Genomic DNA, 288,358 nt, shown 5'->3' with positions numbered 1-288,358 from the left:
CTGTTAAACTGTAAACCTCCATGCCTGTTAGGCTGTAAAGCTCTGCACCTGTTAAACTGTAAACCTCCATACCTGTTAAACTGTAAAGCCTCTGCCTGTTAGGCTGTGAAGCCTCCATACCTGTTAAACTGTAAGCCTCCATCACCTGTTAGGCTGTAAACCTCCATACCTGTTAAACTGTAAATCTCACCTGTTCTGTAAACCTCCGCCTGTTAAGGCTGTGAAGCCTCCATGCCTGTTAACTGTAAAGCCTGCACCTGTTAGGCTGTGAGCCTCCATGCCTGTTAAACTGTAAACCTCCACACCTGTTAGGCTGTAAACCTCTGCACCTGTTAGGCTGTAAGCCTCCACACCTGTTAGGCTGTAAACCTCCATGCCTGTTAGGCTGTAAGCCTCCATACCTGTTAGGCTGTAAGCCTCCCACCTGTTAGGCTGTGAAGCCTCTGCCTGTTAGGCTGTGAAGCCTCCACACCTCTTAACATGCCTGTTAGGCTGTGAAACCTCCACCTGTTAAGGCTGAAGCCTCCAAGCCTCCATGCCTGTTGAGCTGTAAACCTCCACACCTGTTAGGCTGAAGGCTCTGCACCTGTTAGGCTGTAAAGCCTCCATACCTGTTAGGCTGTAAAGCTCTCCACCTGTTAGGCTGTAAACCTCCATACCTGTTAAACTGTAAACCTCTGCACCTGTTAGGCTGTGTAAGCCTCCCACCTGTTAAAGTGTAAACCTCACTGCCTGTGGGCTGTAAAGCTCTAGGCTGTTAGGCTGTAAACCTCCACACTTGTTAGGCTGTAAACCTCCATGCCTGTAAGGCTGTAAATCTCCACACCTCTAACATACCTGTTAGGCTGGCAAACCTCCATGCCTGTTAGGCTGTAGGCCTCCATGCCTGTTAGGCTGTAAACCTCCATGCCTGTTAGGCTGTAAACCTCCATGCCTGTTAGGCTGTAAAGCCTCCATACCTGTTAGGCTGTAAATCTCCATGCCTGTTAGGCTGTAAGCCTCCACACCTGTTAGGCTAAACCTCCATGCCTGTTAAACTGTAAAGCCTCCATGCCTGTTAGGCTGTAAACCTCCATACCTGTTAGGCTGTAAACCTCCATACCTGTTAGGCTGTGAAGCCTCCATACCTGTTAGGCTGAGCCTCCATGCCTGTTAAACTGTAAACCTCCATACCTGTTAAACTGTAAACCTCCACACCTGTTAAGGCTGTGAGCCTCCACACCTGTTAGGCTGTAGCCTCCATGCCTGTTAGGCTGTGAACCTCCACACCTGTTAAAGGGTAAACCTCCTACAACTGTTAAACTGTAAACCTCCAACCTGTTAAACTGTAAACCTCCACACTTGTTAAACTGTAAACCTCCATACCTGTAAAACTGTAAATCTCCACACCTCTTAACATACCTGTTAAACTGTAAACCTCCATACCTGTTAGGCTGTAAACCTCCATGCCTGTTAAACTGTAAACCTCTGCGCCTGTTAAACTGTAAACCTCCATGCCTGTTAAACTGTAAACCTCCATACCTGTTAGGCTGTAAACCTCCATACCTGTTAAACTGTAAACCTCTGCGCCTGTTAAGCTGTAAACCTCTGCACCCGTTAAACTGTAATCTCCCACACCTGTTAAACTGTAAACCTCCACACCTGTTAAACTGAAACCTCCATACCTGTTAAACTGTAAACCTCCACACCTGTTAAACTGTAAAGCTCCACACCTCTTAACATACCTGTTAAACTGTAAACCTCCATGCCTGTTAGGCTCTAAACCTCCATGCCTGTTAGGCTGTAAGCCTCTGCACCTGTTAAACTGTAAGCCTCCACCTGTTAGGCTGTAAGCCTCCACACCTGTTAAACTGTAAAGCTCCACACCTGTTAAACTGTAAACCTCCACACCTGTTAAACTGTAAACCTCCACGCCTCTTAAAAGGATAAACCTCCACACCTGTTAAACTGTAAACCTCCACACCTGTTAAACTGTAAACCTCCACACCTGTTAAACTGTAAACCTCCATGCCTGTTAGGCTGTAAAGCTCTGCACCTGTTAAACTGTAAATCTCCACACCTGTTAAACTGTAAACCTCCATACCTGTTAAACTGTAAACCTCCATACCTGTTAAACTGTAAACCTCCATACCTGTTAAACTGTAAACCTCCATACCTGTTAAACTGTAAACCTCCATACCTGTTAAACTGTAAACCTCCATACCTGTTAAACTGTAAACCTCCATGCCTGTTAAACTGTAAATCTCCATGCCTGTTAAACTGTAAAGCCTCCCACCTGTTAAACTGTAAACCTCCATACCTGTTAAACTGTAAACCTCCATACCTGTTAAACTGTAAGCCTCCATACCTGTTAAACTGTAAACCTCCATACCTGTTAAACTGTAAACCTCCATACCTGTTAAACTGTAAACCTCCATACCTGTTAAACTGTAAACCTCCACACCTGTTAAACTGTAAACCTCCACACCTGTTAAACTGTAAACCTCTGCACCTGTTAAACTGTAAACCTCCATACCTGTTAAACTGTAAAGCTCTGCACCTGTTAGGCGGTAAGCCTCCACACCTGCTAAACTGTAAACCTCTGCACCTGTTAAACTGTAAACCTCCACACCTGTTAAACTGTAAATCTCCACACGTGTTAAACTGTAAACCTCCATACCTGTTAAACTATAAACCTCCACACCTCTTAACATACCTGTTAAACTGTAAACCTCCATACCTGTTAAACTATAAATCTCCACACGTGTTAAACTGTAAACCTTCATATCTGTTAAACTATAAACCTCCACACCTCTTACCATACCTGTTAAACTGTAAACCTGTGCACCTGTTAAACGGTAAACCTCCATACCTCTTAACATACCTGTTAAACTGTAAACCTGTGCACCTGTTAAACTGTAAACCTCCATACCTGTTAAACAAACCTGTGCACCTGTTAAACTGTAAACCTCCATACCTGTTAAGCTGTAAACCTGTGCACCTGTTAAACTGTAAACCTGTGCACCTGTTAAACTGTAAACCTGTGCACCTGTTAAACTGTAAACCTGTGCACCTGTTAAACTGTAAACCTCCATGCCTGTTAAACTGTAAACCTGTGCACCTGTTAAACGGTAAACCTCCATACCTCTTAACATACCTGTTAAACTGCAAACCTGTGCACCTGTTAAACGGTAAACCTCCATACCTGTTAAACTGTAAATCTCCACACGTGTTAAACTGTAAACCTCTGCACCTGTTAAACTATAAACCTCCATACCTCTTACCATGCCTGTTAAACTGTAAACCTCCACACCTGTTAAACTGTAAACCTCCATACCTGTTAAACTGTAAACCTCCACACCTGTTAAACTGTAAACCTCTGCACCTGTTAAACTGTAAACCTCCACACCTCTTAACATACCTGTTAAACTGTAAACCTCTGCACCTGTTAAACTATAAACCTCCACACCTCTTAACATACCTGTTAAACTGTAAACCTCTGCACCTGTTAAACTGTAAACCTCCATACCTGTTAAAAGGTAAATCTCCACACCTGTTAAACTGTAAACCTCCACACCTGTTAAACTGTAAACCTCCATACCTGTTAAACTGTAAAGCTCTGCACCTGTTAAACTGTAAACCTCCATACCTGTTAAACTGTAAAGCTCTGCACCTGTTAAACTGTAAACCTCCATACCTGTTAAACTGTAAACCTCCATACCTGTTAAACTGTAAACCTCCATACCTGTTAAAGGTAAATCTCCACACCTGTTAAACTGTAAACCTCCACACCTGTTAAACTGTAAACCTCCATACCTGTTAAACTGTAAAGCTCTGCACCTGTTAAACTGTAAACCTCCATACCTGTTAAACTGTAAACCTCCACACCTGTTAAACTGTAAACCTCTGCACCTGTTAGGCTGTAAACCTCCACACCTGTTAAATTGTAAACCTCCATACCTGTTAAACTGTAAACCTCCATACCTGTTAAACTGTAAACCTCCACACCTGTTAAACTGTAAACCTCTGCACCTGTTAAACTGTAAACCTCCACACCTCTTAACATACCTGTTAAACTGTAAACCTCTGCACCTGTTAAACTGTAAACCTCCACTCTTAACATACCTGTTAGGCTGTAAACCTCCATGCCTGTTAAACTGTAAAGCTCTGCACCTGTTAAACTGTAAACCTCCATACCTGTTAAACTGTAAAGCTCTGCACCTGTTAAACTGTAAACCTCCATGCCTGTTAAACTGTAAACCTCTGCCTGTTAAACTGTAAACCTCCACACCTGTTAAAGGGTAAACCTCCACAACTGTGAAACTGTAAACCTCTACAACTGTTAAACTGTAAACCTCCACACTTGTTAAACTGTAAACCTCCATACCTGTAAAACTGTAAATCTCACACCTCTTAACATACCTGTTAAACTGTAAACCTCCATACCTGTTAAACTGTAAACCTCCATACCTGTTAAACTGTAAACCTCCATACCTGTTAAACTGTAAACCTCCATACCTGTTAAACTGTAAACCTCCATACCTGTTAAACTGTAAATCTCCATACCTGTTAAACTGTAAACCTCCACACCTGTTAAACTGTAAACCTCCATGCCTGTTAAACTGTAAACCTCCATAAACTGTAAACCTCCATACCTGTTAAACTGTAAACCTCCATACCTGTTAAACTGTAAACCTCCATACCTGTTAAACTGTAAACCTCCACACCTGTTAAACTGTAAACCTCCATACCTGTTAAACTGTAAACCTCCATACCTGTTAAACTGTAAACCTCCATACCTGTTAAACTGTAAACCTCCATACCTGTTAAACTGTAAACCTCCATACCTGTTAAACTGTAAACCTCCATACCTGTTAAACTGTAAACCTCCATACCTGTTAAACTGTAAACCTCCACCTGTTAAACTGTAAACCTCCACACCTGTTAAACTGTAAACCTCTGCACCTGTTAAACTGTAAACCTCCACACCTGTTAAAGGGCAAACCTCCACAACTGTGAAACTGTAAACCTCTACAACTGTTAAACTGTAAACCTCCACACTTGTTAAACTGTAAACCTCCATACCTGTAAAACTGTAAATCTCCACACCTCTTAACATACCTGTTAAACTGTAAACCTCCATGCCTGTTAAACTGTAAACCTCCATACCTGTTAAACTGTAAACCTCTGCGCCTGTTAAACTGTAAACCTCCATACCTGTTAAACTGTAAACCTCCATACCTGTTAAACTGTAAACCTCCATACCTGTTAAACTGTAAACCTCTGCGCCTGTTAAACTGTAAACCTCTGCACCCGTTAAACTGTAAATCTCCACACCTGTTAAACTGTAAACCTCCACACCTGTTAAACTGTAAACCTCCATACCTGTTAAACTGTAAACCTCCACACCTGTTAAACTGTAAAGCTCCACACCTCTTAACATACCTGTTAAACTGTAAACCTCCATACCTGTTAAACTCTAAACCTCCATACCTGTTAAACTGTAAACCTCTGCACCTGTTAAACTGTAAACCTCCACACCTGTTAAACTGTAAACCTCCACACCTGTTAAACTGTAAAGCTCCACACCTGTTAAACTGTAAACCTCCACACCTGTTAAACTGTAAACCTCCACGCCTCTTAAAGGATAAACCTCCACACCTGTTAAACTGTAAACCTCCACACCTGTTAAACTGTAAACCTCCACACCTGTTAAACTGTAAACCTCCATACCTGTTAAACTGTAAAGCTCTGCACCTGTTAAACTGTAAATCTCCACACCTGTTAAACTGTAAACCTCCATACCTGTTAAACTGTAAACCTCCATACCTGTTAAACTGTAAACCTCCATACCTGTTAAACTGTAAACCTCCATACCTGTTAAACTGTAAACCTCCATACCTGTTAAACTGTAAACCTCCATACCTGTTAAACTGTAAACCTCCATACCTGTTAAACTGTAAATCTCCATACCTGTTAAACTGTAAACCTCCACACCTGTTAAACTGTAAACCTCCATACCTGTTAAACTGTAAACCTCCATGCCTGTTAAACTGTAAACCTCCATGCCTGTTAAACTGTAAACCTCCATACCTGTTAAACTGTAAACCTCCATACCTGTTAAACTGTAAACCTCCATGCCTGTTAAACTGTAAACCTCCACACCTGTTAAACTGTAAACCTCCACACCTGTTAAACTGTAAACCTCTGCACCTGTTAAACTGTAAACCTCCATACCTGTTAAACTGTAAAGCTCTGCACCTGTTAAACGGTAAACCTCCACACCTGCTAAACTGTAAACCTCTGCACCTGTTAAACTGTAAACCTCCACACCTGTTAAACTGTAAATCTCCACACGTGTTAAACTGTAAACTCCATACCTCTTAACATACCTGTTAAACTGTAAACCTCCACACCTGTTAAACTGTAAGCCTCCATACCTGTTAAACTGTAAACCTCCACCTGTAAGGCTCCACACCTCTTAACATACCTGTTAAACTGTAAACCTCCATACCTGTTAAACTCTAAACCTCCATACCTGTTAAACTGTAAACCTCTGCACCTGTTAAACTGTAAACCTCCACACCTGTTAAACTGTAAACCTCCACACCTGTTAAACTGTAAAGCTCCACACCTGTTAAACTGTAAACCTCCACACCTGTTAAACTGTAAACCTCCACGCCTCTTAAAGGATAAACCTCCACACCTGTTAAACTGTAAACCTCCACACCTGTTAAACTGTAAACCTCCACACCTGTTAAACTGTAAACCTCCATACCTGTTAAACTGTAAAAGCTCTGCACCTGTTAAACTGTAAATCTCCACACCTGTTAAACTGTAAACCTCCATACCTGTTAAACTGTAAACCTCCATACCTGTTAAACTGTAAACCTCCATGCCTGTTAGGCTGTAAACCTCCATACCTGTTAAACTGTAAACCTCCATACCTGTTAAACTGTAAACCTCCATACCTGTTAAACTGTAAACCTCCATACCTGTTAAACTGTGGAAATCTCCATGCCTGTTAAACTGTAAACCTCCACACCTGTTAAACTGTAAACCTCCATACCTGTTAAACTGTAAACCTCCATACCTGTTAAACTGTAAACCTCCATACCTGTTAAACTGTAAACCTCCATACCTGTTAAACTGTAAACCTCCATACCTGTTAAACTGTAAACCTCCATACCTGTTAAACTGTAAACCTCCACACCTGTTAAACTGTAAACCTCCCACCTGTTAAACTGTAAACCTCTGCACCTGTTAAACTGTAAACCTCCATACCTGTTAAACTGTAAAGCTCTGCACCTGTTAAACTGTAAACCTCCACACCTGCTAAACTGTAAACCTCTGCACCTGTTAAACTGTAAACCTCCACACCTGTTAAACTGTAAATCTCCACACGTGTTAAACTATAAACCTCCACACCTCTTAACATACCTGTTAAACTGTAAACCTCCATACCTGTTAAACTGTAAACCTGTGCACCTGTTAAACGGTAAACCTCCATACATGTTAAACTATAAATCTCCGTGTTAAACTGTAAACCTTCATATCTGTTAAACTATAAACCTCCACACCTCTTACCATACCTGTTAAACTGTAAACCTCCACACCTGTTAAACTGTAAACCTCCATACCTGTTAGGCTGTAAACCTCCACACCCTGCTGTAAGCCTCTGCCTGTTAGGCTGTAAACCTCCACACCTCTTAACATACCTGTTAAACTGTAAACCTCTGCACCTGTTAAACTATAAACCTCTTAACATACCTGTTAAACTGTAAACCTCTGCACCTGTTAAACTGTAAACCTCCATACCTGTTAAAGGTAAATCTCCACACCTGTTAAACTGTAAACCTCCACACCTGTTAAACTGTAAACCTCCATACCTGTTAAACACCTGTTAAACTGTAAACCTCCATACCTGTTAAACTGTAAAAGCTCTGCACCTGTTAAACTGTAAACCTCCATACCTGTTAAACTGTAAACCTCCATACCTGTTAAACTGTAAACCTCCATACCTGTTAAAAGGTAAATCTCCACACCTGTTAAACTGTAAACCTCCACACCTGTTAAACTGTAAACCTCCATACCTGTTAAACTGTAAAGCTCTGCACCTGTTAAACTGTAAACCTCCATACCTGTTAAACTGTAAACCTCCACACCTGTTAAACTGTAAACCTCTGCACCTGTTAAACTGTAAACCTCCACACCTGTTAAATTGTAAACCTCCATACCTGTTAAACTGTAAACCTCCATACCTGTTAAACTGTAAACCTCCACACCTGTTAAACTGTAAACCTCTGCACCTGTTAAACTGTAAACCTCCACACCTCTTAACATACCTGTTAAACTGTAAACCTCTGCACCTGTTAAACTGTAAACCTCCACACCTCTTAACATACCTGTTAAACTGTAAACCTCCATACCTGTTAAACTGTAAAGCTCTGCACCTGTTAAACTGTAAACCTCCATACCTGTTAAACTGTAAAGCTCTGCACCTGTTAAACTGTAAACCTCCATACCTGTTAAACTGTAAACCTCTGCACCTGTTAAACTGTAAACCTCCACACCTGTTAAAGGGTAAAACTGTGAAACTGTAAACCTCCAACTGTTAAACTGTAAGCCTCCACACTGTTAAACTGTAAACCTCCATACCTGTAAAAAACTGTAAACCTCTTAACATACCTGTTAAACTGTAAACCTCCATACCTGTTAAACTGTAAACCTCCATACCTGTTAAACTGTAAACCTCCATACCTGTTAAACTGTAAACCTCCATACCTGTTAAACTGTAAACCTCCATACCTGTTAAACTGTAAATCTCCATACCTGTTAAACTGTAAACCTCCACACCTGTTAAACTGTAAACCTCCATACCTGTTAAACTGTAAACCTCCATACCTGTTAAACTGTAAACCTCCATACCTGTTAAACTGTAAACCTCCATACCTGTTAAACTGTAAACCTCCATACCTGTTAAACTGTAAACCTCACACCTGTTAAACTGTAAACCTCCATACCTGTTAAACTGTAAACCTCCATACCTGTTAAACTGTAAACCTCCATACCTGTTAAACTGTAAACCTCCATACCTGTTAAACTGTAAACCTCCATACCTGTTAAACTGTAAACCTCCATACCTGTTAAACTGTAAACCTCCATACCTGTTAAACTGTAAACCTCCACACCTGTTAAACTGTAAACCTCCACACCTGTTAAACTGTAAACCTCTGCACCTGTTAAACTGTAAACCTCCACACCTGTTAAAGGGTAAACCTCCACAACTGTGAAACTGTAAACCTCTACAACTGTTAAACTGTAAACCTCCACACTTGTTAAACTGTAAACCTCCATACCTGTAAAACTGTAAATCTCCACACCTCTTAACATACCTGTTAAACTGTAAACCTCCATACCTGTTAAACTGTAAACCTCCATACCTGTTAAACTGTAAACCTCTGCGCCTGTTAAACTGTAAACCTCCATACCTGTTAAACTGTAAACCTCCATACCTGTTAAACTGTAAACCTCCATACCTGTTAAACTGTAAACCTCTGCGCCTGTTAAACTGTAAACCTCTGCACCCGTTAAACTGTAAATCTCCACACCTGTTAAACTGTAAACCTCCACACCTGTTAAACTGTAAACCTCCATACCTGTTAAACTGTAAACCTCCACACCTGTTAAACTGTAAAGCTCCACACCTCTTAACATACCTGTTAAACTGTAAACCTCCATACCTGTTAAACTCTAAACCTCCATACCTGTTAAACTGTAAACCTCTGCACCTGTTAAACTGTAAACCTCCACACCTGTTAAACTGTAAACCTCCACACCTGTTAAACTGTAAAGCTCCACACCTGTTAAACTGTAAACCTCCACACCTGTTAAACTGTAAACCTCCACACCTGTTAAACTGTAAACCTCCATACCTGTTAAACTGTAAAGCTCTGCACCTGTTAAACTGTAAATCTCCACACCTGTTAAACTGTAAACCTCCATACCTGTTAAACTGTAAACCTCCATACCTGTTAAACTGTAAACCTCCATACCTGTTAAACTGTAAACCTCCATACCTGTTAAACTGTAAACCTCCATACCTGTTAAACTGTAAACCTCCATACCTGTTAAACTGTAAACCTCCATACCTGTTAAACTGTAAATCTCCATACCTGTTAAACTGTAAACCTCCACACCTGTTAAACTGTAAACCTCCATACCTGTTAAACTGTAAACCTCCATACCTGTTAAACTGTAAACCTCCATACCTGTTAAACTGTAAACCTCCATACCTGTTAAACTGTAAACCTCCATACCTGTTAAACTGTAAACCTCCATACCTGTTAAACTGTAAACCTCCACACCTGTTAAACTGTAAACCTCCACACCTGTTAAACTGTAAACCTCTGCACCTGTTAAACTGTAAACCTCCATACCTGTTAAACTGTAAAGCTCTGCACCTGTTAAACGGTAAACCTCCACACCTGCTAAACTGTAAACCTCTGCACCTGTTAAACTGTAAACCTCCACACCTGTTAAACTGTAAATCTCCACACGTGTTAAACTATAAACCTCCACACCTCTTAACATACCTGTTAAACTGTAAACCTCCATACCTGTTAAACTGTAAACCTGTGCACCTGTTAAACGGTAAACCTCCATACATGTTAAACTATAAATCTCCACACGTGTTAAACTGTAAACCTTCATATCTGTTAAACTATAAACCTCCACACCTCTTACCATACCTGTTAAACTGTAAACCTGTGCACCTGTTAAACGGTAAACCTCCATACCTCTTAACATACCTGTTAAACTGTAAACCTGTGCACCTGTTAAACTGTAAACCTCCATACCTGTTAAACTGTAAACCTGTGCACCTGTTAAACTGTAAACCTCCATACCTGTTAAACTGTAAACCTGCACCCACCTGTGCACCTGTTAAACTGTAAACCTGTGCACCTGTTAAACTGTAAACCTGCACCTGTTAAACTGTAAACCTCCATACCTGTTAAACTGTAAACCTGTGCACCTGTTAAACGGTAAACCTCCATACCTCCATACCTGTTAAACTGTAAACCTCTACCTGTTAAACTGTAAACCTCCACACCTCTTAACATACCTGTTAAACTGTAAACCTCTGCACCTGTTAAACTATAACACCTCTTAACATACCTGTTAAAAAACCTCTGCACCTGTTAAACTGTAAACCTCCATACCTGTTAAAGGTAAATCTCCACACCTGTTAAACTAAACCTCCACACCTGTTAAACTGTAAACCTCCATACCTGTTAAACTGTAAAGCTCTGCACCTGTTAAACTGTAAACCTCCATACCTGTTAAACTGTAAAGCTCTGCACCTGTTAAACTGTAAACCTCCATACCTGTTAAACTGTAAACCTCCATACCTGTTAAACTGTAAACCTCCATACCTGTTAAAAGGTAAATCTCCACACCTGTTAAACTGTAAACCTCCACACCTGTTAAACTGTAAACCTCCATACCTGTTAAACTGTAAAGCTCTGCACCTGTTAAACTGTAAACCTCCATACCTGTTAAACTGTAAACCTCCACACCTGTTAAACTGTAAACCTCTGCACCTGTTAAACTGTAAACCTCCACACCTGTTAAATTGTAAACCTCCATACCTGTTAAACTGTAAACCTCCATACCTGTTAAACTGTAAACCTCCACACCTGTTAAACTGTAAACCTCTGCACCTGTTAAACTGTAAACCTCCACACCTCTTAACATACCTGTTAAACTGTAAACCTCTGCACCTGTTAAACTGTAAACCTCCACCTCTTAACATACCTGTTAAACTGTAAACCTCCATACCTGTTAAACTGTAAAGCTCTGCACCTGTTAAACTGTAAACCTCCATACCTGTTAAACTGTAAAGCTCTGCACCTGTTAAACTGTAAACCTCCATACCTGTTAAACTGTAAACCTCTGCACCTGTTAAACTGTAAACCTCCACACCTGTTAAAGGGTAAACCTCCACAACTGTGAAACTGTAAACCTCTACAACTGTTAAACTGTAAACCTCCACACTTGTTAAACTGTAAACCTCCATACCTGTAAAACTGTAAATCTCCACACCTCTTAACATACCTGTTAAACTGTAAACCTCCATACCTGTTAAACTGTAAACCTCCATACCTGTTAAACTGTAAACCTCCATACCTGTTAAACTGTAAACCTCCATACCTGTTAAACTGTAAACCTCCATACCTGTTAAACTGTAAATCTCCATACCTGTTAAACTGTAAACCTCCACACCTGTTAAACTGTAAACCTCCATACCTGTTAAACTGTAAACCTCCATACCTGTTAAACTGTAAACCTCCATACCTGTTAAACTGTAAACCTCCATACCTGTTAAACTGTAAACCTCCATACCTGTTAAACTGTAAACCTCCACACCTGTTAAACTGTAAACCTCCATACCTGTTAAACTGTAAACCTCCATACCTGTTAAACTGTAAACCTCCATACCTGTTAAACTGTAAACCTCCATACCTGTTAAACTGTAAACCTCCATACCTGTTAAACTGTAAACCTCCATACCTGTTAAACTGTAAACCTCCATACCTGTTAAACTGTAAACCTCCACACCTGTTAAACTGTAAACCTCCACACCTGTTAAACTGTAAACCTCTGCACCTGTTAAACTGTAAACCTCCACACCTGTTAAAGGGTAAACCTCCACAACTGTGAAACTGTAAACCTCTACAACTGTTAAACTGTAAACCTCCACACTTGTTAAACTGTAAACCTCCATACCTGTAAAACTGTAAATCTCCACACCTCTTAACATACCTGTTAAACTGTAAACCTCCATACCTGTTAAACTGTAAACCTCCATACCTGTTAAACTGTAAACCTCTGCGCCTGTTAAACTGTAAACCTCCATACCTGTTAAACTGTAAACCTCCATACCTGTTAAACTGTAAACCTCCATACCTGTTAAACTGTAAACCTCTGCGCCTGTTAAACTGTAAACCTCTGCACCCGTTAAACTGTAAATCTCCACACCTGTTAAACTGTAAACCTCCACACCTGTTAAACTGTAAACCTCCATACCTGTTAAACTGTAAACCTCCACACCTGTTAAACTGTAAAGCTCCACACCTCTTAACATACCTGTTAAACTGTAAACCTCCATACCTGTTAAACTCTAAACCTCCATACCTGTTAAACTGTAAACCTCTGCACCTGTTAAACTGTAAACCTCCACACCTGTTAAACTGTAAACCTCCACACCTGTTAAACTGTAAAGCTCCACACCTGTTAAACTGTAAACCTCCACACCTGTTAAACTGTAAACCTCCACGCCTCTTAAAGGATAAACCTCCACACCTGTTAAACTGTAAACCTCCACACCTGTTAAACTGTAAACCTCCACACCTGTTAAACTGTAAACCTCCATACCTGTTAAACTGTAAAGCTCTGCACCTGTTAAACTGTAAATCTCCACACCTGTTAAACTGTAAACCTCCATACCTGTTAAACTGTAAACCTCCATACCTGTTAAACTGTAAACCTCCATACCTGTTAAACTGTAAACCTCCATACCTGTTAAACTGTAAACCTCCATACCTGTTAAACTGTAAACCTCCATACCTGTTAAACTGTAAACCTCCATACCTGTTAAACTGTAAATCTCCATACCTGTTAAACTGTAAACCTCCACACCTGTTAAACTGTAAACCTCCATACCTGTTAAACTGTAAACCTCCATACCTGTTAAACTGTAAACCTCCATACCTGTTAAACTGTAAACCTCCATACCTGTTAAACTGTAAACCTCCATACCTGTTAAACTGTAAACCTCCATACCTGTTAAACTGTAAACCTCCATACCTGTTAAACTGTAAACCTCCATACCTGTTAAACTGTAAAGCTCTGCACCTGTTAAACTGTAAACCTCCATACCTGTTAAACTGTAAACCTCTGCACCTGTTAAACGGTAAACCTCCACACCTGCTAAACTGTAAACCTCTGCACCTGTTAAACTGTAAACCTCCACACCTGTTAAACTGTAAATCTCCACACGTGTTAAACTGTAAACCTCCATACCTCTTAACATACCTGTTAAACTGTAAACCTCCACACCTGTTAAACTGTAAACCTCCATACCTGTTAAACTGTAAACCTCCACACCTGTTAAACTGTAAAGCTCCACACCTCTTAACATACCTGTTAAACTGTAAACCTCCATACCTGTTAAACTCTAAACCTCCATACCTGTTAAACTGTAAACCTCTGCACCTGTTAAACTGTAAACCTCCACACCTGTTAAACTGTAAACCTCCACACCTGTTAAACTGTAAAGCTCCACACCTGTTAAACTGTAAACCTCCACACCTGTTAAACTGTAAACCTCCACGCCTCTTAAAGGATAAACCTCCACACCTGTTAAACTGTAAACCTCCACACCTGTTAAACTGTAAACCTCCACACCTGTTAAACTGTAAACCTCCATACCTGTTAAACTGTAAAGCTCTGCACCTGTTAAACTGTAAATCTCCACACCTGTTAAACTGTAAACCTCCATACCTGTTAAACTGTAAACCTCCATACCTGTTAAACTGTAAACCTCCATACCTGTTAAACTGTAAACCTCCATACCTGTTAAACTGTAAACCTCCATACCTGTTAAACTGTAAACCTCCATACCTGTTAAACTGTAAACCTCCATACCTGTTAAACTGTAAATCTCCATACCTGTTAAACTGTAAACCTCCACACCTGTTAAACTGTAAACCTCCATACCTGTTAAACTGTAAACCTCCATACCTGTTAAACTGTAAACCTCCATACCTGTTAAACTGTAAACCTCCATACCTGTTAAACTGTAAACCTCCATACCTGTTAAACTGTAAACCTCCATACCTGTTAAACTGTAAACCTCCACACCTGTTAAACTGTAAACCTCCACACCTGTTAAACTGTAAACCTCTGCACCTGTTAAACTGTAAACCTCCATACCTGTTAAACTGTAAAGCTCTGCACCTGTTAAACGGTAAACCTCCACACCTGCTAAACTGTAAACCTCTGCACCTGTTAAACTGTAAACCTCCACACCTGTTAAACTGTAAATCTCCACACGTGTTAAACTATAAACCTCCACACCTCTTAACATACCTGTTAAACTGTAAACCTCCATACCTGTTAAACTGTAAACCTGTGCACCTGTTAAACGGTAAACCTCCATACATGTTAAACTATAAATCTCCACCGTGTTAAACTGTAAACCTTCATATCTGTTAAACTATAAACCTCCACACCTCTTACCATACCTGTTAAACTGTAAACCTCCACACCTGTTAAACTGTAAACCTCCATACCTGTTAAACTGTAAACCTCCACACCTGTTAAACTGTAAACCTCTGCACCTGTTAAACTGTAAACCTCCACACCTCTTAACATACCTGTTAAACTGTAAACCTCTGCACCTGTTAAACTATAAACCTCCACACCTCTTAACATACCTGTTAAACTGTAAACCTCTGCACCTGTTAAACTGTAAACCTCCATACCTGTTAAACTGTAAACCTCCACACCTGTTAAACTGTAAACCTCCACACCTGTTAAACTGTAAACCTCCATACCTGTTAAACTGTAAAGCTCTGCACCTGTTAAACTGTAAACCTCCATACCTGTTAAACTGTAAAGCTCTGCACCTGTTAAACTGTAAACCTCCATACCTGTTAAACTGTAAACCTCCATACCTGTTAAACTGTAAACCTCCATACCTGTTAAAAGGTAAATCTCCACACCTGTTAAACTGTAAACCTCCACACCTGTTAAACTGTAAACCTCCATACCTGTTAAACTGTAAAGCTCTGCACCTGTTAAACTGTAAACCTCCATACCTGTTAAACTGTAAACCTCCACACCTGTTAAACTGTAAACCTCTGCACCTGTTAAACTGTAAACCTCCACACCTGTTAAATTGTAAACCTCCATACCTGTTAAACTGTAAACCTCCATACCTGTTAAACTGTAAACCTCCACACCTGTTAAACTGTAAACCTCTGCACCTGTTAAACTGTAAACCTCCACACCTCTTAACATACCTGTTAAACTGTAAACCTCTGCACCTGTTAAACTGTAAACCTCCACACCTCTTAACATACCTGTTAAACTGTAAACCTCCATACCTGTTAAACTGTAAAGCTCTGCACCTGTTAAACTGTAAACCTCCATACCTGTTAAACTGTAAAGCTCTGCACCTGTTAAACTGTAAACCTCCATACCTGTTAAACTGTAAACCTCTGCACCTGTTAAACTGTAAACCTCCACACCTGTTAAAGGGTAAACCTCCACAACTGTGAAACTGTAAACCTCACAACTGTTAAACTGTAAACCTCCACACTTGTTAAACTGTAAACCTCCATACCTGTAAAACTGTAAATCTCCACACCTCTTAACATACCTGTTAAACTGTAAACCTCCATACCTGTTAAACTGTAAACCTCCATACCTGTTAAACTGTAAACCTCCATACCTGTTAAACTGTAAACCTCCATACCTGTTAAACTGTAAACCTCCATACCTGTTAAACTGTAAATCTCCATACCTGTTAAACTGTAAACCTCCACACCTGTTAAACTGTAAACCTCCATACCTGTTAAACTGTAAACCTCCATACCTGTTAAACTGTAAACCTCCATACCTGTTAAACTGTAAACCTCCATACCTGTTAAACTGTAAACCTCCATACCTGTTAAACTGTAAACCTCCACACCTGTTAAACTGTAAACCTCCATACCTGTTAAACTGTAAACCTCCATACCTGTTAAACTGTAAACCTCCATACCTGTTAAACTGTAAACCTCCATACCTGTTAAACTGTAAACCTCCATACCTGTTAAACTGTAAACCTCCATACCTGTTAAACTGTAAACCTCCATACCTGTTAAACTGTAAACCTCCACACCTGTTAAACTGTAAACCTCCACACCTGTTAAACTGTAAACCTCTGCACCTGTTAAACTGTAAACCTCCACACCTGTTAAAGGGTAAACCTCCACAACTGTGAAACTGTAAACCTCTACAACTGTTAAACTGTAAACCTCCACACTTGTTAAACTGTAAACCTCCATACCTGTAAAACTGTAAATCTCCACACCTCTTAACATACCTGTTAAACTGTAAACCTCCATACCTGTTAAACTGTAAACCTCCATACCTGTTAAACTGTAAACCTCTGCGCCTGTTAAACTGTAAACCTCCATACCTGTTAAACTGTAAACCTCCATACCTGTTAAACTGTAAACCTCCATACCTGTTAAACTGTAAACCTCTGCGCCTGTTAAACTGTAAACCTCTGCACCCGTTAAACTGTAAATCTCCACACCTGTTAAACTGTAAACCTCCACACCTGTTAAACTGTAAACCTCCATACCTGTTAAACTGTAAACCTCCACACCTGTTAAACTGTAAAGCTCCACACCTCTTAACATACCTGTTAAACTGTAAACCTCCATACCTGTTAAACTCTAAACCTCCATACCTGTTAAACTGTAAACCTCTGCACCTGTTAAACTGTAAACCTCCACACCTGTTAAACTGTAAACCTCCACACCTGTTAAACTGTAAAGCTCCACACCTGTTAAACTGTAAACCTCCACACCTGTTAAACTGTAAACCTCCACGCCTCTTAAAGGATAAACCTCCACACCTGTTAAACTGTAAACCTCCACACCTGTTAAACTGTAAACCTCCACACCTGTTAAACTGTAAACCTCCATACCTGTTAAACTGTAAAGCTCTGCACCTGTTAAACTGTAAATCTCCACACCTGTTAAACTGTAAACCTCCATACCTGTTAAACTGTAAACCTCCATACCTGTTAAACTGTAAACCTCCATACCTGTTAAACTGTAAACCTCCATACCTGTTAAACTGTAAACCTCCATACCTGTTAAACTGTAAACCTCCATACCTGTTAAACTGTAAACCTCCATACCTGTTAAACTGTAAATCTCCATACCTGTTAAACTGTAAACCTCCACACCTGTTAAACTGTAAACCTCCATACCTGTTAAACTGTAAACCTCCATACCTGTTAAACTGTAAACCTCCATACCTGTTAAACTGTAAACCTCCATACCTGTTAAACTGTAAACCTCCATACCTGTTAAACTGTAAACCTCCATACCTGTTAAACTGTAAACCTCCACACCTGTTAAACTGTAAACCTCCACACCTGTTAAACTGTAAACCTCTGCACCTGTTAAACTGTAAACCTCCATACCTGTTAAACTGTAAAGCTCTGCACCTGTTAAACGGTAAACCTCCACACCTGTTAAACTGTAAACCTCTGCACCTGTTAAACTGTAAACCTCCACACCTGTTAAACTGTAAATCTCCACACTGTTAAACTGTAAACCATACCTCTTAACATACCTGTTAAACTGTAAACCTCCACACCTGTTAAACTGTAAACCTCCATACCTGTTAAACTGTAAACCTCCACACCTGTTAAACTGTAAAGCTCCACACCTCTTAACATACCTGTTAAACTGTAAACCTCCATAACTGTTAAAGGGTAAACCTCCACACCTGTGAAACTGTAAACCTCTACACCTGTTAAACTGTAAACCTCCACACCTGTGAAACTGTAAACCTCTACACCTGTTAAACTGTAAACCTCCACACCTGTTAAAGGGTAAACCTCCACACCTGTTAAACTGTAAACCTCCATACCTGTTAAAGGATAAACCTCCACAACTGTTAAAGGGTAAACCTCCACACCTGTGAAACTGTAAACCTCTACACCTGTTAAACTGTAAACCTCCATACCTGTTAAACTGTAAAGCTCTGCACCTGTTAAACTGTAAACCTCCACACCTGTTAAACTGTAAACCTCCATACCTGTTAAACTGTAAACCTCCATACCTGTTAAACTGTAAACCTCCATACCTGTTAAACTGTAAACCTCCATACCTGTTAAACTGTAAACCTCCATACCTGTTAAACTGTAAACCTCCATACCTGTTAAACTGTAAACCTCCATACCTGTTAAACTGTAAATCTCCATACCTGTTAAACTGTAAACCTCCACACCTGTTAAACTGTAAACCTCCATACCTGTTAAACTGTAAACCTCCATACCTGTTAAACTGTAAACCTCCATACCTGTTAAACTGTAAACCTCCATACCTGTTAAACTGTAAACCTCCATACCTGTTAAACTGTAAACCTCCATACCTGTTAAACTGTAAACCTCCACACCTGTTAAACTGTAAACCTCCACACCTGTTAAACTGTAAACCTCTGCACCTGTTAAACTGTAAACCTCCATACCTGTTAAACTGTAAAGCTCTGCACCTGTTAAACTGTAAACCTCCACACCTGCTAAACTGTAAACCTCTGCACCTGTTAAACTGTAAACCTCCACACCTGTTAAACTGTAAATCTCCACACGTGTTAAACTGTAAACCTCCACACCTCTTAACATACCTGTTAAACTGTAAACCTCCATACCTGTTAAACTGTAAACCTGTGCACCTGTTAAACGGTAAACCTCCATACATGTTAAACTATAAATCTCCACACGTGTTAAACTGTAAACCTTCATATCTGTTAAACTATAAACCTCCACACCTCTTACCATACCTGTTAAACTGTAAACCTGTGCACCTGTTAAACGGTAAACCTCCATACCTGTTAAACTGTAAACCTGTGCACCTGTTAAACTGTAAAAACCTCTTAACATACCTGTTAAACTGTAAACCTGTGCACCTGTTAAACTGTAAACCTCCATACCTGTTAAACTGTAAACCTGTGCACCTGTTAAACTGTAAACCTCCATACCTGTTAAACTGTAAACCTGTGCACCTGTTAAACTGTAAACCTGTGCACCTGTTAAACTGTAAACCTGTCCACCTGTTAAACTGTAAACCTGTGCACCTGTTAAACTGTAAACCTCCATACCTGTTAAACTGTAAACCTGTGCACCTGTTAAACTGTAAACCTCCAACCTCTTAACATACCTGTTAAACTGTAAACCTGTGCACCTGTTAAACTGTAAACCTCCATACCTGTAAATCTCCACACGTGTTAAACTGTAAACCTCTGCACCTGTTAAACTGTAAACACACCTCTTACCATACCTGTTAAACTGTAAACCTCCACACCTGTTAAACTGTAAACCTCCATACCTGTTAAACTGTAAACCTCCACACCTGTTAAACTGTAAACCTCTGCACCTGTTAAACTGCACCTGTTAAACTATAAACCTCCAAACCTCTTAACATACCTGTTAAACTGTAAACCTCCTGCACCTGTTAAACTGTAAACCTCCATACCTGTTAAACTGTAAACCTCCACACCTGTTAAACTGTAAACCTCCACACCTGTTAAACTGTAAACCTCCATACCTGTTAAACTGTAAACCTCCATACCTGTTAAACTGTAAACCTCCACCTGTTAAACTGTAAAGCTCTGCACCTGTTAAACTGTAAACCTCCATACCTGTTAAACTGTAAACCTCCATACCTGTTAAACTGTAAACCTCCATACCTGTTAAAAGGTAAATCTCCACACCTGTTAAACTGTAAACCTCCACACCTGTTAAACTGTAAACCTCCATACCTGTTAAACTGTAAAGCTCTGCACCTGTTAAACTGTAAACCTCCATACCTGTTAAACTGTAAACCTCCACACCTGTTAAACTGTAAACCTCTGCACCTGTTAAACTGTAAACCTCCACACCTGTTAAATTGTAAACCTCCATACCTGTTAAACTGTAAACCTCCATACCTGTTAAACTGTAAACCTCCACACCTGTTAAACTGTAAACCTCTGCACCTGTTAAACTGTAAACCTCTAACACCTGTTAAACTGTAAACCTCCACCTGTTAAACTGTAAACCTCCACACCTCTTAACATACCTGTTAAACTGTAAACCTCCATACCTGTTAAACTGTAAAGCTCTGCACCTGTTAAACTGTAAACCTCCATACCTGTTAAACTGTAAAGCTCTGCACCTGTTAAACTGTAAACCTCCATACCTGTTAAACTGTAAACCTCTGCACCTGTTAAACTGTAAACCTCCACACCTGTTGAACTGTGAAGCTGTTAAACTGTAAACCACCTGTTAAACTGTAAACCTCCATACCTGTTAAACTGTAAACCTCCACACCTGTTAAACTGTAAACCTCCATACCTGTTAAACTGTAAACCTCCATACCTGTTAAACTGTAAACCTCCACACCTGTTAAACTGTAAACCTCCATACCTGTTAAACTGTAAACCTCCATACCTGTTAAACTGTAAATCTCCTACCTGTTAAACTGTAAACCTCCACACCTGTTAAACTGTAAACCTCCATACCTGTTAAACTGTAAACCTCCACACCTGTTAAACTGTAAACCTCCATACCTGTTAAACTGTAAACCTCCATACCTGTTAAACTGTAAACCTCCATACCTGTTAAACTGTAAACCTCCATACCTGTTAAACTGTAAACCTCCATACCTGTTAAACTGTAAACCTCACACCTGTTAAACTGTAAACCTCTACCTGTTAAACTGTAAACCTCCACACCTGTTAAAGGGTAAACCTCCACAACTGTGAAACTGTAAACCTCTACAACTGTTAAACTGTAAACCTCCACACCTGTTAAACTGTAAACCTCCACACCTGTAAAACTGTAAATCTCCACACCTCTTAACATACCTGTTAAACTGTAAACCTCCATACCTGTTAAACTGTAAACCTCCACACCTGTTAAACTGTAAACCTCTACCTGTTAAACTGTAAACCTCCATACCTGTTAAACTGTAAACCTCCATACCTGTTAAACTGTAAACCTCCATACCTGTTAAACTGTAAACCTCACCTGTTAAACTGTAAACCTCTGCACCCGTTAAACTGTAAACCACACCTGTTAAACTGTAAACCTCCACACCTGTTAAACTGTAAACCTCCATACCTGTTAAACTGTAAACCTCCACACCTGTTAAACTGTAAAGCTCCACACCTCTTAACATACCTGTTAAACTGTAAACCTCCATACCTGTTAAACTGTAAACCTCCATACCTGTTAAACTGTAAACCTCTGCACCTGTTAAACTGTAAACCTCCACACCTGTTAAACTGTAAACCTCCACACCTGTTAAACTGTAAACCTCCACACCTGTTAAACTGTAAACCTCCACACCTGTTAAACTGTAAACCTCCACACCTGTTAAACTGTAAACCTCCACACCTGTTAAACTGTAAACCTCCATACCTGTTAAACTGTAAACCTCCATACCTGTTAAAGCTCTGCACCTGTTAAACTGTAAATCTCCACACCTGTTAAACTGTAAACCTCCATACCTGTTAAACTGTAAACCTCCATACCTGTTAAACTGTAAACCTCCATACCTGTTAAACTGTAAACCTCCATACCTGTTAAACTGTAAACCTCCATACCTGTTAAACTGTAAACCTCCATACCTGTTAAACTGTAAACCTCCATACCTGTTAAACTGTAAATCTCCATACCTGTTAAACTGTAAACCTCCACACCTGTTAAACTGTAAACCTCCATACCTGTTAAACTGTAAACCTCCATACCTGTTAAACTGTAAACCTCCATACCTGTTAAACTGTAAACCTCCATACCTGTTAAACTGTAAACCTCCACACCTGTTAAACTGTAAACCTCCATACCTGTTAAACTGTAAACCTCCACACCTGTTAAACTGTAAACCTCCACACCTGTTAAACTGTAAACCTCTGCACCTGTTAAACTGTAAACCTCCATACCTGTTAAACTGTAAACCTGCACCCACCTCCACACCTGTTAAACTGTAAACCTCTGCACCTGTTAAACTGTAAACCTCCACACCTGTTAAACTGTAAATCTACCTGTTAAACTGTAAACCTCCATACCTGTTAAACTGTAAACCTCCATACCTGTTAAACTGTAAACCTCCATACCTGTTAAACTGTAAACCTGTGCACCTGTTAAACTGTAAACCTCCATACATGTTAAACTGTAAACCTCCACACCTGTTAAACTGTAAACCTCCATACCTGTTAAACTGTAAAAACCTCTTACCATACCTGTTAAACTGTAAACCTCTGCACCTGTTAAACTGTAAACCTCCATACCTGTTAAACTGTAAACCTGTGCACCTGTTAAACTGTAAACCTCCTACCCTGTAAATGCACCTGTTAAACTGTAAACCTCCATACCTGTTAAACTGTAAACCTGGCAAACCTCTCCTGTGCACCTGTTAAACTGTAAACCTGCACCCTGTAAACCTGTGCACCTGTTAAACTGTAAACCTCCATACCTGTTAAACTGTAAACCTGTGCACCTGTTAAACCTCCATACCTCTTAACATACCTGTTAAACTGTAAACCTGTGCACCTGTTAAACTGTAAACCTCCATACCTGTTAAACTGTAAATCTCCACACCTGTTAAACTGTAAACCTCTGCACCTGTTAAACTGTAAACCTCCATACCTCTTACCTGTTAAACTGTAAACCTCCATACCTGTTAAACTGTAAAAACCTGTTCCCTCCACACCTGTTAAACTGTAAACCTCTACCTGTTAAACTGTAAACCTCCCACCTCTTAACATACCTGTTAAACTGTAAACCTCTGCACCTGTTAAACTGTAAACCTCCACACCCTCCACACCTGTTAAACTGTAAACCTCCACACCTGTTAAACTGTAAACCTCCATACCTGTTAAACTGTAAAGCTCTGCACCTGTTAAACTGTAAACCTCCATACCTGTTAAACTGTAAAGCTCTGCACCTGTTAAACTGTAAACCTCCATACCTGTTAAACTGTAAACCTCCATACCTGTTAAACTGTAAACCTCCAACCTGTTGTAAATCTCCACACCTGTTAAACTGCACCTGTTAAACTGTAAACCTCCATACCTGTTAAACTGTAAAGCTCTGCACCTGTTAAACTGTAAACCTCCACCTGTTAAACTGTAAACCTCCACACCTGTTAAACTGTAAACCTCTGCACCTGTTAAACTGTAAACCTCCACACCTGTTAAATTGTAAACCTCCATACCTGTTAAACTGTAAACCTCCATACCTGTTAAACTGTAAACCTCCACACCTGTTAAACTGTAAACCTCCTGCACCTGTTAAACTGTAAAACCTGTTAAACTGTAAACCTCTGCACCTGTTAAACTGTAAACCTCCACACCTCTTAACATACCTGTTAAACTGTAAACCTCCATACCTGTTAAACTGTAAAGCTCTGCACCTGTTAAACTGTAAACCTCCATACCTGTTAAACTGTAAACCTCTGCACCTGTTAAACTGTAAACCTCCATACCTGTTAAACTGTAAACCTCTGCACCTGTTAAACTGTAAACCTCCATACCTGTTAAACTGTAAACCTCCAACCTGTTAAACTGTAAACCTCTGCACCTGTTAAACTGTAAACCTCCATACCTGTTAAACTGTAAACCTCCATACCTGTTAAACTGTAAACCTCCATACCTGTTAAACTGTAAACCTCCATACCTGTTAAACTGTAAACCTCCATACCTGTTAAACTGTAAACCTCCATACCTGTTAAACTGTAAATCTCCATACCTGTTAAACTGTAAACCTCCACACCTGTTAAACTGTAAACCTCCATACCTGTTAAACTGTAAACCTCCATACCTGTTAAACTGTAAACCTCCATACCTGTTAAACTGTAAACCTCCATACCTGTTAAACTGTAAACCTCTGCACCTGTTAAACTGTAAACCTCCACACCTGTTAAAGGGTAAACCTCCACAACTGTGAAACTGTAAACCTCTACAACTGTTAAACTGTAAACCTCCACACTTGTTAAACTGTAAACCTCCATACCTGTAAAACTGTAACATACCTAAACTGTAAACATCCATACCTGTTAAACTGTAAACCTCTGCGCCTGTTAAACTGTAAACCTCCATACCTGTTAAACTGTAAACCTCCATACCTGTTAAACTGTAAACCTCCATACCTGTTAAACTGTAAACCTCTGCACCTGTTAAACTGTAAACCTCTGCACGTTAAACTGTAAATCTCCACACCTGTTAAACTGTAAACCTCCACACCTGTTAAACTGTAAACCTCCATACCTGTTAAACTGTAAACCTCCACACCTGTTAAACTGTAAAGCTCCACACCTCTTAACATACCTGTTAAACTGTAAACCTCCATACCTGTTAAACTCTAAACCTCCATACCTGTTAAACTGTAAACCTCCACACCTGTTAAACTGTAAACCTCTGCACCTGTTAAACTGTAAACCTCCACACCTGTTAAAGGGTAAACCTCCACAACTGTGAAACTGTAAACCTCTACAACTGTTAAACTGTAAACCTCCACACTTGTTAAACTGTAAACCTCCATACCTGTAAAACTGTAAATCTCCACACCTCTTAAAACCTGTTAAACTGTAAACCTCCAACCTGTTAAACTGTAAACCTCCATACCTGTTAAACTGTAAACCTCCACGCCTCTTAAACCTCCATACCTGTTAAACTGTAAACCTCCACAACCTCTTAAACTGTAAACCTCCACACCTGTTAAACTGTAAACCTCCACACCTGTTAAACTGTAAACCTCTGCACCCTTAAACTGTAAACCTCCACACCTGTTAAACTGTAAACCTCCACACCTGTTAAACTGTAAACCTCCACACCTGTTAAACTGTAAACCTCCACACCTGTTAAACTGTAAAGCTCCACACCTCTTAACATACCTGTTAAACTGTAAACCTCCATACCTGTTAAACTGTAAACCTCCACACCTGTTAAACTGTAAACCTCCACACCTGTTAAACTGTAAACCTCCACACCTGTGTAAACCTCCACACCTGTTAAACTGTAAAACACCTGTTAAACTGTAAACCTCCACACCTGTGAAACTGTAAACCTCTACACCTGTTAAACTGTAAACCTCCACACCTGTTAAAGGGTAAACCTCCACACCTGTTAAACTGTAAACCTCCATACCTGTTAAAGGATAAACCTCCACAACTGTTAAAGGATACACCTCCACAACTGTTAAAGGGTAAACCTCCACACCTCTTAAAGGGTAAACCTCCACACCTCTTAAAGGATAAACCTCCATACCTGTTAAAGGATAAACCTCCACAACTGTTAAAGGGTAAACCTCCACACCTCTTATTAAAGGGTGAACCTCCACACCTCTTAAAGGGTGAACCTCCAAGCCTGTTAAACTGTAAACCTCCACTTGGGCAACAACAAATCTAAGTATCTAGGTCGTATCTAGCCTAAGACAATGTAGCCTGACACCCCTTTTCAACCTTTTCAACCAATCAATAATACAGACCATTTAGTGGACACATTTATCCAAAGCAAGTCATGCATGCCTACAATTTACATATTGGTGATCCCAGAAATTGAACCCACTACCTTGGCGTTACAAGTGAGATGCTCAACACACAAAGTTACAAAGGACCAACCTTCTGTGGTGTTGAGCTACTGATTCCCTGGTCCCCTAAGCATCAGGTAAAACCACAACTATAACAAAACAGCAAACAACACAGTAAAAAGGAAGTGAATAACGACTCTATTCAGTCTAATGTAGTGTTGAGCTGACTACAAACACCCTAAGTAAGATTAGAGACATAACTTAATCTGAGATGCAAGGGGAAAGTGTTGAGCAGAGCAGAGTTTGCCGGGTGTCTGTTGACAGAGGCAGAATGATAATCCAGCTAAAGAAAGTTATCCAGCGATGATTCATTCGTCTCTCCTCTCCTATTTGCTCTTCATTAAGTCACTGTCTCTCTGTAATGGCGAACCACAAAGGAAGGGAGGAGGAGAGGAGAGCTCTTCGTTTGGCTTCATTGGAGTGAGAGAGAGAGCACGAGAGAGAGAGCAAGAGAGAGAGAGAGAGAGAGAGCACGAGAGAGAGAGAGCGAGAGAGAGAGAGAGAGCACGAGAGAGAGCATGAGAGAGATAGAGAGCACGAGAGAGAGCACGTGAGAGAGAGTGAGAGAGCACGAGAGAGAGAGCGAGAGACAGCGAGGGAGAGAGAGCGAGAGACAGCGAGGGAGAGAGAGCGAGAGACAGTGAGGGAGAGAGAGAGAGACAGCGAGGGAGAGAGAGCGAGAGAAAGATAATTACTTGACACATTGGAAAGAATTAACAAAAAAACGAATCAAACTAGAATGCTATTTGGCCCTAAACAGAGAGTACACAGTGGCAGAATAGACCACTGTGACTGACCCAAACTTAAGGAAAGCTTTGACAAAGTACAGACGCAGTGAGCATAGCCTTGCTATTGAGAAAGGCCGCCATAGGCAGACCTGGCTCTCAAGAGAAGACAGGCTATGTGCACACTGCCCACAAAATGAGGTGGAAACTGAGCTGCACTTCCTAACCTGCTGCCCAATGTATGACCATATTAGAGACACATATTTCCCTCAGATTACACAGATCCACAAAGAATTCGACAACAAACCCGATGTTGATAAACCTTCATATCAACTGGGTGAAATACCACAGTGTGCCGGCACTGCAGCAAGATTTGTGACCTGTTGCCACAATGTCAACCAGAACAAACACCATTGTTTAAATACAACCCATATTTATGCTTATTTATTTCCCTTTTGTACTTTAACCATTTGAACATCTTTACAACACTGTATATATACAGTGGGGCAAAAAAGTATTTAGTCAGCCACCAATTGTGCAAGTTCTCCCACTTAAAAAGATGAGAGAGGCCTGTAATTTTCATCATAGGTACACTTCAACTGTGACAGACAAAATGAAAAAAAATCCAGAAAATCACATTGTAAGATTTTTAATGAATTTATTTGCAAATTATGGTGGAAAATAAGTATTTGGTCACCTACAAAGAAGCAAGATTTCTGGCTCTCACAGACCTGTAACTTCTGCTTTAAGAGGCTCCTCTGTCTTCCACTCGTTACCTGTATTAATGGCACCTGTTTGAACTTGTTATCAGTAAAAAAGACACCTGTCCACAACCTCAAACAGTCACACTCCAACCTCCAATATGGCCAAGACCAAAGAGCTGTCAAAGGACACCAGAAAAAAATTGTAGACCTGTACCAGGCTGGGAAGACTGAATCTGCAATAGGTAAGCAGCTTGGTTTGAAGAAATCAACTGGGGGAGCAATTATTAGGAAATGGAGGACATACACGACCACTGATAATCTCCCTTGTTCTGGGGCTCCATGCAAGATCTCACCCCGTGGGGTCAAAATGATCACAAGAACGGTGAGCAAAAATCCCAGAACCACACGGGGGGACCTAGTGAATGACCTGCAGAGAGCTGGGACCAAGCCTACCATCAGTAACACACTAAGCCGCCAGGGACTCAAATCCTGCAGTGCCAGACGTGTCCCCCTGCTTAAGCCAGTACATGTCCAGGCCCGTCTGAAGTTTGCTAGAGAGCATTTGGATGATCCAGAAGAAGATTGGGAGAATGTCATATGGGAGAATGTCATATGGTCAGATGAAACCAAAATATAACTTTTTGGTAAAAACTTAACTCGTCGTGTTTGGAGGACAAAGAATGCTGAGTTGCATCCAAAGAACACCATACCTACTGTGAAGCATGGGGGTGGAAACATCATGCTTTGGGGCTGTTTTTCTGCAAAGGCACCAGGACGACTGATCCGTGTAAAGGAAAGAATGAATGGGGCCATGTATCGTGAGATTTTGAGTGAAAACCTCCTTCCATCAGCAAGGGCATTGAAGATGAAACGTGGCTGGGTCTTTCAGCATGACAATGATCCCAAACACACCGCCCGGCCAACGAAGGAGTGGCTTCGTAAGAAGCATTTCAAGGTCCTGGAGTGGCCTAGCCAGTCTCCAGATCTCAACCTCAGCAACAAAATAGTGATCAATTTAAGATCAGTCAAAAATAAATGGAAATGTTTTGATTTGTTGTCCATTACTTTAACGCAATTAGGGAGGGGTGGTAGGGTCACGGGAAAATATATACAAAATATACAGTATATACAGTACCACCAGTCAAATGTTTAGACACACCACCTCATTCCAGGGTTTTTCTTTATTTTTTAATATCTTCTACATTATAGAATAATAGTGAAGACGTCAAAACAATGTAAATAAGCCACAATTTACCGCAATATTAAAGCTGAAGAATATATAGGCACGTATATACACTACTGGTCAAAAGTTTTAGAGCACATACTCAATTAAGGGTTATTCTTTATATTTACTATTTTCTACATTGTAGAATAATAGTGAAGACATCAAAACTATGAAATAACACATATGGAATCAAGTCAAAAATATGTTATATTTGAGATTCTACAAATAGCCACCCTTTGCCTTGATGACAGCTTTGCACACTCTTGGCATTCTCTCAACCAGCTTCACCTGGAATGCTTTTCCAACCGTCTTGAAGGAGTACCCACATATCCGGATTACTTTTTGGCTGCTTTTCCTTCACTCTGCGGTCCAACTCATCCCAAACCATCTCAATTGGGTTGAGGTCAGGTGATTGTGGAGGACAGGTCATCTGATGCAGCACTCCATCACTCTCCTTCTTGGTCAAATAGCCCTTACACAGCCTGGAGGTGTGTTCGGTCATTGTCCTGTTGAAAAACAATTGATAATCCCACTAAACGCAAACTAGATGAGATGGCGTATTGCTGCAGAATGCTGTGGTAGCCATGCTGGTTATGTGTGCCATGAATTCGAAATAAATCACAGACAGTGTTACCAGCAAAGCACCCCCACACCATAACATCGCCTCCTCCATGCTTCACGGTGGGAAATACATGCAGAGATCATCCGTTCACCCACACCGCGTCTCACAAAGACAAGGTGGTTGAAACCAAAAATCTCAAATTTGGACTCCAGACTAAAGGACACATTTCCACTGGTCTAATGTCCATTGCTCATGTTTCTTGGCCCAAGCAAGTATTATCTTCTTATTGGTGTCCTTTAGTAGTGGTTTCTTTGCAGCAATTCAACCATGAAGGCCTGATTCACGTCTCCTCTGAACAGTTGATGTTGAGATGTGTCTGTTACTTGAACTCTGTGAAGCATTTATTTGGGCTGCAATTTCTGAGGCTGGTAACTCCAATGAACTTATCCTCTGCAGCAGAGGTAACTCTGGGTCTTACATTCCTGTTGTGGTCCTCATAAGAGCCAGTTTCATCATAGCGCCTGATGGTTTTTGCAACTGCACTTGAAGAAACTTTCAAAGTTCTTGAAATGTTCTGTATTGACTGACATTCATGTCTAAAAGTAATGATGGACTGTCAATTCTCTTTGCTTATTTGAGCTGTTTTTCCAATAATATGGAGGGAGGGAGATAGATGGATACATGGAGAGAGAGGGAGATAGATGGATACATGGGAAGAGGGAGATAGATGGATACATGGGAAGAGGGAGATAGATGGATACATAGAGGGAGATAGATGGATACATAGGGAGGAGAGAGGGAGATAGATGGATACATGGATACATGGAGAGAGGGAGATAGATGGATACATGGAGAGAGAGGGAGATAGATGGATACACGGGAAGAGAGGGAGATAGATGGATACATGAGGAGAGAGGGAGATAGATGGATACATGGGGGAGATAGATGGATACATAGAGGGAGATAGATGGGATACATGGGGAGAGAGGGAGATAGATGGATACATGGAGAGAGAGGGAGATAGATGGATACATAGAGGGAGATAGATGGATACATAGAGGGAGATAGATGGGATACATAGGGAGAGAGGGAGATAGATGGATACATGGAGAGAGAGAGATAGATGGATACATGGAGAGAGAGGGAGATAGCTGGATACATAGAGAGAGAGGGAGATAGATGGGATACATGGAGAGATGGAGATAGATGGATACATGGAGAGAGAGGGAGATAGATGGATACATGGAGAGAGAGAGATAGATGGATACATGGAGAGAGAGGGAGATAGATGGATACATAGGGGGAGATAGAGAGGGAGATAGATGGATACATGGGAGAGAGGGAGATAGATGGATACATGGAGAGAGAGGGAGATAGATGGATACATGGAGAGAGGAGATAGATGGATACATGGGGAGAGAGGGAGAATGCAATGATATAAAAAGAGAGGGAGGGAGATGGATACATGGAGAGAGAGAGATAGATGGATACATGGAGAGAGGTGGAGATAGATGGATCAATAGAGACAGAGGGAGATAGATGGGAGACATGGAGGTGGGAGATAGATGGATACATAGAGAGAGAGGGAGATAGATGGATACATGGAGCATTTCAATAGAGAGAGATAGATGGATACATGGAGAGAGAGGGAGATAGATGGATACATAGAGACAGAGGTGGAGATAGATGGATACATGGAGAGGTGGAGGGAGATAGATGGATTTCAATAGAGACAGAGGTGGAGATAGATGGATACATGGAGCATTTCAATAGAGATAGATGGATACATGGAGTGAGAGATAGATGGATACATGGAGAGAGAGAGATAGATGGATACATGGGGAGAGAGGGAGAATGCAATGATATAAAAAAGAGAGGGAGGGAGAGAGCAATAACGAGAGAGAAGGAAGTACATAGAGACAGAGGTGGAGTGATACGTAGCATTTCAATAGAGACAGAGGTGGAGTGATACGTAGCATTTCAATAGAGACAGAGGTGGAGTGATACGTAGCATTTCAATAGAGACAGAGGTGGAGTGATACGTAGCATTTCAATAGAGACAGAGGTGGAGTGATACGTAGCATTTCAATAGAGACAGAGGTGGAGTGATACGTAGCATTTCAATAGAGACAGAGGTGGAGTGATACGTAGCATTTCAATAGAGACAGAGGTGGAGTGATACGTAGCATTTCAATAGAGACAGAGGTGGAGTGATACGTAGCATTTCAATAGCTGCACAGTTTCAGCAGCCCTTGATAAAAGCATCGGCCTCCTTATGAAGCTTCTCTACCCTACATTAGGACCAGGAAGATGGACACATACAATTGGATTTGGAGAGTAGGCACAATGCATTTCAATTTGCGTCAGCGCTAACCTTGTAAATAGAAAACATATTGAACTGATAGTGAAAGGAAAAACCGCCAGTAGAGGACTAAAAGGAGATTGAGAGATGGAGACAGGGGGAAGAGGAGATAAGGAGAGCGAGAGTGGGGGAGCGAGTGAGAGAGAGCGAGAGAGAGAGAGAGAGAGAGAGCGAGAGAGAGAGAGAAAGAGAGGAGGGTAGACAGGAGAGCATGAAGAGGGTAGAGAGAATATGGAGGTTTACAAATGGTTCAATGTTATCTAATTAGGGAAAGAAAACGAGAGAGAAACGAAGGGATTGAATAGTAGCAATAACAATTTAGTCTGTATTTATCTTTAAATGGTACTCCTAGAACCTTCCAAAGCTACCATCCCAGAGCAGACGAAAAACAAAATGTTCCCAGACAAAAAGAGAAAAGGAAGAAAGACGATGTACCAAGAAAGGCAAGCCTCCCCCTTTCTCCTCCAAACATATTGATGGTCATTATGGCCAAACAGTTCTATTTTTGTTTCATCAGACCAGAGGACATTTCTACAAAAAGTACAATCTTCGTCCTCACGTGCAGTTGAAAACTGTAGTCTGGCTTTTTATGGCGGTGTTGGAGCAGTGGCTTCTTCCTTGCTGAGCGGCCTTTCAGGTTATGTCGATATTGGACTCGTTTTACTGTGGATATAGATACTTTTGTACCTGTTTCCTCCAGCATCTTCACAAGGTCCTTTGCTGTTGTTCTGGGATTGATATGCACTTTTCGCACCAAAGTACGTTCATCTCTAGGAGACAGAATGCGTCTCCTTCCTGAGCGGTACGACGGCTGCGTGGTCCCATGGTGTTTATACTTGCGTACTGTTGTTTGAACAGATGAGCATGGTACCTTCAGGCGTTTGGAAATTGCTCCCAAGGACGAACCAAACTTGTGGAGGTCTATACTTTTTTTTCAGAGGTCTTGGCTGATTTCTTTTGATCTTCCTGTAATGTCAAGCAAAGAGGCACTGAGTTTGAAGGTAGGCCTTGAAATACGTCCACAATTAGCCTGTCAGTACCTTCTAAAGCCATGACATCATTTTCTGGAATTTTCCAAGCTGTTTAAAGGCACAGTCAACTTAGTGTATGTAAACTTCTGACCCAGTGGAATTGTGGTTACAGTGAATTATAAGTGAAATAATCTGTCTGTAAACAATTGTTGGAAAAATGACTTGTGTCATGCACAAAGTAGATGTCCTAACCGACTTGCCAAAACTATAGTTTGTTAACAAGATATTTGTTGAGTGGTTAAAAATTACATTTAATGACTCCTAACCTAAGTGTATGTAAACTTCCGAATTCAACTGGATAGTATTTGAGTTGATTTTTCCTTTAATGACCTGCTGGCAGTGGGTTCATCCCTGAAGCTCCCATATAACCATGTCGGGTGCATCATAACTACGGGACTCCATATTTACGCTGGGCCCACGGTAACTCGGCAGTATCCATGGGAACATATGAGCGGTATGGGCCCACGGTAACTCGGCAGTATCCATGGGAACATATGAACGGTATGGGCCCACGGTAACTCGACAGTATCCATGGGAACATATGAACGGTATGGGCCCGCGGTAACTCTGCAGTATCCATGGGAACATATGAACGGTATGGGCCTCGACAGTATCCATGGGAACATATGAACGGTATGGGCCCACGGTAACTCGACAGTATCCATGGGAACATATGAGCGGTATGGGCCCACGGTAACCGGCAGTATCCATGGGAACATATGAACGGTATGGGCCACGGTAACTCGACAGTATCCATGGGAACATATGAACGGTATGGGCCCGCGGTAACTCTGCAGTATCCATGGGAACATATGAACGGTATGGGCCCACGGTAACTCTGCAGTATCCATGGGAACATATGAACGGTATGGGCCACGGTAACTCTGCAGTATCCATGGGAACATATGAACGGTATGGGCCCACGGTAACTCGACAGTATCCATGGGAACACGGTATGGGCCCACAACGGTATGGGCTCACGGACAGTATCCATGGGAACATATGAACGGTATGGGCCCACGGTAACTCTGCAGTATCCATGGGAACATATGAACGGTATGGGCCCGCGGTAACTCTGCAGTATCCATGGGAACATATGAACGGTATGGGCCCAACGGTAACTCTGAACATATGAAGTGTCCATGGGAACATATGAACAGGGTATGGGCCCATATGAACGGTAACTCTGCAGTATCCATGGGAACATATGAACGGTATGGGCCCGCGGTAACTCGCAGTATCCATGGGAACATATGAACGGGCGGGCATCATGGGGAACTCTGCAGTATCCATGGGAACATATGAACGGTATGGGCCCGCGGTAACTCTGCAGTATCCATTGGAACATATGAACGGTATGGGCCCGCGGTAACTCTGCAGTATCCATGGGAACATATGAACGGTATGGGCCCGCGGTAACTCTGCAGTATCCATGGGAACATATGAACGGTATGGGCCCGCGGTAACTCTGCAGTATCCATGGGAACATATGAACGGTATGGGGGTAACGCGGCAGTATCCTGGGAACATATCAACGGTATGGGCCTGCGGTATCTCGGCAGTATCCATGGCAGGAACATATGAACGGTATCCAGTATCCATGGGAACATATGAACGGTATGGGCCCGCGGTAACTCTGCAGTATCCATGGGAACATATGAACGGTATGCGGTAACTCTGCAGTATCCATGGGAACATATGAACGGTATGGGCCCGCGGTAACTCTGCAGTATCCATGGGAACATATGAACGGTATGGGCCCACGGTAACTCTGCAGTATCCATGGGAACATATGAACGGTATGGGCCCGCGGTAACTCTGGGCAGTATCCATGGGAACATGAACGGTATGGGCCCGCGGTATCTAGGGCCAAGGTGTAAGGTGACCTTACCCTGAGTTGAAACGTGTGAGAGGAAACTGTTTAGTAATATCCATATTTGTGAAAGGAAAGAGAGAGAAACCTAGTCATGCTCACCAGCTGATGAATACAGGTGGAATGTGGACAAAATGTATTGAAGATAAAGACATGTCTAAAAACAATATAAATCAAATCAAATTTCATTTGTCACATGCGCCGAATACAATAGGTACCTTACCGTGAAATGCTTACTGACAAGCCCTTAACCAACAATTCAGTTCAAGAAATAGAGTTAAGAAAATATTTACTCAATAAACTAAAGTAAGAATGTATATAAAATCAATCAATAGGTAACACAAGACATTTACATAACAATAATGAGGCTCTATACAGGGGGTACCGGTTCCGAGGCAATGTGGGGATACAGGTTAATCTAGCTTATTTCAATGTAAATAGTCCGGTGGCCACTTCGATTAGTTTCGTTGTGTAGCCTGCTAGACCTAGCAGTGATACGTTTCATCAATAACCAAATCCCTCGCTCTCCTTTGACAAGAAAGTGAAGAATACCGTAATATCACAGCGTCTAATTGTCGCCTGAATATGCGTTATTTTCCACAGACTCAACGCCAGAGAAAAACGAACAAGTTAATTAGGTGGCAAGGTTTGTCATGATTATTTCCGTTATGATAGGCCAATCCCAGCTGCCTTAGTATCAGTGTACTCCTGAGTTTAAAACAACAAAACAACATTTTACTTCCTCTATTGAGACCCCGTTAGAAGAACAGAGACATTGGGAATATGAGGGAAAGACGTCCCAAAATGAACTATAGCCATTTAATTCTACCGTGCAAATATACCGTGCGTTATAGAGAGAAAATGCACGCTCAAGACCCTTCAAGCCCTTCAGAAAGGAGTAAACAACAATGTCATAGTTTAATTAAGCAATAAGGCACAAGGATGTGAGGTATATGACCGATATACCGCGGGTTGTTCTTAGCACGACACAACACGGAGTGCCTGGACACAGCCCTTAGCCGTGTATAGTGGCCTCTATCACAACTTGAGGTGCCTTATTGCTATTATAAACTGGTTATCAATGTAATTAGAGCAGTAAAAAGAAATGTTTCGTCATACCTGTGGTACATGGTCTGATACGGCTGTCAGCAAATCAGCATTCAGGCTCAACCACCCAGTTTATAACAGGATTAGAAACTGTGTGTTCGAGCGCTGAATGCCCTAATTACATTAGTAAGTGACTAAGTCAACCAGTCCACAATCACATGAACCATTGTACTGTTACAAAAGCAGGTTTCTATGTGAATCTACATGTCGGTTTCTCTCTACTACTGTACCTCACTGTACTGTAACTGTGCACTAGCCACTAGCGTGTCTCTGCATGGTTTTCATGTACACGGCTTCCGTGTGGGTCTCTCTGCAGCTTTCTCTACTTAGGTCCCATCCATCAGACAGTATGACAGCAGGCCTAAGGTCCACGCTTATATATCTGTCAGGAGGTGAAAGATGGATGGCTGTCCTGTTCTCCCGCAGCTGTCCTCCTCTCCCCTCCTCTCTCTTGTCCTCCTTTCCCCCTGCTCCCTATCTCCCTCGCCAATGATCTCCTCTCCTCCTGCCTCCAAACGCCCTCGTTCCACTCCTCCTCTCTCCTGTTCTAACCCCTTCCTCTCTCCTATTCCAAACCTTCCTCTCTCCTCTCCCCTGTTCCAACCCTCCCTCTCTCCTCTCTCTCCAGTTCCAACCCTTCCTCTCTCCAGTTCCAACCCTTCCTTCTCCTCTCCTGTTCCAACCCTTTTCCAACCCTTTCCAACCCTCTCTCCATTGTCCAGTTCCAACCCTTCCTCTCTCCTCTCTCCTGTTCCAATCCCTTCTCCTCTGTTCCAACCCTTCCCCCTCTCCTCTGTCCAGTTCCAACCCTCTCCTCTCTCCTGTTCAAACCTTCCTCTCTCCTGTTCAAACTTTTTCCTCTCCTGTTCCAACCTCTCTTCCTCTCGCCTTTCTCCTTCCTCTCTCCCTCTCTCCTTTTCCATGCCTTACTCTCCTCTGTTCCAACCCTTTCTCTCTCTCCTGTTCCAACCTTTCCTCTCTCCTCTCTTCCTGTTCCAACCTTTCATCCTTCTCCTCTTTCCTGTTCCAAACTTTCCTTTCTCCCTTTCCTGTTCCAACCCTTTTCCTCTCCTCTTTCTGTTCCAACCCTTCCACTCTCCTGTTCCAACCCTTTCTCTCTCCTCTTTTCCTGTTCCAACCCTTCCACTATCCTCTCTCCTGTTCCAACCTTTCCTCTCTCCCTCTTTCCTGTTCAAAACCCTTTCTCTCCTCTTCCTGTTCCAACCCTTCCACTCTCCTATTTCAACCCTTTCTCTCCCATCTCCTTTTCCAAGCCTCTTCTTCTCCTGTTCCAACCCTTCCCTCTCCCTTCTCACCTTTTCCATCCCTTTCTCTCACCTTTCTCCCGTTCCAAACCTTCCTCTCACCCCTCTCCTGTTCCAACCCCTTCCTCTCTCATCTCCCTGTTCCAACCCTTTCTCTTGCCTCCTCCTGTTCCAAACCTTTCTATCCTCTCTCCTTTTCCAAGCCTTCTCCCCTGTTCCAACCCTTCCTCTCTCTCCAGTTCCAACCCTTCATCTCCCCTCTCTCCTTTTCAAACCCGTCTCTCTCCTGTTCCAACTATGTATCTCTCCTCTCTCCTTTTCCAAGCCCTTCCTCTCCCCTGTTCCAACCCTTTCTCTCTTTTCCTCTCTCCTGTTCCAGCCCCTTCCTCTCTCCTCTCTTCCTGTTCAAACCCTTCCTCCTTCTCTGTTTCAACCCTTTCCTCTCTCCTGTTCCAACCTTTCTCTCTCCTCTTTCCTGTTCAACCTTTCCTCTCTCCTCTTTCCTGTTCCAAACCTTTCCCTCTCCATTCTCCTGTTCCAACCCTTTCTCTCTCCTCTTTCCTGTTCCAAACTATCCTCTCTCCTGTTCCAACCTTTCCTCTCTCCTCTTTCCTGTTCAAACCCTTCCTCTCTCCTCTTTCCTGTTCCAACCCTTCCACTCTCCTGTTTCAACCCTTCTCTCCCATCTCTCCTTTTCCAAGCCTTTCTCTCTCCACTCTCCTGTTCCAACCCTTCCTCTCTCCTCTCACCTTTTTCCATCCCTTTCTCTCACCTTTCTCCTGTTCCAACCCTTCCTCTCACCCCTCTCCTGTTCCAACCCTTCCTCTCTCCTCTCACCTTTTCCAACCCTTTTCTCTCACCTTTCTCCTGTTCCAACCCTTCATCTCTCATCTCCCCTGTTCCAACCCCCTTTCTCTTGCCTTCCTCCTGTTCCAAACCTTTCTCTCTCTCTCTCCTTTTCCAAGCCTTCCTCTCCCCCTGTTCCAACCCTTCCTCTCTTCTCTCTCCAGTTCCAACCCTTCATCTCTCCTCTCTCCTTTTCAAACCCGTCCTCTCTCCTGTTCCAACTATGTATCTCTCCTCTCTCCTTTTCCAAGCCTTCCTCTCCCCTGTTCCAACCCTTTCTCTCTTTCCTCTCTCCTGTTCCAACCCTTCCTCTCTCTTCTTTCCTGTTCAAACCCTTCCTCTCCTTTCCTCTCCTTTCTCCAGTTCCAACCCTTTCTCTCTCTACTCTTCTGTTCCAACCATCCCTCTCCACTCTCCTGTTCCAAACCTTTCTCTCTCTCCATTCTCCTGTTCCAACACTTCCTCTCTCCTGTTCCAACCCTTTTCCTCTCCTCTTTCCTGTTCCAACCCTTCCACTCTCCTGTTCCAACCCTTTCCTCTCTCCTCTCTCCTGTTCCAACCCTTCCTCTCTCCTGTTCCAACCCTTCCTCTCTCAGTTCCAACTCTTTCTCTCTCCTCTCTCCTGTTCCAACCCTTCCACTCCCCCTGTTCCAACCCTTTCTCTCTCCTCTCTCCTGTTCCAACCCTTTCTCTCTCCTCTCTCCTGTTCCAACTCTTTCTCTCTCCTCTCTCCTGTTCCAACCCTTCCTCTCTCCTGTTTCAACCATTCCTTGTTTCTCTCTCCTGTTATTCTACCAGTTAACAGTACACAATGATGCTATAGTGTTGGTTGGTTGCCTGTTGGCCACATAATAATCTCCTCGCAACCACCATGTCTCTCATTAATAACCATGGTAATTACTTTACACCAACATCAGTGTGCCAGACTCCCTGGTCCCTGTCCATCCCTGTCAAATCTCTGTGATCCTCGTTTACGCCTCTCCCACTTTACATCTGTCAGTATGTGGAGGAATATACAGCATGATGCTGCTCCATGAATCATTTCATCCTCTCTGTCTGTAAATAACAAGGTATCCCAGTTTCACCTCAAAGTTTGACGTTTGTCCACGTTTCTCCAAACGTCTATGGGTGAAGTCAAGGTAAACGTTGGTTTTTCGAAGTTTATGTTGAGACAATGTTAGCTAACTCCACCAAAGTGAAACCAAAAGCCTTGAAGCTAATAGCGCTCACCGTTTCCCCTAGCTAGTTTCGAAGGCAATTCTTGACTTTATTGGGACCTGGATGGACGTCTAACTTTGACTTCAAACTAGAGCGATCTCCCTGCTGTCAACCACCAACAAACTACAACACTGACATGCCACTCTAACACAGCCTGCCAAGTTACTGTCTGTGTCCTGATGCTATACAGCTACTGTGTGTGTGTGCACGTGCATGCGGGTGTGTGTGTGGGTGTGTGTGTGTGTGTGTGTGTGCTCCTCTCTAATTAGTGCTTGGCTTATAGTAGTTCCAGGGGGTGATAACCTTGCTAGAGAAAATAATGACTCTTCATCAGCGACAGAACTCTACCATTCACTTCATTCACAAGGCAGTGTTTTGTTTATATCTATTCCACATGTTATTGTAACTGGCTAAATGTTGTGCTGTTTATTGTTGCATCAGACCCCAGTTGTTGTTAAATGTATTTGCAAAGATACTATACAAATCAAGTTTGATGGGATTTTGATTATTGTAGGTGCAGAAGATAAGCTTGGTGAGTTAACTGTATTCAAAAACTGTCTCAGTAGGAGTTCTGATCAAGAATCAGTCCCCCCTTGTCAGTAATAGTCTAATCTTACTCATTATGATCTTAGAACTGGTCCTGTATCAGCACTCCTACTCTGAGACTCTTACTGAAAAAGGATATGGACGTTTGTGAGCTGAACAAGTGAGTTACGCGGGGACATAAAACTAGTGTGGACTCCAGCTCCCATCCATCTGAAACTAAGAGACCACGAAGACTGTTACCTGATTATATAATGTGTTTCAGACATAAGGAACTGGATGGTTGCAAACTTTCTCCTTTTAAACTCGGACAAAACAGAGATGCTTGTTCTAGGTCCCAAGAAATAAAGAGATTTTCTGTTGAATCTGACAATTAATCTTAATGGTTGTACAGTCATCTCAAATAAAACTGTGAAGGACCTCGGCGTTACTCTGGACCCCGATCTCTCTTTTGAAGAACATATCAAGACCATTTCAAGGACAGCTTTTTCCATCTATGTAACATTGCAAAAATCAGAAACATTCTGTCCAAAAATGTTGCAAAAATGAATCCATGCTTTTGTCACTTCTAGGTTAGACTACTGCAATGCTCTACTTTCCGGCTACCCGGATAAAGCACTAAATAAACTTCAGTTAGTGCTAAATACGGCTGCTAGAATCCTGATTAGAACCAAAAATTTGATCCTATTACTCCAGTGCTAGCCTCCCTACACTGGCTTCCTGTCAAGGCAAGGGCTGATTTCAAGGTTTTACTGCTAACCTACAAAGCAGTACATGGGCTTGCTCCTACCTATCTCTCTGATTTGGTCCTGCTGTACATACCTACACGTATGCTACGGTCACAAGACGCAGGCCTCCTAATTGTCCCTAGAATTTCTCCCATAGAGCTCCATTTTATGGAATGGTCTGCCTACCCGTGTAATAGACGCAAACTCGGTCTCAACCTTTAAGTCTTTACTGAAGACTCATCTCTTCAGTGGGTCATATGATTGAGTGTAGTCTGGCCCAGGAGTGGGAAGGTGAACGGAAAGGCTCTGGAGCAACGAACCGCCCTTGCTGTCTCTGCCTAGCCGGTTCCCCTCTTTCCACTGGGATTCTCTGCCTCTAACCCTATTACAGGGGCTGAGTCACTGGCTTACTGGGGTTCTTTCATACCATCCCTGGGAGGGGTGCGTCACTTGAGTGGGTTGAGTCACTGATGTGATCTTCCTGTCTGGGTTGGCGACGCCCCCCCCTTGGGTTGTGCCGTGGCGGAGATCTTTGTGGGCTATACTCGGCCTTGTCTCAGGATGGTAAGTTGGTGGTTGAAGATATCCCTCTAGTGGTGTGGGGGCTGTGCTTTGGCAAAGTGGGTGGGGTTATATCCTTCCTGTTTGGCCCTGTCCGGGGGTGTCCTCGGATGGGGCCACAGTGTCTCCTGACCACTCCTGTCTCAGCCTCCAGTATTTATGCTGCAGTAGTTTATGTGTCGGGGGGCTAGGGTCAGTTTGTTATATCTGGGGTACTTCTCCTGTCCTATTCGGTGTCCTGTGTGAATTTAAGTGTGCTCTCTCTGATTCTCTCTTTCTTTCTCTCTCTTGGAGGACCTGAGCCCTAGGACCATGCCTCAGGACAACCTGACATGATGACTCCTTGCTGTCCCTAGTCCACCTGGCCGTGCTGCTGCTCCAGTTTCTACTGTTCTGCCCGATTATTATTTGACCATGCTGGTCATTTATGAACATTTGAACATCTTGGCCATGTTCTGTTATAATCTCCACCCGGCACAGCCAGAAGAGGACTGGCCACCCCACATAGCCTGGTTCCTCTCTAGGTTTCTTCCTAGGTTTTGGCCTTTCCAGGGAGTTTTTCCTAGCCACCGTGCTTCTACACCTGCATTGCTTGCTGTTTGGGGTTTTAGGCTGGGTTTCTGTACAGCACTTTGAGATATCAGCTGATGTACGAAGGGCTATATAAATACATTTGATTTTATTTGATTTGATATAATGACTGGGTATTGGGCAGGATATGCTCAACATTATGTCTATCTCTGAGAAGCTACCCAGGAAAGGGCTGAAAATAGCCCATATTAATATGTGTAGCCTTGGAAATAAGGTTCATGAAATCAATAACTTGCTAACTTCAGATAACATTCATAGATTAGCCATTTCTGAGACTCACTTAGATAATTCATTTGATGATACAGCAGTAGCCATACAAAGATATAACGTCTATAGAAGAGACAGGAATGCTCATGGGGGAGGTGTTGCTATATATTCAGAGCCATATCCCTATAATGATTGAAGTGTTGTGGTTGCAGGTTCACCTGCCTCACCTAAAGCCTATTATTTTGGGGTGTTGCTATAGGCCACCAAGTGCTAACAATCAGTATCTAAATAATATGTGTTGATAGTGTATGTGATGTGAACAGAAGGGCTTTCTTGGGGCCCTGAATATTGACTGGTTTTCATCAAGCTGTCCGCTCAAGAGGAAGTTTATCACTGGAACAAGTGCCTGTAATCTGGTTCAGATTATTAATCAACCTACCAGGGTGTTTACAAACACTACAGGAACAAGATCATCCACATGTAACCATCACATTTTTCTAAAGCTGTATCTGTGCCCATTGCTCACAATATACTGGCTGTATCGAGGAAAGCCAAAATTCTAAAATAGTGTATAAGAGATCATACAACATATATGATCATACAACATATGTTGCTGTTACTATTATGTGGATGATGTTAAAATATTTGTTGGTCTGATGTGATTAATAAGGAGCATCCAAATGCTGCACTTGATGCAATTTATGAAATTGCTTCTTCTAATTATTGATAAATGTGCACTTGTTAGGAAATTGACTTATAGAACTGTTAAGGCTCTATGGATTGATGAGGATTTGAAAAACTGGTTGAAAGAGATGGGGCAAAAGGAGTGGCTAATAAGTCTGGATAAACATCTGACTGGCTGACTTACTGCAAATTGAGAAATTATGTAACTAAACTCAACAAAAACAACAAGAAACTGTATTTTGAAGCCAAGATCAATGATACAAAGAATGATGGAAAAAACGTTGGTGAATTTAAATGAAATTATGGGCAGAAAGACATTCATCGAATCAGATGGCTTATTCATCACTAAACTATTTGATGTTGCCAATTATTTTAATGATTAATTCATTGGCAAAGTGGGCAAACTTAGGCAGGAAATGCCAACAACGAAACAGTGAGACATCGTATTCATGCATAAGAAAACAAATAATGAAATAAAACCATTGTAAGTTAGAATTTTGTAAAGTTAGTGTGGGAGAGGTAGAAAATGTATTGTTATGGATCAATAATGACAAACTTCCTGTCATTGACAACCTAGATGGAAAGCTACTGAGGATGGTAGATGGCTCTATAGCCACTCCTATCTGTCCTATCTTTAATCTGAGCCTAGAGGAAAGTGTTTGTTCCCAGGCCTGGAGGAAGCCAAAGCCATTCCTCTCCTGTCTCCTGTTCCAACCCTTCCTCTCTTCCCTCTCCTGTTCCAAACCTTTCTCTCCCCTGTTCCAACCCTCTCTCTCCACTCTCCTGTTCCAAACCTTTCTCTCCCCTGTTCCAACCCTCTCTCTACACTCTCCTGTTCCAAACCTTTCTCTCTCCTCTCTCCTGTTCCAACACTTCCTCTCCCCTGTTCCAACGCTTTCTCTCTCCTCTCCAGTTCCAACCCTTTCTCTCTCCACTCTCCTGTTCCAACCCTTTCTCTCTCCACTCTCCAGTTCCAACCCTTTCTCTCTCCTCTTCCCTGTTCCAAACCTTTCTCTCTCCACTCTCCAGTTCCAACCCTTTCTCTCTCCTCTCTCCCTGTTCCAACCCTTTCTCTCTCCACTCTCCAGTTCCAACCCTTTCTCTCTCCACTCTCCTGTTCCAACCCTTTCTCTCTCCACTCTCCCGTTCCAACCCTTCCTCTCTCCTCCTCCTGTTCTGATTTTACTGGTTTCTACAGCAGACCTATCAGCTGTATCTCTGTAAACAAATTGACAACAGACATGTCAGCCTGCTTATATAGAAGGGCACTCAAAATGGACTGCACTGACACAAATTACTGATAATTGTTTGAAATAAATTGATTAATAATACGATTTTCAGAGCTGTACTCTTAGATTACAGTGCAGCCTTTGATATTATTGACTATAACCTGTTCTTGAGAAAACGTATAATTATTGTCTTTCAACCTCTACCATATTGTGGATTCAGAGATCTATCTAATATAACTTTTCTTTAATGGAAGCATCTCGAATGTCAAACATGCAAACATGCAGGGTGTGGTGTACCACAAGGCAGCTCTCTAGGCCCTCTACTCTTTTTATTCATTTTTACCCATTTTTCATGATATCCAATTGGTAGTTACAGTCTTGAAGGTCGATAGCCATGCGTCCTCCATGCGTCATCTAAAAACCCTGGAAATCAGCTGCTAGAGCGCCATGAGGCAAGGACATCTCGGCCAGCCAAACCCTTCACTAACCTGGACGACGCTGGGCTTCATGGGTCTACCGGTCACGGCCGGGCTGTGACAGCCCTGAATCGAACCCGAATCTGTAGTGACGCCTCTTGAACTGCGATGCAGTGCCTTACACCGCTGCACCACTCAGGAGGCCTAGGCCCTCTACGCTTTTCTATTTTTACCAATGACCTGCCACTGGCATTAAACAAAGCCTGTGTGCCCATGTATGCTTATAATTCAACCATATACTTGTCAGCAACCACAGCTAATGAGGTCACTGAAAACCTTAACAAGGAGATGCAGTCTGTTATGGAATGGGTGGTAGGTTATGAACCAGTCCTGCACATCTCTAAATCTAAGAGCATTGTATATGGTACAAATCACTCCCTAAGCCTCAGACCTCAGCTTAATATGGTAATGAATGGTGTGGCTGTTCAACAAGTTGAGGAGGCTAAATTACTTGGTGTTACCTTAGACTGTAAACTGTCATGGTCAAAATATATTGATTCCATGGTTCTAAAGAAGGGGAGGGGTCTGTCAATAATACAATTCAATAAAGCGTACAGTATTATATAGAGCCATTATTAAATTGAACTCCCTTCTATCTCATATTGCTCAAATGAAGCCTGCTAAACAAAAATAAGATAATGCAACACTTCACAGCACTACGGCTCTCCCTATTTGACCTAGATATGTTGTGTGTATTTATTGATATGTTGGCTACGCATGCTGTTTTTTAAATGTTACATTCATGTAGTTCTGTCCTTGAGGTGTTCTTGTTTATTAATGTTCTGTATTTTGTTCCGTTCCATGTTTTGTGTGGAACCCAGGAAGAGTAGCTGCTGCTTTCGCAACAGCTAATGGAGATCCTAATAAAATACCAAATAGATAAGTTTGACGTTGACTGAAACTTTAAAAAAGTGACACATTTAGCATATACATTGCACATTAACACTGCAGAGCATATGGATTCTTGAGAAACGCTGTATGTGCAAGATCTGCTTTTGGGGTTTTGGCTATTTTCCTCTATTCCATTGACTTCTAATGAATGGAAATGGTTTGTCTCCATCCTTCTATGAAAATGAATTTGGGTTCTACAAAATGTCCACTATTTATCCTTCCACAGTGACTATGATCACAAGATCTGTTGTCTGAGCCGAGACGGAACGGGCCGTGTGTTTCACAGCCAGATCAAACGTTTTCTGAACCTGCCTGCAATTAAATATTAACATTCTCAGAACAAGCAACATTTTCACTTCCTTTCTCATCTCAGGACATTTAAAAGTTTTACCTGTCAGGAAATGTATTGCTTCCTTCCCAAAACCAATGGGAAACCAAAAATGTACGTTCCCACAACTTCGAAGGAACAAAATGCGCTAGCTGGGCGCTCACCACGACCCACCTTGCTGTAAATAACTCTGTACGCATGTAACCTGTCCATCAGCACCCCACACACTCCTCTAATCTCATACGTTCCTCTTTTCTGCCCTTCCTCTGTTCTGTGTTTGTAATTCAAATTCAAACACAGATGGACAAGCCATGGCTGCTGGCTCAAACTGTGTTTGCATGCGTTTGTGTGTGAATGTTTGCAACTCAGCCAGTTATCTCTAGGTTGAGACATGAGAGAAAATCATGGCTCCAGGGCGCTCGCATTGCTCAGGCAATTAACATGCTCCCCTTGGAAAGCTAAAAGATCCACGGCTCCACTGCAGTAGTTGCCTTGTTGAAGATACCCAGACAGACACACAGACAGACACACAGACAGACACACAGACAGACACCAAGCGACTGACTCTCTCTTCGTGGTGTGGTGACAGCGTTGAATTGGCTCAGCCTACCCAAACTTGTGTCTAATTCATTTTCAATCTGCAATTTGCATAATTCAATCTATTTGTGTGATGGTAATGCGTTTGGTCCTCTGCTATAAACATCTGTGCTGTTGAGGAGCATCAGATGTGATGGGATACTGCCTCCTGTGTGTATCCATAACACCTGTAAGGCCAGGTGGTTATAGGGAGCTCCAAACCGTTAAAAACATAAAATTGCATTTTTCATTACGGTCAGGTTCGATTATATAGGGTTCTGTTCTGAATGTTATCTAACTTTAAACTTGCATACATTATTACTACGTTCTGACTTTGAATTCATCTGTACGTTAGTGTAACAGCTTCTCAGAAAACCTCCAGCCACCTGGCAGAGACACATACCAGTTATCACTGAAATTACACATGCTCCCAAAAGATAACATTGGACTTCAAAGCCTGGAGAAAAGAAAAGAAATGCGTCCCAAATGTGAAACTGAGAAGCGGGGGCCCGTTTCACAGCGCTAAGAGATTATTCACAGATGTCTTAGTGGCGGAAAAACAACAGCAAAGACGAAAGAGGACTAATCTGGTTTCATAACCAACATTTGGTGTCTCTTTAGAACATCCCCCACTTCATTGATTCAGGACAGAGAGACAAAGAGTGAGAGAGAGAGAGAGAGAGAGAGAGAGAGAGAGAGAGAGAGAGAGAGAGAGAGAGAGAGAGATAAATACAGAGAAAGAGAAAGAGGGAGAAAGAGACAGTGAAAGAGATGCAGAGAGAGAGAGAGAGACACAGAGAGAGAGAGAGAGAGAGAGAGAGAGAGAAAGAGGTCCGCTCACCAACAAAGAATTCACAAAATGGGACAAACAACCAATTGAGAATGCATGCAGAAATCTGCAAAAATATTCTCCTTGTACAATGAAAAACACCAAATAATGCATGCAGAGCAGAATTCGGCTTATACCCACTAATAATCAAAATCCAGAAAAGTGCGGTTAAATTCATCGACCACCTTAAAGGAAGCGATTCCCCAAACCTTCCATAACAAAGCCATCACCTACAGAGAGATGAACCTGGAGAAGAGTCCCCAAAGCAAGCTGGTCCTGGGGCTCTGTTCACAAACACAGCCCACAGAGCCCCAAGACAACAACACAATTAGACCCAACCAAATCATGAGAAAACAAAAATATAATTACTTGACACAATGGAAATAATTAACAAAAAAACAGAGAAACTAGCTATTTGGCCCTAAACAGAGAGTACACAGTGGTAGAATACCTGACCAATGTGCCTGACACAAACTTAAGGGAATCTTTGACTATGTACAGACTCAATGAGCATAGCCTTGCTATTGCGATTTGCCGCCATAGGCAGACCTGGCTCTCAGGAGAAGACAGGCTGTGGACACTGCCCACAAAATGAGGTGGAAACTGAGCTGCACTTCCTAACCTCATGCCAAATGTATGACCATATTAGAGACACATATTTCCATCAGATTACACAGATTCACAAAGAAACAAACTCGATTTTGATAAACTCCCACATTTACGGGGTGAAATACCACAGTGTGCCATCACAGCAGCAAGATTTGTGACCTGTTGTAAATAGAACCCATATTTATGTTTATTTATTTTCCCTTTCGTACTTTAACTATTTGCACGTCATTACAACACTGTACATAGACATAATGACATTTGAAATGTCTTTATTCTTTTGGAACTTCTGTGAGTGTAATGTTTACTGTTCATTTTGTATTGTTTATTTCACTTTTGTTTATTATCTACTTTACTTGCTTTGTCAATGTGAACATATCCTTCCCATGCCAATAAAGCCCTTGAATTGAATTGAATTGCGAGAGAGAGAGAAGATGAACTGACTCCCTGATCGGTTCCTCTCTTCCCCTGCTCTGTCTGTTTCTTTCTAACTAATGAGAAGTTAAAGGAAAGAACCCCTCAATGGGAGGTCTAATTTAATCGCATCTCTCTCTCTCTCTCTCTCTCTCTCTCCCTGAATGGAAGATCTAATTTAATAGAGGGGACACATGCATCAAGGTTATGTTGGTCGAACTGGAGGAATCACACTTATTCAATTGTCTGTTTTAATTGAATATTTGCTCTGCTGAGCCACAATTACTTGAAGAGGTTTCTAATAAATGTAATCACTTTGGTGGTGGGTAAAGAAAAAGGAAAGGGAGATCGGGTTTCACATTATTGGACACACTCATTATCCCTCTCTCTCTCTCTCTCTCTAGCTTTCACTCTCTCTCTCTAGCTTTCACTCTCTCTCTAGCTTTCACTCTCTCTCTCTAGCTTTCACTCTCTCTCTCTAGCTTTCTCTCTCTCTTTCTTTCACTCTCTCTCTAGCTTTCACTCTCTCTCTCTAGCTTTCACTCTCTCTCTAGCTTTCACTCTCTCTCTAGCTTTCACTCTCTCTCTCTCTCTTCTCTCTCTCTTTCTCTCTCTCTTTCTTTCTCTCTCTAGCTTTCACTCTCTCTCTCTAGCTTTCACTCTCTCTCTCTCTTTCTCTCTCTCTCACTTCTCTCTCTCTCTTCTCTCTCTCTAGCTTTCACTCTCTCTCTCTAGCTTTCTCTCTCTCTCTTTCTTTCACTCTCTAGCTTTCTTTCTCTCTCTAGCTTTCACTCTCTCTCTCTCTCTTTCTCTCTCTCTTTCTTTCACTCTCTAGCTTTTTCTTTCTCTCTCTCTCTCTCTCTTTCTTTCACTCTCTAGCTTTCACTCTCTCGCTCTTTCTTTCTTTCACTCTCTAGCTTTCACTCTCTCTCTCTAGCTTTCACTCTCTCTCTCTCTCTCTCTCTCTCTCTCTCTCTCTCTCTCTTTCTCTCTCTCTAGCTTTCTCTCTCTCTCTAGCTTTCACTCTCTCTCTCTAGCTTTCACTCTCTCTCTCTAGCTTTCACTCTCTCTCTCTAACTTTCACTCTCTCTCTCTAACTTTCACTCTCTAGCTTTCACTCTCTCTCTCTAGCTTTCACTCTCTCTCTCTCTCTAGCTTTCACTCTCTTTCACTCTCTCTATATATCTTTCACTCTCTCTCCCTCCCTCTCTCTCACTCTCTCTCTCTTTCTCTCTCTCTCGCTCTCTCACCCTCACTGTCTGTATGTATGTCCCTCTGTATGTTTCTCTCTCTCTTCATCTCTCCTCATGTCTGACCAAACATAGAGAGAAAACATATTTTATCTTTCCTTCCTTGTTTTCACTTAATAATTATCCTCTTGAAGCAAGGGGGCACAATTTTTATTTTTGGAAAAATAACGTTCCCAAAGTAAACTGCCTATTTTTCAGGACCAGATGCTAGAATATGCATATAATTGACAGCTTAGGATAAAAAACACTCTAAAGTTTCCAAAACTGTAAAAATATTGTCTGTGAGTATAACAGAACTGATATTGCAGGCGAAATCATGAGAAAAATCCAATCAGGAAGTGTCTCTTATTTTGAAACCCCTGTGTTTCTATGCATCCGTATTGCCCATTGAAAGGGATATCAACCAGATTCCTTTTTCTACATCTTCCCTAAGGTGTCTACAGCCTTCAGACGTAGTTTCACACCTTTATGTTGAAGAATGAGCGTAAACGAACACATTGCGTAAGTTGCCAGCTGATGGCTCTCAGAGTGATTCTTGCGTAAAAGTGAGAGGTAACCATTTTCCTCCCGGTCCTACTGAAAAGCCAACTGTCCCGGTTGATATATTATCATCGATAGATATTTGAAAAACACTTTGAGAATTGATTATAAAAAACGTTTGCCATGTTTCTGTTGATATTATGGATATAATTTTCGACATTGTAGTGAGCGCTATTTCCGGTGGATTTCTGAACATAACGTGACAAACAAACGGAGGTATTTGGGGTATAAAAATAATCTTTATGGAACAAAAGGAACATTTGCCTTCTAACTGGGAGTCTCGTCAGTGAAAAATCCGAAGATCATCAAAGGTAAACGGTTAATGTGATTGCTTTTCTGATTTTCATGACCAAGCTTCCTGCTGCTAGCTGGACATAATATTATGCTAGGCTATCGATAAACTTACACAAACGCTTGTAAACGCTGTAAAGCATAATTTCAAAATCTGAGATGACAGGGTGATTAACAAAAGGCTAAGCTGTGTTTCACTATATTTCACTTGTGATTTCATGAATATGAATATTTTCTAGTGAGATTGTTTGACCGTTGCGCTACAACAGGTGTAGACTAACAGTGAAATGCTTAGTAAACAACAGGTGTAGACTAACAGTGAAATGCTTGGTAAACAACAGGTGTAGACTAACAGTGAAATGCTTAGTAAACAACAGGTGTAGACTAACAGTGAAATGCTTTTAAACAACAGGTGTAGACTAACAGTGAAATGCTTCATAAACAACAGGTGTAGACTAACAGTGAAATGCTTAGTAAACAACAGGTGTAGACTAAGAGTGAAATGCTTAGTAAACAACAGGTGTAGACTAACAGTGAAATGCTTCATAAACAACAGGTGTAGACTAACAGTGAAATGCTTAGTAAACAACAGGTGTAGACTAACAGTGAAATGCTTCATAAACAACAGGTGTAGACTAACAGTGAAATGCTTCATAAACAACAGGTGTAGACTAACAGTGAAATGCTTCGTAAACAACAGGTGTAGACTAACAGTGAAATGCTTAGTAAACAACAGGTGTAGACTAACAGTGAAATGCTTAGTAAACAACAGGTGTAGACTAACAGTGAAATGCTTCATAAACAACAGGTGTAGACTAACAGTGAAATGCTTCATAAACAACAGGTGTAGACTAACAGTGAAATGCTTCATAAACAACAGGTGTAGACTAACAGTGAAATGCTTCGTAAACAACAGGTGTAGACTAACAGTGAAATGCTTAGTAAACAACCGGTGTAGACTAACAGTGAAATGCTTAGTAAACAACAGGTGTAGACTAACAGTGAAATGCTTCATAAACAACAGGTGTAGACTAACAGTGAAATGCTTCATAAACAACAGGTGTAGACTAACAGTGAAATGCTTAGTAAACAACAGGTGTAGACTAACAGTGAAATGCTTCATAAACAACAGGTGTAGACTAACAGTGAAATGCTTTGTAAACAACAGGTGTAGACTAACAGTGAAATGCTTCATAAACAACAGGTGTAGACTAACAGTGAAATGCTTCATAAACAACAGGTGTAGACTAACAGTGAAATGCTTCGTAAACAACAGGTGTAGACTAACAGTGAAATGCTTCATAAACAACAGGTGTAGACTAACAGTGAAATGCTTTGTAAACAAGGTGTAGACTAACAGTGAAATGCTTGTAAACAACAGGTGTAGACTAACAGTGAAATGCTTTGTAAACAACAGGTGTAGACTAACAGTGAAATGCTTTGTAAACAACAGGTGTAGACTAACAGTGAAATGCTTCATAAACAACAGGTGTAGACTAACAGTGAAATGCTTTGTAAACAACAGGTGTAGACTAACAGTGAAATGCTTCATAAACAACAGGTGTAGACTAACAGTGAAATGCAGGTGTTAACAGTAAACAACAGGTGTAGACTAACAGTGAAATGCTTCATAAACAACAGGTGTAGACTAACAGTGAAATGCTTAGTAAACAACCGGTGTAGACTAACAGTGAAATGCTTCATAAACAACAGGTGTAGTGAAACTAACAGTGAAATGCTTTGCAGGTGTAGACTAACAGTGAAATGCTTTGTAAACAACAGGTGTAGACTAACAGTGAAATGCTTTGTAAACAACAGGTGTAGACTAACAGTGAAATGCTTTGTAAACAACAGGTGTAGACTAACAGTGAAATGCTTTGTAAACAACCGGTGTAGACTAACAGTGAAATGCTTCATAAACAACAGGTGTAGACTAACAGTGAAATGCTTACTTACTTACAGGGCCTTTTCCAGCAGAGTTAAAGATATATATTTGTATAAAAAAATTGAAATGGTGACACAAGGAATAAATACACACTGAATAACAATAACTCAAAAATAAAAATAATATGTCTATATACAGGGAGCACCAGTAGCGAGTTGATGTGCAGCGTTACAAGGTAATTGAGGAAGCTATGTATACAGGTAGGGTTAAAGTGACTCGGCAACAGGATAGATAATAGACCGTAGCAGCAGCGTACGTGAAAGTGTGTGTGTGTGTGTGTGGCATCAGCATGCACGTGTGCGCATGTTATGTGTGTGTGAGTGTATGTGGTGTGTGTGTGTGTGTGTGTGTGTGTGTGTGTGTGTGTGTGTGTGTGTGTGTGTATGTGTGTGTGTGTGTGTGTGTGTGTGTGTGTGTGTGTGTGTGTGTATGTGGTGTGTGTGTGTGTGTGTGTGTGTGTGTGTGTGTGTGTGTGTGTGTGTGTGTTTCTGAGTGTGTATTAAGTCAGTGGAAGAGAAAGAGAGTTAGTGCCACGAAGGGTCAATGCAGGTAGTCCGGATTCTTGATTAGTGACACTTGATTAGCTATTTAGCAGTCTTGTTTAGCAGTCTTATGGTTTGGGGGTAGAAGATGTTCAGGGTCTTGCTGGTTCCAGACATGATGCTTTTACTAGCAGAGAGAACACTCTATTGCTTGTTTTTTTTTGGCTGTAGTCGTAAACTATTTTTTTCGTGCCTTTCTCTGAGGTCCTGGATGTCAGGGAGCTCGGCTCCAGGGATGTACTGGGCTGTACGCACCACCCTCTTTAGCGCTGATGCAGTCAGTCAAGATGCTCTACATGATGCAGATGTTTCTGAGGATCTGAGGGCCAATGCCAAATAGTTTCATCATCTTGAGGGGAAAGAGGCACTGTCGTGTGTGTGGACCATGTTAATTAGTAATGTGGACACCGAGGAACTTGAAGTTCTTGACCTGCTCCACTAAAGCCCCGTCGATGTGAATGGGGCGTGCACACCCATCCATTTCCTGTAGTCTTGATGATGGTGTTGGAGTTGTGTGCAGTCGGGAGTGAACAGGGAGTGCAGGAGAGGACTAAGAACACACCCCTGAGGAGCCCCCGTGTTGATGGTCAGCGTGGTAGATGGGTTGTTTTCTACCCTCACCACCTGGGGGCACGCCGTCAGGAAGTCCAGGATCCAGTTGCAGACGGATGTGTTCAGTCCCAGGGTCCTGAGCTTTGTGATGAGCTTGGAGGGGACTATGGTGCTGTGTGAAGCAGTTCAGAGCTGTTTAGTGCTGTACATTGTGTATCTGGCCAAGGCTGACAGCCTGCCAAACTGACACACACTGATCAGGGAGGAATCAGCACTGACAAGGTGAGGTCGGTGCAGAGACTAGTGTGTGTGAGTGTGTGTGAGTGTGTGTGTGAGTGTGTGTGTGTGTGTGTGTGTGTGTGTGTGTGTGTGTGTGTGTGTGTGTGTGTGTGTGCGTGCGTGCGTGCGTGCATGCGCGTGTGTTCAGCAGCATTGACAAGGTGAATCAGACTGTCCGGTGCAGACAGCTCTGATGCTTTGAGAGATGGAAACACAGAGTAGATTAGCCCCGTGGAGACACCAAAGCCCTAAATTACTTTTGACTTGAAAACATTCTCTCTTGAAACATGAAAAGGTTTCATTGGAGTTGCTACCAAAGCGTTCAGTGAACTTCTGTGAGACTAGGAATCTGTCAAATTCACATAACAGCCAAAAGGGCTGTTTGACAAGAGTAGTAACTAGCAGGCTCTACAGTACTACACTTGTGCTCTGCATGCTGCTTCAAATGTATTACAAACCTTGTCTTTGTGTGACCTCTAGCTCGACAAATTATCCTTCTCTCCCTTCCTCCCTCTCTCCCTCCATTCCTCCCTCTCTCCCACAACAGGGCCTGGCCTATGTAAAAAGTGTTTAATAAAGTACAAAGTGTTTGTCAGGTGTTAAGCCTGTGTTAAAAGATGCTTAAAATGATTAAAATATTTTAAAAAGCTATTGTGATTGTGTTGAATTGAATTGTGTTTGGGAAATAAAGACAGAGATGGTTTTTAAAAAGGTAGTGGTACTATTTCATTCAGTACAGTGTAGCTGTCCTTACCCAGGGGAAGTTATGCTAAGAGACCAGTTTTTATTTTTACACAAACGATATTATCAAAAAAGGAATGTTTACATGAATTGTGATTATTTGTAGGGACACACAACATCCTGAAATATATGTTGATATCTTTGTTAGAAAGGATATTATATTTCACTTGACATAGTGAAGCTGAATGTAAAAAGGCTCAACTTACCCCACTCTCCCCCTACCTGTAAATGTTGTCAACTTACCCCACTCTCCCTTACCCCACTCTCCCCCTACCTGTAAATGTTGTCAACTTACCCCACTCTCCCCTACCTGTAAATGTTGTCAACTTACCCCACTCTCCCCCTACCTGTAAATGTTGTCAACTTACCCCACTCTCCCCCTACCTGTAAATGTTGTCATCTTACCCCACTCTCCCCCTACCTGTAAATGTTGTCAACTTACCCCACTCTCCCCCTACCTGTAAATGTTGTCAACTTACCCCCCTCCCCTACCTGTAAATGTTGTCAACTTACTCTCCCCTACCTGTAAATGTTCTCAACTTACCCCACTCTCCCCTACCTGTAAATGTTGTCAATACCCCACTCTCCCCTACCTGTAAATGTTGTCAACTTACCCCACTCTCCCCCTACCTGTAAATGTTGTCAACTTACCCCACTCTCCCCCTACCTGTAAATGTTGTCATCTTACCCCACTCTCCCCCTACCTGTAAATGTTGTCAACTTACCCCACTCTCCCCCTACCTGTAAATGTTGTCAACTTACCCCACTCTCCCCCTACCTGTAAATGTTCTCAACTTACCCCACTCTCCCCCTACCTGTAAATGTTCTCAACTTACCCCACTCTCCCCCTACCTGTAAATGTTCTCAACTTACCCCACTCTCCCCCTACCTGTAAATGTTCTCAACTTACCCCATGTTCTGCTTACCCCCACTTGTAAATGTTCTCAACTACCCCACCCCCTACCTGTAAATGTTGTTAGTGAATGAAGGTGATTCTGATTCAACTCTGCTATTTTTCTCTCACTCCAGTTTATTTTTTTATTTTTTTTATTTCACCTTTATTTAACCAGGTAGGCCAGTTGAGAACAAGTTCTCATTTACAACTGCGACTTGGCCAAGATAAAGCAAAGTGGTGCGACAAATACAACAACACAGAGTTACACATGGGATAAATATATATACAGTGTGTGCAAATGTAGTAAGATTAGGAAGGTAAAGCAATAAATAGGCCATAGAGGCAAAATAATTACAATTTAGCATTAACACTGGAGTGATTAGATGTGCAGATGATGATGTGCAAGTAGAGATACTGGGGTGCAAAAGAGCAAAAGGATAAGTAACAATATGGGGATGAGGTAGTTGGGTGTGCTATTCACAGAAGGGCTATGTACAGGTACAGTGATAGGTACGCTGCTTTGATAGCTGATGCTTAAAGTTAGAGAGGTAGATATAAGTCTCCAGCTTCAGTGATTTTTGCAATTGGTTCCAGTCATTGGCAGCAGAGAAATGAGGCCAAAGGAGGTGTTGGCATTGGGGACGACCAGTGAAATAGCGCATGCTAAGGGTGGGTGTTGCTATGGTGACCAGTGATCTGAGATAGGGCAGGGCTTTACCTGGCAAAGACTGATACATGTCCTGGAGCCAGTGGGTTTGGCGACGAATATGTAGTGAGGGCCAGCAAACGACAGCATACAGGTCACAGTAGTGTGTACTATATGGTGCTTTGGTGACAAAATGGACGGCACTGTAATAGACTACATCCAATTTGCTGAGTAGAGTGTTGGAGATTATTTTGTAAATGACATCGCCAAAGTCAAGGATCGGTAGGACAGTCAGTTTTACGTGGGTATGTTTGGCAACATGAGTGAAGGATGCTTTGTTGCAAAATAGGAAGCAGATTCTAGATTTAATTTTGGATTGAAGATGCTTAATGTGAGTCTGGAAGGAGAGTTTACAGTCTAACCAGACACCTAGTTGTAGTTGTCCACATATTCTAAGTCAGAAATGTCCAGAGTAGTGATGCTAGTCGGGCGGGCAGTTGCGGGCAGCAATCGGATGAAGAGCATGACATTAGTTTTACTAGCATTTAAAAGCAGTTGGAGGCTACGGAATGAATGTTGTACAGCATTGAAGCTCATTTGAAGGTTTGTTAACACAGTGTCCAAAGAAGGGCCAGATGTATACAGAACGGTGTTGTCTGCGAGGTGGATCAGAGAATCACCAGCAGCAAGAACGACATCATTGATATATACAGAGAAAAGAGTCGGCACAAGAATTGAACCCTGTGGCACCCCCATAGAGACTGCCAGAGGTCCGAACAACAGGCCCTCCGATTTGACACACTGAAATCTATCTGAGAAGTAGTTGGCGAACCAGGCGAGGAAGTCATTTGAGAAACAAAGGCTGTTGAGTCTGCCGATAAGAATGCGGTGATTGACAGAGTCGAAAGCCTTGGCAAGGTCAATGAAGACGGCTGAACAGTACTGTCTTTTATCGATGGCGGTTATGATATTATTTAGGACCTTGAGTGTGGCTGAGGTACACCCATGACCAGCTCGGAAACCAGATTGCATATTGGAGAAGGTAGGGTGGGACTAGAAATGGTCAGTGATCTATTTGTTAACTCGGCTGTCGAAGATTATAGAAAGGCAGGGCAGGATGGATATATAGTTGAAATTGGAAGTTTACATACACTTAAGTTAGAGACATTAAAACTCTTTTTTCAACCAATCCACAAACTTCTTGTTAAAACTTGTTAGGGAGGATGTTCCTGTGGCGGGATCAAATCAGCGGATATTTTAGAGCGCCACCTATTGTTTTCGATAAAACTCAAACTTTCATTAAAACACAAATGCAAGGTAGTGAATTAAAGCTACACTCGTTGTGAATCTAGCCACCAAGTCAGATTTGTAAAATGCTTTTCGGCGAAAGCATGAGAAGCTATTATCTGATAGCATGCACCCCCCAGAATACCAGACCGTCAACAAAACAACAGATTTTGCGGTAGCCGGCGCTACCCAAAACGCAGAAATAAAATATAAAACATTCATTACCTTTGACGAGCTTCTTTCTTGGCACTCCTATATGTCACATAAACATCACAATTGGGTCTTTTTCCCGATTAAATCCGTCATTGTATACCCAAAATGTGATTTGCTGAAGACCGGTCTGATCCAGAAAAATGCCCTTTACATGACGCAACGTCACTTTTTAAAATTACAAAAGTTACCTATATACTTTTACAAATCACTTCAAATTACTTTTCTAAACCAACTTTAGGTATTAATAAATGTTAATAATCTATTAAATTGATCACGGGGCGATCTGTATTCGATAGCAGCAAGTCTTGAAATCATCGTCCATGTTTTCACATTCAAAACATCCTGTGGTGAGCCCAAAGAAAGGAAATGCGTCACGTTTCCAAACCAAGGATAAAGCAGCCCCTAAATGACAGCATTGGCGACATCGTGTGGAAGCTGTAGGCGTTTACAGGGGCTTGACATGTATTTTCTTCAGCCTTAGACAATACATTGACTGGCGGATGGATATTATTTTTGTGTTTTTGGTGAGCAGTTTTTCGAAGGATTTTGACTCCTAAACACGTTATGTTCTAGCCACAGACACAATTTAATCAGTTTTAGAGACTTCAGGGTGTTTTCTATACACACACACTTATCATATGCATATACTATATTCCTGGCATGAGTAGCAGGACGCTGAAATGTTGTGCGATTTTTAACAAAAAGCTGCGAAAATTCGCAGCCTCCTTAAGAGGTTTTTAACAAACTACAGTTTTGGCAAGTTGGTTAGGACATCTACTTTGTGCATGACGCAAGTAATTTTTCCAACAATTGTTTACAGACAGATTACTTCACTTACAATTCACTGTATCACAAATCGAGTGGGTCAGAAGTTTACAAACACTAAGTTGACTGTGCCTTTAAACAGCTTGGAAAATTCCAGAAAATTAGGTCATGGCTTTAGAAGCTTCTGATAGGCTAATTGTGTAACGGTTCTCTTGTGGTGAAGGAGAGTCGGACCAAAATGCAGCGTGTAGATTTCGATCCATGTTTAATAAACAAATGTAAAACACGAATCAATTATAAACACTACAAAACAAAGAACTTAACAAAAACCGAAACAGCCTATACTTGTGTAAACTAACACAGAGACAGGAACAAGGACACTAAGGACAATCACCCACAAAACCCAACACAAAACAGGCTACCAAAATATGGTTCCCAATCAGAGACAATGACTAACACCTGCCTCTGATTGAGAACCATATCAGGCCAAACATAGAAATAGACAAACCAGACACACAACATAGAATGCCCAATAGAATTGGACGTGTACCTGTGGATGTATTTCAAGGCCTACCTTCAAACTCAGTGTCCGTTGCTTGAAATTATGGAAAAATCAAAATAAATCAGGCAGAATTTTTTGGGGAATTCCACAAGTCTGGTTCATCCTTGGGAGCAATTTCCAAATGCCTGAAGCTACCACGTTCAGCTGTACAAACAATAGTATGCAAGTATAAACACCATGGGACCACGCAGTCGTCATACCGCTCAGGAAGGAGAAGCGTTCTGTCTCCTAGAGATCAATCATCAAATTTTATTTGTCACATACACATGGTTAGCAGATGTTAATGCGAGTGTAGCGAAATGCTTGTGCTTCTAGTTCCGACAATGCAGTAATAACCAACAAGTAATCTAACTAACAATTCCAAAACTACTGTCTTATACACAGTGTAAGGGGATAAAAAATATGTACATAAGGATATATGAATGAGTGATGGTACAGAGCAGCATAGGCAAGATACAGTAGATGGTATCGAGTACAGTAGTGGCATAGTTAAAGTGGCTAGTGATACATGTATTACATAAGGATGCAGTCGATGATATAGAGTACAGTATATACATATGCATATGAGATGAATAATGTAGGGTAAGTAACATTATATAAGGTAGCATTGTTTAAAGTGGCTAGTGATATATTTACATCATTTCCCATCAATTCCCATTATTAAAGTGGCTGGAGTTGAGTCAGTGTCAGTGTCAGTGTCAGTGTGTTGGCAGCAGCCACTCAATGTTAGTGGTGGCTGTTTAACAGTCTGATGGCCTTGAGATAGAAGCTGTTTTTCAGTCTCTCGGTCCCAGCTTTGATGCACCTGTACTGACCTCGCCTTCTGGATGATAGCGGGGTGAACAGGCAGTGGCTCGGGTGGTTGATGTCCTTGATGATCTTTATGGCCTTCCTGTAACATCGGGTGGTGTAGGTGTCCTGGAGGGCAGGTAGTTTGCCCCCGGTGATGCGTTGTGCAGACCTCACTACCCTCTGGAGAGCCTTACGGTTGAGGGCGGAGCAGTTGCCGTACCAGGCGGTGATACAACCCGCCAGGATGCTCTCGATTGTGCATCTGTAGAAGTTTGTGAGTGCTTTTGGTGACAAGCCGAATTTCTTCAGCCTCCTGAGGTTGAAGAGGCGCTGCTGCACCTTCTTCACGATGCTATCTGTGTGAGTGGACCAATTCAGTTTGTCTGTGATGTGTATGCCGAGGAACTTAAAACTTGCTACCCTCTCCACTACTGTTCCATCGATGTGGATAGGGGGTGTTCCCTCTGCTGTTTCCTGAAGTCCACAATCATCTCCTTAGTTTTGTTGACGTTGAGTGTGAGGTTATTTTCCTGACACCACACTCCGAGGGCCCTCACCTCCTCCCTGTAGGCCGTCTCGTCGTTATTGGTAATCAAGCCTACCACTGTTGTGTCGTCCGCAAACTTGATGATTGAGTTGGAGGCGTGCGTGGCCACGCAGTCGTGGGTGAACAGGGAGTACAGGAGAGGGCTCAGAACGCACCCTTGTGGGGCCCCAGTGTTGAGGATCAGCGGGGAGGAGATGTTGTTGCCTACCCCTCACCACCTGGGGGCGGCCCGTCAGGAAGTCCAGTACCCAGTTGCACAGGGCGGGGTCGAGACCCAGGGTCTCGAGCTTGATGACGAGCTTGGAGGGTACTATGGTGTTGAATGCCGAGCTGTAGTCGATGAACAGCATTCTCACATAGGTATTCCTCTTGTCCAGATGGGTTAGGGCAGTGTGCAGTGTGGTTGAGATTGCATCGTCTGTGGACCTATTTGGGCGGTAAGCAAATTGGAGTGGGTCTAGGGTGTCAGGTAGGGTGGAAGTGATATGGTCCTTGACTAGTCTCTCAAAGCACTTCATGATGACGGAAGTGAGTGCTACGGGGCGGTAGTCGTTTAGCTCAGTTACCTTTCTTGGGAACAGGAACAATGGTGGCCCTCTTGAAGCATGTGGGAACAGCAGACTGGTAGACTGGTATAGGGATTGATTGAATATGTCTGTAAACACACCGGCCAGCTTTGGTACGTACTTTGGTGCGAAAAGTGCAAATCAATCCCAGAACAACAGCAAAGTACCTTGTGAAGATGCTGGAGGAAACAGGTACAAAAGTATCTATATCCAGAGTAAAACGAGTCCTATATCGACAGAACCTGAACGGCCTCTCAGCAAAGGAAGAAGTCAATGCTCCAAAACCACCAAAAAAAGCCAGACTACAGTTTGCAACTGCACATGGGGACAAAGATTATCGTACTTTTTGGATAAATGTCCTCTGGTCTGATGAAACAAAAATAGAACTGTTTGGCCACAATGACCATCGTTATGTTTGGAGGATAAAGGGGGACGCTTGCAAGCCGAAGAACACCATCCCATCCGTGAAGCACGGGGGTGGCAGCATCATGTTGTGGGGGTGCTTTTGCTGCAGGAGGGACTGGTGCATTTCACAAAATAGATGGTATCATGAGGAAGACAATTATGTGGATATATTGAAGCAACATCTCAAGACATCAGTTAAAGCTCGGTCGCAAATGGGTCTTCCAAATGGACAATTACCCCAGCAGACTTGTGGCAAAATGGCTTAAGGACAACAAAGTCAAGGTATTGGAGTTGCCATCACAAAGCCCTGACCTCAATCCTATAGAACATTTGTGGGCAGAACGGAAAAAGTGTGTGTGAGCAAGGAGGGTTAAAAACCTGACTCAGTTACACCAGCTATGTCAAGAGGAATGGGCCAAAATTCACCCAACTTAATGTGGGAAGCTTGTGGAAGGCTACCCAAAATGTTTTACCCAAATTAAACTATTTAAAGGCAATACTACCAAATACTAATTAAGTGTACGTAAACTTCTGACCCACTGGGAATGTAATGAAAGATATACAAGCTGAAATAAATAATTCTCTCTACTATTCTTCTGACATTTCACATTCTTAAAATACAGTGGTGATCCTAACTGACCTAAGACAGGGAATTTTTACTAGGATTAAATGTCAGGAATTGTGAAAAACAGAGTTAAATGTATTTGGCTAAGGTGTATGTAAACTTCCGACTTCAACTGTAGGTCTATAACAGTTTGGGTCTAGAGTGTCTCCCCCTTTGAAGAGGGCGATGACCGCGGCGCTTTCCAATCTTTGGGGATCTCAGACGATACGAAAGAGAGGTTGAACCGGCTAGTAATAGGCGTTGCAATTGAACAGAGTATATGTGGATTACAGTCTCTCTCTCATAATCTTTATGGGTGCCCATGCCCATGTTTCCCCTGGAATGGCCCCGGGGTAACCCTGTACCAACCCCTGGCACGTAAACACACCCTCATAATAGTAATCACCTGAACATGGAACCATGAACTCTGGAGCACATCCTGTCTCCACCCATGTTCAAATGATCTGTTATTATATGGCACTGGGTGCATTGGGGTACCACACTTTGCTATTGTTGTTTCTACGCTATGGCAACTAGGAACACAAATGTCATATGGTAATTCATGAGTGTGTGTGTTGTGTTTCATGGTAATCCCTCACAAGGGATTGTGTTTTGTCCTCTGTGGTGGTAACAGATTACTGTGTGTGTGTGAAGCAATATGTATTATGGTTAAATCCTGCCAATGTAGAGTTGAATCCATGAATTAGAAAGCCATCGGGATCCTCTGTAAAGAACTCCACTGTGACAAACAGTGGGATAAAAATCAGTGAAGCGTTTAGCCAGCAACATTGATCAGGGATCCTTACATGTCATGTTGCCAAACAAACCATACAACAGCATTGTAGAACCACACAATGTTCCCCAAACAAAGCAGAAGGGAACCGACAATACAGCAACATCCATCACCTCAGCCAATAAGACTGCGTCTGAAATAACACCCTATTCTGGATTTAGAGCACTACTTTTGACCAGAGCCCAGAGTAAGTGCACTATATAGGGAATATGGTGACATTATGGACGCACCCTGAGAGTAACATTGTTGAGTGTTTATTTACCTTGCGTCCTCCCGTGTTGAGCCGGATGGGCGTGAGGAAGGGGTCAAAGATCATGTGGCTGGTCTCGATGTTGATGGGAGACTGCCTCTTCCCCACGGAGCACAGGTTCCACGCTGAGTTCACTAACCCCCAAAATGACGGCACTGCAACACACAGAGGTAGAGACAAAACGGTTAGCATGTGTTGCTAACCACAACATTTCAATAGGGCACAAAACAGTTAGCCTGTGTTGCTAACGTCAATGTTTCAATAGGGCGCAAAACAGTTAGCCTGTGTTGCTAACGTCGATGTTTCAATAGGGCACAAAACAGTTAGCCTGTGTTGCTAATGTCAATGTTTCAATAGGGCGCAAAACAGTTAGCCTGTGTTGCTAATGACGACATTTCAATAGGGCACAAAACGGCTAGCCTGTGTTGCTAAAGAGATAAGACCGGTTACAGGACAAGGTTTTGGCTCTTTGTTAGGGCTGCTCTATGGTGCTATGAAGGTGATAGTAACAATTGGTCCTATGGAAGAGCATAGATAACATGTAATACCATGTCAAGTTAGCACACATACACACAGTCCAGTTTGAATTATTGCTCTCCCTCTGTCTCTCTCTCTCTCTCTCTGCCTCTGTCGGTCTCTGTCTGTCTTTCTCTCTCTCTCTGCCTGTCTGTCTCTCTCTCCCTGCCTCTGTCTCTCTCTGCCTGTCTGTCTGTCTCGCTCTCTCTCTGCCTGTCTCTCTCTGCCTGTCTGTCTGTCTCGCTCTCTCTCTGCCTGTCTCTCTCTGCCTGCCTGCCTGCCTGCCTGCCTGCCTGCCTGCCTGTCTGTCTGTCTGTCTGTCTGTCTGTCTGTCTGTCTGTCTGTCTGTCTGTCTGTCTGTCTGTCTGTCTGTCTGTCTGTCTGTCTGTCTGTCTGTCTGTCTGCCTCTCTCTCTCTCTCTCTCTCTCTGCCTCTCTCTCTCTCTCTCTCTCTCTGCCTCTCTCTCTCTCTCTCTGCCTCTGTCTCGCTCTCTCTCTATTTTGTTCTCTCTCTGTGTGTCTCTCTATCAATTCAATTCAAAGGGCTTTATTGGTATGGCAAACATATGTTTACATTGCCAAATCAAGTGAAATGGATAATGGACAAAAGTGAAATAAACAAATACATTTTTGTTTTGCATAAACATTACACTCACAAAAGTTCCAAAGGAATAGTGACATTTCAAATGTCATATTATGGCTATAAACAGTGTTATGACCATAATAAACAGTGTTATTGCCATACTAAACCGTGTTATAATAGTGTTATAACGATGTGCAAATAGTTATAGGTTGTATTTACAATGGTGTTTGTTACACACTGGTTGCCCTTTCCTTCAAATCAAATCAAATGTTATTTGCCACATGCGCCTAATACAACAGGTGTAGACCTAACAGTGAAATGCTTACTTACAAGCCCTTAACCAACAATGCAGTTTTAAGAAAAATACCTATAAAAATAAAAGAAAGAAACAATAATTAAAGAACAGCAGTAAAATAACAATAGCGAGGCGATATACAGGGGGTTCCCCAACAAAGCATTGGTTAGTCAAGGTAATTGAGGAAATATGTACAAGTAGGTAGAGTTAGTAAAGTGGCTATTGTCATGATGTTGGCCTGGGGGGTAGGTTTATGACAGTCATAAATACCTCTTCCCCCCTTTTTCCTCTCTCTACCCTACTGAGGTTACATTTGCAAAACCCTTGGTTAACATAGAGATTCTGGGAACATCAGAAGGTGGGGGGAAATGAACTATATTCTGGTAATCCGACCAATTGTAACGGCTGTCGTGGGTTGAAGAAGGTGAGGACCAAGGTGCGGCGTGGTACGTGTTCATCTTCATTTATGAATTGAACACTGAATGAAAAAACAACAAAAGAGAATGAACGAAACCGAAACAGTTCTGTCTGGTACAGAATACAAAAACAGAAAACAACTACCCACAAAACCCAAGTGGGCAAGAGCTACCTAAGTATGGTTCTCAATCAGAGACAACGATAGACAGCTGTCCCTGATTGAGAACCATACCCGGCCAAAAACAAAGAAATACAAAAACATAGAATAAGGAACATAGAATGCACACCCTAGTCACACCCTGGCCGAACCAAAATAGAGAATAAAAGCCTCTCTATGGCCAGGGCGTGACACCAGTGGAACATATGCGGAGGTACTTAATGAATATGATGTCAGTTTGGTTGTCATCTGAGACATTCTCATCAATGATAAGATGACATAAACTCTACAGTGGAAAGTCTACACATCAGAGCTATCGGATTCACATGGAATTGTTGTTCAATTTAAATGTTTGAATATGAAATCATTCGTGATGGGATGAAATGTGATTTTAGCTTCTAAAATGTGAGATTTTCATAAGATAGGGCTCTGCTCAATCAGTGACAGGCCCCTGTGAAGGGACATGGGCTATAAAAAAAATTCAAACACGCCCTCCTCTCCCTTCCTATATAAGCCCTTGACGACAATGTAACCTCCTGTTCCGAGGACGTGAGGACGATGATCCGATGTCAGAATGTTTCAGATAATAACTACAGAACGAAGCCAACATCAGCGTGAGCTTTGGTTGCGAATGTTATGAACTTTGAACTTTTATTTACTACAGAATTGATACCTCCTAGCCGTTGAGTTAGCAACAGCAGATGCAAACGAGGGTTAGGAAGTAACAGACAGAGTATCCCGTCTATCAACCAATGACGTTACTAAAATGTAACCAATTGACAACAAGAGACATTCTTCAAAGGACTCGGTTGGGCAACACGGCCTTCCATCTACCACCAACCTACCGATGCGCAGCTCAGAGTAAATGTTTATTGCATTTTCCTTTTCCAAATGGGCGGTAATTTAGAATGCATAAGATACTGTATTTACGATAGCACAGCTTTGGCCTTAGTTCCTCAGTCTTCCCGCTCCTTCACTCAAACCCAGCCCCTTTTCTGTTGTGTAAAAAGCTGTCATATCTGTCCCGCCCGCCAGGGACGTTTTCCTTTATGACGTCATTTGTAATCAAGTTATGATTTAATTATGTGTATGTGTTATTCTGTGTGATTAGTTAGGTATTTAATAAATAAATGATTAAACTCAATTTTGTATTGCTGATTCAAATTGTTAGCCAGGGTTCGTGCAGATAACCAAGAATTTACAACTTTCAGATGAGACTGAATTAAGATGACGATTAATATTGACTGCTATTGATGTAAAATATTACTAGGTCTTTAAGAGTTTATTTGGAAGATAACAGCTCTATAAATATTATTTTTTGGTGCCCGACTCTCTAGTTAATTACATTTACATGATTAGCTCAATCAGGTAATATTAATTACAGAGAAATTGTTTTATAGAATAGCATGTCATATCACTTAATCCGTCATAGCCAAAGACACAACACTATGCATAGATAACAACAGAGAGTAGCAACAGCATAAAATAGGGGGGTGCACTGCAAATAATCTGGGTAACCATTTGGTCAGGAATCTTATAGCTTGGGGTTAGAAGATGTTTAGAAGGTTCTTAAACCTAGACTTGGCACTCGGGTACCGCTTGCCGTGAGGTAGCAGAGAGAACAGTCTATGAATAGAATGGATGGAGACATTGGCAATTTTTGGGCCTTCCTCTGACACTGCATGGTATAGAGGTCCTGGATGTCCTGTAGTGCCTCTGAGCAGTGCCATACCAGGCAGTGATGCAACCCATCAGGATGGTCTCACTGGTGCAGCTGTAGAACCTTTTGAGGATCTGAGGACCCAAATCTTTTCAGTCTCCTGAGTGGGAATTGGTTTTGTCGTGCCATCTTCACGACTGTCTTGGTGAGCTTGGACCATGTTCGTTTGTTGGTGATGTGGATGCCAAGGGACTTGGAACTCTCAACTCCACTTCAGCCCTGTCGATGAGAATGGGGAGTGCTCGGTCCTCTTTTTCCTGTAGTCCACAATCATCTCCTTTGTCTAGATCATGTTGAGGGAGAGGTTGTTGTCCTTGCATCACACGGTCAGGTCTCTGACCTCCTTCCTATAGGCTGTCTCGTCATTGTCGGTGATCAGGCCTACCACTGTTGTGTCATCGGTAAACTTAACGATGGTGTTGGAGTCCTGCCTGGCTGTGCAGTCATGAGTGAACAGGGGAGTACAGGAGGGGACTGAGCATGCAGCCCTGAGGGTTCCCTGTGTTGAGGATCAGCATGGCGGATGTGTTGTTACCTACCCTCACCACCTGGGGACGGCCCGTCAGGAAGTCTAGGATCCAGTTGCAGAGGGAGGTGCACTATGGTGTTGAATGCTGAGCTGCGGTCTTGTGAATTGTTGACCTTGCTAAAACTTCTTAGGGCTGCAATCCCGTTAACGGGATCGATATGACAACAGCCAGTGAAAGTGCAGGGTGCCAAATTCAAAACAACAGAAATCTCATAACTAAAATTCCTCAAACGTACATGTATTTTATACCGTTTTAAAGGTAATCTTGTTGTTAATCCCACCACAGTGTCCGATTTCAAATAGGCTTTACAGCGAAAACGCCACAAACGATTATGTTAGGTCACCACCAACTCACAGAAATACACAGCCATTTTTCCATCCAAAGAGAGGAGTCACAAAAAGCACAAATAGAGATAAAACTAATCACTAACCTTTGATGATCTTCATCAGATGACACTCATAGGACTTCATGTTACACAATACATGTATGTTTTGTTTGATAAAGTCCATATTTATGTAAAATAATCTCAGTATACATTGGCGAGTTACGTTCACTAGTTCCATAAACATCCGGTGATATTGCAGAGAGCCACATCATTTTACAAAAATACTCATTATAAATGTTGATGAAAATACAATTGTTGGACATGGAAATATAGATATACCTCTCCTTAGTCACTGTGGGGAAGACATCATTGATGCACTTATTGATGAAGCCAGTGAATGATGTGGTGTACTCCTCAATGCCATCGAAAGGATGTTGGTAGGATATATGTGCTTGTAGGTCGTCCACTTTATTATCGAGTGATTGTACATTGACCAGTAGTTCCTATGACAAAGGCAGATTACCCACTCATCGGCGGATCCTCACAAGGCACCCCGATCTCCTTCCATGAAACCTCTGTCTCATTCTCCAGCGAATGACGGGGATGAGGGCCTGTTCGGGTGTCTGGACTAAATCCCTCTCATCCGACTCATTAAAGAAGAATGATTTGTCCACTTTAAGGTGAGTAATCGCTGTTCTGATGTCCAGAAGCTCTTTTCGGTCATAAGAGATGGTAGCAGCAATATTATGTCCAAAATAAATTACAAACAATGTGAAAAAACAAACAAAATAAAATGGTTGATTAAGAGCCCAATAAACGGCAGCTATCTCCTATGGCGCCATCTTGGAAACAGGTCACAAATATTGCTGCAGTGATGGCACAGTGTGGTATTCCACCCAATAGGTTTTGGAGTGTATCAAAATGTAAGTTGTTTTCAAAAATGTTCTGGGTTGTGTAATCTAAGGGACATGTCTCTAATATGGTCATACATTTGGCAGGAGGTTAGGAAGTGCAGCTCAGTTTCCACTTCATTTTGTGGGCGGTGTGCACATAGCCTGTCTTCTCTTGAGAGCTAGGTCTGCCTACGGCAGCATCTCTCAATAGCAAGGCTGTGCTCACTGAGTCTACATAGTCAAAGCTATCCTTAAGTTTGGGTCCGTCACAGTGGTCGGGTATTCTGCCACTGTGTACTCTCTGTTTAGGGCCAAATAGCATTCTAGTTTGCTCTGTTTTCTTGATAATACTTTCTTTCCAATGTGTCAAGTAATTATCTTTTTCTTATCATATGATTTGGTTGGGTCTAATTGTGTTGCTGTCCTGGGGCTTTGTGAGGTTTGTTTGTGTTTGTGAACAGAGCCCCAGGACAAGCTTGCTCGGACAAATCTTCAGGTTCATCTCTCTGTAGGTGATGGCTTTGTTATGGAAGGTTTGGAAATCGCATCTCTCTCTCTCTCTCTCTCTCTCTCTCTCTAATTTAATAGAGGGGAGACATGCATCAAGGTTATGTTGGTCGAACTGGAGGAATCACACTTATTCAATTGTCTGTTTTAATTGAATATTTGCTCTACTGAGCCACAATTACTTGAAGAGGTTTCTAATAAACGTAATCACTTTGGTGGTGGGTAAAGAAAATAAAAAAAGAGATTGGGTTTCACATTATCTGACACTCTTTCTCTCTCTCTCTCTCTTTACCCACAGATGTCTTAAAAAATACTTGGCCACTGAAGACAGGAACTCACATCCTGCACAGAGGGAAGGACGTCTTCATTGTTCCTAGCATTCCAAACGGAATTACAACTCCACAAGGAAATAGAAATAGAATGTGTATTGTATTTAGTGAAACTTCTGTAATTTGTCTGAAGGAGCATGTTGTGGATGAAAAAAGATCATGTAAATTGCACAGCCCAGCCAGACAGCAAGTTATCACTAGATTCAGCCACACCACCTGCTGTCTAATACATTACAACCCACCCCTACTGTCTAATACATTACAACCCACCCAACTGTCTAATACATTACAACCCACCCCTACTGTCTAATACATTACAACCCCCTACTGTCTAATACACCACTACCCACCCCTACTGTCTAATACATTACAACCCACCCCTACTGTCTAATACACCACTACCCACCCCTACTGTCTAATACACCACAACCCACCCCTACTGTCTAATACATTACAAGCCCCCCTACTGTCTAATACACCACAACCCCTACTGTCTAATACATTACAACCCACCCCTACTGTCTAATACATTACAACCTACCCCTACTGTCTAATACACCACAACCCCTACTGTCTAATACATTACAACCCACCCCTACTGTCTAATACACCACTACCCACCCCTACTGTCTAATACATTACAACCCCTACTGTCTAATACATTACAACCCCCTACTGTCTAATACACCACAACCCCTACTGTCTAATACACCACAACCCCCCTACTGTCTAATACACCACAACCCCTACTGTCTAATACACCACAACCCCTACTGTCTAATATACCACAACCCCTACTGTCTAATACACCACAACCCCCTACTGTCTAATACATTACAACCCCCTACTGTCTAATACACCACAACCCCTACTGTCTAATACACCACAACCCCCCTACTGTCTAATATACCACAACCCCTACTGTCTAATACACCACAACCCCTACTGTCTAATACATTACAAGCCCCCTACTGTCTAATACACCACAACCCCCTACTGTCTAATACACCACAACCCCTACTGTCTAATACACCACAACCCCTACTGTCTAATACACCACAACCCCCTACTGTCTAATAAATTACAACCCCTACTGTCTAATAGACCACAACCCCTACTGTCTAATACATTACAACACCCCCTACTGTCTAATACATTACAACCCCTACTGTCTAATACATTACAACCCCTTACTGTCTAATACACCACAACCCCTACTGTCTAATACATTACAACCCCCTACTGTCTAATACACCACAACCCCCTACTGTCTAATACACCACAACCCCTACTGTCTAATACACCACAACCCCTACTGTCTAATACACCACAACCCCTACTGTCTAATACACCACAACCCAACTACTGTCTAATACACCACAACCCCCCTACTGTCTAATACACCACAACCCCTACTGTCTAATACACCACAACCCCTACTGTCTAATACACCACAACCCCTACTGTCTAATACACCACAACCCCTACTGTCTAATACACCACAACCACCCCTACTGTCTAATACATTACAACCCACCCCTACTGTCTAATAGACCACAACCCCTACTGTCTAATACATTGCAACCCCTACTGTCTAATACACCACAACCCCTACTGTCTAATACATTACAACCCCCCTACTGTCTAATACACCACTACCCCTACTGTCTAATACACCACAACCCCCCTACTGTCTAATACACCACAACCCCTACTGTCTAATACACCACTGCCCCCTACTGTCTAATACACCACTACCCCTTACTGTCTAATACACCACAACCCCTACTGTCTAATACATTACAACCCCTACTGTCTAATACATTACAACCCCCTACTGTCTAATACACCACTACCCCTACTGTCTAATACACCACAACCCCCTACTGTCTAATACACCACAACCCCTACTGTCTAATACACCACAACCTCCCCCTACTGTCTAATACACCACTACCCCTACTGTCTAATACACCACTACCCCCTTACTGTCTAATACACCACAACCCCTACTGTCTAATACATTACCCCCTACTGTCTAATACACCACAACCCCCTACTGTCTAATACACCACTACCCCTACTGTCTAATACACCACAACCCCTACTGTCTAATACACCACAACCCCCTACTGTCTAATACACCACAACCCCTACTGTCTAATACACCACTACCCCTACTGTCGAATACACCACAACCCCCCCTACTGTCTAATACACCACAACCACCCCTACTGTCTAATACACCACAACCCCTACTGTCTAATACATTACAACCCCCGCTACTGTCTAATACATTACAACCCCCCTACTGTCTAATACACCACAACCCCTACTGTCTAATACATTACAACCCCCTACTGTCTAATACATTACAACCCCTACTGTCTAATACACCACAACCCACCCTACTGTCTAATACACCACAACCCCTACTGTCTAATACACCACAACCCCCAACTGTCTAATACACCAAAACCCACCCCTACTGTCTAATACATTACAACTCACCCCTACTGTCTAATACACCACAACCCCCTACTGTCTAATACATTACAACCACCCCTACTGTCTAATACATTAGAACCCACCCTACTGTCTAATACATTACAACCCCTACTGTCTAATACATTACAACCCCCTGTCTAATACATTACAACCCCCCTACTGTCTAATACACCACAACCCCTACTGTCTAATACATTACAACCCCCCTACTGTCTAATACACCACAACCCCTACTGTCTAATACATTACAACCCCCCTACTGTCTAATACATTACAACCCCCTACTGTCTAATACATTACAACCCACCCCTACTGTCTAATACATTACAACCCCCCTACTGTCTAATACACCACAACCCCTACTGTCTAATACACCACAACCCCTACTGTCTAATACACCACAACCCCTACTGTCTAATACACCACAACCACCCCCTACTGTCTAATGCACCACAACCCCTACTGTCTAATACATTACAACCCCCCTACTGTCTAATACATTACAACCCCTACTGTCTAATACACCACAACCCCCCTACTGTCTAATACATTACAACCCCTACAGTCTAATACATTACAACCCCTACTGTCTAATACACCACAACCCACCCCTACTGTCTAATACATTACAACCCCTACTGTCTAATACACCACAACCCCCAACTGTCTAATACACCAAAACCCACCCCTACTGTCTAATACATTACAACCCCCCTACTGTCTAATACATTACAACCCCTACTGTCTAATACACCACTACCCCCCTACTGTCTAATACACCACAACCCCTACTGTCTAATACACCACAACCCCTACTGTCTAATACACCACAACCTCCCTACTGTCTAATACACCACTACCCCTACTGTCTAATACACCACAACCCCCTTACTGTCTAATACACCACAAACCCCCTACTGTCTAATACATTACAACCCCCTACTGTCTAATACACCACAACCCCTACTGTCTAATACACCACTACCCCTACTGTCTAATACACCACAACCCCTACTGTCTAATACACCACAACCCCTACTGTCTAATACACCACAACCCCTACTGTCTAATACACCACTACCCCCTACTGTCGAATACACCACAACCCCTACTGTCTAATACACCACAACCACCACTACTGTCTAATACACCACAACCCCTACTGTCTAATACATTACAACCCCGCTACTGTCTAATACATTACAACCCCTACTGTCTAATACACCACAAACCCCTACTGTCTAATACATTACAACCCCTACTGTCTAATACATTACAACCCCTACTGTCTAATACACCACAACCCACCCTACTGTCTAATACACCACAACCCCTACTGTCTAATACACCACAACCCCCTAACTGTCTAATACACCAAAACCCACCCCTACTGTCTAATACATTACAACTCACCCCTACTGTCTAATACACCACAACCCCTACTGTCTAATACATTACAACCACCCCTACTGTCTAATACATTAGAACCCACCCTACTGTCTAATACATTACAACCCCCCTACTGTCTAATACATTACAACCCCTACTGTCTAATACATTACAACCCCCTACTGTCTAATACACCACAACCCCTACTGTCTAATACATTACAACCCCCTACTGTCTAATACACCACAACCCCTACTGTCTAATACATTACAACCCCTACTGTCTAATACATTACAACCCCCCTACTGTCTAAGACATTACAACCCACCCCTACTGTCTAATACATTACAACCCCCTACTGTCTAATACACCACAACCCCTACTGTCTAATACACCACTACCCCCTACTGTCTAATACACCACAACCCCTACTGTCTAATACACCACAACCACCCCTACTGTCTAATGCACCACAACCCCTACTGTCTAATACATTACAACCCCGCTACTGTCTAATACATTACAACCCCTACTGTCTAATACATTACAACCCCTACTGTCTAATACATTACAACCCCTACAGTCTAATACATTACAACCCCTACTGTCTAATACACTACAACCCACCCCTACTGTCTAATACACTACAACCCCTACTGTCTAATACACCACAACCCCCCAACTGTCTAATACACCAAAACCCACCCCTACTGTCTAATACATTACAACCCACCCCTACTGTCTAATACACCACAACCCCTACTGTCTAATACATTACAACCACCCCTACTGTCTAATACATTAGAACCCACCCTACTGTCTAATACATTACAACCCCTACTGTCTAATACATTACAACCCCTACTGTCTAATACATTACAACCCCTACTGTCTAATACATTACAACCACCCCTACTGTCTAATACATTAGAACCCACCCTACTGTCTAATACATTACAACCCCTACTGTCTAATACATTACAACCCCCTACTGTCTAATACATTACAACCCCTACTGTCTAATACATTACAACCCCTACTGTCTAATACATTACAACCCCCTACTGTCTAATACACCACAACCCCTACTGTCTAATACATTACAACCCCCTACTGTCTAATACATTACAACCCACCCCTACTGTCTAATACATTACAACACCCCCTACTGTCTAATACATTACAACCCCTACTGTCTAATACACCACAACCCCTACTGTCTAATACACCACAACCCCTACTGTCTAATACACCACAACCCCTACTGTCTAATACACCACTACCCACCCCTACTGTCTAATACATTACAACCCACCCCTACTGTCTAATACATTACAACCCCCTACTGTCTAATACACCACAACCCCTACTGTCTAATACATTACAACCCCTACTGTCTAATACATTACAACCCCTACTGTCTAATACACCACAACCCACCCTACTGTCTAATACACCACAACCCCTACTGTCTAATACACCACAACCCCCCAACTGTCTAATACACCAAAACCCACCCCTACTGTCTAATACATTACAACTCACCCCTACTGTCTAATACACCACAACCCCTACTGTCTAATACATTACAACCACCCCTACTGTCTAATACATTAGAACCCACCCTACTGTCTAATACATTACAACCCCTACTGTCTAATACATTACAACCCCTACTGTCTAATACACCACAACCCCTACTGTCTAATACATTACAACCCCCTACTGTCTAACACACCACAACCCCTACTGTCTAATACATTACAACCCCCTACTGTCTAATACATTACAACCCCTACTGTCTAATACATTACAACCACCCCTACTGTCTAATACATTAGAACCCACCCTACTGTCTAATACATTACAACCCCCCTACTGTCTAATACATTACAACCCCTACTGTCTAATACATTACAACCCCTACTGTCTAATACACCACAACCCCTACTGTCTAATACATTACAACCCCCCTACTGTCTAATACACCAGAACCCCTACTGTCTAATACATTACAACCCCTACTGTCTAATACATTACAACCCACCCCTACTGTCTAATACATTACAACACCCCTACTGTCTAATACATTACAACCCCCTACTGTCTAATACACCCACAACCCCTACTGTCTAATACATTACAACCCCCTACTGTCTAATACATTACAACCCCTACTGTCTAATACACCACTAACCACCCCTACTGTCTAATACACCACAACCCACCCCTACTGTCTAATACATTACAACCCCTACTGTCTAATACACCACAACCCCTACTGTCTAATACATTACAACCCCTACTGTCTAATACATTACAACCCCTACTGTCTAATACACCACAACCCACCCTACTGTCTAATACACCACAACCCCTACTGTCTAATACACCACAACCCCAACTGTCTAATACACCAAAACCCACCCCTACTGTCTAATACATTACAACTCACCCCTACTGTCTAATACACCACAACCCCCCTACTGTCTAATACATTACAACCACCCCTACTGTCTAATACATTAGAACCCACCCTACTGTCTAATACATTACAACCCCTACTGTCTAATACATTACAACCCCTACTGTCTAATACATTACAACCCCCTACTGTCTAATACACCACAACCCCTACTGTCTAATACATTACAACCCCTACTGTCTAATACATTACAACCCCTACTGTCTAATACATTACAACCACCCCTACTGTCTAATACATTACATCCCACCCTACTGTCTAATACATTACACCCCCCCTACTGTCTAATACACTACAACCCACCCCTACTGTCTAATACATTAAACCCCCTACTGTCTAATACACCACAACCCCTACTGTCTAATACATTACAACCCCTACTGTCTAATACATTACAACCCCTACTGTCTAATACACCACAACCCCTACTGTCTACTACACACAACCTACCCCTACTGTCTAATACATTACAACCCCTACTGTCTAATACATTACAACCCCTACTGTCTAATACATTACAACCCCTACTGTCTAATACATTACAACCCCTACTGTCTTATACATTACAACCCACCCCTACTGTCTAATACACCACAACCCCTACTGTCTAATACATTACAACCCCTACTGTCTAATACATTACAACCCACCCCTACTGTCTAATACACCACAACCCACCCTACTGTCTAATATATTACAACCCACCCTACTGTCTAATACATTACAACCCCTACTGTCTAATACACCACAACCCCTACTGTCTAATACATTACAACCCCTACTGTCTAATACATTACAACCCCCTACTGTCTAATACATTACAACCCCTACTGTCTAATACATTACAACCCCTACTGTCTAATACATTACAACCCCTACTGTCTAATACACCACAACCCATCCCTACTGTCTAATACATTACAACCACCCCTACTGTCTAATACATTACAACCCCCTACTGTCTAATACATTACAACCCCTACTGTCTAATACACCACAACCCCTACTGTCTAATACACCACAACCCCTACTGTCTAATACACCACAACCACCCTGCTGTCTAATACATTACAACCCCCTACTGTCTAATACATTACAACCCCTACTGTCTAATACACCACTACCCACCCCTACTGTCTAATACACCACAACCCACCCTACTGTCTAATATATTACAACCCCCTACTGTCTAATACATTACAACCCCTACTGTCTAATACACCACAACCCCTACTGTCTAATACATTACAACCCCCCTACTGTCTAATACATTACAACCCCTACTGTCTAATACATTACAACCCCCTACTGTCTAATACATTACAACCCCCTACTGTCTAATACATTACAACCCCTACTGTCTAATACACTACAACCCATCCCTACTGTCTAATACATTACAACCCCCCCTACTGTCTAATACATTACAACCCCCTACTGTCTAATACATTACAACCCCCTACTGTCTAATACATTACAACCCCCTACTGTCTAATACACCACAACCCCTACTGTCTAATACACCACAACCCCTACTGTCTAATACACCACAACCACCCCTGCTGTCTAATACATTACAACCCCTACTGTCTAATACATTACAACCCCTCCCTACTGTCTAATACATTACAACCCCTACTGTCTAATACATTACAACCCCCTACTGTCTAATACATTACAACCCCCTACTGTCTAATACACCACAACCCCTACTGTCTAATACATTACAACCCCTACTGTCTAATACACCACAACCACCCCTACTGTCTAATACATTACAACCCCTACTGTCTAATACACCACAACCCACCCCTACTGTCTAATACATTACAACCCCCCTACTGTCTAATACACCACAACCCCTACTGTCTAATACATTGCAACCCCTACTGTCTAATACATTACAACCCCTACTGTCTAATACACTACAACCCACCCTACTGTCTAATACACCACAACCCCTACTGTCTAATACACCACAACCCCCAACTGTCTAATACACCAAAACCCACCCCTACTGTCTAATACATTACAACTCACCCCTACTGTCTAATACACCACAACCCCCTACTGTCTAATACATTACAACCACCCCTACTGTCTAATACATTAGAACCCACCCTACTGTCTAATACATTACAACCCCTACTGTCTAATACATTACAACCCCCTACTGTCTAATACATTACAACCCCCCCTACTGTCTAATACACCACAACCCCTACTGTCTAATACATTACAACCCCTACTGTCTAATACATTACAACCCCTACTGTCTAATACATTACAACCCACCCCTACTGTCTAATACATTACAACCCCCTACTGTCTAATACACCACAACCCACCCCTACTGTCTAATACACTACAACCCCTACTGTCTAATACACCACAACCCCTACTGTCTAATACATTACAACCCCTACTGTCTAATACATTACAACCCCTACTGTCTAATACACTACAACCCACCCCTACTGTCTAATACATTACAACCCCCCTACTGTCTAATACACCACAACCCCTACTGTCTAATACACTACAACCCACCCTACTGTCTAATACATTACAACCCCCCTACTGTCTAATACATTACAACCCCTACTGTCTAATACATTACAACCCCCTACTGTCTAATACACCACAACCCATCCCTACTGTCTAATACATTACAACCCCTACTGTCTAATACATTACAACCCCTACTGTCTAATACATTACAACCCCTACTGTCTAATACATTACAACCCCTACTGTCTAATACACCACAACCCCCTACTGTCTAATACATTACAACCCCTACTGTCTAATACACCACAACCACCCCTGCTGTCTACATTACAACCCCTACTGTCTAATACATTACAACCCCTACTGTCTAATACATTACAACCCCTACTGTCTAATACATTACAACCCCTACTGTCTAATACATTACAACCCCTACTGTCTAATACACCACAACCCCTACTGTCTAATACACTACAACCCCTACTGTCTAATACACCACAACCACCCCTACTGTCTAATACATTACAACCCCTACTGTCTAATACACTACAACCCACCCCTACTGTCTAATACATTACAACCCCTACTGTCTAATACATTACAACCCCTACTGTCTAATACATTGCAACCCCTACTGTCTAATACATTACAACCCCTACTGTCTAATACACCACAACCCACCCTACTGTCTAATACACCACAACCCCTACTGTCTAATACACCACAACCCCCCAACTGTCTAATACACAAAACCCACCCCTACTGTCTAATACATTACAACTCACCCCTACTGTCTAATACACCACAACCCCTACTGTCTAATACATTACAACCACCCCTACTGTCTAATACATTAGAACCCACCCTACTGTCTAATACATTACAACCCCTACTGTCTAATACATTACAACCCCTACTGTCTAATACATTACAACCCCTACTGTCTAATACACCACAACCCCTACTGTCTAATACATTACAACCCCTACTGTCTAATACATTACAACCCCTACTGTCTAATACATTACAACCCACCCCTACTGTCTAATACATTACAACCCCCCTACTGTCTAATACACCACAACCCACCCCTACTGTCTAATACACTACAACCCCTACTGTCTAATACACCACAACCCCTACTGTCTAATACATTACAACCCCTACTGTCTAATACATTACAACCCCTACTGTCTAATACACCACAACCCACCCCTACTGTCTAATACATTACAACCCCTACTGTCTAATACATTACAACCCCCTACTGTCTAATACACCATAACCCCCTACTGTCTAATACATTACAACCCACCCCTACTGTCTAATACATTACAACCCCCTTCTGTCTAATACACCACAACCCCTACTGTCTAATACATTACAACCCACCCCTACTGTCTAATACACCACAACCCCTACTGTCTAATAGACCACAACCCACCCCTACTGTCTAATAGACACAACCCACCCCTACTGTCTAATACACCACAACCCCTACTGTCTAATAGACCACAACCCACCCTACTGTCTAATAGACCACAACCCACCCCTACTGTCTAATAGACCACAACCCACCCCTACTGCCTAATAGATTACAACCCACCCCTACTGTCTAATACACCACAACCCCTACTGTCTAATACACCACAACCACCCCTACTGTCTAATACACCACAACCCCTACTGTCTAATACATTACATCCCACCCTACTGTCTAATACATTACAACCCCTACTGTCTAATACATTACAACCCACCCCTACTGTCTAATACATTAAACCCCTACTGTCTAATACACCACAACCCCTACTGTCTAATACATTACAACCCCTACTGTCTAATACATTACAACCCCTACTGTCTAATACATTACAACCCCTACTGTCTACTACACCACAACCTACCCCTACTGTCTAATACATTACAACCCCTACTGTCTAATACATTACAACCCCCCTACTGTCTAATACACCACAACCCCTACTGTCTAATACATTACAACCCCCTACTGTCTTATACATTACAACCCACCCCTACTGTCTAATCACCACAACCCCTACTGTCTAATACATTACAACCCCCCTACTGTCTAATACACCACTACCCACCCCTACTGTCTAATACACCACAACCCACCCTACTGTCTAATACATTACAACCCACCCTACTGTCTAATACATTACAACCCCCTACTGTCTAATACACCACAACCCCTACTGTCTAATACATTACAACCCCTACTGTCTAATACATTACAACCCCTACTGTCTAATACATTACAACCCCTACTGTCTAATACATTACAACCCCTACTGTCTAATACATTACAACCCCTACTGTCTAATACACCACAACCCATCCCTACTGTCTAATACATAACAACCCCTACTGTCTAATACATTACAACCCCTACTGTCTAATACATTACAACCCCCCTACTGTCTAATACACTACAACCCCTACTGTCTAATACACCACAACCCCTACTGTCTAATACACCACAACCACCCCTACTGTCTAATACATTACAACCCCTACTGTCTAATACATTACAACCCCCCTACTGTCTAATACACCACTACCCACCCCTACTGTCTAATAAACCACAACCCACCCTACTGTCTAATATATTACAACCCACCCTACTGTCTAATACATTACAACCCCTACTGTCTAATACACCACAACCCCTACTGTCTAATACATTACAACCCCTACTGTCTAATACATTACAACCCCTACTGTCTAATACATTACAACCCCTACTGTCTAATACATTACAACCCCTACTGTCTAATACATTACAACCCCTACTGTCTAATACACCACAACCCATCCCTACTGTCTAATACATTACAACCCCTACTGTCTAATACATTACAACCCCTACTGTCTAATACATTACAACCCCTACTGTCTAATACATTACAACCCCTACTGTCTAATACACACCACAACCCCCTACTGTCTAATACACCACAACCCCTACTGTCTAATACATTACAACCCCCTGCTGTCTAATACATTACAACCCCTACTGTCTAATACATTACAACCCCTACTGTCTAATACATTACAAACCCCTACTGTCTAATACATTACAACCCCTACTGTCTAATACATTACAACCCCTACTGTCTAATACATTACAACCCCCCTACTGTCTAATACATTACAACCCCTACTGTCTAATACACTACAACCCCCTACTGTCTAATACATTACAACCCCACTACTGTCTAATACATTACAACCCCTACTGTCTAATACATTACAACCCCTACTGTCTAATACACCACAACCCCTACTGTCTACTACACCACAACCTACCCCTACTGTCTAATAAATTACAACCCCTACTGTCTAATACATTACAACCCCTACTGTCTAATACACCACAACCCACCCTACTGTCTAATACATTACAACCCCTACTGTCTAATACACTACAACCCCCCTACTGTCTAATACATTACAACCCCCCTACTGTCTAATACATTACAACCCACCCCTACTGTCTAATACATTACAACCCCTACTGTCTAATACATTACAACCTCCTACTGTCTAATACACTACAACCCCTACTGTCTACTACACCACAACCCCCTACTGTCTAATACATTACAACCCCCTACTGTCTAATACATTACAACCCCTACTGTCTAATACATTACAACCCCTACTGTCTAATACATTACAACCCCCCTACTGTCTAATACACCACAACCCACCCCTACTGTCTAATAGACCACAACCCACCCCTACTGTCTAATAGACCACAACCCACCCCTACAGTCTAATACACCACAACCCCCCTACTGTCTAATAGACCACAACCCACCCCTACTGTCTAATACATTACAACCCACCCCTACTGTCTAATAGACCACAACCCACCCCTACTGTAATAGAACACAACCCACCCCTACTGTCTAATACACCACAACCCCTACTGTCTAATACACCACAACCACCCCTACTGTCTAATACACCACAACCCCTACTGTCTAATACATTACATCCCACCCTACTGTCTAATACATTACAACCCCCTACTGTCTAATACATTACAACCCACCCCTACTGTCTAATACATTAAAACCCCCTACTGTCTACTACACCACAACCTACCCCTACTGTCTAATACATTACAACCCCTACTGTCTAATACATTACAACCCCTACTGTCTAATACACCACAACCCCTACTGTCTAATACATTACAACCCCCTACTGTCTAATACACCACAACCCACCCTACTGTCTAATACACCACAACCCCTACTGTCTAATACATTACAACCCCTACTGTCTAATACATTACAACCCACCCCTACTGTCTAATACATTACAACCCCTACTGTCTAATACATTACAACCCCTACTGTCTAATACACCACAACCCACCCCTACTGTCTAATACATTACAACCCACCCTACTGTCTAATATATTACAACCCACCCTACTGTCTAATACATTACAACCCCTACTGTCTAATACACCACAACCCCTACTGTCTAATACATTACAACCCCTACTGTCTAATACATTACAACCCCTACTGTCTAATACATTACAACCCCCCTACTGTCTAATACATTACAACCCCTACTGTCTAATACATTACAACCCTACTGTCTAATACACCACAACCCATCCCTACTGTCTAATACATTACAACCCCTACTGTCTAATACATTACAACCCCTACTGTCTAATACATTACAACCCCCTACTGTCTAATACATTACAACCCCCTACTGTCTAATACACCACAACCCCTACTGTCTAATACACCACAACCCCTACTGTCTAATACACCACAACCACCCCTGCTGTCTAATACATTACAACCCCTACTGTCTAATACATTACAACCCCTACTGTCTAATACATTACAACCCCTACTGTCTAATACATTACAACCCCTACTGTCTAATACACCACAACCCCTACTGTCTACTACACCACAACCTACCCCTACTGTCTAATACATTACAACCCCTACTGTCTAATACATTACAACCCCTACTGTCTAATACACCACAACCCTCCCTACTGTCTAATACATTACAACCCCTACTGTCTAATACATTACAACCCACCCTACTGTCTAATACATTACAACCCCTACTGTCTAATACACTACAACCCACCCCTACTGTCTAATACATTACAACCCCTACTGTCTAATACATTACAACCCACCCCTACTGTCTAATACATTACAACCCCTACTGTCTAATACATTACAACCCCCTACTGTCTAATACACCACAACCCCTACTGTCTACTACACCACAACCTACCCCTACTGTCTAATACATTACAACCCCTACTGTCTAATACATTACAACCCCTACTGTCTAATACACCACAACCCCCTACTGTCTAATACATTACAACCCCCTACTGTCTAATACACCACAACCCACCCTACTGTCTAATACACCAGAACCCCTACTGTCTAATACATTACAACCCCTACTGTCTTATACATTACACCCACCCCTACTGTCTAATACATTACAACCCCTACTGTCTAATACATTACAACCCCCTACTGTCTAATACACACTACCACCCCTACTGTCTAATACACCACAACCCACCCTACTGTCTAATATATTACAACCCACCCTACTGTCTAATACATTACAACCCCCTTACTGTCTAATACACACAACCCCTACTGTCTAATACATTACAACCCCTACTGTCTTATACATTACAACCCACCCCTACTGTCTAATACACCACAACCCCTACTGTCTAATACATTACAACCCCCCTACTGTCTAATACATTACAACCCACCCCTACTGTCTAATACATTACAACCCCCTACTGTCTAATACACCACAACCCCTACTGTCTAATACATTACAACCCACCCCTACTGTCTAATACATTACAACCCCTACTGTCTAATACACCACAACCCACCCCTACTGTCTAATACACTACAACCCCTACTGTCTAATACATTACAACCCCTACTGTCTAATACATTACAACCCCTACTGTCTAATACACCACAACCCACCCCTACTGTCTAATACACTACAACCCCCTACTGTCTAATACACCACAACCCCTACTGTCTAATAGATTACAACCCACCCCTACTGTCTAATAGACCACAACCCACCCCTACTGTCTAATACACCTACAACCCCTACTGTCTAATAGACTACAACCCACCCCTACTGTCTAATACACCACAACCCCTACTGTCTAATACATTACAACCCCTACTGTCTAATACATTACAACCCACCCCTACTGTCTAATACATTACAACCCCTACTGTCTAATACATTACAACCCCTACTGTCTAATACATTACAACCCACCCCTACTGTCTAATACATTACAACCCCTACTGTCTAATACATTACAACCCACCCCTACATTCTAATACATTACAACCCCCTTACTGTCTAATACACCACAACCCACCACTACTGTCTAATACATTACAACCCACCCCTACTGTCTAATACATTACAACCCACCCCTACTGTCTAATACATTACAAACCCCCTACTGTCTAATACACCACAACCCACCCCTACTGTCTAATACACTACAACCCCCTACTGTCTAATACACCACAACCCCCTACTGTCTAATACATTACAACCCCTACTGTCTAATACATTACAACCCCTACTGTCTAATACATTACAACCCACCCCTACTGTCTAATACATTACAACCCCCTACTGTCTAATACACTACAACCCACCCCTACTGTCTAATACATTACAACCCCCCTACTGTCTAATACATTACAACCCCCCTACTGTCTAATACATTACAACCCCCCTACTGTCTAATACATTACAACCCCTACTGTCTAATACACCACAACCCACCCCTACTGTCTAATACATTACAACCCCCTACTGTCTAATACACCACAACCCCTACTGTCTAATACACCACAACCCCCCTACTGTCTAATACATTACAACCCACCCCTACTGTCTAATACATTACAACCCCCTACTGTCTAATACACCACAACCCCCCTACTGTCTAATACATTACAAACCCCTACTGTCTAATACACCACAACCCCTACTGTCTAATAGACCACAACCCACCCCTACTGTCTAATAGACCACAACCCACCCCTACTGTCTAATACACCACAACCCCCTACTGTCTAATAGACCACAACCCACCCCTACTGTCTAATAGATTACAACCCACCCCTACTGTCTAATAGACCACAACCCACCCCTACTGCCTAATAGACCACAACCCACCCCTACTGTCTAATACATTACAACCCCTACTGTCTAATACATTACAACCCCTACTGTCTAATACATTACAACCCCTACTGTCTAATACACCACAACCCCCCTACTGTCTACTACACCACAACCTACCCCTACTGTCTAATACATTACAACCCCCTACTGTCTAATACATTACAACCCCTACTGTCTAATACATTACAACCCCTACTGTCTAATACATTACAACCCCCCCTACTGTCTAATACACCACAACCCACCCTACTGTCTAATACACCAGAACCCCTACTGTCTAATACATTACAACCCCTACTGTCTTATACATTACAACCCACCCCTACTGTCTAATACATTACAACCCCCTACTGTCTAATACATTACAACCCCCCTACTGTCTAATACACCACTACCCACCCCTACTGTCTAATACACCACAACCCACCCTACTGTCTAATATATTACAACCCACCCTACTGTCTAATACATTACAACCCCCTACTGTCTAATACACCACAACCCCTACTGTCTAATACATTACAACCCCCCTACTGTCTTATACATTACAAACCCCTACTGTCTAATTCACCACAACCCCTACTGTCTAATACATTACAACCCCCCCTACTGTCTAATACATTACAACCCCCCCTACTGTCTAATACATTACAACCCCCTACTGTCTAATACACCACAACCCCTACTGTCTAATACATTACAACCCACCCCTACTGTCTAATACATTACAACCCACCCCTACTGTCTAATACATTACAACCCCCTACTGTCTAATACACCACAACCCCCCCTACTGTCTAATACATTACAACCCCCTACTGTCTAATACATTACAACCCACCCCTACATTCTAATACATTACAACCCCTACTGTCTAATACATTACAACCCACCCCTACTGTCTAATACATTACAACCCCCTACTGCTGTCTAATACATTACAACCCACCCCTACATTCTAATACATTACAACCCCCTACTGTCTAATACACCACAACCCACCACTACTGTCTAATACATTACAACCCCCCCTACTGTCTAATACATTACAACCCCCCTAATGTCTAATACATTACAACCCCCCCCTACTGTCTAATACACCACAACCCACCCCTACTGTCTAATACACTACAACCCCTACTGTCTAATACACCACAACCCCTACTGTCTAATACATTACAACCCCCCTACTGTCTAATACATTACAACCCCCTACTGTCTAATACATTACAACCCACCCCTACTGTCTAATACATTACAACCCACCCCTACTGTCTAATACACCACAACCCACCCCTACTGTCTAATACATTACAACCCCTACTGTCTAATACACCACAACCCACCCCTACTGTCTAATACACTACAACCCCCCTACTGTCTAATACATTACAACCCCCCCTACTGTCTAATACACCACAACCCCCTACTGTCTAATACACCACAACCCACCCCTACTGTCTAATACATTACAACCCCCCTACTGTCTAATACATTACAACCCCCCCTTCTGTCTAATACACCACAACCCCCCCTACTGTCTAATACATTACAACCCACCCCTACTGTCTAATACACCACAACCCACCCCTACTGTCTAATAGACCACAACCCACCCCTACTGTCTAATACACCACAACCCCCCTACTGTCTAATAGACCACAACCACCCCTACTGTCTAATAGACCACAACCACCCCTACTGCCTAATAGACCACAACCCACCCCTACTGTCTAATACACCACAACCCACCCCTACTGTCTAATACACCACAACCACCCCTACTGTCTAATACACCACAACACCCCCTACTGTCTAATACACCACAACCCCCCTACTGTCTAATACACCACAAACCCCCCCTTGTGTCAGAACCAATTACTCCTGCCCACAACATTGCAAAACAACACAATAAAAATACAGTAGAGGGTTGTAGAGTCATCTCTTATTTAAGTTACTATTGAATTGGCAGTGATATATTTACTTTGAGACTCAGGGAGAGATTGAAGGAGAATGAGAATGAGAGAGAGAGAGGCTTCCTCGTAAGAGTCAGAAAGGGAAAATGGCAACCGCACTCCGATGCTAAATCCTTTTAAAGAAACGACAGGAAATCCATGTGTGGAATGGGAATTGGAATGTGTGTGCGATCGATCCATTAAATCCTTGGCCCTTGTCGTAAATGTACACGTAATTATTAGGTCTTGGTAGATCCCTGAAAGCAGCTACCTAGCCAGCAGACATCCGTCACCTGGGGACAGAGGCACAAGCAGCGATGTCAATAGCCCAACAGTGCCTGTCCACACTGGCGGCCTTTCTATAGACATCCCATAGATCAGGCCGTCTGCTGCCACACATTAAACACACTTTCATTTCTTATTGGCAAGCTGTAAAAGAGGACAGGGATATATGGGCTGGCCTTTAGCCACTGGATGTGGTGTGTGGAGGGAGGGAGGGGGAGGGAGGGAGGGAGGGAGGGAGGGAGGGAGGGAGGGAGGGAGGGAGGGAGGGGGAGGGAGGGAGGGAGGGAGGGAGGGAGGGAGGGTGTCCGCGGGAGGTTGTCTACATCTTTAGGACCTGTCCATTTCAGATTGCTGAACATGATTGAGTGAAGATGTAAATGAGGACTTAACTTGAGAAATTAGCTTTAAAATCATAATTCATATAATTCATAATATAATAATATAATATTCATAATTCACATAATTCAGATCCCCTATTGTGCTTTTACTGTTTGGTCATGTGATATCTACTTATGGATAATAAAGGGATTTTATGACAGTAGATTAGATAATAAAGTAATATAATCAAATAGCTAGGTAAATAATCCAGCCATTTCATTCAATACTGAACAATCCCTATCATCCTCTCCTCCTCTCCTCTCCTCTCCCTCTCCTCTCCTCTCCTCTCCTCTCCTCTCCTCTCCTCTCCTCTCCTCTCCCTCTCCTCTCCTCTCCTCTCTCCTCTCCTCTCCTCTCCTCTCCTCTCCTCTCCTCTCCTCTCTCTCCTCTCCTCTCCCTCCTATCCCCTGCTCCTCCTCTCCTTCCCTCCTCTCCTCTCCCTCCTTCTATCCCTCCTCTCCCTCCTCCCTCCTTCCCTCCTCTCTTCTTCCTCTTTTCCTCCCTCTATTTTCTCTCCTCTCCTCTCCCTCCTTTCCCTCCTCTCCCTCATTCTATCCCTCCTCTCCTCTCCCTCTCCCATCCTCCTTCCCTCCTCTTGTCTCCCTCCTTCTTTCCCTCCTTCCCACCTCTCCTCTACTTCCTTTTATCCCTTCTTCCATTCCTCCTTCTTTCATCTAAATCACCAATCAGCCTTTCTGTAAACCACCACCTATTCACCAATAGATAGCATGCACTTGGTTAGCTGATGTTTCTCAGTCAGTTTCTCATCTGTGCATGCAGGCTAATTAAGGTGACAGCAGCTATGGCAGAAACAGGGCTATGTGTCTGTCTACTCCGGGCCGAGAGTTTAATAGAGGTTCTGGAGGGTAGAGATCAGGGCAGAGCTCTGGAGTTCGGAGGTCTAGGAGGACAGGAGACACACTGGACAAATCCTCTACCAGGGACAACAGAGAACAGATAAGCCCTGCCTGGAGGCAGCCTGTACTAGTGGATGGTACCGTACGCAAATACGCACACACAGCACAGGAGGTTGGTGGCACCTTAATTGAAGAGAACGGGCTTGTGGTAATGGCTGGAAAGGAATAGGTGGAATGGTATCAAATACATCACATAGTTTCTATGATTTCCATGTGTTAGATGTCATTCCATTTGCGCCATTCCAACCACTATTATGAGCCGTCATCCCCTCGGCAGCCTCCACTGGCACACATACAGTGGGGCAAAAAAGTATTTAGTCAGCCACCAATTGTGCAAGTTCTCCCACTTAAAAAGATGAGAGAGGCCTGTAATTTTCATCATAGGTACACTTCAACTATGACAGACAAAATGAGAAAAAGAATCCACGGAATCACATTGTAGGATTTTTTATGAATTTATTTGCAAATTATGGTGGAAAATAAGTATTTGGTCACCTACAAACAAGCAAGATTTCTGGCTCTCACAGACCTGTAACTTCTTCTTTAAGAGGCTCCTCTGTCCTCCACTCGTTAGCTGTATTAATGGCACCTGTTTGAACTTGTTATCAGTATAAAAGACACCTGTCCACAACCTCAAACAGTCACACTCCAAACTCCACTATGGCCAAGACCAAAGAGCTGTCAAAGGACACCAGAAACAAAATTGTAGACCTGCACCAGGCTGGGAAGACTGAATCTGCAATAGGTAAGCAGCTTGGTTTGAAGAAATCAACTGTGGGAGCAATTATTAGGAAATGTAAGACATACAAGACCACTGATAATCTCCCTCGATCTGGGGCTCCACGCAAGCTCTCACCCCGTGGGGTCAAAATGATCGCAAGAACAGTGAGCAAAAATCCCAGAACCACACGGGGGGACCTAGTGAATGACCTGCAGAGAGCTGGGACCAAAGTAAAAAAGCCTACCATCAGCAAGGGCATTGAAGATAAAACATGGCTGGGTCTTTCAGCATGACAATGATCCCAAACACACCGCCCGGCAACGAAGGAGTGGCTTCGTAAAAAGCATTTCAAGGTCCAGGAGTGGCCTAGCCAGTCTCCAGATCTCAACCCCATTGAAAATCTTTGGAGGGAGTTGAAAGTCCGTGTTGCCCAGCAACAGCCCCAAAACATCACTGCTCTAGACGAGATCTGCATGGAGGAATGGGCCAAAATACCAGCAACAGTGTGTGAAAACCTTGTGAAGACTTACAGAAAACGTTTGACCTCTGTCATTGCCAACAAAGGTTATATAACAAAAGTATCGAGATAAACTTTTGTTATTGACCAAATACTTATTTTCCATCATAATTTGCAAATAAATTCATTAAAATCCTACAATGTGATTTTCTGTAGAAAAAAATTCTAATTTTGTCTGTCATAGTTGAAGTGTACCTATGATGAAAATTACAGGCCTCTCTCATCTTTTTAATTGGGAGAACTTGCACAATTGGTGGCTGACTAAATACTTTTTTGCCCCGCTGTATATGCCCACACACTCACAAATATACGTACATACAGCGTGAATACTCACACATACACAACATGCCTACACACACACACACTTAGAGTACGCACACACACTAACAGCTCTGACAAACTTAGTAGAAGAACAAATCATCTGTCAGATAGATGTGGATGAAAAGGTCAACCAGTGAAGAATAAACACCATCGCAAATACAATCCATATTTATGTTTATTTATTTTCCCTTTTCTACTTGAACTATTTGTACATAATATGACATTTGAAATGTATTTATTGTTTTGGAACTTTTGTGAGTGTAATGTTAACTGTAAATTTGTATTTAAAAAAAATCTATTCCACTTGCTTTGGCAATGTTAACATATGTTTCCCACTCCAATAAAGCCCTTTGAATTGAAAGAGAGAAAGAAAGAAAGAGAGAGAGAGAGAGAGAGGAAGAAAGAAAGAAAGAAAGAAAGAAAGAAAGAAAGAAAGAAAGAAAGAAAGAAAGAAAGAGAGAGAGAGAGTGAACAGGAAACAGCTTGGGGATAAATGCTTACTTAGCAGTTAGCAGGTATGAAAAAATAAGATGTTAATGATAATGAATGTCTGGGAGTTGCATTAAGGAAGATGTCACATTTCCTCTGGCTCTCCCTTTGAAACACTGCCTGTCCCTGCTCCCCATCCTGCACACAAGATGGAGGACATTTTGCGGAGAGGGTTTGTCCTCTCTGTTCTGAACAGAAGGAGACATGCTCAAATCCAGGCCGGGCTCCACTGGAGGAATACATTATTAAAGCTGCTGTCACTATGCAGTCACCAGGTGAATCAGAAAGCAGCAAGGTAAAACACAGACAGAAACACCAGACGAAGACTACCTTCATTTACAGCTCTGTGAAAAAAAAGGTGCTAAGTAGAACCATTCGAGGTTCCTTGGTTTGTCGCCATAGGGAAACCCTTTTGGTGCTTGGCAGAACCCTTTGCAGAGGGTTCTATCTATAACCCTGTATGTAGGGTTCTTCAAAGAACCCCCTGTTTATGGTTATACCTAGAACCCTCTATGAAGGGTTCTACCGAGAACCCTTTTATCTTTGGAGGGTTCTTCCTAGAACTCTATATGAACGGTTCCACCAGCCTTATTAGCCTTTAACATTGTATTATTTATGACAATACATGACATACTGTATATCATAATGCCTTTCTTTGACAGCCTAGTTATACACATTGATGTTAGGAATATCCATTTTTACAGGCCGCATCAGGCCTGCCAGTCACATTATGCTGGATTGTAAAGTGATGTGTAATTCCTACTGGAATCAGGCCGGAGTTAGGATATCCAACAAGTAGAATTGTTAGTCACCCACAACCTGCATGCAGAATGACTGCCAGGGTAGGGAAGATTGAATACTGAGACTACCTAAACCATCTAAACTGGAACAACTATATCAGAAACAGGTGCTATGAATCCAATTACTAACAGAATGAATCCATTTAGAAAACGCTATGTTATTTATCTTTGTGTAGCATACAATTTACCAACCAATCAATATACATGCAAAAGCACAGATATTACAGTAAAACAAACACTTCTGAAAATCTCCCTGCAATAGAGCATGCTGGGAAATATTATATATGGTTCTATGTAGAGCCTTCATTGGTTGTAGAGCCCTAATTTTAAAAATGTAATAAAAAATGATCAAAGAAAGCTTTCTTCCCCCCAAAATTATTTGGACGTTAAAGGTTCTAAGTAGAACCATTCTCCTTACAAAGAACCCTTGTCTTCCAAAAATGGTTATCAAATTGGTTCTTGTTAAAACCCTATCCCTCCACAAAGAGGCTAAAAATGGCTTCAACAGAGAGCGCTGCCTTGCTTCTAGCTCTTAGGAAACTTTGCCATGTTTTTTTTTTTTACTATTTCTTACATGATGTTTTGTGTTATTACATACAGCCGGGAAGAACTATTGGATATCAGAGCGACAGTATCTCACCAGCACTACCAGCATTAAGACCAGGAATACAACTTTCCTAAAGCGGATCCTTTGTTTGCACCCACCAGGACAATTTAATTGATCCCAGAGGCCGACTCCGGCGAAGGAGAGGTACTCGGAGTGGTCTTCAAGTCCGACTTAGGAGGCGTGCACACTACCCACCGCTTCCGAGTATATTGCTCGCTAATGTTCAGTCTCTGGATAATAAAGTTGATGTGCTCAGGGCAAGGGTTTCTTTCCAGAGAGACATCTGGTATTGTAACATACTCTGTTTCACTGAAAATTGTTCGCTTGGGATATAATGTCTGTTGGTCCAGCCAGCTGGGTTCTCAGTTCATCACGTAGACAGTAATAAATATCTATCTGGGAAGAAGAAGGGCAGGGGTGTATGTTTCATGATTAACGACTCATGGTATAATTGTTATAACATACAGGAACTCAAGTCCTTTTGTTCACCCGAGCTAGAACATCTCACAATCAAATGCCGACCGTATTATCTCCCAAGATCATTTTCTTTGGTTATAGTCCGTGTATATCCCCCTCAAGCCGATAACACGATGGCCCTCAAAGAAATTCACTGGACATTATGCAAACTGGAAACCACATATCCTGAGGCTGCATTTATTAGCTGGTGAATTTAACAAAATAAATTTGAGAAAAAGGCTGGCAAAGTTCTATCAACACAGAAGACTGTAGTACTCACTGCTAAAACACTCAACCACTGCTACTCCAAATTGCTTAAAAAGCCCTCCCCAGCCCTACTTTCGGGAAATCTGACCACAAATCCATTTTGCTCCTCCCTTCCTATAGGCAGAAATTAAAACAGGAAGTACCTGTGCTAAGGACTATTCAATGCTGGTCTGACCAATCAGCATCCGTGATTCAAGATTGTTTTGATCACGTGGACTGGGATATATTCCGGGTAGCTTCAGAGAATAACATTGACGTATATACTGATACGGTCACTGAGTTTATCAGGAAGTGTATAAGAGATGTTGTGCCCACTGTGACTAGTAAAACCTACCCTAACCAGAAAACGTGGATAGATGGCAGCATTCGTACAAAACTGAAAGTGCGAACCACCGCATTTAACCATGGCAAAGTGACTGGGAATATGACAGAATACAAACACTGTAGTTATCTCTCAGCAAGGCAATAAAACAGGCAAAACGTCAGTTTAGAGACAAAGTGAGGTCGGAATTCAACGGCTCAGACAGAAGACGCATGTGGCAGGGTCTACAGACAATCAAGGACTACAAAAGGAAAAACAGCCACGTTGAGGACACTAACGTCTTGCTTCCGGACAAGCTAAACACCTTCTTTGCCCGCTCTGAGGATAATACAATGACAACGACACGGGCCGCTACCAATGACTGTGGGCTCTCCTTCTCCGTGGCGTGTTAACCCTAGAAAAGGCTGCCGGCATCCCTAGTCGCGTCCTCAGTGCTTGCGCAGACCAGCAGGCTGGTGTGTTTACGGACATATTCAATCTCTCCCTATCCAAGTCTGTTATCCCCACATGCTTCAAGATGGCCACCATTGTTCCTGAACCCAAGAAAGCAAAGGTAACTAAATGAATATCGCCCCATAGCACTGTCATCATGAAGTGATTTGAGAGATATCACTTCTACCTTACCTGTTACCCTAGACCCACTTCAATTTGGTTACCGCCCCAATAGATCCACAGACGATGCAATTGCCATCACACTGCATACTGCCCTATCCCATCTGGACAAGAGGAATTCTCATGTAAGAATGCTGGTCATTGACTACAGCTCGGCATTCAAAACCATAGTACCCTCCAAGCTCATCATTAAGCTCGAGGCCCTGGGTCTGAACCCAACCCTGTGCAATTGGGTCCTGACCTTCCTGACGGGCCACCCTCAGGTGGTGAAGGTAGGAAACAACACCTCCACTCCGCTGATCCTCAACATAGGGGCCCAACAAGGGTGCGTGCTTAGCCCCCTCCTGTTCTCCTGTGTGGCCAAGAATGCCTCCAACTCAATCATCAAGATTGCAGAATGCACAACAGTAGCAGACTTGATTACCAAAAATTACGAGATAGCCTACAAGGAGGGCTCTGGGAGGGTGGTGCCAGGAAAACAAGCTCTCACTCAACGTCAACAAAACAAAGGCGATGATCGTGGACTTCAGAAGAAAGCAGAGGGAGCACCCCCCATCCACATTGACGAGACTGCATTGGAAAAGGTGGAAAGCTTCAAGTTCCTTGGTGTACACATTATTGACAAACTGAAATGGTCCACCCACACAGACAGTGTGGCAAAGAAGGCGTAACAGCACCTCTTCAACCTCAGGAGGCTGAAGAAATTTTGCCTGGCACCTAAAACCCTCGCAAACTTTTACAGATGCACAATTGATAGCTGTCGGGCTGTATCACCGCCTGGTGTGGCAACTGCCCCGCCCGCAACCGCAGGGCTCTCCAGAGGGTGGTACGGTCTGCCCAACGCATCACTGGGGGCAAACTACCTGCCCTCCAGGACACCTATATTACCCAATGTCACAGGAAGGCCAAAAAGATCATCAAGGACAACAACCACCCGAGTCACTGCCTGTTCACACCACTATCATCCAGAAGAAAGTCAGTACAGGTGCATCAAAGCTGGGCCCGAGAGACTGAAAAACAGCTTCTATCTCAAGGCCATCAGACTTGTAAATAGCCATCACTAGCACATAGAGGCTGCTGCCTTTTTTCATAGACTTGAAATCACTGGCCACTTTAATAAATGGAACACTAGTCACTTTAATAATGTTTACATATCTTGCATTACTCATGTCATATGTATATACTGCATTCTATTCTACTGTATCTTATTCTATGCCGCTCTGACATTGCTCATCCATATATTTATATATTCTTAATTCCATTCCTTTACTTAGATGTGTGTGTATTAGGTATTTGTTGTGAAATTGTTAGATATTACATGTTAGATATTGCTGCACTATCGGCGCTAGAAACACAAGCATTTCACTACACCCGCTATAACATCTTCTAAACCCGTGTATGTGACCAAAACAATTTGATTTGATTTGAAGAACCCTTTTGGAAAGTGTTCAGCCCATCTAGGCAACCCTTACTCAATATTCAATACAAATGTAACTAACAAATATCTGAGGATTTGGGGGTGCTTAAAGCAAATGAGTGAGTTGCAGTAAACTGACGGCAGTACACTGATGGCAGTACACTGATGGCAGTACACTGATGGCTAACCTACTAGCCAGTGAATGCTTTTACCTTTACACACACTCATTAGTCTAGTTCATCAATTGACTGCTTTTAACAGCTGTAGCGTTATCCCTAGTGGAGCTAGGGCTGGTACCACTAGCTGACGGTACACAAATTGGACATTAAATCATTGGCCCGCCATCATGACAAAGGTAAATACCTCAGGCATTGAACACCTCCATAATAATCAGAGCAGGGGGTGGGCTGTGTGTGGGTGGAGGGGACAGCGTGTATGTGTGTTTATGCATGTGTGTGTGTGTCTGCTCTAAATGGTCAGTAACAGTGGGTCTTGTTGATGCGTATCCTCTAGTGTAATGCTTCTGATCTGACCTAGCCTATAGCGCTGCTCAGTGGGCTGGTCAGCGGAACAATAAACATGTCAATCAAGCTAACACGTCACGTCACATTGTTAATGGACCTGGATATACAACCTGTCTCCTATCCCCGGGGCACACAGAGAGAGACACACACACACACACACACACACACACACACACACCCACCCACAGGGATACAAGAAAGCGCGCCCCACACACACACACACACACACACCCACAGGGATACAAGAAAGCACGCCCCACACACACACACACACACACACACACACACACACAAACACCCACAGGGATACAAGAAAGCGCACCCACACACACACACACACACACACACACACACACACACACACACACACACACACACACACACACACACACACACACCCACAGGGATACAAGAAAGCACGCCCACACACACACACACACACACACACACACACACACACACACACCCACAGGGATACAAGAAAGCGCACCCACACACACACACACACACACACACACACACACACACACACACACACACACACACACACACACACACACAGAGGGCCTGTATATTCTACTTGGCAGCTGCCAACAAGGACCTCTGGGGCCCAATAACAAAGCCTAGCAAGGGGAGAGAGAATCTGGGGCACACACACACACACACACACACACACACACACACACACACACCCACAGGGATACAAGAAAGCACGCCCACACACACACACACACACACACACACACACACACACACACACACACAGGGATACAAGAAAGCGCACCCACACACACACACACACACACACACACACACACACACACTCAAACACACACACACACACTCAAACACACACAAACACACACACACACTCTCAAACACACACACACACACTCAACACACACACACACACACTCTCAAACACACACACACACTCTCAAACACACACACACACACACACACACACACACTCACACACACACACACACTCTCAAAACACACACACACACACTCAACACACACACACACACACACACACACACACAAACACACACACAAACACACACACAAAACACACACAAACACACACACACACACACACACACAAACACACACACACACACACACAGGGATACAAGAAACACACACACACACACACACACACACACACACACACACACACACACACACACACACACACACACACACACACACACACACACACACACACACACACACACTCTCAAACACACACACACACACACACATAGATCCGTCATGGGATAGAGAGTGTCAGGTTAAATGTATGGAGTAAAAAGTTCATTATTTTTTTTGGAATGTAGTGAAGTAAAAGTAAAAGTTGTCAAAAATGTATATAGTAAAGTAAAGTACAGATACCCCCCAAAAAATACTTAAGTAGTACTTCAAAGTATTTTTACTTCAGTACTTTACACCACTGCCAACAACTGTAACAATGTAGTTGAGAGACAACAAGTGCTAATTGTGCAAATGTACACAGAACAAAAATATGAACGCAATATGTAAAGAGTTGGTCCCATGTTACATGACCTGAAATTAAATAATTTTGGCCTCAAATTTGTTTACATCCCTGTTAGTGAGCATTTCTCCTTTGTCAAGATAATCCATCCACCTGACAGGTGTAGCATATCAAGAAGCTGATGAACAGCATGATTATAACACAGGTGAATTTCATGTTAATTTCTCTACCATAAGCCGCCTCCAATGTCATTTTATAGAATTTCGCAGTATGTCTAACCAGCCTCACAACCACAGACTATGTGTTACCACACCAACCCAGGACCTACACTTCTGGCTTCTTCCCTTGAGACTAGTCACCCGGACAGCTGATGAAATTGTGGGTTTACATAACTGAAGAATTTCTGCATAAACTGTCACAAACATTCTCAGGGTAGATCATCTGCGTGCTCGTCGTCCTCACAAGGGTCTTGACCTGACTGCAGTTCGGCGTAATAACCAACTTCAGTGGGCAAAGGCTCACCTTAGGCAGCCACTGGCACACTGGAGAAGTGTGCTCTTCACAGATGTATCCCGATTTCAACTGTACTGGGCAGATGGCGTTGTGTGGGCGAGCGGTTTGCTGAAGTCAACGTTGTCAACACAGTGCCCCATGGTGGCGGTGGGGTTATGGTATAGCAGGCATAAGCTACGGACAACGAATACAACTGCATTTTATTGATATGGTGACGAGATCCTGAGGCCTATTGTCATGCCATTCATCCGCCACCATCACCTCATGTTTCAGCATGAAAATGCACGGCCCCCATGTCGCTTGGATCTGCACACATTTCCTGAAAGCTGAAAATGTCCCAGTTCTTCCATGGCCTGCATACTCACCCTGCATACTCAATGTGTTCCAGTTCCCACCAATATCCAGCAACTTCGCACAGCCATTGAAGAGGAATGGGACAACATTCCTCAGGCCACAATCAACAGCCTGATCAAGTCTATGAGAAGGAGATGTGACACGCTGCATGAGGCAAATAGTGGTCTCACCAGATACTGACTGGTTTTCTGATCCACGCCCCTACCTTTTTTCAAGGGTATCAGATGCATATCTGTATTCCCAATCATGTGAAATCCATAGATTAGGGCCTAATGAATATATTTCAATTGACTGATGTCCTTATATGAACTGTAACTCAGCAAAATCTTTTTAATCGTTGCATGTTGTGGTTATATTTTAGTTCAGTGGGTTTACAGTGGATTCAGGAAAATATTCAGACCCATGACTTTAAAAAAATAATAATAATTGTTACAGCCAAATTCTAAAATGGATTAAATAAATGGTGTTCCTCATCAATCTAAACACAATAACCCATGATGACAAAGCGAAAAAAAAAAAAGTTTAGGGATTTTCTTTACAAATTTATATAAAAAAATAACTGAAATACCTTATTTTCATAAGTACCCAGACCTTTGCTATGAGACTTGAAATTAAGCTCAGGTGCATCCTGTTTCCATTGATCATCCTTGAGTTGTTTCTACAACTTGATTGGAGTCTACCTGAGGTTAATTCAGTTGATTGGACATGATTTGGAAAGGCACACACCTGCCTTTATAAGGTCCCACAGTTGAGAGTGCATGTCAGAGCAGAAACCAAGCCATGAGGTTGAAGGAATTGTTCATAGAGCTCCAAGACAGGTTTGTGTCGAGGCACAGATCTGGGGAAGGTTACCTTAAAATTTCTGTAGCATTGAAGGTCCCCAAGAACACAATACGAATCCCTACAGCGCCACACTGTCCAGAACCAAGGACTCGACTGCAGCCCCACACTGTACTGTGCAGCACACTGTACTGTGCAGCATATCGGATTGACCATGCAATGCCTTTTACTGCCTTGGTGGCCTGAAGAATCCTCTCTAACCATGTAATTTCTCTCTTGCTGTCTACCAAAGCATTTTCAAGCATGTCCAAGTACGTAGGCGTTATTGTGTCTGAGAATAATCTATTTTACCCAGGGTCTTGCTGGTCCATGGCTAAACTTTAATTAAACCTACAGATCCATTGACCCAGGTCTACAAAAGGTTTACAGGTCAAATGTACATACATACAGGTCTTGTGGGAAAAAGACTGGAATAAAGATGTGGGCTAAAACCAGCTTATAGCACTACAATTCCATTATTCCCCCCCTCCTCCAGTTCTCTTGGCTTAAGAGCTAAAAGTCTGATAAGGTTTTGTAACCTGTCTTTCTTGTACTGAAAGAGATTTACTGACTTGGTATCAATGGCAGTAAAGAATTATTGTTTTAGGACTCATTTTTTAGTGGAGAGATATTAATAATAAAAGCTAGTGTCTGTCTCCTCCTTCTGTAGGTAGTGGGAGGAGTTACATTAACTTTCTGGCATCCAATTACCTGTAAGTTACTGTAAAAAAATACAGTATGTTACTGTAAATTCCAAATAAATGTTGATTTAACAGTACATTACTGTAAACTGTACAGTAATATATTGTTAAACTAACGTAACTTTGGACTTTAACATAAGGTACCTTTTTTCCCCAGTAATTTACAGGTGCCAGTAAGCTGCCAGTAAGTTACAGTAAAAACAAAAGGAACATTTTTTTTTTTACGGTGTAGACGCATGGAGTTACAGACCGGAGAGGGAATCAAGGGATTCAGTGACAGGGCACGATTTTGGAGGATACATCTAACATACGCACGTACGGATGAAGGGATGTGGGTATTAGAGCCTAAAGTACTGCATACCCCATTCATTGGTAATAAGAGCTGTATCCTCCACTCTGACTGACAGGAAGACAGAGAGACAGAGACAGAGACCTTTCTCAGCAGATCTTTCACACCCACCCACACACACTGCAGCTTGGACCACGGTAGTGTTTCCCAATCCCATCAAATGGATGCAAAACACTTGTAATGCCCCACCAGTAACACTGAAATTCATCAGCAACAGCATTAAGCCTATTTGTATTCAACACTTGCATGGAGATAACTAACACTCAAAAATCATCTGTGTAAGAACTGAGAAGCAGCTCTTATCCCAGGGATTTTTTCTGCCATTGAAATGCTTGGGGAGGTTAAATAAAACATTTTCCTCATCAATCTACACACAATACCCCATAATGACAAAGTGGAAACAGGTTTTTAGATTTTATTGCAAATGTAGTCAAAATCAAAAACAAAAATACCTTATATGCATAAGTATCCAGACCCTTTGCTATGAGACTCAGAATTGAGCTCAGGTACGTGCTGTTTCCATTGATCATCCTTGTGATGTTTCAACAAATTGATTGGAGTTCACCTGTTGTAAATTCAATTGATTGGACATGATTTGGAAAGGCACACACCTGTCTATATTAGGTCCCACATTTAACAGTGCATGTCAGAGCAAAAATCAAGCCATGAGGTTGAAGGAATTGTCTGTAGAGGTCCAAGACAGGATTGTGTCAAGGCACAGATCTGGGGAAGGATACCAGAAACATTAAGCAGCATTGAAGGTTCCAAAGAAAACAGTGACCTCCATCATTCTTAAATGGAAAGAGTTTGGAATCACCAAGACTCTTCCTCGAGCTGGCCGCCTGGGTCAAACTGAGCAATCGGGGGAGAATGGCCTTGGTCAGGGAGGTGAAAGAAGAACGCGATGGTCACTCTGACAGAGCTCCAGAGATCCTCTGTGGAGATGGGTGAACCTTTCCAGGAGGACAGGCATTTCTGCAGCACTCCACCAATCAGGCCTTTATGGTAGAGTGGCCAGACGGAAGTCACTTCTCAGTAAAAGGCACATGACAGCCCGCTGGGAGTTCGTCAAAAGACACCTAAAGAATTCTCAGACCATAAGAAACAAGATGCTCTGGTCGGATGAAACCAAGATTTAATTATTTTGCCTGAATGCCAAGTGTCACACCTGGAGGAAACCTGGCACCATCCCTACGGTGAAGCATGCTGGTGACAGCATAATGCTGTGGGGATGTTTTTAAGTGGCGGGGACAGGGAAATTAGACAGGATCAAGGAAAAGATGACCAGAGCAAAGTACAGAGAGATCCTTGATGGAAACCTGCTCCAGAGCGCTCAGAACCTCAGACTGGGGTAAAGGTTCACCTTCCAACAGGACAACATCCCTAAGCACAACGCCAAGACTATGCATGAGTGGCTTCGTGACAAGTCTCTGAATGTCCTTGAGTGGCCCTGCCAGAACCTGGACTTGAACCCAATCTAACATCTCTAGAGAGACCTGAAAATTGCTGTGCAGTGACTCTCCCCATCCAACCTGACAGAACGTAAGAGGATCTGCAGAGTAGAATGGGAGAAACTCCCCAAATATAGCTGTGCCAAGCTTGTAGCGTCATACCCAAGAAAACTTGAGGCTGTAATCACTGCCAAAAGTGCTTCAACAAAGTACTGAGTAAAGGGTCTGAATACTTATGTAAATGTGATATTTTAGTTATTTATTTTGAATAGATTTGTAAAAAAAAAATGAAAAACCTATTTTTGCTTTGTCTTTATGGGATATTGTGTGTAGATAGATGAGGAGAAAAAAACATTTGAATCAATTTTAAAATAAGGCTGTGATGTAACAAAATTTGGAAAAAGACAAAGGGTCTGAATACTTTCCAAATGCACTGTATATAACAATAATTCTCAGGAGCTTTCGGTGTAAACGAAACCTGCCCCAATGCATAGTGCCAACTGTAAAGTTTGGTGGAGGATAAATAATGGTCTGGGGATGTTTTTCATGGTTTGGGCTAGGCCCCGTAGTTCCAAAGAAGGGAAATATTAAGGTTACAGCATACAATGACATTTTAGATGATTCTGTGCTTCCAACTTTGTGGCAACAGTTTGGGGATGGCCCTTTCCAGTTTCAGCATGACAATGTCCCCGTGCACAAAGCCAGGTCCATACAGAAATGGTTTGTCGAGATTAGTGTGAAGAACTTGACTGGCCTGCACAGAGCCCTGACCTCAACCCCATCAAACACCTTTGGGATGAATTGGACATCAGGCCTCAGCCGGATCGTCAGGTTTTTACGCCTCAGCCGGTTCACTAGGCTCCCACATCCCAGCGGGATTATCAGTGTTTCACACCTCAATCAGTTCGCCAGGTTCCCACGCCTCTGCCAGAGTGTTGGGCTTCCACGCCCCAGCCAGCTGGTCCAGCGCCCATGCCTCTGCCGGCCCATCAGGCTCGCCCAGGTGGGACGCCGGGTGGCTCCCCCAAGAGGGGGGATACTGTCACACCTGCTCCCGCTCTCCTTCACCTGGCACTCAAGGGTGCCAGGCTGCCAGGCTGCCAAGCCCTACGCACTCCTGCCACCATCATTATGCACACTGACTTCCCTCGTCACGCACATCAGCGATTCCTTGGACCTGGACTCAATCACATGTGCTATTACCTCCCCTATGTCTGTCTGTCCCTCTGTTCCCCGCTTTAATTGTCGTATGTTGTTTTGTTCCCCCTGTTCTGACGCTGTTCCTGTCCCGTTCCATGTCCGTGCTAATTAAATGTTCACTCTCCGTACCTGCGTCTCATCTCCAGCGTCAGTTCTTACAAAACCAGAAGGCATTTTAATTCAAATACTTAGAGTAAGTTGAACTCATAGTCAATGAATGTTTATGTGGTACTGAGTCAAAACTAAATGAGAAGCTCTACTGCAGGTATATTTTAGCATTTTTACCTTGTCAGCTCAGGGACTCGAGCTTGCAACCTGCCGGTTACTAGTCCAACACTCTAACCACTACCACCACAGTGATTGATTAAATGTTATGCTCCACAAGATACATTTTTTCTAAACTAATCCAATAGGAATTCCAGATCACTTTGCAAGCCAGCAGAATGTGATTTACAGATAAGATTGCAAAATTCTGGGACTTTTCCCAGTTTTCCCAGAAATCCTGGTTGGAAGATTACAGAATTTTTTTGTCAAATGTATTTTGAAACTTTGCAACCCTACTTGCAGGCCTGCTGTAAACTATTCGTATTTTTTAAAATAATAATCATAATATTCACTTAGGAACCAATGTACCCTAAAAATATTTTTGGCACAAACTTGAACATCATGAAAATGCTGTGCAACTTCCAGCACGCGATTACTGTGAACACTGAGGCTTTACTCGCTTTAAGTTACAGTTTGAACAGTGGCCAAGTAGACTAGTGTGGCTATTTGATCATAATGTAGGCCTATCAGAGTAGCCTACCATCAAAAACAATGGAGAAAACTCCTCCCATAACATTTTAACATGGAAATAGCTGTTCTATAATTCAGCCTACAGTAGCAGACAGTGTGTGGTCTTCAATGTAGGCCTACATTCTATGAGAATTTTGAAAAAAAAAACGCAGGGCTTGACATTAGCCTGTTTATCCACTTGTCCCTCAGACAGGGAGGTGACTGAAAATGTTGCGTTGTTTGATGCAAGAAACCACTTTACAAAACAAAATGCATTATTCTTCCCATACCATTAGTACAGAGAACAAACAAATTATGCTTCTCTCTGCCTATTGGCTACTTAGCTTATTCAACACCGTCTCAAAATATAACACTAATCTTTTAAGACAAAAAAAGCTCTTTAACTGACTTGCTTTTAATAGATGTCTAGAAATGTACACATTTTGTGCTCTTGTAGGAAGCAATCACTCCCCTATTGCTGACTACAAATGATCTATAACTGGGCTAAAAACTCACTAACTAGAAATGGATATGAACAAAATGTGCACAAGTGGCTACAAGCAGCTCTCGCTTTGATCTCAAAACAAGTGCATCTACCGCTCATGCTGTAAACACAGTCCAGTTCAAAGTGAATATAGGCCTACTGCAGCTCTGATTGCTAATGCCACACCAGTCTGTGGTTTTGCCTACAACAAAATCTCTTGCATAGTTTGTTTTGTATTCGATCACAATTTCCACAGTAAAGGGAAACGTTGATAGTGTTAACTAACAGGGAAGATATAGAAAGTAGAGTGAAGCTCAATCTCGTGCTTCTCTCCTTGGGCTGATGTTTGCTCTGCACTCTGCGCGGCAGTCCCGGGGAGCTGCACGGAACATTACTAGGAACTCACTTGGTGAATGCCATATTTAGCACATTTTAGGCAGTTAATTAACCTAATAGTTATAAGATATCTAGAAGACAAACATTAAGTTGTGAATTCCATACGCTAACTAGATCACCAGAAGTGTGCTGCATAACAGTGAGTGACTCACAAGGCTCCAGTCTCTCATCGTTGTGTTCATGTAAAACACCATGTGACTGGGGACTGCCATTAAGTTTCATAACAAAAAATAATGTGACAGATGAAATGAAGAACGCAATCTTCTTTATCTCATAATGTATTGCACAAGTTGACTGCAGCTATTAACATTAAAACCAGATACAAATATTCAAATGTATATATATATTCTTAAATAAATAGTTTCAATGGTACATCCAAATAACCTTGTATATACGGTATTTACGGTGTACAGCCCAAGCCTATAACACTCCCCACTAACAGACACCTGTTGGCCGGCACAACCTCAGACCTGTTTTTGTATCAACACTGTATGCAAGGATTGCTTTGTGTTGTCTCAGAAATGCTGCAATATCTCACCAACCCCCTGGTCTCATCTCGGTGTAGTAGAGCTTCTCTTCTCTTTACATCCTGTAGGTCCGATATCTGATTGGAGGTTAACTCAACAGTAAGGCTATTGGCCAACAACTCAGATTTAGAATCCAAAGAACTCAGTTGTCCTGCTTCTGTTGAGATACACTTTATTTCTATACCCTCTCCTCCCCATGGACTATCGGGGCATGAACTCTCTCTCATTTTCCGTTTCTGACTCTTACGAGGAAGCCTCTCTCTCTCTCTCCCTCTCTCTCTCATCATGCCTAGATTATGAAAGCTTTGTTAATGCTGATAATGGCTTGTAACTTATGTTCATGTCTTGTAAGTCAATCGTGTTCATTTTACAATTATATTACATATCTGCCTTTGATAGACAATTCTCAGACCTTTTGATAGTTTATTCATTAACAAGAATAGTCGTGTTTGCATATTGCTAAATCATCATCTGTCGTATGTTGGTTACATATGATATACTTATTAAACACCGACTAGCGATGTGACAAATGGAAACATTTCCTTAATGTTTAAATGGTTTTCCGTTAAAACAATAAGAAAAATTACACCATTCCACGTGAATTCAAAATGCAGATGCACTGTTGCCAGCATTGGTTTCGGGTCTCACGGAGCATCTCTTTCAGATGGTTAAGCATTGCACCTGTAATACCATTACGGTACCTCAATTCCACCTTGCAAAGTCAGCATTTCCTCATTTAACTTCTCAAAGTATTGCCATACAGGACTTCACTGCTGTCACTTGCCTTTCTCTGCCATTTTTCCAACTGTTAACGATGATCAGGGTTGCCAGGTCTTGCAAAAATGTCCAGCCCAATGATCCCACAAAAGTTTGGGCTAGTTTTCAGGCCTTGTTGGCATGTTTTGAGAGGTCATTACGCTCAAAATCCTGATCATCGTTAACAGTTGGAAAAATGGCAGAGAACGTCAAGCGACAGCAGTGAAGCCCTGAAGGTGTCGTCATTCGTTGTTCTCACATCGTTTGTCATGACGTGCTGCTCTCCTCTCAGTCATGTGACTCAGCCGCCTGCTACCTTGCCTGGCGCAGTGCTCTCTCAACACACACACACCTCTCCGGCCCTCATCCTCGCTCCCCACCACTCACTCACTCGCTCGCTCAGCAACAGCCTGTCTCATTCCTGATAGTCAGCAGCAGCAGGTCACAGTGAAATTAATAGAAATGTCATGGCGGCCGTGGTGCAATTTAGAAGTAGCCCAAAAGCCTGCAACCCCCGACCAATACATTTTCACCTGCAACATCGTTTTCAAAGTCCCAACGGCGGGAAACTGCGGACATGGCAACCCTGAGGACAATGACGTAGAGGTGGAGAGTCGAATCCAAAATAATTGATTCCTCGACTGTTTGCAGGTTGACTCCTGGTGTTGACTCCAATTTCTGAGTGTCAAGATTAGATTCTGCACCACTGTGTGATCTGGAAAGTCATAGACAATCAATCAATAAAAAAATGTGTTTTTAAATGTATAATATGTAGAAAAGAATAGAATAGAAAGGTTCAGAACTTTTGTAAAACATCACAGCACAGTGGAAAAACCTTTTCCCCCTCAGGAAAAGATTTGGCATGGTCCCCCAGATCCTCAAAAGGTTATACAGCTGCACCATCGAGAGCATCATGACCGGTTGCGTCACCGCCTGGTATGGCAACTGCTCGGCATCTGACCATAAGGCGCTACAGAGGGTAGTGCAAACGGCCCAGTACATCACTGGGGCCAAGCTTCCTGCCATCCAGGACCTATATAATAGGCGGTGTCAGAGGAAAGCCCATAAAATTGTTAGAGATTGTTTTCTCTGCTACACGGCAAGCGGTTCCGGAGCGCCAAGTCTAGAACCAAAAGACTTCTCAACAGCTTCTAACCCCAAGCCATTAGACTGCTGAACAACTCATAAAAATCACCACCGGACAATTGACACCCCCCCTCCTCTTCTACACTGCTGCTACTCGCTGTTTGTTTGATACCTATGCATAGTCACTTCGCCCCCACCTACATGTACAGATTACCTCAACTAGCCTGTACCCCTGCACACTGCCCCTGCACACTGCCCCCTGTATATAGATAGCCTCATTATTGTTATTCTTATTGTGTTACTTTTTATTATTACATTTTATTTTAGCTTACTTGGTAAATATTTTCTTCTTCTTGAACTGCACTGTTGGTTAGGGGCTTGTAAGTAAAGCATTTCACGGTAAAGTCTACACTTGTTGTATTCTGAGCATGTGGCAAATAAAGTTTGATTTGATTTGAAATATATGGCAAATATAAATTAAAAATGGAGGGTGTTAAGAGATAGATGGGATGGGTTGAGTGGAGCTGAAGGGTGGGATTAAAAACAACAAGATAACTAAATTAAAATATACTATGTCCGTAAAATGTTTATAGGTTTAAAACTGTTTTAAATCAGCACAGTTAAAGTACATGGTAAAATAGAAATCAAACTTGATGGACTTCAGAGATAGGTGGAAGGGGTGGATGGTAGCTGAAGGATAGGATTTGTATTTGTATTTATTAGGGATCCCCATTAGTTCCTGCCAATGCAGCAGCTACTCTTCCTGGCATCCAAACACACCAAAGCATCCACATTAAATATAAAACAAAAGGACAGATGAAAACGGTGAACTATGTTTGTATTGAATGAGCTAAAGATAAAACAGTACATCATATAACATCCCTACACCACCACATATCCACAACACAACATGTTCAATACCACCATACAACAATACCACAATGTGTGCGTATGCATGTGTCTGTACCTTTGTGTGTGTCTCTTCACAGTCCCCATTGTTCCATAAGTTGTATTTTTACCTGCTTTTTAAATCTGATTCGACTGCTTGCATCAGTTACCTGATGTGGACTAGAGTTCCACGTAGTCATGGTCCACGTAGTCATTACTCTATGTAGTACTGTGCGCCTCCCATAATCTGTTCTGGACTTGGAGACTGTGAAGAAACCTCTGGTGGGATGTCTTGTGGGGTATACAGGAGTGTCAGCTCAGTACATTCATCTTACAAAAACAAGTAATGATGAAGTCAATCTCTCTTCCACTTTGAGCCATGAAAGATTGACATGCATGCCATTAATGTTAGCTCTCCATGTACTTTTAAGGGGCAGCCGTGCTGCCCTGTTCTGAGCCTTCTGCGATTTTCCCAAGTCCCTCTTTGTGGCACCTGACCACACTACTGAACAGTAGTTTAGATGTGACAAAACTAGGGCCTGTAGGACCTGCCTTGTTGATAGCATTGTTAAGAAGGCAGACTAGTGCTTTATTATGGACAGACTTCTCCCCATCTTAGCTACTGTTGTATGACAGTTGCTCAATTTCCACACTATTCATTACGAGACGTACTTGAGGTTTAGGGTTTAGTGAATGATTTGTCCCAAATACAATGCTTTTAGTGATGGACATATTTAGAACTAGATTTATTCCTTGCTACCCATTCCGAAACTAACTGTAGCTATTTGTTAAGTGTTGCAGTCATTTTAGTCACTGTACTAGTTGATGTGTATAGTGTTGAGTCATCCGCATATATAGACACATTGGTCTTACTCAAAGCCAGTGGCATGTTGTTAGTAAAATTGAAAAAAGCAATGGGCCTAAACAACAACCCTGGGGAATTCCTGATTCTACCTGGATTATGTTTGAGAGGCTTCCATAAAAGAACACCCTATGTGTTCTGTTAGACAAGTAACTCATTATCCACATTATAGCAGGGGGTGTAAAGCCATAACACATATGTTTTTCCATCAGCAGGCTATGATCGATAATGTCAAAAGCTGCACTGAAGTCTACCAAAACAACCCCCACAATAATTTTATCATACATTTTTGTCAGCCAACCATCAGTCATTTGTGTAAGTGCTGTGCTTGTTGAGAGTCAGTATACGCTGGAAGTAGAAACCTAAGTGTTGTTGTCCATTAGTGCACTCCAATTAGGAGAGGGGTGGTAGGCTTAGGGGAAAATAATAAAGGAAAAAATCTTCACTGTTGACATTGAGAAAGGTGTCTTACGGGTACTATTTAATGAAGCTGCCAGTTGAGGACTTGTGAGACGTCTGTTTCTCAACTAGACACTCTAATGTACTTGTCCTCTTGCTCATTTGTGCACAGGGGCCTACCACTCCTCTTTCTATTCTGGTTAGAGACAGTTTGCACTGTTCTGTGAAGAGAGTAGTACACAGTGTTCTTCAAGATCTTCAGTTTCTTGGCAATTTCTCGCATGGAATAGCCTTAATTTCTCAGAACAAGAATAGACTGATGAGTTTCAGAAGAAAGTTATTTGTTTCTGGCCATTTTGAGCCTGTAATCGGACCCACAAATACTGATGCTCCAGATACTCAACCAGTCTAAAGAAGGCCAGGGTTATTGCTTCTTTAATCAGGACAACCGTTTTCAGGCTCAAATAATTGCAAAAGGGTGGTCTAATGATAAATTAACATTTTAAAGTGAATTAGGCTACCCTGGGGTGGCAGGGTAGCCTAGTGGTTAGAGTGTAACCAGAAGGTTACAAGTTCAAACTCCCAAACTGACAAGGTACAAATCTGGCATTCTGCCCCTGAACAGGCAGTCAACCCACTGTTCCTAGGCCATCATTGAAAATAAGGATTTGTTCTTACAGTGGGGCAAATAAGTATTTAGTCAGCCACCAATTGTGCAAGTTCTCCCACTTAAAAAGATGAGAGAGGCCTGTAATTTTCATCATCACTTCAACTATGACAGACTTGAACTTGTTATCAGTATAAAAGACACCTGTCCACAACCTCAAACAATCACACTCCAAACTCCACTATGGCCAAGACCAAAGAGCTGTCAAAGGACACCAGAAACAAAATTGTAGACCTGCACCAGGCTGGGAAGACTGAATCTGCAATAGTTAAGCAGCTTGGTTTGAAAAAATCAACTGTGGGAGCAATTATTAGGAAACGTAAGACATACAAGACCACTGATAATCTCCCTCGATCTGGGGCTCCACGCAAGATCTCACCCCGTGGGGTCAAAATGATCACAAGAACGGTGAGCAAAAATCCCAGAACCACACAGGGGGACCTAGTGAATGACCTGCAGAGAGCTGGGACGAAAGTAACAAAGCCTACCATCAGTGACACACTACGCCGCCAGGGACTCAAATCCTGCAGTGCCAGACGTGTCCCCCTGCTTAAGCCAGTACATGTCCAGGCCCATCTGAAGTTTGCTAGAGAGCATTTGGATGATCCAGAAGAAGATTGGGAGAATGTCATATGTTCAGATGAAACCAAAAATAACTTTTTGGTTAAAACTCAACTCGTCATGTTTGGAGGACAAAGAATTCTGAGTTCCATCCAAAGAACACCATACCTACTGTGAAGCATGGGGGTGGAAACATCATGCTTTGGGGCTGTTTTTCTGCAAAGGCACCAGGACAACTGATCCGTGTAAAGGAAAGAATGAATGGGGCCATGTATCGTGAGATTTTGAGTGAAAACCTCCTTCCATCAGCGAGGGAATTGAAGATGAAACGTGGCTGGGTCTTTCAGCATGACAATGATCCCAAACACACCGCCCTGGCAACGAAGGAGTGGCTTCGTAAGAAGCATTTCAAGGTCCTGGAGTGGCCTAGCCAGTCTTCAGATCTCAACCCCATAGAAAATCTTTGGAGAGAGTTGAAAGTCTGTGTTGCCCAGCAACAGCCCCAAAACATCACTGCTCTAGAGGAGATCTGCATGGAGGAATGGGCCAAAATACCAGCAACAGTGTGTGAAAATGACTTACAGAAAACGTTTGACCTCTGTCAATGCCAACAAAGGGTATATAACAAAGTATTGAGATAAACTTTTGTTATTGACCAAATACTTATTTTCTCATTTTGTCTGTCATAGTTGAAGTGTACCTATGATGAAAATTACAGGCCTCTCTCATTTTTAAGTGGGAGAACATGCACAATTGGTGGCTGACTAAATACTTTTTTGCCCCACTGTAACTGACTTGCCAAGTTAAATAAAGGTTCAAGTGATAAACTTGGATTAGCTAACACAATGTGCAATTGGAACACAGGAGTGATGTTTGCTTATAATGGGCCTCTGTACACTTATGTAGATATTCCATTAAAAACCAGCAGTTTCCAACTACACTAGTCATTTACAATGTCTACACTGTATTTCTGATCAATTTTATGTTCTTTTAATGGACAAAAATGTGTTTTTCTTCCAAAAACAAGGACAATTCTAAGTGACCCCAAACTTTTGAACGGTAGTGTATTTATACAGTACCAGTTAAAAGTTTGGACACACCTACTCATTCCAAGGCTTTTCTTTAATTTTACAATTTTCTTCATTGTAGAATAATAGTGACTACATCAAAACTATGAAATAGCACATATGGAATCATGTAGTAACCACAAAAGTGTTAAACAAATCAACATATTTATATTTGAGATTCTTCAAAGTAGCCAACTTGACTTGATGCCAGCTTTGCACACTCTAGGAGTTCTCTCAATCAGCTTCACCTGGAATGCTTTTCCAACAGTCTTGAAGGAGTTCCCACATATGCTGAGCAATTGTTGGCTGCTTTTCCTTCATTCAGCCTTCATGGTCGAATTGCTGCAATGAAACCACTACTAAAGGACACCTATAAGAAGTAGAGACTTGCTTGGGGCAAGAAACACAATCAATGTACATTAGATCGGTGGAAATCTGATACGTCCAAATTTTTGATTTTTGGATCCAAAAGCATTCCAGGTGAAGCTGATTGAGAGAACTCCTAGAGTGTGCAAAGCTGCATCAAGTCAAAGGTTGGATTCAAGTCCAAGGCTGGCTCCAAGGTTGGCAGTGTCTTTTGAGACGCAGAGTAGGTGAATGGATTATCTCCTTATGTGTGGTTCCCACTGTGAAGCATGGAGGAGGAAGTGTGATGGTGTGGGGATTCTTTGCTGGTGACACAGTCTGTGATTAATTTAGAATTCAAGGCACACTTAATCAGCATGGCGACCACAGTATTCTGCAGTGATATGCCATCCCATCTGGCTTGCGCTTAGTGGGAGTATCATTTGTTTTTAAACTTGACAATGACCCAACACTCCTCCAGGCTGTGAAAGGACTATTTTACCAAGAAGGAGTTTGATGGAGTGCAGATGACCTGGCCTCCACAATCACCCGACCTCGACCCAATTGAGATGGGTGGTGATGAGTCGGACCACAGAGTGAAGGAATAGCAGCCAACAATTGCTCAGCATATGTGGGAACTCCTTCAAGACTGATGGAAAAGCATTCTGGGTGAAGCTGGTTGAGAGAATGCCAAGAGTGTGCAAAGCTGTCATCATGGCAAAGGGTGGCTATTTTGTTTAACACTTTTTTGGTTACTACATGATCCCATATGTGTTATTTCATAGTTATGTCTTCACTATTATTCTCAAATTTAGAAAATATTAAATAATAAAGAAAATCCCTTAAATGAGTAGGTGTTCTAAAACTTTTAAAAACATAACACAACAGATTAGATCAACTGGAATGACAATCTCACAGTTGCACAAAAGGTGCATGTGCACATACAACGCCCTAAAATATTTGAATGAGCCGCCGCCCCTCACAGAACCATTGATGAGCTCAAAGAGTTACTTGAGTCAAATAACTTCCCTAGTTAAATCAAATATAAAAATAGAATAAAAATGAAAGTATGGATACACATAGAACCATCACTCTTCCCCCCCAAAAAACGTGAGAAAACCAATTTATTTTGTGTGTATTTAATTATCACTGCACCGCTCACATTTCCATTGAATAATTTGAGAACTGCCTATGTCAGCTGTCTACTGCAAGGTGCTCACATGCAGACAGGCAGAGTCCTCTCCGTGTTTCTGTTTCTACATGAATATAAAAATGTCTGCATATCTGCATAAGCCATCATCACACTGAGACAGGTGGCGTACGTGTGCGATAAAACATCAGACAACCGCAATCGACCCCACAGATCTCACTTAATGCAATTGTCTGTATTCTTGGTAAACAATGTAACCGTCGTTGTGCTGATCGGGGAAGGGCCAGTTAAGCAGCTGTACAAGGGGCTTTTGGGGCTTTTGCACATGTGGGAACTGTACTGGGGTGAACTTAGTGTAAGGCCAGCGGACAGCGGATATTGGACAGAAGTAGTGGATATAACACAAGCTTCAGACTGCTGGCAACATCCCTTTATTCAACACATAACATCCATCCAGTCAGATGAATGGATAGAGGGATAGATTGAGAAAGACGGAGCGGGATAGATAGATGGAGAGGGAGGACGAAAAAAATGTAATCATCAGTGAAGTACAGAGTGAAATCTGGTCCATGCGCCGGCCGAGAAGAGAAGATGACAGATGTGGCGATTTGAGTTCTAAGTGTAAGTCTGACAGTGGCCAGCTTTACTGACACCACATCCAGTCAATGATGTATATAAACTCTGGATTGCTGTTTCTAGGTATTGGCCACTGAGAGGCTTTGAAGCCACTGGTCGGCCATATTGGCTCTCCCCAGAAGGAGCAGTCCTCCATAGGAATTAATGGATTTATACAGTATTTCATCTAAATTATTTTATACTGATAACAAGTTCAAACATGTGCCATTAATACAGGTAACGAGTGGAGGACAGAGGAGCCTCTTATTAAAGAAGAAGTTACAGGTCTGTGAGAGCAGGAAATTTTGCTTTTTTGTAGGTGACCAAATACTTATTTTCCACCATAATTTGCAAATAAATTCATAAAAAATCCTACAATGTGATTTTGTCTGTCATAGTTGAAGTGTACCTATGATGAAAATTACAGGCCTCTCTCATCTTTTTAAGTGGGAGAACTTGCACAATTGGTGGCTGACTAAATACTTTTTTGCCCCACTGTAAATGGAGGCGTGTCGACTTCAAAACAGCGCCTCCTGTTGTCATCTACTGTATGTATAAAGCATTGCATCCAGTCCAACACATCACACCCACAGTCAGAGGAATAAGAGCCAATAATGACAACAATAAAAACATCATCAGGTAGAAATGGTAGGCCTACTGTATGAATGATTGCATGCAACATTACTTTAGTTGTTTTAAAAATAGTTGAAAGCATTCACATGGCCGTTTGAGAGAGGATAACAGTTGTTTTGTTTAGGATGTTTAGTATTAAACGACAATACTTAGTCCATAGCCGTACATGTACACCGTACGCCTACATTGTACAGCCTTCAACACTAATATGTGAGCTGAATGTTTCGAGGTGCTGCTCTCCGGAAGGAGATTAAAGGTGTCACTGCTCAGCAAAAATAAGAGCGAGGCTCATTCCATCAGCCATCGGGGGCTGTAGCTAAAGGTAATGTTTCAGCCTATTAATTATGAAAATATACAAAATGCCATATTACTAGGCTATTCAAAATACAAATTAACTATAATTACAGGCTAACTCTGAATTTGTTTAATTTATGCTAGACCAATTATGTACCAAAGATATCTTAAAATTGTTACTGTAATTTTATTATTCCAATATGTTTTCATTAATTGAATTCACTTAATCTATTTTATGAGAATTTGTAAGTTTCTTGTTTGCATAAAATAGCTGGAGACCAGTCTTATCAATAATAGATAATAGTATTTATTCTCGGAGCGCGCTGCCACGTTACCACGAGCAACAGTTTATATACAATAACATGACGTCATTGGTGAATGAATCTCCTCCTCTCGACCAAGACAGAGCAAGTTTAAAACCCACAGAGCAAGTTTCTGACTCACTAGCACACACACAGGACACACAACATAACTGAATTAACTCTTGACCCCTCACCATTATCGATCACCACTTAGCTGACAGTTCTAGTTAACAGAAAACCTAGGAATGCACTCACTGCCTTATCTAAAACACCCCAGAGCTAAGTTTCGTCGGTTCAACCATAGGTTAACGACCCTATCTGCTTACTTAACCCACAACCCATTCCTCCCCAGACTAGTTGGAATGGTGTTCATGTTGTTTAATTACTCCTTGTTCATGCCACATAATCCCCCTTCTTTATGAACTAACATTATTAATCAGATATTGTAAAACAGGGTATAGTTTACTTAGTTACAGTTCTATTTAAAATGGGGATATTTTTTAGTCATTTATTCATAAAATTCCTAACAATAATATGCGGTAGGCTATGTATCGTATAACAGCACAAAAATGATCTTAATTCAGGCTTTTTTTTCAGGCTTGGGCTCATATATGCATATTTCTAATCTCCAATACACATCATGTGTTTGGAATGAATCATCACTTTAGAAAGTGCTGTCCATTTCATTGGTAGGCTTTAAAAACATCCACAACAACCCCTGTTTTCCACTCAGGTTCAAGCTGTTGTTGAACTTCTTTCTTCAAACTGATCACTCAAATCGAGGTGCGTTTTAAAAAGCACGATACTGTTTTGATGATAAGTGTTTGATGTGATTTTAGAATACATGAGTACCAGGCCATTAGTGACCTGATGGAGGGACAACAGAGCCCCGAGTACCAGGCCATTAGTGACCTGATGGAGGGACAATAGAGCCCTGAGTACCAGGCCATTAGTGACCTGATGGAGGGACAATAGAGCCCTGAGTACCAGGCCATTAGTGACCTGATGGAGGGACAATAGAGCCCTGAGTACCAGGCCATTAGTGACCTAATGGAGGGCCAATAGAGCCCTCAGTACCAGGCTATTAGTGACCTGATGGAGGGACAATAGAGCCCTGAGTACCAGGCCATTAGTGACCTGATGGAGGGACAATAGAGCCCTGAGTACCAGGCCATTAGTGACCTGATGGAGGGACAATAGAGCCATGAGTACCAGGCCATTAGTGACCTGATGGAGGGACAATAGAGCCCTGAGCACCAGGCCATTAGTGACCTGATGGAGGGAGAATAGAGCCCTGAGTACCAGGCTATTAGGACCTGATGGAGGGACAATAGAGCCCTGAGTACCAGTCCATTAGGACCTGATGGAGGGACAATAGAGCCCTGAGCACCAGGCCATTAGTGACCTGATGGAGGGACAATAGAGCCCTGAGTACCAGTCCATTAGGACCTGATGGAGGGACAATAGAGCCCTGAGCACCAGGCCATTAGTGACCTGATGGAGGGACAATAGAGCCCTGAGTACCAGTCCATTAGGACCTGATGGTCGTTAGCGAGTTGGGTACTGCTAATGCATGTCCAGTGTGCAAAAAATGAGATTACTGTGAGTCTGGTGTGGCAGTAATATGGTCACAGCAACAGCCCTATGTGTGACTTGTAACTTGTGTACTTTCTAATTTTCCGTATTGCACGTGTGTGTGTGTGTGTGTGTGTGTGTGTGTGTGTGTGTGTGTGTGTGTGTGTGTGCGCGCGCACAGATTCACACGACACAGGCAGACCTGGGCCTAGATTCACAAAACACTTCTCACGCAAAAACTTAAGAAGCGCTGTATTAACGTGCGCTGGGAGTCGGGAAACAAGTTCAGGGAGTGAATCACTTAATAAATAAATGATAGATAATACAAAACAAGAAACACGAAAAACGCACAGACAGGAAACAGATACAGAAACAATTACGCCTGGGGAAGGAACCAAAGGGAGTGACGTAAACAGGAAAGGTAACCTAGAGGCCAGAGAAGGAGTACACACGTGACAAGCGTCTTAATTAAAGTGCAATTCGATTTTCTTACGAACTTCTCAAATATCTTCCTACAAATCTTCTTAAATTGTTTGTTGCTAGGCAACCATTTGATCTAGTTAGCAATGGCAATCATGTCAGCATATTTCTTACAGAGATTACTGTTCTAAAACATGTTCTTGGGTTGAAAAAATTGTATACTGAAACTTTCAGATTGTGAGTGAAATAAACATGTTCAATTGCTTTCATGAGCTTTTTCTCTCACTGCCCTGAGTTTAAGACAAGGGTTTAACTATCTTGGAAGTAACATTTCCAATAACTTTATTTTCAAGAATCTCATTTCTACTTAACTTTTTGTTTTAAGGAGAAACATAAGAAATAGCGCAATAACCTTCTTTTTTTTAAAGAATAGCAAATTTGCTTAACTTTCTTAAGTGTATCGTTAAGGAACAAATGACAGTTAAGACGAAATGTCTTCTCAAGAAGGTTTTGCGAATCTGGGCCCAGGCGAGAGGAGTGCTGGTGCTGTGATGGAGGAAATGAAGGAGGAGGGTTTATCATGTCAAAACTGTAATCATGCATGTTTCACTGTAGGATTATCTCACTACTGTATCCTGGTGTTTATTACTGATGTCATGTCATCGTGGCACACACACACACACACGCACACGCACACACACAGCACAGCACAGCACAGCACAAACACACCTGAGTTGTGAACAGCCAGGAATGTCAGCGAAACCTAGTTGCTAATCTGCATGCATCTTCTGTTCCCACAGAGATTTATCACATTTTTCAAGTGACTACCGTCGAGTCCTGATTGGCGCACATTGAACAAGTGCAAACTCAGTCACATTTCAAACACATGCTTTTTTTCAGTTCTGGATACCTGTACTTTTCACATGGTGTATCAATTAAGAACAGTACCAAGCCATTGCATACACCAAGATTAGACTATCACCATGGTGATATAGTCATAACAACAGCCCTGCTAGTAGAGATATGTGCTGTAGTATCAGTTCTCACTAGCCATCTGGTAAGCCATTATTCCATTATTGGCATCACTATTCAACATTACCTCAACAACACATACTGAACAGAGCTCGGCTGCGAGCCAAGGATTTTGGCACTATTATTCAGAATGATGTGAGGTATGGTGAGGAAATGTAGATACGTCTTTGTTCAAGGTCTTTCTGTCTTCCTGTCTGCTCGGTGTCTGTCTTCAGGAGTCTGTTTATTCCTTCAAGACATCTGGGCTGTCTAATGTGAGGAATACTGAGCAGAAAGGAGCAGACTGGTTCACACATTTCCATTACAGAACATTACACATTTAAATGTTGATTTAGCTTCAGAATATATTTCAAGAACGATTCCAGCAGACAGTACAAGGACTTACATTGCAGTTGATACGGTGTCCTATGGTTATGTAAGTACATAACATAATAGCTGGTGTGTGTTATGCCAACAGCTTGTTCAGAGCTACTTAGTCTTACTGGTGAGTGCTGAGAGGAGAGGAGGAGAGGAGAGGAGGGGAGAGAAAAGCACTTCAGTTCTGTATTAATAATCCTTACTAATCCTCAGTGCGCATCCCTAAATTACTCCCACTTCTCTCTCTGATTAACACAGCACACACTGGGTACCAAACGTCCCACTTCCATCCCATTCCCAAATCATTGCCCATACGGTTCCCATACCCCAGCCCCAAATTCCCAATACACTTTTTGGAGGAACCCAGAAACACCGATACCAGATTGATTCATGTTTTGATACCATTCAAATATCAATAAGAGTGATATTCAATTTAACGAAAACTTTACATTTATACGGTTATTTGGGATATTATCAACAGTAAAATAACGTGGAACGTTTTACTGATGCATACTGTAAATTATGGTGCATTGTGGGATATAAATGGCGCTTTATTCCATCCCACAGAATACGGTATACTGTACCATATTTTTTGGAGCGCCTGAAACCTTTTGACCTCTTGTGGGTGCATGGTATTGTTGTTTCTAGCTTATTATCACATTTAGGATCATACAGTATTTGTCAGTGGTGGAAAAAGTACCCAATTGTCATACTTGAGTAAAAGTAAAGATACCTTAATAGAAAATGACTCATATAAAAGTGAAAGTCACCCAGTAAAATACTACTTGAGTAATAGTCTAAAATTATTTAGTTTTAAATATACTTAAGTATCAAAAGTAAATGTAACTGCTAAAATATACCTAAGTATCAAAAGTAAAAGTATAAATCATTTTCAATTGCTTATATTAAGCAAACCTGACAGCACCATTCTCTGGAAGCCGAAGGTCGAGTCATGCATCTTCCCGAAACATTACCCGCCAAAACACGCTTCTTAACACCTGCCTGCTTAACCCGGAAGCCAGCCGCACCAATGTGTTGGAGGAAACACAGTTCACCTGAAGACCGAGGTCAGCCTGCAGGCGCCTGGCACACCACATGGAGTCACTAGAGCACGATGAGCCAAGTAAAGCCCCTCTGGGCCAAACCCTCCCTTAACTTGGACGACGCTGGACTCCCGATCATGGCCGGCTGTGATACAGCCCAGGAACGAACCAGGGTCTGTAGTGACGCCTCCAGCACTGTGATGCAGTGCCTTAGACCTCTGAGCCACTCGGGAGCCCCTCTTGTATTTTTTATTTATTTACAGATAGCCCAGGGCACACTCTACCACACAGGAATCACTTACAAACGAAGCACATTTGTTTACTGAGTCCACAGGTCACAGGCAGTAGGGATGACCAAGGATGTTCTCTTGATAAGTGTTTCGAATTGGACCATTTTCTGTCCTGCTAATTAAGCATTCAGTATGTAACGAGTAGGGAAAATATATGGAGTAAAAAGTACATCATTTTCTTTAGGAATGTGGTGAAATAAAAGTGAAAGTTGTCAAAAAATATAAATTGTAAAGTACAGATACCCCAAAAAACGACTTATATAAAAACACTGATATTTGTTGGCTTTAAAGTATTTTTACTTAAGTACTTTACATCACTGATATTTGTTAGCTTTACCAACTTAACCGGTACAGTACATTCATAAAGTATTCAGACACCTTGATTTGTTCCACATTTTGGTAAAAAAAAGATCCTTATAAATCTACACACAATACTCCATAATGACAAAGCAAAAACAGGTTTTTAGAAATATAAAAAACATGAATACCTTATTTACATAAGTATTCAGACCCACTGCTATGAGACTGGAAATCATCCTTGAGATGTTTCTACAACCTGATTGGAGTCCACCGGTGGTAAATTCAATTGATTGGACAAGATTTGGAAAGGCATAAACCTGTCGATATAAAGTTCCACAGTTGACTGTGCATGTCAGAGCAAAAACCAATCCATGACGTTGAAGGAATTGTCTGTAGAGCTCCGATACAGGATTGTGTCGAGGCACAGATCTGGGGAAGGGTACCAACAGATTTCTACAGCATTGAAATTCCTTTGGAACCACCAAGAGTCTTCCTAGAGCTGGCCGCCCGGCCAAACTGAGTAATCGGGGGAGAAGGGCCTTGGTCAGGGAGGTAACCAAGAACCCGATGGTCACTTTGACAGAGCGCAAGAGTTCCTGTGGAGATGGGAGAACCTTCCAGAAGGACAGAGAGTGGCCAGACGGAAGCCAATCTTCAGTCAAATAAATGTGACAGTCCGCTTGGACATTGCTTAAATGCACCTAAAGGACTCTCAGACCATGAAAAACAAGATTCTCTGGTCTGATGAATCTAAGATTTAACTAATTGGCCTAAATGCTAAGCATCATGTCTGGTGGAAACCTGGCACCATCCCTACAGTGAAGCATGGTGGTGGAGGCATCATGCAGTGGGTTTGTTTTTCAACGGCAGGGGCTGAGAGATTAGTCAGGATTGAGGGAAGATGATCAGAGCCAAGTACAGAGAGATCCTTGATGGAAACCTGCTCCAGAGCGCTCAGGACCTAGGGTGAAGGTTCACCTTCTAACAGGGCAACGACACTAAGCACACAGCCAAGACAACGCAGGAGTGGCTTTGGGACAAGTATCTGAATGTCTTTGGGTGCCCCAGCCAGAGCCCGAACTTGAACCTGATCGAACATCTCTGGAGAGACCTGAAAATAGCTGTGCAGTGACGCTCCCCATCCAGCTTGAGAGGATCTGCAGAAAAGAATAGGCGAAACACCCCAAATACAGATGTGCCAAGTTTATAGGGTCATACCCAAGAAAACTCAAGGCTGTAATCTCTGCTAAAGGTGCTGCAACAAAGTACTGAGTAAAGGGTCTGAATACTTATGTAAATGTGATGCATTTGGTTTTTTCATGATCATTTATAAAAAATGTCTGATACACTGTTTTTACTTTGTCATTATGGGGTATTGTGTTTGGATTGATGAGGACAAGGCCGTAACGTAACAAAATGTGGAAAAGGTCAAGGGATCTGAAGACTTCACAAATGCAGTGTATGTGGTAGTAGTGCCCCATCAATTTCAAATGTATAGGGGCAAGATTGGAGTGGCAGCAAGTCTTCAATATTAAGTCATGTCTTTTTGGTCTGTTTTGCCATGTAGATTTTTTAAGGCCTCTAGAAGTCCAAGTGATATAAAACACCAAATATTCATTGATATGCTGGCACATTATATAGCAGCCAACCTGCTTGCAACAATCCCATGTAAACTACAGTAAAATACTGTGAAATACAAACCTCATCTACCCTCAATGAATTTCATTAATTTATCCATTGATTCATTTATTGATTGATTGATTGATTCATTCATTCATCATGATTAGCATTAACTTTTTTACAGTATAATAGAGTTGTTCTACAGTAATTACAGAGTATTTGTTTTGATACAGAATTAAGGTTACAGTGGGTGTACTGCAATATGAAATACTTTAACTTACTTGCCACTGAGCTGCATATAAATTACTGTCAAATCAACAGGTCTACAAAAACCTTCACGTGGCACCGTAATTGAGAGACACTTACTGCAATACCCGATGCTGTGGCTCCGAGCATAAAGTTGCTGGGATAGCTCTTCAGTTTAGAGTCTGGTGTTACAGCAGGTGCCAGCTCTCTGCTCACATGATTGTTAATTATATTTGATTTGTCAAGATGTATGGTTGATTTAATTCAACGTTAAAGTCTTTCTGTAGTCACAGTGTGCACGGAGAATCATATTCACCCCGGCTCTACATGTATTACAAATACTGTATCGCTATACTCTGTAAGTATAGTGTCCATCAGTCCCCAGTCTCTACCATATAAAATCCTAGAGATGTGTTGTTCCTTCCCTGTGGCTTAGCTCTGCTCTGTCTATGTTAAGTCCTTGATTAGTGTGTTGGTTGGTGGGCTGGGACATGACTGAACCACGGATTTACTACTAAGCCTGGGACTTCATGATAATGTTAAACCAACATGTGGTCACTGACTGGATTGGAACACTAACTGAGGGCCCTGCTCATTGTTTAAAGAGAGACTGTAGAGCTGCAATCAGTCTGTGACTACTCCATCATCGATACACATCTAAAGCATCTTTGGGTAATAGAAAGTCATTATAAATCCTATGTATTATAGTGGTTTATGTGCTTACGGAATGGTTTTGAATGGGCTTAATGTAATATAAGAACGCTTATAGCATCTATGGTATAGGATTCTACCTTTTGTTAATCAGAATGACCTGGCTGACTGAACGTCTTGGGATTAATCAACTGAATACGGACAGCGATGAAGACGAAGGGTGACTCAAATTGGAAATTAAGATACGTGATGAGATGAATGACTGAACAAATAAATAAAGGGATGGATTACATGCCCTGGTGAGTGATCTGAAATGCATCATTATCATTCAAATTGTGAAACTCTTAATCACTTAATAAAATAAACGTGATATCTCGTTATTTCTTTCTCTCTCTCTTTAATAGCTAGAAGGCGTGACAATGCCACATCTCCATGAGAGAGATGTAGGTCCTGCTGCGATTCGGGGTGTCTTACTAATGCCTGACTAAAAGTGTTGTGAGACACAGGCTAATTAATTAGTTAGAGGCAGAGGGGCAGGTGTTTTGTAAGTTAATGGGCATACCCGTCTGTGGGTGTTCTGAGATTGAGATGTGTTGGAGATGCTGATAGGTGATTTAGAAATGCACATCTATATTCTAATCGAAATGGTCTGATTTTGAGTCATAACCGAGTCAACATCGACTGCAGGGGGCCTTTTCGGGGCCCTAAGCGAGATTTGGTTTGGAGGCAAATCATTTCCAGCAATTCTGCTCACTTTGTCATGGGGCAGAGAGAGAAAATGTCTCATTTTGCAGCACATTTCCTGCAATTCTACACATTTTTTCATGACTTACGCCATGATAATGATATCTAAATGTGAGAGTAACTAAGAAAATGAATGGGGGGCCCCATGGTGGTCAGTGCCCCTGGATACATTTGTGTAAATTGATTGTATGTGAACTTCAGACCCACTGGGAATGTGATGAAATAACCCACACTATTGTGTCTGACTCTATGAATCTCAATGCTGTTTTATAACTGTTATGAACGTTTCTCAAGCATGTACACCCCACCATATACACTGAGTTGCACACCCCCACCTCAGAAAAGCCTACATTTATTGGAAATGGACTCAAAATCGTTCCACAGGTATGCTGGCCCCATGTTGACTCCAACGCGTCCCACAGTTGTGTCAAGTTGGCAGGATGTCCTTTGGGTGGTGGACCATTCTAGATAGACACTTACACTGTTGCAGTTCCTGGCAGACTCAAACCGTTGTGCACCTACTACCATACCCAGTTTAAAGGCACTTCAGTCATTTGTCTTGCCCATTCTCCCTCTGAATTGCACAACCACACAATCCATGTCACAATTGTCTCAAGGCTTAAAAAGCCTTCTTTATTAAACTGTCTTCTCCCCTCCATCTACACTGATTGAAGTAGATATCACAAGTGACATCAATAAGGGATCATAGCTATCACCTGGTCAGTCTATGTCATGGAAAGAGCAGGTGTTTCTCATGGTTTGTACACTCAGCGTGTTTAGGAGAGAGAGACAGAGAGAGATAGTGATGAGAGAGAGTAATCGTACTTTCAAGATTAAATGAAGAAAAGGAGGAGGAACATAAGAGGGGCTGGAGCAGAACATCCAGCGAGATACAGTAGCAATATTTCCCAGGATGCTTCAGTGATGGAGTTCTTGTGGAGAGGCCCCGCTGTTTCCTGAGGTCCCCAGGAGCTGCAGGTCTTTCATCAGCTTCAGGGCGTCCTTCTCACTGCCTGAGAAATAATTACTGGAGAAGTCCATATTTCTCCTGCCCCCCTCCCCCTCCATCCTCCTACCCACGCCTGAGGCCTGATTTCTAAATCATTTGAAGTATGATATGAATGAGAGTGGAACGTTTGGAGCTGATGCATGAATAACGCATAAAGAGATTTAGAAGATGTTTCATGCCCATGTTACGCTGTTGCTAAGCCTGTGATTAAAGATGGACAGGACGTTGTTTGATTGAATAGGCTATGTTGAAATTCCTGTCACACTTTAGCTAAATGATATCAACGTTAAAGTCTATTAAATCGAGTATGTCAAGAGCTGTGTCTGTACACTGTTATAATCGAATAAAATGAAGAATCGTCATTGACATTCTGCAAAACATCACTTGAGGATCACTTGAGAAAAGAGAGGGGATTTCTTAGAGCCCGCAGGGTGTGTGGTACGCTAGTGCGTTATGCTAGCGTGTATTGCCTGAAAATAGGCCCTACCACTCCCATTGTTTAACTAGCGGCAACGCTAACGCTGACTGTGGGGTAAGTAAATAATGAAAGCCATGCCTTGGGTCATTGTCTCTCAGGATCAATGGATGAATGGACTTTTTGTCAATACAATTATGTATATTTCACATGTTGGTCTACTGCCTCTTTACATGGCAGTCATTTTTACAACATAAATATGAACAATTATTTACTTCAAAATTCTAAAAACGAAATGATACAATCAAATGAAGGTAAATATGCTTTTTAGCACTGATGTGGATTGTACGTTGTAACAAAGCTGCACATTATATAACGTGTATTTTCATTTGAAAGAATATGCAAATTGCTGTAATTTTGCTATAATAACAGTCTGTTTTGTTTAATTTTACTTCAGATAACATTACTTATTATGTTATCTATACATGTTTTGATAAGAAATAAGATGATATTTCACTCTGATTGTTATTCCAATAGTTTCTTATTGGGGTCAAAATGACCCCAGTTAGTATTCCATGTAAACTATGTTGTTAGCAAGAGTGTAAAGAATTCTTGAAGTATAAGAAAACGTCTTTGATCGACTTGCTGGAGACCTCAAGCCTCTTTCTCTTTCTTTCTCTCTGTCCTACTCTTTCTAATATCCTGTCTCTATCCATTTCCTGCTCTCCTCCTCTGTATCTCTCCCTCCACTCGTCTCTTCCTCTACACTCCCATCCCTTCCTTCCTCTCTGCAATCCTATCTATCACCCTTATCTTCCATCTCCCTCTCTTTCTCGATATTTCTCTTATTCTTCCTGAACAGCTCCAGTAGCAGAAGTCGCCCACTGAGCCACATTCAAAATGGATGCCTTGCTGGCAGCTTCCCTGGCATACAAGAGCGAGAGAGCAAGAGACTGAGAGAGGGGGAGAGAGAGAGAGAGAGAGAGAGAGAGAGAGGGGGGGGGAAAGAGAGAGCTGTGTGATATTCTAGACATGTAGCGTGTGTCTGAACAGAGAGAGAAAACGGTGTTAGTTGTTCCTAAATCAACAAGGGTAGGAAAGAGTGCAGACCGGGAGAACATCTGTTAGGTCTCTCGCTCTCCACATGAAATAAAACTCCACTCGCTACACCTCCGGCTCTCAGAATATCAATGTCCCCTCAGAACTCTAGGGTATCTTGTGTGGCTCCTAGTATGTGAAGGCTCCCATACCAATACAATTAGATCAACTAGTGTAATTGGTATAACTTCTGATTTGACGTAAAAAGAGATATCATCATGCTGTGCTCTTGTGCATTTTATATGATAGTTTAAATGTAGAATATGAGGAGAAATGCTATTACTGAAATACTGTATGATTTAGATGATCAACAAAATGGTTCTTTAACTTTTAGAGCACCTTGACTAGGGTCACTTTGTGCCACAGTGTCATTAACTGTACTCCTATCTGTTGGTCCGAGTGTGTGAGTTGTGTGGTTCTCAGACTCTCAATGAAGGAGACTGCGGCAGAGACAGGCTAATGGCCTAAAGGATGAGACATGGAGGATCACTTGATGTAGGCCCAGGAGGTCTACTATTGCTTTTGTAATCCCCTGGGCCTCCCTGACCTGGAAAGATACAAGCACAAAGAGCCTCGGCTATACTTAGCCCAGTGCTTTCCCCCATCCGTCAAAACACATTACTTTATAGCCAGATGTGTTGGGGAAAAGGACGAGCGAGAGAGAGAGAGAGAGAGAGAGAGAGAGAGAGAGAGAGAGAGAGAGAGGGAGAGAGAGAGAGAGAGAGAGAGAGAGAGAGAGAGAAAGAGAGAGAGACCACAAAGCCCTCACCTACAGAGAGATGAACATAGAGAAGAGTCCCCTCAGCTAGATGGATCCCGAGGGCTCTGTTCACAAACACAAACACACCCCACAAAGCCCCAGGATAGAAACACAATTAGACCCAGACAAATTATGAGAAAGCAAAAAGATAACTATTTGACACACTGAAAAGAATCAACCAAAAAACAGAGCACATTGGAATGCTAAACATAGAGTACACGGTTGTAGAAAACTTGACCACTGTGACTGACCCTAAATTATGAAAATCCTTGACTATGTACAGACTCTGAACATAGCCTTGCTATTGAGAGAGGCCGCCATAGGCAGACCTGGCTCTCAAGAGAAGACAGGCTATGTGCACATTGCCCACAAAATGAGGTGGAAACTGAGGTGCACTTCCTAACCTCCTTCCAAATGTATGAACATATTAGAGACACATATTTCCCACAGATCAAACAGACCCACAAAGAATTTGAAAAGAAATCAAATGTTGATAAACTCCCATATCTAGTAGGCAAAATACCACAATGTGCCATCACTGCAGCAAGATTTGTGGCCCGTAGGCCATGAGAAAAGGGCAACCAGAGGAGCACAAACAACATTGTAAATACAACCTTGATTTATCTGCCCCTACTATTCATACGACAACTATTTGCACATTGTTACAACACTGTACATAGCCAATAATATAACATTTGAAATGTCTCTTTTCTTTTAAAACGTGTGTGTGTGTAATGTTTACTGATGTTTCCCTTGTTTATTTCCCTTGTGTTCATTTCCTATTCCATTTGCTTTGGCAATGTAAACATATGTTTCCTATGCCAATAAAGCCTTTTGAATTTAATTGAAAATTGAGAGAGGGAGGGAAAGAGAGAGAGAGCGAGAGAGAGAGAGAGAGAGAGAGAGAGGACAGAGAGAGAGAGAGAGAGAGAGAGAGAGAGAGAGGAGAGAGAGAGCGAGAGAGAGAGGACAGAGACAGAGAGAGAGAGAGAGAGAGAGACAGAGAGAGAGAGAGAGAGAGAGAGAGAGAGAGAGGACATTGAGAGAGAGAGAGGACAGAGAGAGAGTGAGAGAGAGAGAGAGAGGACAGAGAGAGAGAGCGAGAGAGAGAGAGGACAGAGAGAGAGAGGACAGAGAGAGAGAGAGAGAGAGAGGACAGAGAGAGAGAGAGACAGAGAGAGAGAGAGAGAGAGAGAGAGAGAGAGAGAGAGAGAGAGAGAGAGAGAGAGAGAGAGAGAGAGAGAGAGAGAGAGAGAGAGAGAGAGAGAGAGAGAGGGCAAAAGTTGTGCTTCATTGCGTCATTCTCTTACTCAATACCTGGTTCCATCTTTGAATCATCTCTCCATTTGTTCAGAACTAAGAACATCACTACGACTAAATGCTAAAATTGGTTTGGCTCATTCCTCATGTTGTTGCTTCCTGTAGAAAATGCACCAGGGAAAACACAGGAAGGAATTCGTTCTTTGGTCGGCTCTACTCCAGACTGGTTTAATTGGCTAGGATGTTGAAGGAAATGTAAACTTCCAATTGCTTCCCAATCAAAGAGCCCAATTTAACAACTAACAACCACACACCGAGAAGGCCCCAAAAAAATAGGAACAAGTACAAGCTTTCATCTTTCTCTCTGTCTGTGTATCTGTTTTCAGTATCGAGTGGCACGGAACTGAACTCGCCAGATGCAGCCTTGAATCGTGTCCTTTTGCTAAGAAAAGCAATCAGGAAAGAGCTTGTGTAGAACATGCAGACAGTGAACACAGAGGAGGTAAATCACATTTAAAAGAGGTGAACAGACAGCATAGAGACGAGAGGTCATTTGGGTTCATCAATCCAGTAGAACAGGTATGGTTTTAAAGGGACATTATACAGATGACATGCAGCTTGGAACGTGATGATCTGAGGATTTATCATTACAGGAAGGTAATGACAGGGAGGTTAGAGTAGAGCTGGGAAAATAAACCCAAAATTACAGACACCTTCCTCTTACCGTAGCATTTTGCTACACGACGTTCCTGTAGATTGTTCTAAAACCATTATTTTGGTCAACAGTAATAGCCTATGCATTATGTTGATTCCTACTATTATGTGAAAGTAACTGCTTGTTCCCATTTCGCTGTCGGCTGCTGTATGAGCGAGCCTCTCTCACTCCCTCTCACTGGGCGCACGGAGGAAGTGATGCAGTCTGAAGAGCACAAGCACATGACAGTTGCTCAAAATGTAATTGCGGGAAAAAGACAGTTTATAAAGCAACTTCCGCTGTTCTAGTTACAGCGAGGAGAGTCACAGCTTTCTGTGAGTATATCATTTATTTCTCACTTAATGTTGAGTTCATGGCACCAATTTACAACCAGATTAGACTGTCATATGGTTTTGATTCGCCCGCGGAGAGGAGAGTCTGTCATATGGTTTTGATTCGCCTGCGGAGAGGAGAGTCTGTCGTATGGTTTTGATTCGCCTGCGGAGAGGAGAGTCTGTCGTATGGTTTTGATTCGCCCGCGGAGAGGAGAGTCTGTCGTATGGTTTTGATTCGCCCGCGGAGAGGAGAGTCTGTCGTATGGTTTTGATTCGCCCGCGGAGAGGAGAGTCTGTCGTATGGTTTTGATTCGCCCGCGGAGAGGAGAGTCTGGAGTATGGTTTTGATTCGGAGAGAGAGTCTGGAGTATGGTTTTGATTCGCCCACGGAGAGGAGAGTCTGTCGTATGGTTTTGATTCACCCGCGGAGAGGAGAGTCTGGAGTATGGTTTTGATTCGCCCGCGGAGAGGAGAGTCTGTCGTATGGTTTTGATTCACCCGCGGAGAGGAGAGTCTGGAGTATGGTTTTGATTCGGAGAGGAGAGTCTGGAGTATGGTTTTGATTCGGAGAGGAGAGTCTGGAGTATGGTTTTGATTCGGAGAGGAAAGTCTGTCGTATGGTTTTGATTCGCCCACGGAGAGGAGAGTCTGTCGTCTGGTGAATGGTTTTGATTCGGAGAGGAGAGTCTGGAGTATGGTTTTGATTCGGAGAGGAGAGTCTGGAGTATGGTTTTGATTCGGAGAGGAGAGTCTGGAGTATGGTTTTGATTCGGAGAGGAGAGTCTAGAGTATGGTTTTGATTCGGAGAGGAGAGTCTGGAGTATGGTTTTGATTCGGAGAGGAGAGTCTGGAGTATGGTTTTGATTCGGAGAGGAGAGTCTAGAGTATGGTTTTGATTCGCCCACGGAGAGGAGAGTCTGTCGTATGGTTTTGATTCACCCGCGGAGAGGAGCAGAATACACCATTTGCAGTCATTAGACCTCAACAAGTAGCCTAGGACTAGCACTGGAAACGTTTCTTTAGGACATTAGCCTACATTTACGGATAGATTAATCAGTTATCCTACATGGCTACATAGCAACAACATCCTATGTAGAGTTAGCAATCCAGAAAATTCTCTGAAGACCCAAATGTAAATGGGGTGAATATAAACCATACATTCCCTGGATATGTTAGAAGAAATAGCTTACTTTTTAAATCATAGGATACCATCTCAGTTGTCTTACTTGGTTAAATAAAGGTACAGATGTATTTGTGAATGGGATAAACTGAAGTGGATTGGCACAGATACAGATACACCCTCAGTCAGGGTGTCAACCTGTTATTGTTAGAATAGTAGAATGCACAAGCTGCAATTTCAAAATGTTGTGCGTCAGCAGTTTTTTAAATTGTTATGTCAGTCACTGACAGCGACTCAATTAGCCCATGACAGCTAAACTATTTTAGATTGGTAAGTTCTATCTAAACTTGTAGTATTCATAGTGGAATTAACGGCCATCACCTCAACTTACCCCATGGCCATCACCTCAACTTACCCCATGGCCGTGATCTCAACTTACCCCATGACCATCACCTCAACTTACCCCATGTTCATGATCTCAACTTATCCCATGGTCATGATCTCAACTTATCCCATGGTCATGATCTCAACTTATCCCATGGCCATCACCTCAACTTACCCCATGGCCATCACCTCAACTTACCCCATGGCCATCACCTCAACTTATCCCATGGTCATGTTCTCAACTTACCCCATGACCATCACCTCAACATACCACATGGCCGTGATCTCAACTTACCCTATGGCCATGATCTCAACATACCCCATGGTCATGATTTCAATTTACCCCATGGTCATGATCTCAACTTACCCCAAGGCAAACATTTTGACTATATTAACCCACACAGGTACAAGGATGCACTTTCAAGCTAGGTTTAGGACTTATTATAGTTTATAGCGATCCCAACTGATAAATAGAACAATCTTCAAATGATCGACTTTGGTTTAGATGCAAGCATCATGAAACCTCTAACACAATACAGTAATCTGACTTTAGAAGTGAAGAATGTTCTCACTGCCTGATCCAGAGAAAGCACCAACGCAGAACCAAACCTGTGTTTTTCTGTGTTTTGTCTCCACTGGCCATCCTAAGGTTCAGAGTTCTGTCTCCACTGGCCATGCTAAGGTTCAGAGTTTTGTCTCCACTGGCCATGCTAAGGTTCAGAGTTTTGTCTCCACTGGCCATGCTAAGGTTCAGAGTTTTGTCTCCACTGGCCATGCTAAGGTTCAGAGTTCTGTCTCCACTGGCCATGCTAAGGTTCAGAGTTTTGTCTCCACTGGCCATCCTAAGGTTCAGAGTTTTGTCCCCACTGGCCATGCTAAGGTTCAGAGTTTTGTCCCCACTGGCCATGCTAAGGTCCAGAGTTTTGTCCCCACTGGCCATGCTAAGGTCCAGAGTTTTGTCTCCAATGGCCATGCTAAGGTTCAGAGTTTTGTCCCCACTGGCCATGCTAAGGTCCAGAATTTTGTCTCCACTGGCCATGCTAAGGTTCAGGGTTTTGTCTCCACTGGCCATGCTAAGGTTCAGGGTTTTGTCTCCACTGGCCATGCCAAGGTTCAGTGTTGACAGACAGACTCCATCTAAACTGGCTGTAGAGTCGGTGATTAGGTGAGAGGTCCATGTCCAGCCAACTCTTCATAGAGGTGAGGGCCCTGCTAGTCTGCTACAGGATCTGAATGTGTTTGATCTCAATCCCAGTAGCCTCTCTGGTCTCTCTCTCCAAAACCCCCAGCTGGGTCTTCTCAGCTCCAGCTCTCAGTTCATTCACAGCCTGTAGCGCGCTCCAGGTATGAAAAAAACACTACAGGCAGAAACACAGTAGCGGGCCCCTAGAGAGACAGTGTTTGTTGTTCCTCATCTCTCTCAGACACTCTGACACGTACCTGTCTGCTAGCTCCAAGGGTTCACTGGTTAAAAACACTGTGGCCAGAGAGTAGTAGGTAGTAGAGAAGGGGCTGACCCCCTGTGTGTGTGTGTGAGTGTGTGTGTGTGTGTGTGTGCGTGTGTTTGTCTCTGTGTGTGTGTGTGTGTGTGTGTTTGTGTGTATGTGTGTGTGTATGTGTGTGTGTGTGTGTGTGTGTGTGTGTGTGTGTGTGTGTGTGTGTGTGTGTGTGTGTGTGTGTTTGTGTGTATGTGTGTGTGTGTATGTGTGTGTGTGTGTGTGTGTGTGTGTGTGTGTGTGTGTGTGTGTGTGTGTGTGTGTGTGTGTGTGTGTGTGTGTGTGTGTGTGTGTGTGTGTGTGTACATGTGTGTGTGTGTATATATGTGTGTGTGTGTGGGTGTGTGAGTGAGTGTGTGACTCTCAGCTGCCCTGTCTGTGGTCTTTTACAATACCAGAGTTCTCCAGGGACCACCATAAAGGCTGTAGGTAATGCATCATATCCATATCCATGCTGTTACACAGCTGTGTCTTGTTTACCACCTTACTGTTTTCTGTTGTCTCCCTCCTTGTTTTAGTATTATATTGTGTGTATCTGACTATGTAAATGAGTGCAAAGAAACTTCAACAAGATACATCTGAAAGCCTCTGAGAGCTGTTGTTGAGAGGGCGGAAAGACTCAAATAAAACAATAAGGGTTCTCATCCCCATGCTAAAACAGATATTTACTAACTATTACTACTATTACAAATCTAGAACAGCACAACATAGATATCCATGATCACTCTGTTGTCTTGAAATCCATCACTCTGTTGTTTTGAAATCCATCACTCTGTTGTCTTGAAATCCATCACTCTGTTGTTTTGAAATCCATCACTCTGTTGTCTTGAAATCCATCACTCTGTTGTCTTGCTAGAGAAGGATCTGGGACATGTTTCTACTGTGCTGACAGCGTGGGAGGCAGCGAGGTGACACACCTGCCTGGATGGGAGGCAGGAGTCATGTGTTGTCAGTGTGACATGCGGTAATTGTAAAGGGGGAAGGATTATTTCGCTCAGCATGTATAGATACAGAGTTGAGGTACAGGGCTTATGACTTCACTAAAACAAACAACAGAACAACAGAGAAAAGCCCAGAACAGCATGTCTCTAAGGCCTACTGATCATCACTACACTGACGTCATAGCAGTTTCATTAATAGGGTGATTTATCATCATCTTTGGCATTTTACCAGAGGAAGGAGGGATCAATGTTAGGGGCCATAATGTGATGGAAGAGGGTGTCTCTGAGCTGATTACTGTGTCTACGTCCTGAATGGCACCCTATTCCAAATGTAGTGCACTAGTTTTGACCAGTGACCATGGCCCATAGTAGTACACTACTGTATGTAGGGAATATGGTGCCGTTTGGGACACAACCTGACTAAAAGAAAGTCTCTGTCAGCTCGAGATTACATTGATTAGATAATACACTGCTGATTTCCAGGACACCGACCACAGGATAATTCTAGAATGCTGATAGTTCTGGAATTAGTGTTCCAATTCTATGTGTTCTAATTCGCAACATTTCAATGAAAAGGGTGTGTTATGGAGAGAGGTATAGGACAGGCTTATAGACAGGAGATGTACAGGAGAACCACAGGGGAAACCAGTTCACATCAACCACAACAGATGTAGAGGCTGTGAGGCTACAATTACACACTCTATTGTTTTGGCTACACACGCACATACACACACATACACACACACACACATATTCATACACATATCACACATACACACATTCATCCACATATCACACATACACACACATAACACACATACACACACACACACACACACAAACACACACACACACACGCACACACACACACACACACACACACACACACACACACACACACACACACACACACACACACACACACACACACACACACACACACACACACACACATATTCATACACATATCACACATACACACATTCATCCACATATCACACATACACACATTCATCCACATATCACACACATACACACACATAACACACATACACACACACACACACACACAAACACACACACACACACGCACACACACACACATATTCATACACATATCACACATACACACACATAACACACATACACACACACACACACACACACACAAACACACACACACGCACGCACACACACACACACACACACACACACACACACACACACACACACACACACACACACACACACACACACACACACACACACACACACACACACACACACACACACACACACACACACACACACACACACACACACAAGCCTGTCCAAATGTTTTACTTCAGGGCCAATAACAATACAAACTCACAAATGCTGTACAGTATTGTAGTACCAGGGTGGTATACTGTATTGTAGTACCAGAGTGGTATACTGTACTGTAGTACCAGAGTGGTATACTGTACTGTAGTACCAGGGTGGTATACTGTATTGTAGTACTAGAGTGGTATACTGTACTGTAGTACCAGGGTGGTATACTGTATTGTAGTACCAGAGTGGTATACTGTACTGTAGTACCAGGGTGGTATACTGTACTGTAGTACCAGAGTGGCATACTGTACTGTAGTACCAGAGTGGTATACTGTATTGTAGTACCAGAGTGGTATACTGTACTGTAGTACCAGAGTGGTATACTGTATTGTAGTACCAGAGTGGTATACTGTACTGTAGTACCAGAGTGGTATACTGTATTGTAGTACCAGAGTGGTATACTGTACTGTAGTACCAGAGTGGTATACTGTATTGTAGTACCAGAGTGGTATACTGTATTGTAGTACCAGAGTGGTATACTGTACTGTAGTACCAGGGTGGTATACTGTATTGTAGTACCAGAGTGGTATACTGTACTGTAGTACCAGAGTGGTATACTGTATTGTAGTACCAGAGTGGTATACTGTACTGTAGTACCAGGGTGGTATACTGTATTGTAGTACCAGAGTGGTATACTGTACTGTAGTACCAGAGTGGTATACTGTATTGTAGTACCAGAGTGGTATACTGTATTGTAGTACCAGAGTGGTATACTGTACTGTAGTACCAGAGTGGTATACTATACTGTAGTACCAGGGTGGTATACTGTACTGTATTACTACAGTGTGTGGTAAACTTGCAGGCTTCAGGGCATCCATGAATGTAAAGTGTAGGCTATGCTCTTGGACTGTATAGCCTGATGTGGATGAGGATATTGTAGGTTGAGTACCAGAGATAGATAAAAGGACATTTTGGTCCAAAATGATATATTTTATATGAGATGCTGAAATCTTCTAGATTAGATGTATTTTGTACGAAGAGTGCGCTGATGGTGGGGAAACAGCCGATGCTCAACAACATCAAGCCATCTCTGATGCCAGCTACATTTGATTTAGTATTTTTGCATCATCATAGTGATGTGGCAGGTGACACTTTGCTTCTTGAAAGTCCAATATCTTGAAAACCTGACTGCGGACATGGAAAACGTTCTGAGACTGTGTCAACAGTGGACAAACGAAAAGCAGAAGCATCTCTGCCACTGAGGTTGAGACCCAATCATTTCCTAAAGGTACGTTTTTATACCTGTGGACTATACAGCGGACTATACTGTAGAGTATTGGCTCTTTAATGGTACGGGCCGCAAAGGGAACAATTATGTACCTAAAACTAAAGGTAGAAAGGACGTGCAGGGTAACACGGCGTCATCTTGTTCCTGATTGAAACTGACCAGCCGGTAACAGGGCAAGGTTTAGCAACATGCCTGGCTACAAAGTACAACGACGTCTTAAAAAGGAAAGAGAAAGTGGCTTTTGGATTTAGACAAGTGGTTGGGCCGCCTGCTATTTTAAAGTGTTCCCATTCCGTGCCTATCGAATAAAACCCTGAGCATTAGGAGTGACTACGCATCGTAATCATATAGAATAATCTGCTACAACCCCTTTACAATCCAATACCTCTCCTATTATACTGAGAAACGAGTTATTGGAATGCGAAACGGAACAGTGAGTGTTCATTTGATTGACTGGTTTCCCTTGGCGAACACTTTGTGATTGATTGACTTGGTCCGTGTTGAGGTAATATCATGATCTCAACTGCTTTACTCCCACGTTTGATTTATAGACTCGTTGCTATGCAGAGAGCGAGAGAGAGAATGTGAGAAAGTTCTGAAAGAGGAAAGTGCTTTGAAAGATGGTTGGAAAAGTTTTCCTGAAAGGTGTCCTGAATGTACCAGGGGGTAATCTATCTTACCGTGCATGAAAAAACACCATTCCTTCTCATCATGTCAAAATGTTATGAATGTATTCATTTAACTGAACTAGGAAGTCAGTTGAGATTGATTACAAAATGCAAAAGTGTCTATTTTATGACCTTTCGGGATATAATTTGATATAAAACATACATGATTTAACAAACGTCTTGTACATAGCTGCCGATTCCCCTCGATTTTTCTCCTTTGAGTGAAATAGATGTTTCTATTAAATGTCTCATAAAGTTGATGTGAGCGCTCAATCGGGCAGCACAAGGAAAAGGGTAACCCAAAGATCACACGGGGCGAAGTCTCTCCACCTCTCTCTCTTTCTTGATCTTTCCCGTTCGCTTTTTCTCTCTCCATCACTGCATCAACAATATGGAGACACCTTGGATGGCTTCTGTCCTGCTCTCTATCGTGCTCTTTTTTTCTCTCCCCATCCTTCTCTACCTCTCTCTCCCCATCCTTCTCTACCTCTCTCTCCCCATCCTTCTCTACCTCTCTCTCCCCATCCTTCTCTACCTCTCTCTCCCCATCCTTCTCTACCTCTCTCTCCCCATCCTTCTCTACCTCTCTCTCCCCATCCTTCTCTACCTCTCTCTCCACATCCTTCTCTACCTCTCTCCCCATCCTTCCTATCTCTCTCTCCCCATCCTTCTCTACCTCTCTCTCCCCATCCTTCTCTACCTCTCTCTCCCCATCCTTCTCTACCTCTCTCTCCCCATCCTTCTCTACCTCTCTCTCCCCATCCTTCTCTACCTCTCTCTCCCCATCCTTCTCTACCTCTCTCTCCCCATCCTTCTCTACCTCTCTCTCCCCATCCTTCCTACCTCTCTCTCCCCATCCTTCTCTACCTCTCTCTCCCCATCCTTCTCTATCTCTCTCTCCCCATCCTTCTCTACCTCTCTCTCCCCATCCTTCTCTACCTCTCTCTCCCCATCCTTCTCTACCTCTCTCTCCCCATCCTTCTCTACCTCTCTCTCCTCATCCTTCTCTACCTCTCTCTCCCCATCCTTCTCTACCTCTCTCTCCACATCCTTCTCTACCTCTCTCTCCACATCCTTCTCTACCTCTCTCTCCCCATCCTTCTCTACCTCTCTCTCCCCATCCTTCTCTACCCTCTCTCTCCCCATCCTTCTCTACCTCTCTCTCCACATCCTTCTCTACCTCTCTCTCCCCATCCTTCTCTACCTCTCTCTCCCCATCCTTCTCTACCTCTCTCTCCCCATCCTTCTCTACCTCTCTCTCCCCATCCTTCTCTACCTCTCTCTCCCCATCCTTCTCTACCTCTCTCTCCCCATCCTTCTCTACCTCTCTCTCCCCATCCTTCTCTACCTCTCTCTCCACATCTCTCTCTCAATCTCCCATCACCATCTAACGCCATGTTCTGTAAGAGAGAGAGAGGAAATAAATAGTTGTATCATTACCAGCACATTCCAATGGACTCCAACTGGGTTTTATTCGTTCTAATTTGTCATGTCGTCCTTCCCCAGGTACACAGGACAGATGTGGTTAGCAGTGTGGGGGGGGTCATCTCTCTATCTCCATCTATCAGGTTCCTCATCCCCATGTGTGTAAGTGTGAAGTTCCAGGATCTGCAGCATCACTGGTCGCATCCCAGTGAGGCACCCTATTCCCTACATAGTGCACTACTTTTGACCAGCGCCCATAGCGCTCTTTGAGGAATATGGTGCCATTAGGGATACACACAGTGAGTCCCGCATTGAGGCTTTGTCACACAGCGCCGTACTGCATTACCAAGCTTTAATGGACCCCCTGATTTGAAATACAAGCTGTATTTACACTAGGTTATGTGTGAAAGTCGGGGCGAAGGACAACGGGCGATGAGATGGAAAGTCTGGTGAGAGACGGTGAAAAAGTGGCTGGATGCTGAGGGAGGGATTGGATTTCTACAAGGCAAGAAGAATAATGTATACAATTAGTGTGATGGAGGACAGGGAGACAGGAAAGAAAAAAAGAGAGAGAGAGAGAGAGATAGTGAGCAAGAGAGAGACAGAGAAAGCGAGAGAGAGGCAGAGAGAGGCAAAGAGAGAGAGACACAGAGCGAGAGAGAGAGAGAGAGAGGGGGAGAAAGTGAGCAAGAGAGAGACAGAGAAAGCGAGAGAGAGGCAGAGAGAGGCAAAGAGAGAGAGACACAGAGCGAGAGAGACACAGAGCGAGAGAGAGAGAGAGAGAGGGGGGGAGATAGTGAGCAAGAGAGAGACAGAGAAAGCGAGAGAGAGGCAGAGAGAGGCAAAGAGAGAGAGCGAGAGAGACAGAGTGAGACAGAGACAGAGAGAGAGACAGAGCGAGAGAGAGAGAGAGAGAGAGAGAGACAGAGCGAGAGCGAGACAGAGACAGAGACAGAGAGAGAGAGACAGAGTGAGAGAGACAGAGAGAGAGACACAGAGAGACACAGAGAGAGAGAGACAGACAGAGCGAGACAGAGACAGAGACAGAGACAGAGAGAGAGAGACAGAGAGAGAGAGACAGAGAGAGAGACACAGAGAGACACAGAGAGAGAGAGACAGAGAGAGAGAGAGACAGAGAGAGAGAGACACAGCACAGAGACAGAGAGAGACAGAGCGAGAGACAGAGAGAGAGAGAGAGAGAGAGAGAGAGACAGAGAGAGAGAGACAGAGAGAGAGAGAGAGAGAGAGACAGAGCGAGACAGAAACAGAGAGAGAGACAGAGAGAGAGAGACAGAGAGAGAGAGAGACAGAGAGAGAGAGAGAGAGAGAGAGAGAGACAGAGAGAGAGAGAGAGACAGAGCGAGACAGAAACAGAGAGAGAGACAGAGAGAGAGAGACAGAGAGAGAGAGAGAGACAGAGAGAGAGAGAGAGAGAGACAGAGCGAGACAGAAACAGAGAGAGAGACACAGAGAGAGACAGAGAGAGAGAGAGACAGAGAGAGAGAGAGAGAGAGAGACAGAGCGAGACAGAAACAGAGAGAGAGACAGAGAGAGAGAGACAGAGAGAGAGAGAGAGACAGAGAGAGAGACACAGCACAGAGAGAGAGCGAGTGAGAGAGAGACACAGAGAGACACAGAGAGAGACAGAGAGAGAGAGAGAGACAGAGAGAGAGAGAGAGACAGAGAGAGAGACACAGCACAGAGAGAGAGACAGAGCGAGACAGAAACAGAGAGAGAGACAGAGAGAGAGAGACAGAGAGAGAGAGAGAGAGACAGAGAGAGAGACACAGCACAGAGAGAGAGCGAGCGAGAGAGAGAGACACAGCACAGAGAGAGACAGAGAGAGAGAGAGAGACAGAGAGAGAGAGAGAGACAGAGAGAGACACAGCACAGAGCGAGAGAGAGACACAGAGAGACACAGAGAGAGACAGAGAGAGAGAGAGAGACAGAGAGAGAGAGAGAGAGACAGAGAGAGAGACACAGCACAGAGAGAGAGAGAGACAGAGAGAGAGAGAGCGAGCGAGAGAGAGAAGATGAATGATGATTGATTGATGGGTAATCTTCCATTGATCTGTCTGTGTTTGAAGAGTCGACAACACAAGGTGGCTGAAAGGTCCTCACAATGTGCCTGACTCCTCTGGACCCATATACAACACTGCATGATGTTGCTTCATTAAGCGAAGAGTTACAGTATACAGCTTGTTCCTTCATAGTTCAGAACACTGCACGGCACCAGCCAGCCAAAAACCATGATGTAATACCCTTCACACAGAGTCTGTATTCCCCTTACTGTTCAACACCAACTCCCCCAACCCCCTGGATGACTAGAAGTTATTAAGGTGCCTCACCTTCTACAGATTGTTCCATTTCTCTGACGGTTAGCTGTTTTGATTATCAGAGTGAAGTCTCAAACACGGCTAAATCAGAACTTTTCAACTATATTTGGATCTACACTTTCGGAATACATTGTTTCTCTGCTCTGCTAGCCAATCAAAAGGGGGAAAAGGAGACAAAGGCATGCTGTCATAAACCAGTCCCTTCCTTCGCTCTACATGCCCCTCATTTCCCAAGGGTGAGGGAGAAAAACGCCTTGCTTGGCAGCCCCGAAGACTTAACACAAGGCATTTTACAAAGGTGCGGGTAAATCAAGTAGGTGCCTGAGAGAATGTATTACTACACACGTGGAAGTGGAAGATTGAGAGACTGAAGCACAGTTGGGAGGCTGATTGTCATATAGAATCCAGAGAGAAAAGGCTGGCGATAAGGCTGAGATAATGATATGTTTCAGTAACCCTGTAATCGATTTATTCAAGAGGAAGCATTGTTGGTTTCACGTTCAAATTAATGTATTTATGTGTATTTTTCATACATTTACATTGTAATTGTTAACCCTAAAGGCGCAAAGATATGTTAAGCTTAAAAACGCCAAATTGGTAATGATTGCAAAGAGACACTGTCTTTTATTAAACTTTTGTAACGCAAATAAAAAATAAATAATTCCCCATTTTAAAATGTTCACATATTTATAGTCAAATGTGACGTTTTTTTACATCCTTCATGTTCTGAACAGTTATTCTGGCAGATTTAATCTAAAGCAACTGAAAATGTTCTGTTATTCATTCAAAGTGTTGTGTTTCTGTGATACTCAGAGGCTGAGAAATTGGCGATTGAGCAACATACCGGTCCAACCTAAGATGGCCGCTGATATGGGAGCCGGTGGAGTCAGACATTTAGCTCTAACTTTGGAAGGCTATGGCCTCTCAACCCAGTTCCAATTGCATCGAAAATATGACACTCTCAACGTGGTTAAGATTGACATTGACTGGAATCTAAATATGTATTAAATCAAATCAAATCAAATCTTATTTGTCACATACACATGGTTAGCAGATGTTAATGCGAGTGTAACGAAATGCTTGTGCTTCTAGTTCCGACAATGCAGTAATAACGAACAAGTAATCTAACTAACAATTCCAAAAAAAAACTACTGTCTTATACACAGTGTAAGGGGATAAAGAATATGTACATAAGGATATATGAATGAGTGATGGTACAGAGCAGCATAGGCAAGATACAGTAGATGATATCGAGTACAGTATATACATATGAGATGAGTATGTAAACCAAGTGGCATAGTTAAACTGGCTAGTGATACATGTATTACATAAGGATGCAGTCGATGATATAGAGTACAGTATCTACGTATGCATATGAGATGAATAATGTAGGGTAAGTAACATTATATAAGGTAGCATTGTTTAAAGTGGCTAGTGATATATTTACATCATTTCCCATCAATTCCCATGATTAAAGTGGCTGGAGTAGAGTCAGTGTCATTGACAGTGTGTTGGCAGTAGCCACTCAATGTTAGTGGTGGCTGTTTAACAGTCTGATGGCCTTGAGATAGAAGCTGTTTTTCAGTCTCTCGGTCCCAGCTTTGATGCACCTGTACTGACCTCGCCTTCTGGATGACAGCGGGGTGAACAGGCAGTGGCTCGGGTGGTTGATGTCCTTGATGATCTTTATGGCCTTCCTGTAGCATCGGGTGGTGTAGGTGTCCTGGAGGGCAGGTAGTTTGCCCCCGGTGATGCGTTGTGCAGACCTCACTACCCTCTGGAGAGCCTTACGGTTGAGGGCGGTGCAGTTGCCATACCAGGCGGTGATACAGCCCGCCAGGATGCTCTCGATTGTGCATCTGTAGAAGTTTGTGAGTGCTTTTGGTGACAAGCCGAATTTCTTCAGCCTCCTGAGGTTGAAGAGGCGCTGCTGCGCCTTCCTCACGATGCTGTCTGTGTGAGTGGACCAATACAGTTTGTCTGTGATGTGTATGCCGAGGAACTTAAAACTTGCCACCCTCTCCACTACTGTTCCATCGATGTGGATGGGGTGGTGTTCCCTCTGCTGTTTCCTGAAGTCCACAATCATCTCCTTAGTTTTGTTGACGTTGAGTGTGAGGTTATTTTCCTGACACCACACTCCGAGGGCCCTCACCTCCTCCCTGTAGGCCGTCTCGTCGTTGTTGGTAATCAAGCCTACCACTGTTGTGTCGTCCGCAAACTTGATGATTGAGTTGGAGGCGTGCGTGGCCACGCAGTCGTGGGTGAACAGGGAGTACAGGAGAGGGCTCAGAACGCACCCTTGTGGGGCCCCAGTGTTGAGGATCAGCGGGGAGGAGATGTTGTTGCCTACCCTCACCACCTGGGGGCGGCCCGTCAGGAAGTCCAGTACCCAGTTGCACAGGGCGGGGTCGAGACCCAGGGTCTCGAGCTTGATGACGAGCTTGGAGGGTACTATGGTGTTGAATGCCGAGCTGTAGTCGATGAACAGCATTCTCACATAGGTATTCCTCTTGTCCAGATGGGTTAGGGCAGTGTGCAGTGTGGTTGAGATTGCATCATCTGTGGACCTATTTGGGCGGTAAGCAAATTGGAGTGGGTCAAGGGTGTCAGGTAGGGTGGAGGTGATATGGTCCTTGACTAGTCTCTCAAAGCACTTCATGATGACGGATGTGAGTGCTACGGGGCGGTAGTCGTTTAGCTCAGTTACCTTAGCTTTCTTGGGAACAGGAACAATGGTGGCCCTCTTGAAGCATGTGGGAACAGCAGACTGGTATAGGGATTGGTTGAATATGTCCGTAAACACACCGGCCAGAATTTTGAGTTATTTTTTAAATAATTGTGGACGCCATGGCCTCCAGGGGCCAAATCTGTGGTGGCTCCATCTCTAGATGGGAATACTTTTGTTATTTATTTATTTATTTATTTATTTATTTATTTAACATTCATTTAACTAGGCAAGTCAGTTAAGAACAAATTCGTATTTACAATGATGGCCTCTCTACCCCATCTGTTCAACACATATACCTCTGTACACCATCTCTTCAACAGATATACCTCTCTACCCCATCTGTTCAACACATATACCTCTGTACACCATCTCTTCAACAGATATACCTCTCTACCTCATATATTCAACACATATACCTCTACCTCATCTCTTCAACACATATACCTCTCTACCTCATCTCTTCAACACATATACCTCTCTACCTCATCTCTTCAACACATATACCTCTCTACACCATCTCTTCAACACATATACCTCTACCTCATCTCTTCAACACATATACCTCTCTACCTCATATATTCAACACACATACCTCTCTACCTCATATATTCAACACATATACCTCTACCTCATCTCTTCAACACATATACCTCTACCTCATCTCTTCAACACATATACCTCTACCTCATCTCTTCAACACATATACCTCTCTACCTCATATATTCAACACATATACCTCTCTACCTCATATATTCAACACATATACCTCTACCTCATCTCTTCAACACATATACCTCTCTACCTCATCTCTTCAACACATATACCTCTCTACCTCATATATTCAACAGATATACCTCTCTACCTCATTATTCAACACATATACCTCTACCTCATCTCTTCAACACATATACCTCTCTACCTCATCTCTTCAACACATATACCTCTCTACCTCATCTCTTCAACACATATACCTCTCTACACCATCTATTCAGCACATATACCTCTCTACCTCATCTCTTCAGCACATATACCTCTCTACCTCATCTCTTCAACACATATACCTCTCTACACCATCTCTTCAGCACATATACCTCTCTACCTCATCTCTTCAACACATATACCTCTCTACCTCATCTCTTCAGCAGACATACCTCTCTACCTCATCTCTTCAACACATATACCTCGCTACCTCATATATTCAACACACATACCTCTCTACCTCATCTCTTCAGCAGACATACCTCTCTACCTCATCTCTTCAGCAGACATACCTCTCTACCTCATCTCTTCAGCAGACATACCTCTCTACACCATCTGTTCAGCACATATACCTCTCTACCTCATCTCTTCAGCACATATACCTCTCTACCTCATCTCTTCAACACATATACCTCTCTACCTCATCTCTTCAACACATATACCTCTCTACCTCATCTCTTCAACACATATACCTCTCTACCTCATCTCTTCAACACATATACCTCTCTACACCATCTCTTCAGCAGACATACCTCTCTACCTCATCTCTTCAGCAGACATACCTCTCTACCTCATCTCTTCAGCAGACATACCTCTCTACCTCATCTCTTCAACACATATACCTCGCTACCTCATATATTCAACACACATACCTCTCTACCTCATCTCTTCAGCAGACATACCTCTCTACCTCATGTCTTCAGCAGACATACAGTACCTCTCTACCCCAACTTCTTCACATCATTTCTGAAGACACTCGACCTGAGACTTGAGTTTCCTCCTATATATAGGAGGAATTTATCCAGTGCTGTGATTTATCCAGTGAATGGGATTCTAGCTAATGAATAATAAGTATTTGATATCAATCTGAAACACGGAGACATTTCCTTTATAACTCGGTTCGGAGGGTATGGAAGCTGTGACTTGACAGCAGAGGAGATCCATCACCAGAATGTTAAGAGAGAACATTTATGTTGAGGAGGCACACGGAGAAAGATAGAGCACGTGTGCCGTGTAAATGACATTTAACTGGGTGATGGAGAGGGTGCATAGAAGTGCTCTGATGCTATTCTTGATGGAGCGAATGTTCAGTGATCTGCATATGAAACACCTCTACGGATCTAAATCGGTTTTCTCTCATTTGATACATTCACTATAATCGGCTCAAAAAGGCAGCACTCGCTCACCTGAGATGAATAGTTATTACTAAGCCATGACTAAGTTAGGGATAAGTTAAGTTAGTAAATTAAGGCTAACTTACTGCTGATGGTCTTCTATGTACTGATAGTGGACTGCACTACAGATGTAGGAACTTCATTTGAGCCAGTTTGCTACAGTAGGAAAATAATCCTGCAGCAACAGGAAAGGTGAATAATTATGTGGATTATAATTAATGGACATTCTTGTAAGGGTTGATACATTTTTCATGAATTGCAAACTGCATAAGCCTTTTTAAACCTCAAATACTCTACAGGTTTTAAAGTTCTCCGGCAACATTGTGATCAAATTAAGATCCTACATCTGTAGGTTTTGATTTGTTTCAAGATCAAAGACATTTCGTTTTTTCAGTAGCATAATACATGTTACAGCTGACATTTGAGCAGAGCCAATGACCTAACCAGGAAACAATCTGGTCATGCCATTGGCTTGAGGAAAACTCCTGTCACTGGTCATGTGAACCAGGGGAATCCTCCCTATGCCTAGCTACTCTTCTTCTCTCATATATACTATACACTAGATAGCTACTCTTCTTCTCTCATATATACTATACACTAGATAGCTACTCTTCTTCTCTCATATATACTATACACTACATAGCTACTCTTCTTCTCTCATATACTATACATATATACTATACACTACATAGCTACTCTTCTTCTCTCATATATACTATACACTACATAGCTACTCTTCTTCTCTCATATATACTATACACTACATAGCTACTCTTCTTCTCTCATATATACTATACACTACATAGCTACTCTTCTTCTCTCATATATACTATACACTACATAGCTACTCTTCTTCTCTCATATATACTATACACTACATAGCTACTCTTCTTCTCTCATATATACTATACAATACCAGTGGTGTAAAGTATTTAAGTGAAAACACTTTAAAGAACTACTTTAAGTCGTTTTTTGGAGTATCTGTACTTTACAACTTATAGTTTTGGCAACTTGCACTTTTTACTCCCTACATTTTCCATAACACCCAGAAGTACTCATTACATTTTGAATACTTAGCAGGACAGGAAAATGGTCTAATTCACGCACTTATCAAGAGAACATCCCTGGTCATCCCTACTGCCTCTGATCTGGCAGACTCTAAACACCATTTCATCTTTTATAAATGATGTCTGAGTGTTGGAGTCTGCCCCTGGCAATTTGTAATATTTAAAAACAAGAAAATGGTACTGTCTGCTTTGCTTAATATAAGGAATTTGAAATGGTTAATACTTTTACTTTTGATACCTAAGTATAGTTAGAACCAAATACTTTTAGACTTTTACTCAAGTAGTATTTTACTGGGTGACTTTTACTGGAATAACTTTCTATTAAGGTATCTATACTTTTACTAAAGTTTGACAATTGGGTACTTTTTCCACCACTGTACACTACACAGCTACTACACAGCGACTCTTCTTCTCTCATATATATACTATACACTACACAGCTACTACACAGCGACTCTTCTTCTCTCATATATATACTATACACTACACAGCTACTACACAGCGACTCTTCTTCTCTCATATATATACTATACACTACACAGCTACTACACAGCGACTCTTCTTCTCTCATATATATACTATACACTACACAGCTACTACACAGCTACTCGTCTTCTCTCATATATATATTATACACTACACAGCGACTCTTCTTCTCTCATATATATACTATACACTACACAGCTACTACACAGCTACTCTTCTTCTCTCATATATACTATACACTACACAGCTACTACACAGCTACTCTTCTTCTCTCATATATACTATACACTACACAGCTACTACACAGCTACTCTTCTTCTCTCATATATATACTATACACTACACAGCTACTACACAGCTACTCTTCTTCTCTCATATATATACTATACACTACACAGCTACTACACAGCTACTCTTCTTCTCTCATATATATACTATACACTACACAGACTCTTCTTCTCTCATATATATACTATACACTACACAGCTACTACACAGCTACTCTTCTTCTCTCATATATACTATACACTACACAGCTACTACACAGCGACTCTTCTTCTCTCATATATACTATACACTACACAGCTACTACACAGCTACTCTTCTTCTCTCATATATATACTATACACTACACAGCTACTACACAGCTACTCTTCTTCTCTCATATATACTATACACTACACAGCTACTACACAGCGACTCTTCTTCTCTCATATATACTATACACTAGACAGCGACTCTTCTTCTCTCATATATATACTATACACTACACAGCTACTACACAGCGACTCTTCTTCTCTCATATATACTATACACTAGATAGCTCCTCTTCTTCTCTCATATATACTATACACTACATAGCTACTCTTCTTCTCTCATATATACTATACACTAGATAGCTACTCTTCTTCTCTCATATATACTATACACTAGATAGCTACTCTTCTTCTCTCATATATACTATACACTAGATAGCTACTCTTCTTCTCTCATATATACTATACACTAGATAGCTACTCTTCTTCTCTCATATATACTATACACTACATAGCTACTCTTCTTCTCTCATATATACTATACACTAGATAGCTACTCTTCTTCTCTCATATATACTATACACTAGATAGCTACTCTTCTTCTCTCATATATACTATACACTAGATAGCTACTCTTCTTCTCTCATATATACTATACACTACATAGCTACTCTTCTTCTCTCATATATACTATACACTACATAGCTACTCTTCTTCTCTCATATATATTGCACACTACACACCGACTCTTCTTCTCTCATATATACTATACACTAGATAGCTACTCTTCTTCTCTCATATATACTATACACTAGATACCTACTCTTCTTCTCTCATATATACTATACACTACATAGCTACTCTTCTTCTCTCATATATACTATACACTACATAGCTAATCTTCTTCTCTCATATATATTGCACACTACACACCGACTCTTCTTCTCTCATATATACTATACACTAGATAGCTACTCTTCTTCTCTCATATATACTATACACTACAAAGCTAATCTTCTTCTCCTCAATCACCTTTCCTTTACTTTCTTTACCCTTCATGTACTCTCCTCCCACTCTTCTTCACCCATCATGTCCTACCCTTTCCTGCTCTCTCTCAGCTTCTCTCCATTTTAATCATCCATGTCCCCTCCTCTTCATCACCTCCGCTTCCCTGCTTTCTGTTCTCCCCTCTTATTCCCTTCCTCCTCTTCTCTCTGCTCTCCTCTTCCTCCCCTTCTCTCTCTGCTCTCCTCTTCCCCCCTCTTCTCTCTCTGCTCTCCTCTTCTCTCTCTGCTCTCCTCTTCCTCCTCTTCACTCTGCCCTCCTCTTCTCTCTCTGCTCTACTCTTCCTCCTCTTCACTCTGCCCTCCTCTTCACTCTGCCCTCCTCTTCTCTCTCTGCTCTCATCTTCCTCCTCTTCTCTCTTCTCTCACTTTCCTCCACTTCTCTCTGCTCTCCCCTTTCCTTTATCCTCTCCTCCATCACTTCTTCTCTCCTCCGTCTTTTCTAATCCTAGCTCCAACCCTCTCCTCATCTCTGCCCTTCCCTCTCTCCTTTATTTCCTCTCCTCCCTCCTTCCATGCTTTCTGTCTGTCCGTCCGTCCGTCCATCATTCAGTAGATGTTAAATGATGTGGAGGTTATGAGGGACATACTGTCCCCTATCAATCACACCTCCACTTAACTTCTTATGGGCTGGTGGGACGGTAGCATCCCAAATGGCCAACATCCGCTAAAATTGCAGAGCGCACAATTCAAACTACAGAATTCTAAATATTTTACTTTCATAAAATCACAAGTGTAATACATCAAAATAAAGCTTAATATCTTGTTAATCCAGCCGCTGTCAGATTTCAAAAAGGCTTTACGGCGAAAGCACACCATGTGATTATCTGTGGACAGCGCTCCGCATACAAAAGCAAAAGCATATTTCAAACAGGCAGGTGCGCCACGAAAGTCAGAAATATCGATATAATAAATGCCTTACCTTCAACGATCTTCTTCTGTTGGCACTCCAAAGTGTCCCAGATACATCACAAATGGTCATTTTCTTCGATAATGTCCTTCTTTATAACCATAAAAACTCAGTTTAGCTGGCACGCTTCAGTAAATAATCCACCCAGATTCCCTCCATCAAAATGCATACAAAATGATTCCCAAACGTTACTAATAAAATTTTCCAAACAAGTCAAACAACGTTTATAATCAAACCATAGGTACCCTAATAGGTAAATAAACAATAACATTTAAGATGGAGATTCAATAATGTCTTTACCAGAGAAAAATACCAAAGAACGCGTTCTCTTCCACGCACTTGGAAACACTACTGCCAAAATGGGAGCCACCGAGAAAAACTACCATTTCTGGCTCATTTTTCAAACAACCATCAGGAAACTCTTTCTAAAGACTGTTGACATCTAGTGGAAGCCCTAGGAACTGCAATCTGGGAGGATGTTGCCTTTATGATAAAAGTGACAGCCATTGAAAACAGTGGTAGGCTGAATATTTTTTGGGGGTGATGGTTTGTCCTCTGGGATTTGCCTGCCATATCAGTTCTGTTATACTCACAGACATAATTTTAACAGTTTTAGAAACTTAAGAGTGTTTTCTATCCAAAGCTACCAATGATATGCATATCCTAGCTTCTGGGCCTGAGTAACAGGCTGTTTACTTTGGGCATGCTTTTCATCCGGACTGCCCCCTACCCAAGAGAGGTTAATAGCCACAGCTGTCCCTGCACTGTGTGTGTGTGTGTGCTTGTGTGTCTGCGTGTGTGTTGTGATACCTTTCACTGGCGATGGGAAAATCAGCCATAGTGGATGTGTCTCCTGAGCAGTCCTGGAAAGCTGCAGTGATTGACAATGAGTTACATCGTGGTGCAGATAATGCTCGTATCCCCTCGTGGCATTACTTATTCTGTTTCTGGAGGGCTGTTCAAGTAACAAATACACACTGAGTCCATTACGGAGCATTCAGCTGTCACCCCAAATCCACAAAACCCGACACAGTAGAGGTGAGAGATAATCAGATGAATAGTCTAGGCAGGTAACCTGGTGGGCCAGTAACCGTAAAGGGTGCTGGATCGAATCCCTGACCTGACAAGGTAAAAATCTGTCATTCTGCCACTGAGCAAGGCAGTTAACCCACTGTTCCCCAGGCATCGAAGACGTGGATGTCAATTAAAACAGACCCCCCGCACCTCTCTGATTCAGAGGGGTTGGGTTAAATGTAGAAGACACATTTCAGTTGAATGCATTCAGTTGTACAACTGACTAGGTTTCCCCCTTTCATTTCAATCAGTAACAATCTTTGTGTGGGTCTATCAGAGTGTGTGTTTCCCATAATATGTTTTACATTAGAGAGGAGGAGCTTACTACTGACTTCTTCCACCCTCTGTGGCTTTGTCAATCTCTGTGCACGTACGTGTGTGTGTGTATACTTCTTTGCGTGTGTGTGTGAAGGCGTGCGTGCATTCACAGCGCTTGTGTGTGTGTTGATCTGTTTGGGCTGCCTTGGAAGTTGTGACCACTGTGCATCTTAAATCATCCGACATCATTGGATACAGGCAACACACACCGCCTGCTTTGATTGGCACAAACACAGTCATTAGAGACAAAGCAACAGAGGAAGGCTGACAAGCTGAGACAGCGGAGACAGAAGTGACAGAACAGACAGGATGACAGGCTGAGACAGCAGAGACAGGCTGAGACAGCAGAGACAGGCTGAGACAGCAGAGACAGGATGACAGGCTGAGACAGCAGAGACAGGCTGAGACAGCAGAGACAGGCTGACAGGTTGAGACAGGCTGACAAGCTGAGACAAGCTGACAGGCAGAGACAGCAGAGACAGGCTGACAGGCTGAGACAGCAGAGACAGGCTGACAGGCTGAGACAGCAGAGACAGGTTGACAGGCTGAGACAGCAGAGACAGGTTGACAGGCTAAGACAGCAGAGACAGGCTGACAGGCTGAGACAGCAGAGACAGGTTGACAGGCTGAGACAGCAGAGACAGGTTGACAGGCTGAGACAGCAGAGACAGGTTGACAGGCTAAGACAGCAGAGACAGGCTGATAGGCTGAGACAGCAGAGACAGGTTGACAGGCTGAGACAGCAGATTCGGACAACAGAGAAGCATAATGCATAACAATCTCATACTATATAATCCACATATATTTAATTTGTCACCAGTAGAGACATCTGGCTATTACCAAAAGCTATAAATCATCTAACTCTATCCTTATTGATACAACATAGTGATACTGAATCGACCAGGTATTCATGTAATCTTGCGTGGACAAATAGACATTGTATCGTAGATCTGTCATGATACAACAAGGTGAGTGAAAGAAACAGCAGCATTAGTTCCGGTGCTTGGTTCTTTCCTCACTGGTTATTTGGACAAATCACGATCTCGCAGGTTGTAATATCTTTCGAATTTCGGGAGGGGAGGGGAAAATTGGCCCCCAGACTTGCCCCGAAACTTCAAAAGAGAGAGGGTGGAGCTTTTTGTTCTGGTTCCGATCCTCATTCCATTTCTTCTCTTAACACGTATGGATCCAGAACTTAATCGAGCATCTGACCAATGCGACTTTAGTTCTGGGTTAACCGAGATGAGTATGAATTATACTGTAGGAAATGACAAGTCCATTAGTAGAGACATAATGTACACCGTTCTACATAATAAATGAATATGTTTACTTTAGTAGTCCGAAACTAACATCTACCATCACCCACAGTCTTCCTTCACATCTCGACTGTATCTGTTTTGGCAGTAGCTTAACTCTCACGGACATCCCTCTAGAGCCCAGTGCTGGCAGCCTGGCAGTCCCTCCCCCATCATCATCAGAACTCAATGGGTCATAATGCTCCACAGCAGAACACCTTGTACTGATTTAATAAAAACACAGAAACCAATCATAATGCAAAACTTCATCTACTGATCCAATCTATTGGTCCAGCCAAAACAACCCATCCAATCAAAACAGCCCATCATGGTTCCTCTAATACTGTCTCATCTCTAAGGATATTTAATGCAAATTGTCCCTTTGCTAGTCCTTCTAGTGCCTCTGTAGCAGAAACAAGCTGGCAAAGTGCTATTGGATATCAATTTTCCCCCAATAAAGTGCAGGTTGCAGATCGGCTGCACCCTCATGGATCATCTCTGTGTTGTTTAATTGGGTTTCGATCAGAGACTGTCACTCGGAGAAGCACTCGCTGCCTGCCACACACACACACACACACACACACACACACACACACACACACACACACACACACACACACACACACACACACACACACACACACACACACACACACACACACACACACACACACACACACACACACACACACACACACACACACACACACACACACACACACACACACACAATATATATATATACCTGACAATTAGCAGCGGACAGAGATTCTGAAGAGGCTTAACGGAAGTATTATGTTAAAAGTCTTGAAAGGGTTTTGGACACAGACACTGTAGCTCAGAAAACCTGTAATTGATGAATCGTACTTGTCTCTGAGTGGCGAGACTCCAGTCTTGCTGGAGAAACTTCTAATTTGTTAACCAATGAAAACGAATGCTTATACTATGATTGTTGGAAACCGAAGTGGATATTTAACAGGACTTTTAGAGGGAGAAGAAAACGGAGAGTGGAAAGCTGAATCAACTGTGTTGGAAAAGAAGACATTGACACTTCAATGAAAAACATGAGCTGGTCCACACTCAGTGAAAATAATTTAGTGCTGCTGACTAACGGGTGAATAAACTGGAAGCTATGACAATAAAGAGAGTTGCACACATATATATATATAAACTCCCAGTAATTTATTGGGTAAAAAAACACCACGTTTCGGCATCACTCTGCCTTCTTCAGGGTGATGACATGAATGCTTGAACCAGGTTATATACCAATGACAATAGTGTGGTGTGTGTCGTAATTGCTAGGTTGATCGGAATGATTTGAGCAAAACTGTTAAAAGACAATAACCCACAGCATATTGAATATATTATGCCATTGTTATCATTAGCATAACATTAGCATCAACATACATTATTGTTAAATTTAATTTCACCTACATGTATATGTTTAAATATTTCCAATTTAATTTAAACAAAAAAATGTGCAAGTAATCTTTTGGTTCAAACATTATGCATAATAAATCAAAAATCAAATCAAAACAAATAAAATGTATTTGTCACATACACATGGTTAGCAGATGTTAATGTGAGTGTAGCGAAATGCTTGTGCTTCTAGTTCCGACCATGCAGTGATATCTAACAAGTAATATAACCTAACAATTTCACAACAACTACATTATACACACAAGTGTAAAGGAATGAATACGAATATGTACATAAAAATATATAAATGAGTGATGGCCGAACGGCATAGGCAAGATGGAGTAGATGCTATAGAGGACAGTATATACAAATGAGATGAGTAATGCAGGGTATGAAAACATTATATGAAGTGGCATTGTTTAAAGTGGCTAGTGATACATTACATCAAGATGGCAAGATGCAGTAGATGGTATAGCGTACAGTATATACATGTGAGATGAGTAATGTAGGGTATGTAACCATTACATAAAGAGGCTAGTGATAAAATGATTACATCAATTGTTCTATTATAAAAGTGGCTGGAGTTGAGTCAGTATGTTGGCAGCAGCCAATCAATGTTAGTGATGGCTGTTTAACAGTCTGATGGCCTTGAGATAGAAGCTGTTTTTCAGTCTCTCGGCCCTCGCTTTGATGTACCTGTACTGACCTCGCCTTCTGGATGATAGCGGGGTGAACAGGCAGTGGCTCGGGTGGTTGTTGTCCTTGATGATCTTTTTGGCCTTCCTGTGACATCGGGCGGTGTAGGTGTCCTGGAGGGCAGATAGTTTGCACCTGGTGATGCGTTGTGCAGACCTCACTACCCTCTGGAGAGCCTTCCGGTTATGAGCAGAGCAGCTGCCATACCAGGCGGTGATACAGCCCGACAGGATGCTCTCGATTGTGCATCTGTAAAAGTTTGTGAGTGCTTTTGGTGACAAGCCAAATTTCTTCAGCCTCCTGAGGCTGCTGCGCCTTCTTCACCACGCTGTCTGTGTGGGTGGACCATTTCAGTTTGTCCGTGATGTGTACACCGAGGAATTTAAAACTCTCCACCCTCTCCACTACTGTCCCGTCAATGTAGATAGGGGGCTGCTCCCTCTGCTGTTTCCTAATGTCCACGATCATCTCCTTTGTTTTGTTGACATTGAGTGTGAGGTTATTTTCCTGACACCACACTCCGAGGGCCCTCACCTCCTCCCTGTAGGCCGTATGGTCGTTGTTGGTAATCAAGCCTACCACTGTAGTGTCGTCTGCAAACTTGATGATTGAGTTGAAGGCGTGCATGGCTACGCAGCCGTGGGTGAACAGGGAGTACAGGAGAGAGCTGAGAACGCACCCTTGTGGGGTCCCAGTGTTGAGGATCAGAGGGATGGAGATGTTGTTACCTACCCTCACCACCTGGGGGTGGCCCGTCAGGAAGTCCAGGACCCAGTTGCACAGGGCGGGGTCGAGACCCAGGGTCTCGAGCTTAATGACGAGTTTGAAGGGTACTATGGTGTTAAATGCTGAGCTGTAATCGATGAACAGCATTCTTACATAGGTATTCCTCTTGCCCAGATGGGTTAGGGCAGTGTGCAGTGTGATGGCGATTGCGTCGTCTGTGGACCTATTGGGGCGGTATTGGAGTGGGTCTAGGGTGTCAGGTAGCGTGTCCTGTAGGGTGGAGGTGATATGGTCCTTGACTAGTCTCTAAAAGTACTTCATGATGACGGAAATGAGTGCAACAGGGCGGTAGTCATTTAGCTCAGTTACCTTAGCTTTCTGGAAACAGGAACAATGGTGGCCTTCTTGAGGCATGTGGGGACAGCAGACTGTGATTGATTGAATATGTCTGTAAACACACCAGTCAGCTGGTCTGCGGATGCACTGAGGACGCGGCTGGGGATGCCGTCTGGGCCTGCAGCCCTGCGAGGGTTAACACGTTTACATGTTTTACTCATGTTGGCTACAGTGTAGGAGAGCCCACAGGTTTTGGTAGCGGACCGTGTCAGTGGCACTGTATTGTCCTCAAAGCGAGCAAAAAAGTTATTTAGTCTGTCTGGGAGCAAGGCATCCTGGTCCGCGACGGGGCTGGTTTTTCTTTTGTAGTCCGTGATTGACTGTAGACCCTGCCACATACCTCTCGTGTCTGAGCCGTTGAATTGCGACTCCACTTTGTCTCTGTACTGACGCTTAGCTTGTTTGAGGGAATAGCTACACTTTTTGTATTCGGTCATGTTTCCGGTCACCTTGCCCTGATTAAAAGCAGTGGTTTGCTCGTTCAGTTTTGCACGAATACTGCCAACAATCCACGGTTTCTGGTTGGGGAATGTTTTAATAGACGCTGTGGGTTCAACATCACCAATGCACTTGTTAATGAACTCGCACACCGAATCAGCGTATTCGTCAATGTTGTTGTTCGCCGCAATGCGGAACATATTCCAGTCCACGTGATCGAAGCAATCTTGAAGCGTGGAATCCGATTGATCAGACCAGCGTTGAACAGACCTGAGCGCGGGTGCTTCCTGTTTTAGTTTCTGTCTATAGGCTGGGAGCAACAAAATGGAGTTGTGGTCAGCTTTTCCGAAGGGAGGGCGGGGGAGGGCGTTATATGCATCGCAGAAGTTAGAATAACAGTGGTCTAGGGTTTTGACCGCCCTGGTAGCACAATCGATATGCTGATAGAATTTGGGAAGCCTTGTTTTCAGATTAGCCTTGTTAAAATCCCCGGGTACAATAAATGCAGCCTCAGGATATGTGTTAGGGGGCTAAGCATCATCAACGGGGAACATATTGTGTGTACTCTGATAATCTGGAGAACGAATACATTCATTTACAAGACCTGTTCACAGATAGTAGAATTGGAAGGGCCTGAGATCAAAGTCAATATTCAAACCACTAGGGGTTAATGTTTTTAAATAGGATAACCAGTAAGCCTTGCTCTGTAGTAGTAGGATCTCCATGTTACCTTCTCTCCTTGGTAGAGCAACATGCTCAATGCCTGTGTATTTGAGGGAGGAGATGGGATGGTTAGCTTCAACAAGGTGAGCTGCTACTGGATAGCCAACGTTCTTACACCTGATTGAGCTGCGGTGTTCAGCTATGCGTTGTTTTAATTGTCTTTTCGTTTGTCCTATGTAGGCTTACCCACATTAACTTTTGATGAGTTAGATTACTCCCTTTGTCTTGCATGAGATGATAACCCTAACAGGGAATTTTCGACCTGTATGTTGGTGTCTGAAGAAGGATGTTTTTGTAGTGCTATTGCACTGTGCACATGAGCCACATTTGTAGTTCCCATTTGCAATGGGTGTCAAGAGTGTCTGAGTGGGCTCAGAGGGCAGGTCAGATCTCACCAGTATCTTCAAAATTGCGACCACGCTTACAGACCACCAGTGGGGGCTCCTTGAAGAGGTGTGCATTTTTTTTTGCTTGATTGCAGAATATGCCAGTGCTTTTTCAGGATTGTTTACATTTTCTCTGAACACTTGGTGTACTAAGTGCATAACACTGTTTTGCATCGATTTTCTTCTTTGGTTTAGTTTTTAGCAACTTCTCTCTTGGTTTTTGATATATTTTCATCATTGCAGCTTCAAGAGTTTTGTCCTTGTAGCCTCTCATTTTGAATGTCTGCCACTTTCTTAGCTTTGCTGGCAAAATCTGTCTGGTGGCCACAGATTCGTTTAACCCTGCATAACTGGCTATATGGTAGACCATTCTTGAGGGGAAGGGGATGCATACTATCTGCACATAGCATGGTGTTGCGGTCTGTGGGCTTTGTGTATAGGTCTGTGTGTAATGCATCATTCTCCTTGATGCTCCATAAGTTCAGGAAGTTTATTTTTTCTCTCATCAGTCTGCATGGTGAATTTGAGATATTCAGAGCTCTCATTTAAGAGAGTTTGGAATTCATTTAGTTCCTGCTGACTTCCTTCCCAGAGCACAAAAACATCATCTACAGTTTAAGTTGGAAGTTTAAATGTACCTTAGCCAAATACATTTAAACTCAGTTTTTCACAATTCCTGACATTTAATCATAGTAAAAATGTTTTGGTCTCAGATCAGTTAGGATCGCCACTTTATTTTAAGACTGTGAAATGTAAAAATAATAGTAGAGAGAATGATTTATTTCAGCTTTTATTTCTTTCATCACATTCCCAGTGCGTCAGAAGTTTACATACACTCAATTAGTATTTGGTAGAATTGCCTTTACATTTTTTTACTTGGGTCAAACGTGTCGGGTAGCCTTCCACAAGCTTCCCACAATAAGTTGGGTGAATATTGGCCCATTCCTCCTGACAGAGCTGGTGGAACTGAGTCAGGTTTGTTGGCCTCCTTGCTCGCACATGCTTGTTCAGTTCTGCCCACAAATTTTCTATGGGATTGAGGTCAGGGCTTTGTGATGGCCACTCCAATACCTTGACTTTGTTGTCCTTAAGCCATTGTGCCACAACTTTGGAAGTATGCTTGGGGTCAATATCCATTTGGAAGACCCATTTGCGACCAAGCTTTAACTTCCTGACTGATGTCTTGAGATGTTGCTTCATTATATCCACATAATTGTCTTCCTCGTGATGCTATCTATTTTGTGAAGTGCACTAGTCCCTGCTACAGCAAAGCACCCCACAATATGATGCTGCCACCCCCGTGCTTCACGGTTGGAATGCTGTTCTTCGGCTTGTAAGCCTCCCCCTTTTTCCTCCAAACATACTGATGGTCATTATGGCCAAACAGTTCTATTTTTGTTTCATCAGACCAGAGGACATTTCTCCAAAAAGTATGATCTTTGTCCCCATGTGCAGTTGCAAACTGTAGTCTGGCTTTCTTTATGGTGGTTTTGGAGCAGTGGCTTCTTCCTTGCTGAGCGGCCTTTCAGGTTATGTCGATATCGGACTCGTTTTACTGTGGATATAGACACTTTTGTACCTGTTTCCTCCAGCATCTTTATAAGGTCATTTGCTGCTGTTCTGGGATTGATTTGCACTTTTCAAACCAAAGTACGTTCATCTCTAGGAGATAGAATGTTTCTCCTTCCTGAGCGGTATGACGGCTGCGTGATCCCATGGTGTTCATACTTGCATACTATTATTTGTACAGATGAACATGATACCTTCAGGCGTTTGGAAATTGCTCCCAAGGATAAAGCAGACTTGTGGAGGTCCACAATTTCTTTTGTGAGTTATTGGCTGATTTCTTTTGATTTTCTCATGATGTCAAGCAAAGAGGCACTGGGTTTGAAGGTAGGCCTTGAAATACATTGACTCAAATGATGTCCATTAGCCCATCAGAAGCTTCTAAAACCATGACGTCATTTTATGGAATTTTCCAAGCTGTTTAAAGGCACAGTCAACTTAGTGTATGTAAACTTCTGACCCACTGGAATTGTGATACAGTGAATTATAAGTGAAATAATCTGTCTGTAAACAATTGTTGGGAAAATTACTTGTGTCATGCACAAAGTAGATGTCCTAATCGACTTGCCAAAACAATAGTTTGAGTGGTTGAAAAACGAGTTTTAATGACTCCAACCTAAGTGTATGTAAACTTCTGACTTCAACTCTATGTATCTTCTATAGAACGATTTTAAAAAGTAGGGCTGTGTCTCTGTTTTGTCAATGAGTGCTTCCGCAAATTGTCCCACATACAGGTTTGCATAGTTGGGGGAAAAGGGGAACCCATGGCTACACCCCGAATATGAAAGAAAAAGTCTGACTCACAGATGAAGTAGTTATTGGATAATACCAGTTCAGCAAGTTGCAAGGGGCAATCATTGGATGGAGAAAGGGTAGTCTCTCTGCTGAAGGAAGAGCTGCAGTGCCTGCAAGCCTCCAGTGTGTGGGATGTTAGTATACAAGCTCTCCACATCAAAAGTGGCCAGCAGGGTGCTATCCTTCCTTAGCCCTCTATGAATCCTCTATGAATGAGATCACTTGACTAGTGTCTTTGACATAAGATGGAAGATTCTCAAGCAACGGTTTAAATCTGGCGATCCACATACTTAGAAATGTTTGATGTCACAGAGTCAATTGCTGCTACAATGGGTCTCCCGGGGGGAGGAGAAACTTGTTTGTGTAATTTAGCGACTGAATAAAAGGTTGGTATCTTAGGAAATTTCACACATAGAAATTCTAATTCTTTTTTGGTAATTTGTCCTAATTCCAAACAACTTTCCAATGTGGATGTGATATTGTGCTGAATTCTAGGGTAGGGTCATGATTCAGTTTGTGATAGAAGTCACCTTTAGATAGTTGTCGGCGACATTCATTCACACAGTCACATTTGTTTTGTATACAATTTCCTCCTCCTTTGTCACATTTTTAATGATAATGGAAAGATCTGACTGCAAGTCCATAAGAGCCATTCTCTCGCGTCTCTACTCGGGTTATCAAAGGATCTGTGTTTCTGTTTGTCTTTCATTAAGTCACCTACATCATTTTCAACGATCCTGCAGAAGGTTTCTATGGAGGCATTATGTTTCGGGGGAGGTACAAATGAACTTTTTGCTCTAAATGTGGTTCTCTCAGAGTTCTCAGGTCCCTCAGCTTGGTTGATGGCTCCATCTTCTGAATGACTCACGGTAGGGCAGGTGAGTCTATTGATTCACGTGAGAGACCTATGTGTATATCTGACTGAGGATGACATTTCAAGTGGAGTCCTGTAAGTTTCAATCTTATCAAAGATCTCACGCAATTTCAGATTACGGAAAAACTTGAATAGATCTATCTGGATGTCAAAGTCATTTATGTATGTTATGTATGTTATTGTAGGTACAAATGATAACTCCTTATTGACAACACTAATGTGGGCTGGTGTCAGGATCTTACATGATAAATTGAAGACATTTAGCTCCTGTTTGATGTATTATAATAATGTATTATGTTTATGTTGTAGGGGAAGTGCTATAAGACCCATCCCTCACTACATTGATAGGGTCCTGGACTACAGATTAGCAATATATATATGCATTATAAGGTTTAATATTGTTCCACAGTTCTTTTCTCATCTCTGCTTCTTATAAGAAACGGTCTGAGAGATGTGCGAGTTATTGCAGTCAAAACAGGGTGTCTGTGAGAAAGTGCCTCAAGGCTAAAAGAGATTAATAGACACAGAACCCTGCAGCGGAGTAAAAGAGATGAGAGACAAGTCAGACATACCCCTATAAAGAAACTTGGGGAGTGGAAAATTGCTGCTGAGCCCTTAGAAAACACTGGAACTATTGTTCTCTCTTGCAAGTTCGTATAACTGTATATGCATGGGCTTGGTCTCATGAGTAGAAGGTGTTGACGTAGGCAGATACATCACAAAGGCACGCATATTAAAGCAACTTGGACCCTTTCCTATTTTGCAGAACTTACTCTGAAACATGCGTGCTATGTTCCCGTTGTCAACTTCTGTCTGCAATTGCATTAATAAAGGTTTTTGATTGATTTACGTAAAGATATTGTCTGATTATTGATTTCACCAAAAAGCAAATGACTGACAAGGAACAAGGAGCATACCCCAACACCGGCCAAACCCTCCCCTAATCCGGAAGATGCTGGGTCAATTGTGCACCGCCCTATGGGACTCCCGATCACAGGCAGTTGTGATACAGTCCAGGATCAAACCAGGGTCTGTAGTGACCCCTCTAGCACTGAGATGCAGTGCCTTAGACTGCTGCTCCACTCGGGAGCCTTAAATGTCGACAACCATACTGACAGCTTCCTGTTTGACACTTCAACAACCATACTGACAGCTTCCTGTTTGACACATCAACAACCATACTGACAGTTACTGTTTGACACTTCAACAACCATACTGACAGCTTACTGTTTGACACTTCAACAACCATACTGACAGCTTCCTGTTTGACACTTCAACAACCATACTGACAGCTTACTGTTTGACACTTCAGCAACCATACTGACAGCTTCCTGTTTGGCACTTCAACAACTATACTGACAGCTTACTGTTTGACACTTCAACAACCATACTGACAGCTTCCTGTTTGACACTTCAACAACCATACTGACAGCTTCCTGTTTGACACTTCAACAACCATACTGACAGCTTACTGTTTGACACTTCAACAACCATACTGACAGCTTACTGTTTGACACTTCAACAACCATACTGACAGCTTACTGTTTGACACTTCAACAACTATACTGACAGCTTACTGTTCATTTCTGTCTACAGCTGGTAATGTGTTTGATTGTACATCACGTTTGCTCTTATTCAGCCAAGGAGAGCTGTCTTCCAAGCATCAAATCAAATGAAAACTGTATTTGTCACATGTGTAGACCTTACCGTGAAATGCTTACTTACAAGCCATTAACCAACAGTGTAGTTCAAAAAAAGTTAAGAAAATATTTACCAAATAAACTAAAGTAAAAAATAATTAAAAATTAACGACATAACAATAACGCGGCTATATACAGGGGGTACCAGTACCGAGTCAGTGTGCGGGGGTACAGGTAAGAGGTCATTTGCACATGTAGGTAGGGGTAAAGTGACTATGCAAAGATAACAAACAGTGAGTAGCAACAGTGTACGAAACAAATGGAAGGGGGGGGTCAATGTAATAGTTAGGTGGCCATTTGATTAGTTGTTCAGCAGTCTTATGTCTTGGGAATAGAAGCTGTTATGGAGCCTTTTGGTCCTAGATATGGCGCTCCGGTACCACTTGCCGTCCGGTAGCAGAGAAAAATGTCTGACTTGGGTGACTGCAGTCTCTGACAATTTTATGGTCTTTCCTCTGACAACTACTGGATTGCGGGAAGCTTGGCCCTCAGGGATGTATTGGGCTGTACGCACTACCCTCTGTAGTGCCTTATGATCAGATGACGAGCAGTTGCCATACCAGGCGGTGATGCAACCGGTCAGGATGCTCTCCATGGTGCAGCTGTAGAACGTTTTGAGGATCTGGGGAACCATGACAAATCTTTTCAATCTGCCCTCTTCACAACTGTCTTGGTGTGTTTGGACCATGATAGATCGTTGGTGATGTGGACACCAAGGAACTTGAACTCTCGACCCACTCCACTACAGCCCCATTGATGTTAATTGGGGCTTGTTCGGCTCACCTTTCCCTGTAGTCCACGATTAGCTCCTTTGTCTTGCTCACATTGAGGGAGAGGATGTTGTCCTGGCACTACACTGCCAGTTCTCTGACCTTCTCCCTATAAGCCGTCTCATCGTTGTCGGTGATCAGGCCAACCACTGTTGTATCGTTATTAAACTTAATGATGGTGTTGGAGTCGTGTTTGGCCACGCAGTCGTGGGTTAACAACGAGAACGGGAGGAGATAGTACATACCCCTGAGGTGCCCTAGTGTTGAGGATCGGCGTGGAAGACATGTTGTTGCCTACCCTTACCACCTGGGGGCGGCCTGTCAGGAAGTCCAGGATCCAGTTGCAGAGGGAGGTGTTTAACCCCAGGATCCTTAGCTTAGTGATGAGCTATGAGGGTACTTTGGTGTTGAATGCTGAGCTGTAGTCAATGAACAGCATTCTCACATAGGTGTTCCTTTTGCCCAGGTGGGAAAGGCCAGTGGGGTGTGTAATTGAGATTGCATCATCTGTGGATCTGTTGGGGCGGTATGCAAATTGGAGTGGGTCTAGGGTATCCGGGAGGATGCTGTTGATGTGAGCCATGACAAGCCTTTCAAAGCACTTCATGGCTACCGACGTGAGTGCTACGGGGTGGTGATAATTTAGGAAGGTTAACTTCGCTTCCTTGGGCAAAGGGACTATGGTGGTATGCATCAAACATGTAGGTCTTACAGACTCTGTCAGGGAGAGGTTGAAATTGTCAGTGAAGACACTTGCCAGTTGGTCCGCGCATGCTTTGAGTACACGTCCTGGTAATCCGTCTGGCCCCGCGGCTTTGTGAATGTTGACCTGTTTAAAGGTCTTACTCACATCGACTACCGAGAGCATTATCACACAGTCATCCAGAACAGCTAGTGCTCTCGTGCATGCGTCAGTGTTGCTTGCCTCTAAGCCAGCATAAGAGGCATTTAGCTCATCTGGTAGGCTTGCATCATTGGGCAGCTCGCGTCTGGGTTTCCCTTTGGAGTCTGTAATAGTTTTCAAGCCCTGCCACATCCGACGAGCGTCAGAGCTGGTGTAGTAGGATTCAATCTTAATCCAGTATTGACGCTTTGCTTGTTTGATGGTTTGTCTGAGGGCATAGCAGGATTTCTGACAGTCGTCCGGAATACTGTCCTGCTCCTTGAAAGTGGACGCTCTAGCCTTTAGCTCGATGCGGATGTTGCCTGTAATCCATAGCTTCTGGTTGGGATATCTACGTACGGTCACTGTGGGGACGACGTTGTCGATGCACTTATTGATGAAGCCGATAACTGAGGTGGTATACTCCTCAATGCCATTGGATGAATCCTGGAACATGTTCCAGTTATGTGCTAGCAAAACAGTCCTGTAGCGTAGCCTCCGCTTCACCTGACCACTTACGTATTGAGCGAGTCACTGGCACTTCCTGCTTTAGAGCAGGAAGGAGCATTGTATGCATCTCTGTGTGTGGAGTGAAGATGGTCTAGTTTTTTCACCTCTGATTGCACATGTGACATGCTGGTAAAAATGTTGTAAAATGAATTTAAGTTTGCCTGCATTAAAGATCCCGGCCACTAGGAGCGCCGCTTCTGGGTGAGCATTTTCTTGTTTGCTTATGGCCATATAGAGTTGGTTGAGCGCGGTCTTAGCGCCAGCATCGGTCTGTGGTGGTAAATAGATGGCTACAAATAATATAGAGGAGAAATCTCTTGGTAGATAGTGTGGTCTACAGCTTATCATAAGGTACTACCTCAGGAGAGAAATACCTAGATAATTCTTTAATATTAGACATCGTGCACCAGCTGATGTTGACAAAAAGACACACCCCCACCCTTCATCTTACCAGACATAGCTTCTCTGTTCTGCCGGTGCATTGAAAATTCCTCCAGCTCTATATGATCTGTGTCGTCGTTCAGCCACGACTTGGTGAAACATAAGATATTACAGATAATTGGAATTGTAGATCATACATTTTATTTTCCAATGATTGCATGTTAGTAAGTAGAATTGATGGTAGTGGGAGTTTACTCGCTCGCCTACGGATTCTCAAAAGGCAGCCTGATCTCTGCCCTCTTTTCCTCTATATTTTCTTCAAGCAAATGACGGGAATCTGGGCCTGTTCCCGGGAGTGCAGTATATCTTTCTCGTCGGAGTCGTTAAAGGGAAAAGCTTCTTCCAGTTCGTGGTGAGTAATCATCTCCATCTCTCCTTCATCTCCCATCCTTGTCTCTTCCTATCACCCTCACCCTCCCTCTCTCACTCCCTTCTTGTCCCTCTCTCTTCCCTCTCCCCGTCCTCTCCATCTCCACTCTCATTAGTCCATGGCTGGAGCACTCAACGCAACACTTCACACCAGAGAGCCATCAGACGCCTACCAGCTACACAGCAGAGAGACAACCAGCAGGCAGCCAGGCCAGCCGAGTCTCAATCTACCCTGCATCTTGCTCCAGTGGTGCAGGACAGAAAAGGGACATTTTAAAGAGATAGTGGGCGGAGAAAGAGGGGGGTGGAAGGACAGAGAAGGAATAGAAATGACAGTCATAATGACTAATGGACGGAGCGGAGCGTGAGTGTTAACCAGTCACTTTTATGCAACTCCCTTTCTCTCCCTCTATACTCCACAGGCTACCAGATCCACATCACATGTTCTGTCTCCCTGCATGACAACTCAAGGTGATTCAACCACTGCTTTGGATCTTGCCAGGCCCCCCTCCCTCCTTCCCTCCTCCATCCCTCCCTTATCCTAACTCACAGCAACCAGCCATTCTTCAAAGGTTTTATCTTCTCTAAAATCACCTTTCAGCAGAAAGGACAACATAATCTGCTGAAATGGGACAAAGAGAAGGGGGGGGTGACATAAAAACAGAACAATAAATAACAGATAAACAGCTCCATACCTTGGCCAGGCTTCATAGAATGACCCCGGATGATGCTCAAAGCTAATGATCTATGACCTTTAGTTACCCCAAACTGTGTCAATAAGGGCCACATCTCAATGCTCTCTGAAAAGATGGCCGCACACTGAGTGAATAGGATGGAGTAAACCCTACACAATGATCCAAGGTCAGATTTGTATTCCCCTGCACTCTAATAGTTAATATTAGGATCTAGGGAGGATGAGCTGATCCTAGATATGTGGCTAGGAGTATCTTCTCCCCAAAGCGGATTAAAAAGATTCAGAGAAGGGGATACTGATGGTCCTTGTTGACCTTTTGGAAATGCTAAGCTAATTGGGGTCAAAAAGTGCTCAGAAAGGGCACAATCATTTGCAAAGGTCAGTTACAGTGGGGCAAAAAAGTATTTAGTCAGCCACCAATTGTGCAAGTTCTCCCACTTAAAAAGATGAGAGAGGCCTGTAATTTTCATCATAGGTACACTTCAACTATGACAGACAAAATGAGAAAAAAAAATCCAGAAAATCACATTGTAGGATTTTTTATGAATTTATTTGCAAATTATGGTGGAAAATAAGTATTTGGTCAATAACAAAAGTTTATCTCAATACTTTGTTAGGAATAACAGAGGTCAAATGTTTTCTGTAAGTCTTCACAAGGTTTTCACACACTGTTGCTGGTTGAGTTTTTACCTTTTTTTTACCAAAAAGTTATATTTTGGTTTCATCTGACCATATGACATTCTCCCAATCTTCTTCTGGATCATCCAAATGCTCTCTAGCAAACTTCAGACGGGCCTGGACATGTACTGGCTTAAGCAGGGGGACACGTCTGGCACTGCAGGATTTGAGTCCCTGGCGGCGTAGTGTGTTACTGATGGTAGGCCTGGTTACTTTGGTCCCAGCTCTCTGCAGGTCATTCACTAGGTCCCCCCGTGTGGTTCTGGGATTTTTGCTCACCGTTCTTGTGATCATTTTGACCCCACGGGGTGAGATCTTGCGTGGAGCCCCAGATCGAGGGAGATTATCAGTGGTCTTGTATGTCTTCCATTTCCTAATAATTGCTCCCACAGTTGATTTCTTCAAACCAAGCTGCTTACCTATTGCAGATTCAGTCTTTCCAGCCTGGTGCAGGTCTACAATTTTGTTTCTGGTGTCCTTTGACAGCTCTTTGGTCTTGGCCATAGTGGAGTTTGGAGTGTGACTGTTTGAGGTTGTGGACAGGTGTCTTTTATACTGATAACAAGTTCAAACATGTGCCATTAATACAGGTAACGAGTGGAGGACAGAGGAGCCTCTTAAAGAAGAAGTTACAGGTCTGTGAGAGCCAGAAATCTTGCCTGTTTGTAGATGACCAAATACTTATTTTCCACCATAATTTGCAAATAAATTCATTAAAAATCCTACAATGTGATTTTATGGATTTTTTTTTCTCATTTTGTCTGTCATAGTTGAAGTGTACCTATTATGAAAATTACAGGCCTCTCTCATCTTTTTAAGTGGGAGAACTTGCCCAATTGGTGGCTGACTAAATACTTTTTTGCCCCACTGTATGTGACATAAGGCAAAAAAAAAAATGGGATCACGTTAGCATTTATGACCTTACAAAGAGCCCATTTTCCAGCAATGTTAAAAAATTCTGGTCCGGGGGAGTGGATCCATCAGAGTGCGCATTTTTGTACCAAGCAAGCACTAGCAAACCTGAAGCAACTAATCAATGAATAATCATTAGCAATCATTAGCAGAATCATATGGTCAAAAACTAAACAAACCAAAAATACCCTGTGGATTCCAAGGACCCAGGACACTTCCCAGGATGCAGGAACCTTCCCAGGACCCAGGACCCTCAACGTCTTGCGGGTTTATTTATTTATTTTTTACCCCTTTTCTCCCCAAATTTTAGGTTATCCAATTGGTAGTTACAATCTTGTCCCATCACTGCAACTCCCCTATGGACTCAGAAGAGGCGAAAATTGAGAGCCATGCGTCCTCCGAAGAATGACCCTGCCAAGCCGCACTGCTTTTTGACACACTGCTCGCTTAACCTGGAAGCCAGCCGCACCTATGTGTTGGAGGAAACACTGTACAACTGGGGATCGTGTCAGCATGCGCCCGGCCCGCCACAGGAGTCGCTAGATAGTGATGGGACAAGGACATCCCGACCAGCCTCCCCTAACCCTGACAACGCTGGGCCAATTGTGCGTTGCCTCATGGGTCTCGCCGGTCACGGCCAACTGCAACACAGCCCGGGATCGAATCCGGATCTGCAGTGACGCCTCAAGCACGGCAGTGCCTTATACCGCTGTGCCACTAGGGAGGCCTTGCAGTTGGGTAACAGTAGACACAGAATATCTCCATGCCCCTAGACATGATATAAAAACAATTTTTAAATACATCCTGAGGAATTTGTCAAACCAAACCCTTATATAAAACGTTAAAAGCTACCATTTTATCCGTCCAAATTCAAAGACAACAATTGAAAAGGTAAAATAATATCCATAAAAACAATACCGACCAAATCCTCCCAATCTCCCTGTAGTCCTAGTTATAAAAACCACAGTGCATGATCAACAAATTCGGCATTATCTAACCCTAGCTCCCTTTCTTACCCAGTAAATCTCACATCCTTATCTCACCCTTGCTCCCTTTCTTACCCAGTAAATCTCACATCCTTATCTCAAGCTAGCTCCCTTTCTTACCCAGTAAATCTCACTTTATTATCTCACCCTAGTTCCCTTTCTTACCCAGTAAATCTCCCTCCATTATCTCACCCTAGCTCCATTTCTTACTCATTAGATCTCCCTCCATTATCTCAACCTAGGTCCATTTCTTACACAGTAAATCTCACTTTATTATCTCACTCTAACTCCATTTCTTACCCATTAAATCTCACTCCATTATCTCACCCTAGCTCCGTTTCTTACCCAGTAAATCTCACTTCATTATCTCAACCTAGCTCCATTTCTTACCCAATAAATCTCACTTCATTATCTCACCCTAGCTCTGTTTCTTACTCAGTAAATGTTACTTCCTTATCTCAACCTAGCTCCATTTCTTACCCTTTAAATCTCACTTCCTTATCTCACCCTAGCTCCCTTTCTTACCCAGTAAATTTCACTTCCTTATCTCAACCTAGCTCGCTTTCTTACCCAGTCAATTTCACTTCCTTATCTCAACCTAGCTCCCTTTCGTACCCAGTAAATGTCACTTCCTTATCTCACCCTAGCTCCATTTCTTACCCTTTAAATCTCACTTCCTTATCTCACCCTAGCTCCCTTTCTTTACCCAGTAAATGTCACTTTTCTCAAGTCCCCTTCTTTATCAGCTACTATCAGCACCTCTCTGGCGGAGACCGGCAAGTGAGGGACGTAAAAACGTCTGATTACTCCTCCCCTCCCTGGCTCAGGAGGATCATGACTAGCTTATTAGCGGTGCCAGCTGCTGCTGGGTGGTTAGTGGTGCAGGAAGGCCTGTGAGGATAGAGGAGCTGACATTATATTGAACATAAAGCATTTGTCTCTGACAAACACACAGCACAGTCTGACAGTCTGACAACACCTGTAATAATGTGTACATGGTCACCTGCAGGTGGAATAAAAAGCATGAAAATGCTTAATTATACACAAACACACCTCACATGTACATGTATACACTTAGAGCTGGGTGATATTGACCAAAATTAATATCGCAAGAAATTGACTTTTTTTTTTTTTGCAATAACAATAAATTACAATACATTATTTTGTGGGGAGGTGCTAAAGCTGTGAGATATGGACCAGAAGTCATATTGTGATAAATGCAACTATTTTGCTCGATAACAATAAATACAACGATAATCTCTTTTTTATGGACAGTTACTTTACATTAGCGGCAGCGATCTAGCCAACTATTTTTCAGTGCAACGAAAGACAACTGAGATGGTAGCCTATGATTCAAAAAGTAAGCTATTTCATTCAACATATCGAGCGAACGCATTACTGACATGTTGATGTGCAACCTCTCAAAATAAGAACCAGAATTATCCAATTGAATTTGTGCTCTTCAGAGAATTTGCCGACATCTTTGTGCATGTCAGCTGTATTATTCACAACCCGAGGAAGTGAGAACTGAAAAGACTCTGATTCATCTATCCGTAAATGTAGGCTAATGTCCTACAGAAACGTTCCAGTGCTAGTCCTAGGCTACTTGTTGAGGTCTAATGACTGCAAATGGTGTATTCTGCTCCTCTCCGCGGGCGAATCAAAACCATACGACAGACTCTCCTCTCCGTGGGCGAATCAAAACCATACTCTAGACTCTCCTCTCCGAATCAAAACCATACTCTAGACTTTCCTCTCCGAATCAAAACCATACTCCAGACTCTCCTCTCCGAATCAAAACCATACTCTAGACTCTCCTCTCCGAATCAAAACCATACTCCAGACTCTCCTCTCCGAATCAAAATCATACTCCAGACTCTCCTCTCCGAATCAAAACCATACTCCAGACTCTCCTCTCCGCGGGTGAATCAAAACCATACTCCAGAGTCTCCTCTCTGCGGGCGAATCAAAACCATATGACAGTCTAATCTGGTTGTAAATTGGTGCCATGAACTCAACATTAAGTGAGAAATAAATTATATACTCACAGAAAGCTGTGACTCTCCTCGCTGTAACTAGAACAACGGAAGTGGCTTTATAAACGGTCTTTTTCCCGCAATTACGTTTTGAGCAACTGTCATATGCTTGTGCTCCTCAGACTGCATCACTTCCTCCGTGCGCCCAGTGAGAGGGAGTGAGAGAGGCTCGCTCATACAGCAGCCGACAGTGAAATGGGAACAAGCAGTTACTTTCACATAATAGCAGGAATCAACGTAATGCATAGGCTATTACTGTTGACCAAAATAATGGTTTTAGAACAATCTACAGGAACGTCGTGTAGCAAAATCACCAAAAATGACCGACATGCACAAAATGCTTGGGTATAAGGAAGGTAATGTCAGTGTGGGTAGTTGTTGCTTTATCATCCCAGCTCTGCACGTACTCATTTAAAAGAACACATCTGCATGCAACACAACACACACACACCTGCAGCGTCATCAAAAGCCCTCAACAGCTCAGCAGAAGAAAAATACAATCTTGGGAAATAATTGTCGTGATGGGTACACATAGAAGGAAATGAACGAGGTAGAAAGAAAGGCCCTTGTAAACCTGCCAGTCAATCAGCGACAAAACAACATCAGCTAGACGACAAGGGCAACAAAAGTCTTGTAAGAATTAAAAACAGCGCCACTGGCAAGGTAGTCGAGTTATGAAAACAGAAAAAAATGCAATGTTCTTCACACTTCACACTGGGGAGAAAAAAACTATAGTTCAAGCTTATAGAAAATAAACATCAGTCTTAACTGTATACAGTACAGTATAGGGATTCTTACCTGGTACGAAGCTCCCCTGAACCACCTCCTTGTATGCCCACCATCCATCATGTATTTTAGGTGCATTTGGCTGAGCTGTCGGAGAGGCAGGAAACAGACAACAATCAGTTGAACGTTCATTTGAGACAAGAGAGACAATATTCGCTCCCGGTGTTCACGTCACCGACTCCTTCGAGGAGATGTTCCGTTATGATCGCCTTCCTTTCTAGCCAACCTTGCTAACCTTCTCAGCTAGAGGCCTCCCGGAAGACATGCTGAGAACAAACACATCCTCAGGTTATAAATCCTACACCCACTTGCACATACACATACACACTCACACTTACACATACACACGCACACCATGGACGGTATTCCAGGGCGCGTTCTCAGAGCATGCACAGATAAACTGGCAGGCATATCCAAGGTCATTTTCAACCTCTCCTTGTCCCAGTCTGTAATCCCCGCGTCTTAAAATGACTATCATCACTCCTGTTCCTAAGAACTCTAAGGGTTCATGCCACAATGACTATCACCACTCCTGTTCCTAAGAACTCTAAGGTTTCATACCACAATGACTATCATCACTCCTGTTCCTAAGAACTCTAAGGGTTCATGCCACAATGACTATCATCACTCCTGTTCCTAAGAACTCTAAGGGTTCATGCCACAATGACTATCATCACTCCTGTTCCTAAGAACTCTAAGGGTTCATGCCACAATGACTATCATCACTCCTGTTCCTAAGAACTCTAAGGGTTCATGCCACAATGACTATCATCACTCCTGTTCCTAGGGTTCATGCCACAATGACTATCATCACTCCTGTTCCTAAGAACTCTAAGGGTTCATGCCTAAGAACAATGACTATCATCACTCCTGTTCCTAAGAACTCTAAGGGTTCATGCCACAATGACTATCATCACTCCTGTTCCTTCTAACTCCTGGAACTCTAAGGGTTCATGCCACAATGACTATCATCACTCCTGTTCCTAAGAACTCTAAGGGTTCATGCCACAATGACTATCATCACTCCTGTTCCTAAGAACTCTAAGGGTTCATGCCACAATGACTATCATCACTCCTGTTCCTAAGAACTCTAAGGGTTCATGCCACAATGACTATCATCACTCCTGTTCCTAAGAACTCTAAGGTTTCATGCCACAATGACTATCATCACTCCTGTTCCTAAGAACTCTAAGGGTTCATACCACAATGACTATCATCACTCCTGTTCCTAAGAACTCTAAGGGTTCATGCCACAATGACTATCACCCTGTAGCTCTCACATCTGTAATCATGAAGTGCTTTGAGAGGATGGTTATGGCAAACATCCACTCTGTCATCCCAGACACCCTAGACCCACTCCAATGTGCATACCTTCCTAACAGATCCATAGACAATGAAATCTCAATTGAACTGCACATTGCCCTCACCCACCTAGATAAGAGAAATAGCTATAGTACCAGTCAACATTTTGGACACACCGACTCTCTCTCTCATACTTTTCTTTATTTTTACTATTTTCTACATGTGGGATAATAGTGAAGACATCAAAACTATGAAATAACACACATGGAATCATGTAGTAACCAAAAAAGTGTTAAACAAATCAAAATATATTTTATATTTAAAATTCTTCAAAGTAGCCACCCTTTGCCTTGATGGCAGCTTTGCACACTCTTGGCATTCTCTCAACCAGGTTCATGAGGTAGTCACCTGGAATGCATTTCAAATAACAGGTGTGCCATTTTATTTGTGGAATTTCCATCTTAATGTGTTTGTCCCAATCAGTTGTGTTGTGACAAGGTAGGGTTGGTATACAGAAGATAGCTCTATTTGGTAAAATACCAAGTCCATATTATGGCAAGAACAGCTAAAAAAAATCAAAGAGAAATGACAGTCCATCATTACTTAAAGACAAGATCAGTCAATCGGGAAAATTTCAAGAACTTTGAAAGTTTCTTCAAGTGCTGTTGCAAAAACCATCAAGCGCTATGATGAAACTGGCTCTCATGAGGACAGCAACAGGAATGGAAGATCCAGAGTTACCTCTGATGCAGAGGATAAGTTCATTAGTTACCAGCCTCAGATTGTAGTCCAAATAAATGCTTCACAGATTTTAAGTAACAGACACATCTCAACATCAACTGTTCACAGGACACTGGTTGAATGGTCAAATTGCTGCAAAAAAAACACTACTAAAGGACACCAATAAGAAGAAGAGACTTGCTTGGGCCAAGAAACACGAGTAGAAATCTGTCCTTTGGTCTGATGAGTCCAAATGACATTTTTGTTTCCAACTGCTGTGTCTTTGTGAGATGCAGAGTAGGTGAACAGATGATCTCCCCAAGTGTGGTTCCCACCGTGAACCATGGAGGAGCAGGTGTGATGGTGTGGGGGTGCTTTGCTGGTGAAACTGTCTGTGATTTATTTAGAATGCAAGGCACACTTAACCAGCATGGCCACCACAGTATTCTGCAGGAATACGCCATCTCATCTGGTTTGAGCTTAGTGGGACTTTCATTTGTTTTTCAACAGGACAATGACCCAACACACCTCCACACTGTGTATGGGCTATTTGACCAAGAAGAAGCGTGATGGAGTGCTGCGTCAGATGACCTGGCCTCCACAATCACCAGATCTCAACCCAATTGAGATGGTTTGGGATGAGTTGGACCGCAAAGTGAAGGAAATGCAGCCAACAAGTGCTCAGCATATGTGGGAACTCCTTCAAGACTGTTGGAAAAGCTTTCCAGGTGAAGCTGGTTGAGAGAATGGCAAGTGTGCAAAGCTGTCATTAAGGCAAAGGGTGGCTACTTTGAAGAATCTCAAATATAAAATATATTTTGATTTGTTTAGTCCTTTTTAATTTACTACACGATTCCAAATATGTTATTTCAAAGTTTAGATGTCTTCGCTATTATTCTACAATGTAGAAAATAGTAAAAATAAAGAAAAACCCTTGAATGAGTAGGTGTGCCCAAACTTTTGACTGGTGCCGTATGTGAGAATGTTGTAATAGACTACAGCTTGCGTTCAACACCATTGTCCCTTCAAGCTCGTCACCAAGCCTAGACCAGGAGACTGAACACCTCCCTCTGCAGCTGGATCCTGGACTTCCTGACGGGCCAAGGGTTGTGGTGAGGTGGTGAGGGTTGGCAACATCGCATCAGCCACGCTGATCCTCAACACAGGGGCCCCTCAGGGGTGCGTGATCAGTCCCCTCCGCTACTCCCTGTTCACCCTTGACAGCATGGCTATGCACGACTCCAACACCATCATCAAGTTTGCTTATGACACAATGGTGGTAGGTCTGATCACTGGTGACACTGAGACTGCCTACAAGGAGGAGGTCAATGACCTGGCACTATGGTTCCTGGGACAACAACCTCTCCCTCAACACCAGTAAGACCAAAGAGCTGATCGCACACCCCATCCACATCGACAGGGCTGCAGTGGAAGGGGTCGAGAGCTTCAAGTTCCTCTATGTCCAAATGACTAAGGACTTAAAATGGTCCACTCAAGAAGGCGCGACAGTACCTCTTCCCCCTCAGGAGGTTGAAAAGGTTTGGCATTGGCCTTCAAATCCTCCAAAAGTTCTATAGCCGTACCGGTGAAAGCATCTTGACTGGATGCGTCACTGCTTGGTATGGCAACAGCACTGCCCTCGATCGAATGGTGCTACAAAGGGTTGTGCGGACAGCCCATTACATCACTGGGGCTGAGGTCCCTGTCATCCAGCGCCTCTATATCAGGCGTTGTGAAAGGAAGGCCAGTGGTACCGGTGCATCAAGTCTGACACCAACAGCCTCCTGAACAGCTTTTATCCCCAAGCCATAAGACTGTTAAATAGTTAACATAATGGCTACATGGACTATCTGTGTTGACCCTTTTATTTTATTTTTCATGGAGAATCATAAAATCAAAATGTATGCTGCTGCTACTCTATAGCTCCAGTATCCCTATCCCCTTAACCCTTGATATTTATTACTGGTTTGGAGCTTGCAAGAAGGGCAGTTCACTGTACTTGTGCACATGACACTAAAACTTGAAACCACTTCATGTCTCTTTGCAGGCATTAGTATGGAAATACATTCTGTCATGTTGTGTGAACTGCAGTACAAATCCCAGATTAGAGAAGGGCTGGACTCTATAATTGAGATGATTAGGTTAAGGTTTTGCTACAAAGGGAGGGTCGGGACCCAGAATTACCAAGGCAAGCTTGGGGATATTGCTTTTTACACCTCAACTTGTTTTGTTCATTCGCTGGGGGGGGTCTAGAGGCTGCCTCTGCTTAATGGAAGTAGGTGGTGGGGGTGGTTCTTATCCCCTCCCCCACCGAAGAGTAGTCTGGCTAGAATAACGCAGGAGAGTGGTTCAATTTCCCAGAGGGGATAGGGGGTGGAGGGGGTGGATACTGGAGTCCAGAATACCTATTTTCTCCCAGGCAATCGACTTGACAATCAACAACAACCACGTCTGGCAGAAAGTCTGAAGTTTTACCTCCCTGTGGGTGTTGAACAGCATCCCAAAACTGGATCTTAGCCATCCTGACTGGCTACTGACTGGTTTCTCTAAATGATAGATTGCTTTTCCCTTCCGATGTAAAATGAGGCTGAAGTAAACACTGCCCTTGATGCCAGAGTGTCTGAGTCACTGCATATTGCAATAAAGGCACTTTAGAGTCAGTGTTTCCCCTACTATTACCTAGTCAGAGCATCTCGCCTTGTCCTCCGGCCCTAAACTAGTTTTAGTCTTCCTTTAGTCACCATCAAAAACCCATCATGACACAGCGACACAATTGCAGTGCTAAAAGTTTGAGTAAAATGTAAACGTTATAGTAAACAATTGTTGAACAATGGCTATCCGGCTCGAAGGACCAATCCTTCCAATCCTTCTATAGCGTTGCTTCTAATAACACTTTTGCAGTGAATTCAACACGTCGTAAGGTGTAAATAAGATGCTCTTGCCATGGGTGAATGTAGATTTAATTTCTTACCCGTAAGAGATACATTTGTTTTTGAATACCACAAAAATTACAGGGTAGCCTACTCTGCTGACACCAACAAACAGATCAATAAAAACAATGTTGTCTGATCCATATAATCGGCCGACGAAAAGGGGAGACAGAAATACAATATGACGTCCATCTAACATGGAGGAGGACATTTTTGACCAAAATAAAATACAAAATTGGCACCCAATGATAAAGACAGTGAGTATGTACAGGCAATTGTATTTTAAATATTGCGATATGCCTGGCTGGGTCTCGTTACTTTTCATTTGGGCAGTGAGAGCTGCCAAAATTGCGGTTTCTTCCGACTGTAGGCCATGCGATTTAAAACAATCCACATCTTTTCTTAAAGACGCTAACAATCCTCTGTGGCCAAATCATGCTTTCTGGTGTAGTAGCCTATTTTGAATTATATTATTTATTTCTGTGTAGACAAGAGTAAGCTAATTAGGCTATATTATTATGCCAATTTAATTCAATTAACTTTAGGGAACGCTTAGGTTCCCCTAGACTTATGGACACGCCGCCAATGTATTTTTTTTTTAAATATCTTTTTGTTGGTACTTTTTTTCCACTTTTTCTCCCCAATTTCATGATATCCAATTGGCAGTTACAGTCTTGTTCCATCGCTGCAACTCCTGTACGGTCTCGGGAAGGTCGAGAGCCAAGCATCCTCCGAAACAACCAACCCTGCCAAGCCGCACTGCTTCTTGACCAATTGCTTGTTTAACTCGGAAGCCAGCCGCACAAATGTGTCGGAGGAAACACCGTACAACTGGCAACCGGCCCGACACAGGAGTCGCTAGAGCGCGATGAGACAAGGACATCCCAGCTGAACAAACCCTCCCCTAACCCGGACGACGCTGGGCAGATTGTGAACCGCCTCATGGGTCTCAGGGCTTCAACACATTCCAGGATCGAACCTGGATCTGTAGTGATGCCTCAAGCACTGTGATACAGGGCTTAGACCGCTGTGCCACTTGGGAGGCCCTCACCTACGCCTTTTAATCTGGCATTAACACAACCAGTCATGATTTTTTCATCTGATGGTCAAACAGTCACTTACAGTGCACTGTGCACCTGCAATTTGATGAATAGAAAGAGACATTTGTACAAAACACCCATGTGTATTGTAATGACATTCTGTGACTGTCATTAGGTCTACACTTATAGCCTGAATTGATGCATCCACGCCCGCCTCGGTCTGGTCCACTCATCTCGCCTTGTCCGCAAGCGTCTCCGCCACTCATCCTTGACAAAATGTAAGTATTCTTCTCACACCACAATGCATTTTGGAGTGTATACCACCCGGTGTCCAGTCAATTCGCACATTTTTTATTTTGCTGACATGCAGTAATGTTAAATAGAGGTGTAATAGTTTTTTGGGCATGTTGTATTTATTGTTTTACCGGTACGGCGTATCCCACTATTTATTTTGCAGGGACGCCGTACCGGACCATACTGGCTTACTTTCACCCCTGGCTCCAGAACAATCCTATATGTGTCTCATCAGGAAGTACCACCAGGGAGTGTGTGTGTGTGTGTGTGTGTGTGTGTGTGTGCATTCTCCAAAAAGGTTCTATAGAGCACCATAAAAAGGGTTCCGCTTTGGTTACATCCATTTTTGGGGGATATAGAACACTGTTTTATGGTTCTTTATAGAACATTTTTGATGAATGTTTCTATAAAGAGCCTTTCTCAAATCGGTCAATCCATTTGAAGAAGCATACAGTTTTTTTTCTTCTGGTCAGCCATATTATATTGCTAAAATTCCGTGTTATTATTGTGTTAATTGACAAGTTGAATCTAGTGAACTACCTCTGGAACAGCTGGGGGTTCCTGAGGAGAGAACTGAGAACCACTGACTGATTTAGTCAACTGTTCTGAATTGACAGAAGGCCAACATCTGCACACAACACAGATGATAAAGATGCTGGAATCTTAGGATTTGTCTTTTGCTAAGCTACTTTTCAAAGAGCAGAAGGGCATTAATCTTGGGCCAGACACTCTTTGCTTAGTGAAAAAAAATTCTGCAGAATCAATTCTGTTTAGCGGAACTGGGTTTGTGAATGGAACCACTTGTCATAATATTTTTCTCTGTTTTTGTCATGTCTAATGGGACTAAAAGCTTGTTAATTATTCTGAGGCAGACAGTGATAATGTCAAACATTCTAGAATGATTGGCTGCCAGAAAGAGAGAGAGAGCGAGGACAGAGAGAGGGACAGAGAGAGAGAGAGAGAGAGAGAGGGAGAGAGAGAGAGCGAGGACAGAGAGAGGGACAGAGAGAGAGAGAGAGGGAGAGAGAGAGAGAGAGAGAGAGAGAGAGAGAGAGAGAGATAGAGAGACAGAGAGAGAGGACAGAGAGAGAGAGAGAGAGATGGAGAGAGAGAGATGGAGAGAGAGAGGGGGAGAGAGAGAGAGTGAGGACAGAGAGAGACAGAGAGAGAGAGAGAGAGAGAGGACAGAGAGAGAGACAGAGAGAGAGATAGAGAGAGAGACAGAGAGAGAGAGAGAGAGGGAGAGAGAGAGAGAGAGAGAGAGAGAGAGAGAGACAGAGAGAGAGAGAGAGAGAGAGAGAGAGAGAGAGAGAGCTGGACTGCAGAAAAGTTATGTTACATTTCCCACACCGCTTGGCTGTGGCCCAGAAACACACTTACTGACATAAGCAAAAAGGAAATGTCTCCAATCTATAAAAGGATATGCAGACGGGACTCAGAAAGGGAGAGGATGAGATGGAGAGAGAGGGGAGGGATGGGATGGGACGGAAGGAGGGATGGGAGAGAGGGACCGCTTGGCTGTGGAGAAACACACTTACTGGAAAAGGAAATGTCTCCAATCTATAAAAGGATAGGGAGGACTCAGAAAGGGAGAGGATGAGATGGACAGAGGGGGAGGGATGGGATGGGAGGAAGGAGGGATGGGAGGGAGGGAGGGAGGGAGGGAGGGAGGGAGGGAGGGAGGGAGGGAGGGAGGGAGGGAGGGAGGGAGGGAGGGAGGGAGGGAGGGGGAGGGAGGGAGGGAGGGAGGGGGAGGGAGGGAGGGATGGGAGAAAGGGGATGGGAGGAAGGGATTGAGGGATGCATACGGTAAAATGATAGATATCTTTCATCGTTAGCTAAGTGGTTTCCATACTCAGGAGTCCCTGTGTGTCCGGCCTATGGCAGCCTGGCCCAATCAAATTAAATCAAGCTTTATTTATACAGCATTTCAGACATGGAATGCAATCCAATAGTGCTTTACAGGAAAAAACGAATAAAAAGCAATGACAATAAAAGCGTAAATATTTACTACACAACAAACATAAGATAAAAAACTAAAGAATGACTCAAACTGAACAACTAAAAGCCACCTGAAGAAAAAGCAAAGCTAAAAGCTGTTTTCAGATGAAATATGTCCACAGTTTCTGCTTCCCTCAGGTTCTCTGGCAGGCTATTCCAGAGGCTGGGGTCATAGTAACTAAAGGCTGCCTCTCCATGCCTCTTGGTCCCCCTCAGGTTCTCTGGCAGAGGGCTGGGGACATAGTAACTAAAGGCTGTCTCTCCATGCCTCTTGTTCCCCCTCAGGTTCTCTGGCAGGCTATTCCAGAGGCTGGGGTCATAGTAACTAAAGGCTGCCTCTCCATGCCTCTTGTTCCCCCTCAGGTTCTCTGACAGGCTATTCCAGAGGCTGGGGGCATAGTAACTAAAGGCTGCCTCTCCATGCCTCTTGGTCCCCTCAGGCCTCTCCATGCCTCTTGGTCCCCCTCTGGCAGAGGGCAGGACATTCTCTGGCAGGCTATTCCAGAGGCTGGGGGCATAGTAACTAAAGGCTGCCTCTCCATGTCTCTTGGTCCCCCTCAGGTTCTCTGGCAGAGGGCTGGGGACATAGTAACTAAAGGCTGCCTCTCCATGCCTCTTGGTCTCCCTCAGGTTCTCTGGCAGAGGGCTGGGGACATAGTAACTAAAGGCTGCCTCTCCATGCCTCTTGGTCCCCCTCAGGTTCTCTGACAGGTTATTACAGAGGCTGGGGTCATAATAACTAAAGGCTGTCTCTCCATGCCTCTTGGTCCTAGGCGTTGGGATAGTTAAAAGGCCAGTGCCAGAGGACCTGAGGGACCTATTGGGTACAAAACTTAAAATCATGTCTGACATGTATTGGGGTGCACAATCGTGGATTGATTTAAAAACCAATAGAATATTTTTTAAATTCATTCTAAAACTCACAGGCAGCCAGTGCAGAGACCTTAAAACCAGTGTAATGTGTGCTCCCCGTCTGGTCTTGGTCAGTACCCGTGCTGCAGCATTCTGTATGTTTTGCAGTTGACCAATGGCTTTCTTGGGTAGACCAGACAGGAGAGCATTACAGTAGTCAAGCATACTTGTAATAAAAGCATGGATGAGTTTCTCTGTATCAGCCTGAGAGAGAAACGGCCACACCTTGGCAATGTCTCTCAGCTGGTAAAAAGTTATTTTGGTCACATTACTAATGTGTGATTCAAAACTTAGTTCAGAATCTAAAATAACACCTTCGTTTACAAACATTTTTTAAATATTTTTTACCTCGTTTCATCCTTATTGCCTGTCAATTAAAATGTATTGCCAGATTCTCTTTCAGTGCTTTGGCTCCAAGAATAAGTTCCCTTGGTCATTTCTTGATTTTGCTATTTAAATAACTAATACAGTCTAATAATTTATCAGTGGAGCTAAAATCCTCCACTGACACAGAAATGTAAAGTTGTGTATTGTCTGCACAGCAGTGAACATCAATGGTGTGCTTTCTGATAATGCTGCCAAGGGGTAACATACTGTATATAAACTGAACAGTACTGGACCCAAAATTGAACTTTGTGGAACACCGCGTGATGTGTATTTTCTCTGACTTATGTTCACCAAGGGTGACAAAAAACTCTCAACCAGTTAAATAGTTCCTAAACCAATATAGAACTGGACCCGGAGAGACCAACCAACCTCTCCAGTGTCTCCAGAAGGACATCATGATCAACAGTGTCGAATGCAGCACTTAAATCTAAGAGTACAAGGACAGAGAGCTGTTTGGTATCTGTGTTTGGCTCTAAGATAATTGACCTCGTTAACTAAGGCTGTCTCTGTGCTGTGGTGGGCACGAAAACAGTTGGTACTAAAAAATATTTTTTCTATTTGAACACCAATTACTCCAGAATTTTGCTTAAGAATGAAAGGTTCAAGATTGTCCGAAAAATTGCTGAAGAATCTAGATTCCTTTTCTTCAGAAGGGGTTTTACCATAGCAGTGTTTAGCACAGTGGGGAAAGTGCCTGTGAACTGGGAGTGATTAACAATAGCTTGCACTTCTTCAGATATGCAATTAAACACTTTTTTGAAGAAGGTGGTGGGGATGGGATCGAGAAGGCAGGTAGAAGGCTAAAGTCGTGATATCACTTCATGAGCATGTCTGTGTCAATCAGGGAAAATAAATCCATACTGCCTTTGCGTGGTAGGCTAGGGAACATACACTACTTAAACACAAGTATGTGGACACCAGCTCATCGAACATCTCAATCCAAAATCATGGGCATTAATGTGGAGTTAGTCCCCCTTTTGCTGCTATAACAGCCTCCACTCTTCTGGGAAGTCTTCCAATCAGCCACAAGAGCATTAATGAGGTTGGGCGATTAGGCCTGGCTCGAAGTCAGCTTTCCAATTCATCCCAAAGTTGTTCGATGGGGTTGAGGTCAGGACTCTGTGCGGACCAGTCAAGTTCTTCCACACCGCTTCGCTCTTCAGCACTCGGTGAACCCATTCTGTGAGCTTGTGTGGCCTACCACTTTGTGGCTGAGCCATTGTTGCTCCTAGACGTTTCCACTTCACAATAACAAACTGGCTTGTTGGAAAGGTGGCATCCTATGACAGTGCCATTCTACTGCCAATATTTGTCTATGGAGACTGCATGGCTGTATGCTCAATTTTCTACACCTGTCAGCAACGGGTGTGGCTGAAATAGCAGAATCCACCAATTTGAAGGGGTGTTCACATACTTTTGTATATATAGTGTATCATCAAACTTCTCATCAGGTCTTGATTGACTGATACCCAGCCTAATGTTGGTTATATTATCTCTGAAATATGCTGCAAACTCATTACATTTAGATGTGGATGAAAGTTCAGATAGGTTTGCAGGGGAAGGATTTATCAGGCCATCAATGGTCGAGAAGAGCACTCCTCTGATTAATAATGATCAAGTTAGAGAAATGATCCCCATCTGGCATTTGTAATTGCTTTGTTATATATGCCAAGTTGCTCTCTCAGAATATCATAATGGACCTGCAACTTTGACTTTCTCCACTTCCGCTCTGCCTTTCTGCAATTTCTCTTTAATTGATTAGTTTCCCCACTCATCCAATGGGTTCTCCATTTGGATGTGTCCTTTTTCAACTTTATTGGAGCTATGGCATCAATGGTCACCTCTCATTTGTTATTAAAGTTATAAACTAAATCCTCACAAGAGGAAGGCAGAATAGGTGGTGGAGTGTTGTTCATACACTCAATAAAATCTGTAGCAACTTCAGAGGTAAGATAGTGTTTCTTAATAATGTGTTCAGTATTACACTGTGCTATGGGCAACAAGGTTGTAAAAAAACACAGTGTTGATCAGATAAATCAACATCAACAATAGAGGATATATCAATAGAAAGCCCCTTGGTAATAACCAGGGCCAGAGTACGGCCGCAGTTATGGGTTGGCCTAGTAGAAAGCCCCTTGGTAATAACCAGGCCTAGAGTATGGCCACGGTTATGGGTGGGCCCAGTAACATGTTGGATGAAGTCCATAGAGCTCAAAAGATGAATACATTCAATGGTCTTGGGGTCAGTCTCTTTGTCAACATGAATATTAGTCTCTTTGTCAACATGAATATTAAAATCGCCCAACACAATAATTGTAACATAGTTATCAAGTACAATAGACAATAGTTCAGATAAATCAGTAATGAAACTGGGACAGTGCTTTGGTGGCCTATACAGGGTTATGGCCAGCACTGGTGGATGACATTTGAACAGTATAGCATGATGCTCAAAAGACCAAAAGTCGCCAAATTAAATACTCTTACAGTTGAGAGGATTAGTAAAAATAGAGTCTGCCACCACACCCTTTTTCCTTTTTCTGATAGAGCATGAAAAGCTGTAGTCCAGAGGGGAGGCTTCAATAAGAGCAGCACTAAAGTATGATGACAGCCATGTTTCAGTGAGAAACATACAATCAACTTTGCACTCAGGAATTGAGGTCAATCACAAGAATATTTTACTTGTGATAGCTCTAACATTTAAAAGCGCCATATTCAATGAGTGTGGGCCACTCTGCCCCTGGGACATCTGCCGCGAGGTAACCAATGGAATAACAACCAAATGACTAATGTTACAACCACGTTTTCTGACATTCTCCAATCTATCCGAATGGTAGGCGATAGCAGTTTGTATTAACTCACTAGAAGGTGGAGTTAAAGGAACATACATTAGGTTACTCACAATAACCATAGTACCATTTCTACAGGAGTTGATAAGGTTTTCAAGTCCTCTGTTGCTTATTCTGACAGGGAGAACTGGAGCACTACCAGACCCTGTCTGTCAGTCTCTAAAACAGTTTGCGATGTTGCTGGAAATAATCCTGGAACCCCTGCAGTTAGGATGAATCCCATCGCTTTTCAAAAGTACTGGTTGCTCCCACAGCAAATCAAAGTTGTCACAAAAAGAGACATTCCTGTCGTTGCAAAGTTTATTCAGGTGCTCGTTCCGTGCAAAGAGTCGGCTGAAAAGTTCCGCACCCCTTCGGTAGCACTGGAGGGGGCCAGAGATCATTATTCTCCACCATGTGCTAGCGAGGGTGTTTAAAAAAAGGTTGTTAATTCAAAAACAAAGGTTGTTAAAACATGAGTGACGTTGGTGTCAGTATCGGAGTAGTTGGCCAGAACTGTTGGCAGGAGAAAGTTGATGTCATGGACACGGGCTCCTGGGTGACAGTGGATCAGACACTGTCTCTCACCATCGAGCTGCCCACAATGATGGTGGTCGTGAACTTTGGTGGCAGTGGGGGAGGGTGCCACTGGGCGGCTGCCGGCTGTTTGTATAAAACCAGGATCCATGCTGACTCCCAGGGCTGGTAGGCCTGTCTCAAGTGGGGCAAAGCTGTTTGATAGCTGGATAGGATCTTCACAGATAGATGAAGGGTGGCCAGACCGCCTCACCGATCTCCTCCGCCTTGCGAATGTCCAGTCTCCCATGGGCCGTGGAGTTGAGCTTAATATCTCTTAATATTTCTGACAGTTTTGGAGCAGTGGCTTCTTCCTTGCTGAGCGGCCATTCAGGTTAAGTCGATATAGGACTAATTTTACTGTGGATACAGATACTTTTGTACCTGTTTCCTCCAGCATCTTCACAAGGTCCTTTGGGATTGATATGCACTTTTCGCACCAAAGTAACTAAATCTCTAGCAGACAGAACGCGTCTCCTTCCTGAGCGGTATGACGGCTGCGTGGTCCCATGGTGTTTATACTTGCATACTGTTGTTTGTACAGATTAACGTGGTACCTTCAGGCCTTTGGAAATTGCTAAGGATGAACCAGACTTGTGGAGGTCTATAATTTTTTTTTCTGAGGTCTTGGCTGATTTCCCCATGATGTCAAGCAAAGAGGCACTAAGTTTGAAGGTAGGCCTTGAAATACATCCACAGGTACACCTCCAATGGACTCAAATTATGTCAATTAGCCTATCAGATGCTTCTAAAGCCATGACATCATTTTCTGGAATTTTCCAAGCTGTTTAAAGGCACAGTCAACTTAGTGTATGTAAACTTCTGACCCACTGGAATTGTGATACAGTGAATTGTAAGTGGAATAATCTGTCTGTAAACAATTGTTGGAAAAATGACTTGAGTCATGTACAAAGTAGATGACCTAACCAACTTGCCAAAACAATGGTTTGTTACCAAGACATTTGTGGAGTGGTTGAAAAACAAGTTTTAATGACTACAACCTAAGTGTATGTAAACATCCGTCTTCAACTGTAAATACATGCATTACTTCTTACACATAAGAGCACCAGTTCGGGGCAAGGTATTAGGATTACTGTGAGCGTAGTTCCCAAATATATCCAAGTGTCTTTTTCTCTTTCACTTCCTCTCTCTCTCTTTAACTCTCCTTCCTTTGTAAGAAGTGTCATATTGTGTTAGTCCGCTAGGGACCTGTTTTCATCGTATTACGTTTCTAACCAATTACCTATACCGTGTGTGTGTGTGTGTGTGTGTGTGTGTATAAAACAATCAGAATGGAGAACGACGCACTGAAATAATTTAGAATATATGTGTTGCCACCGTAGGGTAACACACTACTCATAAAGCAAATGTAGAACTTTTATTAATAAAAACATAAAATACAGTCATACCGTCAAACATTTTAAAAATACCATATGATATTTTGGCCATATTGCCCAGCCCAAGCTTGTCCCTGTGAGTCCGGCCTACCCCGGCCCAGCCTGTCCCTCCAGCCTACCCCGGCCCAGCCTGTCCCTCCAGCCTACCCCGTCCCAGCCTGTCCCTGTGAGTCCGGCCTACCCCAGCCTGGCCTGTCCCTGTGAGTCCGGCCTACCCCGGCCCAGTCTGTCCCTCCAGCCTACCCCGTCCCAGCCTGTCCCTGTGAGTCCGGCCTACCCCATCCTGGCCTGTCCCTGTGAGTCCGGCCTACCCCGGCCCAGCCTGTCCCTCCGGCCTACCCCAGCCTGGCCTGTCCCTGTGAGTCCGGCCTACCCCGGCCTAGCCTGTCCCTCCGGCCTACCCTAGCCTGGCCTGTCCCTGTGAGTCCGGCCTACCCCGGCCCAGCCTGTCCCTCCGGCCTACCCCAGCCTGGCCTGTCCCTGTGAGTTTGGTCTACTCCGGCCTATCCCGGCCTAGCCTTCCCCGGGCCTACCCTGACTTGTCCCTGTGCTCTCGGCCTACCCCGGCCTAGCCTGGCCTGTCCCTGCCAACCCCCTATAAATGCAAAGAGGCTCTGTAAATAAACACTTTTCATATAACTCTGCCATTAATATTCAGCACGACACCGTGGCAATCCACCTGCTCAGCCATGCAGAAAGAAACCGAGAAAGATAAAGAGAGAGAGAGAGAGAGTGTGTGTGTGTGTGTGAGAGAGAGGGGGTGGGAAGGATAGAGGAGGATATATATATATATATATATATATATATATATATATATATATATATATATATATATATATATATATATATATATATATATATATAGAGAGAGAGAGAGAGAGGGGGGTAAGCTGAGTGAGACAGTAGCGACACGCGTCTGTCCATAAATGAAACTTGACCTTTTCAACAGCTGTGCTTATTGACTTATGAGACAATTATCACTCACACCGCTCCTGTTTGTGGGGCCCTATAATGGCCCCAGCTGTGTGTGTGTGTCAGGGGCCCATCCCCTCGAGGACACTCTCAATCAAGCCAAAGCATCTGCATTTGCTTTCCTCTACCAAAATGCAGCGAGCAATATGCTACGCGTGGGAGACTTCCTAACACTCCTCAATCTTTCTCAATCTTCTTTGGCTGCCTCCACAGACAGGTTGTTCTCTATACGATGGGCTAGCTGGGAATTGGGTGCTTTGCTATAGCATAGATAGCGGGCCAGGAGTGTTTTGCCAGGTAGCCTATAGATTAGCGAGTCGGGATAAAGAGGCTGGCCAGAAACCACTGTGCCGCCGGTTTAAAAAACAGGGCCGACGACATGAAAAATTGGGTTCATATCAATATACGGGCAGGGGTACTCAACTCTTACTCTACGAGGTCCAGAGCCTGCTGGTTTCCTGTTCTACCTGATAATTAATTGCATACACCTGGTGTTCAAATCAAATCAAATCAAATTTTATTTGTCACATACACATGGTTAGCAGATGTTAATGCGAGTGTAGCGAAATGCTTGTGCTTCTAGTTCCGACCAGTGTTCCTGGTCTAAATCAGTCCCTGATTAAAGGGGAACAATGAAAATGCAGTGGAACTGGCTTCGAGGTCCAGAGTTGAGTTTGAGGGCTCTAGGAGATAAATAGATCAACTTCGTCTTGCTCTCTGTCTTGAAAAGTGTTGCTGTTTTTAACAGAGACATGAAAGAAACGTTTTCTTTCTATTGTTTTTCATCACTTAGCAAAGAAAGGATTCACTTTAAAAAGGGTTTTGAAAGGCTAGCGTCCTTCCATCCATCAGCAATTGAGATAGCTAAAATGAACGTCTTTGTTTTCCTCTATTGTGGTAACGATTGCGTTTGAAAACCACAAAGGTGGTACTTCTAGTCCAGTGGCAAGATTCAGAACATCTACACTTCTTAATGGGTTTACCTGGATTGCACTTCTTAATGGGTCTACCTGGATTACACTTCTTAATGGGTCTACCTGGATTACACTTCTTAATGGGTCTACCTGGATTACAATTCTTAATGGGTCTACCTGGATTACACTTCTTAATGGGTCTACCTGGATTACACTTCTTAATGGGTCTACCTGGATTACACTTCTTAATGGGTCTACCTGGATTACACTTCTTAATGGGTCTACCTGGATTACACTTCTTAATGGGTCTACCTGGATTACACTTCTTAATGGGTCTACCTGGATTACACTTCTTAATGGGTCTACCTGGATTACACTTCTTAATGGGTCTACCTGGATCCAAAAGTGGATCTGAAGAGAAAACTCTAACTGTGTTTTTCTACACATTGGTACTACCTGCTTTGCTATTCTGAAACAAAGGACGGTACATATGTGAGATTCAATGGCCATAAAGAGTGTCAAAAATGGGATGGCAGCCACGACCGTGAAACATCATGACTGGTAGCCTAAGCAATATAGTGGAATCTCCTTATACTAGCCCCAGAATTCCACTGATCCTGCTTTTAGATTTGTGGGATGTTCTATAGTCAAGCTGCTTCCCACTAACCATTTTACGATGGCATTCATTTTTTCATATATATTTTTTTGTGCAGTCCGGACCAGCCTTGATTAACCAATCATAGACATCTATGTTTCACAAGTTTGGACAGCACAGTTACAGTACAGGAAAGCACAGCAGAGTACAGTAAATTACAGTACACAGTACAATAAATAAAAGTAGAGTATAGTACAGTAGAGTACAATACAGTTATATTCTTATCCAAAGTGACTGACAGTCAGTACATTCAACAAAGGTACATAAACAACAACATATCAATGTCATAGCAAGAAGAGAAACAAATCTGTAACCTGTTACTCAGAATGTTATTGTAGTTGAAGTGGTTTTTTGGTTTATTCTGTAGATTGGAGTATTTGGTACATCATTATGAAAAGGATATCATAATTGCATGTGACAGAAGGGAGCAATAATAAGTACTCTGTTGCATTCTGTAGTTGGCTCCTCTTTCCTATATTATTGTGGTACAATACTTAGTGCCAGCGCACACCTGGTTGTGTCAAGAGACTGCATAGTGTGCAAATTGTGTATTTGTGTTACAGGCATGATCACCAATTATCACGGAAGAAGGGTAAACAAAAACAACTGCATCAGGATACTGAAAGAGGATACTATAGTAGGCTGAATACTGTCTGGCTCTGTCTCTCTCACACACTCCCACACAGACAGTAAAGTACACCCTGCGTTATATTCCCATTACTGGACACACATCTGCACAGGATTATCAGATTAGTGACTGGAGAGTTTGCGTTCCTGACAGGGCTGTGGAGGCGAATTGGGACACTGTGGAGAGTGCCGTGTGTGTGTGTGTGTGTGTGTGTGTGTGTGTGTGTGTGTGTGTGTGTGTGTGTGTGTGTGTGTGTGTGTGTGTGTGTGTGTGTGTGTGTGTGTGTGTGTGTGTGCAATTATTATACGGTGGCTATCAGTGCTTGCTTATGTGATGGCGCATTACTCATGCTACCCTGCAATGTGGTACCATGGTGAGGCCCTGTGCTGTTTTGGCAGTTAAACCACGCTCTGCTCCAGTCACATACACAAACAAACAGCTCCCTCTAGTAAATTACAGCTGTGTGGAGGTCGTGTCATTCTGACAGGCTGATAGACTTGACAGAGAGGGTGATCTGAGTGGCACACACACACACCATGCCAAAAAAAACACACTCTCTCTCTCTCTCTCACTCACTCACTCACACTCTCTCTCTCTCTCTCTCTCTCTCTCTCTCTCTCTCTCTCTGTCTCTCTCTCTCACTCACTCACACACTCACACAGTGGCCATGCGGTCCAGACAGGCAGAGGCGGTTAGGGACAGGAGTGGGGATGTTGGTTTGAGACACACAGTCAGGGAGGACAGGTTGACTGCAGACCCCAGCAGCACGGAGACGCTTCAGTCCCATATGACTGGATACACAGGGATACTCCAGTTCCTGTGTTCTCTCAGAGGGAAACCAGTCTGTGTGTTAAAAGGGTATTCTTTAAAAAAAAACTCTTTATTGTCTCGTAGTCTTTTCTCTTTGGTCTATGTTTGAGAAGGTTAAGGTGCTTGAAGTTGAAGATAGTTGACAGTTGGAATGATAAATATATGGATACATTCATACATTCATCTGGAACACTGTAATATTCATAGAATAGGTTTGTACGGATATCGGGAAACTGTGAGAAACAAACAGATTTGTTTTCCAGCGAAGTGAAGAACAAACACAGCACAATAAATAAGCAGCAAGCGTAGTAATTATTTTATGATCTCACTTTGGAGAAAAAAAACTTAAGCAATACACAGAGTATTGCTTCAGGGACATAAAATACAAATTAAAATCTTGCTTAAATGCTTTATCAACACTTAAATAAATTCTACCAGGCTACAGACAGGAATAAAATCATGCAAATTAATAAAAATATTAGATGTACCTTTCACAAAGGTATTGTGCCTACTTCAGCGAGAGGGAGGGAGTGGGAGGAAACGATAGAGCGAGTGAGAGAGATTTAGGCCTCCTGCAGTCACCCAAATGAGGCTGCAACATGAAAGTGAAGGGGTCCCATGTTGAACTTTGAATTAAAGCCGGTGAATTAGTGCCGTTTTAGCCGCTGTGCTGGAGAATGCATGAATGCTGCTCTGATTTTTAATGGTAGAGTAAATGCCTCTCCTCTAAACGAATGAGAGACGCTCTTTAGTCGGAAGAGTAAACAGCAGCATTCAACTGTCATTAATATCACAGTTCTCAGTCAGTAACTAATTGAAGTGAATGGGTTTTAATTGAAGTGAATGGGTTTTAATTGAAGTGAATGGGTTTTAATTGAAGTGAATGGGTTTTAATTGAAGTGAATGGGTTTAAACTGTTCCTCTCTATCCTCTCCAACCATGGGGAGCGTGGATATGAGTATGATAGGCAGTTACTACTGCTGTACAGGGGGATGGTATGAAATAGTATTTATCTGTTGAAGTTATATAGACTGTAATCTTATGGAAGATGGAAATGATTCGGTTTAGAGAGATGGATTGTTTTAGAAGTCTTTTGTATTTGTCAGACCCATTGCCCCGCGCAACTACATAGTGAATATGCAGGTTGTGTGGTCAGCAATTGTCTGTCATTTTCCCATTTAGAGCTTCAAGCAATCTACAAGGTACATTGACTAAGAGCACATTATTCAAGTAAGCAGGGTTGCAGGGGAGACGGGTTAATGAACAAACCAATTGGGAGACTGGAATAATTAGACGGCCCAAGTTGGACATTTCTACTTACACACGGACTTAACTACCAACATTACTGAGTTTTCTAACACATATAATTGTCTGCTTTGACCCCATGTAATTACTGGATTAATACATGTGCACATGGGTAATGCTTTATTCTCTTCCAATCCAGACTCAGGGGAGAGAGATGTTCTACAGTAAGCCAGTGACCCATCTAACATGTTTTGATGTATGTATTATATTCAGAGGATGTCTTGGATCACTGTATTGACCCAAGGGTGTGTTTATCCCCCTCTGTTAGAGGCTATAGGCCTACTGATGATGGATGGACTGTATCTGGTGTCTGTAAAACTCAGACGGGCAGGAAAACAAAGAAGACAACGGTTGCATTGGAAATGACAACATTCACACTCGGAGATCCGCCAAGTGGAAGCGTGGATCGTGTTAAATGTTAGCGTGTAACAGATGTGCTTCAGGAAACTACGATCATGTAACGAGTAAGCTTGCATGAGACCTCACAGCGAAAACAGCTTTGACTCAGTGGGCTAATGCAACCTTGAGTCGCGTGAGCAACCCGGGTTCATGACCCAGTCTGTTATATAGGAGATATATAGGAGATATAGGAGAACCGTTTGATTCCAGACACCTGTGCAATATTAGGAGGTGATGCTTCAGTCAAACCAGCTCCAAATCCCTACATCTCCCGAGAACAAGGGAGAGCGAGAGAGAGAGAGAGCACGAGAGAGAGACAGAGAGAGCATGAGAGAGAGCACGAGAGAGAGAGAGAGAGAGAGAGCATGAGAGAGAGCATGAGAGAGAGAGAGAGCACGAGAGAGAGAGAGAGAGCGCGAGAGAGAGAGAGAGCACGAGAGAGAGAGAGAGAGAGCACGAGAGAGAGCATGAGAGAGAGAGAGAGGGAGAGAGAGAGAGAGAGAGAGATGTGGTCAGTATGTGGACACCTACTAGTTCCAAAATCGTGGTAATTAATATGGAGTTGGTCCCCCGTTTGCTACTATAACAGCCTCCGCTCTTCTGGAAAGCCTTTCCACTAAACGTTGGAACATTACTGCATTGCTGCAGTGACTTGCTTCAAATCAGCCTTAAGAGAATTAGTGAGTTTGGGCACTGATTCTGGCTTGCAGTCTGCGTTCCAATTTATCCAAAAGGTGTTTGATGGGTTTGAGGTCAGGGTCTGTGCAGGCCAGTCAAGTTCTTCCCACCGATCTCAACAAACCATGTATGTATGGACCTCGTTGTGTGCACGGGGGCATTGTCATGGAAAAACAGGATTGGGCCTTTCGCAGACTGTTACCAAAACGTTGGAACCACAGAATCGTCTAGAATGTCATTGTATGCTGTAGCATTAAGATTTCCCTTCACTGAAACTAAGGAACCTAGTCCAAACCATGAAAAACAGCCCCAGACCATTATTCCTCCTCCTCCGAACTTTACAGTTGGCACTATGCATTCGGGCAGGTAGCATTCTCCTGGCATCCGCCAAACCAAGATTTGTCCGTCGGACTGCCAGATGGTGAAGGGTGATTTCAGTCCAGAGTGATGCTTGGCATTGCTCATGGTGATCTTAGGCTTGTGTGCGGCAGCTCAGCCATGGAAACCCATTTCATGAAGCTCCTGAAGAACAGTTGTTTTGATGAAGTTGCTTCCTGAGGCAGTATGGAATCCAGTAGTGAGTGTTGCAAGCCGAGGACAGATGATTTTTACGCACTACGTTATGTTGTGCCTATAGTATCATTTTAGGAGACTAAGCCATGTAATACTGTACTTTTTCAAACCTTTAACCTTTTACATAATTGATTACATTTTCTGGTAATTTTGTATACTTTTAAGCAGTAGTTCTGAAAGTAGTACTCTCGGGCAAAAACAGTTGCTTTTAAAATAGGAATTTGATGGCTAATTGAGGTAAAACAGTAATTATGCTAGTATATTATGCATGTATGAACTACACATGGACACATCCAGCCCAAAGCGGGAGGTTTAAAAAAAAGACTTGTTGCCAAGGTTCAAGAGCATGTCTTTAAACTGATCATCATGGTGTGTCTTCAATGACCTTTTGCGGAAAAGAGCAGTCTGGGCATGTTTAAAGATAACCTTTCCAGTCTACAATATTCTGTAGGCTACTCTCCTCAACCACATTCCCGCTGGTATCAAACTTGAGTTACCATGGAAATAGCAGGACTGTGCGAAAGAGGGGGAGGGATTATATGTGCATAAAGTTTGGCAGCTAGTCTACATATTTTACAATTTGATACATAAAGTAACACTGGCAAGTCTGTAATAACGTGTGTAATGTAATAACGTCCATTCACTACGGACCCAAGAGGAACAGCAAATTATTGCACACATCCCACCTAAAAAAAATTGGGGAAACAGATAAAGGGGAGGGGAAGGGGAAGGGGAAGGAGGGGAGGGACGTGCGTGAGTGGTCGTTTATAACTAGCCTATAATCATCATTTGCAGTCAGGCTCGAGGGGAGATGTGGAAATTCCAAACGACAGTCGTGCGTAATACATGCGCTCAGAGAGGAGGGGAAGGAGGGAGGTTTTGCGCACATCCCTGGTCGTCACAGGGAATGATTGGGCACATGCCTCTCAACTACAGCACTCAGCCCTTGACGGGTACCTGCTTCAATATTAGGTTGTACGAGTATAATCGGAGTTTGATATGAGAGCCGGCGGATAGTCTAGTCTATATGCCTCTACTGTACGCAAAGATTCCCTGCAAACAATATTACATTCGTCTCCAATGGTGGTATAAGAAATTGTTGGCATGTGGACTTGCATTGCATTGATGATGGATCTAGCTAATGCATTTGATTTAATAGTCAACGGCGGTACGCATGATGGTACAGCCCAGCGGCGCTTCAACCCAAACAGCTCTCACCGACGGGCACAATTATTACCCCTTTCGATGGAACTCGAACTAATTTGATATTTTAGCTCCAAGCCTGACATAATAAAGACAAGTCAATACTGTTCCTATCTACTACGCAGCACCTATCCACTCACATGAACAGTCTAACAGCTGTAGGCTAATAATTCTGGAACAGCCATCGCGCCATGACCAGTGCATATGCGTTCCCATTTAGCCCACTCCACTGAAACCCGTATCAGTACGGTGGTTATTCATGCACGTGTAGCACAGGATAACTGTCTCGTCATAAGAGTTCAACAGTAGTGGTAATACTGTTCTAGGATATTTTCCTCAAACTTTGCATTCACAATTTAACGAAATAAACCTCGATTTCGCCTGACGAAAAAATGTAGAAAACTTCAGCTCCAAGTCTAAACCTATTAAAGAAATCTGTCGAATAAATTAGAATATTGATGAATTGTTTCCCATTCAACGAAATCATTCTCACACGACCTCTCTCCTCGTGTAATCATTCGTTCAGTTGACATAATTGATATCAGTTGATAACACTTGCATAATTCAATACTGAACATAATGAAATACAGCAAAAACATATTTTGAGGTACAATCATATAGGCTACCCTATTGTATCTGTTCCCAGTGACATCCACAACTAAGTGAAATACGAGTTTCAGGCAGATTCTGATCTGTAAATGTCTTCGTTCTCAGATGTTTCCGATCAATTCATTCTATATCAATTGGTCTATCAACTGAACAGACTATCGACCGCGTACATCATTCATTACAAGGTTTTCATTCATTTCAACGTTTTCTGCAACATTTCACAACTTCGTTATCAATTTTCCTCCCTGCGTTCTCATGCACCTGCCCTTTTGTCCGTCTCACACCGGACCCACCAATATCGATGACTGAAAACTTACCTGATACACAGATGATGAAATTGGCGTGAAGAATAATAAATAGTTCCCAAATAATATCCATTCTCTGTCTTCATGCCAGGTGCATTACGCTCGGTAAAAACGGGGGTAGCCTATCAGTTGCCGATGTCGAGTCCTTCCAGTCTGTAGCCCGCTGCACACCTTCCACGAGGTACTTTCCACACCAGACTCATAGCAAGGTCTATATCCAAGACATGACACCACACTCTCCCTCAAAACTACAATCCCAGAGAGACAGAACCACAAACTCCAGACCCAAAAGGTAGAACGAAAGGTAGAGTCCTGGAAGCAAAAGTCAATTGTAGGCTATTCACACAGTAATGGAGTTCCAATGTGCCCTACCAAGACCATCCATAAATGTACTCGTCCCTCGCGTCGTCCCTCGCATCGGTTGCTCTTTGGAAATATAGTTTCAGTCATTCTGTGTAAACACAACCATGGTCGAAGTGTCTTCCTCCTCGTTATCCTGGAAAGAGGGACAGTTAAACTGAGTTAGAGTTCAAATGAATAACCTAGTTTAAAAACCTCTGCTTTACTCTATGACTATGAATGGGAAAACTCAGTCGGGGTGTTTTAACTGGCGTTGACAGAGTGATGGACAGGAGAGCAGGGGACCGCATCCGGACTGGGCGTTCACCGGCAAGGGGGCGTACTTCGCTCATATTCACTGTTCAGCGGTAGGATAGGCCTACAGTACGTTCCGCGCTGTCGCGCATCTCACGCGCACACACCGCTGCTACACACCACATTTCATGAAAACTTTAGGAACCCCTTATCATCTATTAGAATGTCTTATAACATCTTCATCAATATAATCACTAATACTGCACACATCCACCCCTGTAATACGATGAAGCTTGAGCCATCAGCACACTGAGGCAAATCAACTCTGTTTCCACCCCACCACCACCCCTTTATCAGCGCAGCTCCGTGCCCACTCACACATCCTGTCAAACAACACACTGACGCAGTTCACATGCACAGGCTGCACTGTAGCTTTGAAAAAAAATAACAGCAGGCTAAACGTAGCCTACATTCAATACAGAGAAACCTAGAGTGAAGGCTACTTACCGTTCTCGAGAGAAAAAAATGGACTAGATCAAAATACGGTTATCCTAATGTAAAACGAAGCAAACCGACTGATGCCACCGAGTCCCCAAAAACGTCGATATGCTATAACTTTCACACAATATTTAAAAGTTAGTATAATCGTCGATATAGACTTAAATGTCTTATCCTGAGTTGAAAAATTGGGACAGTAGTCTTCTGGCACGCGGGCACCAGGCGATGCCACGAGCCCAAGGAGAGAGCTTCCAGATTAGTGCCGTCAGAAAATGATGCGCGGGCACGTGCGGTGCTCCATAAACATACTCACGCGGGCACAGGTAGATGAGAGACTGTGGTACCCAACCCTCATCGTAAGGGGAGGAGCTGGCTTGAGAGAGACAGAGAGAGAGAGAGAGAGAGAGAGAGAGAGAGAGAGAGAGAGAGAGAGAGAGAGAGAGAGAGATGTCTATCATTATTGATTTGATACATTTCTATATGTTTGTTTTGGCAATGTATGTGGTAACACTTTCAATGCATAGCAAATTATTCAGTGTTGAATCATTTGCTTAGTACTTACACTGTTGCACTTTCTCAGTGTTAGGAAATGAACACCTATAGTGTTACAGTAACTCATTTTGGGCTGTTGTTTTAACACTGTATGGTTAAAGCCTAATTTGTGTATTTCCCAGTGTAGCCTGGTGAGGAGTGTTGGGCCAGTAACCGAAAGGTTGCTGGATCGAATCCCTGAGGTGAAAAGGTAAAAATCTGTTGCTCTTCCCCTGAACAAGGCATTTAACCCACTGTTCCCTGGGCACCGATGATGTGGATGTCTATTAAGTCAGCCCCCCACACCTCACTGATTCAGAGGGGTTGGGTTAGCACATTTCAATTGAATGCATTCAGTTGTACAACTGACTAGGTATCCCCATTTTGCGCGACTTGTAGAGTTACAAACCATGGCTGTATTTGTTCGTGACTGAGACATGGTTGTTGAATTTATTCATGTTCAGTCCTATGGCCTTCACCAAGTGAGTTCCTAGCTGAAGGTTATCATTCAAATCTTTATGACAATACATTAAATATATCATAAGGCCTTACTTTGAAGGCCTAGCTTTACCCTTACACAGCTGCCTGAAACTCCTGGTTTACATGCCACATCATGCCTGCTAGTCACATTACACTGGCTTGGAATCCAGTCAGGGTTAGGATATCCAACAGTTGGAATTTGTATTCAGTTGGAACCTGCATTCAGAATGACTGTGAGGTTTAGGAACTTTGATAAAGGAGACTACCTAAAACATTTTAAACTGCAAAAACATATGCCAGTGATGGGCAAATTACTAAATGATTGAATTAGTTTAGAAAAATTGGTTATTTATACTTGTGTAGCATAAGATTAATCAATCAATCAATGCAACAAAAAAAAAAGATATTAAAACTATTCCTAAAAAAATCAACCTACAGCAGAGCTTGCTGGGAAATATGATAGCGATGGGCATGGTTTTGATGGGAGTGTTTATAACCTGCTTACCAGTCGAAACAGTTATACTGTATCAAACATCCTAGTTAGATGTAAAATTACACAACTAAGACCTCTTTGGCAAAAAACGTCTAAATTAATTACAGATTTTTTGATTTATCTTAGATTAATTCTGACAAATTTAAGGACGCGTATACTGGCTATATTGTTGCTATGGCGTCTCAAGAGGGACAAACCTTTTTCTTGTTTTTCATTCGAAGGTCTTTTAAGGGAGTATGTGAGGCCCAGGCATTGGCTTCGCCTAGCCGAGTTCTACTAGGAGCAAACCCACCCAAGTATAAGGGCGCTTATACGCTCCACAGAGTAAAACTGACACAAATCCAACTCAACCATTATTAACACCAACACTGGGGTTCTTGTACACCGCTGACAGTTATTTTTACTCTTGCAGAGTTAATGTAACTCATTAATCAACAGTAGAAATGTTACACTGAAAAATCAACACGAGGTAACTCTGACCAATTTGATGTGTGCCAATCAAACCTTTTCTATTGAATTGAATTGATAGCGAGAGAGACAGAGAGAGATGCCTGCCTGCCATAAGATGCCTGCTATAAGGTGAGGGACAGTGTCTGACAGACCAACCAACCTGCACATGTCCTCTATGCCATTGTTTTTGTCCATGTGTATGGTTATTCTTACCCTAGATTATTGTTACCGATTGTCCCGTTTTAATTTCGTATAATATTGTAAATTAATCACTTAATTTTCAAAGTACTCTTTGGCATTATGTACATTGTTACGTCATGCCAATGAAGCAATTTGAGTTGTGTTGATTTGAGAAAGAGAGAGAGAGAGAGAGAGAGAGAGAGAGAGAGGGAGAGAGTAGCAATAACATTGCTACCTGTGTCTATGCCATTAATTATTGTTGTCCTCATACATTATTGCATTCATTAAGCAGACACCTCACCCCTGCCCTTACCAGGGCAGCAGGCACTATTATTACAAAAAATAATAAAAGCATTTCACAGTGATGTTGTTAAGAAAACATGTCCGCATCATTTGAATATAGGCTGTAGATCTGCAATACCAATTTGCAAATATGAAGGGAAGGCAGGTAGCCTAGTGGTTAGAGCGTTGGACTTGTAAAGAGGTTGCAGGATCGAATCCCCGAGCTGACAAAGTAAAAATCTGTTGTTCTGCCCCTGAACAAGGCAGTTAGCACACTGTTCCTAGGCCATCATTGAAAATAAGTGTTTGTTCTTAACTGACTTGCCGAGGTAAATATAGATAGAAAATAATGGAGTAATTCCATAGAGCCCATCCTAGATTAGTTTTCTGAAAATTATTTAATGAGAAAAATATATTTTGAAATATACCCAGACACTGAATCCTTTGTTGATGTGGGTGTATTCAGCTGTACAATTCTGCCTGTTCCTCATTTGGATTCATACAGCAGATTTACTGTCCTAAACATCATAGTTTTTCACTTAGGTTTTGTTCTTTCACTACTTTAGGCACCGTAAGCCATTTATTTTGATGCAAATTTTGAATATGATGAAAAAAATATACTTGACATTTGCCGTCTTCCTAGTGTCTCTCGGTCTTCTAGCCTATTGTCATCTCGATGATTGCTGAGAGAAAATAGCTGCTATGATATTTAAATTGATTTACTTTTAGTCTACTTGATCTGCTTTAAATGTGTTTGAAGTAAAAACAGATTAAATTGAAAAGCAGCAATGCAAGTCATTTAATCAGAGAGAAAGAGAGAGGGGAATCTACTTTAAAGGAACAACAAAGGGAAGTTGAAGATCAAGAAGATCAAGTAGGTGTGTCCAAACTTTTAACTGCTACTGTATACCTGCCAATCAAGAAAAGCCTTACATCTGTTGCATAATTCCACTGTGTAAAAACAACTTGACTGGTGGCAGATGGCAAGAATTGGATGCTGGGCTGCGTTCAGTAAGAGAAAACCTACTGCTACGTTAAATTAAACAAAAACGGTGCTGTTCTGATGTGGAGGTCCTGGGCTGGTGTGGTTACACGTGGTCTGCGGTTGTGAAGCCGGTTGGATGTATTGCCACATTTTCTAAAACGATGTTGGAAGCGGCTTATGGTAGAGAAATGGACATTAAATGATCTGGCAACAGCTCTGGTGGATATTTCTGCAGTCAGCAAGTCATCACTCCCTCAAAACTTGAGACGTCTGTGGCATTGTGTTGTCTGAAAAACTACACATTTTAGAGTGGCCTTTAATTGTCCCCAGCACAAGGTACACCTGTGACATGATCATGCTGTTTAATCAGCTTCTTGATATGCCACACCTGTAAGGTGGATGGATTATCTTGGCAAAGGGGAAATGCTCACTAAGGGAAATAAGCTTTTGTGCATATGGAAGATTTCTGGGATCTTTATTTCAGCTCCAGAAACATGGGACCAACACTTTACATGTTGCGTAAATACATGTACTTTGTATTTTAAAGTATAGAAATACAGTAGCCAGCCCAAACAGCAACAACATTCTCAGTAACGTTTACGTTTCACTTGCTATGACCCTGATATGTTGTTTATCTACCTTAGTTGAATGGATTGACTGTAAGTCACTCTGGATAAGAGTGTCTGCTAAATCCCCAACATGTAAATGTGGGTGAAAATGAACTGCAAAGCACAGTGGGTCATATTATTGCCATTATTCTGGGGTCGAGTGCATTAGAGTACTACTCAGCATACTTTGCAATTGTTCATTTTTACATACAGTTTACAGTACATTTATATTTAGTTAATTTAGCGATCACTCTTGTCACACGATAGTGCCACCAGACGTCTAATACTAATGCAGGGGGAAAGGTGGTGACAAAATTATGAACCAACATAATAAAATAAATTGTAAAAAAAAAAAAATGTATTTTGAAATTACAAAAAATGTAAACTCTCAAAAGTATCTTGTTACAAAATACTATATGTTAGAGTGTTTTTCAGCCCAGTGTAATTCAAATGACTGAAAACTCAGAAGTAATTCAAATACATTTTTCAAATACATAGAACAGAAATGCTGCCCATCTCTGCTCACAACAAGCATCTCGTACAAATTGCGGACTGGCACGTAACAATCTAGTCAACCTGAAGATCTGAAACAGACTGGCGTAAATACCAGTTCGCTACTCTCCTGCCTGGATTTGGGTCATACTGACTTACTTCTCTTGAGATGTGACAATGACATCACGGTATTACAGATTCGCTAACGTTAGCTACAGTAGGCTAGGGGTTAGGGTTAAGTTTAGGGTTAAGTTTAGAAGTTAGGTTAAAGGGTTAGGGCTAGGTTAGGGTTAGGGGAAGGGTTAGCTAACATGCTAAGTAGTTGCAAAGTGGCTAAAAAGTGGTAAGTAGTTGAAAAGTTGTTCATTTTGTCCATGATGAGATTCAAACTCACAACCTTTGGGTTGCTAGACATTCACATTATACCCCCGATCAACCACCCTCCTTTCATGTTTGCCTAAAGTAACCATATGTCTTATTTAACCATACTAAACGTACATATCATACTTAATGAATTGTCTCGGATTTACTTACAGAATAATACAAAATCAGTGGCGTTCGGTGCCGTTTAAGATGTGGGAGGGCGATTATTTTTGGCCTTATTTCATTTTATGCACTGCAATGCTAGCTAATTGTAGTTTATGTTTTCAGTACTAGATTAATTCTCTGATCCTTTGATTGGGATGGCAACATGTCAGTTCATGCTACAAGAGCTCTGATAGGTTGAAGGATGTCCTCCGAACGTTGTCAGAATTACTGTGTAAGTTTATGGAAGGGGGTGAGAACAATGAGCCTCCTAGGTTTTGTAATGAATTCAATGTATGCAGAGGAGAACGGAAACTAACCGTCCTCCGGCTACACAATGGTGCTACCCTACAGAGTGATGTTGAGGCTACTGTAGACCTTCAAAGCAAAGCAGTGTGTTTTAATAAATTATTTGGTGACGTGAATATATTTAGTATACTTTTAACGTTTCCCCATTTTTTGTTGTTGTTGAAATTCACTGAGGAAGATGGTTCTCTCTTTCCTCCTCTGAGGAGCCTCCACTGTAAGAAGTTCTCTGAGACCAGGTTGGGGATAGAGAAAGCATTGTGTGTCAACTGTGGGGGCGCTCATGCAGCTGGAGATCCAAAGTGGCCTCTGAGAGACAGACAGGTTGAGATTGCCACAGTTCGAGTGGGGCAGAAAGTTTCCTATGCTGAGGCGTTGAAGAGTGTAGAGGATAGACCAAGGGTGAGTGATTTGACTTGGAGACCCCCCAGTAAGTAGGACTGAAAAGGGAAATTCAGAGATGATGAGCTTTAGTAAGGTTGGATTTCTTGCTTTTATAGCCATGATGATTAACTGCACTCCACTGATGGAGTAGAAATCACAGAATATAGATGTGGTAGTTGTAGCAGTAGAGAAATATCTGGGTGTGAGAGATTTCAGTGCAGAAGATCTAGATGGAGTTTTGAAAGAAGGGGTTTCATCCTCCCAGGCCGACGGCCTGGTGTAGGATTGTTTAGGGCCAAAGTAATAGGATGTGATGGGTTTTAGGGCATAGTGTGTAGGTGCAGGGTTAGATAGTGGTGCAATTTTTTCATTTTGAGAAGACACCGTCTGTCCTTTTGAGTTTTGGAGCAGTCTTTACCTGACAGGTAAAGTCATGTTAGTATATTTCAGTCATTCTGTGAGAGCTTTTGTGCCGAACCCACTAAGGTGTTTCAGATGCCAAGCTTATAGTCATGTTGCAGAAGTGTGTAGGAGGGGGATTCCGAGATGTGAGAAGTGTGCAGGACGGTATGGGATGAAGGAATGGTTAGTATCAGTGGACAAACTGTGTGTGTCAATTGTGAGGGTGCCCATGTTGCTGAGAATCAAAAGTGCCTGGTGCAAGGCAGACAGGTTGAGATTGCAAATGGCCAGAGTAGAACAGAAGGTGTCCTTTTCCTTACCCCCTTCCGTTTAATTTTTGTACCACAAAATGGAACGCATACACTCCCACACAGTAGGTGGCGGGCACTCTCAAACTAAATGTGCTAATGCCATGATACCAAAGAAGAAGAAGAAAAAGAACAAGATGATGATGACGGTGATAAAGATGACGACGAAGAAGACAATGACGAAGAACACAGAAGCAAGGTGAATGGAGCTGCTCCACATATCTTCAACCACAAGCGACTGATATAGTCAGAAAATGACTTTGGATAATTATATGGCCTAATAGTAAATGTTCATACATAAACTCAGCAACAGCTAGACAATCTAATGATTGTAATAAGGGGGAACGTTAATTAAATGTTCATGTCACAGGTTTGTAATAGTTAAACCTATGTCTTCACCTTTACAGGTTATAGTATCCTGGGCACACCAACAGACACCAGAGAGTCACAGGTAAACACAAAATTATGAGAAAAGCTATGGCAGAGACATATGGCTGCTTTCCAGGAGTAGGCCTATTTGGCTTAACAATTGAATAGCAAATCAATGTATTTCAATACACAAGTAGGCAATAATGGCTTTTATTCTATACATATAGGTAAAGAGTGTAGTTGTCCATATTGATGAACATTCATACACAGCATTTCTCAGGCCTCCCACATAACTTGAATACAGGTAGCAGTCATTGCACTCTACGTAGACGTTCTCGCCAAGCAACACACATCTTAGTCTGATTAATCATTGGTAATTGGTATATACAGCCTGAAGTTAATGCCTGCAAAATTGTCATAATGTTCTGGGATTGTTGTGTATTACAGCCTGATCAACCAGACCACACATATTTCAGCCCTTGTGAAGCATTTTTCTCTGCTATCCTATGAATTTCTTACAACCTTGCAATTGTCACAATGTGTCTGAAGTCGGAGTATAAGACCTTAACGCTACAGTATGATTATCCCTTTCTGTTGGTGTGTCCCTCTGAGATATCCAGTAACCAAAGCCATGCGGGAGGCCAAGGATGATGGTCAATCAATAAATTACACAGGGTTTTTATAAGTGGCCCTTTTCCACATCAGAGTGCATCCCAGCAGACTGCTGCCCCTCTGGACCGCAATGCTTTTCCACATCAGATCTCATCCGGTATCTCTTTCCCTTCACAAGGTCCTGGGTACAGTCGATGCTTTTAAAGGGGGACCTTTGAAAGGTTTCACTCCTCAAACACAATACTACTTTGTGTTAGAATGGAGGTGGGATTAGTTTCTGTAGCTGACTTACTATTCTTGGTAGATGTATTTTGGGAAATTTCCAAGAAATGTCATTTAGCATTTTTATATTCATCCATTACATGTATTACATTTGAGTTAACCTGTATTTTTTTTTTATCAGGGAGTCATACTGAGAAGGTCTACTTTACAGATGAGCCCTGAATGACAGAAATGACAGAGAAAAAACACATCACTATAAATGTAAGCAGAAAGAAAAACACGGTCATACCAAAACAAATGCATTCAGTAATAAGATCCTCAATCAGCTTTCTGGATAGAAACAACTTCACATTTAACAACGTTTTGAAGATTTTTCCACAAATAAGGTGCAAGAAAACTAAAAGCTACTTTATCTTACTCAGTAGAGACCAAATTAATTTCCAGAGTTATCCATCCCTGCGACTGGGTGTGGAAACTCATCAGTCTAAAGTTTAGTAATGATGTTAGGTACAGTGGGATTTTTTGTAAAAGGGCTTTATAAATGAAAACGTACATTGGCTTGCGAAATTATTCACCCCCTTGGCATTTTCACTATCTTGTTGCCTTACAACCTGGAATTAAAATAGATTTTTTTGGGGGGGTTTGTATCATTTGATTTACACAACATGCCTACCACTTTGAAGATGCAAAATATGTTTTTTTGTGAAACAAACAAGAAATAGGGCAAAAAAAACAGAAAACTTAAGCATGCATAACCATTCACCCCCGCAATGTCAACACTTTGTAGAGAAACTTTTTGCAGCGAATATAGCTGCAAGTCTCTATGGGGTATATCTCTATAAGCTTGGCAAAACCTGACTCTGTAGGGGAGGGTCCGGATGGGCATCTAGCGTTGGTGGCAGCTCCGGTGCGGGGTGAAGTACCCACTCCACTCGCGGATCCGCCAGCATCGGTGGAGGCTCTGTTGCAGGACTTTGCCCCCGCCCAGACCACGGGTCCGGCCATGGAGCCGGGTAGAATGTCGTGCCCAGACTGGGCCTCGGTGCAGAGGGCCCCGGCCATGGAGCTGGGTTGAACACCGCACCCGGACTGGGCACCGGCGCCGAAGAAGGCTCCGGCCATGGACCTGAGTTGGCCACCGTACCTGGACTGAGCACCGGCGCAGAGGAAGGCTCCGGCCTTGGAGCGGGACTGGACGCTGTGCCTGGACTGGGCACCGGCGCAGAGGAAGGGTCTTGCTTTGAAGTGGGACTGGACACCATGCCTGGACTGGGCATCGGTGCAGAAGGAGGCTCCTGCCATGGAGCAGGACTGGACGCTGTGCCTGTACTGGGCACCGGCGCAAAGGAGGGCTCCGGCCTGTGGACCGTCATAGGAGGTTCCGGACTGTGGACCGTTGCAGGAAGTTCCAGACTGTGGACCGTCGCCAGAGACTCCGGTCTGGGGACCGTCGCCGGAAGCTCCGGACTGGGGACCGTCGCCGGGAGCTCTGGACTATCAAAAGTCGCCGGACTGGGGAGGCGCACTGGAGGCCTGATGCGCGGGCCCGGCACAGTTTGCACCGGACTGGTGACGCGCACTTCAGGGCGAGTGCGGGGAGCAGGCACAGGACGTACCAGACTGGGGAGGGACACTGAAGGCCTGATGCGTGGTGCTGGTACAGGTTGCACCGGACTGGTGTTTCGCTCTTCAGGGCGAGTGCGAGGAGCAGGCACAGGACGTACCGGACTATGGAGGCGTACTGGAGGTCTGGTGCGTAGAACCGGCACAAATTTGATCAGAACAATGACACACTTCGCACGGCGAGTGCAGTGAGCTGGCAAAGACGTACTGGGCTGTGGAGGCGTACTGGAGACCTGGTGCGTAGAACCGGCACAAATTGTACCGGAACAGTGACACACACTTCAGGGCGAGTTCATGGAGGAGAGACATGACATACTGGACCGGGGAGGCGCACTGGAGGCCAGATGCATGAAACTGGTGCAGATGACACCGGACTGGTGTCGCGCTCCTCAGCACACCCGCTCTGCAGCACTCTCATCGCCACCACCTCTCACCGGAATCTTTCGTCAAGTTCCTCCTTCGACTCCCTGACGGTCTCTAGCTCATTCCTCGACTCAGCCGACCCCCCCTTGCGCACCCCTTGGCTGTATTTTGGGCTTACTCTGTGGCCGCTAACCCATGCGTCGTCGCTGTCCTCCCTTCTTTCCTTGCGTCTGTTTCCACGGGATACTTTCGTATCTTGCCAAGATTTCCTTCAAGTCCAGGATATTCTATCCTCGATCTCCTCCCAAGTCCAGGATACCATCTCCTCTTGGGCACGCTGCTTGGTCCTGTTGTGGTGGGATCTTCTGTCACGATTGTGTGGAGAGACGGACCAAGGCGCAGCGTGCTCTGAGTTCCACATGTTTATTTTTGTGAAACTTACAAAACAAAAAGGAAACAAACAACGAACCGTAACATAAGAGGTGCAACAGGCACTAACTCAAAACAAGATCCCACAAAAAAACAATGGGGAAATGGCTGCCTAAATATGATCCCCAATCAGAGACAACGATAAACAGCTGCCTCTGATTTGGTAACCATACCAGGCCAACAAAGAGATAAAACAACCTAGATAACCCACCCTAGTCACACCCTGACCTAACCAACATAGAGAATAAAAGGCTCTCTATGGTCAGGGTGTGACACACAGATTCTCAATTGGATTGAGGTCTGGGATTTGAGTAGGCCATTCCCCTTAAACCACTCAAGTGTTGCTTTAGCAGTATTCTTAGGGTCATTGTCCTGCTGGAAGGTGAACCTCCGTGCCAGCCTCAAGTCTCTGGAAGACTGAAACAGGTTTCCCTCAAGAATGTCCCTGTATTTAGCGCCATCCATCATTCCTTCAATTCTGACCAGTTTCCCAGTCCCTGACGATGAAAAACATCCACACGGTATGATGCTGCCACAACCATGCTTTACTGTGGGGATGGTATTCTTGGGGGGATGGGAGGTGTTGGGCTTGTGCCAGTCATAGCATTTTCCTTGATGGCCAAAAAGCTACATTTTTGTCTCATCTGACCAGAGTACCTTCTTCCATATATTTGGGGAGTCTCCCACTAGCCTTTTGGCGAACACCAAATGTGTTTGCTTATTTTTTTCTTTAAGCAATGGCTTTCTTCTGGCCACTCTTCTGTAAAGCCAACCTCTGTGGAGTGTAAGGCTTAAAGTGGTCCTATGGACAGATACTCCAATCTCCGCTGTGGAGCTTTGCAGCTCCTTCAGGGTTATCTTTGGTCTCTTTGTTGCCTCTCTGATTAATGCCCTCCTTGACTGGTCCGTGAGTTTTGGTGGGCGGCCCTCTCTTGGCAGGTTTGTTGTGGTGCCATATTCTTTCCATTTTTAAATAATGGATTTAATGGTGCTCCGTGGGATGTTCAAAGTTTCAGATATTTTTTTATAACCCAACCCTGATCTGTACTTCTCCACAACTTTGTCCCTGACCTATTTGGAGAGCTCCTTGGTCTTCATGGTGCCGCTTGCTTGGTGGTGCTCCTTGCCTAGTGGTGTTGCAGACTCTGGGGCCTTTCAAAACAGGTGTATATATACTGAGATCTTGTGACACTTAAATAAAGTCCCCCTGTCTGCAAGGGGCTTCATAGCAAAGGGGGTGAATACATATGCACGCAGCACTTTTGAGATTTTAATTTTTCAGAATTTTTTGTTTTTTTTCTCTCACCAATTTGGACTAATTTGTGTAGGTCCATTACATGAAATCCAAATAAAAATCCATTTAAATTGCAGGTTGTAATGCAACAAAATAGGAAAACCACCAAGGGGGATGAATACCTTTGCAAGGTACTATAGGAATATATTAACCTACGTGACATCAAAGAGGGGCAACCACCTTCCTGGTAGAGAATGCAGTGTTATGTCCTAAAACTGTTGCTCATAATAAACTGCATCTAACGGCTTCAATTAAGTGGCAGCTGCTTTCGTATAGATCATATAGATGATGTTGCCATATTCTTAGACCGACAGAAATGTCAACTGAATAATTTTCTTTTTACTATTAGGCGATAGGCAAGACATATTTTTATAGAGAAAATACATGTTTTTGTATTCTCAGCTTGTTAACTAATTAATCAAAATGTTTTTTAAAAGACAGCTTTTCATCTATCCAGATGCCCAGATATTTGTAAGCAGGGACAATATCAATATGGACACCATCCAAAGTACATATGCTTAAATCCTCAGAGTTATTTTAAATGCACTCTAGAAAATAACATATATTTTGGTTTTCCTGCATTCAATACTAATTTCAGGTTAATCAAGTTTTCCTGTAAAACAATGAAGGCAGACTGTAGTTCAGAAAGAGCCTGGTCAACCGTGGTGTCAATAGCATACACAACAGGATCATTTCCATACAAATGCAGGTTACAATTTCTTACAGACAAGTCAGCAATGCTAATGTAAACAGTAAAAAGTAAAGGACCTAGAATTGAACCCTGCGGGACCCCTTTTTTTATGTCCACAAAACTGAGAGACAGTTTTTTTTGCTTTGGCCCAGGCGTGATTGTCACTCCCTGATATGTTTCACCTATCCCTGTGCTTGTCCCCACCCCCTCCCGGTGTTGCTCATCATCCCCATTGTATTTATTCCTGTGGTTTCTGTCTCTCTGTGCCAGTTGGTCTTGTTTGCCCAGGAAACCAGCGGTTATCTCCTAGCGCCTATTTTTCCCAGTCTCTGTTTTTACTTGTCCTCCTGGTTTTGACCCTTGCCTGTCCTGACACCGAACCCACATGCCTGACCATTCTTTCTGCGCTGACTTTGAGCCTGCCTAACGCCTTGTACTTTTTGGACTCGGACCTGGTTACTGAACTCCTGCCTGTCCTGACGTTGAGCCTGTCTAACACCCTGTACTGTTTGGACTCTGAACTGGTTTATGAACTCTCGCCTGTCCCCTGACCTGCCTTTTACCTATCCCTTGTGTTGTAATAAATATCGGTGTGTCTGCATATGGGTTTGGCCCTGTGCCCTAATAGTGATTTCAAATTTGAATGTGCTCAGATCGCTCTGAAGAAAACCAAGGGTTAGATCTATCTTTGAATCTGAATAGTTTAAAGGGGATACATTTTCTAGAGCTCAGGGTCATGAATACAGGAGACAGTGGCTACATCAGAGTAGAGCATGTCATGTAAAAACCCTTGAGAAGAAAACTATATATTTTTTATTTGTTTACATTTTTTTACAAACAAGGATTAGTATTTTGTTTTTGGTATCTCTAATACATACTTCGGGACAATGATCTCTGAGATCATAAGAAACTACTCCACTACATAAATATTTATGGGAGTTATTAGTCAGAATGGAATCAATCAATGAGGAGTTCATAGTATTTTTTTTCACATTTAACAATGTGAGTTTTGAGATCAATTGAGACAGATTAAAATCTTTAACTGATCTGAGGCAGGGGATAACCAATCCAGATTCAAATCCCCTAAAATGATCAACTCCCAGGACAGAAAAGGTTTTAAACACTCAGATATAGCAACAATAGCATTACCATGGCAGCAGGTGGACGGTAAATCCCAGCAACAAATAACTGTGTATTCTGGTGTATGGACACACTTACAACCAGGAGCTGACATTTATTGGGAACAGAAACATTTAAAGATTGGGAAGCCATGATATTCGATTTTACATATATGGCCACACCTCCCTCTTTCTGTAATCTGTCACATCTAAATACATTGTACCCAAATGTCAATTGTGTCCATTTTTTAATCATACTTTGCACATTTAGGTGCATTAGCCCAAGCCCCCTACAAGATGTAATTAAAGTCAGAGGGTTTATTCAGCTCATTCCCATAAGAGCATAGGGTCATCTGCAGCTATTTGTTGAGTGAGCTGAGACTTTACCAAGGTCCTTAGCCAACCACATGAGAGCAGAGCAGACTGAGCATTCGACTCCCTAAAGTTGTTGGAAGCAGGGGCTTATGCAGCGTTCAAAACTGGGAACTCGGGAACTGAGAATCAACTGAGTTGTCTTGAACTCAGTTACATACGTTGTAAGGTTGAGATGAGTTGTCACATCACATCTTGAGAAATTAACCCAAATTTTATAGGGTTTAATATGAATAATATACTACTTTCTGATTCAGTGTTAAAATAGTAGTTCCCCAAAGCTGAAAGCACTTATGAATAAGATGAAATGTGAAAGCTGGAGAAAACAATCTCTGAACGTTCTCTCACTGATGCCAATCTGTTTCAGGTGTTATGCTACTGACTATCCCACCCCAAAGCAGAGGTCTGAGTGGGACTGATTTCTTCATCCCGCTCCCACCCGCTCTGCAGTTTTCAATCCCGCACCCGCCAGCTGCAGCTGTCTTTCTGTCTGACTCCCACCTGCTACTCCAAGAACATGTACCGAACCCAACCGCAGTCCCGCAATGTTATTTTAAGTGTATGTGACGCATCTCACTTGCCAGCCATGGTCCCAGCAATTGTGTGACTATAGGCAATATAAAAATGCGCAAACATAACCTAAGAAATAGATTAGGGTACTAGGTACTAGGGGGTAACTAGCCCCCCTCTTGTAATTCCCATTAAGACCACAAGATGTCACCAAATTATTTTCTCATTCCAACATTCTCCCTGGCTGCCACTGCACTTGCTGAACAAAAATGTTGTCTGTGTCATCACAACATCACAATTTGGCACAAAAGTCATTTTTCAACAATTGTTTACAGACAGATTATTTCACTTATAATTCACTGTACCCCAATTCCAGTGGGTCAGAAGTTTACATACACTAAGTTGACTGTGCCTTTAAACAGCTTGGAAAATTCCAGAAAATGATGTCATGGCTTTAGAAGCTTCTGATAGGCTATTTAACATCATTTGAGTCAATTGGAGGTGTACCTGTGGATGTATTTCAAGGCCTACCTTCAAACTCAGTGCCTCTTTGCTTGACATCATTGGAAAACCTAAAGAAATCAGCCAAGACCTCAGAAAACAATTTGTAGACCTCCACAAGACTGGTTCATCCTTGGGGGCAATTTCCAAATGCCTGAAGGTACCATGTTCATCTGTACAAACAATAGTACACAAGTATAAACACCATGGGACCACGCAGGCGGGATATCGCTCAGGAAGGAGACGCGTTATGTTTCCTAGAGAGGAACGTACTTTGGTGCGAAAAGTGCAAATCTGTCCCAGAACAACAGCAAAGGACCTTGTGAAGATGCTGGAGGAAACAGGTACAAAAGCGTCTATATTCACAGTAAAATGAGTCCTATATTGACAGAACCTGAAAGGCAGCTCAGCAAGAAAGAAGCCACTGCTCCAAAACTGCCATAAAAAAGCCAGACTATGGTTTGCCACTGCACATGGGGACAAAGATTGTACTTTTTGGAAAAATGTCCTCTGGTCTAATGAAACAAAAATAGAACTGTTTGGTCATAATGACCATCGTTATGTTTGGAGGAAAAAGGGGGAGGCTTGCAAGCTGAAGAACACCATCCCAACCATGAAGCACGGGGGTGGCAGCATTATGCTGTGGGGGTGCTTTTCTACTTCACAAAATAGATGGCCTCATGGGGCAGGAAAATTACGTGGATATGTTGAAGCAACATCTCAAGATATCAGACAGGAAGTTAAAGCTTGATCGCAAATGAGTCTTCCAAATGGACAATGACCCCAAGCATACTTCCAAAGTTGTGGCAAAATGGCTTAATGATAACAAAGTCAAGGTATTGGAGTGGCCATCACAAAGCCCTGACCTCAATCCCATAGAAAATGTGTGGGCAGAACAGAAAAAGTGTGTGCAAGCAAGGAGGCCTACAAACCTGACTCAGTTAGACCAGCTCTGTCAGGAGAAATGGGTCAAAATTCCCCCAACTTATTGTGTGAAGCTTGTGGAAGGCTACCCGAAACATTTGACCGAAGTTAAACCATTTAAAGGCAATGCTACCAAATAGTAATTGAATGTATGTAAACCTTTGACCCACCTGGAATGTGATGAAAGAAATAAAAGCTGAAATAAATCATTCTCTCTACTATTATTCTGACATTTCACATTCTTAAAATAAAGTGGTGATCCTATTGGACCCAGGAAAAAGTTATGTCTCCCCCCACACTTCTAAAACCAAATTTGCTCCCCTGCTACTATTCATGAACTTGAAGCAGCAGGAATGATGAGCAGACACTCATGCATTCTCTTGAGCTCCATTTTGCATATAGGATATAGCCTACCTTTTAGGAGGACGATTTACAGGCAGAGACAAATAAATGGTAATAAATATTTATTGAAAATGTTGCAAACTAATAAAAAGGTGCAACGCACACTCACCGTGGTAGCCTACCGTGGTAGCCGTGTGGTAGCCTACCGTGGTAGCCGTGTGGTAGCCTACCGTGGTAGCCGATGTGTTACTTCTTTCCATTATCAATATTTATTGACAAACAATGTCGTAACTATAGCCTATTCATACCCTTGGGAAGATAATTGACACAGGATTCTCTGCCCATGCATAGGCAGCCTACTGTGCCTAGTAAGCGTTTCACTATTAGTTTACATCTGTTGTTGACAAAACTTGTGACAAATCGAATTTGATTTACTCTATTTAATTGATACATCTGAGTGTATGTGAATAATGCAACAAAGACGTGCTTTGAATACAATAGGTTAGGTTAACGCATACAAAGCAGCAAGAAGAACGCTTCCAAATAACCTGTGTGTGTCTGATGGCACTCTTCCACCAGCAGCATAAAGAATACTGACTGCGCCACAATGATCTCTATCAGAACCCACCAGTCCGGCGGGCATCCCGCGGGAATGCAGTCCTCTACCCCAAAGTTAAAATGGCTTCATTCTATTTGGATGAGAATAGCAGCAGACTCCATTTTCCTGCAGGGTATGCAGGTGTTAGGATCTGATCGAACTGACTCAACAGACCTCAACTGTTATATTATTATTATTATTATAAACGGAGCAATTGTTAGCATGGTCTTCACAAGACTATTACAAAGACCTTGGTTCCTACCTTCCCAACTGGCTATTGAAGAGCACTGAGCTAGATAATACATTTAGGGTAAAGAGATTGGTGTGTTAGTTTAAACTCAATGGTACAGTATGCTACACACACACACAAGAAATCATATTTTTATTTTATTTAACCAGGAAAAGCCCTTTGAGACACAGAGTCTCTTTCTCAAGGGAGACCAAGAAGACAATCAATACATTACAGAATTAAAACATGCAACAATACAATACAACAACATGATCCAGCCTAAAAAAAAGCATTTAACTCCTTAACAAAGTCTCCCATCAATATTTTAAATTCATTCAGTGGCACTAAAATATCTAGATGAAGCATGGATTGTAGACTATTCCATGCCTCTGGTGCACAAGAAGAGAAGGCAGTCTTGCCTAATACTGTAAATGTCCTGGGGACTGTAAGTAGCAACCACCAAGCAGACTTGGTATGGTAACTACTGGTGGTGAAGGAGACCAGACTACAGAGGTAAAGAGAGAGTTTACCCAAAAGGGCTTTGTAGATGAACACATACAAATGTAGCTTTCTGCACATATAAAGTGAGGTCCAACCTACCACTTGGTACAATGTGCAATGGTGGGTGAGTGACTTGGCATTTGTAATAAAGCGCAAGAATGCATGATAAACACAGTCCAGTCTAAATAGTACCTTTGGGGGTTCTTCGGCTTGTAATTATAACACAATCCTTTTTGGTCCTATAAATAGATACCTTGTTTGAAGGTTCACCATGCTCATTAAGTTCTAAATGGAACCTGTTTTGGGCTGTAAAGAACCTTTTCCTAAAGTTCTCAACAACAACAAAAAATATCAAAAGGTTCTATAGTACCAAAACAGGGTTCCGCTACGGATACAACCATTTTGGGGGATATAGAACACTGTTTTATGGTTCTTTATAGAACCTTCGTGGAGAATGGTTCTATAAAGATCCTTTCTTAATCTGAAAAGCTCTTTGTAGATCCTTTTGAAGAACCATACAGTTTTTAAAAATGTATTCTTATCAGCCATTTTATATTCCATAGGTGTTATAATTGATGTTGAATCAAGTCAGCTACCTCTGTAACAGCTAGAGTCCCTGAGGAGAGAATCAAGAACCATTGTCTAGTTAGTCAACCCTTCTCAACTGACACAAGGCCATATTTAAGTCTTTCACAAGACACCGTCACGGGCCATAGCCAAATAAAATGGTATAACACAACACATTAGAAAAACTGGAATGACATTCACTCAAGGTTATCTACATAAAGAGCTGTGTGCAAACCACGCCCCAAAATATTCTAATGAGCCGCCTCCCCTACATTTTAATTATCAATAAAATACCAAAGAACCCTTTTGTGAACTCAAAGGGTTCTTTGAGTCATTATGGTTCGATTTAGAACCATTACGCTTCCCGAAGGCCCCTTGAGGAACCCACATGTTTTAGTGTGTAGTGTGATGTTGGAAGATGTCCACATGTTTCTTTCTGTTGTTGTGCCAGTTCTGTTGATATCAGCTAATGCATATGTTTCTGAGTCACCAAGTGTGTAAGTGAGTGGTGATGTTGAATGGAGACTGTAAGCAAGTAGCTTCCAAACTCCCCTGCCATCTGACCTGGGACTTTTCAACTGACACCATGCGTAGAATGTTAATGTAATTTCACAGAGGTCATTAGATTACTGAGTGGAGAGAGAGAGACTAAGCAAAAGAGTGTGAGAGAGAGAGGCAGCTGTGTGGCTACACATGCCAAGGGGTGTATTCATCTTGCAAAGGAAACAGTTTACCGTTTTAAGAGACAAACGGTAGCAAACATAACAAAATGAACAAAACGGGGAGAGACCTACCTGAATTTGTCCAATATAAACTCTCATTTTCGTTGCAAAATGTTTTCCATTTGGCGTGAACTGTTAATGTTGCAAAACGTTTTGCAACAGAATCATGGTAATGAATCCACCCAAGTGAGTGGAGTGAGTGAGGAGGATGTTGACCCGGTCATACCTCGACCCGGGGGTTACGAGGTGTGTGTCCCCCACCCCCCGCATGTGTGTAGTGTGAGTCAGTGGAAGAACGGGAGGACCGTCCTCCTCAGTGCATTTCATAAAATAAAAATAGTGAAACATTGAAAAAGTTATCCTTTTTAAAACTATTCAAAATATATTCACGTCACCAAATAACTTATAAAAACACTATTTTGCAATGAAGGTCTACAGTAGCCTCAGTAGGACTGACACCATGGTGTAGCCAGAGGACTGCTAAAAAAAGAAAGATCTTCATTGTAAAGGATTAAACACTGTTTCCCAAGCTTGTTCAATGAACCATAAACAACTAATGAACATGCACCTGTGGAACGGTCGTTAAGACACTAACAGCTTACAGACGGTAGGCAATTAAGGTCAAAGTTATGAAAACATAGGACACTAAAGAGGCTTTTCTACTAACTCTGAATAGCACCAAAAGAAAGATGCTCAGGGTCCCTGCTCATCTGTGTGAACGTGCCTTAGGAATGCTGCTAGGAGGCATGAGGACTGCAGATGCTGCCAGGGCAATAAATTGCGATGTCCGTACTGTGAAACACCTGAGAGAGTGCGACAGGGAGACAGGAGGAACAGCTGATCGTGCTCGCAGTGGCAGACCACGTGTAACAACACCTGCACAGGATCAGTACACCCGAACATCACACCTGCGGGACAGGTACAGGATAGCAACAACAACTGCTCGAGTTACACCAGGAATGCACAATCCCTCCATAAGTTCTCAGACTGTTCGCAATAGGCTGAGAGAGGCTTGACTACGGGCTTGTAGGCCTGTTGTAAGGCAGGTCCTCACCAGACATCACCGGCAACAACATCACATATGGGCACAAACCACCGTCGCTGGATCAGACAGGACTGGTAAAAAGTGCTTTTCACTGATGAGTTGCGGTTTTGTCTCACCAAGGTTGATGGTCGGATTCACGTTTATCGTCAAAGTAATGAACGTTACACCGAGGCCAGTACTCTGGAGTGGAATCGATTTGGAGTTGGAGGGTCAGTCATGGTATGGGGCGGTGTGTCACAGCATCATCGGACTGAGTTTGTTTTCATGGCAGGCAATCTCAACGCATTGCGTTACAGGGATGACATCCTCCTCCCTCATGTGGTACCCTTCCTGCAGACTTATCCTGACATGACCCTCTAGCATGACAATGCCACCAGCCATACTGCTTGTTCTGTGTGTGAAGACAGGAATGTGACTGTTCTCAATCCCATTGCGCACATCTGGGTGGGTGAGGGCTAGGGCCATTCCCCACAGAAATGTCCGGAAACTTGCAGGTGTCTTGGTGGAAGAGTGGGGTAACATCTCACAGCAAGAATGTGCAAATCTGGTGCAGTCCATGAGGAGGAGATGCACTGCAGTACTTAATGCAGCTGGTGGCCACACCAGATACTGACTGTTAGTTTTGATTTTAACCCCCCCCCCCCTCATTATTCAATTTCTGTTATTCACATGTCTGTGGAACTTGATCAGTTTATGTCTCAGTTGTTGAATCTTGTCATGTTCATACAAATATTTACACATGTTAAGTTTGCTGAAGGCAGTAAATAAATAAACGCAGTTGACAGTGAGAGGACCTTCTCTTTTTTTGCTGAGTTTAGTTTCTGAAAGCATAAGCTACAACTAGATACCACTGCAGTGCATAAAATGTCGTGAGTGGTGGACTCAAAGAGAGAGACTTGTGTCATAAAAATATGTTTATTCAAAAATGAAGGACAAACAGAGAGAGAGCTAGCTATATTTTGTAATATTCACTTAAATAATTAAGCTAATTTAGCCTACTCAACAACCTCAAACAGGGAGGAATGCTGTTTATGTTAGCTAGCCAACACTGCAACTCTTTATTGCTAAATGTATTGCTAAGTGCCCCTGTTACATTTATTGCTACAGGGGCCCACCACTGTAACTGCTAAACTGCTTACTGTACACTGTACTGCATGATTGTACACATGGACTGGATTGTTGGTTTACTAACATGTTAGTTCTAGTAGCTATGTTGACGATGACGTTAGCTAATATAGTAGCGGTTAGCGGTTATGGCATGAAGGTTTGGCTTGGAGAAATGTCTGTGCCTGGTCACAGACAGCTGTTGTGTTGTCCACTGAAGTCCACAAGTGAAAGGAAAAGGTGAGAGGAGGAGAGCGCGTAGATGCGAGAATTAATTATATAACGAGCAAAGTGATGATGCTGTATGTGATCAGCGGTGTATTCATTCCACCGATTCTGTTGCAAAATGTTTCTTAAACAGGAGCAAATGGAACAAAACGGGGAGGGACCTACCTGAATTTGTCCAATAGAAACGTGTTTATTTGCAACTGCTAGGACTAATGATTCCACCCCATATCAGCTAGATGCAGGCAAAAGTGTGCAATTCACTATTGAATGTTTCTCTTTCTGCCACCTTGATCACTCCAATTTGTCTCTCGACCCACCCCAAGGAGTTTCTAGAGCGCGATGGGACAAGGATATCCTGGCTGGCCAAATCCTTCCCTTACCCGGGCGACACTGGATGGGTCGCCCAGTCACAGCTGGCTGTGACACAGCCTGGGATCAAACCTAGGTCTGTAGTGATGCCTCAAGAACTGCGATGCAATGCCTGAAACCGCTGCGCCACTCGGGAGGCCAGGCCAGGTTCTAGCAACCTCATGGTGGATATAGGGCAAATTCAAATATTGTCTAGTAACTTAAACCTATCGATGTAACATTGAGCTGGGTGAATGGAATATGAATAAAACGTCACCGACCGCCACTGGTGTGTGTGTAGTGTGTGTGGTGTGTGTGTCTGTCCTCACAGCCAGCCAGAGCATCACAGACGATCGATTAAAAAACAAACTAGAATTTGCCGTGCCAGGTGATAGAGCTAAGCAGAGGGGTCCAGAGGGGCAGCGCAGTGCTACACCAACCAACCAACCAGGCAAATGGAAAGCGACACAATCACAGAAACAGGTCTTAATGTGTTTCTGATACAGAGGGACCCACCCTCACTTCAAACAAATCAGAATGCAAATTAAATGTGGCCTAATTATGATTCATGCAGAATAGATCCCTCTGACTCAGTGGCCTAGCTGTGGTCATTGTCATCTCTCTGCACCGAGATAACAGGCATGTTGCTGCAGACAGACACTGCTTCATTATTGTCCCTTTACACTAACAGGACTAGTAGTATAATTTGGGTACTCTAAAACCCCACTGTTACTAGCAGTCAGACTACTGTCACATGAAGACACTTCCAGTTTATGGAATACTGTGTACTGTGTGTGTGTGTACGCGGTGTCATAAGTGGATGAGAACCCTAAGCCCCGTGCTAGCCATTTCACACAGCAAGTAGTAGCTGTTGTTAGTAAACAAAGACACTGTAAGTAAACATTGCTATGGATAGTGCTGTTCATTTCTTGCCTTGGAGCCACTTTCTTGTGGAAGTTACATGTGTATGATTGAACAAGTGATCATCGACCTAAGACACGTGGGACATGTGCAGTAGTACTGCTGATGAAACTTTTTCCCCTTTTGGATGTTGACTAAATAATTGCATTTCCACACTCAAAATAACTATTATAGATATGTTTAGATGTAAAAAAAATTTTTTAACCATAGGTCAAAACACCATAAGAAATTAAAATGGACCACTTAGGTTGTTGGATCTATGTCAATGGCTTTGAATAACAATTATATGTCCACATACACTATCGGTCAAAAGTTTTAGAACACTTACACCAAGGGTTGTTCTGTATTTTTACTATTTTCTACACTGCAGAATAATAGTGAAGACATCAAAACTATGAAAAAACACATATGGAAACATATTAACCAAAAAAGTGTTAAACAAATCAAAATATATTTCATATTTGAGATTCTTCAAAGTAGCCACACTTTGCCTTGATGACAGCTTTGCACACTCTTGGCATTCTCTCAACCAGCTTCATGAGGTAGTCACCTGGAATGCATTTCAATTAACAGGTGTGCCTTCTTAACAGTTAATTTGTGGAATTGCTTTCCTTCTTAATGTGTTTGAGTCAATCATTTGCATTGTGACAAGGTATACAGAAGATAGCCCTATTTAGTAAAAGACCAAGTCCATATTATGGCAAGAACAGCTCAAATAAGCAAAGAGAAACGACAGTCCATCATTACTTTAAGACATGAAGGTCAGCCATTCTGGGAAATTTTAAGAACATTGGAAGTGTCTTTAAGTGCAGTCGCAAAAACCATCAAGCGCTATAATGAAACTTGATCCCATGAGGCCCGCCACAGGAATGGAAGGCCCAGAGCTACCTCTGCTGCAGAGGATAAGTTCATTAGAGTTACCAGCCTCAGAAATTGCAGCCCAAATGAATGCTTCACAGAGTTCAAGTAACAGACACATCTCAACACCAACTGTTCAGAAGAGACTTTGTGAAACAAGCCTTCATCGAATTGCTGCAAAGAAACCACTACTAAAGGACACCAATAATAAGAAGATAATTGCTTGGGCCAAGAAACACGAGCAGTGGACATTATCTGGTGGAAATGTGTCCTTTGGTTTGATTAGTCCAAATTTGAGGATTTTGGTTCAAACCGGCGTGTCTTTGTGAAACGCGGTGTGGGTGAAGGGATGATCTCCTTATGTGTATTTCCCACCATAAAGCATGGAGGAGGAGGTGTTATGGTGTAGGGGTGCTTTGCTGGTGACACTGTCTGTAATTTATTTAGAATTCAAGGCATGCTTAACCAGCATGGCTACCACTGCGTTCTGTAGCGATATGCCATCCAATCTCGTTTGGGCTTAGTGGGACTATCATTTGTTTTCAACAGGACAATGACCCAACACACCTCCAGGATGTCTAAGGGCTATTTTACCAAGAATGAGAGTATTGGAGTGCTACATCAGATGACCTGGCCTCCATAATCACTCAACCTCAACCAAATTGACATGGTTTGGGATGACTCGGACCGCAGAGTGAAGGAAAAGCAGCCAATAAGTGCTCAGCATATGTGGGAACTCCTTCAAGACTGTTGGAAAATCATTCCAGGTGAAGCTGGTGGAGAGAATGCCAAGAGTGTGCAAAGCTGTCATCAAGGCGAGGGTGGCTATTTGATGAATCTCAAATATAAACTATATTTTGAATTGTTTAACACTTTTTTGGTTTCTACATGATTCCTTATGTCTTATTTCATAGTTTGAATGTCTTCACTATTATTCTACAATGTAGAAAATAGTAAAAATAAAGAAAAACCCTTGAATGAGTATGTTATTCTAAAACTTTTGACTGGTAGTGTATGAAGTCTTCTGTATGCATTATAAATATACTTTATACTCAATATATTATACATTAATTATCAGTATGGTTATTTGTCCCGTATTCTATTCCTGACACTTGTTTCCTCTTGGTGTTTTCTTCTGACACCAGTCCCCTATGTCCAATTACCATGGATGACAGGTCATTTGCATATATTTGAATATGCTGATTGGTTGGGTGAATGTTATGTAAAGCTTAGCATGAGGCGAGACAGTGAATCAAAATGTTTCTGTCGAGCTGTTATCGTTCTTTTCTCTCTTTCAGAACAAATTCAGTTGGGCGTTAGATTAAACACCTTTTTTCTCGATTGACAGGACAGCTTTCAGAAGAAGAAAATAAATCCATTACTTCATGAGGGCAACACTTCTTCAAAATACTTCTGACAGTCATTCCAAACTGAATTTTACAATTTTCTCCCGAAAATAAACTTGTGTAAATGCAGCTGGTGTTTGGCTAGTGTTTACTAAGACAGTATGTTACTTCAGAGAATTCAACACAGCTGGTAAGATAAGGATGGTAATGCCTGAATCTTCAATGCTTGTTGAAACAAACTAAAGACAACCATTTAGGTATTATGCAATAACCTATTTATCATACACTTTCAAAATAAATATCAGGTAAATTGTGGCCTTTCAGATGAAATGCAATACAAACTTTTGTTATTTTATCCCATTGGTCCGCCGCCCCCACCTTCCCAGAGCCAGATATCCCGATAAACATTTTCTCATCTATTAAACAAACAACCAAACAAACAAATGTTGGCTGTTAGGGTTAAAACGTTTTGAGTCCGTCCTAGTGCTTATCAGCTTAGCACCACTAATGACAAGTTCTTCATCCACACTGATGCCTGACCTGTTAGATTTGGAATTATGTGTTTAACGTCCTCAATAGTCATTCTAATTCCCATGTAAAATAGCGTGACTAAAACATCATCAATAATATTCTTTGCACAATAGAAATGCTCAAAATTGAAGAAAGGGGACATTTTTATCTCATGTCAAACTACCAGGAAGTCTAAGTGGGCGGGAGCTAGTAGGCTGAGGAGACGGGGAGCTCACCTTGACTGGTGGTTCAAAGAAAACGCCTATGTCAAGCAACATGGACAGAGCAGGCAATGTTGCAGTGAGATTATCTCAAGCTAATTTGCTGATACCCAATCAATATATCAATCAATCAAATGTATTTATAAAGCCCTTTTTACATCAGCCGATGTCACAAAGTACTATACAGAAACCCAGTCTAAAATCCCAAACAGCAAGCAATGCAGATGTAGAGGCACGGTGGTTAGGAAAAACTCCCTAGAAAGGCAGGAACCTAGGAAGAAACCTAGAGAGGAACAAGGCTCTGAGGGGTGGCCATTCCTCTTCTGGCTGTGCCGGGTGGAGATTATAACCATACATGGCCAAGATGTTCAATCATTCATAGATGACCAGAAGGGTCAATTAGTAATATTCACAGTGGTTGTAGAGGGTGCAACAGGTCAGTATCTCAGGAGTAAATGTCATTTGGCTTTTCATAGCTGATCATTCAGTTAGAGACAGCAGGTGCGTAAGAGAGAGAGAGAGTTAGCACGTCCGGTGAACATATCAGAGTTCCATAGCCGCAAGCAGAACAGTATAAACTGGAGCAGCAGCACGACCAGGTGGACTGGGGACAACAAGGAGTCATCATCAGGCCAGGCAGACCTGAGGCATGGTCCACGGGCTCAGGTCCTCTGAGAGAAGAAAGAGACAGTTAGAATTAGAGGGAGCATACAGACACTGGAAAATACAGGAAAAATACTCCAGATATAACAGACTGACCCTAGACCCCCTACACATAAACTATTGCAGCATAAATACTGAAGGGTGAGACAGGAGGGGTCGGGAGGGGTCGGGAGACACTGTGGCCCCATCTGACGATACCCCGGACAGGGCCAACCAGGAAGGATATAACTCCACCCACTTTGTCAAAGCACAGACCCCACACCACTAGAGGGATAATTTCAACCACCAACTTACTACCCTGAGACAAGGCCGAGTATAGCCCACAAAGATCTCCCCAACGGCACGAACCTGAGGCGGGCCGGACAAAAAGATCACGTCAGTGACTCAACCCACTCAAGTGATGCACCCCTCCTAGGGATGGCATGGAAGAGCACCAGTAAGCCAGTGACTCAGCGCCCGTAATAGGGTTAGAGGCAGAGAATCTCTCAAATGGATAAGCAGACCATTCCATAAAAATGGAGCTCTATAGGAGAAAGCCCTGCCTCCAGCTGTTTGCTTAGAAATTCCAGGGACAATAAAGAGGCCTGCGTCTTGTGACAGTAGCGTACATGTAGTTATGTACGGCAGGGCCAAATCAGAGAGATAGGTCAGAGCAAGCCCATGTAATGCTTCGTAGGTTAAGCAGTAAAACCTTGAAATCAGCCATTGCCTTAACTGTAAGCCAGTGTAGAGAGTCTAGCACTGGAGTAATATGATCACATTGTTTGGTTCTAGTCAAGATTCTAGCAGCCGTGTTTAGCACTAACTGAAGTTTATTTAGTGCTTTATCCAGGTAGTCAGAGCATTGCCTTAGTTTAATCTAGAAATGAGAAAAGCATGGTTGACTTTTTCTGCATAATGTTTGGACAGAAAGTTTCCGATTTTTCTAATGTTACGTAGATGGAAAAACCTGTCCATGAAACAGTCTTGATATGTTCGTCAAAAGAGAGATCAGGGTCCAGAGTAACGACGAGGTCCTTCACAGTTTTATTTGAGACAACTGTACAACCATCAAGATTAATTGTCAGATCCAACAGAAGATCACAAAGCAACTCAAACAACATAGAAATAGAATCATCTACATCCGGTCATACACCACATCATGGTTTCACAAATGATTTCTTTATCCAACTGTTTGGTTATTGTAACAGCATCAATATAGACACAATGTTGGCTGTATAATTTAGCTAGCTAGCCCAAATGGAATTGTCAGCACTGTTTATCAAGCTAGGTGGCTAGTTCATCTTGGTAAATTTCAGTTAAAACATTAAAGGGTGAGGTCTGGGTACTTTTCATTAAATATTTACAGAGCCATCCGAACATATTCACACCTCTTGACTTTTTCCACATTTTGTTGTGTTACAGCCGTAGGTTAAAATGGATAAAATATAGATGTTTGTCACTGGTCTACACACAATACCTCATAATGTCATAGTGGAATTATGTTTTTGGAAATGTACAGATTAATAATAAATGAAAAGCGGCAATGTCTTGAGTCAATAAGTATTCAACCCAATTGTTATGGCATTCCTAAATAAGTTCAGAAGTAAAAAATGTGCTTAACAAGACACATAACTTATATTGACTCACTCTGTATGCAATAATACTGTTTAACATGATTTTTGAATGACAAACTCATCTCTGTACCCCACACCCACACATAGGTCCCTCAGTCGAGCAGTGAATTTCAAACACAGATTCAACAACAACAGAAAATGAAAAATAGAAAAAAACAGACATTGAATATCCCAATGAGCATGGTTAAGTTATTAATTACACTTTGGATGATGTATCAATACACCCAGTCACTACAAAAATACAGGTGTCCTTCCTAACTCAGTTGCCGGAGAGGAAGGAAATGCTCAGGGATTTCACAATGAGGCCAATGGTGACTTTAAAACAGTTACAGAGTTTAACGGCTGTGGTTGAAGTAACTGAGGATGGATTGACAACATTGTAGTTACTCCACAATACTGACTTAATTGACAGAGTGAAAAGAAGGAAGACTGTACAGAATAAGATTATTCCAAAACATGCATCCTGTTTGCAACAAGGCAACTAAAGTAATAGTGAGTATCATTCTCCATATTTTCAAGCAAAGTGGTGGCTGTGTCAAGTTATTTCAGCTGTTATGACATATTATGACATTGTTATGACCGTGTCATAAAGTGTTATGGAACTGGGTTTGAAGTAAAGTGTTACCAAAGACTCACAGCTGTAATTGCTGCAAAAGATGCTCCTACTAAATATTGACTTAGGGGTGTAAATACTCATGTAAATGAGATATTTATGTATTTAATTCTCAATAATTTTGTGAACATTTCTACAAACATGTTTTCACTTTGTCATTATGGGGTATTGTGTGTAGATGTGTGAGAGAGAAAAAATAATAATAAGCCAAGGGGTACGAATACTGTAACGGTTCTCTTGTGGTGAAAGAGAGTTAGACCAAAATGCGGCGTGGCTATTGCGATCCATGTTTAATAAAACAAAGTAAACACGAATCAAATACAAAAACAATAAACGTAACACGAAAACTAAAACAGCCAAATACTGGTGCAAAGTAACACAGACAGGAAGAAGGACAATCACCCACAAAAACCCAACACCAAACAGGCTACCTAAATATGGTTCCCAATCAGAGACAATGACGAACACCTGCCTCTGATTGAGAACCATATCAGGCCATACATAGAACTAGACAAACTAGACATGTAACATAGAATGCCCACTCAGCTCACACCCTGACCAACCAAAACATAGAAACATACAAAGTAAACTATGGTCAGGGTGTGACAGAATACATTCTGAAGATAATGTATATAATGAATGTCAGACAATATTAATATATCATGATTATTAAGCATGTCAAGACGTTTGTGTCAATTTCTTCTTCTTCTTCTTCTTCTTCTTCTTCGTCTTTGGGATTGGGTTTGCGGATCGTATCCAACTTTATGGTGCATACACCGCCACCTACTGTACTGGAGTGAAAGGCTATTCACAGTCTACCTGGTGTACTGGAGTGTGAGGCCATTCACAGCCTACCTGCATTAATTACTGTTCCTAAAAAAAAAAATAAGTGCACCAACAACTAACCCTACAGCTATATACCACTGTTTCATAAAAATCACCACCCCATTAACTCTTCTGCAGTAAAATATTGTACATTCAGGTCCTTCTCTGCAGCTGCCACCTATACTCATTAAACTCTCTACCCCATTCCACTACTTTGACCCTGTCTGCTCCTTCACCATGCCAACGGCCTGGGAGGATGGGACACCATCCCTCAACACACCTTGTAACTCTTCAGAAGTCAAATATCGTATACCCAAATATTTCTCTGCATCTGCCCTCACCACAACATATACAGTCTTTTCTGTGATTTACATTAGATTTATGTGGTACTGGTGATGACCATTGCTATGAGCGTGTCGTTACTGTCTGGTGAGGATCAGAATGGGGGGTGACAGTAACCAGGCCTCTCTCCCAGTAACCAGGCCTCTCACCTGGTCGTAATTAAGCAGGAGAGGACTCTCTCTCCAACCTCCAGTATTGGCTAAAGTAATGTCCCTTTATCTCCAGAGAGATTTGCCCACCTAAAACTCTAACGTTCAAAAAGTGGAAAATGGAAGAAATAATTCTAACATAAAGAATGTGAGGAATGGTCAGTGGGGAGATGTAGAAAACTAATGTCATATTGTTTTTCATTTTGTGATGTCATTAAAAACAGTATGGACAAAATACTGTAACTTGGAAAGAGATATCCTCTTTAAGTTTCCATCCAATAAGTTCCATATGATATGAATTATGATGAACATTTTTTGTTAAGATATGTATGTGATTTTAGGAATCATAAGAAATACCTTCCCATCATGTCCTTTGCACATTAAGTAGCCACGCCCTGAGTGAGGTCTTAAGAGCTTGTCAGACGGACTGAGCCATCTCCTTTGGCCAGAGCAGTATGCTTAGGGTCATTGTCCTGCTGGAAGGTGAACCTCCATCCCAGTCTCAAATCTCTGGAAGACTGAAACAGGTTTCCCTCAAGAAATTCCCTGAATTTAGCACCATCCATCATTCCTTAACTTTTTAAGCCTAGGGGGCAGTATTTGGAAGTTTGGATGACTGAGGTGCCCAAAGTAAACTGCCTGTTACTCAGGCCCAGAAGCTAGGTTATGCATACAATTGGAAGTATTGGATAGGAAACACTCTAAAGTTTCCAAAAACTGTTAAAATAATGTCTGTGAGTATAACAGAACTGATATGGCAGGCGAAAACCCAAGGACAATCCATCCAGGATTCTTTTTTATTGAGGTCATTGGACTTTCAATGATTTTCTATGGGAAGGTCTAATAATTATGACCCAGATTGCAGTTCCTATCACTTCCACTAGATGTCAACAGTCCTTAGAAATAGTTTCATGCTTTTTTTGAAAATTGAAGAAGTATTCGTATTCTTTCAAAGTATCCCTCTTTTGGCACGTGCGCTCCACGTTCTTTTTCTCCGGTATTGAACACAGTATATTCCGTTTCAAATTTGATCGATTATTTACATATTAGGGTACCTGAGGTTGGATTAGAAACGTTGTTTGAATTGTTTGGATGAAGTTTACAGGTAACGTTTTAGATTCCTTTGTAGGCATGTTGAGCGAATTGGAACAGGTTGATTTCTGAATCATATCCACCAAATAAATGGACATTTTTGGGATATAAAGAAGGACTTTATCGAACAAAATGACCGTTCATTGTGTAACTGGGACCCTGTTGATTGTAAAAAGAGGAAGATCTTCAAAGTTAAGGGATTTATTTTATCGCTATTTTTGAGTTTTGTGACACCTGTGCAGGTTATGAATTCATGTTAATGCAGGAAGTGGGTGAGGCACTGTCCTCAGACGATCAAATGTTATGCTTTCGCCGTAAAGCCTATTGTAAATCGGACAAAGTGTTTCAATTACCAGGGTTCTAAGCTAAAGAATGATGCATAACACTTGTATTTTTATGAATGTTTAATATTACTACTTTTGTATTTTGAATTTCGCGCTCTGGAATTTCCCTGGATGTTGTCGAGGTGGAACTTTAGCGTCCCAATGATCCGAAAGAAGAATTCTGACCAGTTTCCCAGTCCCTGCCGATGAAAAACACCTCCAAAGCATGATGCTGCCACTACCATGCTTCACTGTGGGGATGCTGTTCTCGGGTGATGAGAGGTGTTGGGTTTACCCCAGACATAGCATTTTCCTTGATGGACAAAAAGCTAAATTTGAGTCTCGTCTGACCAGAGTACCTTCTTCCGTATGTTTGGGGAGTCTCCCACATGCCTTTGGGCGAGCAACAAACATGTTTGATTATTTTTTTCTTTAAGCAATGGCTTTTTTCTGGCCACTCTTCCGTAAAGCCCAGCTCTGTGGAGTGTAAGGCTTAAAGTGGAGAGCTCCTTGGTCTTTATGCTGCCACTTGCTTGGTGGTGCCACTTGCTTACTAGTGTTGTAGACTCTGGGGCCTTTCAGAACAGGTCTATATATACTGAGATCATGTGACAGATCATGTGACACTTGGATTGCACACAGGTGGACTTTATTTAACTAATTATGTGACTTCTGAAGGTAATTATTAGGGGTTTAATAGCAAAGGGGGTGAATACATATGCACGCACCACTTTTCAGTTTTTTTTGTGCATTTTTTTAAACAAGTAATTATTTTAATTTCACTTCACAAATTTGGACTGTTTTGTGTATGTCCATTATACGAAATCCAAATAAAAATCCATTACAGGTTGTAATACAAAAAAATAGGAAAAATACCAAAGGGATGAATACTTTTGCAATCCACTCCATGTAAACCATGTCTTTCTGCAAACATGATTTCCGCGATGTTGATTACAAGACGGTACTTGAAATTGAAAATGTCCTATAAATTTCCTACCTATTGACAATAGGTAAGTGAATAAGATGTTAACATTGGTGTATTAGAATTAGGCTTTTTGTGATGCAATCCTGCCTCCTGAATCCAAGTGTTTGATATGGGGGAGGGGGACCAGTAACTTTATGAATAAACTTTATCAATGTAGCAGCAACAGACTTTTTTTCATACCTTGGCAGTCATACTTTGATCTGGTTTCATCCAAGTATCATGTTTTTGACTGTTCAGAAGTTTCATTGTAACCAAAGTTAAAGCATGTGGTTTCTCAATTATAAAGCCTGAAGCACATTATTTGTTGATCCTTTGATGATAATGAGCATTAGTTCAGGCTGTTTTCATCCCCCCTCGATTTAAGAGTGTATTGAGTATTTAAGGTATGTGTTTTTGTTTCAATCATTCCATCAACAGTGAGAATATCTAATGTATCTGGGGATGGGGTTTACAATAAAATATCATCAAGCACAACCAATCCATATATGTCCCCATACCATTCCCCATCCGCATGCAAACAGTAATGAGTCAGGGTGATGTCCTCGTCCACGCCACAATCCAGAACCAAATGAGGTTGGTGGGGAGGACGGGCTCACAGTAATGACTGGAGTGGAATCAGTGGAGTGGTATCAAGCACATGGTTTCCAGGTGTTTGATGTCATTCCATTTGCTCCGTTCCGGCCTTTATTACGTGCTGTTCTCCCCTCAGCAACCTCCCGTGTCCAGAATACAGAGTACTCTGATGTTTATTAGGTTAGCAAAGCACTATTTCATCAAAGTACTGGTCCATACAGAGGCGACATCATATGCAGGTAGACTCTACATGTAGGCATATGTGTACATCAGATTGATGGTGTGCCTGACAACAAATTGAATTTCAAGTGACCAAAGATTGCAGTATGTCAATTCTGTAAAGATTATGCAAAAATATGAACCATAAAGCTAGCTAGCTAACACACACACACACAGACACACACACACACACACAGGCGATGGTTGTCGCTTGCACCATGGAAACAGAGGAGCAATGTTTTCCTGGAATGCGTTATCCACCCAGCAGGACCTGTAATAGAACGTGCTTTTTAGATCCACGCTACTAATTCATAGATTAACACAGCTCACCCACACACCCGTTGGTGACTCCACAAGATGGCCTATACATATGGTACAGTAGAGACATACTTTGCATGAGACTACAAACACACACACACACATACACACACATCCACAGACAAACACATACAGTACATTCAGTATTTAGTCTCGTTTGAAGAAACATTTCACTTTATCCTGGCACCTTTCTCTCACCTGTTGATATCTCCTTTGACTTCCAAGGCCAAACCAGGAAGGAAACTGAGTAAAAAAACAACAACTCTATTCAGTAGTTGGACACAAAATGGCTATTGTAGAGGCAGGCTTTGGGGTTTAGTGGCAAGGTGACATTGACCTATTTCCTGCTTATAATTCGCACGGAGTGACACTAAGCTGTCACACCTAGCCCCTAATACCAGACATTTAGTCTGATTAAAACACAGCACGCAGGTGATCTGTTTTGGACCTGTGAACACTGAGGACTGTCACACTCTGATCTGTTTCACCTGTCCTGGTGATTGTTTCCACCCCTCCAAGTGTCACTTGTATATATCCCTGTGTTTCCTGTCTCTCTGTGCCTGTTTGTCTTGTATGTGTTTCAAGTCAACAGGTGTGTTTTTCCTATACTCCTTTTCTATTCTCTTCAGCTAGTCCTCCCGGTTTTAACCCTTGCCTGTTTTCTAGACTCTGTTCCTGTCTGCCTGCCTATTCTGCCTGCCCTGACCTTGAGCCTGCCTGCCACGCTGTACCTCCTGGACTCTGAACTGGTTTTGACCAATCTCTTGCCTACCCCTTTTGGATTACTAATACATATCAAAGACTCAAACCATCTGCCTTCTATGTCTGCATCTAGGTCTCACCTTGTGTTCTTATAGTAAGAACTGGCCGTGACAGACCTAGCAGACTTGGACCAGCTCCGCCACACTGTCTCCCTGCAGAGAGCCACCATTGGGAGGCGTGAGGAGCTACTACAGGACCTTTTGGAAGGGCTTCATTCCCTGACGGAACGCCACGACCAAGGGTTTAAGGCTATCATGGAGCAAATCATGGAGTTAGCTCATAGGCAGTCTGCCACCTCTGAGAACCCCCAACCACACAGTAATTTTTTCTTATAAGTGGCGGGTTTGTCCAGCCTACCCCGGCTTCCGAGAACCCCGCTTACCTCCTCTGGAGCATTACTCAGGGGATCCTGGTACCTGCTGGGGTTTCCTTTCCCAGTGCTCTCTTATTTTTGAGCTACAGCCATCTTCGTTTCCTTCGGACTGATCGAAGATAGCGTGTATTATTACGTTTATGTCTGGAAGGGCACTCTCCTTGGCTACTGCAGTTTGGGAGCAACAATCTGCCATTTGTCGTCATCTGGAGGATTTCATGGCAGAGGTGAGGAAGGTTTTAAATTTTCCGGTATCCGGGAGAGAGGCCGGCCCAAAATCTTCTTGAATTGCGTCAAGACTCCCATGGTATGACAGACTACGTGGTTGATTTTTGCATGTTGGTCGCCGAGAGTGCCTGGAACCTGGAGTGTCTTTTCGATACCTTCCTTCACGGCTTAACAGAGGGGGTGGAAGATGAGCTGCCTCCTCAGGGCTTAAGTCAAGTCTCGGACTTCCCTGCCATCCCCACAGAGTACCACGACCTCCTGGAGGTCTTCAGCCAGGCACGGGCTACATCTCTTCCCCCGCATCGTCCTTATGATTGTGCCATTGATCTCCTCCCAGGCACCACACCACCTCGTGGTAAGTTATATTCTATGTCCGGGCCTGAGACCAAGGCCATGGAGGAGTACATGGAGGAGTCTCTGGCTACTGGAGCTGTCCGTCCGTCTGCATCTCATGCCGGCGCAGGGTTCTTCTTTTTGGAGAAGAAGGACAAGACTCTGCATCCGTGTATTGACTACCGGGGTCTAAATGATATTACAGTTAAGAATCGTTACCCCCTACCACTCCTCTCCTCTGCTTTTGAACCTCTCCAGGGGGCCACCCTTTTTTCCAAGCTGGACCTTCGGAATGCCTACCACCTGGTTCTGATGGTGAGGCAGGTAGACTAGTTAGTTAGAGCATTGGACTTGTAACCGAAAGGTGGCAAGATCGAATCCCTGAGCTGACAAGATAAAATTATTTTGTTCTACCCCTGAACAAGGCAATTATCTCACTATTCCTAGGCCGTCATTGAAAATAAGAATTTGTTCATTAACTTACTTGCCTAGTTAAATAAAGGTGAAGAAAAATATTTTAAATAAAAAATAAAAAAACATACGCAAAGTGAGTGGAAGACAGTGTCGTGTCTTTGGCTATGGCGGATTAAGTGATATGACATGCTATTCTATAAAATCGTCACCTTATTTCAGTCTCACCTGAAAGTTGTAAATCCAGGGTTATCTTCACCGAACCCTGGCTAACAAGTTGAATCAGCAATACAAAATTGGGTTTAATTATTTATGTACTAAATAACTAACTAATCACACAGAATTACATATACACAGAATAAATCATACCTTGATTACGTCATAAAGGAAAACGTCCCTAGCGGGCGGAACAGATATGACAGCTGGTTACACAAAAGGGGGGTTGGGCTTGAGTGAAAGAGCTGGAAGACTGAGGAACAAAGGGAGAAGCTGTGCTATCGTAAATACAGTATCTTATGCATTCTAAATTACCTCCCATTTGGAAAAAGAAAATGCAATAAATATTTACTCTGAGCTGCGTTTCAATAGGTTGGTGGTAGATGGAAGGCCGTGTTGCCCAACAGAGTCCTTTGAAGAATGTCTCTAGTGGTAAATCTGATACGTTGTAGTAACGTAGTTGTGTTGTAGACGGGATACTCTGACTGTTCTTTCCAAGCCCACGTTTGCAGCTGCTGGAGTGAATAAGAGTACAAAGTTCATACCATTCGCAACCGAAGCTCACGCTGAGGTTGGCTTAGTTCTGTAGTTGACATCGGAAGCATTCTGACATCGGATCATAATCCTAATGTACCCGGAACAGTTGACATATTAGTCCTATTAATGTATGGACCGTCGTCCTCACATCCTCGGAACAGGAGGTTACATTTTCGTCAAGGCTTGATATAGTGGAGGGAGAAGGGTGTGTTTTCATAGTTTACAGCCCATGTCTCTTCGCAGGGGCGGGTCACTGATTGAGCAGAGCCCTAACCTTATGAAAACCCAAATCTCTCATTTGGAAGCTAAAATTACATTTAATCTTTTCACCAATAATTTTATATTCAAACATTTAAATTGAACAACAATTCAATGTGAATCTGATAACTACAATGTGCAGACTAGAGTTTATGTCATCCTGTCATCGATGAGAATGTCTCAGATGACAACCGAACTGACATCATATTCATTAAGTACCACCGCATATGTTCAACTGGTCGGATTACCAGAATATGGTTAATTTTCCCCCACCTTCTGATGTTCCCAGAATCTCTATGTTAACCAAAGGATTTTCAAATGTCACATCAGTAGGGTAGAGAGAGGAAAAAGGGGGGAGAGGTATTTATGACTGTCATAAACCTACCCCCTTGCCAACGTCATGACAACAGCATTTAACACAGCCAGCGGACATTATCAGTACCAAGTCATGCCGTTTGGACTCACCAACGCTTCCGCTGTCTTCCAGGCCCTGGTAAACGATCAACCTATGTCCAGGGTTCAGTTGCAACATTTCCTATGTTTTGCTAACTTTTACCGCTGTTTCAATTGGGGTTACAGCACCCTGGCGGCTCCCTCTCTGCACTCACCTCTCCCAAAGTACGGTTCACATGATCTCCAGCTGTCGACAAAGCCTTCATGGACCTGAAGCATCGGTTCACAACAGCATCCATCCTCATCCATATTGACTCGTCCCATCAATTTGTGGTTGAGGTTGATGTTTCTGATGTTGGAGTGGGGGCCATCCTGTCCCAGCGATCTGCCCAGGACCAAAAGCTTCATCCCTGTGCTTTCTTGTCACATCATCTCAATTCTGCAGAGATGAACTACGATGTTGGCAATTGGCATTGGAAGAGTGGAGGCACTGGCTGGAAGGAGCAGAACAGCGATTCCTGTTCTGGACCGACCATAAAAATGTGGAATATCTCTGTACTGCAAAGCGCCTTAACTCCAGGCAGGCCCAGTGGGACTCCAATCCAGTACCTCCTGGACTCTGGACTGGTTTTGACCTTTTGCCTCTCCACAACCATTCTCTCGCCTACTCCTTTTGGATTACTAATAAATATCAAAGACTCAAACCATCTCCCTTCCGTGTCTGTATCTGGGTCTCGCCTTGTGTTCTTATAGAGGACATATTCTGGGACTATGCAAAGGAATGTAATTACAACACTCTGCTACAGAGGGTCAGGCCCATTGGAGCCACCCTGTCAATGTGACAGGTAGAACATAAAATCAGGTCAATTACTTAGAGCTTTTTATAACGTAAATTCTTCAGCGGGTAATGTGGTAACCGTCATTAGCAGGGGCAACAGTGCCAGACAGTTTGCTTTGCTGGTGAGCCGTTTAGGCAGCGCGTTGATTGAATTTGATGTTGGCATTTGAACTGGCTTTGTCATCCTTGCAGTCAGCTGATTTATGCACCTGTTACTTTCACTTCACATTGATGTCGCCATTGTGTCTAATCGGCTAGGGGAAGATAATGTCACACCCTGACCATAGTTTGCTTTGTATGTTTCTATGTTTTGGTTGGTCAGGGTGTGAGCTGAGTGGGCATTCTATGTTACATGTCTAGTTTGTCTAGTTCTATGTATGGCCTGATATGGTTCTCAATCAGAGGCAGGTGTTCGTCATTGTCTCTGATTGGGAACCATATTTAGGTAGCCTGTTTGGTGTTGGGTTTTGTGGGTGATTGTCCTTGTTCCTGTCTCTGTGTTTGCACCAGATAGGACTGTTTAGGTGTTCACATTTCATTATTTTGTAGTTTATTCATGTATAGTTTTTCCTTCATTAAACAAACATGAATCATCACAACGCTGCATTTTGGTCCGACTCTCCTTCACCTAAAGAAAACCGTTACAGATAAGCTTCAACTAAAGTCAATTGAATTGAAGTATCCAACATGTGCTATATAATTACTTGTGCCTATACAGAAATAAATAAAACCATTAAAAAACTACACCAAAGAGCATGATTTGGCCACAGAGGATCAGTACCTTATTGTAAAAATTTGCTGTACGCTGTTTTCCAATTTGAGTAGTGTGCTCGGCAATTAGCCTCGCAAATAGCTGATTGTTGAGTTGCAGCTGTCAGGAAAAACGTGCTTTAGAAAGCAAACGGTTACTGCTGAAAGAAACACAAAGAAACGACTCTCATCTGTCTCAAATGATCAAATATCTCAACTTCCAAATGATCGAACAGCAGAGAACATCAGCCAAATCACCAGTGAGTGCATGCATTTTCACTGTCTTTATAATTGGATCATTTTGGGGAACAAGGCTAGAATAGTAGGAATAGTAGCCGATATTACATTAGTCTGCTTCAGTGTTGCTTACCTCGAAGCGAGCATAATATGCATTTAGCCCGTCTGGTAGGCTTAAGTCACTGGGCAGCTTGCGACTGGGTTTCCCTTTGTAGTCCATAATAGTTTGCAAGCCCTGCCACATCCAACGAGTGTCAGATCCGGTGTAGTACGATTCAATCTTAGTCCTTTGCTTTGCCTGTTTGATGGTTCGTCTGAGGGCATAGCGGGTTTCATATAAGTGTCCTGCTCCTTGAAAGCGGTAGCTCTAGCCATTAGCTCATGTGGATGTTGCCTGTAATCCATGGCTTCTGGTTTGGATATGTACGTACTAAATTGTAGTATGCTGTGCCACGGACAATTTAAGGCTAATACTCTTGGTGTTAATTAATGACTGGACTCATTATTGCTGTTCTCCATTTTAAATTGTGTACAAAATGCAGTAAATTACCCTGAACTTCCCAAAAATTCATTTGGTTTAGCTGAAGGTCATTATTAAGTGAAAGTTCAGTCTATTTCCAGTAGGTGTCTGCGCTCGAGTGTTAGTCAGAATTGTATGACAATATCAGTTGTGCCAATTCAGTGTTTCTGTAAACAACTCTGTTTATCAGGTCTTCTATTTACATATTTATCTGGAAATATAAAAGCTGTGTTGTGAGAGAGCTCTTATGAGCAGTACATAATGGAGCCTCATTGCACTCTCTGTATGTGTACAGGATAGGAAAAGGAAACAGGCTTTACTTTCTGAGAGCATTCTTATTTGTGTTGACTGGAAAGCATAATTGTTTTTTCCAACTTCAACATATACAGTTGAAGTTGTAAGTTTACATACACCTTAACTAAAATATATTTAAAATCCATTTTTCACAATTCCTGACATTTAATCCTAGTAAAAAATCCCTGTTTTAGGTCATTTAGGATCAACACTTTATTTTAAGAATGTGAAATGTCAGAATAATAGAAGAGAGAGTGATTTATTTCAGCTTTTACTTCTTTCATCACATTCTCAGTGGGTCAGAAGTTTACGTACACCCAATTAGTATTTGGTAGCATTGCCTTTAAATTGTTTAACTTGGGTCAAATGTTTTGGGTAGTCTTCCACAAGCTTCCCACAATAATCTGGGTGTATTTTGGCCCATTCCTCCTGACAGAGCTGGTGTAACTGAGTCAGGGTTGTAGGCCTCCTTGCTCGCACACACGTTTTCAGTTCTGCCCACAAATGTTCTATAGGATTGAGGTCAGGGCTTTGTAATGGCCACTCCAATACCTTGACTTTGTTGTCCTTAAGCCATTTTGCCACAACTTTGGAAGTATGCTTGGAGTCATTGTCCATTTGGAAGACCCATTTGTGACCAAACTTAATCTTCCTGACTGATGTCTTGAGATGTTGCTTCAATATATCCACGTAATTTTCCATCCTCATGATGCCTTGTATTTTGTGAAGTGCACCAGCCCCTCCTGCAGCAAAGTACCCTCACAACATGATGCTGCCACCCCCGTGCTTCACGGTTTGGGATGGTGTTCTTCGCATTGCAAGCATCCCCCTTTTTCCTCCAAATATAACGATGGTCATTATGGCCATACAGTTCTATTTTTGTTTCATCAGATCAGAGAACATTTCTCCAAAAAGTACGATGTTTGTCCCCATGTGCAGTTGCAAACCGTAGTCTGGCTTTTTTTATGGCGGTTTTGGAGCAGTGGCTTCTTCCTTGCTGAACGGCCTTTCAGGTTATGTCAATATCAGACTCGTTTCACTGTGGATATAGATACTTTTGTACCAGTTTCCCCCAGCAACTTCACAAGGTCCTTTGCTGTTGTTCTGGGATTGATTTGCACTTTTCGCACAGATCACGTCTCCTTCTTGAGCGGTATGACGGCTGTGTGGTCCCATGGTGTTTATACTTGCATACTACTGTTTGTACAGATGAACATGATACCTTCATGTGTTTGGAAATTGCAAGGTCTTGGTTGATATCTTTTGATTTGCCCATGATGTCAAGCAAAGTGGCACTGAGTTTGAAGGTCGGCCTTGAAATACATCCACAGGTACACCTCCAACTGACTCCAATTATGTCAATTAGCCTATCAGAAGCTTCTAAAGCAATGCCAACCTTTTCTGGAATTTTTCAAGCTTTTTAAAGGCACAATCAACTTAGTGTATGTAAACTTCTGACCCACTGGAATTGTGATACAGTGAATTATTGTCACGACTTCCGCCGAAGTCGACTCCTCTCCTTGTTCGTTCGGCGGTCGACGTCACAGGCTTTCTAGCCGTCGCCGCTCCATTTTTCATTTATCCATTTGTTTTGTCTTGTTCCCTGCACACCTGGTTTTCATTCCCCAATCACACTGCATGTATTTATTCCTGTGTTCCCCCTCATGTCTTTGTGTGAAATTGTTTGTGTTACGTGTTAATTGTTGACACGCCAGACTGGTTTGCTTATACCGTGTTGTTCACAAAGATTTTTATTGTTAAACATATATTATTGTGACTGTTTTGTGCGTTTTGCACTTTTGCCCAATAGCTGGAGGTTTTGACACAGTTGCGTCCGTCTGTTGGTTTCTCCTGACTCAATAAAGTGTGTGCCTGTTCACAACTCTCTGCTCTCCTGCACCTGACTTCGCTACCAGTACGCACACACCTGACAATTATAAGTGAAATAATCTGTCTGTAAACAATTGTTGGAAAAATAACTGTGTCATGCACAAAGTAGATGCCCTAACCGACTTGCCAAAACTATAGTTGGTTACCAAGACATTTGTGGAGTGGTTGAAAAACAAGTTTTAATGACTCCAACCTAAATGTGTGTAAACTTTCAACTTCAACTGTATATAAATACATGTGTGTACTATTTCAACATCGGACCAAAGCAATTTCATGAGGTAAATAACACAGATTTGCATTATTACTCAGCCAGTCGTGATGGATATATGGTTGATGGACACACACACACACACACACACACACACACACACACACACACACACACACACACACACACAGACACACACACACACACACACACACACACACAGACACACACACACACACACACACACACACACACACACACACACACACACACACACACACACACACACAGACACACACAGACACACACACACACACACAGACACACACAGACACACACACACACACACACACACACACACACACACACACACACACACACAGTGGGCACAGCGTGGGATCATTATCTCTCGGCAGTCCACATATCGGGTGGTCAGTCCTCCTGCTGGGTGAGAGATGGATGCTGGAGTGCAGTGTGTTACAGAACACTTAACCTCCTGGAAAATGGATACCAACTACACCAACAAGCTCTCACAGTCTCACGTCAGAATTACACGTTCATCCATATTTCTCAAACGTCAAATTTCGATGTTGATCCAAATGTCAAATTTGCAAACTCTATTCAAATCCAATTGTATTTGTCACATAAAACAAAATAAAACTTGTTTAGACTTTACAGTGAAATGAAAAAATAAATAGTAACGAGGAATAGATTTAAAAAAATACATGAGAATGGAGCTATATACAGGGAGTACCAGTACCAGATCAATGTGCAGAGGTACAAGGTATTTGAGGTAGATATGTCTATGAAGGCAGGGTAAACTGACTAGGCATCAGGATAGATAATAATCTGAGTAAAATAACGAACTGTATCATATGTTGTATTCTCTGTATCAGTCCAGGGTTAAGGTTAGGCATTAAATATAACATTTTAAGTTTAGGGTTAAGTTCCAACATTAACTAAGAATATCTTAACCCTTGTGTTGTCTTAAGGGTAAAAAATGACCCGCCACTATGTTTAACAGCAGAGAAAACCCCCTAAATGATATGTTTTCATCTTGTCAAAGAACATCAAAATAACATGGTCCTTGTCACCATATGACAACAAGGGCAGGATGGCAGCACAAAATGTCATAAGGAGGATCCCAGGGCCCACAAGACATGCAGTTGTCCATGCCCAGGACAATGCCTCAACATTGTACATGTTCATCACAACAGCCACCAAAAAAAATCATCCTGGAGATTACAAATTTGGAGGGTTTCTGTAAATATGGAAACAACTAGAAAATGATTGACCTGCGCGCCGACATAGGGCTGCTAATCTTAGCAGATGTGTATAGGTCCCGAGGCGAGGCTGCATATAGCCTCTGGGATGCAGAAAGTGGAAGGGCAATTTTCCTTGCCATTATGCCACTGAAAGTCATTCACACATTCTCAAGATTGCTACAATTTGATAACCGTGAGTCAAAACCTGCAAGACGTGTGTGAGAACCTGGCGGCCATAAGAGAGGTCTGGGAGAAGTGGGTGGAGCGTCCGCCATACCTCTACAACCCTGGGCCTGAAGTAACAGTGAATGAGCTACTGGTTCCATTCGGAGATACTTTTTTACTTTCATATCTGTAACGTAAGTGATTTTTACTGTTAAATTTATTATGTATTGCTGTAATATCATTGTTTTATGTGATTGTTTTCTGTGACACTGATACTAATTACAGAGAAATCTCTTTTGTCAAAAGGTCGCTGCCCTTTCCGGCAGTATATGCCCAGCCAGCCAGCAAAGTATGGCCTCAAGATATGGGTGGCCACAATCCAGCTACGCTTGGAAGATGCAAGTCTACACAGGGAAGCCGACCAGTGGAGGCCCGCAGAAAAACCTGGGGATGTGGGTTGTGCTTGATGTGACAGATGGACTGAGTGGGCACAATGTCACGTGTGGCAATTTCTTCACCTCTAATGAACTCAGCCAGCAGCTCCTGAAGAGGAAGATCACCATGGTTGGCACAGTTAGAAAGAACAAGCCTGAGCTCCCCCTGCACTCCTCTCAACAAGGGGAGAGAGGCCTTCTCATCAAAGTTTGACTTCACATCCACCACCACTCTAGTTTCTTACCTCCCAAAGAGAAACAAGAACGTGGTCCTCATGAGCACACTGTACAAAACGGCTGAGATCAGTGATCGTGAGGAAAGGAAACCTTCATCCTGGACTACAACCACAACAAAGGAGGCATGAGCAACCTGGACAAGGTGATTGGAACTTACAGCTGGAGGAGGATGACTGCCCACTGGCCACTGGGCAGTCATCATTGATGTGTCCTCATACAATGCCTTGGTGATATGGAACAAGATCGACCTTACCTGGATGCCTGACAAGCAGAACAAGAGGAGGGTGTTCCTGGTGTAGCTGGGAAAGGCACTTGTTAACCCACACATTCAAAGAAGGGAGCACCTCCCCCGCACAGCAGCCTCTGCAGCACTTGAGAAAGCAGTTCGGGGGGCTGAATCTTGTCCTGATCCACCTGAGGCTTCAGCTGGGGCAGGCAAGTGGAGGAGATGCCAAATCTGCCCCCCAAAGGACTGTAAAACAAATACTATGTGCTGCACATGTGAGAAATACATCTACAAAGTCCATGCACACACACTTGCGTACTGTCCTACATGTGCTAATTAGAGTTGATTGATTTATGTTCTTCACATTTTTGTTTTGTATCTATTATCTTATTTTATTCTTATTTATTGTTGTTGTTTAAACACCTTGTGGGTGGGGGAAATGGTTAAAACAAATGGGAGAAGACTAGGAGTTTTGTAGTTTAATTCCTCATTGTACAGTTTATAATAATATATCACTATGTTGCCAAAAAAGTTCAAGATATGGTTTCCCTTCAATAAAATGCATTGAAAACTACTTTCTGCACATTTCTGCTACTTTCTTAAGTTCTACAAGTGCTATCTCTTGCTAAAAAAAAGTGTTTACACCTATGCAGTACCTTAAGCAATAATAATAATAATAATAAACCTCTACTTTAGTAAAGAAAACAATTATGACAGGTGTGTTCACAACGATTGTGATGAATGACCGGTTGTTTCTTCATGCAAAATAGATAGCTTTATTTTAGGGGTTTATTTTAGGGGTTTCTATTTTACTATTAGGACAAAGGGAATATACAGTGTTAAGATAAGTTAAGTTTAGTTAAGTCTGAATTCTTAAAATTGGGTATTAACTCGAAGTTAAGGTTCATTTTAGGTTTAGGCATTAACTCTGAATGCTTAAGGTACTGTCAAACCCTGTGTCACGTTCTGACCTTAGTTGCCTTGTTTTGTCTTTGTTTTAGTATGGTCAGGGTGTGAGATGGGGTGGGCAGTCTATGTTCTTTTTTCTATGATTTGGGATTTCTGTATTTGAGAACCATACAAGGCCAATCAGAGGCACCTATCAACCGTTGTCCCTGATTGAGAACCATACTTAGGTCGCCTGTTTCACCCTTGAGTTGCGGGTGATTATTTTCTGTTTCGTATCTTTACCAGACAGAACTGTTTCGGTTTCATTTCGTTCTCTTATTGGTTTTGTATTTTAGTGTTCTGAGTTCTATTAAAGAATATGAACACTTACCACGCTGCGCATTGGTCCTCACCTTCTTCCACCACAGACAACCGTTACACCCTGATCTGTTTCACCTGTCCTTGTGCTTTTTTCCACCCCCCTCCAGTTGTCGCCCATTTTCCCCATTATCCCCTGGGTACTTATATCTGTGTTCTCTGCTTGTCTGTTGCCATTTAGTTTTATTTTGTCTAGCCTACCAGCGTTTCCCCCTCTGTTCCTGTCTATTGATTGTTCCCGTTTTGACCTTTTCTGCCCGCACTGACCCTGACCCTGCCTGACCTTTGCCCCACTACTCTGGATGACCGACCCCTGCCTTCCTTGACCTGTTGTTTGCCTGCCCCTGTTGCTGTAATAAACATTACTACTTCAACACAGTCTACATTTAGGTCTTACCTTAAGTGTGATAGGTAAGGGTTAAGGTTTGGGATAGGCTAAAAACAATAATATCAGAAACAACTTCCTATCACTGGATTTGAGCATGCAATCATTGGAACCAGAGGCAGATGCTTATATGCAATCATTGGAACCAGAGGCATATGCTTACATACAACCTTTGGAACTGAATGCAGATGCTTACCCCATCCTCCATTCCCATCCGCAAAATAAAATCCTACATGAAGATAGGAAGCGTTCCATACTCTTCTCTCACGATCCCTCTCCCCTCCCCTCACCTATATCCTTCACTCCCTCTCACCTCCACTTCTCCTAAATTAGACTTGATTCTAACAATTGGTTTGACAAGCCCTCCACTAGCAATGTTTTTCCCTCTACTCCGTGTCCCCTACATAGGGTACCAGTCAAAAGTGTGGACACACCTACTAATTCCAGGGCTTTTATTATTATTATTTTTTGTATTTTTTTTACAATATTCTACATTGTAGAATAATAGTGAAGACTTCAAAACTAGAAAATAACACGTATGGAATCATGTAGTAACCAAAAACGTGTATTTGAGATTCTTCAAAGTAGCCACCCTTTGCCTTGATTACAGCTTTGCACACTCTTGTCATTCTCTCAACCAGCTTCATGAGGTATTCATCTGGAATACATTTCAATTAACAGGTGTGCCTTGGAAAAAGTTAATTTGTGGAATTTCTTTCCTTCTTAATGCGTTTGAGCCAATCAGTTGTGTTGTGACAAGGTAGGGGTGGTGTACAGAAAATGGCCCTATTTGGTAAATGACGGTGGTGGAAATTCTTACACAGGGACACTCAAAGTCAATCTTAATTTAATTAAGGATCGGGTACCACTAGCGGAAACTGGAGGGCGCGTAATTCAAATAAATATTCATAAATATCATGGATTTTAAACATTTAGGTACATATAAGTGTCTTATATCGGCTGAAAGCTTACATTCTTGTTAATCTAACTGCACTGTTTTATTTACAGTAGCTATTACAGTGAAAACATGCCATGCGAATGCTTGAGGACGGCGCCCCACATCAAAATATTTTTCCACTGGCACAGGTTTCATACATTCACATATAAAGATTAAATATCCACTTACTTTTTGAAAATCTTCCTCTGATTTGTCATCCAAAGGGTTCCAGCTATAACATGTAGTGTCGTTTTGTTAGATAAAATCCTTCTTTATATCCTAAAAAGTCTGTTTAGTTGGCGCCATCGATATGAGTAATCCACTCGTTCAACTTGCAGAGAAAGGAATCTGAAAATCTACCCCTAAACGTTGTTTCAACAAGTGAAAATACATTTCAATTTACTCCTCAGATACCCTAAAATGTAATAAAACTATAATATTTATTTCGGAAAGAAGTATGTTCAATAGGAAACCGAATTTAGCAAGTTCGGAATTTCGTCAGGGGGCGCCAAAACACGTATTTCCAGGATTGCGTCCTTCAAAAACTGTCTTATTTGTTTTTGACGTTAGAAGCCTGAAAACTTGAACTTTAAATTATTACATCCAGAGAGCTATTTTACAATATGACATTTCTCTTGCAATTCTAAGAGGATGGTCTCTCTCTCAAAAAAAAGATTCCAGTTGGTTTTTACTTTGTATTTTCTCCTACTTTATTTTAACATTTCTACAAACTTCAAAGTGTTGTCTTTCCAATGGTACCAATTTTGCATGTTCTGGCTTCAGGGCCAGAGCTACAGGCAGTTTAGTTTGGGCACGTCATTCAGGCGGAATTGGAGAATAAAGGGGCCTGGCCCAAGAAGTTAATCATTGTTTATGTCAGTGTGCTGGAGAGGTTCCAACCAACTCAATGCACCATGGTACACATGTTAATCCTCCTTTCACGCTTCCCCCTTGGTGCCCAAGCGCGCCACTTCTGCCACCATCATTACGCACACGTGCCTTCCCCTTGTAGCACGCTTTGGCGATTACTGGACTCACCTGGACTCAATCACCTGTCATTACCTTCCCTGTATATGTCTGGTTACCCGCTCTGTTCCCTGCTTCAGCATTGATTGTCGTATGTTCTTGTTTACCCTTGTGCTGGCACTGTGCCTGTCTTGTTACCTGTTTGTTCCTCATTAAATGTTAACTCACCGTACCTGCTTCTCATCTCCGGCATCAGTCTTATGGATCAGGAGCGCTTCCTGTGCAGATCCAGCAGTTGTCTTATATACTGCTATAAACAGACAAGTTATATTTGCAGACTTTAGCATAATGAATTAATCATCAACGTTTTGTTTCATTCATGTGACCGAAAAATACCGTTTCATAACATGTCACAGACCAACACCTCACAAGGCTTCTTTATATCTAAGCTGAGACCTTGAAACTGAGATATCTTTCGTTCGTTCTCAAAACAAGACCGGGACATACTGCCAAATTGCAGCTACTGATAATTGAGGATTTGTAGTCAGTCACTTGCATGAACACATACATTGTTTGTTAGAACAGCACATGAATAGAAGACAGAAATTAGTTAAATGAAAAGCAGAAACATTTCAATTCCCTTTACAAGACCACATCCATATTATGGCAAGAAGAGTTCAAATAAGCAAAGCGAAACAACAGTCCATCGTTACCTTAAGACATGAAGGTCTGTCAATCTGGAACATTTCTAAAGCATTGAAAGTTTCTTCAAGTGCAGTCGCAAAAACCATCAAGTTCTATGATGAAACTGACTTTCATGAGGACCACCACAGGAAAGGAAGACCCATAGTTACCTCTGCTGCAGAGGATAAGTTTATTTGAGTTACCATCCTTGGAAATTGCACCCCAAATAAATGCTTCACAGAGTTCAAGTAATAGTAACATCTCAACATCACCTGTTCAGAGGAGACTGCGTGAATTAGGCCTTCATGGTCGAATTGTTGCACTACTAAAGGACACCAATAATAAGAGACTTGGGCCAAGAAACACTAGCAATGGACATTAGACCAGTGGAAATCAGTCCTCTGGTCTGATGAGTCCAAATTTGAGATTTTTGGTTTCAGCTGCCGTGTCTTTGTGAGCTGCAGAGTAGGTGAACGGATAATCTCCACATGTGTGGATCCCACCGTGAAGCATGGAGGAGGAGGTGTCTGTGATTTATTTAGAATTCAAGGCACACTTAACCAGCATGGCTACCACAGCATTCTGCAGCGATACGCCATCCTATCTGGTTTGCGTTTAGTGGGACTATCATTTGTCTTTCAACAGGACAATGATCCAACACATCTCCAGGCTGTGTAACAGTTATTTGACCAAGAAGGAGTGTGATGGAGTGCTGCATCAGAAGATGACCTGGCCTCCACAATTAACTGACATCAACCCAATTGAGATGGTTTAAGATGAGTTGGACAACAGAGTGAAGGAAAAGCAGTGTTCAGCATATGTGGGAACTCCTTCAAGACTGTTGGAAAAGCTTTCCTCATGAATGTTCATTGGTTCAATTCAAATCAAATCAAAGTTTATTTGTCACGTGAACAAAATACACAAAATACAACAGGTGTAGAGCTTACAGTGAAGTGCTTACTTACAGGCTCTAACCAACAGTGCAAAAAAGGTATTAGGTGGACAGTAGGTAAGTAAAGAAATAAAACAACAGTAAAAATACAGTGAAAAATAACAGTAGAAAGGCCACATACAGGCACCGGTTAGTCAGGCTGATTGAGGTAGTATGTACATGTAGATATGGTTAAAGTGACTATGTATGTGTGATTAACAGAGTAGCAGTAGTGTAAAAGAGTGTTTGGCGGGTGGTGGGTGCGGGACTCAATGCAGAAAGCCCGGTTAGCCAATGTGTGGGGGCACTGGTTGGTCGGGCCAATTGAGGTAGTATGTACATGAATGTATAGTTAAAGTGACTATGCATATATGATAAACAGAGACTAGCAGCACTGTAAAAGAGGGGTTGGGGGGGAACACAATAGAAATAGTCCGGGTAGCCATTTGATTACCTGTTCAGGAATCTTGTGGCTTTGGGGTAAAAACTGTTGAGAAGCCTTTTTGTCCTAGACTTGGCACTCCGGTACCGCTTGCCATGCGGTAGTAGAGAGAACAGACTATGACTGGGGTGGCTGGGGTCATTGACCATTTTTAGGGCCTTCCTCTGACACCGCCTGATGTAGAGGTCCTGGATGGCAAGCAGCTTAGCCCAGTTGATGTACTGGGCCATACGCACTACCCTCTGTAGTGCCTTGCGGTCGGAGGCCGAGCAATTGCCGTACCAGGCAGTGATGCAACCAGTCAGGCAGGATGCTCTCAATGTTGCAGCTGTAGATCCCTTTGAGGATCTCAGGACCCATGTCAAATCCTTTTAGTTTACTGAGGGGGAATAGGCTTTGTCGTTCCCTCTTCACGACTGTCTTGGTATGTTCGGACCATTCTAGTTTGTTGATGATGTGGACACCAAGGAACTTGAAGCTCTCAACCTGCTCCACTACAGTCCCGTCGACAATCATCTCCTTAGTCTTGGTTACATTGAGGGATAGGTTGTTATTCTGGCACCACCCAGCCAGGTCTCTGACCTCCTCCCTGTAGGCTGTCTCGTCATTGTCGGTGATCAGGCTGTTGTGTCGTCTGCAAACTGTTGTGTCGTCTGCAAACTTAATGATGGTGTTGCAGTCGTGGGTGAACAGGGAGTACAGGAGGGGACTGAGCACGCACACCTGGGGGGCTCTAGTGTTGAGGATCAGTGTGGCAGATGTGTTGCTACCTACCCTCACCACCTGGGGGCTGTCCGTCAGGAAGTCCAGGATCCAGATGCAGAGGGAGGTGTTTAGTCCCAGGATCCTTAGCTTAGTGATGAGCTTTGAGGGTACTATGGTGTTGAACGCTGAGCTGAGCTGTTTTGGCTGTATGAAACTTGGAGTGGGTCTTCATGTTCTTGGGCACAGAGACTATGGTGGTCTGCTTGAAACATGTTGGTATTACAGACTCAATCAGGGACATGTTGGTCAGCACATGCTCGTAGCACACGTCCTGGTAATCCGTCTGGCCAAGCAGCCTTGTGAATGTTGACCTGTTTAAATGTCTTTAAATGTCTCACGTCGGCTACGGAGAGCGTGATCACACAGTCGCCCGAAACAGCTGATACTCTCATGCATGCCTCAGTTTTGCTGGCCTCGAAGCGAGCATATAAGTGTTTTATCTCATCTGGAGCATATACTTCTCTTTGTAGTCTGTAGTTTTTATCTCATCTGGTGATGGCTTGTGATGCTCATTGGTTCAGAGTGGGATGTGATGCTCAGCTGGTTTTCTGTTCTGTGATGCCTTATAATTGAATTGTTCATGCTCATTGGTTCAGAGTGGGATGTGACCTGGATGTGATGCTCATTGGTTCAGAGTGGGATGTGATGCTCATTAGTTCAAATGATGCTCCAAAGTCTGAAGAGCCTGCTGGTTTTCTGAACAATGGGAGAACAAAAAAGCAGTGGCACTGGCATCGAGGTCCAGAGGTGAGCTTGAGGGCTCTACGGGATGCTGTGGGTTTGAGGGCCCTAAGGGATGCTGTAGGTTTGAGGGCTCTACGGGATGCTGTGGGTTTGAGGACCCTAAGGGATGCTGTAGGTTTTTATTGATTACTCTCTTTCCTATTACTTACTCTGAAACTTTTAAGGCTTGTAGCAAAATGCACAAAACATGTGAGCTTGATATACTGTACTTGGCATAGGTAGAGTTGGAAAAGTGACCATGGTATATGGGACATAAGGTAGTGTTGGAGACCGTTGTGACCTGAGCACTTCTTCTTGTATTATTAGCCTATCCGTAGTTATTTTTCTGTCATGGGTTAAGTTGAATAATCTATGTTCATTGTATTTAGGCATAGGCAAAGCATAGAAGGGGCCTGTCTCTGAGTGCAAGAGTGATTCCATAACGGTTGGATAGGAGCCATCTGTCTGGAGTTAGAATACGTTTGCAGAAATGAATAGAGACCACCTGTCTGGGGTCTACGATAAGGTCAAGGTTCAGCTTCTTACTGTCCAACAGTCTAGGTTTGGTGGGAAGCGAGGAGACAGCTTTCAACATCAGAGTTGAGGAGTGGAGTGAGAATAGCAGGATGCAGATACTGAAATCATATTTCAAGAATGGAGAACAGAGCCAGACAGCCATCTGGCCCAGCTTGGGGCATCCTACTGAGACTTTTACCCCATGTGCTGTAGATCAAACACTGTGTGTGACTGTGCCACTATGCAATTTAGCTGAAGCATCCAGTTGGGTGAATAGATCTAGTGTGAGCTTTTATCATGTGACTGCACCTTGAGTAGAACCTGATAATAGAGTTAATTGGGTTCATAGTTTTGGACAGGTCACATGGCCAGGAAAATTCAGGGTCCTCATCATAGATTCTATTCATCCGTTTTTTGATTGTGGTGTTGTAGTCAATGACTTTGTCAATCCCATATGTTTTTACAATCAGCATCACATTGATGCAATTAACAATTGGTACAGAATGATGGATGGTGCTAAATAAAGGGACATTCTTGAGGGAAACCTGTTTCAGTCTTCAGAGATTTGAGACTGGGACAGAGGTTCACCTTCCAGCAGGACAATGACCCAAGCAAACTGCTAAAGCAACACTCAAGTGGTTTAAGGTGAAACATTTAAATGTTTTGGAATTGCCTAGTCAAATCCCAGACCTCAATCCAATTGAGAATCTGTGGTATGACTTAAAGATTGCTGTACACTAGCAGGAACTCATCCAACTTGAATGAACTGGAGCTGTTCTGCCTTGAAGAATGGGACAATTCCCAGTGGCTAGATGTGCCAAGTTTATAGAGACATACCCCTAGAGACTACAGCTGTATTTGCTAGGGGGGGGGGATAGTAATGCACACTCAAGTTTTCTATTTTTTGTCTTATTTCTTGTTTCTTGTTTGTTGCATCTTCAAAATGGTATGCATGCATCTATTTTAATTCCAGGTTTTAAGGCAACACAATAGGAAAAATGCCAAAGGGGGTGAATACTTTCGCAAGGCACTGTAGTTAAAGGTTAAATAAAGTTGAAAAATTTTCCCATTTGTAATAGATTTCCTCAGCCCCATTAATACGATGAATGTTGTATGTAAGGCTATACTGTCACATTATCTAAAAGTTAAAAAGTTTCGGGTCACTTAGAAATGTGCTTGTTTTTGAAAGAAGAGCACATTTTTTGTCCATTAAAATAACATCAAATTGATCAGAGATGTCTTATTCTTAATTTTAAAAGTCTGAATTAAGCTAAATGTAACAGTTTCAAAGATAAGTAATGGCATGTTTTCCATCTACATTTTACAATGGCTTTATACAGTGACACCAGCAATGACTAGTCGACCACCTGTAGTTGTGTGGCTAATAATTGCACCTGGATTCCCCTCAGATTCCATTAGATGAACACTGCTGATATAAATAGACATGTGTTAATTGTGTCTATCGTGCTGAGACAGGTGCTGGGAGTATCAGCTCTAATGAACTGAGTGAAATGGAATCTAACAAGATACTGCAGCCCCTCGATCAGGCTACACCTTAATGAGCTGTAATGGGGTGGCTCCAGGCAGCTTGACTAGCAGTGAGAGGGGTGGCACTTCACCCATTGTGGTAATCTATAGTTGAAGGGAATGTTTTTTTTTTTTTTCCCTGATGTTCAAAGAAAATAGTATTTTGTTTGTTTTCACTGTACGTTCAGGGAACGGATGGGTTGAATTCAGCGGCGGCTGCTGAGGGGAGGATTGCTCATAATAATTGGCAGGAACGGAGTGAATGTAATGGTATCAAACACATAGAAACCATGTTTGATGTTGTTGATACATTTCCCCTTATTCCGTTCCATCCATTACCACATGCCCATCCTCCCAAATGAAGGTGCCACCAACCTCCTGTGGTTGATTGTTATTATTTTTATGATTTTGGGGGGGGTATTTTACTCCCTTTTTCATGATATCCAATTGCGATCTTGTCTCGTCGCTGCAACTCCCAAACAGGCTCGAGAGAAGGGAAGGACGAGTCATGTGCCCTCTGTAACATGATCCACCAAACCACGCTTCTAAACACCTGCCTGGTTTCCTCCAATACGTTGGACCACTCATAAACACTGCTCATCAGATGACCAAAGTCAGCCTGCAGGCACCCAGCCCAATGCAACGTGTCTCAAGAGCACAATGAGCCAATTAAAGCTAACCTGGATGACGCTGGGTCAAATGTACACGGTCTGATCACAGCCGGTTGTGACTCAGCCTGGGATTGAACCCAGGTCTGTAGTGATGCCTCTAGCACTGCGATGCAGTGCCTTAGACCGCTGCACCACTCGGGAGGCCCCTTGGTTGATTATCTCTAAAGATAGTGTCACAATTCACTGTCAGTTGTACTCTCTAGCAGCACTTATCAGACACTTTTAAAGGGCCAATCAGCAGTTGAAATAATGACAAAGTGTGGTCTGTAAACAGCTGAGCGATGGGGCTGGAGAAATGTAATCACTCTAATATTTATAAACAAATATATGGACGCAAGGAGTGACCATCCATGATATAAAAATGCTAGTTTTAACCATGTTTTCAAAAAACATAGTGTTTGTTTACAAACATTGCCGTAAAACAGCTTATATTTGGAGGGTCTGATGGGGTACGACAGTTATTAAACTAAGCTCATGAGGCATTTATAAGTTATGTACTTCATGAATCCCTGGGTACATACAGTACCATTCAGTTAAAAAAATGGATGAAGCAACTGTCTCATAACTCTGTGATGCACTTTCACCACAGCCAGCCAACATTGTGTACATATGATTACCTAAATCTCAAAAGGTGGTTGTTTCATAGGAATATTTGTCACCCGCACCGCCACCCCCTTTCAGCTGTCTCATTACTTAGCCAGTCATTTTCTCTCTGATCACAATTAACTCTCAGTCTTTTAGGGTGGCGGTGCGGGTGACATATCTTCTTACGAAACAGCAGGCTTTTGGGATTGAGGTAATCATAAGAACACAATGTTGGCTGGCTGTGGGGAAAGAGCATCAGAGACACTCTCCCTTTTTCTAAGATTGTAGTTAGGTGGACATCTTAAAGGGGCAATCAGCAGTTGCTCCATTTTTTTACTTATAAATAAATGATACTGTATATACCCATTGATTCTTGAAGAATATAACTCATAAATTCCTCATGAGCTTAGTTCAACTGTCGTACCCCATCAGATCCCAAAATATAAGCCTGTTTAAACAAAATAAATGTAAACAAGCACTGTATAGCCTTAAAACATGGTTAAAACTATCATTTTTATATCATGGATGATCAGTCCTTACATCCGTTTCACTCATTTCATTAGAGCTGAAACTCCCAGGACCTGTTTCAACACGACAGACACAATTAACACTTCTATTTATATCAGCTGTGTTCAGCCAATGGGATCTGAGGGGAATCAATGCAATTGATGCATGCTTCGACAATAACAACACCGCGCTGTGCGAGGGCCCCCATCGACCCAAAGGACTGGGTGATCTCGCTCTCCGAAGCCGATATGAGCAAGGTCTTGAATCAGGTCAACACTCACAAGGTCACGGGGTTGGACCATACTCCAGGGTGCGTTCTCAGTGCATGCACAGAACAGCTGGCAGGCATATTCACAATTGTTTTCAACCTCTCCTTGTCCCAGTCTGTAATCCCTACATGCCTTAAAATGACCACTATCATTCCTGTTCCCAAGGACTCAAAGGCTTCATTCCACAACAAGTATCGCCCTGTAGAGCTCACATCTGTAATCATGAAGTGCTTTGAGAGGCTGGTTATGGCACACATCAACTCCATCATCCCAGACACCCTAGACCCACTCCAACAGATCCATAGATGAAAGGAGTATCATATGACGGTGGATCTTTGTTTTGAATTCAATGTTTCATGGATTGTTTCAGTACATCACAGTATAGAATTCACAGTATAGCATTGATATATATGTATATATATATATATATATATATGTGTGTGTGTGTAATTCAAAATAATATTAATGTATATGGTGTTATTCAAAGAATCAATCCCAAGTCATTGGTCAGGTTTTCCCCTACGTGAATACAGTGACCACCAGACAATCACAGCCACTGACGTAACCACAGACCTCTCCATGCCAAAATCCCTAGTGTGTTACTAAGGCACGGTTCAGCTGTGAAGCTTACATGCAATTAAAGTGCCTGCAATACTTGCGTACTAGCCAGTCTCTCACCAATTGCCATGAAATCCTCTTGCCCTTCACTTCATGAATGAAATCCTTTGAGAGACATTCCACCGTAAAATATTATATCAATTATACAAATACATTAATTATTGTTTCACAAATTTCAATTAAAATGCTTCGCTATACTGTAGATCCACCACCCTTTCGTAACTGAACATATTAAAATCAGGAAACTGCAGAGCTGTGTTATTCCAGCTGTGAGGCAGATCCTCGTCTCTTCTATCAGTCTAGTACTGTCTGATCTAGATGGACTCAGTGGGGGAATAATGATTCAAACGAAGAGCTCTTTCTCTCTCCTCTTTCTATCTCCCTCTCTCTCCCTCTCTCTCCTCTCTCTCCCCCTCCCTGTTCCTCTCCCTACTCTCTACTGATGCCTTCTCTACCTCCAGAGCCAGCTCTCTTGCTCCATGTCTAATAAAGACTGCTAAACTAATCAGTTGGCATCCTAGACTGATTAAACTAATAACTCATTTTGTGTGTGTGTGTGTAGAGCTTGTGAACTGAGTCGATGATACCTATTAGCGCCTGCTAATACTCTCTCTTTTCCTTTGTTTTAAACAAGCTTGTCTCTAATGACACACTGGGCTCTGTGCCAGCCCACAGCAATTATCCAGTCAACCAATGACGCAATCACAAGTCAGTAAATCAGAATTGAGGAACCCAGTGTAAATGTAATCTGACGCAAACTGTCCCAATTATCATTGATATCTCCATACTTGGGCAACGTCACCAGCAGTTTGGGGTCACTATGTTGATTCTACTCAAGTGTCATAGCCTGTGCATGAGATACATGGATATAAAAAGTGGTTGTTGAGACGGACGAGTTAACTTGATGGAGAGTAAGGGCAAAATACAATTCAAATTTCTATAATATGGCACCATTTATTTTTTATTGCAGCTAAAGTCTTGTGTTGAGTCCTTCCATTCTTCCTGAGACTTTGTTAATGCGTTAATAGCCTGTAATATGAACATGGCATTTATAGAGAGCAATTAGCAGTTTCATGACAAGCTTTTGGCCATTAAACACATGTAATAGCCTGGATGTTACAATGGTTATACTTTATACTTTATACTTTATACTTTATACTCAGTTCACAAGCTCTACACACATGCCCACGCACATACATATACACACGAACAAACATGAATATAGCTTGACTTAAAAGGTACAATCACCACACACTCTCAAAAACCACACCCAGCATTATCATATTTCCCAGCATGCTCTATTTCAGCTTGATTTTTAGAATTACTTTCGGTATGAATGTTATTGCACGCACATTGATTGATTGATCTCATGCTACACAAAGATACATAATGTACATTTTCCTAAACAAATCCAATTTGTTAGTAGTATGATTAAATTTAACCCATTACTGATATGGTTGTTCCCGTTTTGATGGTTTAGGTAGTCTAAAATCATACTGTTCCTTATCTTGGAGGTTATTCTAAATGCAGGTGACAAATATTGCACATTTTAGGATATCCTAAAAATAGAAATTACATATCACAAATCAAGCATTTCAGACCCCTGTATTGAGGTAACAGTAGGCTGCAAATGATGATATATATACCACTTTCCAGCATTAATACTTTAAATTTAATGATAAAATATTATGTGAGTCATTCATTCACTGAAGGCTACAGGATTGGAAGTAATTGAATGGAACATATATGTCTTTGTGACTAGCAAACACAGCCATGGGTGGAACTGGTAACTCTAAAATTCACTTGAAAGGCACATTGGGAAATATGCAAATAAGTCTTTGCCGTAGACTACAGTGTTAAAACAACAAACTGAAGGTACAAAGGACATACCTCTACAGTGACAAGCGTTTGAACACATCTGAACCTTTTTGTTTCTGAGCGAGCGTGTAGATGTGAGACATCTACGATATGCCAAACAACTATTTCACACCTTCCCCAAAAAGACAGTTCATCTCAATCATCTTTATTAATTACTGGTAAAGCAGCATGGCAATAATCTTCAAACCTTGGACACCTGAGACTAGCTGAGGTATATCAGACCGTATACCACAGGTATGTCAAAATTACATTGATAACCAGTTTATTAAAGCAGTAAGGCACCTCGCGTTTGTTGTAGATGGCCAATATACCACGGCTAAGGGCTGTATCCAGGCATAACAACAGCCTTTAGTTGTGGTATGTTAGCCAACTACCACAACCCCTCAGGCCTTATTGCGTAATTATTGGTTCTGCATGAGCCAACAAGAATACACATTTTATCAGATTTTTTTTGTGTGTTTTTGTGTTCTTTAGCATAGGACAGGAGTCTGGCCGGTGCACAAAGATCTTTAGGGATTGGTTGATGGTTGGGTGTTGGAGTCTTGGGAACAGGGGCTGGATATCAACATGATCCCTGGGTCGCTCGTCTTTTCAGTTCTCTGCAGCTAGCGACTGGAACGAACTGCAACAAACACTCAATAAAGGACACTTACTGACAGTTGTGGCTGCTTGCATGATGTATTGTTGTCTCTACATTCTTGCCCTTTAGTGCGGTTGTCTGTGCCCGATTATGTTTGTACCATGTTTTGTGCTGCTACCATGTGGTGTTGCTGCCGTGCTCTGTTGTTGTCTAGGTCTCTCTTAATGTAGTGTTGTGGTGTCTCTCTTGTCGTGAAATGTGTTTATTCCTTTATTTTTATAGAACTATTTGATTTTTCACCCCAGCCCCTGTCCCCGCAGGAGGCCTTTTTCCCTTTTGGTAAGCTGTCGTGGTAAATAAGAATTTGTTCTTAACTGACTTACCTAGTTAATAAAGGATAAATAAATAGAAAATGTAATAAAAAAAATGATTCACTGTGTTTAGGAAGGTTAAACAGCTGTGAGAAGTCTGGAGACTGGACAAAAATAAAATGAACACAGGCTAAAGTTTAATCCATGGCTTTTGATGAATTGCCGTTCTGTGGTAAAACAGAATCTGTTTCTCTATGATGGAGACATCAGGCAGATCAGATCTCAAATCTCCTGCTCCTCTCCTGAGTGTCAACCCCTATATGGACAGCCTCCAACCAGGTTTCTCTGAACCCTTGTGGAGCTTAGAAGGCCTTGCACAACCCTCACGCAACCCTCGCGCAACCCTCACACTAAACAAACAAGATCACCCACGCCCTGTCAACAACAAAAAACACCCGTCTGCTCAGATGCAGAGGCTCTCACGTCTCGGGGCTCTGATTATAGGTCTAGCTAGCTACATATTATGTGAACAGTTTGTTGTGGCAGGGTCTGACATTAAGAAACACTACGGCTGCAGTATGTCTGTGCTGTCTGTCTGTCAATCGCAGGGATAAGAAGGGATGGGGCTGATAGAGGAGAGGAATGACACCAGACAATGTCCTTGGAAGGTCTATTCATACTTACAAGACTGTGGACAATTCAATCTCTCTGGCACTATGAACAAAAGACGAGACATATATAGAGATGGACAGACATGCTACACCCACACACACACAGACAAACACAGACAAAAACAGACAAACACACTTACACAAGAATCCATGTTGTTGTCCGTATGAATTAACATGTTCAAAGAACTGCTGCCGTAGCAGATTGTAGTTGGATCTTCCTCTTGTTATGAATGTAGAGGAGACCAGGTCGTACTTAGGGTGGGAGGTAACACATCTAACAGCTGTAGCCTCTGTAGTAAGCTCTCTAACAGTGCTGACCAAACCGGTTACTATCGCAGTGTTCCAGAGAACGGTGAGAATCAGCACTGAATCTTCCATTAAAGTCTGACTGTTAAATACATTAACGACTGGGTAATGTTCATAATTTATCACTGGCCAAAACTGTTTACTTCCTGCTAACTTCAGCAAAAGAGGGTGAACCATCGCTCAGAGCGACATGCGAGGTGTCTGCGATTGTTGAACAGTGACACATTTTATTTTAGTTCCTCATCCTTTATACAGCTGATCCCATCAGGATTAAAAATATGTTTAATCTAGAGCTGCCTGCTGAAGCTTCATTTCTGCTGAGGGGTGGCTGTTGTAAAAAAAAATGTTTTACACACGACTAAGCTAAATTAGATTCAGATGTGAAAATGCAACCATAAAAATGATTCCATTAAAATGCATCGATACGAGAAAGGTGTTGTGACATCACAGTGTTTTTTGAAAAAAATAAATCAAGCAAGCTATATAGTCTGCTTGCAAGAGTAGGCATAAAAAATGACCCCCAAACATGGATATTCATTAGGAAAATTTACGGTCCAGGAAATAGCCCAGACTTTTCCCTCAGACAGAGTAATGGGATTTTCAACACATAGTGCAGCTGATGAATGAAGACCTATAAGCGGATTGCAGAAGCGTCATCCTCTGAGTTGAGAGCGGTCATGTCTCCCTAAAGGATGGGCACTGTGTTTTTGGGAGGGAAATGCCTTGACAATTACATTGTCCACTGACACCCACAATGTTTGTTCAACCATTTTGTGTTAACCCAGCAGGTAAAACTGGTTGGAATTACATAATCATGAATGCAAAACTCTTTATAATGATGTCATTTCAACCAGTGTTGCCTGCTGGGAAGGAAGTGAAATTCCGTTAATTAAACACATTCATTCGCTTTGATACAGTCACAGTAGACACACAATAAAAAAATGCATGTTATAACCAACGTGTCTTCAACATACTTCACATATTTTCGAAAAGACATTATCAGGTTACCAGATCAGTGTTTCTGATATAATACTTATCTTGTTGATGAAACCTATGTTCTGGCCTCACTAACATAATTTTTCACATATGATTAACAAACGATTGATGATCACAGCAGTGATAAGTTGTCATGGCATTTGTGTGAGGAAAATATTTCAGTATTGAAAGTGTAATGCAAAGAAAAGTAATAATGCACTTCTCCGTATCCCCCAAAGATATAATTAAGTAAACATCCCATTAATGCTTACTGTAAATGCTCACTGTACCCAGTAATAACAGAGGGTCTATGTTCTCTCTGTTCTTCCTGTCTGCCTGGCGTTGTATACACACAGCTTATAGTGGAGCTTTCCTGGGCTCAGCCCCTATACAGTGGCTTGAGAAATTACTCCCCCCTTGGCATTTTTCCTATTTTGTTGCCTTACAACCTGGAGTTAAAAAACATTTTGGGGGGGGAATTTGTTTAATTTGAATTACACAACATGCCTACCACTTTTGTCACGACGTCCAGTGAAGTCGGTTCCTCTCCTTGTTCGGGCGGCGTTCGGCAGGTTGACGTCGCCGGTCTTCTAGACATCGCCAATCCACCTTTCATTTTCCATTTGTTTTGTCTTGTTTTCCCACACACCTGGTTTACATTCTCTCATTACTTGTCTGTGTGAAATTGTTCATTGACAGGTTGCTTCTGGCAGGTGTACGCCGGGTTTTCTTTTGCACCCTTTGCCCTTTCCTGGGAGAGACAGGGAGTTCCTCCAGCGCCTCCACCAGCACAACCAGGGTCTCCACTACTCTCCTCCCCCCTGCACCCAGTCCCAGTGGGATTCTTCTTGCCCTTCCCCAGGAGTACGATGGGACGGCTGCACGCTGCCAGGGTTTCCTGTTACAGCTGGATCTCTACCTGGCAACTGTCCACCTGGTTCCTTCAGGCCATGAGAAGGTGTCCGCCCTCGTCTCGTGCCTCTCGGGGAAAGCCCTGGAGTGGGCCAAATCCATGTAGGGAGAAGGAGATGTGGCGCTGGACCATTTCGAGGATTTAACCCGCCGTTTCCGGGCAGTCTTCGACCACCCGCCCGAGGGTAGAGCGGAGGGTGAATGTCTCGTCCATCTGAGGAAGGGGACGAGTTGGCAGTGGACTTTCGGACCCTGGCTGCCGGCGCGGGATGGAACGAGAAGGCCCTGATCGACCACTATCGCTGTAGTTTGCACGAGGGCGTCCGTCGGGAGTTGGCCTGCAGGGACACCACCCTCACCTTCGACCAGCTGGTGGACCTGTCCATTCGGCTGGATAACCTGCTGGCTATGGATTTAATGGTGCTCCGTGGGATGTTCAAAGTTTCAGATATTTTGAATAACTCAAATCTGATCTGTACTTCTCCAAAACTTTGTCCCTGACCTTTTTGGAGAGCTCCTTGGTCTTCATGGTGCCACTTGCTTGGTGGTGTCCCTTGCTTAATGGTGTTGCAGACTCTGCGGCCTTTCAGAACAGGTGTATATATACTGAGATCATGTGACACTTAATTAAATAAAGTCCAACTGTGTGCAATTTAACTAATTATTTGACTTCTGGGGGTAATTGGTTGCACCAGATCTTATTTAGGGGCTTCATAGTAAAGGGGATGAATAGATATGCATGCACCACTTTTCAGTGTATTATTTTTTTAAATTTCACTTCACCAATTTGGACTACTTTGTGTATGTCCATTACATGAAATCCAAATAAAAATCTATCTAAATTACAGGTTGTAATGCAACAAAATAGAAAAAACACCAAGGGGGATGAATACTTTTGCAAGGCACTGTATTCATCCTATAAGCTTTTCTATACAGTGTGTGTGTGTGTGTGTGTGTGTGTGTGTGTGTGTGTGTGTGTGTGTGTGTGTGTGTGTGTGTGTGTGTGTGTGTGTGGTGGTAGGGTCCATGTAGCAGCGTAAGCCAAAGCACCAACCCAAATCTTCTCTAACCTCCGACCCTCAGCACTGAGCTCAACAGCTATGGAGGGTTTGACACCTAAGCCTGGGATAAATACACACACACACACACACACACACACACACACACACACACACACACACACACACACACACACACACACACACACAGAAAGACATTACTATTATGATACTGTATATTGCTAGCTGTGTACAAGGCTGTTGTGTGCAGATCTTCGCCACACTGTTTTCAACCACTCAGACAGAGACACATCTCGTTAGTCTTCCTGGGAGCATTTCCAGCTCTCACCATCTCTCACTACGTCGCTGTGCTGTAAATAAACTAAATATACAAATACTTTGAATAATGAACACAGAGAAAATAAATAGAACACTCAGTTGGTTTCCCAGGAAACAAATACTATGACGACACTCGTAGTTAGGGACGAGCACGAGAAAGACTGCAGAAGAATTGACGGTTCATTACTGTTCAGAGTGACGATGAAATGAATCTTCCGTCAGACTTGGCTCTGCTGTTTTACAGTCATGAGATGTTCTCCTCATCTCATCAAGTAAAGGGGTGATGTTGGCTCAAACATGGCGACCAGCAACATGTACAACACCTGTTATGTTTTACTGGGAAACAGGATACAAAGACTCAATGCAATAATATCTGTATATTTAAATTCCTGTTCATTGTATACAGTTTGGATAGACAGCCATGTATATAACCAATAGATACTGTACATTTGTATTTTTATTTATTAGGGATCTCCATTAGTCCCTGCCAAGGCAGCAGCTACTCTTCCTGGGATTCAAACACATTAAGGCACTTACATAAAACAAAAAATAAAACAGTACATCATATAACATTATTACGCCACTACATATCAACAATAATAAATGTACAATACAAAATGTATACTACCACCATACGACAATATTACAATCTATGTGTATGCTGTACCGTGCTGCCCTGTTATACACAATACCAATATTTCTGTTTTCTGTCCCATGTGTTCCATCTCCAACAAAATCCCACAAAGTTTATATTGCCAGTGTACTTGTCTCATATTCAGGGTATGCTGTTCTTTGCACTCTATAAATTGACCCCCCCACTTCACACTGATGACAGTAGATTGCATCGTACCTGCCTCTACACTTGACACGCTAGATCCCAGCTCATATATTCAATGCAAAACCATGCCAAAACATGCAATATAGATGGCTTTTGGGATCACTCCCTGCCACTCGGAGAATGGAGAGGACACCCAGAGTAATGGAACCAAGAGATGCCGTGTGTGTGTGTGTGTGTGTGTGTGTGTGTGTGTGTGTGTGTGTGTGTGTGTGGCAGTGGAAATGCATTTGAATTATTGAGACATAAATACTGTCTCTGTATTTCTCTCCCTGCTGCAAGATGAGGTCTTTGGCAGCAGTAGCGACTTTATAAACGATAACCTCTGGATCAGAGCCTGACAACGAGTGGCCTTGTTCCCCACCAAACGCCTGCAGGAGTCATTCAGAAAAGTAGAAAGCCCTGTGATGATAACAGGGTTAGAGATAGATATACAGTGGAGTCCGTAAGTATTGGCACCCTTGATAAAGATGAGCAAAAAAGTCTCTATAAAATAAATAATTAAAAGACTGAGCTAGATCCTATGCTCACATTATAATATTTTATACTAATTGCTCAGAGAAATAGCTTTTGTTGACTAAGTAATCTGAATCTAAAAAAAGACAGTGGTCACAATTATTGGCATCCCTGTTTTCAGTACTTCAGCACCCTACGCTTGCGAGGAATACGACACAGGTATTTTCTAAAATGCTTTCTGAGATTGGAGAACACAGTGGGTGGGTTCATATCCGGAGACTGAGATGGCCATTGCAAAATATACATTTTGTGGTCGATTATCCATTTCTTTGTGGATTTTGAGGTGTGCTTGGGGTTATTGTCTTGCTGGAAGAGCCACTTGCTGCCAAAGGTCAACGTTCTTGCAGAGGTAACCAAGTTGGAGTAATAACATGTTCAACTACTTAAGACACTGGCTTCAATCTAGGTTGTGCCATTAGATTTCGAGAAACTTAACAACTCTCAAATCCCAAACCCCCGCCTGTTCTGCCTGGTCTGCTTCACAATCATTCCCAGAAGTCTCGGAATGTTGCGTCTAGAAACTCTATGACAAAATTTGAAAACTGGCTAGTTTAGTCTCGTCTGGTCTCTCCTTATATTGGCTGTTGTATCTGAACCGGGTTTAAGACTGTGTTGTGCGACGCACAGAGGAACCCTAGAGAACACATAAGACTGGTTATCAATTATTTTCTGAATTGGTCAGAGTTTAACATCCCTCCTCCTATGAAAAAACAACATTTTTTTTTTTAACCAAACAAACAGTAGAAGTGAATGTTCCAGAATAGAATGCTCCTACATGAATCCTCAAATCACCTCAAATGAACTTTAACCTCTTAAATGTAAAGTCCCCATATTTGTGGACCCTATTTGATTTTTAAAATTCTATTCAGTCTGGTATGAGAACGGTAGTCCCTATCTGCAAAGGCAGGGTGTCTGCAGAAACGTGAAAATCTTGGCTATTGATCTATGCCTTAAAATCTTTGGTGTGACTTACTACCATATATGGGCACATGCATGTATAAGGACATCCTCAAATCACCTCAAAGGGGCTTTAATTAAACCAAGTCATTCAGCTACAATCCTAGTGTCTGTGTATATATGCAGGATACGAATTGGTAACACTCACAACACCCACGTGTCCCTATTTCTGTCTGAGGTTATCCCGTCCCACAAAGACACCCATCCCTCCTCTTACTTTGATCCCTAATTGTCTCCACACGCTGACTCAAGATGCCATTGAATCTGGCAGCCGCAAATTAGCCACATCAAAGGGCCAGATAAATCCGACCCGATCACTATTAGCTCCTCAGCACACTAAATATACACACCTCTTCCTGCTTCATTGTTGACATGCAGGGTTCTCAACAGAGGTGAATTAAGACCTCACGCATGTTCTGCAATGCAGGAGCGCCACAGAACGAATTTGCCCATGGCTTTCTCTGTAAAGCTCCTATAGTGGAGATGTCTGTTTGAATCACAACGAGCAGCCATCACAGTGAGGGGGATTGTAATACCACCCGGCGGTCGAAGAAAGACTCAAATAGATTAAAAGGTGATTATAGACCCCTTAATCTCATAACACCGGAAAGGAGACACAAATTGGGATTGTGGCTGAGGAACCTAATGCTAGTGAATTCCCACACCATCACAGGGGGCACCCCCAAGTTTCCAACCCACAGACATCCCTCTTTACACATTAAGCCGTTTTGGAATTCACAGTGGGACACTTGAACACCCCGACCGGCAGCTTCACAGACACACAGGAGATATGAAGGTGGAAGAGACATGGGGAGAGGACGGGTTCCATTTTCCAGGAGGAGAGCCAAAGAAAAGAGATGGGGATGAAAGAGATGAAGATGAGGAGAGTGGGAGAAGAGGAGGCGAGGACACAAGAGGAAAATCCTTCCAGGAGTGAAGAAACAGAGGAGAGGTGGAAGAGAAAAGGAGGACAAAAGGAGAAGAGGAAGGGACACAGGCAGCAGGAGTTTGGTGGATGAGATATCCTACGGAAGGGAGGACAAGAGGAGGAGAGGAGAGAGAATAGGAGAGGAGGGGAGGAGAGAGAGAAGGAGAAGACATGGAGAGAAATAATTATGGAGTGTGTCTAAACAGAGTCCTCTTTGCTTAAAACTGCAATATGTGTGTTTTGGGGCGACCCGACAAAATTCACATAGGTCTGTATGTTATAGATCTGTCAAAAATGACTCCAGTAGCATTATAAAACCTGACGACAAGGGAGGTGCAATAATGATACTGAATGTAGCAGACTATGAAAAGGTAATTCTGAGACAACTTAGTCATGATGACTTTTACAAAAGACTCCCAAAGGACCCTACTAATCAATTCACGTCTCTGATCCATGACAAATTGTTGAATGAAGGGGAGATATGAGTTTGTGAAAGTTGAATGCCCAACAACACCTGTCAAATACGCTCTACCCAAAATTCACAAGAGCATGAAGCCAGCTATACCAGGCAGGCCCATTGTGAGCAGTAATGGATCTCAGACAGAGAATATCTCTACCTATGTAGACCATTTTGTGAAACCGTGGGCGATCTCCCTCCCCACGTATACTAGAGACTCTATTGATTCAAAAAAAATATATATAATCTGTGGACCATATACCTGAACAATTCTATTCTGTATACTTTTGATGTTACCAGTCTATATACTAACATCCCCCATCAGGGCGGCCTAGAGGCCCTCATGTTCTACCTCAATGAACGTCCCCCTAATGCTCTTCCCAGCACCAATTGTATTGTGGACTTGGCTGACCTGGTACTAACCTCCAACTATTTTCTCTTCAGAGGAGACTTCTTCCCCCAGACCAAAGGGACAGCGATGGGGAGCACTATGGCTCCTAATTATGTTCACCTGCATCTAGGAATGTTTGGAAAACAGGTGGTGCTATATGAATGAACACCTTCACATCACCATGAACTATGACCTATCACAAATCAGTTGTCTTGATCTGATGTTATTAATAAGGACAAATCCTCCCTCTCTACAGATCTCTTTAGGAAACCTACGAACAGAAATACCCTCCTTAGAGGTGACGGCTTTCATCCACGTCCACTTATTAAAAGTCTCCCTATAGGTCAATTCAGTCATATCAGAACAATATGCAGCTCTGATGTTTCTCATCAGAAACAGACCACGAACTCACATAAAGGCTTAAGGAAAGGGGGTACAAAGACAAGTGGGTAAAACCTGCCAATGATCGTTTTGAAGGACGAACACAGTTGGAAAGCCTTCAACCAAAAGTCAAAGAAAAAGCAGGACATCATGCTCACCATTACTCACCATTGGGGAAGGCATTTAAGGACATCATCAGGACGCACTGGTACATTATTGATACTGACCCACAATTGTAACCCATTTTTAAATATCCCCAACATGTGGTTTAAAAACAAAAATCAAACGTGAGAGATATTGTGGTTAAATCTGAGGTTCCAGAGGGTAATTACAAATGTGGCCAATATGCTCAATGCAGTTTTACGTACAAATATAACTAATTTACCCACCCCCACACAGGACAAAGATTTAAGATCAAGGGCCTGATTACCTGCATGTACACCAATCTTATTTACATGTTGAAATGTCCTTGTGGTCTGTCTTACATAAGAAAACCATTAGAAGCCTTAAGAAAAGGATCAGCGAGCATCACAGCAAGATACATACAGGTGAGACAAACAATTTGGTTGCTGTGCAAGCTGGACTTCCTATTGGCTCTCTGAGATACATGGGAATAGAAATAGTCTCCTCTTGGCCTTAACAAGGAGTTTGACTTGAAACTGTTTTTATAGTTTCAATATGTCTAAATTGTGTTTGTTGTTTTATCCTCCCTACCTTCAGGCTCTGCTCAAACCCTACACACCAACCTGGTGTCTTGGCCCTCCCACCTTTATGGGAAGGCAGCTCCCACTCAGCCCAGTCTAACACTCACACTTGATTCCCCCCTACTAGCTCTGACCTTGCTGATAGCTACTTTATTGATGAAAAATGTACTTACCATGACTGTGACACAGTATGTGGTTGTATCACTATGAATATGTAAACTGCATGTCGCTCTGTAAGTCTGCTAAATGACAAAAATGTACAAATGTAAATGTAAGAAGTGGTAGATCTGTTCTATGTTCTTTCAGTTTTCTACGACAGCTTCATATTTTTGGTGATGGGAAATCTATTTCACAGCTGTTTAGATGCTACAATGAATCTCTACACTATACTTGCTTATTTTGTAACATAAACTGAAATTAGGAAAAATAATTAACATTTTCGCAACTAGGAAATGGCAATTTCTGCATAGTGCACCTTTAATAGGGCACATCAGAATATCTTATCCGTGTAAACCGGAGAATAATTACAATTCTGGTCAGGCGCAGAGAGACAGAGACCATATGCTACTGTTTGATTATCCCCCTTATCCCCATTCATGTTTCTCCCTCAGTCTCAAAGACACGAAGAACGCAAAGTTTTACATTGCAATGCATTAGCGCACAACAGCAGGCAAACCACAATCCCACCTCCTACCTTCACGCTGCCTTTCTCTCATTATGGAACTGTAGTCTGCGTAGTTATTAGTCAGAACGATTGGTGGACAGTTTCCTGTCTAGAATGAGCTATAAATAGGACCTAGCCATGTAGTGTGAAAAAATTCAGATCGACCCTATATGGGGGAATGTAAATACTGCACATACAACCAACTCCCCCGACTCCATTTATCCACATTATCCTTTCCTCTCGCTCGTATTAATGGGATTAATGATGCGTAATTCCAAGTACAGTACTTGCTGTATAGGTGAGTCTGCAAAGACGACTTTCAGTGCATTCCCAAAAATGGTTAGGGGGTGTAATTGTACTGAATCATACCAAGAAGGGAATTCCCCTAGGGTCGTCTAGTCACTGGAGACTGGGTTATTTCTCCCTGGAGACCATGGGTTGGTTTGAGTTTCTAAAGAACCGCCCTCCCCCCCAAACCCAGTAGTATCCCACCGCTCCTTAACAGAACAAAACACATCCTCGCCCCCAGCCTAACCAACTCCAACAACAATAACAACAACAACATGCGTCTCTCTGCCACTGGAGCTGTCTGCAGGGATTCTTTGGGGTCCCATAGCTGCACTTGTTAGTTAATTGGCTACTAAAAGACCACTAAATGGCTTCAGATCAGGTTTAAAAAGCTCGCCCAATTAACTGACAGAAGAACACTGCTTATCTGAGCACTCAGTACTAATGTGGAGCATGTTGAATGTGGTTGAAACGGTCATCTAGAGAGGGAGGGAGAGGGATATGTTGGTAGTGTGTGACTCATAGAGAGTAATGCCACTGGGGAATATGTTCCCAGAAAATGTGTTTTTCCATAAAACGAGGCGCCAATCTCTACCCAGTAAATGTCACGAGACATTTGTCTTTTCTTTATGAAGCTATCTGGATTGAAAGACAAATAACAGCACCATACCACAACACTAACAATGCCTCATTTTTGCGTTGACACCCAGTGTGCCAATGAGCTTTAACCTTCCTCACATGACCGTGCAGATAAATGGCACCCAATTACCCATTGCTCTCTCTTCTCTCTGCCGATTGTTGCAATGCATTGTTAGGACCCTAATTAGAGAGATTTACTTCCACATGTTTTGTAAAACAGGAAGATTAGCCTACATGGTGTTGAACCTGGTGGCTAACATGGAATCCTCTACTGTAGTTATGGTAATATAACAGTGGTATGGTTTCTCCTTAATAATTATGTGACGATCTATTCATGCACCTGTTTAAAGTGCACATTGCTATGGTTTCTCCTTAATTGTGTAAGGTTCTATTGATGTGCCTGTTTAAAGTGCACATTGGTATGGTTTCTCTTTAATTGTTTGATGATCTATTAACTCACCCATTTAAAGTGCCCAATGGTATGGCTCCTCCTTCTCACATAGGTACATGGTTGCAAAGGGCATCAGTGGCTTAACAGCGCGATTTGCCAAGGCAAGAAATTCTGTGCGCAGCCCTATCCAGAAATCTGGCAGTGGCTTCTGATTAAATTCAATTTTCACAGATCCACTTGTTGCAATTTCGATGAGGCTCAGATATCGGTAAGTGGACTTGAGGCAGGGCATAAAAGGGATAACGAATCCAGTTGTTTGTGTCGTCCGTTTCGGGAAAATACCTGTGTAATTGCACACCCAGCTCACTCAGGTGCTTCGCTATATCACATTTGAAATTGTCCGTAAGCTTGAGTTCATTTGCACACATAAAAATCATACAATGATGGAAAGACCTGTGTGTTGTCCTTTAAGTAATGCAGTCAGAGAAGAGCTCCAACGTCTTAATCATAGCCTCAATTTTGTCCCGCACATTGAATATAGTTGCGGAGAGTCCCTGTAATCCTAGATTCAGATCATTCAGGTGAGAAAAAACATCAACCAGATAGGCCAGTCGTGTGAGAAACTCATTATCATGCTTGAGGAATAAGTTAAAGACATTTTACAGAATTTGGCAACCTTTTATTGACTATATGGAGAATCTCCCCCCACATCTCATTGATTGAATCTATATATATAATATAATGTTTCACACGTAATGTATAATATGTAGCCTATGGCAGGTGATCCAATGTCTCATTTTTTTTTTCTTATTGTATGTTTGTATATATAGTTATAATTATAATATTATTTTTTTTACGCTCGTCTGTTACTGTCACTTTGTCCTATCGTTGTCTAATATCTTTTCACTTTTGTTTTGAATGTTCTTAATTGGAAAATGCAAAAAAAAAAAAACATCAACCAGATAGGCCAGTCGTGTGAGAAACTCATCATCATGCAAGCGGTCAGACAAGTGAAAATTATGGTCAGTAAAGAAAACGTTAAGCTTGTCTCTCAATTTAAAAAAAAAAACGTGTCAATACATTGCCCCTTGATAACCAGCGCACTTCTGTATGTTGTAAAAGCATTACATGGTCGCTGCCCATAACATTGCATAATGCAGAAAATGCATGAGTGTTTGGGGGCCTTGCTTTAAACTTCTTAAGGCTAGGGGGCAGTATTCGGAAGTTCGGATGACTAACATGCCCAAAGTAAACTGCCTGTTACTAAGGCCCAGAAGCTAGGATGTGCATATAATTGGTAGGATCGAATTTAAAACACTCTGAAGTTTCTCAAACTGTTAACATAATGTCTGTGAGTATAATAGAACTGATATCGTAGGTGAAAACCCGAGGAGAATCCATCCACAGATTTTTTTTTTAGGTCACCGTCCATTCAAAACCTTGTCTATGAGATATTCAAAGGAATTCCTCCCAGATTGCAGTTCCCATGGCTTCCACTAGATGTCAACAGTCTTTAGAAAGGGTTTCAGGCTTGTTTTTTGAAAAATGAGTTAGTAGTTGTAGTTTTTCAATGTGGCTCTCATTTGGACTGTCGTCTTGTGGCGCACGTGGATGAAGGCGATGACCTTTGTTTTTTATCTCCGGTATTGAACATACTACATTCTGTCTTAAATTTGATCATTTATTTACATATTAGGGTACCTGATGATTGATTAGAAATGTTGTTTGACTTGTTTGGACGAAGTTAACTGGTATCTTTTGGGATTCCTTTGTCTGCATGTTGAACAAGTGGAACGGGTGGATTACGGAATCAAACACACCCACTAAACTGACTATTTTGGGTTTTAAAGAAGGACTTTATCAAACAAAACAACCATTTGTTGTGTAGCTGGGACCCTTGGGATTGCAAACAGAGGAAGATCTTCAAAGGTAAGTGATTTATTTTATCTCTATTTCTGATTTTTGTGACACCTCTGCTGGTTTGGAAAATGTTTTTAATACTGTTGTATGATGTCACAAAGCTGTTCAGTACTTAAAAAATGTCCTCCCATGTTCTGGTTGCCAGTGGTTTGCAGAAGAGGATGTCTTCCTCAATTGACCCCCCATAAACATAATGAACATATACCAGGAACTGTGCCAGGCCCGCCATATCTGTTTACTTATCCAGCTGTAAAGTATATAATTCACTGGCTTGTATGCAACGCAGAAATTGTTTCAAAACATCTCCTGCCATGTCACTGATGCGTCGTGAAACAGTGTTGTTTGATGAAGTCATTGTCTGTATAGTTTTTTTGGCCTTTTCCCCCAGCATCGCCCCAGCCATATCCGCGTCAGCAGGAAGAATTAACAATAGTATGGGGATTGCGAGGAACCCAAGTTTGGGAGTACCTGCACTAGAACACTGAAACACTGGAACACTGGGTGCTGACTGCTTTTAGGAAATGAAGGAGAGAGTGCTCTGTGAGAAAGAGAGAGAGAGAACGATGGTGAGAGATATAGAGACAGAGGACAAGGGCGAGAGCACGTCAGACCAAATATAACCCTGACTATAATAAAGAAGAAGCGTTATGTTTTATCACCATTTCTTCAGTGGTGCAGTTTCCCATAACGCACATTGTCTGGGTAAAAACACAGACAGCCAAGCAATTTCTCTTGGCTTTAAACCACTCTCGTTGTTTATCTTGGCTTTGTCATTATATTGAAGCGATGGCTGATTTCCTTTTTTCAATTCACCCTAAATGCACATGATCGCATAGTTGACTGGCAAAACGTGGGTCTTTAACACTTCAAATGAGACTCAGAGATAAAAGAAATGCAAAACAGCTCTCAAGTTCCACTGGTTCCATATGTCTTAGACATTCTCTACGCCAGGTTGTATCTCAAGCATACAGTCAAGCTAACATATGGACTTGTTTTAAGATGGTCATACCAATTAGTGTATGCTGTAAAGTTAACATCTGGAGTTAACCTCTAAATCAGGGCTTCTCAAACTTTATGGGGTCAAGGAACCCCTTTTGTCATAGAAAAATCATCAGGGAGCCCCTCATAATCAGAACACAGCTTGAGTGCGATATAAATTCCCTATATGGAGTTTTACTGTGACGTCTGCAGTGCTGCTGGAAGAACCAAGTGTTGTTCCCGGGAAAGAACATGGAAAGAACATTTAAAAGGCCTCTTGGCATTGGAAGGACATTTTGGCAGTTTATATCACATACATAATGCATGATCTAATGTGTATGTTTGCATGACACGCAGGGCTAATACTCTCGACCACTGCTACTTTAACTTCCACGATAAATACAAAAGCCCTCCCCCGCCCTCCCTTCGGCAAATCTCACCACGACGCCATCTTGCTCGTTCCATCTTATAGGCAGAAAATCAAACAGGATGTACCAGTGATTAGAACCATTCAAAGCCACTCTTCAAGACTGATTTGATCACCCATACTGGAATATGTTCCAGTCAGGCACAGAGAATAACATTGACTGATACATTGACTTGGTGAGTGCATTTATAAATACGTGCATTGGTGATTTTGTGCCCACTGTGACTATTAAAACCTACCCTAACCAAAAACCGTGGATGGATGGCGGCATTCACGTAATACTGGAAGCGCGATCCACCGCATTTAACCATGGAAAGAGGTCTGGAAATATGGATGAATATAAGCAGTGTAGTTATTCCCACCGCAAGGCAATCAAACAAGCAAAATGCCGGTACAGGGACAAGGTGGAGTCACAATTCAACAGCTCAGACATGAGATGTTTGTGGCAGGGTCTACAGGAAATCACGGACTACAAAAACCCATGTCATGGACACCAGCGTCACGCTTCCAGGCAAACTAAACACCTTCTTTGCACGCTTTGAGGATAATACAGATCCACCATTGCTGCTCGCTAACAAAGACTGCCCCTCCCCTCCTTCTCTGTGGCTGACGTGAATAAAACATTTAAACATGTTATAACCCTCGGAAGGCTGTTGCCCCACATGCTTCAAGATGGCTACCATTGTTCCTGTTTCCAATAAGGCAAAGATAACTGAACTGAAGATAACTGAACTAAATGACTACCGCCCCATAGCACTTACTTCTGTCATCATGAAGTGCTTTGAGAGGCTAGTCAAGGATCATATCACTGCCACCTTACCGGCCATATAATACACACTTCAGTTTACATACCACCCGAACAGGTCCACAGATGACTCAATCTCCATCACACTCCATACTGCCCTATCCCATCTGGACAAGAATAATAATGCTAAGAAAACATGTTCATTGACTACAGCTCAGCATTCAACACCATAGTATCCTCCAAGCTCATCATCAAGCTGGAGGCCCTGGGTCTCAACCCCGCTCTGTGCAACTGGGTCCTGGACTTTCTGACGGGCTGTCCCCATGTGGTGAAGGTAGGAAACAACATCTCCACTTCACTGACCATCAACACAGGGGCCCGACAAGGGTCTGTGCTCAGCCACAAGGGTCTGTGCTCAGCCACAAGGGTCTGTGCTCAGCCACAAGGGTCTGTGCTCAGCCACAAGGGTCTGTGCTCAGCCACAAGGGTCTGTGCTCAGTCACAAGGGTGTGTGCACTCCTGTACTCCCTGTTCACCCACTAATGCGTGGCCATGCACGCCTGCAACTCAATCATCAAATTTGCAGATGACACAACAGTAGAGGGCTTGATCAAGAACAACGACGAGATATTCTACAGGGAGGAAATGAGGGCACTCGGAGTGTGGTGTCAGGAAAACAACCTCTCACTCAACGGTCAACAAAACAAAGGAGATGAACATCAGGAAACAACAGAGGGAGCACCCCCCTATCCACATCGAAGGGAGTGGAAAAGGTGGTAAGTTTCAAGTTCCTTGGAGTACACATCACAGACAAACTGAAATGGTTTGTGTGGGTGGAGTCTGTGTGGGTGGAGAAATTTGGCTTGTCACCTAAAACCTTGACAAACTTTTACATATGCACAATTGAGAGCATTCTGTTGGGCTGGAACAGCAACTGCACCACCCTCAACCGCAAGGCTCTCCAGAGGGTGGTGCTGTCTGCACAACGCATCACCGGGGGCAAACTACCTGACCTCCAGGACACCTACAGCACCCGATGTCACAGGAAGGCCAAATAGATCGTCAAGGACAACAACCACCCGAGCCACTGCCTGTTCACACTGCTATCATCCAGAAGGCGAGGTCAGTACAGGCGCATCAAAGCTGGGACCGAGAGATTGAGAAACAGCTTCTATCTCAAGGCCATCAGACTGCTAAACAGCAATCACTAACTCAGAGAGGCTGCTGCCTACATTGAGACCACTTTAATAAATTAATCACTGGTCACTTAAACAATGCCAATTTAAATAATGCCACTTTAATAATGTTTACACATCTTACATTACTCATATCACATATCACATGTATATGGTATTTTATACCATATATTGCACCTTGCCTATGCCGCTCAACCATCCCTCATCCACATACTTATATGTACATATTCTCATTCCCCCCTTTAGATTTGTGTGTATTAGGTAGTTGTTGGGGAATTGTTAGATGATTTGTTAGATATTACTGCACTCTCGTAACTAAAAGCAAAAGCATTTCGCTACACTCGTGTTAACATCTGCTGTTGTGTGTATGTGACCAATACAATTTGATTTGATTTTGATTTGATTTTGTAAAAGAACATGTCTTCATTCAAAAGAAACATGTCAGTAACATCAATAGATAACATACAATTAAGACTAATTAAGATCATTTTCAACCAACTTTAATCATTACATTAGGTTCTATTCACTATAGTCATTAAGTCTCTGTACTAGACCTCAGAGGTTAAAATGAAAGTACATTTTTTTCTCCTCGTTACGCAACCCATTAACAAAACACAACAGCAGCCCCACCTTCCCTATTAGTCCAGAACACAACTGCAGACCCATATTAGCCCTGAAACGCGGAGCAGGTTTTCCTCTTTATTAGTGTTTTTTCTCTTTATTAGTGTTTTTTCTCTTTATTAGTGGCTGACGTTAGTAAAATGTTTCCACATGGCTGCAGCAGCGGCCCTATTTTTAAGAGTGAGGAAAGGAAAGAGGGAGGTAGAGAAGGGGTAGGGGGGTAAGGGCTGGTGCAAATTAAAAGAACATCAATGTGCGTTGAGAGATTGATGCTCCTTAGGCCGTCGGAGATGTGAAGTCAATGGAGCGTCTGCGCTATCTGTTTTCAACAAGGAAGAGTGTGGATGGGCTAGCCAAACTACACCGTGGAGACATACTGACTGGTTGTACGTTATTTATTGCTCTTATTTCCCTAAAGTGGTATTATAGCCATCTTATTGTGTATTTTGAATTGTTTAAAGGGTATTTTACCTTCGTTTGTATACTGTACTCCTCCTTGGGAATAACTAAAGGTGGTTATTATCACTTTGTATTGTTTTGTTTGATTGGATTTCCACTACCAGGTATACAGCCAGGTAGAATACGACATGACTCTTACTCCTTTTAATGTCAGAGGAAAGGAGAAGAGCCAGAGCATCATGGCTGTCCAGTTACCGCTATAATAATGGATTGACTTGGCTGATTTGTACTGCTGCAAGCAGTATGCAGAGACCTTGACGTCTGCGGTGTTGGAGATTCTGTTCAACAGCTAACCATAAAACTAGTTTTTCTTGGCCACCTATATTGAAAAGCCATTTCCTGGGAAACATTACTTTTCACAACGGAACTGTAGGTTATGTGTGACTTGGAACCACAACCCTCTGTTCACACACTCTTTAAAAAAAAGGTGTTATCTGGAACTTTAAAGGGTTCTTTGGCTGTCCTCATAGGAGAACGCTTTGAAGAACCCTTTTAGGTTACAGGTAGAACCCTATCTACAGAGGGTTCTACATAGAACCCAAAAAAGATCTACCAGGAAACAAAAAAAGGAACCCGGTTGGAACCATTTTTTCTAAGAGTGTACCTTCTCTATGTTCTCAGCACATCTGTTTTTTCCAACAGCTGCAGAAGTACAAAGTGACAATGGCTGCAAAGTGACAATGACAGTGGCATGACTAACCTCCATTCCCTCCTCATGTTTGAAGCTGTATAATTGTTTGGAGTTGTATATACAGTGCCTTGCGAAAGTATTTGGCCCCCTTGAACTTTGCGACCTTTTGCCACATTTCAGGTTTCAAACATAAAGATATAAAACTGTATTTTTTTGTGAAGAATCAACAACAAGTGGGACACAATCATGATATGGAACGACATTTATTGGATATTTCAAACTTTTTTAACAAATCAAAAACTGAAAAATTGGGCGTGCAAAATTATTCAGCCCCTTTACTTTCAGTGCAGCAAACTCTCTCCAGAAGTTCAGTGAGGATCACTGAATGATCCAATGTTGACCTAAATGACTAATGATGATAAATACAATCCACCTGTGTGTAATCAAGTCTCCGTATAAATGCACCTGCACTGTGATAGTCTCAGAGGTCCGTTAAAAGCGCAGAGAGCATCATGAAGAACAAGGAACACACCAGGCAGGTCCGAGATACTGTTGTGAAGAAGTTTAAAGCCGGATTTGGATACAAAAAGATTTCCCAAGCTTTAAACATCCCAAGGAGCACTGTGCAAGCGATAATATTGAAATGGAAGGAGTATCAGACCACTGCAAATCTACCAAGACCTGGCCGTCCCTCTAAACTTTCAGCCCATACAAGGAGAAGACTGATCAGAGATGCAGCCAAGATGCCCATGATCACTCTGGATGAACTGCAGAGATCTACAGCTGAGGTGGGAGACTCTGTCCATAGGACAACAATCAGTCGTATATTGCACAAATCTGGCCTTTATGGAAGAGTGGCAAGAAGAAAGCCATTTCTTAAAGATATCCATAAAAAGTGTTGTTTAAAGATTGCCACAAGCCACCTGGGAGACACACCAAACATGTGAAAGAAGGTGCTCTGGTCAGATGAAACCAAAATTGAACATTTTGGCAACAATGCAAAACATTATGTTTGGCGTAAAAGCAACACAGCTCATCACCCTGAACACACCATCCCCACTGTCAAACATGGTGGTGGCAGCATCATGGTTTGGGCCTGCTTTTCTTCAGCAGGGACAGGGAAGATGGTTAAAATTGATGTGAAGATGGATGGAGCCAAATACAGGACCATTCTGGAAGAAAACCTGATGGAGTCTGCAAACGACCTGAGACTGGAACGGAGATTTGTCTTCCAACAAGACAATGATCCAAAACATAAAGCAAAATCTACAATGGAATGTTTCAAAAATAAACATATCCAGGTGTTAGAATGGCCAAGTCAAAGTCCAGACCTGAATCAATCGAGAATCTGTGGAAAGAACTGAAAACTGCTGTTCACAAATGCTCTCCATCCAACCTCACTGAGCTCGAGCTGTTTTGCAAGGAGGAATGGGAAAAAATTTTAGTCTCTCGATGTGCAAAACTGATAGAGACATACCCCAAGCGACTTACAGCTGTAATCGCAGCAAAATGTGCCGCTACAAAGTATTAACTTAAGGGGGCTGAATAAACGCCCAATTTTTCAGTTTTGATTTGTTAAAAAGTTTGAAATATCCAATAAATGTCGTTCCACTTCATGATTGTGTCCCACTTGTTGTTGATTCTTCACAAAAAATACAGTTTTATATCTTTATGTTTGAAGCCTGAAATGTGGCAAAAGGTCGCAAAGTTCAAGGGGGCCAAATACTTTCGCAAGGCACTGTATGTTATGATTGTACCGTATGAATGGTATTTTGTGCTCCATAGTGTTTGAATTAATGGCGTTTTAGACTTCAATCATACATATTACATCAAGTACGATTCCTACTGTATGTAATACGTAATTAGTGTTTGTATTGTGGTCTCGTGTTCCCGATATTGCCATCTATATTGGCCTTGTTGTGATTCATAGAGGTGTATTATATTGTAGGTATATAAATTAGCAAGTAAACTGGAATTGTAGAACAACTTTTCTGGTAATGATGTTGCTGTTTTGGCATTGACACTGATAAGGGACAAGTGGAGGGCAAAAGAAATCTAGATATCTTAGATCAAGTAACCAGCAGAGGAATCATTTTCCCTTTAAATCCACCACTGTCCCAAAGGCACATGAAAACTGTGCCTCAAATAGCTGGTCGATAACCACCAGACTACTTAAAAATCCTTCTGGGGTATGTGTTATTATGAAGCTAAAATAACAACTTGTGCAATCTGGGAAATCTATTTTCTGAAGGATACTTATTCCATGTCTAATGTGGTATCTCAGGTCTGACTAAGTAGACATCAACTTTGCAATCAATAGATTAATTTAATTTGGAATATTTTATCGACACTGATATGAGTTATTTACAGGGTTGGATAGGTTACTTTCTAAATGTAATCTGTTACAGTTACTAGTTACCTCTCCAAAATTGTAATCAGTAACGTAACTTTCGGATTACCCAAACTCAGTAACGTAATCTGATTACGTTCAGTTACTTTTAGATTACTTTCCCCTTAAGCGGCATTAGAAGAAGACATAGAATGTATGTTACCAATTGAACAACACCTGTTGCAGGATAAATCAATGTTAAAGTTTACATGGCTGGCCATATATGGATGTTACATTTTACTTTATGGGTTGGTTATGTAGGCTTCTTCTAACCCATCGACTTCTACTTCATATAATAATACGATTAAATTATATCTTTACATTAAAATCCAAAGTCTATCAGAATTCCAGTCATTACAATAAATGTTATACCCCTTGATCTTCAAGAATAGGATTTGGAAATACGGAAGTATAGATTAGCCACATTGTTTTACCCAAAACTAAGGACTTATTAGCCAGCCCTACTCTGCTTTTGTTGTCATGGAGGACTGATTGGGCTCATTGATTCGAGTTGAAAAAGAAACGCTGCGCTCATGGAATGGCCTGCTTTGAGCACTACTGAAAAGTGCTATTTACATGTGAAAATGAATGTCATATGCTACATTTACTATAGGCCTATTGTTTACCTTTTTGTTGGTGACATTTTGATATCTTGATAATATGCAGCTGTTTAAAGGGAAAATCCACAGATGAAAGAGTAACAAAATTGGTGCCCCCCTCTGTTTTGGTAAGAAGCTAAGGGTGGGCCTGGAGAAATGTAACCACTCTCAGATTAATAGACAGAGCTATGGATGCAATCGACTGACCATCCATGATATACAAATGATAGTTTTAACCATGTTTTGAGGCTATATAGTGTTTGTTTACATTGACTTTGTTTATAAACATTAGAATTAAACCAGTTTATACTTAGGGAAAAAAAAACACATTAGAATGAGTTTCTCAAATAGTCATTTAGCAGATGGTCTTATCCCGTGCATCAAGGTTAACATATTTGAAGCAGTGATCTTTTGGTTACTGGCCCAACACTCTAACCACTAGTCTACCTGCCACCCAGATGTCGCTCCTAACCTGTTATGTGAAAGTGTAGGGCAGGGGAGATGTAAATAAAGGGGTGTTTGGTACAGCGAAGCACTCCTCTCACTCTTTATCATCATAGAATAGGAGCTATTCACTCCCATCTCAGGTCATTTCATCACTAAAGCGTAACTCTCAATTCAGACTGCAGGCATTCAGAGCTCGAGGTTGTATGATTAATCTTGGCTAGGTAATCCAATGGCTGCTAATACATTGTGTTATTCTGCAGAGACACAGTTGTGTTTATGGGTTTGAATACAGATGTAGGATCTTCATTTGAACACACCTTTATTGCTGATTTGTAGTCTATGCACTTTAACATGTCAGACTTGACCTAACGACAAAAGTATCAACAAAACATGTCTATTAATTATAATCCTCATAATTATGCACATGTCCTGTTGCTGTAGGATTATTTTCCTGCTGTGGCAAACTGGCTCAAATTATGATCCTACATCTGTAAAAGCACAGTGTCGTAACATCAGTATGGATATAAGGATGACTCACCTGCTAGCTACCTTAAACACTTTGCTCTGGGGGGTAGCAATAATAGCTTGCCGCTAATATTCCAATTCGATCAACTTCCGGGAAGTAATTACAGTAATTACATCAATGGCAGCTATAAGATTGGTAATACAAGGTATTTGTTGTCAACAGACTAGCGGTTGACTCCTCTTATTTCAGATCAGGCTTATTGTAATAGCTGGAATGGAATGATCTGACACCTCTGGTTTGTTCATAGGGTTTCCATTTACAGTCTCTTGCTATGTTGGAGGGGGATCACAGATACGAGGGTGAATTTGTGCGTGTGTGTGTGTGTGTGTGTATGTGCACGTGCGGCCCTCCACGTCCTCATTCCTCTCATTACAGATCGATGCGGCAATAATATGAGCTCCCTGATTGTAGCAGGCCAAATTAGAGGCTGTCAGACAGAGCGAATAGCTGCATTAGTCAGCTCCGGCTGATTGCTGAGAGCATTGGAACTATTTAACAACTCCAATCACAACACGGAACATTCAAACGGTCCAGGACCTTGTATTTGTCTCTGATGGTTAATTGGTTAGGAAATACAACCCACTTGACTACTGCATAGGCCTGGCTGCTGAAGTGCATTAGAATGGGAAGCATTTACTTGACAGTTTTTGTCAGTTGTGTACAAGCAATTCTTGGATCTGTGTTGAAACATATCTATAGTGTTGATAGAAACTGTTGAAACTTATATATAGCAGAACAGCAATGATCAAATGCTCAAATATATTTATAGAACTTCTGATCATTTTCTTGCCTTAGTACCTGACTTGCATATCTTGGACCAGTTTCCCAACTCTGGTCTAACCAGTACCCCCAATAGTACACATTTTTGTTGTAGCCCAGAACAAACTCACCTTCAACTCATTGAGGGCTTGATGATTAGTTGACAAGTTGTGCTTGTCAACAAAAATGAGTAGTCGATGACTGAAGTTGGGAAACACCGTCACAAACCACCTTTCGTAAAAAATTCTACACAAATGTCATCAGTGAAGACAAAATTCACCGTTAAGTGTTTTTTTTTCACAGAATATGAACACATTGTTTTCATCTGAAGGAAATATGTGCATTTGTGTGCACTGTTTCTGGCAATCAGTAAAAATTACTGCACAAAATTCCTCTTGGGATTTATTTAAGATTCCCTTTAGAGATGTAGAGTATCAGAAGTTTCCAGAAGACAGGCGGGGACTCTGACATTAGGGGGAAGTTTTGTCCACCATTGTGGTGCCAGGACAGAGAAAAGCTTTGACTGGGATGACTGGGATGCTGATCACCTGTAGGGGTGTGAGGGCCAAGAGACCATACAGTTGAAGTCGGAAGTTTACAGACACCTTAGCCAAATACATTAAAACTCAGTTTTTCACAATTCCTAAAATGTAATCCTGGTAAAAATTCCCCGTTTTAGGTCAGTTAGGATCACCACTTTATTTTAAGAATGTGAAATGTCAGAATAATAGTAGAGATTTAATTTCTTTCATCACATTCCCATTGGGTCAGAAGTTTACATACACTCAATTAGTATTTAGTAGCATTGCCTTAAAATTGTATAACTTGTGTCATACGTTTCGGGTAGCCTTCCTCAAGTTTCCCACAATAAGTTGGGTGAATTTTGGCCCATTCCTCCAGACAGAGCTGGTGTAACTTAGTCAGGTTTGTAGGCCTCCTTGCTCGCACAAGCTTTTTCAGTTCTGCACACATTTTCTTTGGGATTGAGGTCAGGGCTTTGCGATGGCCACTCCAATACCTTGAATTTGTTGTCTAAAAGTTGTCCATTTGGAAGACCCATTTGTGACCAAGCTTTAACTTCCTGACTGATGTCTTGAGATGTTGCTTCAGTATATCAACATAATTTTCCTTCCTCATGGTGCCATGTATTTTGTGAAGTGCACCAGTCCCTCCTGAAGCAAAGCACCCCCACAACATGATGCTGCCAGCCCCGTGGTTCACGGTTGGGATGGTGTTCTTTGGCTTGCAAGCCTCCCCCTTTTTCCTCCAAACATAACGATGGTCATTATGGCCAAACAGTTCTATTTTTTATTTATCAGACCAGAGGACATTTCTCCAAAAAGTATGATCTTTGTCCCCATGTGCAGTTGCAAACCGTAGTCTGGCTTTTTTATGGCGGTTTTGGAGCAGTGGCTTCTTCCTTGCTGAGCAGCCTTTCAGGTTATGTAGATAAAGGACTTGTTTTACTGTGGATATAGATACTTTTGTGCCTGTTTCCTCCAGCATCTTCACAAGGCCCTTTGCTGTTGTTCTGTGATTGATTTGCACTTTTCGCACCAAAATACATTAATTTCTAGGAGACATAACGCGTCTCCTTCCTAAGCGGTATGACAGCTGTGTGGTCTCATGGTGTTTATACTTAGGTACTATTGTTGGTACAGATGATCGTGGTACCTTCCAGACTTGTAGTTCTGGATGATTTTCTTTATTTTTATGTCAAGCAAAGAGGCACTGAGATTGAAGGTAGGCCTTTAAATACATCCACAGGTACACCTCCAATTGACTGAAATGGACTCAAATCTCAAATCAGATGCTTCTAAAGCCCTGACATAATTTTCTGGAATTTTCCAAGCTGTTTATTTAAAGGCACAGTCAACTTAGTGTATGCAAACTTCTGACCCACTGGAATTGTGATACAGTGAATTATAAGTGAAAAAATCTGTCTGTAAACAATTGTTGGAAAAATGACTTGTGTCATGCACAAAGTAGATGTCCTAACCGACTTGCCAAAACTATAGTGTGTTTACAAGAAAGTTGTGGAGTGTTTGAAAAACAAGTTTTAACGACTCCAACCTAAGTGTATGTAAACTTCCAACTTCAACTGTAGATGCCAGAATGGAGCTCTCGATTGGGGTGTAGGGTTTGACCATGGCCTGCTGCTCCGTAGGTAAGCACCAGGGTCTTGAAGATGATGTGAGCTTTGACTGGAAGCCAGTGGAGTGTGCAGAGGAGCAGGGTGACACTGGAGCACTTGAGAAGGTTGAACACCAGACAGGCTGATTCAGACCGAAGTATTCATATCAGTTGTGTTCCTCTATTCACCTGTCCTTATTTCTATTGTAGATTGTGTTTCTGTGCGTGTCACGCCCTGGCCAAAGAGAGGCTTTTATTCTATATTTTGGTTAGGCCAGGGTGTGACTAGGGTGGGCATTCTATGTTCAGTTTCTGTTTTGTATTTCTTTGTTGTTTGGTGGGTGTGGTTCTCAATCAGAGGCAGCTGTCTATCGTTGTCTCTGATTGAGAACCATACTTAGGTAGTTTTTTCCCACATGGGTTTTGTGGGTAGTTGTTTTGTGTCTTTCTGCACCTGACTGGACTGTTTCGGTTTTCGGTCATTCTTTTTGTTACTTCAGTGTTCAGTTCTAATAAAAGCATGAACACTTTGTATATAATGCATGGAATTGGATTTCGATGTTACCGATGAATGAATATTGCACACAATGTGCTTTATTTTATTTGATGTGTATGAAATTGATTGGTGAGCTATACAAACATAAAAGGAGAGTAATTACCCATAATGTTACACCTTTGGATAGTTGTACTCTGAATTTTGATCATCGTGATTTGGTGACTGCAAAGGAAAATATATTGATCTTCTGGGGTTTTAAAACATAACATAATATAACTTTATTTTTTAGCTACTTGGACTCAATAAAGAAGTATGCGTTTGATCTTTTTGCAGTAGCGTTCTTTCGATTAATGTATTTAAAATATTTATGGTACAATATCATTTTGATTAATGCATTTATGTTTTGGAGAAGGCAACTACATTTTTGGAAACACATTTACTGTTTTTGTAAAAGGCCACAGAGTTCTTTGTCTTGTTCCAAATAATGCTTGTATTTTACATGTTGGTCAAATGCAAAAACTGACCAATGTCCCTTTGGATGAACCCTTTAGTGATTAAACAGATAGTAGTGTGGAGTGTAGTTAAAATGCATTGCAGACATGAAAGTGTTCTAGCCAAGAGTGCCGGAAGTAGGTCCAAATCCCAAAAGAACCTCGAGAAAGAACCATAACATTTCAGAGAGAGAGAGAGAGAGAAAAAAGATAATATGCCTGCCTGGCTGACATTTCATCATGCAGGAGAAAAGAACATGAAAACACTTTGATAACAATTAACCTGTAGGTTTACTTCAGGTTGTGAAGAGAAGTTCGCCCACCTATATTAGGTTAGAATAGTCATAAAAACGTCTTAAAAAACCCGTCTAAAAACGGTATTTTATATCGTCAACTGACGCACTTGCACTCCCAATCAGTGGGGACAAGCATACCAGTGTGTTGGCCTTGATTCTAGTTTGTGTCTTTGCATGGTTAGGTGTTAACAAGATTTACATACAGTTTTGGAACTCTGCATTTTTCATCTACTAAAATATATTTTATAAACCCAAACCATAAGGCTGCACTCACAATAGACCACAATAGACAATCAGACTCTTCAAACAGTTATTGTTTCATATGCATCGAGTTAATTGTGGACTTTTGACGAGACAATTGTTGATCACTCACTGGTTCAAGACCCCCCACACTATATTCTCCTTCAAAGCACATTTGTAGTCTCTGTGTTGATAGGAAAGGCCTGTCTTCAGCTTGACCACCTATATCCTAGTCAGCTCCTAGTAGTCTCTCTGTCCTGATTGCTTCTCTCCTTCTTTGCCTTGTCAAAACAATTTGTCGGCCGTTCAGCCTGGCAAAGCATTAACAAGACAAACTAATTCATATCCAGGATCAGTAATTATTTGCTGGGGGCTTTGTGAGAATTTATTGTTTTTCTTTCTAATTGTGTCATGATCAGTTAATTAGAATCCTCACTTGGTCACAGAGCGCTTTCACAACGCCCGCTAATTGCCACGATGATGCTTACTTGTGATATCCTGCTACGACTATTGAATTAATATGACTTGTCTTTGTTGCTATACTGGAGCTTCATAGGCTTTTCTGCAAGGAACTAACGTTTGTTATAACACAGTGTGTTGTTTTGCAAAGTCCATCAATTGAGTTTATCAAGAGCGTAATTATTTTATTGGACTTTGATGAAAAAGGTTATACAAGCGTCTTAAGCTTAGAAATTCATTCAGTGGTTAAGGTTTGGTATAGGGTTGAAACAGAAATATTAATATGACGAAACGAGTATCATTGGGATTGAACGTGTGATGCTCGGAGCCATGGCTGGCAGTTTTAGCCGATCCTTATTCCCATCAGCCTATATTGGATGATAACAGGCACTAGCGTTGCCCCTAGTGGATGGTTGGAAATTGTCATGGCAATAAAATGGCAAATCATCCCGTAACTTCACCATTTTGATAATAACTTGACAGCGAGTAATAGAGTTTGGCCTCTATATGAAATACACCTTCTAATCACTACATGTTACGTGCTGGAGTGAAACGGTGGTTTTAGGTCCCTTAACAACAAAGCTATGCCTATTGTAGGAGTATTTTCCACTCCAACGCTCTCACAACCTGTTGTTGCTCAGTGCATCACCATCACCTCTGAAGTGCACCACTTGCCTCACTCACTGTCAAATATGTATTCATGCCTCTAACACATTCTGCTCTCGTGTGCATAATGTTAAACCAGTGTGCCTTCCGCTCCTCCTTCTAAGAAACACTTCAACTTCAGGCTCCCAGGGTACCTCTTACTCAGAAGGGGAAGCCTGAGAGTTCAAAAATGCGTTTTCCTCTGTGTTAATGTTTTATCACCCGGGATTAACCTAATGGAGTCATGTTTGAGTAAATTAGTTCATGAAGACAAGGAAAACATATCAATGAATAAAGGGCTTGGATTTTAATCGTGAACAATAATAGTCTACATAAATGACAGGAAGAAACATGGAAAGTAACATATCAAATGTCCATATTATCCAGAATGATCCACAATTGTACTTGTGTACCTAACTCTAGTCAGCCCTCAAATGTATGAGTGCAAACCAAGCACTGGACACTCAATTAGAGGAGACGTGTTATACATGGTTACATTCATCTATGAACATTGTATGCAGCATAAATTATTGCTTTAAGTCAGGGATGACACATTGCCCTCACCCGGTGCCCTAGGTCTGAATCAGTCCCTGTTTAAAAGGAGAGGATGAAAACACAAAGTGTTTTTTGGCCCCCCAGTACCAGAATTGAACAGCCCTGCTCTAAACCAATGGTTTGGCAGCACATCTAATGCTAACAACTAACAAGTTAATAGGAAACTCATGAGTGATATGGATTTAACCATGTTAATAATAGGAGAGTGGCTGCTGCCGTTCAGTAGTCCATTAGTCTTGTGGTGTTTGGGATGGGGACGTTCTATTCCTGTTCTATTTAAGTTAGCAATGTTTTTACATCATATGAGTAATTGTTGTCATAGTTACAAAGAACACAACATGAGCATGAAGGCCTCCAGTAGCTTAGAGAAAATAAGGCATTGCAGAAAAGTCACAAAATAGCCTTCCTTACCTAAATCTCCAACTATATAACTGCCAGTTCTCACAGTTTCAGTTGGCAGGATTCTATTTCACACCTTTTGAAATGGTACATAGAGTGAACCCAGATAGTGATGAAATATCCATCTAAAACTAAACTCTGAACACAATATCTACCTCTCTGATGTAATGGGTAGATGAAAGCTGACATTTGGGTATTGCGTTCAATTGCTTGAGTTTAGAAAATAACCAGAAAACTGGTTTTGTACTACTACAAAGTCAGTTGAACTCAGATGTCCTTTCCATCGTACAGTGAGTGGTTGGAAACCACGACATTCAATAATTCAAGCTAAACATCAGTCCCATCATTCATTATTATGGCAACATGAAAAGAACATGAGAGTGGAGAGTTAGTGTGACTGTGACGTTATGGAAGACATCAGGCTCAGTCACGCGCTGAGAGTTTTTGAGAGATACTCTTTTGTAAATGGTGCTGAAATGACTGGGAGTGAATAGAGAACTGTCCAAGGTACTGAAATGGCTGGATGTGAATGGCAAGCTTCCAAAGCACTGAAATGTCCAGGAGATATCCAGGGCACTGCAACTACTTGGAGTGATTAGGGAGCTATCCAGAGTACTATGAAGATGCCACCGGAGGGGATGGCTGCCGTTTTATAGGCTCTTAACCAACCGTACATAATGTTGCTGCTACCGTCTCTTATGACCATAAAGAGCTTCAGGACATCAGAACAGCGATTACTCACCTTGAACTGAACAAATCATTTTTCTTTAATTAGTCGGATGAGAGGGATATACTCCAGACACCAGACAAGGTCCTCATCCCCGTCATTCGCAGGAGGAAGAGACGGAGATATCGTGGAAGGAGATCGGGGTGCCTTGTAAGGATTCGTTCGACGAGTGGCTAATCTGCCTTTGCCATCGGTAATAAAGTGAACTATTCTTCGGAGCTGTCTATTTACCACCACAAACCGATGCTGGCACTAAGACCACACTCAATGGCCATAAGCAAAAAGGAAAACACTCATCCAGAGGCGACACCTAGTGGCCGGGGACTTTAATGCAGGGAAACTTCAATCTGTTTGAACTCATTTCTACCAGCATATTAAATGTGCAACCAGAGGGAAAAAAAAACTCAAGACCACCTTCACTCCACACACAGAGACGTGTTAAAGTTCTCCCTCACCCTCCATTTGGGAAATCTGACCATAATTCTATCCTCCTGATTCCTGCTTGCAAGCAAAAACTAAAGCAGGAAGCACCAGTTACTATGTCAATAAAAAAGTGGTCAGATGAGGCAGATGCTAAGTTTCAGGAGTGTTTTGCTAGCACAGCATATATGTTATGGGATTCTTCCGATGGCATCGAGGAGTACACCACATCAGTCACTGGCTTCATCAATAAGTGCATTGAGGACGTCATCCCACACAGTGACTGTATGTTCATACCCCAACCAGAAGCCATGGATTTCAGGCAACATTCGCACTGAGCTAAAGGGCAGAGCTGCCGCTTTCAAGGAGTGGGACTTTAACCCGGAAGCTTCTAAGAAATCCCACTATGCCCTCCGACGAACCATCAAACAGGCAAAGCATCAATACAGGACTAAGATCAAATTGTACTACACCAGCACCAACACTCCTTGCATGTTTTTTTATTTATTTTTTACCTTTATTTTACTAGGCAAGTCAGTTAAGAAATTCTTATTTTCAATGACAGCCTAGGAACAGTGGGTTAACTGCCTGTTCAGGGGCAGAACAACAGATTTGTACCTTGTCAGCTCGGGGATTTGAACTTGCAACCTTTCGGTTACTAGTCCAACGCTCTAACCACTAGGCCACCCTGCCGCCCCAGAATTGAACAGCCCTGCTCTAAACCAATGGTTTGGCAGCACATCTAATGCTAACAACTAACAAGTTAATAGGAAACTCATGAGTGATATGGATTTAACCATGTTAATAATAGGAGAGTGGCTGCTGCCGGCAGGGCTTGCAAACTATTACAGACTACAAAGGGAAGCACAGCCGCGAGCTGCCCAGTGACACGAGCCTAACAGATAAGCCAAATTACTTCTGTGCTCGCATCGAGGCAAGTAACACTGAAACATGCGTGAGAGCATCAGCTGTTCCATATGAATATGTTATCACGCTCTCCGTAGCCGATGTGAGACATTCACAAGGTCGTAGGGCCAGAAGGATTACCAGGACATGTACTCCGAGCATGCGCTGACCAACTGGCATGTAACTTCACTGACATTTTCATCCTCTCCATTTCTGAGTGTGTAATACCAACATGTTTCAAGCAGACTACCATAGTCCCTGTGCCCGAGAATACGAAGGTAACCTGCCTAAATGACTACCAACCCGTAACCCTCACGTCCGTCTGTAGCCATGAAGTAGCCATGAAGTGCTTTAAAAGGCTGGTCATGGCTCACATCAACACCATTATCCCGGAAACCCTAGACCCACTCCAATTTGCATATCGCCCTAAAACAGATACACATATTTTTTTAACCTTTAACTAGGCAAGTCAGTTAAGAACAAATTCTTATTTTCAGCTCAGGGATTTGAACTTGCAACCTTCCAGTTACTAGTCCAACACTCTAACCACTAGGCTACCCTAACAGCCCCAAATAATGACTCTAGTTGGAGCCATCCAGGGTAATGACTCTACTTGGAGCTGTCCAGGGTAATGACTCTAGTTGGCGCTGTCCAGGGTAATGACTCTAGTTGGAGCTGTCCAGGGTAATGACTCTACATGGAGCTATCCAGGGCACTCGTCTGCTGACTGAGAAGGGCTGCTCTTCATGGTGCCATTTAGACAGGACTCTCTAGCTGCTAGCCTCGGTACTGGAGCCGTCAGCACCCTGCATGATACCGGAGAAGGTTTAAACCAACTGTTGACATTCTGCTGGGTATTTTTGCATGTTTGGCATGTTTGACTTTTTCTGTATGTACTGTGTTGACAAAACAACAGTTCCTCATGAGAGAAAATGTAATTAAATATGCATATGAATCAGAGGCAGCTAAACAGACTTCAATAACATAACATGCGGACCAAAACACAGCGTGGTTGATTCATGTTTAATAAAAAAAGAAACACGAACACTACAAAACAATAAACGTGGAAAACCAAAAACAGCCCTATCTGGTGCAAAACACAGAGACAGGAACAATCACCCACAAAACCCAACACAAAACAGGCTACCTAAATATGGTTCCCAATCAGAGACAATGACTAACACCTGCCTCTGATTGAGAACCATATCAGGCCAAACATAGAAATAGACAAACCAGACACACAACATAGAATGCCCACCCAGCTCACGTCCTGACCAACACTAAAACAAGGAAAACACACACGAACGATGGTCAGAACGTGGCAGTAGCCCCCCCCCCCAAGGTGCGGACTCCGAACGCACAACCTAAACCTATAGGGGAGGGTGTGGGTGGGCATCTGTCCACGGTGGCGGCTCTGGCGCTGGACGTGGACCCCACTCCATAATTGCGGCAGATCCTGGCTGACTGGCGGATCCTGGCAGACTGGCGGATCCTGGCATACTGGCAGTTCTGGCAGATCCTGGCCGACTGGCGGCTCCTGGCTGACTGGTGGCTCCTGGCTGACTGGCGGCACTGGTGGCTCCTGGCTGACTGGCGGCTCCTGGCAGACTGGCGGCACTGGCGGCGCTGGGCAGACTGGCGGCACTGGGCAGACTGACGGCGCTGGGCAGACTGGCGGCGCTGGGCAGACTGGTAGCTCAGGCGGCGCTGGAGAGGAAGGCTCTGGCATTGCTGGACTGAGGAGCTCTGGTGCCTCCTGAATGAGGGGCTCTGGCGCCTCTGGAATGAGGGGTGGGAGCTCTGGAAGCGCCGGACAGGCGGGAGACTCCGGCTGCGCTGGAGAGGAGGAAGGCTCCGACAGCGCTAAACAGGCAGGAGACTCCGACAGCGCTGGAGAGGAGGAAGGCTCTGACAGCGCTGGAGAGGCGAGGTGCACTGTAGGCCTGATGCGTGGTGCTGGCACTGGTGGTACTGGGCCGAGGACACGCACAGGAAGCCTGGTGCGGAGAGCTGCCACCGGAGGGCTGGTGTGTGGAGGTGGCAGCCTCCGAGTATGGAGCGCTGACCCAGGTGCCATCAAATCCCCGACAAGCTCCGTCGGGCTCCGTCGAATTCCGTGTCTCATGCACCAACACAGCAACTCCCTCATATCTCTCTCCTCCAAATTCCCCATTAACTCCTTCAGTCTCTACTTCGCTCACCTCCAACACCGGCTCTGGTTCTGGTTTCCTCCTTGGCTCATTACGATAAACAGGGGGAGTTGGCTCAGGTCTGACTCCTGACTCTGCCATACTCTCCCTGTGCCTCCCCCCAAGAAATTTTTGGGGCTGACTCTTGGGCTTCCTTGCCCGCCGTGTTCGTTTCGCCAACCTCATTCTCCTGTAACCTTCCGCGCACTTCTCCATCGAATCCCAGGCGGGCTCCGGCACTCTCCCTGGGTCGACCACCCACCTGTCTATCTCTTCCCAAGTTGTGTTGTCCAGATTCTGCTCCCGTCCCGAAATCCTGACATCGCTGTTGCTGTTGCCCGTTACCACGCCGCTTGGTCCTGTTGTGGTGGGTGATTCTGTAACGGTTTTCCTGTGGTGAAGGAGAGGCGGACCAAAACACAGCGTGGTTATATTGATTAATGTTTAATAAAAAAAGATAAACACGAACACTACAAAACAATAAACGTGGAAAACTAAAAACAACCCTATCTGGTGCAAAACACAGAGACAGGAAAAATCACCCACAAAACCCAACACAAAACAGGCTACCTAAATATGGTTCCCAATCAGAGACAATGACTAACACCTGCCTCTGATTGAGAACCATATCAGGCAAAACATAGAAATAGACAAACCAGACACACAACATAGAATGCCCACCCAGCTCACGTCCTGACCAACACTAAAACAAGGAAAACACACACGAACGATGGTCAGAACGTGACAGCAGTAGTATCTAACAATTCACAACAATCAACACAAATCTTAAAGTAAAACAATGGAATTAAGATTAAGCAATGAAGGAGTGGCATTGACTAAAATACAGTAGAATATAATACAGTATATACATATGAGATGAGTAAAACAGTATGTAAACATTATCTAAACATTATTAAAGTGTCTTGTGTTCCATTTTTTAAATGGCCAGTGATTCCAAGTCTATGTACAGTATATGGGAAATCACATGGATTCACATGTGACATTTCCACATGTTTTTCGCATGTGAAATCATGTAAAACCATGTGTTTTTGGAACACTTCACGTGATGATATTTCACATGAAGTTTCACATGTGGATTTCCACGTGATCACATAACCTTCAAATGTTCCCATGATATGCCTGCAAACAAAAATCACTCTTCATGATTAACTATCAGTGCTTTTAATCTGACATACTTTGTGAATGTTTATTTACACAGCAATTATTATTCAACATGTCTTTACCTGGGATTTGAAATCACAACCTCTTGGTTCATGGTATTCTGAGCTTCCTGCTACGCAAGTGTTTGACATGGGGGATGGGAATAGTAACTTTATGATCAAACCTTATCAATGTAGAAGCAACAGATATTGTTCATACTTTCATCATCACACTTTGATCTGGTTTCCTTCAAATATCATCCAATTTCCTGAAAAACATGATTTTGACTGTTCATGCCCTTTAATGACAGCTGGTTCACAGGAAGTGAACATTTAATTTTTAATAACTTACTGTCAACAAGTGAGTTATTGCAAAATGCACAGTAACTTACTGTAGCTAATCCATCACACTCACTGACCTGATGGTCTGGTAGGAAAGTGAGTAATGCAATTACATGGTCGCTAGCCATGAATTAAATTGTGTATGGTTCTTTGGTATCACTTTAACAAGGCTGTATAACAGACAGTGTACAAGTTTAAAGGGATGCTTTGGGATTTTGGAAACAATCTAATTCAAATCAAATGAAATTTATTTATATAGCCCTTCGTACATCGGCTGATATCTCAAAGTGCTGTACAGAAACCCAGCCTAAAACCCCAAACAGCAAGCAATGCAGGTGTAAAAGCACGGTGGCTAGGAAAAACTCCCATGAAGGCCAAAACCTAGGAAGAAACCTAGAGAGGAACCAGGCTATGTGGGGTGGCCAGTCCTCTTCTGGCTGTGCCGGATGGAGATTATAACAGAACATGGCCAAGATGTTCAAATGTTCATAAATGACCAGCATGGTCAAATAATAATAATCACAGGCAGAATAGTTGAAACTGGAGCAGCAGCACGGCCAGGTGGACTGGGGACAGCAAGGAGTCATCATGTCAGGTAGTCCTGAGGCATGGTCCTAGGGCTCAGGTCCCCCGAGAGAGAGAAAGAAAGAGAGAAAGAAAGATATAGAGAGAGCATACTTAAATTCACACAGGACACCGGATAGGACAGGAGAAGTACTCCAGATGTAACAAACTGACCCTAGCCCCCCGACACATAAACTACTGCAGCATAAATACTGGAGGCTGAGACAGGAGGGGTCAGGAGAACTTGTGGCCCCATCCGAGGACACCCCCGGACAGGGCCAAACAGGAAGGATATAACCCCACCCACTTTGCCAAAGCACAGCCCCCACACCACTAGAGGGATATCTTCAACCACCAACTTACCATCCTGAGACAAGGCCGAGTATAGTCCACAAAGATCTACGCCACGGCACAACCCAAGGGGGGCATCCCAGACAGGAAGACCACATCTGTGACCCAACCCACTCAAGTGACGCACCCCTCCTAGGGACGGTATGAAAGAGCCGCAGTAAGCCAGTTACTCAGCCTCTGTAATAGGGTTAGAGGCAGAGTATCCCAGTGGAAAGAGTGGAACCGGCCAGGCAGAGACAGCAATGGCGGTTCGTTGCTCCAGAGCCTTTCCGTTCACCTTCACACTCCTGGGCCAGACGACACTCAATCATATGACCCACTGAAGAGATGAGTCTTCAGTAAAGACTTAAAGGTTGAGACTGAGTTTGCGTCTCTCACATGGGTAGGCAGACCATTTCAAAAAAATGGAGCTCTATAGGAGAAAGCCCTGCCTCCAGCTGTTTGCTTAGAAATTCTAGGGACAATTAGGAGGCCTGCGTCTTGTGACTGTAGCGTACGTGTAGGTATGTACAGCAGGACCAAATCAGAGAGATAGGTAGGAGCAAGCCCATGTAATGCTTTATAGGTTAGCAGTAAAACCTTGAAATCAGCCCTTGCCTTGACAGGAAGCCAGTGTAGGGAGGCTAGCACTGGAGTAATATGATCAAATTTTTGGTTCTAGTCAGGATTCTAGCAGCCGTATTTAGCACTAACTGAAGTTTATTTAGTGCTTTATCCGGGTAGCCGGAAAGTAGAGAATTGCAGTAGTCTAACCTAGAAGTGACAAAAGGATGGATAAATTTTTCTGCATAATTTTTGGACAGAACGTTTCTGATTTTTGCAATGTTACGTAGATGGAAAAAAGCTGTCCTTGAAACAGTCTTGATATGTTTTTCAAAAGAGAGATCAGGGTCCAGAGTAACGCAGAGGTCCTTCACAGTTTTATTTGAGACGACTGTACAACCATTAAGATTAATTGTCAGATTCAACAGAATATCTCTGTTTCTTGGGACCTAGAACAAGCATCTGTTTTGTCCGAGTTTAAAAGTAGAAAGTGAAAACAATAGTGGTCCTAAAACGGAACCTTGAGGAACACCGAAGTTTACAGTTGATTTGTCAGAGGACAAACCATTCACAGAGACAAACTGATATCTTTCCAACAG

At 42.5% G+C, this 288,358-nt stretch overlaps 2 protein-coding genes across 3 annotated transcripts in view; both read right to left on the bottom strand.

Annotated features, from left to right (window-relative positions):
* LOC112223387 (carbonic anhydrase-related protein 10-like) overlaps positions 1-932 on the bottom strand; it is a 263,879-nt gene extending 262,947 nt beyond the window's left edge. The window contains exon 1 of the mRNA XM_042305232.1: positions 838-932. Within this exon, the coding sequence (XP_042161166.1) occupies positions 838-932 (95 nt within the window). The remainder of the gene's footprint in view (positions 1-837) is intronic.
* A 60,671-nt stretch (positions 933-61,603) lies between these two features.
* LOC121840695 (carbonic anhydrase-related protein 10-like) lies at positions 61,604-194,237 on the bottom strand. Of its 2 annotated transcripts, XR_006079826.1 has the most exons (4): positions 193,956-194,237; positions 192,867-193,350; positions 169,432-169,506; positions 61,604-62,602 (listed from the first exon to the last, which is right to left on the bottom strand). XR_006079826.1 is itself a non-coding variant. In XM_042305553.1 (3 exons), the coding sequence occupies exons 1-3, from the start codon at positions 192,925-192,927 to the stop codon at positions 62,394-62,396; spliced, it is 345 nt and encodes a 114-aa protein (XP_042161487.1). In that variant the 5' UTR covers positions 192,928-193,520; the 3' UTR covers positions 61,604-62,393. The 2 variants fall into 2 exon arrangements, 1 of the variants encoding a protein (XP_042161487.1); XM_042305553.1 differs by lacking the exon at positions 193,956-194,237 and having other exon boundaries at positions 192,867-193,520.
* Between the last annotated feature and the right edge of the window lie 94,121 nt (positions 194,238-288,358).

This window comes from Oncorhynchus tshawytscha, linkage group LG24 (genome assembly GCF_018296145.1).
Source record: "Oncorhynchus tshawytscha isolate Ot180627B linkage group LG24, Otsh_v2.0, whole genome shotgun sequence".
In the NCBI taxonomy this organism is placed as follows: Eukaryota; Metazoa; Chordata; class Actinopteri; order Salmoniformes; family Salmonidae; genus Oncorhynchus; species Oncorhynchus tshawytscha.
Note: the sequence above shows the minus strand (reverse complement) of the source record. Positions and strands in the feature narration are given on the sequence as shown.

What these genes read in the sequence shown, in the direction of transcription:
- LOC121840695 (XM_042305553.1), bottom strand. Translation starts at nt 192,927, where the DNA reads ATGGATATTATTTGGGAACTATTTATTATTCTTCACGCCAATTTCATC. An exon ending in TTTCATCATCTGTGTATCAG is followed by an intron (nt 169,507 to 192,866) that starts GTAAGTTTTCAG and finishes CCTCTCCGACAG; the next exon opens with CTCAGCCAAATGCACCTAAA. An exon ending in TCAGGGGAGCTTCGTACCAG is followed by an intron (nt 62,603 to 169,431) that starts GTAAGAATCCCT and finishes TGTGTGTTGCAG; the next exon opens with TGCCGTCATTTTGGGGGTTA.